The sequence below is a fragment of the Podarcis liolepis genome (genome assembly GCF_965112155.1).
Source record: "Podarcis liolepis genome assembly, chromosome: 8".
Lineage (NCBI taxonomy): Eukaryota > Metazoa > Chordata > Lepidosauria > Squamata > Lacertidae > Podarcis > Podarcis liolepis.
The window spans coordinates 35,729,049-36,005,835 of NC_139560.1; the positions used below are offsets into that span (position 1 = coordinate 35,729,049).

The 276,787-nt window shown below is 41.2% G+C and overlaps 2 long non-coding RNA genes across 3 annotated transcripts; one reads left to right on the top strand and one right to left on the bottom strand.

Annotated features, from left to right (window-relative positions):
• Window positions 1-63,302: 63,302 nt before the first annotated feature.
• LOC310713635 lies at window positions 63,303-186,461 on the top strand. 2 transcript variants are annotated; one of them, XR_014529369.1, is made up of 4 exons: window positions 63,303-63,430; window positions 118,701-118,852; window positions 165,895-165,954; window positions 186,428-186,461. It is a non-coding gene; the product is annotated as an uncharacterized lncRNA (long non-coding RNA). The 2 variants fall into 2 exon arrangements; XR_014529370.1 differs by lacking the exon at window positions 165,895-165,954.
• On the bottom strand, window positions 87,626-92,854 carry LOC310713640. Its single transcript, XR_014529375.1, has 3 exons — window positions 92,053-92,854; window positions 89,879-90,036; window positions 87,626-88,366 (listed from the first exon to the last, which is right to left on the bottom strand). It is a non-coding gene; the product is annotated as an uncharacterized lncRNA (long non-coding RNA).
• Window positions 186,462-276,787: the final 90,326 nt, after the last annotated feature.

Sequence of the window (276,787 nt, forward strand, 5' to 3'; positions counted from 1 at the left end):
TTGTATCCTATGTTTTGTTTGAAGACAGGAGTGCCTGGCGTGCTCTGGTCCATGGGGTCACGAAGAGTCGGACACGACTAAACGACTAAACAACAACATGTTTTGTTTTGTTTAATTTGCATATATTGTTGTTCACCACCTTGATATTTTATATGTGTGGACGGTATGTAACTATTGTTATAATTAAATGATGCACACCTCTATAACGTTGTATTAGATGAGACAGTACTCTCACCTGCAGTTCTTACAATGTTTTAGTTCCTTGTGTCTGGATAAGTGAATTTTCGCTTAGTGAATGTTGGTAAAGCGGGACCTCCCATGTCTTCTTCACTAGCTTATCTCTCTTGTTTGCTCCAATTACATCTCTGCATTCCTTCCTGTTTCCTGATTCCATGGAAACTAAAGAGGAGAGGCTATCAAACTATTTGTAACTGTACCAGAGACAAAGAATATGCAGAACTAATTAAGTGGGCTTGCATCCAAATACAGGGACATAGGCCTGCACCCTTATCTACAGACACTCTGTAGACTGGGTGTACAGTGACTACGTGCAAACAAAATGCTTACCAAAAAGTCTAGGAAATTATATAGATAATGGTGGGGGCCTAGATTCATCAACCCACTTTCTGTCATGTGCCTTGAATGTCTAAATAACTTTGGGTTCACTTAGGAACACCATTATTTAAAACATTGAGAATACTTCCCCCCATTAACCATCCATAGGATACTTCACAGTGTTTTGCTATAAACATTTGTTTAGACCGTTCTGCCAAAATGTACTCAATACTAGTAAGAGATCAGTCTGGTCTGCCCTTCTTAATTACTGATTGACTGCTCTTATATCAGCACAATGGGTTTAAAAATACACTTGGAATAATAAGGTGGTTTTGAGATAAATAAAGGTGTCGCATAGTGATAAGGGAAACGATGGCTTTGCCATTAAATGCCATAATCTTCAAATGAGGCAATCTTGGCTATCTGATCAAGATTAGGAGACTCAAGAGTCCTGAGAAACTTTATTGAATGCTAATTGCTAATGCTGGAGAAAGAAGACGTGTTCTGAAAGGTGGTGGTTTTTTTGGGGGGGGGCAGTAGGAAGTAGCATTGCAGATGCAAAGATGGATCAGCACAACATAGCTGCCAAAAAAAATATATTTGCCAGTAAGTGCCATCATAAAAAGAGCACTGGGTGTGGGAACTGCTGCAGTGTGTGCTTTTTCCAATCTCATGTTCATGTGAGGTGAGCCAGCAATGCGCCTCCTCCCATGCCAACACTTGTCCAGTTTCCAGAGTTGCAATAGGCATAGGAAGAAGCTACATTGATGACTTCACCCATGTGACCTCTGACTGGAGCAGTGTGCAAATGGACTCTCAAAATTCTCCACCCTATTTGCGGACAGAGAAACTGATGCAGGGACCGTGTTACCAAGTTTCTCCAAGGGGGAGGAGTAATTTTCTAACAGTTTGTCTGTGGCAGCAGTAGCAGAGCTTCTTCCTTTTTGTGGCACCCAGTATTTTTCATGCTCCACAATGACATGGACCTAGTCTTTTTCCAGGGCATGGTGTATGGGGAGATGAGTGGTGGTGGTACTAGTATGGTGGCCACCACAAAATGTGTTGGAAGATATCTGAAGAAAACTCTGCAATGTGGTTTTCCTTTTGTGGGGTCATGGAAGGGCTAGAGAAAAAAGGTCTCATTCCCCCCTGTAAGGTGTCTTTTGTGAAATACCATCTTAGCTCTGTTTTGGATTCATTCCATTGTTAGAGCAGCATGGAAAAGATACCCAGTGCAGTGCTTCCAGTGCTGCTGAGGGCAGAACATTAGATAAATGTACTATGGAAAGTATAGTTCCAAGGTTGAGTCTTGGGTAGGAATCAGATACACTGATGGCTTGGGAAGAAAATGTTTTGATTTTTAGATGCTTGTCTCCGATCTCTGCCAATTCTGTGAAGGACTGGAAATTTTAGCTGCTTAAGTCAACTGGGGTTTTTTTTTTCTATCCTAGGGGGAAAGAACCTAGGGGAAGAAATAGACTGGCTGTATTGCCTCCTGGAACTATGCTTGCCTGACAAGAGGATGATGAGATATATTATCAATATATCTTTGTGGATGGTGGTATAGTAACCTCTTACATTTGCATGGATTCAATGTATCCTACTGTACAGAAGTAAGAATCACATCCATTGCTTCACCTTCCTCAGTATGTGGGCCCACAAGGGTTGCCCATGAAGGTAAGCAGTCTTTTGGCTGAAAAAGATTCTCTCCAATTAAAAAATCTGGAGATGCACCATCCCTACCTATGTGATAGCCATCATTGTTTAGCTGCATAAGGGTGTGCCTTCTCCTGACCTACAAAATGGGTGTCATAGATGCATACTTCAAACTTCTTGTATTAATCTGTGAGTGAGGGGAAAGCAGATTATGGTAGGTTTATTTTTTATTTAACATAAGTTATATACTGCTTACTAGTTATATATTGTTACTAGAACAAGAAGATCTCTAAGCATTTTACAAAACAAAAACTAAAATGTTCATTAAAAATAATAAAAACTACATTTTAAAACATAAGTAAAATCAATCCTTTTCTAAAACATTTGCAGCCGTTGGACAAGAGGCATCAATAAGTGCAGATTAAATGCATAAAACAGTGTGACAGAATAACTCGGACCAAGTTACTTTCTGGAATTGGAGCTTATGGCAACCAATCAATTTGCAATAAAGTAGACTTGGAAATGCAGACTTAGATATAAAATTCAAAGTTCAGTTTCTTCCCTGAGATTGTCTCCTGTTGAGATTGTCATTAGCTGGTTTTCCTTCCATTTCCTAACAAGCAATGGCCCTAGGCACACACACCTTGAACTGCATATCACCTAACCGTTAATCATTCTGACTGCAGTGCACTAACTTTACATTATTAGGCGACTTCAGCACTGATTGAGACCCTCTAGTGATCTTGATGGAGTACAATCTATTGTTTGCAGCACTTGTCTTAACCACATAATCACTGTGCATACTTACACCTTAGCATTTGTCATTATAATTAAAGAGATTGAAAGGACCTGGGTGTGGTGGAACAGGATGGGGGATTCAGATACAGAAGGACAGGGTTCTTGCTACTGAACTGCTGCTTATAGGTATGATACAACCATTTTTATTTACATGTTCCCATCTGTCGATAAATGATATGATACCTGCCTGATAGGTTTGTTCTGGATTTTAAAAACTGTTTGCCAAACTCTTTGAATTTACAGACCTAGGCCCACTTACCTGGCCGCAAGACTCATTGAATTTAACAGGACTTACTTCTGAGCAGACATACAGAATTATACTGTTAAGGTTTCCAATGAAATAAAAATTAGTAGCACTGCAAAGATTAACATCTGTTGTGATGCAAGTCCTTTTTATTTCAGGAAAGAGATTATATAAACAATAAGTAAAAACTGTAGCTTAACAATAACTGAAAGTCATTGTATATAAATCTTAATCCACGACTAACCCTAGCATAGAGATTCAATGTAGAAGTAAATCAAAATATTATGGAAAATATAAGTGAACATAAGAACAGCACAATTGATTCATTCTTTTATGTTCTTCAAAAAGGGAGGAATGAAGAGGGGAAATGTTTTTAAAAGAACAAAAATCAAGAGAAAAAAGGTTGTCAGATTCTTAATAAAGCATGCAGCTGAACTTTGTCCTGCATCTTATTATTCCAATAATGAAATAGACTCCATTTCTGTATAAATGTTTTCCCTCTCTTATGATGTTAGTAAGTTTAATCATATTGACTAGATACCAGGTTGTTAGTGTGCTCTGACCCACAGAAAACTTAAGTCACTTTGGCAGATGTGTGTAAGGGCCTAGCATCACAGTAGATGATGAGTATGTGACAAAGTGGGCTCTGGCCTGTGAGACTGCCGCCATAGATTTATTAGTCTTTTAATGTGCAACAAGACACTTTCCTGCTTTTGCCACAATAGTCAACATGGTTGCCCCTCAAGAAGCAGGATAATATTAAACTGCAGTAAATGGGAACAATATTGGTCAGTGGGACTCTAGCAATGGCTTCTGTTTCATTTATCGTAGGGCGGTTCAATGCATGACCCTCAAAGGGTTTTTTGGCACCCTCAGTAACTTTTGATCCTCCCCCTAGCCCTTGCACTGCCTTCCCAAAGCCCAGTGAGTGAGGCACTGGGCTTTGGGAAGGAGACATGAATGCTCTGGCAGGGTCCTTGAGTCCACCCTTCTCCTTCTCAAAGCCTAGTAAGCAGTTTCCCAGCTTTGGGAAGGAGGTGGAAGGGCTTTAGGACCCCGTCAGAGCCCTCATGTCTTCTTCTCAAAGCCCAGTGCCTTGCTAACCCAACTTTGGGAAGGCAGTGTGACGGCTGGGACATGGAATTTTGGCTTAGCTCCCCACCCCTAACAAAGTAGTGTGTAGCCCATAGGTTCTGTGTTGAAGTACTCTTGTGGCTCACTTGGTGTGAAAAGTTGGAATGCCCTGATCTAGAGGGTGATTCAGTTCCATCTTCTCAATATTTTTTTAGCTCTAGATTACCCTAACCCTTGTGGTGAAGAAATATCCTTCCAGTCCACTTAAGACTTCAGTATACAGTTAAGATCCATACCCAGAAAAATTCATGAACATGGTTGTGATTTGTTAAGTGATGGTGTGGCAGAGCTTGGTTCACCAGTGCCTCTGTCCATGGCAGAAGAAAATGAAGTAGGAAAGCAGAAAATGGGGATGAGGAAACTAGAAGGCCCACTTCCACCTCCCCACAGCTGTCATAGAAACAGTCCAGAGGATATTAGAGGGAAGTAGGGTATACGCCTGTTAGCTTGAACAGCTAGAAAGGAACACCAGGGAATCAGCAAACTGTACACATTCTCCAGGCCTTGAGAGGCAACGGGGTTAGAACTCTGTAGGGGGTTCCAATGGGGGAGGTACTCTTAATTTTCCTATCGAATGAGGAGCAGGTCCTATTGTTTGGGAAGCAAGAGCAAAAGGGAATTCCAGTTACTCTGGACTGCACCTCTGATGAGTGAACAAAGAAGTATTTCTGTGGTAATGGTGCTCATCGTAGCCAAATAATCTAAACCTAAAGTCCACTAATCAATCACTCTTTAGGTTGAAGCATAATGTTCCCTTGCCACACAGAGAGATATAGCATCATTCCCTCTATGACATTGTAGGACATGGTGAGTTGGGTGCTATTGTCAAGGACAGCCACTTTTGGTAATTGCTGCCTTCCAGTGTCACAGCAAAAAAATGCTTAATGCCACAGAAATGGATGGAGAAAGTAGGGCATTGGCTGGACAGAGGGCAATACTTAATCACCCTCTGACAGACTGTTTTTACCATTGTGGAGCCATTGCAATTTCTCCTGAAAATTAGGCCGTTAGAATCCTGCAGAGTTAGGTAGTTAGAATTGGTATTGATACTCAGGATATTGTCTTGGTAATTCTAGTGAATGCTACACTGTGTACTGGCACTGCAATACATTCTTTTAAAGATCTGGCTGGTTGCCAAAGTCACACAAGGTTGAAATCCCTAATGGACACCAGGTTTTATTTATTTAGTTAGCAAAGCATTTCAGTGCATGTATACTTTCCCACCTGTCATTGGAGGGCCCACTTAAGAATGGAAGTGGCTGCTGGATTCTAGAGCATTCTTTGTGATCATCCCCATATGAACCAGTTATTCCCTAAAATTACTCATATTCTTTCCCCATTCAAACTCTGTGGTTGAGGTAATGCAACATTTTTTAACACACACACATCATGCCAAATCAGGTCATCTTACGTTGGGAATATAAATACTATTTTATCAATCCATATTAATTTAGTGTATTAGCTCAGCCTTTAAAGATAACATGTTTACCCCCTATCACTGCTCTTCATTTAAAGCAGTATCATATTGCTTTAAACAGTCATGGCTTCCCCAAAAGAATTCTGGGATCTGTGGTTTGTTACGGATGCTGAGAGTGGTTAAGAGACCCCTATTCCCTTCACAAAGTTGCGATTTTCTTTGTGGTTTGACAATCAATCAATCCTTCCTCTCAGGGAACTCTGTGAATTGTAGCTATGTGTGAGGAATCAGTTCTCAGCATCCTTATCAAACTACAAATTCCAGGATTCTTTGGGGAAAGCCAAGACAGATTAAAGTGGTATGATACTGCTTTAAATTTATAGTGTAGATGGGACCTTAGAAAATTACAGCCCTTATGGAATTAGGCCTGCTAGAGAAATATCCCCTTCAAACCAGACCACACCTTTTGCCCTAGATGAGGAAGGATTGGCTGGGTAGGGGACATAGGTGTGCAGGCACATGAAGATACAACATCACTGAGAGGGGAGGAACCATGAAGATATTTAAACCTACATTATTCCTCTTCCAGCCTCTTCAGAATTTTGGGAACCTGCCTACTAATACCACCTGGTGGGGCAGCGTTGAACTACTGCACCTGACTTCTCAGTAATGTGTCACTTACGGTGATTGAGAGGGAGAGTTGAGGCAATGGGGAGCTTGGTGGAGTGCAAACACAGCAGTGTCAGATTGGTAGCTGCACCTGCACCACACTAAGTTCCCCACTGCCCTTCCCTTCCCCCTCTAGGTAACTGGCAGTCAAGTGCAATTTTGGGAAGCCAGGTCACTACTTTCACTTGCATTCTGTGCAGGCCTTTAGATGAATTTTTGGCCTAGTCCTGTGGACAGGTGTTTTTCTTTACTGTAGTTGAGTTAGTGTGTGTGTGTGTGTGTGTGTGTGTGTGTGTGTGTGTGTTTTAACTGGGTTGAATGATCACATATGACAGGGAGGTAGGTAAAGGTACAGGCACCCCTGACCATTAAGTCCAGTCGTGGATGACTCTGGGGTTGTGGCACTCATCTTGCTTTACTGGCAGAGGGAGCTGGTGTTTGTCCACAGACAGCTGTGGTCAGAAAGGTTAATAGGTTGAGAATGAGTTGACATGTGCACCCTTGGTGGGTACCCACAGCAGAATGTTGAGTGCCTCTGAAGCCAGCCCGAATCACCTGATCCTAGTTGTGGGGTCCCAGTAATGGAGGCAGCTCCCTTCTCACTTGAATGGGTGGCTCTTAAGGGGTGAAGCTAATGGCAGCACTTCTCCATAAACAGGGACATGCTTGCTCAATACAGGTGAGTTGGTATAGGCAAGATTAGCTTCCTGCACTGTCACCATCCTCTGCAAAGTACATATATTTGTAAATAAAATGTGGTCCTAGCTCCACCCAGCTACTTCTGCCTTGCCTCTTTATTCCCACCTCTGTCTACAGTCTGCTGTTTTTCGTTTTTGTAAAGCACAGTGGTATGCATTAGGGAGGCATTTAAACACGTGCACCCTTGCATTCTCTATTTATTGCACAGGAATATGGGATAAGAACCATATCTTACTCCACAGAAATAATAATATGGGAAGAAATCTTTATAGACCATTGATGGTTCTCATCAAATCAGACCAACGGGGCTATTCCTCTCCTCTTGGAAGCTATAGAGGGGAAGTAGTTAATGAAGAAGGGACGCGGGTGGAGCTGTGGGTAAAACCTCAGCGCCTAGGACTTGCTGATCATATGATCGGCGGTTCGAATCCCAGCAGTGGGGTGAGCTCCCGTCGTTCGGCCCCAGCTCCTGCCCACCTAGCAGTTCGAAAGCACTCCTAAGTGCAAGTAAATAAATAGGTACCGCTTTATAGCGGGAAGGTAAACGGCGTTTCCGTGTGTTGCGCTGGTGCTGGCTCGCCAGAGCAGCTTCGGCACGGTGGCCACGTGACCCAGAAGTGTCTCCGGACAGCGCTGGCCCCCGGCCTCTTAAGTGAGATGGGTGCACAACCCTAGAGTCGGACACGACTGGCCCGTACGGGCAGGGGCACCTTTACCTTTACCTTAGTTAATGAAGAAATTACCATGGAAATAGAGGAACAGGGGTGCCAACTTGAATAAAATATTGGGGGGGGGGAGCCCTGTCCTGCATAATTGATCACATGACGTACACACACACCATTTGAATGGCAATGCCCATCAACTTGGGGGGGCAATATTTTATTAGGGGGACTGAAGCCCCCTCAGCCCCTAGGAGTTGGCTCCTATGGTGAGGAATTTAAAACAACAACAATAACCCACCAGGTTTTTAAATGAATCCTAAACAAGTGGTCTAGGCAATGAATTCCATTGATTTCAATGGAAGCTACTTCCAAGTAATGTATTCAGGACCAGGGTAGCAGAATATAATGTCTCTCTCTCATGCCATTGACTTTTGATACAGGTGGAGTCCTTTATGTTCTATATCACAGGTCACTTTCATTGTATATTGTCAGCCTGGAGACCTCTCATTTCTAGATTTCATTTGTCATCCCTACAGTTATACACATATTGTTATTTTAATCTTTTCCCATAATTAAATGGGGAGGCAATTTCAGTGTAGCAGTAATAAACACTCATTTGATGAAAAATGGCTCCTCTTAATGTATTGTAAGTAAATGATTAATAGTAAAGCAATTTTCTGTTTCAGCTGAAACTTCAGCCAGCTACTTCCATAGCTTTTTAGAAAGTTATATTGCTTGGTATGGTTGTCTTTTCATTTTTTACAAACATAGTATATCCATGTTCTATACCTGAAAAACAGTTTACAGAGTCTGTACTTTTTTAATATAAAAAAGTAAGAGATGAAAAGGAAAGAAGGCTTGATAGGTCTACATTAGCTCATTAAATACTAAAATACCATTTCTATTTTACATAATTTAACATGGCAAACTATAAAAAGGTGAAAACTGCAATCCCTAGGCATGCGTTTAAAATATCCTCATTTAGATGCTAATTTTGATTCTTGGTGTATGGCATGGTGTTATTTTTTATTTAAAAAAAACCATTAACAAAGGGGCAGATTACTTAAAAGGCATTATTAAGCCAAATATGTATGAGTTTTCTGATACCAAGTGGCCTTTTATGACTGAATACAACTACTAAGTAGAATAACATGAAGAAATGTGTTTCAAAAGTAAAAATACAAGATTTCTTAAAAATAATAGTTAAATAGAACATATATTGTGCAGGTTAAAAAAGAAATAATTTGAACAAGCATGTAATACTTATTTAAAGTGATTACAGACCCTATGATCCGAGGGAAATTTGTGTAATAAGTAAATTATGTGATGCATCCAACCCTGAGGTAACAGTGAAACAAACTTCAAAAAGCTTAATAATTAATAATAATAATAATAATAATAATAATAATAATAATAATAATGACAACAATATGCCTAGTCCTGTGTACTAATAACCCAGCACTGACAGAAGAGTGAAATGAGAGGCAAGGAAAAGAAAAAAAAACAGGCAAGTGCATTGTCTCCTGCTGAGACTGAGCTCATAACCAACAGGAGGGATAATATTAAAATGAAAACTGCTCAGACAGAAAAGACAGAAGAACATGTCAGAAGAACATGAGAACTTCAGATCAGGAACCTCATGGACAGCATAGTGCAGAAAGAGAGGAGTGAGGAAGCAAAGAGGGAGGTAGTTTTTTTAAAAAAAGTATTCCTAACTCCTATACTAGCCTTGCAAATTGGGCTTTAAACTCCAAGGAGTTTAAACACTGCTTTGTGAAGTTCACTGTGGGAAGCTGCTTATAAGGAAAGGGTGAAAATAAATTTGGTACACACTCTGCACTTTGCTCCACACATGCGGATGTCCATTGACACCAGCACTGCTCAACAACCTCTTTCAGATGATGAGACATCTCCCAATTCCGCCTTGCACAGGTCTTTGTAATCTGAAAGATCGTCATAATCCAGATCACAATGCTTGTGGCATGTGCAAATGGGTGTGGTGTGTTTATTCAGAATTTTAAAAGTTTCCTTTTTAAAAAAATCAACCACACCATCCCCATACCCTCTGTAGAAACTGTAGGTTTTGCATAATCTACAGGAAAATGTTTGTTTTTCAATTAGTCGTCACATAATGGTAACAAGGGTAGAAACAGCAAACATCTGGGCTGGTGCCAGCCAGCAATGAAATCAAATTAAATGAGATGAATGAAAATTAAATTTGATCAAAGTCTTGACAACTGTTTTGTGCATAAAATATTGAATAATTCTGTTGCCTTTCACAGTATCATTTTTAGTTCACCTTTTAGGTAAGGGGCAAACCCCAGACAGGAGGTCATTAATTTTCCCCATTCAGCCTCCTCTCCCTCTGAGCCTCTAGAATTAATAGGACTGCATATTAATCAGCGGCTTATAGTTCTCTTTACAGAAGAAGGTGGTGAGAGAGGGACAGCCTCTATTTATGCCATTAGCTTTCATTGACAAATAAAGGCTGTTCTGCCTGCTGGGCTGTCACTTAAGATGCCTGGTTACAGCTGAGCCACAGATACATTTGATATTTTATGCATTTACAAAAGGAGGGAAAGGGTAAGGTGGAATATGCAACACAGACAATGCAGAATTTAGCTGCATGCAGGGAATCCGTTCCTTGCCGGGAACCAATCTTCAGATGTCAGTTATCCATATTGCAGAATAAGCAGCCGTTCCAAGGGACTCTCACACAGCTGTAAGCAGGTTTAAGATTAAAACAGTGGGGTGCAAACCATGTTTTTACAGACTGTCATGCAGTAACATCTTCTATCCCCTTTGATAGCTACCAAAGCGCTCTTTGTAAACCCCTATGATTAATCCCCCCCCCTTTCAAAAATAAGAAGAAAAAGAAAGAGAACATCAATGGGGGTGGATGCGTTAATTATTAAAGATTGCTTATGTCACAAGAAGAGGAACTTTTGCAGCAGATACAGAAATCCTTATCCCATTGTTTTACAAAGTTTATCAAAAAACATTTTAGTACACTGAAGTGATTATAGAAACCTTTGGAGTTTGTTGACCTCCACGGCCACCCATCCTATTTTCACACCTGGATCAATCCCTGTCATTTCCTCACCCCTCATCTTGTCTTGATAAACTCTTTGTATGGGCACCAGTTCTATGTTCCATGTGGTCCCTGGCTCACGCCAGCTCCTAAAAACAAACAAACAAACAAACAAACAAACAAACAAACAAACGGTCATAGTTGCAGCAGCAGTGGTGGTAGTAGCCATAGCAGTAGCCGCAACAGCCACTGTAGCCACTTTGTTTTCTATTTTAAAACATTTATATTCCACTTTGAAATTAATATTAAAGGTTTTGCCACTTTTGGGGGAAGGTTTGCAGGAAGGAGGCTATATGGTTTGCTCTTAGCAAAGAATTCCACAACACTGGACCTGCTTTAAAGGAGATTTATTTAGTCTTCTCATAGGCTGGAATCTGAAGATGGACCACATCAGAAGGTCTTAAGAGCCAATGGGAAAGGCATTATCTGTGCCATAAGAGCAGGAGCTGTGCCCTCCCCAACCCCGCTCCCCCAAAATGAATCTATTTATGGACTAGGTGTCGGTGAAATGTCTGTCAACATATTGGAGCAATGACAAAGACCTGGTTTGAACATCACACTAAGCAAAAACATGGCTTAGGAGGAATGCATCATGTACCTGAAAAGTGGGCTCCTGGGGAGGAGATTGTGATTGCTTTGCTACTCTCCTGTTGTTTTACTGCTGTGCAACCCCACACCACTCCATGGCTTGGCACAGGTTCATGGTTTACTCTCTCCAGACTAACCAGGAGCCATAAGCAGGGTTTGCTCTTTGTTTACTATTTTTGGCTGGAATAGTTAAACCCATGCTCAGCTGACATGCTAACCCCAATCATGGCATTACTCAGCACTGCAGAAAAATGACTAGAGATGTGTAAAGTGGCGTCTCCTCTTTGGCATCTCATGAATTCATGCTAAATTTTCCTTAGCATGATATGCAAACATGTCTGTGGTCTTTAGATTTCTGTAAATTAGATACATATTACAAGAAGTTAGGAAGTGGCTATTTTGAGACACTGATAAAATTCTGCAAAACTGTATCTGAAGCTTGGTTCCAGATACTTGGTGACTCCCTACAGAATTGCCTTTGTAAATGTGTGGGGTTGCCAATGCACATCCTATCTGGAAGGGTACATGTGAAGATACCTGGTGTTTGGACCACAGCACTCTCATATTCAATTCTCGAGGTGGATAAGGAACCTGTGTGTGCTGTTCCTTTCCCTTGATTGTCTTTTGAAGGTAGCTGTCATCATGCCTATTGCTGCCTGGAATAGGATGGTGGGGAACTAGTCCCCAGCACCCGACCATCCAGTCCACCACTGAACTGCTAATTAGTGTGTTCACTGCTTTTAAGGGGGCTTCACAAGCACAGTCCAGCCAGAGAAATGTAATTTAATATGTCTTTGATAAATGTCTTTGATTTTTTTCTTGGTCTTTAATACTCTAAATTTCAATAATATATATTTTCTTTGTGGCCGTTTTTTAAATGAACCAAATCCATTGGGGGCTTTAAACGAAACTCTTCTAGTTTAAGGTTTCAATCACGACTGTACCTCAAAAGTCCAACTTTCAGAGGAGACAATCCAAGGAGTCTTTCTCCTATGCAAGCTCCACTGACTAAATGGAAGTCTCAATGAAGCTGGATTGGGGAGATTACACTTGCAATAAATAACACGTGTGTGGTGTGCTCCAAATTTTCTATATTTTCTGAATCCAAGATTCAGGTTATCAAAGAAATTAACAGAGATAGTAGAATGGAAGGAAAGATGAGGGATAGAATTATAATAAATGATGATGATCGATGATGATGATGAGATATTTCTTGGTTTCTTACAGCCCAATGAATCATCTCAAAACTCATGGCGCAGCAGCCTTACCATTGGCAGTTGCCTCGACTGCAATGTGAAAGTGTTATGCAAGGCCTCCTTTCTTTCCTGCATCCTTTACGGACTTTTGGACCTATTAGGAATGCAAAAACCGGCTTGTTGCTGCACCGGAAGGAGTAAGAGGTAAGACTAAGGATTTAATCAACCAGCCAACAAAGTGAGGAGCTGAGGCTTATGCTAGCATTTGCACTCTACTCTTTGATATAGGGTTAGTCAACATTGTGCACACACCCAAACCCAATGTTTTTGTATTACAACTTCCTTCATCTCTATCCACTATTGGTGCAAGCAGGGCAGATGGGAGTTGTAGTCCAACAACATCTGGGGGTACCACATTACCCCCTCCAGTTCCTATTAGATAACTGTTACCTAGGAGGGCCACATTTGGATGGCCTGATGTTTTTATTTTCACTATAATGCAACTGTAGAGAGGCTCCAAATATAAGTGGCAATCTAACTGGGAATGAAGATATTTGTTTATTTTCCCCTGTTCCTTTTTCACAATCATAAAAGTCCCCTTAAAGCTGCTGTTAGACCTCCAGAAGAAAAACTATAATTTCCTGTTAATCCAGACTTTTGTCAACAATTGAGGCCAGAGAAGTTGCAGCCTCCCCCCCCCCCCCAAACTTCTGGAAGAAATATAAGCACAATTCAGGTATTCAGTATCCATCGGTACTGGCTGTGTACTTTCCACATACATAGAATTTGCAGCACAGGGACAGAAACTTGTCTCGGAAACCATACACATATAGAAGAGGCCAGTATGGGTGAACAAATCCACCAGTTTCTCTTATTTTTTGAACATCAAATTCAATTTGCCACATGCCCGCATTGATTTGGTAATTTATTTATTTTTAAGTCCTCATGAAAATTCATCAACATTTTATTTTTTATGAAACTATTTCCATACAGGTGCTGTATGACATACGAATACGCTAAAACATAAAATACCAGAATATCGATACAGCAAAATCCAGAGGGTACCACATTGGGTACCTATGCTAGTGCACATTTTTCCAAACGTGTGCACATTTTGGTGTGCAATTTTGTCTAATATGTACATTTTTGTAAGCAATTATCCTTTATATAATGCATTTCTCATTGTGTTCTTTTTATTAATATATGATTTTTTTAAAAATGTGCACTTTCCTCTAATATGTACATTTTTGTACACATATTTTGTTGGGAGAAGTGTACTGGAAAACCTGGAGAAGAGTAAATATCAAAATGTTTCACTCTTTGGTTTGGGAAGTACAGATTAGGTATGTTCACATTACCATACAAACTGGATGGAATTTTTCTTCCACCCTAAGTGGTTCATCAGACTAACACCAGTCATGTGTTGGCTGGGGTTATGGCTGCCATGTATACCATTGAGTCTCATGCATTCCTGAAATTCTCTTCATGCCTTCAGAACCAGATGCCTGAATAGGACAAAAGTGAAACAAGAAACATTGAGAGAGCCAATTCTTCTGCACACAGGTTTAAGCAGATGTTCTAAAATGTGGAATTCTACAAGCATTCTAAAGTGCAGACACAGTTTTAGCAGATCTTTGCTAAGGTATTTGGTTTCAGGACCACCAAGATGTGTCATAACCACCATCACCACACAGAATAATATTATATGCCTTCTTCACCTACAGTTTTTGGGAAGCAGTAGGTCTCCAAGAACTTCAGAATGAAACGTAGCCATGGACAGAGATAGATTAGTATAAGGAAAGCATGATTAATGCATCTATATTAAAGGAATCTTTATATGTGCAATTTATCACATGAATATGGTCTCCATGTAGTATAATTTAACACTAATAAATTACGGTGGGAAGGTAGCTATGAAATTGTGTGATGGTGATTGTGGAATTGGTAATAAGGATATATGATGTTATCACTTGAGCTTTGGAATGAAATGAAGGGATGCAGCAAGTCAGCATGCTAGTAAAACTGAACAATAAGGTATTTTGGGCCCATTTCCTTGATGACAATGATTTTGAGAGTGTTTCTTGCACATATTTAGCTTTGGCTTTGAATTTACCAGGCTCAATTTTAGGCTGGTGGTGGGATTGAGGGAAGAAAAATTATTTTCCATTTTTCCTCTCAACCTTTTAAAGGAAATTGGAAAAAATATCTACAGTGTGGGAATCAACCTTTCTTATTCTTGCTTGCATTTTGACCTTGACATCTTTGGCAACAAAGGCACAATCCAAATAATGTCTGCTCAGAAATAAATTCTATTGAATTGGGTTAGGATTGCAATCTTAGTCATGTGTAAAATAGGCCAGTTGAAATCAGGGGGACTTAAGTTTTCAGTAGTTTAGGAGAATATGGTTTTTCAGGTAGGCTGATTCCAGGTCTTTTATAGTACGATGTCTACATTGCATGCAGAAGTTCCAATGTCCAATCCCTGGGCTGGGAGTCCCCACTACTTAAGACCCTGGAGAGTCACAGTCATTGTAGACAATACTGAGCTTCATGGGCCAATGGTCTAACTCAGTATAAGGTAGCTTCTTGGGTTCCTGTATGGTTACCCCACATTGTTTCTATCTGTTCTTTTCAGTCTTTCAACAGAATACATCTGTTTCATTCATGTTATAAATGGTGATGAAGAAGAATGGTTAGTTCAGTTCATAAAGTTAGAAACTAAACAACTTGTCCTTCAGAGTTTAGCCAGTTGATTTTGTGAGCAAGATTTCCCTTTGCCCCGACTATAATTCTTTGTTCTGAAATATAAGATACAATGCTATAAAACATGATAGTTATTTAAAAATGCTTCAGCTATCGTGTTCTTATATCTGTTAGAAGCTGCCTAGAGTGACTGGGGAAACCCAATCAGATGTGAATAATAATAATAATAATAATAATAATAATAAATAATAATAATAATAATAATAATAATAATAATAATAATAATAATAATAATGTTACCTATGATCATTCCAAAAAGTTCCATAAGCAACCCTTTAAAGGAGTATTAATGATTACCTTAATGATTAGGTATATTAAGAACCAAGTCTGCATCAGCTTCTATAATATTTAAAGGTGATGAAGCATAACAATGGACTCATGAGATCAGCATTTCATACTGTGAAAAAATATCCCACTACATTATCAGAACAATACATGGTTCCATATAGACTATTACCTGCAGTGCGGAAAAATATGCTTCTATATGTTTTAGGTAAGCTACACTGCCTCCAAATGTTTGGCTAGCCTTGTTCTGCAGAGCGGATCATGTTTGTGCTTATCCAAAGATTTATATGTAAGTTGACTCTGACAAGAGTGTCAAAATTTATATTAATAGTCTACTGGTTTTGTCAGGATGTAGGTATGCCCTTGAATAAATTTGTTGTCATTGTACCGAAATGTTTCTATTCCACAATAAAGAACATTGTAAGTAAAAATGGTTGCCGGAAATAAGCATCCAGTTATCTCCTCCACAGCTCCCTGCCCAACTCTCTGTCTACTTATTTTGGTCACAGGACAGTCCTATTCCTGAGTCACATAAGCTGAGCTAGGGCTGCACCTAAATTTGCCTATGCCAGCAGAGCCTAGAGTCTCAGGCATTGCTTTTATAAACATGTAGTTTTATTACTTTATTCTTTTCCTATTTTTGTGGGTGGTTATTAGCCACCTTGTGAATTTTACAAATAAGAGCAGCATACAAATTTTGTAAATAAGTAAATGAATGAATGAATAAAGAGTGCCCTCTTCTTACTCTTTGACTCACACCAACTGATCCATACAAAGGCCATTAACAGTGCAGGGGATCAGTAGGAATTGGGAGGGGGTGCCTTTTATGAGCTTTTCCTTTTCTGCAAGGCATTTTGTCACTGAAACCAAGAATTGCAGAAATCTCTTTCAAAGACAAGAAACTTGCAGGAAATTATAACTTTTCACCAACAGAACTTAGTGCGATAAAAGGCTCATTTCCACAATTAATCTCATAGGATGAATATAGCAGCCCCTGTTAGTACCAAAACCATTCCTTGCTGTATATGCAACAGGACCACTCCATACAGTTATTTGTTTTTTTTTAATAAATAGATAACTTGGGTTTTTTGTATCACCTCTCTCTATAGCCCTCTAGGTGATGTCCTATGCTTAAAGCTTAAGCCCAGCTCGGGTGTGCTGCAGGCCCCACAGTGAGTGCCGCCTGCCATTTTGTCACCCCCCCAGTGGTGACACCCAGGGCGGACCACCCCCACCGCCCCCTTCTTCCACCCCTGGCTACTAGCCATAATGGCTTTGCTGTACCTCCACAGCTGGAGGCAGTAACGCATCCCTCATACCTACAGGACCGCCTCTCCTAGTATGTCCCACGGAGGACCTTACGGTCTTCAAATAAAAACATCTTGGAGATCCTGGGCCACAGGGAGGTTAGGCTGGCCTCAACCAGAGCCAGGGGTTTTTCGGCCGTGGCCACGATCTGGTGGAACGCTCTGTCACAAGAGACTAGGGCCCTGCAGGACTTGACATCTTTCCGCAGGGCCTGCAAGATGGAGCTGTTCCACCAGGACTTTGTCCAAGGCACAGTCTGACCCCGTCTCTCCGTCTGTAATCCTCATAGAACTCTAGCCCAATGGTTGCCATTAATTTGATTCTGAATTGATTTTAGAATGTATTTTAATTAATTGACTGTGATTTTATGCACACTGTGCTATTTTCACTTGTTGTTAGCCACCCTGAGCCCAGCTTTGGGTGGGGAGGGCGGGATATGAGTTATTATTATTATCATCTGAATTCTAATTGCTGGAAATCACAGGAGGGGTGAGTGTTCCTGTGCTTTAATTCTGCTTGCTGGTTTCCCACAGATACCTGGCTGACCACTGTGAGACAGGATACTGGACTAGATGAGCCACTCTATCCCTCAGGCTCTGGGGTCTCAGGTTCTAGTCCAGCACTTCTAACCACTAAATCACAAAGGCTTTCTGAAAGTGTGGCCCATCTCTTTATCCAAAGGGTTGGACTCTGTCCCAATCAGCAAGCAAAGCAAATTCAAATGACAAACCACATAAGTCCAAAAGAATTTAATGTGCTATTGAAGATGATTTATGCTGATACATTGCAAGGCAAATTGTTTCTTCCTTAGCAAATGTTGAAATGGTAACTTTTAAAATGTCTGTAGGTAGTATATAAACAATAAGCTAAAGTTTAATACCATGCTTAAAGCAATATCCAGCTGAATCTAATCATTGTAATACATCAACAAATATTTAAAAATGGAACTTGCAAAGTGGACAAGCTACCAGTGACGACCTAATGTTGCAAGATGTTTACGACACTGAGATGCCTCCTTTAAATTAGACAGAATTATACATTTCATCTCTAAAGGCAATTTTGTAGAATACCAAGCCCTAATATTAACCTTGGCATTACACTTTTGGTATGTTTGAAGAAGACAGTACCACTCAGTACACTTGGCATGTATGAAGTCTTACTTTCAAGTGAGAATAGCTGAAATAATCCTGTTACTTCTCTAATGTGTGAAAAATCAGTCTTTTGATGTCATAATGGAGGACATGATATTCAATTCTGGCACTAGAAAGATTCATGTTTTGCAATATGTAATTTGAGTCTTGACATGTATGGAATATGAGTTCCAATGTTCTCCTATAATCAGAGCTTTCTTTTAAAGAGGAACTGTGTAGATGGGTAGTGATAATTTGAATTTTAAAATCTTGTGTTTTAAATTTCCCAGCATATATATATATGTGTGTGTGTGTGTGTGTGTGTGTATATATATATATATGAAATTTCAAATTGTCAGAAGCTAATTGCACAATGACAGCAGTAATTTTAAAAAGTATTTCCAGTTGATCCATAACTATTTTTTGAGGTGATGGTGGGGAGAGGACGATCTCAAAATATGTATTTTATAAGTGCAAGTCGTGTGAATCACATGAAAGTTGTAATGTGTAATGACTGCACATTCATTTTACTGTGTGTATGTGAGATGCTCTCTGGTTTTGGTTGTTTCAAAGGCTTCTTGCCTCTAGTTGTGTTGTCAGAAAGCTCTCATTAATATTCGTTAGTACTCTAACATAGTGGGGGGGACTTCAGACAAAATGCTGCTCCTCATAAGAATGGAATGATTAAGATGACAATTTCAGAGGATTACAGAGTGCTGCAAGGGCATTGGGAATGCTGCTAAATTATACCTTGGAGTTTTTTGCAGATTTTTTTCTTGTTTGTAGCTGTGACCTAGGCAGGGAAGTTGTGCCCTCTTACTTTGAAAATAAGTGACCAATGTTCAGAATACAACAATCCCTATAGCTGAAAGTAGGCTATTTTCTTTTTCTTCATTCAAGTTATTGCTATCTGCCTTTGAAGCGCAAAATGGGCTCCCTGCTATTCTCTTCCACATAGTTTATGATTATGACCCTTACTGGGAATACTATTATGTGAAACAAATTGGCGTTTGTGCAATACACCAAACACTGCTGCACATATCCTCATTCATTTCAGTGATACCTACCCTGTAGCAGTATTTGGTGGCTTTGGATCTTGGCTTCTATTCTTGAATACCAATAGATTATCTGAATAGTTATTCTGTTGTATATTATCCTGGTCTGTAATTATTTATTTGGGATTGGGGAATGAGCATGCTGCTAATCCAATGATATATTCAAAGGGAAGAATGTGGTGCTTGGGGCATAGTATTTGAAACTACAGCCACACACAATCACTGTTTGTACAAAGGTCTATTCAGATAGTGGTTTAAAGGAGAAAGCTAGAATAGTTATGCTGTTTCACAATACTGTTATTTTCCCAAAAGCAGATACTTGATTGTTCCATAGCAAGGAAACAATTATCAAGCAGAATTCGCACAAAATGCACCATTTGCTGTTTTGTGCATTGTTACTTAGATGGGACGTGGGTGGCGCTGTGGTCTAAACCACTGGGCTTCTTGGGCTTGCTGATCGGAAGGTCGGCGGTTCGAATCCCCGCGATGGGATGAGCTCCCGTTGCTCTGTCCCAGCTCCTGCCATCCTAGCATTTTGAAAGCATGCCAGTGCAAGTAGATAAACAGGTACCGCTGCAGCGGGAAGGTAAATGGCGTTTCCTTGTGCTCTGGCACTCATCACAGTCCTCTGTGCACTAGAAGCGGTTTAGTCATGCTGGCCATATGACCCAGAAAACTGTCTGTGGACAAACGCCGGCTCCCTGGGCCTGAAAGTGAGATAAGCACCGCAACCCCATAGTCACCTTTGACTGGACTTAACCCTCCAGGGGTCCTTTACCTTTACCTTTTTACTTAGATGGGTAATTTTGTATAAACTGCTCATATATAGAAAATGGATTGATGTCCAAGTTAAAAAGCAAAAAGGGCACACTGGGAAGAGCTCTGAATCCTTTTGTGGCGTATGTTTTTGCAGCCCATCTCCCCAAGCATTTTTCTCTTAGCCAAGCTGACTTCTGTTATCAGAGTCCTGGCTATGAAAGAAGTGTCTGGGGAGTTAGGCTGTAGGCAGCTTCCCTTGGGGTTGGAGATCCAACTGCACATGCCCTGTCAACTTTTTTAATGGACCTTCCCATCGCTTTCTATGTGATTGTGGCACAGCCAGGTTTAAATGTATTGATCTGCTGCTCTGAGACTGAAAATAGCTGGTTTGGTCACAGGGGTCCATATGCTACAGTGCTTAGAGGTGCACACAAATTTATTTCCGTTGTATAATGCTGTTTCTTTCCATCACTCACTCCACTCATGTTTAGTTAGATAAAATCCCATTTGTTTTCAGCACCCATTTGCCAGCATGGTTTTTGTTTCAGTGCTCATATTGATCCTACGCTTCTTTCTTTTTCTAGCAGCAGCAAAAGAAGCTGACTTCTGGCCAACCCCCCCCCCCCATCTCACTGCCATCAACAGTCAAGGAGCTGTCTTCTGCAGCTGCTCTTGTTGGGCACCATTTTGTTTCCCACATAAAAACTCAGCCATCCTATGTTCTGGGGCATTGTGGGGGGAAATAAAATGGTGGCCACTAGGAGCAGACACAGAAGCAAGCTCCTTCTGCTTTCAGTAGCAAAACATAGAAAGGAAAAGAAAAGTCACTGCCTGACAAGGTTCAATTTCTCCTTTGTCTCAAAGCTAATGCACATGGCCTTATCATTTTTTCTTTTCTACCAGGGTCCAAAAGGAATGGTTAGATGAAAGTTCGGAATTTTCTCCCATCCATGTGTTTCTTCCGAACAAACAGAATTAAAGTGGGGGGGGGGACTTGGGAAAAAGTGACCGGTTAGAAAAGCATGGGTGGGCAAAGTTTTGGCAGCACCCCACCCATGCTATATTTTAAATGGTAGCTGTACCCAGTGCCATTGCCAGGCTTTTTTGTGCCCTAGGCAAGGCTAACTTGTTGCACCTCCCCTTTTAATGCTAACTTAAATTTAAAAAAATGTCTAGTAGAAAGAATGAAAAGCACAGAACTTGAAACTGCTAAATTTATTTTAAATTGCAAGAACAAATAATACAACAATCTTTGATTATCTTTCTCAAATACAAAAGAAAACGTTTTAGCACACAAATCATTTTGAATAATCTTGTGAATTGTGATGTTAAAAACTTAAGTCGCTTACAAGTTTCAATTTCAGGCACATCCAAATCTCACTCTGCATTTCTTTTCCTTTGCAAATTTGGCCACCAATTCCTTCAGATCAAGTGCTGACGCTTGAGCATGTTCAATTGATATAGTTGCCAAGTCAACTACTGTAGTCTCTTTTGCATCATGGTTGAGCATATGTAAGTTTTTATAAGTTTCAGCTTTGATAAAGTGCTTTCAAAATATAAAATAAAAGTAAATTATTCTCAGAAAGTTATCAGATGTAACAAAAACTAATCTGCATCAAACTGTGCTCCCTCAAAGGTCAGTCCTGTAGCCCTCTGAAGTCTGTGCTGTAGGCAGCTGCCTAGTGGGCCTAATGGTACAATCAGCCCTGGCTGTACTCACACATTCTAGAAAATTGGTATGGCTTACATGAACATATAGATCGTGACCCTTCAATATTTTCCTTTCTGCCTTAGGCAAATGGTTCTTAATCTGGATTTAATTTACCAGTCTTTATTTTTCATGTAGAAGAAGGTTAAAAGCAACATTTCAGAAGGTGAAAATTGTACATCCCTATCTTTAAGGCACCTTAAGACTCTTGGTTGATTATCCTAAACATATTTATACAGAAGGAAGTTCTAATTAACTTCCTGGCTTCCTTCCTAGAAAGTATGCATAGTGTTGTAGCTTTATCCTCTGCTGCAACTGAATATATACACTGCTTTGAGAAGCAGGCAGGCCCGTGCAGAGCTTGTCTGAGGCTCAGGGTGGGAGTCTTGTTCGAATAAAGTTATAAACTCAAACAACAAAGGGCCCCCAGCCCAGCTTAGTCCTCCAAGTCCTGGGGCAACTGCATCTGTCTGTGCCCTCCCTCTGCATGGGCCTGGAAGCAGGATCCTGCGCACACAGCTCTTGATGCAAGAGGGGCCTCCACATGTAAATGGATGTTGTTTGCAAGATTTCTACTATGAAGAAAGCCTCAGCCAGAATCCAAGAAGGTGCACATATAGTTCCAGCCAGACAATCAGCAATACCATCTGTTTTCATGGAAGAAGAAGAGAGCTTGCAACTGAAGTCGTCATGACTTGGTGCTGAGGACAGTTGTCTCCATGCCTGTAGTATGCTTATCAGGACCGAGAGAGAGGTCCATCCATGACTTCCATCATCACATTTGCTGATGGTAGCTTGAATTAGATTTCATCTAGCCAAGAGGTCAAAATAGAGATTCATCAAATTGTGTCACCTATGATTTCCTTATTTCTTTTTGGCTAAAATCTATAGATCCAGATTGTTTGCCTCTCGATATATAAAGGTAAAGGGGACCCCTGACCATTAGGTCCAGTCGTGACTGACTCTGGGGTTGCGGCGCTCATCTCGCTTTATTGGCCGAGGGAGCTGGCGTACAGCTTCCAGGTCATGGGGCCAGCACTTCTGGCGAACCAGAGCAGGACACAGAAACACCGTTTACCTTCTCGCTGGAGCGGTACCTATTTATCTACTTGAACTTTGACGTGCTTTCGAACTGCTAGCTTGGCAGGAGCAGGTACCGAGCAACAGGAGCTCACCCCGTTGCGGGGATTCGAACTGCCGACCTTCTGATCGGCAAGTCCTAGGCTCTGTGGTTTAACCCCCAGCATGACCCACATCCCTTCTCGATATATACCGGTACCCTAAATGTAAGATGCTTTAGTTTCCTAGGCTCTCTTCAGTATACATGAAACTCAGACAGCTGAAGTTGCATGTATAAATCAAGAGCTGTAGAGCTCAGGATTTATGCTCAGCCAAATATCTCAGTGGAATTAAACATATGAGAGAGAAGCCAGAGTGAGCCATGTAGATGATTGACTTATTCTTGAGATGAGGTACACAGCTGAAAGCAATGTTAGATCCTAAGGGATTTATTCACCATTCCTTATATATGTAATTCCCCCTCTCATCAAGGGTATTTGTGTGTACTGAAGGAAAAATTGACCCTTGGGTCATTTTGAACCTTTGTTTATTAACAGAAAAAAATGATAGATTAGGGAAAAAAAATCCTATATATGAATGAGTTTCTGACAATGGATGACCATCTGCTAATAATTGAATGTTTAGGGAAAGGGCCATGTGTTTTATTAGTTCTTCATTTTCCAAACACTAAAGTGCAGGAAATATTTTGTATGTGACTTTTTGCAATTTCCCTCCAATTCCTTCTGTAAGTATTGAATTAGTTTTAACCACAATCCTTTTATATATGAATTATTATATCATAGTGGCAACCCTTGAACATCATGATAATAGCAAGTTACCTTTGACTTGGGCTCTGAAATATATATTGACACCATTCTTGCAATGACTATACAAATGAGCTGAGATTTTATTGCTCAACAATGCACAGTTGTTCATTGCTACAAAGGGCCCAGAGTCTTTTCACGCGCTGTAGAAAGTTGAATTTTCCAGCATTCAAGTCACAATATTTTGCTCTTGGGAAAATGAATCCTTCCCTGCCCTCTGTTAGTATGTCTAGTTCAGTTTGGAGTGTCATGTGTACAACAACACTGATAGTTTTAGCAGTCTCTACTATACTATTGTGACAGGAACAGCCATTTAAGTTGCCTTCTGAGTCCGGACTGCCAGTATTTCACAGGAGGGATGCAAGTGCAAACTGACTGTTAGGTTTGAACAATTAAAAGTGGATCAAAGTGCTCTGTTGCCCTACCACAACAAACCCACTTCAAAACAAAACAAAACAAAACAAAACTGTTTGCAGTTTGGAAAGTGATAGGAAACTACACTAGAAAATGTGGGATGCATGAATGACTAATAGGAAGCTAGATTCAGATGTTGGTCTGACGCAGTCAAAATAAATAAAAAAATTGTCCAGTAGCACCTTAGAGACCAACTAAGTTTGTTCTGGGTATAAGAAGTGTGCATGCACACAAAAGCTTATACCCAGAACAAACTTAGTTGGTCTCTAAGGTGCTAATGGGAAGCTGTGTAATCATTACATTAGGAAATCAGGATTAATGCAAGATGAATGCTCGTTTGCATATAAATGATACACAAACAAATCAGTATGAATGCTCAATAAAGATATGCAATAATCTGACCTATCCATAAGCTTTACACTCAATAAATAGGTCATCTGGAGGAGCCTGTAGTCTTAAATTTGGGGAGAACAGGAACTGTGAGCATCAGCAAAGGTTTCCTTTCACTGTAGAAATCCTCTACTATTTTGGTTTCTTTAGCTCTAAGTTCTACATTCTGCCCTCTCCCATTCTAGAGTGCACATCTAATGCTTCCAATTTTAAAAAGCGACCCTACATACACAGAAATCATGCCTTTATTTGCCCACCATGCTTTGAGTCTGAAATGTCAATAGAATCATCTTATTTCTGTATTTTAATACCAGATATTTTATTTATTTTAAAAACATGTTCAATGGTCCTTACAGAAGAGTACTTAGCCCCTTTGCCCCTAGATTTCCAGTGTCATATTAGGGCAACTCAGAAGTAAAGTCTATTAGGTTCAATGAGACTTACTCCCAAGTAAGTGTGCATAAGATTGCAGGCTTATCAGGCATTCTCTTACTTGCTTCTCTTACTTTTGGATTTTAGTAGCACAGTCAAGTAGCACTAAAATCTTGCTGAACAGTGATCTTGAGTACTACTCACTTTTATTTAGAAAGGGTTATCAATACTATGTCTTTGGCTTGTGGCACATGAGTTGTGGCTCATGATGCATTTCAAAATTAATTCTTCATTATTTTTAGATGATATTTCCTAAAGTGGCAGCACTTGAAATTCTCCTTCTTTTTGAAAAATCTTTCTTCTTCGTTTGGTTGAAGGATTATCAGCCAAGTCAAAATGCAAACAAAGCTGAGGAGGAAGGTCTTTGTTATGCATGAGGCCCCACTGACCATTTCAGAGCAGCCCTCAGTGTCAGGAAGCCCAGCTGATGACAGATGGTGAGACTGTCCTTGCAAATTTTTCACCTTAACATGTCAGGCTATATGGAAATGGGCTATAATCATTGGGGACCCTCCAAGCGCCTCTTGATATCTGAGATCGAAGGCTTTTTAAACATTATCCTGAGCTGCTAAAAAAGAGAGTTAAAAACCATTTTTTATGCTTGCAAATTGTTGACTGTATTTCTTAATGTTTTTATGCAAGAAAAATAATGCAGGACCGAATGCAACGTTAGCTCAGGGCTCATAAATGCATTGTTGACACTGAAAGTCATGCAGATGTAATGCAAAGACAAGTAAAAATGAGTCCTAATTTATTTCATCACCTGCATTCTGTTCACAGCATTCACAGCAGGCCAAGAATTTCATTCTGTTAGTACTGGGGAAAAGAAAGCTTTTAAATTTATTTGTTTTCTATAAGAAAACATTCTGTAGGAACTACTCCCTGAATTAAGGCAGCTTTTTTATGGAAACTTCATTTTGTTATCATGATATGCAGATGCATGCTACGGGAGTAACATGTAGCAATGGACTTTGCACATGAGCTTCTCTATGCGGTGGGAAGCTAGAGAGGAATAAAACACCCCGTGCAACATTTTAAACATAATGTTGAGATATATTTGTGGGTACTGAAGACAAGAAATAACCACAGATGTATATATTGGTATGGGACGCGGGTGGCGCTGTGGGTAAAAGCCTCAGCGCCTAGGGCTTGCCGATCGAAAGGTCGGCGGTTCGAATCCCCGCGGCGGGGTGCGCTCCCGTTGCTTGGTCCCAGCGCCTGCCAACCTAGCAGTTCGAAAGCACCACCGGGTGCAAGTAGATAAATAGGGACCGCTTACCAGCGGGAAGGTAAACGGCGTTCCGTGTGCTGCGCTGGCTCGCCAGATGCAGCTTTGTCACGCTGGCCACGTGACCCGGAAGTGTCTCCGGACAGCGCTGGCCCCCAGCCTCTTGAGTGAGATGGGCGCACAACCCTAGAGTCTGTCAAGACCGGCCCGTACGGGCAGGGGTACCTTTACCTTTACCTTTATATATTGGTAGCCCTGCCCTTTTGATGACGCATAATCAGTGTCAGTTTGAAGAGGGGAACTTTTGTGTATATAGGGTTTCCTCCATGTGGATGGGAACCCTGGCCAAAGAAGAAAAGGCCCCTTTCTTCTTGTGCCCTCCATCTTTCCCAACATCAGGGTCTTTTCCAGGGAGTCTTCTCTTCTCATGAGGTGGCCAAAGTATTGGAGCCTCAGCTTTAGGATCTGTCCTTCCAGTGAGCACTCAGGGCTGATTTTCTTAAGAATGGATAGGTTTGATCTTCTTGCAGTCCATGGGACTCTCAAGAGTCTCCTCCAGCACCATAATTCAAAAGCATCAATTCTTTGGCAATCAGCCTTCTTTATGGTCCAGCTCTCACTTCCATACATCACTACTGGGAAAACCATAGCTTTAACTATACGGACCTTTGTCGGCAAGGTCATGTCTCTGCTTTTTAAGATGCTGTCTAGGTTTGTCATTGCTTTTCTCCCAAGAAGCAGGCGTCTTTTAATTTCGTGACTGCTGTCACCATCTGCAGTGATCATGGAGCCCAAGAAAGTAAAATCTCTCACTGCCTCCATTTCTTCCATTGGGTACAGCTAGAAACTACTAATTGTGCATGGTTGGATGGTTGAAATACTAGTAACTTCTGAAAACTGCTATGAGCCTATTGAAAAAGTGCATGGCAATTTATGGCAAGAACTATAGTATGTGATCATTATTGGTGGTAGTGAGATAATCTCAAGGATGTAAACAATGTTGACAACATATTGATTGTGTAATCCTGTAGGTATGCAGCCCTGTTTTCATATTGCAGACGAATACGGTAAGGCTGTTGGAGGCAATAACCAAAGATCATATCATAGGCTGCAATGCTGTGTTCAAAGGCTCACAGCCAAATCAGGTGATCAGGTAGAGGAGTTTTCTTGGCCGCTTCACACACATGCCTAGCATTGTGCAATGTGCTTTCATACAGTGTACTCCCACATTGCAAGGCAGACCTGGTAAGTACCTTGTTGACGTGGATGAGGTCAGTAGCATGAGGCACTTTGACAGGAGGGGTGGTCCCTATTAGGTGGAAAAGATCTAAGTGGCCGGCCTCTTCCATGAGGCCACGTTATTTGTATGTGCTGCCTTGTAGCATGGGATTGCGCAATACGGAAGCATCTACGAGCTTCGTGTGTGAAGGCGGCCTGTAAGTGTAGCTAGAATGAAAATCGTTTGGCATGATAGTGATGCTCATCCAAATATATTCTGCAGGATTGCTATGAATATGCCATAGGGTTACCGTGCGCTGCCCTTAGAAGGAGGACATGACACAAACGTTTTCAATGAAGTAGCGTTTTACCCATACCACAAATAGTTAAAGTTCTGACCTGTTAAAGGTCCCTGTCTTGCTGAAATTAGTCACATTTAAGTACTATTGAGTATTTCACCCACACTCAGATGTACAGGCAGAACATTGTATCAAGGGGAATATTATCAATGGGTGGTGGTTAACTCATTCCACTGATTTCAATGAGATTTAAGCATAACTTTTACTTGGATCAGAGCCTTAAACATCAGAATCATTCGCACACTGGCAACATTTTCTACACATTTTTACACATAGATATAAGGATTAACCCTTTAAAAACAATAGCTCACATTCTGATCTTCTTAGTCAATTATTTCCTATGTACTAGTTTGCTGAAAGGGGAAGAGAAGTCCATGAATTTAGTTTTTACATCCCACCCCCCCGCCCCCAGCATGGATTTTAATGAGAAAAACTTTGCTGTCATTTCTTCACTGTCAGCATCAGGTACTATAATTTGCTCATGTAATACACTGTGGCCTAAAGGTATTTTGCCACCCAGCAGAACAATTTCATAACAAAAGAATCAATAGCTCATTATTTGTGGGCCCAGAATACTTTGCATGTTGCTTTAGAGATTTCATTACATTTAGGAGATTATTTGCAAATTAAAGCAATCTTTGGTGCAATCCATTAAATTGTCAGTTAATCTTCTTAAAATAGACTTTGTTTTAAGCTCCATGTAAAAAGAATATTATTTTTTATAAAGTATGTTGTAGAAGATTGGACTGCTTGAACAAAGAACACAGGTGGTATTGTTATTTTATGAGCAGTTCGTTTTTAATATGTTTTCCTCTGATGTATGTCACTAGTGTGTTACAGTTATAACTGAATAACTATCATGAATAATTTCATTCCATCAACATGCTTTCCATGGACTTCTTAAAATTTAAAATATTATATTTCACCTTTCTGTTTGATAATAGACCTCCAAGACAGTTAACAGTAAGGGAAACTAAAACGTAAGAGAAATTAAAAGATAATAGGATATAATCGCAATAAAAGAGTAAAACCTAAGACAGCCATCCATAATGTATAAAAAAATAGACTAACAATATGAACAAAATATTTTTCCTACAACATTTAAAAAACTAGCAGCAAACAGAAAATAATAATAGACTTTTGTCTTTTCCCCTGAAGGGTTTCTTAAAATGGAAGGTCTTAACTCTTATGGGCGAAGATGAGAGAGTTCCATTTTTCAAGGTGCCACCAAGAAAAAGGTCTTGTCCCTTGTGACCATCAGCCTCATTTCAATGATGTGTTACTCAGAGCAGGGCTTTGATGATCTGATAATTCAGGCAGAATTGTGTGGAGTTACAAGGTCCTTCAGATATCCTGTTTCAACAGGGTTGCTCAGTTCCCATGTTCCAATGGTAATTGTTCAGTGAAGGCCCTCAATAGCAGACATGCATAGGGGGCACTTCAGAAGGTGTGTGTGTGTGTGTGTGTAGTGGAAAGTCACCCTAACCCTAAAATAGCAGCACTTTGAAGTGAGCCAAGAAACCAACTGAGAACTTGTAGGTCTCAAATTAAGCGTAGCCTGATCTTTGCTGGCTTTCAGACACGTAAAGGTTTGCATGTGTGAAAAGCAGGTTATAATTCATTCCTGGTACACATGTTTTAATAGAGAAGCCCTGCCTCCCCCCCCCACTCCTTATCTCAGATATAAAGCTTGTAGAACTATTCAGCAGTGAGTGATGGTACTTTGCATATCCTCAGAGGCACTTTTTAATCTATTATTACTTTACATGTTCTAAGACTATTCCTTGATATGGAAAACAGATTGGAGCTTTAGCTTTGTCCAGATTACTTTTAATTCTCTCTTTCGCTTCTGCTTTTTCATTTCTGTCTTTCAGAGGATTCCTAATATTGTGCTTGGATGAGATATAAAATGCATTTTTCAGAAATACTGAAGATGAGGAAAGCAATAGAGTCCTTGAGTCGAGTCTAGTCCCTTGTAGGAATCAACACTCTACTTGTGGATTCCCAACCGCTCTTTGTGCCTCTCACATTTGCAATATTTGTGGCCCCCCATAATCAGTGCCATTTTTGCTGAGATGAGTGACAAGGCCAGTGGGATCCCATTTCCTCCTGCCACTCCAGATGAATGACTTTTCTGCTAATGTTATCCCTCTCTCTTTCTCATGGGAGCCAGAAGAAAGCAGATCTGCAACCTACAGAGTTCCTTTAACCTTCCGGCATTATTACATTTGGTAGAGGTGATGTACAAAATCCATTTGCAATTGGGGTGGGACAGGTTGTCTCTTGACAATTTGCTAGTATTCTTTAAGAACAGTTCAGGCAGTAATGCTGATAGTATAAAATTTGGCTGCAGTATTAATGTATGCTGCAGTTTTCAACCTTGCCCATTAAAGAGCAATTAAAGGCTGAGGAAGCAGCCTTTCCTCTCTCTGTATTTTTCCCTTTGCTGCATTACTTACTTGTCTGTGCCACTTTTTCCTATCTAATTTTCCCCATGTGTGCGTACACAAAGCCAAATTGGACAGGGAACAAACTGTTTAGGAACAAAAAAGCAGTTCATATTTTAAGTACAGGATGGCAGAAACGTCATGGCCACGATGTAATTGTGTAATATGTTAAGTATGCTATGCACAGCAGTCAAGGTTTTCAAACTTTTTACCTTCAAGGGAACGCTTATCATTTTCAACTTGTCTGCCAAGGAGCCCCTGATGAACCCTGCCAAGAAACTATGCCTAGAAAAATCCCACCGCATTGCAGTAGGACTGAGCCCAATATTCTCCAGAAAAAGGGGGAAACATCCACTGACCCAACATATTTCTCTTTTGTGTACGCCTGCTGGCTAATATTTGCAGTATGCAGCTGCTGTTCTGGTCCTCGTTTTCCTGAAATAAGTTTCTTCTTCCTGGCTATATGATCCGAGCCAATAAAAAATTATGATATTGTGGTGTCAGCACTTAGCCAATCTTACTTGGCTATCTGATTATGACATAGCCAATGCAGAACAAGGGAAAGGAGCCCTACTCTCACTCCAAATGAGCTACATTGAAAACTTGCTTCCAGTCAACCCCAACTGGATGCTTTTTTGGGGGCGGGGAGAGTGTTCACAAAAACACCTCCCTTATTTGATTTGTCCTACACCTAAGTTCTGGTGAGTTTTGGTTGAGAAAAAGCCTGCTTTCAGAGTAGATTGTGGAGGAGGAACAGTATTGGATAGGCCCTTAATCTTGATCCCATGTTCTCTACATATGAAAAAATAAACTGCTTAGTTCATATATGATCAAGGCTCTTTCCTAGGAAAAAAGGTCAAAAATTGTAGCCCAGTTTCCTAATTATAGAGGTCTGATGTGCCTAAAAGCATTACCTGTCAGCACTCAAATGACATCCCCTCTTCAAGTATGAATTTTTTTATACAAAATATTTCAATAAGAAAAAATATATATGCATCTATAAAAATAAAAGGCCAAGTAATTCCAGTGTAAACTTGCCCTTTCTTTGCCCTCTGGATGTTTATGATAAATTGAGTGCATCTTATCTGTGACTTGCTTACATAATGAGGTCAGTCTTTATTATCACATCACTGATTTCTTTCTCTGGAAAGAAAAAAGGGTAAGCTTTGGTGATAGATCTTTTGTAATTACAGGGGAAAAAATATGTGGTTAAGTCGTGTCTTCCTCACAGGAATCTCAAAGCTTTTTCATTTGATCGCTCTCACTAGTACATGAAGGAGATGTTTACGAATCTTTATTTAATTTTTTATTGCCCTGAAGCTTTATTAATGCAGAATGTGAAACTATGTTGCAGATGCTTTTGCAGTCACACTCACCTGTAGTATTGGGGGAATAATTATTCCAAAGGGATGGAAAACAACTCTTCTTGATGTTTCATTCCTTGTACTGCTTAGCAAAAGTTGGAAGACAGGAGACTTTCTTTAGCTAGGCCACATCTGCAGCATAAACATACTGCTTAAACAGTCATGGCTTCCTCTAAACTAAAGAATACTGGGAACTGCAGTTTATCTCTCACAGACCTACAATTCCCAGCACACTTGATAACTACAAGTTCCCAGGAAGACTAGGGAGGAAAGCTGTGTGCTTTAAATGTACAGTGTGGATGTGAATTGAGGTAAGGTCACGAAGCAGTTCCATGCCCCTAAACCATGCAGGAATCTGGTCTGTGTTTTAACCTGGTTTTATTAAGGTTGGTTCCTTGATAGGGAGGTCCTCACACAAGTCTTCAGCACTGTGAATCTGCCCCTGTCTCATTCCAATGGGTGGACTAGTGCAAGAAAGCTCACCAATGGATTTACCCTCAGATAATTGGCACAGGTTTCACAATATGGCTTATAACAAAAGAGGTACATGTTTGCATCTAGGATTCTGAGAGTTTCTTTTTGTAAGATTAGATTTTACCTTAAAAAATCCGTTTGGGAACATTCTCCTACTCTCTGTATGCAAAAGCCAAAACAGATGGACAAAATCTCTCTCTCTCTCTCTCTCTCTCTCTCTCTCTCTCACACACACACACACACACACACACACTTTAATGTCAGTATGACAGCCTACATTACTTTCAGCTAGAATGGTAGAGGCACTTTGGAGGAACATTCTGATTCAGAAATCTTCTATTTCTCAGGCAATTTTGGACAAAAAAAATCTATTGCTTGTGCTCTGGAAAACAATGATGGACTTGAAATAAATAGAATGCAGCTATTATAAAATCTCTGCCTGTGGCTTCTGAAAAGCTAACAGTTACCTAAACTGAACTATCTTATTTTATCCTGTTACTAATGCGAGACTCTATTCCATTGTTGTCCAATGTCAGCCGAGACAATGAAGGATAGAAAAGAATCTGTGCATTAATCCATTAGCTCAATCTTAATCTCCATGTTCTTTATTTTTTTTAATCCAAACTCCTCAGTATTGTGATGCGGTGACCCAGTTTGGAATCAAGAAGTCATTTCCCCCCCTTATCACAAACTATAAGTTATGGTGGCACAGTATTTTTGTTCTTACTGTCTAGATTTTTTAAAAAAGGAAATTACTAACTCAATTCTTGCTTAGTGATGCAGCTAGATGCCTGAGGTCTCACTGGTTTCACTTCATTTAACATGAGGAAGGATAGAATTGACATATAAAAATACCCTGAAGAGATTGCTCATAATTGTTAAAAAAAGAAAACAAAAAAGGGATGGGGGTGCAGGAACCTAAACCCCAAACAACATCAAAAACATGTTTTGACCTACCTTGAACAATTGCTTTATTAAAAATATCACTTCCAATCCAAGGTTTGGATCCAGAATTTTTCATGCTTCAAAGTAGACGTCTTTTAATCAGTGGGACGTGCCCAGGATTTCACTGGGTCTACTCTAAGTATTAGTTAGGATGCAACATCAAGGAGGAAATACCATTCTCTCCCACCTTGTGTAGAGCCCTCCATATAAATTTGGACCCTTAATGTGTAAATGTCCATGCAAGTCAGACATGCTCATGAAATCCATCCACTGGAGGAAAAGGATGGGCAAGAAGCTAGACTATCACCTACATGAATAGGCATTATTTATTTAGTGTATTTATATTCTAAGTTTCCTCCAAATGACTCAGGGTGTTCTGCTTGGTTCTTCCATTCATTACAATTGTGAGGTAGGGTTTATTGAAATGCATAGTACCTGACTTGTACTGGAAGATTTCTGTATGGTGAGAATGAGTAAGAGACTGGCGTGACTTCCTGTCTCCTACCTGCATATGAATTGCATACTTGACCATCAAAATGTGAGCATCAGATTTCACTTGCTTGATTTTTGATGGACCATGTGGTGCTCCTGGAATCCCCTACATGGGCCTGGGCAGTCACTCGTTCAGTCACTTGGTTATTCTGCTGACTCCAGACTTCCCTGAAAATACTTTCTGCCACAAGAGAAAGCAGTAGGACTTTCTCTTTATATTCTTACTCATGTACATCCACACCAGATACATGGGATGAGATATATGAAACACTGAGATGTTTGAGAAGGCTTTATCTTCAAAAGCTGTAACATTAACTATGGAGGGTCCCCCCCCATACTATTGATATATTATTATCTCCCTTAAAACTTGAGAGGAAAGGGTCACTGTGAGATAGACATACCTTAATATGGGTTTTCTCACAACCAGTGCCTTTTTTCTAGAAAAAAAGGTGCCAGTACACACCATGAAGTACCCTTCTCAGACCACTGGCATCTGGCTGTCGCTAAGTGGGCCGTGCTATAGGCTAGACTCAGTGCAAGGCAAGTGCCCGCCAAGTGCCTGAATCTGGGTTTGCCACTGCTGGGAGACATGGCCTTCCACCTTTGTGCCATCCATGAGACCTTTGAGGATCCAGATGACTTTTGGTGTTGCCCGGCCACCACTGCCACTGCTGTCGCTGACCCAGCCCACCTGCTGCCTGCTGAATGCCTTCCACCAGCATTGGAGCTGGCTGAGTAAGAAAGAGGCATTATCATCGTTCAAGGGTGCCTTCCCAGCAAGGCAGAAAATACTTGGGGAGGATGTGAAGCAGAGGGGTATTGTTAGGAGGAGGTGTGGCTTCGAGAGAATCCCAGGCACAAGAGAGAGGTGTGGAGTCCCACATTCAGTATGAGGTTCTCCACCCTGGTTATATAGAATTCTGGAGTTCTAATATCTGTTGTAACAGAACTAGCTTTCCTACTTAACAACCATGCCAACCCTTTTACAATTGCTTTCTCTATCTTTCTCATCTCTCTCCCTCTTGTCTCTGACAGCCACCCTTTCCCACACTTTCTACCAACGTCCTCTACCTTTTAAACTCAACGTTCCATTCTGCTTTCCTGCTGTCAATCATTCTTCCACTCACTCTTCTGTCACATTCCAGTATTGAGTTCCAAGTCTTCTCTAGAGGCCTCCTTCATTGTCTCTAATAAGATTAAAAACATTTTCACTGAGGAACAGTTTTGATGATCCAGCTTTTGCTGAAATGTCCAGAAGCTATTCCCACCTTAAAATCAAAACACAAGGAGGACATACTGTTTACATTTGGATATGCTGTTTGACTTCCAGATTGGTCTGCATACCTACTTCATTTTCTCAAGTGGACACAGGTACAAGGTCTTCAGTATTACAATTTTTGTTCATAGGAGTGACTTGGGAGAGACACTGATGCATTTTTGGTGCTTTCCCCAACCTTTACTAAGAATTTTTGACAAGGAGGAATTTTATTGTGGCTCCTCTTCTTTGGGTTGTTGTACAGCAGCTTCGGTGCCAGTGAGAAGACTTCACTGTTCTTCATTCAGTCATGTGAAACTGCACAACTCCTGTTTGAAATCTTTAATTATGAGGCCTGTAAGCTCCTGCACTTAAAATGTTTAATTTCTTCAAGTATGCTACCATTACAAGAGAAGATGATGTTTCATGCACTTATGATTAGTGTTCATAGATAAAGTATTTGGAGCAATTACAAATACGTATAACAAATGCACTAGTGGTAATGATTTGTGTCAGGCATTAAGGTCCCTATCAATGCCCTGCCAACTGTGTTAGGAACGTCAGACCTGAGTGACAACAATTCCATGAACAAGGAGAAAGATAGCAGAAAGTGTCTGGCAGAGGAAAGTTTATTATATGAGCTAATTAAGGAGACTGTCATGGCTTGGTGGAGATTACACACACACACACACACACACACTCACACTGCTTGTTAAATGCTTAGAGTGCTTCATGGTATTTTTGGGGGGCTGTTTTGATGCATTCATCTTTGCAAAAAGAAGCAGGGCAGTCACATTTTATTTTATTTATTTATTTACATGTTGTATAAGTGGGGACAAACATGGTGTATGTGAAGCTAGAATTCAGTTTAAAGGTAAAGGTACCCCTGCCCGTACGGGCCAGTCTTGACAGACTCTAGGGTCGTGCGCTCATCTCACTCTATAGGCCGGGAGCCAGCGCTGTCCGCAGACACTTCCGGGTCACTTGACCAGCGTGACAAGCTGCATCTGGCGAGCCAGTGCAGCACACGGAACGCCGTTTACCTTCCCGCTGGTAAGCGGTCCCTATTTATCTACTTGCACCCGGGGGTGCTTTCAAACTGCTAGGTGGGCAGGCGCTGGGACCGAACTACAGGAGCGCACCCTGCCGCAGGGATTCGAACCGCCGACCATGCGATCGGCAAGTCCTAGGCGCTGAGGTTTTACCCACAGCGCCACCCGCATCCCTCTGTAGAATTCAGTTTATCTGAGGTTAAATCCATGGTTGCTGAACTGATTCTGCAGTCCTTGCTCTGTCTGTGGTTAGAACTGTACATAACGTTTATACAGATTATGTCCCCCTCCCTCCTATATCTGGAGATGCAGATGTGTCTGCTTTATCATCACAGAATAGTCTAAATATAGCATACCATAATACATCTAATATTCGTGATCAGTCTCAAAGGAAGAGAAGTATTGTTGTTGTTGTTTTGGAATTCATAGCCTGCCTTTTATCACAAGTGATTTGGTGCCCATCATAACAATTTAAAATATAACCACCGTGTAAACTAAGGAATGAAATACAATGAATAAATCACAGTAAAACAAACTCTTTGTCCAAACTACACAAGCACAACATACGTAGTGCAGTGATATGCACAACGCATTCAGAGGGCCTGGTGGAAGAGGAAAGTCTTCAGCTGGCGCTAAAAGGGGAGGGCGTTCTGGAACTGGGGTGTTATTGCTGAAAATGGCCTTTGGTGAGTCATAGATTTCCTGACCTTAGTCAACAATGGCACTGCCAAAAGAACTTCCCCAACTGACCTCAAGATCTTAGCAGGAATGTTTGGTGCTCCTTCAGATAACCAGCTCCTAAGCAGTTCAGGGTTGTATAGCTTTGGATTGGGTTCTGGTGACAAATAGGCAACCAGTGCATGCCTTTGAGCACCAGTGCTAAATGACTCCATGCAGATATGCCTGTTAAAAGTACAGCTGCTTTGTTTTGCACTAGCTGCAGTCTCTGTACTGTCTTCAAGTTGAGTGAGTTGTAGTAATACAATGGGGACATTAGTAGTACGTGAATCATCGTGGCCCTGCCATCTCTCTCCAGGAACATGCATAGCTTGGGATGGGCTATCCTTCCCATTTCAATCCTCCATTCCATCCCTTTGCACACCATTCTTTCTCACTCCATTCCAGCATACGCATTTTGTGCTCGCTTTTTACTTAAAAATGCATCTACCAGTAAAATGCATTTGTGAATGGGCAGTATAAATGTAAACCACCATGCTTCAGTAAAAAAAAATTCTTTTTGATAATTATTTTTATTAGTTTTCAATTACAATCCAAGTAAAAATTGTTTTCTGATATTCCCACATTAGAGATTGGGTTGGTGTTTAGTGGTAACCACCACAAGTCAACACAGGAGATCTGCACAATGAAATAGGGTGGATTAGATTCTGTGGCAGGATTCTACACCCATCAATCTTCTGATAAAGTGACTGCATCTAACCATCATGATCGTATGTGTCAGGAACATGCAAGGGCCCAGCTGTTGTGAACCCACTGTGCATCTGGATTCAATTTACCACATGCAATTTATTTATTTAAAAAAAGCTATTGCCTAAAAGTTCAAGGTGGCTATCAGCCAAATGCAAGTACAATAAAGGAACAGGAATCACAGACATTTAAAACAATAAAGACAGCACCTGGAAGAAAAACAACAACCCAAGCAGTAGATAAAACTAGCAGATTTTTTAAAAAGTCGAGAACAGCAGCTGTTCATAATTTCTTTTCCCTAAAGAAGATTTTTTTTTTTTTTGTGCTGAAAAAGAAGAACATCAGGGAAAGAGTCTCCCTAGGCAGAAATTTCTAGGACCTGAGTACAGCCACTCCAGTGGCTCTGCCTCCTAACAGTGTAGTGTAAAGGGGTAAGGGGAAGGGTATAGGAGGAGAAATAGGGTGGGGGAAGCACAGTAGAGTAACAACAATTGCATCATCTGCCAGAATCACAGAGTAATTGATTGACCTCAATCTGTTTGTGACAGTATAGCACAGACAGATATATTGGAATTTAAAGGAAGACCATTGCTATTTTGAGGAAATTTTTGGTGGGGTACAACAATACTCCTTACATGCCCAGAATCCAGGGCCTGAGCCCTTTAGGGGGCTGATTCCATATATTCCACAAAAAGATATATGTTGAGATGACAAGGTGTGGGAATCTTAATCTCTAGAATAGGCTCCTGCCAATCCCATGCTGGCACCTCAAATAGGGAGTATCAGACAGTCTCAAAAGTTATCTATGTTGGTTGGCTGCCAACTGTGAAGTCATTTAGTTTGGAGGAAATGGATGTACCTCCTCATTCATTCTCCACGTTCCCTTAGTATGCACATGAAAGCTCATACCAATAACAAACTTAGTTGGTCTCTAAGGTGCTACTGGAAGGCATTTTTTAATTTTGTTTCTCCATTCCATTTGCATGTTCATTGTGTTTCAAATCCAAAAAGAACCTCTGCAGGAGAGGAACTCAGAGAATAGCCTATCCACATCAGCACTGCACAACCTGGGTAGAGGTACATCTTACCGTACATGGTAAGATGCAGATGGGAATGTAGATCCCCTTATGGCATCACTACCATGTGCATCACTGGTTCCTTGCTGGATGCATCAATGGCTTGGTTTGGATATAGGTTGTTTGTCTGAGGCAGTGAGTCCACTGATCAGGAAATATTTTATTATTACATCTCAGGATGGAAGAAACATAAAATAAAACTCAGAAATCTCATTACAGTAGCCCTGGATTTTTACTCTGGGCTGCAGATGTACAGAGTTCTTAAGGCTGCGTGAAACTGGTGAGATTATGGGCTATGGATTATGCTGTCCTCTTGTTCCCGTGTTTCTGGACTAATCTATGTAAATCAGAATTTGCTGCATCCAGTAATTCCTGCAGTGAAAGCAAGCCCTTTCAATGGATTTTACTGACCTTTCCAGCAGGCCCCATATGGAGTGGAAAAGTTACTGGGAGGTACAGAATAGCAAACAGCTTGTAAAAATTGTTGAAAAGAAATGAGCATATCATTTACCCGCAGGAACATATATTTTGAATCACAAAAAGCATTCAGTAGCATCAAGATGTAAGATGCCTTAGAATTTTTGGCAAAGTGCATGGTTATCATAGACCAATAATAAGTGTCTCTAGGATATGTTTTCTGAATTAGGTAGCAAATATGAGCTGCAGAGCAACTGAGGTCACACTGGGAAGCACGCACAGTGCTCATGATATGAGAGCAGCTAGATGACTGGGTATGGGGAAATAAACAAAGAAAGTAGATCTATTTGTCTATCTACCTATCTGCGGATACCACATAGTTTACTCTTGGCCAGGGGTAGCCAACGTAGTGCCCTCTAGATGTTGCTGGACTCATCATCCCTAGCCATTGGCCATGTTGACTGGGGTTGATGGAAGTTGGAGTCCAACAACATCTTGAGAGAACCATGCTCCTCTAGGCAATATAGAGATTTCAAGTAGCATCTCACTTGCTGGTGGGATTTACTCCTGGATAAACCTGCTTCAGGGTGGGCTGTAAAAGTGAGTCACAAATTCTTGTAATATTCCAGGAAGTTAGACTTTTGTGTTTACTAAAAAATAAAAATGAAACAGGGTAAACTTTTGCATTCATACTTTGCTTTTCTAGAAGAGGTTATAATAAATGTATCTATGCAGCTGGGCTCCAGGCTATCTTTTTCTCCAAAAGGAAACACAAGAAGGAAACTTTCCCTTTAATTTGGGCACTATTAATCATAATGCAGATAATGTGCTTCCACAGTTCCTTGTGAAGTCATCTTCCATTCTAAGGTCTGTGATTCTTGCTCCCATTGGACAGGATAACTGCACTGCAGGAACAGACAGCAGAACCAAACCAACATTACTTAGCCACTAACTTGCTGTCAGGAAATAGCATTGCTGGATCCCCTCTTCACAGTGGATAGGGAAGGTGGAGAAATTTGGCTCAGTTTGCAATTAATGGAGAACCTGCTAAATTTGCTCTTCCTAAAACAATACACAAACCAAAACACAGCCAACTTTTGAAATTCACCTCTCTCTGAATTTTGTGATGCAGTTCTCCAGACATGTAATGTGTACAGAAATGGCTACACCAGGGTAAAGTGTGCATTAAAAATACATTATATTCATGAAAAAAACATACAAAATGCATTGTATTAGTGAAAAGCACTTGCCAAAAGAGAGAGAGCATATATTAGGAGAAATATGCTAGTGAATTTTCATGGAAGCTTTTGTAAAAAAATAAATAAATTCACAAGCTGATCTGCAAATGTGCAGAACTGAACTTAAAACTGGAAAAATAAAAAACCTAGAAAAACTGAAATGGATAGATTTATCCACCCCCGACAGAGGGCATTTGTATTCTTCAAGACCCTGACAAAAAATATCCTGCTGTCAGCTGCAGGACTTCCTTTCCTTTCAGGGTGCTGTCTCTACTTACACAGCAAAGAGGTAAATTTCCACAAAGTGTAATGACAGGGACAAGAGAGTATGGACTTGTAGGTAGAAATATGTGATCACAAGCTGACAGGCCTGGGAGGTTTGTTTAAATTTTTTTGGAGTATGCAATCACTTTAACAATTGGTCTCTGCTGCTATGAATGGGGTTAAGAAAAGCATTTTTATATTTCTGCGCACTGCCCTGGTGTTTTGTATAGAAATACTTTTATCAGTGACTAAATATTAAAAAGTGTTGTGGTCAGGGAATAAGTTTAAGATATCGGAGCTCCCCATTTTGTGTTGATCTGTGTTGGTCTGCAAGATTATCAGTGGGACACAGCACACTCATGGAGCAGGTTGACATGTTGTGGTGTCCCCCCTCTTCGGTTTTCTTTTCTTTACTAAACTGGTCCTCTCCTCTGCTTATTGTTAATCTATAGCTCCTGGCACTGAGCATTGTCCCTTGGGAGCTGGGCTGTCATTGACTGAGCCCCCTGCTATTGAACAGTGCTCACAGCAGGGAGCACCTAGCAGAAGCTAAAGCTGTTTCAAGCTGTATTAACCGTTGATCAGATTTCTATGTGAAAATCTGCAGGGTCATCTGGGGACAATTATTTGAAGAGCAACTATGCTTTTCTTCCTCCTCACACCAACTCCCAGTACCAAATATGCAATACTGCCTTTGGGACAAAACAAATGCTGGGAAAATTGACTGTTTTCATTTCTATTTTTACACCAGACATGTAACATTGGCTTTTGCGTACTGTAGGGCTGATTATAGTCTAACCTACAAAAATCAGCCAGGATGAGAGGGATGGTAGAGACATGTGTATCTAGAGAGATTAAGGGGGGGAGGGGAAGTGTGTTATAGTAGTTAGAGTGCCGGACTATGACTTGCAAGGGTTCAAATCCCCATATGTGTTCATGAAGCTTGCTGGGTGACCTTGGGCCAGTCAACATCTCTAAGGCTAACCTACCTCATGGGGTATTGCGAGGATAAAATAGGGGTGGGAGGAACCATGTATGCACCTTGAGTTCCTTGGAAGAAAGATGGTTTATTGCATTTATATCCCAAATACAATAAAAGACTTGAAGTGAGGGCAAAACTAACTGTGTTACTTAGTTTATTGTTGTGCAGCTGCTTGTATCATTCCTGCAAAATTCACGGTGCATATGGAACTGTTTGCTTTTCCTGCTCAGTTTCTGTTTGCATGGACTTGGACTCCTATATTTAACATGTCCCCTTAAACATGTCCCTTTAAACATGATGGGACACTCACCCTCCCTTGTGTTCTGAACAGAGGAGAAGTGCAAAGAATAGCTTTTCTCTGTGAGTGAGCGTGGAGGTGGCTGAAGTAGATACCATTTTCCATGACGACAGGGCATTCCTGCATCATTGCGTGGTCCTTTCCCCCTTTCTGCTCTTCTAGATGTGGCAGCCATTTTGTGTCAGTACTTTAGAGGTCCCCACTTCAACATATGCTGACTCATTCAGACCCCACTTCACCTATGACAACCTCAAAACCTCTCCCAGGTACCCTGCCTCAGTCTGGAGTTCATCCAAATCCGGCCCACAGCCCTTATGTGGTAAAAATTTCTCCTTGGACGTGTGGGTGTGCCACCTCTATCCTCCTTTCAAATCCCTCGCCAAACCATCTTTTCTGCAAGACACTTGGCTTCACAGTTTAATCCTCACCCCCAACTGTAAACATGTTCTGTCAGAATGAGTAATTTGTGCTCTGCCAGATGTTGTTGAATGCCAGCTTCCATCTAGCATGGCCAATAGCCAGGCATGATGGGAGTTGTAGTTCAAAGCATGTAGAGGGCCATCGATCCTTCATCCTTGTTCTAAGTACATGCAACACCATTTGTTCACATCCACCCCTTGCTACACTTTTCTCTGCTTTCCAACCCGTCTGTAATTTCTCCTGTTCTTTACTTAAAACTGTAATCTCCTTGGGACCAGGGATCTACAGTGGTGCCTCGCAAGACGAAATTAATTCGTTCTGCGAGTTTTTTCGTCTTGCAAATTTTTTGTCTTGCGAAGCACGGTCAAGTCGCAACTGCACCTCTTCAAGCAGTTTTAAGAAAAAGGAAACAAACTTGCAAGACGTTTTTGTCTTGCGAAGCAGGCCCATAGGGAAATTCGTCTTGCGAAGCAACTCAAAAAACGGAAAACCCTTTTGTCTTGCGAGTTTTTCGTCTTCCGAGGCATTCGTCTTGCGAGGTACCACTGTATTTTTCTTTTACATTGATGTCACTGTCTTCATCAAGTCAGAATGTGAAACAACAAGCAAAAGGAGAACAATTTTATGTCTAACATATTTAATATGTTTACGTGAAGACGGCCCTAGAATTGAGAAAGGATTATTTAATCTGCTTTACAGTATACAGTTAAAGGAAGGTTTTAAGTCAGACCTCAGTGAGCAAGGAGGTGGGAGGGTTTGCAAATTTTACTACCTTGGGGAGGGATGTAAAAAGGCTAGATAAAAATATTTCAGCTGTACATACGGTAAACATCTGTATATATTATAACAATTAAAATATTATAGTCTTGGTTCTTATTGTCAATTATATGTAAAACAAATAGTTGAAAAGGAATGCGTGTTTTATAATATTCAAAGGCAATGCAAAAATTGATAAAATATTAGTTATGTTAATGGAGAATAATGAAACCCTCTCTAACAACCATTCTGCATTTATATTTCCTTATTCCTACATATTAAAAATTGCACTTTTTCTGTTTGCAAATGATAATTGATCACAGGCTAAAGAGTGCATATTAAATTAAAAACACTACTGAGCTTTTGGAATCAATTTGCATAATCCTGACAATAATTGTTAAAGGGCAGCAAGAGTGCCATGGACTTAAATCTAGTGTTGTGAACTGCATAAAGAAGGCTCTAATTCATAATGGATAATAAATTGATGCTCTTTGTCAGTTTTCCAGTGAGTAGAGATCCACACTGGAGCGGGGGAAACACACCAGAATTCTAAACGTAATATGGAGTAGAGTGCCCATTGCTGACATCTCTCTATTAACTCACGTTGGCCAGCTTCTCACTAATCTCAGAGGTCTTTGAGCCAACATGTTAATATATGAAAAATGTTGCTTTGGAAAACAAGGAATAACTAGTCAGTTGGTCCTGAGCAGTTTTTGTTTGTGACCATCTATGGCCAAATAAAGTACATATATTTTGAGCATTTATTTTGTAATTACTGTATTTATTTTTAAGAGAAAGTGCTTAGCTGAATGTTGTGGGTTTTTTAAAAAGAAAATATGGGTTAGATCCAGACTGTTAGTTGAAGTTAGGTCCCATTGAAATCAACAAGACAAATTAGTCATGATTTGAGTTCCATCAACTTCTGTGAAGGCCAAGTTCAGCTAAGTTTGGATGCAACCCTGAATGCTAAACATATTGTGCATGGTGGATGGATGCAAAATTGCGTGCCTTTTTCAGAATGCAAAAAGGAAAAATATACTGGTTATAACCTATAAGCCTCTAAATTACTTATGCCACATCCTGTGCACACTTACCTGAGGGTAAGTCCCATTAAGCTCAGTAAGCTCTTACTTCTGAGTAGGCACACCTAGGATTGCACTTGAACTATATATCATCCATATCACTTCTGTTGGTGGGTCTCATTAGAATCTCAAAGATCTACTTAAGGGTATCCTCTTAATGGTGTCACCTATGTATCAGGTTCAGTCAGCAGGGAACTGTTTCCCAGTTATGAAATGTCATCCCACTGTAGACATAGAAGTCCAGACTTTGCTGCCTGGGCATGACTGTGGGAGACCCATGATCAGATTGCTCAGATTTTTGATGTGTGTTTGTGTTCAGAGATAAAATCACAGTTCCTTCAGTGACACAGCTCTTCCTGATGGTTTTAGGGCCTCTGGTTAAGCTGGGAAATTGGGGATGGGATGTCAATAATGGTGGGGGAATTTCAGTGAGTTTAAGAACATAAGAAGGGCCTGTTTGATCAGGTCCATTTAGTCCAACAAGCAGCAAATTTCATTTCATTTCATTGCTACTTGCCACAAGCTTACAGGATGGGTCATGCTATGAATCTAAAATAATACTTCTTTAAAAAAGGATTTTATTTTAAGAATGCGGTCACAGGATACATGGTCTTAAATTTGTGCTTAGCATTTTCCTTGCAGTAATTGCTAATATTTTGAAGGGAGTGGGAAGCCGGACAAAATGCAACATTAAGGACTGGGAGTGGGAAGGTTAGGGTGGTAACAACAGCCATTGTTGCCATTTACCTTGAGTGGAGAAGGCTTTGTTGGAGTTGCTGGCCTGAAAAAGCTGACAGGGCGCTTAATCTGGCTTTGTAATAATTGGAAATGACATGCCCTATTGGCCTGGGATGAGCATTTGGTTTATATAGGACAGCACCAAACCAGACCTTAGAAAGGGAACTCAAAACGGCTTTTGTACAGCGTAGGATTATGCCTTGATGCTTTGTATCTTTGGAGATTGAATAATTATCAGCCTTCATACTAAAACCTGCTAAATGTGATCGGTGCCATAATATGCTCAGGAGGGATGCCTCAGTTAAAATACACGTGTAAGGAATTCAAAATACTGTAGTGTTGCCACTGACACTAAGTAAAATGTCACCACATAACAGCACATTTGACTGCCAAGGTTTTGTTTCTCTCTTCTGACCGACTGTGCCATCTTTTTTTTGAGAAACCAAGCTCTTAAGTGGAGGGGTGGGCAAGGGATTTGAGGGGAGACATTTCAAATGACTATGGAATGTAGCCTGTTGTCTGATGACTGAATAAAATGTGTTCTGATAGCTAAATGTGATTAGCAAACTCTTTGGAATACACTGTCACATTCATCTTTGGTGCTTATTAATGTTTTCTTTTTTTGAGGGAAATACATGTATGTTGCTGGTAAAATGAGAATGCTTTTATGCACTGGAACTGGCTGACCTAGATTTCAGGCTGAGCATCAGATTTTTCGGAAGCTGAATGTGGCTTACTTACTGCATTGCCACACATTTTCAAGAAAGGTTGGTGTAACTGTGACTCTCAGTATCAGCCATGACATACATCATGAAATGAATCAGCTAGGGAGCTAAACTGATTTGGGTACAAAACTGGGTTTGTTTGCAGATTCAACAGAGATGTTCCAATAATGGTTCAGGTTGTCTTTGACTTTGGGGAAATTATTTAATTATTTATTTTATACATTTATATCCCTCCTTTCTCCAAAGTTGGGATCCAAGGCAGCTTGCAACGTTGAAAAAAAAGATCAATTATAAATACAGGATAATTTAATATTAATATTTAAAATACATCACAACGTTTATAGGCAGCAGTTAAAATATAATTTGCCATGACAGCAGCCCCGTGATCAGCATTGACTGCAGCTTCGTTTTCAAAGTCCTGTTTGAATAGGAAGGTATTAGCCAGTTGGCAGAAGGACACAAAGAGGGAGCCAATCTAACCTCTCTCAGGAGGAAATTCCACAATATGGGAGCAGCGACTGAACTGGCTCTCACATCACTACAAAGCCTCTCCTCCTCCCAGAGGGGAGGAGTTGTGATCGGGAGCCTTTTCCCGCCTTTAGGCTGGCTGCCGTGTCGCACCCCCTGGCAGCTATCCAATCTGGGGGAGGCTTGGGGGCGGGGTTTAGCTGCTCAAAATGCAGCCACAGCAGTGCTTCCTCCTCATTGTGCTGCTGGTTTTCGTCGGATCACCCACCCACCCTCCCTTTAGCTTATCGCTTTTTCTTGACCTTGCTATGCATCTATGGTTGGTCGCCTTGGTTGTCCAAGGGTCCTGGTCGGAATTTTTATCCAACTGGCAAATTGGCACCAGCCACTTGGTTTTTTGCCTACCTTGTAGCAAATCGTCCCAACTTTTAGGTATTGGCGGTTAGGCATTGTGTTTGTGTATTGGGGAGCAGGGTGTGGCCATCGCCTACCCCTCCACTTTATGGGTATTCCGTTAAAGGAATCTGGTGGTCGTGGATCCTGTCCAACGCCCTTGCTGGTGGCTAGGGCCATGGCATGACCCCCGGTGACATCAGGGGGAGCTTACAGTTGTATTTGCATCAACAGGCTCCTCCTATTGGTGGTTAACCCTTGTTAGACTCACCCCTTCCTGAGAGGATGGAGTCACGCTCCATTGTTGTATCCAGTGCCTAAGCCAATACCTCTCACATGCTGTAATCAATAAAGTTGTGGCCTCTTTTTTTAGCCCATTAACCTAATATTCTGTGTCCTTGTGTCCTTTATTATCCTCAAGCAGGTGGTGGGTCCTCGAATCACAAACTGTGTTTCTGTTACAGAACTGAGAGAACGTGCTCACCTGAGGATCTTAGTACCCTGGCAAGTTTGCATTCGGAAACATGATATTTCATGTAACCAGGGCCCAAGTCATCTAGGGCTTTATAGGTCATAACCAGTACTTGGAATTGTACTACCAGTACTACAGAAATGAACCTATGAAGTTTTTTCTTTTTCCTTAACAGGGGAGTAACACACTTCCAGTCATATTCAGCCCTATCTTCATTTCAGGTTTCTTCAACTCTCTGGTGTCAGTTATATAAATATTTATTCCAGTTTGAAGAATTTATAAATCCTTAATAAAAAAAAATATTCCTAATTGGGGTACATAAAAGCAGTATACAACAATTTTCAGTAACAAACAAATAAAATCAGCAAAATTTATGAACAAGGATACATAACTAGGTGATATGGCCCAGTAGGCTTGCTGAAACAGAAATGTTTCAGCAGACATCTGAAAGGGTATAATGAGACTGAATGCCTAGTATTAATTCTGAATCAATGAAGTCCAATATCAGACTTAAATAAGTAAATAGACAAATATTTATTTATTTACCAGGCTTACTAGAACTTTAACAGAGAGCTTTCTAGTGTTCATTTGTTGAGAGAGCACCTGACAGGGTAGAGTGGGCAACCAAGCTTTGAAGGATTTTGTTTCACACTTGCTTTTAAGGAAATACTATATTGAGAAAATGAGAATTCATTAACAGAAAAGTTAGCCATATGTTTCCTCTCACAGTTATTTGAATTTAGAAAGGGCACCTGTAAAAATTGACATTTCCCTCCCTTGTTGTTTGTTTCACATATTGAACTCTTGGTGAATATAACTGAGACCAATGACATTAAGGGCTGAGCAGCGACCAGTTTAAAATTACCCAGTTCACAGGTGGCGCTTTATTGACAAGCAGATCACTTAAAGTCATTTAAAGAGCACAAAACATAGCTGAATTTGGAATGTTTAGAGTGCAGAAAGACTGACTGCAGCCTTTGTATACCCTCCATGGTCTTTTAACAGTCATTGCATCACTCCCAATTTTATTGTCATTGCCAATTTTATGGCTGATTTTGCCTATCCCGCAATTGTTCCCCAAGCCACAGCTTGCCAGTGCTGATTCCAAAACCACATTCCCAGCACGTTTGCACTTCTGTCTCAGTGATGTCTATGCTAGCTTGGTCATGTACATAAGAAATGAAGATGGCAGGATTCCCAATGATGTGCTTTACGGGTAGCTGGCCTCAGGCACCAGGCTTGTTGACACACCAACTCTGCATTATAAAGATGTCTGCAAACGGGACATGAAGGCTGGCAACATTAACTCCATCACGTGGGAATCCCTTGCAGATGACCATCTGCTGGGAGAAAGTCAGGCTGGGTATCCACAGCAATGACCAGAGGAGAAATGACTGCTGGGAATAGCACAAAGAGAAGAAACGCTATGGTGCGTCTACACCAGTGAAACTGGACACCTTCATCTGCCTTAGCTGCAGTAAAGCACACCTCTCTCGTATTGGTCTCTACAGCCATAGCAGGCACTGTAATTCTCCAACAGTTTGTTGGCACACTCTACAACTGATTTTAGCACCAATGGCACACTCCTCCATTGTCTCTCAGGCTTCTTCAACCTTGGCCCTCCAGATGTTTTTTGGCCTACAACTCCCATGATCCCTAGCTAGCAGCACCAGTGGTCAGGGTGGATGGGAATTGTAGTCTCAAAACATCTGGAGGGCCAAGGTTGAGGAAGCCTGCTCCAGACAGACAGAAGCCAATAATATTGTTTCTCCCCCATCACTTCTGCTTTGCCATCTCAATCCTTTTTATTTTGTCCTCTTTACCCACCTTAGAAATGCAGCTTAAATGAAAGTTCAGAGATCACGGAACACAGTGGGATTGGGATTTGATCTCTGGTGCCCTGTAATTGCCACTGATGACCTACTCCACAGAAACATTTGTGCAAAGTTCAGAATTTGTCTCTTTGTGTGTATATTACCTTTATGCAAAAAATGTCACTTGACTTTGCTCAGCTCTTTATTTGATCCCAAAGTATTTTTATTTTATTTTGACATTTACTATCATTTTTTTCCAATTTGCTGTTTAGAAGCAACCTTTAACATATTTCAGATAGAGCTATTTAATATCGTCCATTGTAATTCTCCAGCTTCATCATAATCTATTTTTCTAAGGAGGTCACCTTTAGCACAGGATGAGATTAATGTATTTTATTAACAATCTATCCTTTTTATGAGGTTGTCTAATTCGAAGCCGAGAAAAGACAAATTCAGGTGGCCTTATTTAATCCTTAAGAACCACCTTTTCGCAATCCTCTGTGGCATGAAAAACAAAATTGGTTGGTTTTTTTAATTACAAAATAACATGATCTCCAAAGTGTCTTTTGTTCTGAATATTTTGTCATTTCCATTAGTTATTTTCTGTCAAATACATCTTATCTGCCCTGATATTCTGGTCTGTAGCTGCAGTCAGTGCAATATCTGTTAGTTCATAAAATAACATTTTAAAGAGTTTATGTAAAATTAAAATGTAGTTTATAAGAGCCATTTTAGGAAAAGAGGCAATTCAAGATTCCTTAGCTCAAGCTTTCTGTTAATCTTCTCCCTTTGTTTTGTTTACATATAAAATCCCAATGTGATTATATTTGTTGCTTGAAGTGCTATAAAGTGCTTGGATATGAAGGGAAAGGAGTTGGTTTGCCCTTTTGTACACAAATACACCACAATGTTTATTCAATTTCAGTTTAATCTTTTAGCCAGCAATAAGAATATAAAAGACTGATCCATGGGACTTTTGTTTAGACCAAACCCTAAAGTTGTATATATATTTTAATTTAATCTGGCAGAAGGTTTATTTCTGGTCTGCTCTGACAGTGGGGTGATAGGTTTCTATCGCATTGCCTAATTAATACCTTTAATCTTTTTTAATGGTTAAACTGTCTTCCTTTGGTTGCAAGGCAGACTAGAGATAAAGGCACACAAGACTAGAGGTTAATCCCTGCATTTTACTTCTTAATTTCTGCAATAGGGATTCCCTTCCTTCTTTTGCCTGTTTATTTGAGACTTTCTTCAGACGCTGGCAGAAAAAGACAACAGGAAGTTTCTTTAGCCCTATCATTCAAGATTAGGCAAACATTAAAACTAGGGGAGATAGAATATCAAGTTATTAGGGAGCTGAGTGAATGGGCCACATAATTTCCATATCTGTTTAGGGTGGTTGTTTTTAAGATGCAAATGAAATGTTTATTTTGTGAGCTCTACTTTGTGGCGGGGAGCCTTTTGTGTTCATTCTTACAAGGCAATATAAACTAAAAGTATAATAACTCTGGGGGGGACCCCATATATTTACACCACAACATAGAAAATCCAATAATATGGTACAGGATTAGAAAACAACATTATTTTCAATTGCCTTATTGAGCTCCTAGCAATAGGCCCCAGTGTCTGTGGTGAGAGGAGGGGTGTTGCAGGCCAGGGGAAAATGTTGACCAGCCATCTCCCACACCACATATGAAGGGGATGTGGCCATGGGGGTCAGGAGAACATCCCAGATGCAGCAATCTGCCTGAGATATCTCATGGTGACAGGAGGGCTCCAAGTCAAAGCTGAGAGTAAAAGAAGTCTGAAATCTCATAAGACCCAGGATTTTTTGTTCTTACGAAATTTCTAAACAAGACTTGGGAGAAGTTTATAGAAGTCCTTGCTCAGCCTCATTCACTCAAAGTAATGAGTGAGCACCACTCCTTTTCGAATTGATGCGTCCTGGACTCCAAGACCGTTGTCTGTCTCTTGCCCACCCAAATATAACATGCCTTCTCCTCATCCCTCTAAAGAGAATGCTGGCTTTATTATGAGAGTAATATAAAACCACAGAAAGAGACTAAGTGGCACTTGCTGGTTATGCTTAGAAATAATACCCATGCAGAGGGTGATTTTAACAGAACAACTTTCTTCTCTGAAAGGGGGGTGGGACACACAAAAGAAATTATTTAATCTGTAACAACTCTAAGAAATTTTTCAAGGAGGGATGCAGTACTTTAAAGATACTGAAAATTGCCATTGAAAGAATTTATAGATAAAAAAACACCCCCCTCTTTCTAGATTTTCCCCTTTTAGAACTATCAAACTAAGTGGTAGGCTTGTAAGCTTATGGCAAACAAAGGGAACTAGAAATGTGAGGAAATGATATAAAAATGCAGAACAAAGTTTTAAAGTTGTTTTAAAGTGATTCCTTGGGGGAAATGAAATTGAATATTTGCAGCGTGTACTCTTCTGCTGACACCAAACTTGATGGTGTTTTGGTGGAGAGTTATCCCCTCTCGAAATAATACATAGAATAGGCCTGTCCTGGCATTAGTGTGGAGCTCCAAAAGCAACTCAGAGCCATAGAAACTGGTATGATAAAGTACATATACAAATACTGAATAATACTACCACACTTCACATAATATGTATTTTTAGTAGATAAGCAATATCAGAGGCCAATATAACTATTCTTATTATGTAGAACAGACCCATAGCTAATCAGCATCTATATGAGAAAATCTCCATTTATTAAAGAAAACCCTCTACTTTCTATGAATAAAAATAAGCTTCTTGGCACTTGAATACGTCCTACTTTTGCACCAGTATTTTAAGAAGTGAACAAGTTATTAACATAATTAGTTGAAGGGAGACCTGCACTCTAATCAGTCTACTAAAATATCAACAAAAATTACCACTGGAAAAAACGGCATCCTATGAAATAGTTTTAAGTGTGTTTCATGGTGAAAAACAATTTGACCTACCGTTACTATTACTTCTACTATGCTAAAAAGCAGTGGTGGCAGCAGCTGAGAATGTTATCATGTTATATGTGGGGAACTAAGCAGGAGAAAAGGATTGGCCAAAGCCCACAAAATCACTGTCAACCAGCAGGGGTGATTTCCTCTTCAGGATAAACAGAACGATGCTGGAACAGGCAGTGAGGAATTCCCTTGCCTCCACAATGATTCCCCCTGCCGCAGATTTGGGCAACCCACCCACCCCTACCGCTCCGCACCCCCACTGCTGTGCTCACACTGCTATCAGCCCTGTCACTGCAACTGTACCTCACCTCCAGCTATGCCTGCACTGCCACCACAACATAGCGGGGAGGGGGATGAGGGAAAGAAGGCAGCACAGGAGAAGCCTCAGAGGGGTTGGCAGGAGCACAATGGCATAGACAGGACCAAAGCAGGGTGGGGGTTGGATCTGCTGCCTGAAGCAAATAGCTTTACCTTACCTAATGTATCCCTTCATGGATCACTGCCTTGTCATGGCAAAAGGGCTTGAATTACTTTGAGAAGCTATGAGCTATGCCATGCAGGGCCACCCAAGATGGACAGGTCATAGCCGAGAGTTTAGACTAAATAATAATAATAACAACAACACATTTTTATTTATACCCCGCCCTTCCCGGTTCAGAAAACCGGGCTCAGGGCGGCTAACAACAAATTTAAAACACTTAATTGATGCTAAAAAACAAAAACAAAAAAAGCATAAAATACGGTATAAAATGTGAATAACAATAAATGTGATCCACCTGGAGAAGGAACTGGCAAACCACTCCAGTATGTTGCCAAGAAAACTCCATGGACATAGAAAAGGAGAATCTTTGAGAAGATAGTGAGAGTTTCCAAGAACACGACTAAGACGATTAAACAACAACAAACCTAATGTATGGGCTGCCCCTGACACAACTGAGCAGCTGAACAGCATTGTGTGTGTGTGGGGGGGGTGTCTTCCCCCTGAAATTATTGATTTCTCACATTTATATCCCATCTTTCTTCCCTCGAAACCTTTGGCAATGTACAAGGGGCTTAGCTTTAGCATGCTCCATGTATCACAGACTGTTACACATTCAGTGGTCTATGTTTGCCTGAGCTCTGGTCTAAGGGTTCTGAGCTCCTGTGTTCTCATTTGATTCATGATATCCAGTCACAGAACTTTTCAGGATTTGGGCCCTTAAACTCGGAGTCATGATTCGCAGCTTGGAAGTTTAGACAACCAATCATGTTGGGAGTGGGAGTGGCCAAGGCCTTCAGAAATGTATATAAGCAGTTGCTTTGCCCCTGTGGTCCAGTTCTGTTAGTTCAATAAAGGTTCTTGCTGCTATCACTGTGTCTTGCCCACCTACACTTCATAGACCATAGCCTTTACCTGATTACAACTATACCTGACAGTGCTGATAATCTGTTCTGCAGACAACAGGGGCTGGATCTCTAGGCCCAGAATTGTTTGTGACACTTTCTGCAGCACTCTGATATTTGATCCAGGAGTTCCATGGCGTGTGGGATTCAAACTCCAGCTGCTTTCATCCCAATACAACTTGCTATTCAGTGGTCTATGCTGTCTCAGGGCAAGGACTGGCTTGTGGTTAAGCTGTGTATAACCTATCAGGAATCTTATAAGGTAAAAGTAAAAATAACTTTTGGGTCCTTCAGTAGCCAAAAGGCACTGTCTGTGCACAAGAATGGGATATCAACAGGCTTAAGCCAACCCCAATGCTCATAGAATTCATAGAATTCAGAAAAAGGGGACGATCACTCCTAACATATTGATGCAGACTGAGACTGATGAGAACTGAGCATGCTCAGTGGGCATGCAATACTGACTGACTGTTTGGAATGGGGGTGGGGTGGAAATGGAAAGGGTGAACAGACAATTGTCCAGGAAAAGGTCATAGCATGTCTGCCATCCTGAACAGGAAAACATGACAATATTTTGCTGCTGTTCTCCTTTGTTTTGAATGATTCCCAACTGCATCTGTTTTTGTTACTTGACTATATAAGGAAACATCACTTCTCTGCCCAATGCTGAAGCTATCCTTAGTAGGTTTTTACTTGGAGTTGAGATCTCCATGGTTCTTGTCACCACAAAACTGTGGCATCTGAATATAGACTGCATTTTTAATCAAGGCTTATATTGGCTTATATCTTGATCAGGACTTGTATATTAAAGAGGGCTTAGATTTTCAAAAGTTTCATGCCAGGCAATAGGGCAAGGAGGGCATGCCAGGCAATAGGGCAAGGAGGGCAAGAGGTGAGCTGGTAATTAAGATTCCTTGTTGAGACACATGTAAGATATATTACTACTTATTTGTCATTTATAGATGTAACAATATATAGCTCTTTGTGTTCCATATAAGGACAGGAGGATATGGGTGTATCTTTTAGGATTGGTTATAGCAATCAGCCAATAGGAAATTCAACCAGGCTGATTGGACAGAGGCAGCCAAAGGAGGAGCAAAGGGGGCTGGATTAAGGGAATATAAGTGCTGGCCATAATGGCAGGAGGCCAGGCCAGAGCTTGGTAACCATATACCACTGTGCCTCTCATTTATTTGTCTGACAAATAAATAATTATTTTAATTTCTCTATTGCTGCGTTGAATATTTCATTCCAGCTAAGCGTTAACCACAAGCAGGGTGCTACAAAACCACAATGAGATTTCTTATTACAAATAGTTGTGAGATAAGTGAAGCCCACAAAATTAGCTGAGATGAATCACTCCTCACCCTTTCAGCACGCCATTCATGTACGAGGGACCCTGGGAGAAATTAGTGAATTAAAAACAAACATGTTGATGTGATTAATGAGGCATGAAGAGCAGAGAGGACCACAACTATGAGAAGCAAATTGATTGTATTGATTTGATAGACATAAACAATAAATATCTCAACAAAACAGAAGTTGAGTAGCAAGCAGCCACTTCCATTATCACTATCACCCCATATCTAATTTATACAGATACGTACGTACTGTACATACATACATACATACATATGCAGAAGAAAAACATATTTTTATACAATAGTACTTAAAATATAATTTACTGTTCTGTAAAGAGCCAGTTTGGTGTAACAGTTACAGCAGAGCTTTCCAAACTTTGTGTCATGACATGTTAGTGTGTCAGTTGCAGTGTGTAGGTGTGTTACACAAACGCTCCCTGATTAGTTTAACCTTCATTTTGCTAGTAGAACTGAATTATTGTGACACGAAATGATGCATGTCTAAAAAGTATGTTGCCAACATGAAAACTTTGGAAAGCTCTGAGTTGGAGTGTTGGAGTGGGAGACCAGGCTTCAAATCCCCACTCAGCCAAGAAGCTCACTGGGTGACTTTGGGCCAATCACTGTCTTTTAGCCTAGCCTACCTCACAGGGTTCTTATGAGAATAAAATAATGAAGGGAGAACCATGTACTCCACCTTAAAATCTTTGGAGGAAAAGGTGTTATATAAGTGTAGTAAAGAAAATAAAAAGAATGTGTTTGAATGAAAGAAAGCCACTGTAGCCTTTAAAGACAGAGAAGGTGAAGTGAATTAAGACCACTTTATTTGATGCTTTGTTCTTGTTGTTTTTTAAAAAACTTTGGAAACAAATATGAATGCAGCAAGACTTTCAATATCATTCAACATCATGCAGATATGTGCTTTCACCAGATACTTGTTTTAGAGGCCACTGGTGGGTTGTGGGCTACAAGATGAGGAGCCAGGCTAGGGGACTGGTGGGTATCTATTTGCATCTTTCTGGATGGATACTATTTTGTTCCAGGCTGGGCCCCATAGGTGGTACTGGTGAAGCTCAGCAAGAGTCCACGGTGTTCAGAAGCACCACAAGCTGCTCACTATGGACCTGGGTGCTATCAGGCTGGATACAAGGCACCAAAGAACTAGAATATTGTAACTATGGAATATCTGAAGACAATCTAGGGTTTAAGTAGCCCTGTTGCCAGGTTGGTGTTTCCAGCTCTGTCCTCTCTGAAGAAATTGCTGGTGTTAAAAGAGGGAATGACCCTATTACATAGGCAATGACCGTGGTGGGTATAGGGAATCTCCTGCTGCTCCTGGAGGTGGTGGCACAGAGGTGCCCTGTTTCAGTGCAGTAAGTTCTGAGAAGTCCTCAGATTCAAAGGAGGGAGACAGAGTACAGGCAAGTGACCAGACCATGTAACCAATGACCAGGTATGAGCTGGGCCTCAAGGCAAGGCTGCATGGCAATCAGGCAGACCAGTTCTCAGTAGGGTGTTCATCTTGACCAGTCAGAATTTGCTACTTGGGAAGCAAATCCTAAGCTGGGGCTGAGCACTAGGTCAACAGCTCTGTGCAGGATGGTTTAAACACATCTATCACCACCAGCATTGTCCCAGATCTACACTAATATGCCAGTATTTTATATGTGCTCATTTCATTGTTGTCATATTTGAATTGCTCATCCTTCCCCGCCCCAAATATTCCATATGTGGATATTTGGCATAGTTCTCTGGACTGTAGAAGATAGCAAACATCATCAGGGATAATGACGTCACTGGCAGAGGCAATATGCAAAAAAATAGTATGTGATACTAAGGAATACGAGTGAGCCATCACAATTTATGTAATACTATTTGATCATTTTGTTTGTTTGCTTCCAGAGTTTTTAAACTTGGAGCAGCCCTCTGCAAAATTTTAAGACAATTCTGTGGTTTGCATGAGGCTTGTGCCCTGTGGGTAGGAAAGGTTGCTAAGGAGAAACTTTTTATTTGTATGCAGCTGAGAAGTGGCTGCATGTGCAGTTTTAAGCTAATGAATAACTTGTTAAGCACACCTGTCCAAGTGGACCAGCTCCCACTAGGAAGTCTGCTTCCATTCTATAATTAATCTCCTTATCCAAGGGAAGTTGGAGTAAGACTATCATTCCAGACTCTGAAAACTAACAGCTTGAACTATAATGGACCAGCTAATGGAGCTAAATCAACTATCAAGTACACTCTGCAGTCCAGTCAATACACATTTACTTCTGAGAACCAGTGGCAATAGCAGAGCAGATAATTATCCCAATTATAGTACAAACAGGAAGAAGGGTCCTCTCTCTATCTAAGTTTCATAGATGAGAAATAGTTGCTGTTGTTATAGCATTCAAGTAGCCCAGAAACTTGGTGGTACTTCTGGTGAGATGACTGACGAGGAAAATGCCACGGCCTATAAGAAATTCAAAACAAGACTAGCGCTGCTATTGTTTTTATATTGCCATCACCTTGCTAGCAACGGAGTGAACTTTGGTAAGCCACGTCTTCACCCATCCCTGAGATAAATAGCTATTAAGTGGTTAATACTGCCACACTGAACCTATTTATTAACTATGCACACTTCACCAACAATACTGTTCCCAATAGCACAATCAAGTAATGATGAATTCACATAATTTGTGAGGCAGCCCATGTGGGACTCCATTGCTCTCCCAGCTTACCAACACAGCCAGTTGCTAGTGTTTGTTGAGAGGGAGAGGAGAGAGCTATAGGAAACTTGGCGTAGGGTGTTGTGTGATGGTGGGGGCATGGCATTGGTTCCATACTGCCATGGCCCACACTGAGCCAAGCTCCTCCCAGAGCCATTCTGAGTAGCTCTGTTGCCTCAGTTTTCACAAAAGGTTAAGCACAAGATCCGTTCTCTTTTTCTGAGAAAGATGACTGAGGAAATGCTCGGAGCTCAAGAGGAGAGGGGGTGGGATCTTTTATTTTGATGGACAACTATAGCTTTTAATCGAAGTGAATGCTTTTCCTCATGCGCTTTAATCACAGTGATTTGTGGGAGGAATGCTGAATTAAATAAAAAGAGTTGTTCTTCACAAGGGTTGTCATTCTCCAAGTTTTGGCTGTGAAAGCAGGTCACAAGCAATGGTGTTAGATTATTGGGGTGGTGTGCTTCTTTTCCAGTCGTGCTTTTTTTTTTAACAATTAAGATTTATTATGCTCTCTCCCTTTTCTTCATGGAGTGTACTTCCAAGAAGGGGGAGGCTGGCAAGAAATAATTGCGACTTTCCCAGTTTTTTTTAATAGGGAAAGTAAAATCACCTAGTGCAATAGTCCCTGGAGCTATTTCTCTGAACATTGCAGATTTCTTACTCTGGGGCACCAACAACAGCTTCCCCCCACAACACAAAGAATAGCTTTTTTTAGGGGTGGATTTTTATCAGGGGTAGCAAAGTGTTAATAAACAATAACAACCCTCACATCCATTGCTGTGGTCCTGACCTTTATCCCCCATCTAGTTACTGTTTAAAGTAGTACAATTCAGTATGGGAAGCAAAAGTACTTGTTTAGTGTAACATGTAGTTGGGCCCTATGAGTTAATCATATAAAGATATGCATAGTCTCCAACATTTCTCTGATGAAAATAGGGACATCCCATTCCATAATGATAATTTTATAGCCCACACATCTAATTGGGTTGCCCTAGCACTCTGGGTAGCGTCCAACATATATAAAAACATAATAAAACATTAAGATTAAAAAAAACTTCTCTATAGAGGATTGCCTTCAGACAGCTAAGGGGTTGATAAATTCATACCTTCCAGCATTTCTCTAATGAAAATAGGGACATCCTAAGGAAAAGCAGGACATTCCAGGATCAAATCAGAAACCGAGACAACTTCTCTAAATCAGGGACGTCTCTGGAATATGCAAGAAGCTTGCTCACAGCTTAGAAATGACAGAATGAAGACCTGATACCCAAACTGATTACCACCCATTTCAGTCTGATCAAAGACTGACATGAATCCTGACAATGTCTAGGTAAGAGTTTTATCTGTAAATCAGAGCTGCCTATGTACATTTGCCCTCCAGAAACTTCTATGGGAAAGCCAAACCAGGTGTGCATCTGTTTGCTAAAAACACGCTCGGTGACTTTCATATAATATGGGGTTTAGAGGGGGTCTGCTTTTGAAACTGAATGGAGCGCCCAACAGATAGGAACAAAATATGTAACCCACCTTATCTCCTTCCTCTCTATTTCATTCCTTTTTCCCTTCCCAGCCTGGCTCCAGTACCAGACATGAGCTGGCTGCTGCTGGCTGCTTGTCTTCAAGTGGTAAAGTGCAAGAAGGCAAGGCAGGGATCCCCTGCACACTCCATTACTGAAAAAAGTAGACCCCCACCCACCCACCAACTTTCACTTTATATCCAAACCAGTGAACCTTGAATTAAAATTTATAAATTGATGAAATGGTTGTGGATCTCAGGACCATGGGAGGATGCTAATGGTTGGCTTTGCGTGCTGAATTTGATAAGGCCTTTTATGCTACCATCGGTATTCTTTTTTGTGGAATTTATAGATCGACTGTAGCGATTTTATTAAGGAATGTGTAATTCTTTTCCTTAGTCAACTCAGAAAGGAATTATATTTGCTCTACACCTTGTTCGTTAATTCATTTGAAAAGGTAAGGAACATATTTCTGCTTAAGACTTTAAACTAGTAGGATAGCAGATAATTAAAAACTGTCTCTATAATGACTAATGTTAAATTGGTCTGTTTTATAACTTTCCCTTTCTCACCGATCCTTTTCGCTGCTAATATTGAAGGGATCCCTTCTGGGATAACATCATGGAGCTTGATTTGCCGAAAAGAACAGTCCCACATGTTGTTCTTTATATGGAATATGAGTTAAATTTCACTGTTTTAAAGGGGGAAAAAAACCAAACTAAATACCCTACAGGATTCAGTCCTGTGAAGTTTGGGGAGCTTCACGGCTGAATGGAACCCTGTCTTACACCCACACCCACCCACAAACCCACACCAATATTAGCAGATACCCATGCAAGCAGCATGATGGATATCCCTTGTAATGTCCAAGACTATGGCTTCGTGATGGAGCACACAGCATAGGTCTCCAACATCTTCTAGAAAAGACTCCTGGAGAGCTTCTGCAAGTCAGTGTAGGCAATATTGAGCTCAATGGACCAATGATCTGATTCTATGGGCTATGGATCGTAAGGCAGCAATAGAGGACCTACTTAGCATTCAGATGATTCCAGGTTTAATCACTGGCATCTCCAGAAAATACTTGAAAGCCTCTTAGAGATTGTTGCCAGTCCCTGTAGGCCAGGCATGGCCAAACTTGGCCGTCCAGCTGTTTGGGGACTACAACTCCCATCATCCCTAGCTAACAGGACCAGTGGTCAGGGATTATGGGAACTGTAGTCCCAAAACAGCTGGACGGCCAAGTTTGGCCATGCCTGCTGTAGGCAGTGCTTTTGCCAACTTGAACAAAATATTGGGCGCCCCCTGCCCACACTTCTCCGCTCCCTGCACTTCTGTAGAGCGCACCTTCCTCCACTGGGCACAACTGGGCACAGGACTCCTCTCCTCTAACACCCACTTGCCTCTTGTGCAAGACGTTTTGGCCTGCTTGCCTGCCTCACTCTTCCAACCCCACCTGCTGCCCACTCCCTGCTCCTCCCAGCCTGCCAGCCTGCCTCTCTCCAGCTGCCCTGGCTCAAAATGTTGCCAAAAGTCAGGAGACAAACGAGGAAAAGAGGGTGGCATCTGGGTGGGTGGGACAAGGTGGCTGCCCAAGGGAGAGAGGGAAGGAGAGAGGAAAGGAAGGAGGGAGGTGCCAGCTTGCAGAAGATACAGTATGGGGGCATTCCCACTAAATATTTTATTGGGGAGCCCAAAGGGACCGGGGCCCCATAAAGTTGGCACCTATGGTAGTTAGCTAGATGGACCAATATAAAGCAGCTATCTCTTTGTGGCGTGTGTGCTGGTGCTCTTGGGATGAACCAGTTGGGGAGAATTGGGCTCTGTTGAGCCTAGTGGGACTTGTCCATGTGTGATTGACCAGATCAAGACCTTATATTTAAGAAAGATAGTGATAATTACTCAAGCATAATGATATAACAGCCATCACCACTATACTTTTTTGTTTTTGTTTTAGGCATATGCCTTATCACTGTTAGAAACTGATTATGTTGGCCTTTGTCCGACATAGCAAACAACTTCTTATGTTTGCATCTTACCTGGTTTTGAGCCAGATTGGAAAGGAATAAGAAACAATGATCTGTTGTTTGTGATTACTGTAGTGCTAAAAGCCTGAATGTTAACACTAACTTATTGATTATGTTTTGGATTGGTGTTAAAAATTATCAAACTTTTGAGATCGTTCTTTGCAAAATCCTCAAACCAAAACGGATTTGTTGGATATATGCAGAAGAGTGCACTGTTTTTCTACTGACATTAAAAATTAGTTATTTTAATTCTCTTATTTGGTGATTTGCTGCGCAAATGAACAGCTTTTAAGTTTTTCGTTAAATGATAGATCACTCATCCTTTAGTTTCTGCAAATTACAGTTGGAGTCAAAATATAAATCTGGGAATAAAACCTCTCTTTTCATTTAGGTGTCTCTTTTGCACGTGTGGAACAAATGTGGCAATAACTATATTCTAATTTTAAAGTATATAATAAATGCATGATCTGCTTTACAAGCAGAGCTTAGATTTATTTTCATATTAAAATAAATCAGCAGACAACCAAAAGGGCACAACTTAGAGCATATTCGTTTTAGCTAAAGTGAATTAAGACCTTGTTTTTTAAACATAAAAATGTCCTTTCAGAAGCATTTGTATGTTCTATACTTAAAATATGTGTGGTTAAGATAGAATAGATATCATAGCTTTCTTACTTGAGTTGAAAACAAAAGGCAGTGGGCATACCCCTATACTGGGAAAGTATTGCTTTTTGATACATTTTTGATACGCCTTGCGTTGTAGCTGTACTAGATTCTAGACATTAGAATAAAAGGAAAGTATTCTTCCAGTGGGACAAAAGACCAAAAACAAATCTCTATAGGGTTTGGCCCCATGGTGGACTAGAGAGCAGTTTACTGTGATGGTAAGCTTTTGGAATGTGTACATAGTGAGAACTGAACAGGAACACTCCATACTGTTAGCATTTTGTTGCAAGCTCCATTGTTGTGTTTTTCTCAAATGCACATTTTAACACATTATGTACCCCTCAACTTTCCCACTTTAAGTGGAACACCCTGGAATCACAGAAGCCATCCCAGCTTCTGACTGGATCCCAGAATGTCCTGTTTTTGCTCCTGTAAGAGTACGGGCCCAAAAAGACATGTGTCCCGATTTTTCTCTGCATCATGTTCGAGGGTATGACATTAACATTAATATGCAATAGTTTTGAAAGCCAGTCTTCTACAATTGGTATATTATTTTTCATTTCTTCATTATGTGTGTACAGTTAATAACATATTCCCCACTAATTCTCCTCCTACCTTATACGTAGTCTTTAATCCATTTTAATAATATAATTTGTGACACAATTGCTAGTTTATCCCCCCATTATTTCCTGTGTTGTTCTAATAATACCCAGCCAAATAAACTTACATACCCATCAAATGTACATAAAATTAGTTTTTTGAAATCAAACCTGTATTCCTACCCATATCAAACTGCAGAATGAAATATTTAAAGCTTGGCATATATTATTGCAGAGACATTTTTCTAAACTCAAGTTCCACAGGTCTAAATTAAAATATATCATCCTTTCCAACAAATGTTTTTCAAATCATGAAAAAAAACCCCTCTTTATTTTTTAAAAAAGAACTTTCAATCATTTTTGTGCCATCCCTTTTACTTTTAGTGCATCTCTGTTATAAATTAACACATTATAAAGAGCTGTCATAACAATTTCTCAGCGATTTAACTCAAGTGACCTACTGTAGATCAGATCGTAGGCAAAAAAATAGCTTCATAGACCTCATGCAGTTTCTGTTGATATCCCTTAAAAATAATTCTGTTGATATCTCTTTAAATGCAGCAAATGCACTCTTCCCTCTCTCAGCAAACCTGTTCTGTCTAAGGCATTATTGCCATCCACCCAAGTTCCATTCAGCTTTATGGCAATTCCACCTCCTAGCTCATGGACAAGGAATCTGTGTTGTTAGACTACAGTCACTCCTGGCTGTTGACTATGCTGGCTGGGACTGGCAGGAACTGAAGCTCAGCAACATCTAGAAAACCACCAGATTTCCTCTCCTAGCCTTTCTTGTTTGGTGCAGGCAACATATTAGTGGACAGTTGAGAAACCATGGAGAAGGGATGGGTTATCCTCACAAGTACTGATCTTACATACACCTCCTGTGTGTGTGTGTGTGTGTGTGTGTGTGTGGTTTATACATGACTGGGCTTAGTGCATGAAGTCAGGTATATTTCAGAGACTGGACCAGGGCACATTATGTTACTAATTCACATCACAAGCTCACTCTCCACAGATATGTCACATGCACAGGGTGAATGTTCTTGCCTTTTCTATCCATTTATACTGGCATTGGGCTAGATTGGGCATGATATGATCTGGAGAGCTGTTTTAATTTATACACTTCAGTTTAAAGTCATTGAGAACTGCAAGTTATATGCACGAAATATGGCAAGTGGGAATCAATGGCAGAGCCTTTTTAGGTGTGACACTCAAGCTCAGCAACAAACTCACAAGGGAGCTCTGTGCAGCTGCCCAACGACTTGGTTTTTGATTAGCAGTGAAAATACTTTTATTTCAGTAAGCTTTTGTAGATTATCATCTCTGGGCTGCCTTTTATGCTGCTTCCACTTTTTTTTTTAGGCTTGCTGTGTGGTTTTATTAGTATATTTGTTCTTCATTATGCTTTGCTGCTTTAACATTGAGCATATTTATTTATTTATTTAATTCCCATCCCCTAAAATTATTATACCACTAGACTGTAAAAAAACAAAAACAAAAACAAAAACAAAAAGCACCCACCCTCAAAATGGTTTATGAAAAGCATACACCACCTTGTGCATTTTTTTAGAAAGCTGGGAATAAAAAAAAATGAAATTTCAATAAAATATGTGAGATAAGCGCTGAGAAGGTAAGTCGCAAAATATGGAAAACAAAATGAGTATTGCAGATCTGGAATAGAGTTTAAAATTCCAACATATGGGATTGGAAATTAAACTAGGTTACTTTTTAGGGAGTTGCAAATGACAGCAGGAGGGAAAAGGAGATGGTTGATATTCTTTCCATGAACTTTTAAAAAATCTTAGTATCCAAGGCAATGAATTTTGATTTCTTTTTATAAGGTACACATATCTCCTAGATTTACCTGTTTCTGTTTATCTATTTCTCTACAGATAACAGAATAGGCACAGAACCATTTTGCTGGAAAATCACCAGAATGTGCTGAGCGTTCTCAAGGATATGGTATGTAAACAATGCGTCACTATTTGTTGAATTTAGGATTAGGATGGAAGTTTTTATTTGCAGACTTTTGTTTTCAAATTTTAGGGGACAGGGGGCAAAAAGGGAGAGAAGTTTGGGGGGAGGTGTTAGAAACAAGTTTAGAGAGCTTAAAATTTGGTGCAACAGCCATGATAATTCCTCCACCACCCCCTTACATTATTTTGAAATTATTTAAGATTGGCTCTCTACTGGTGTGGTCACATAGTATCACAGAATTGTAGAGATCTTGCACAATCTGGGTATGGCACCCAGTTTGTTTGCTGACACTCTTATTTTCAACTCACTGTGGGGTGAGCTGAACAAATCTCTTTCTGCATCAGCTGCCTATTTTCTAAAAGGGTAAATCTGTTTGCTGCAGACTAATTTAAAAGTTAGTAGACTGGGCTGTATTTTGTGCTGTTCTTGCAGAGACATGAGGGATGAATTTGTCCTTTTCAAAATGACTGCTGCAGATTCTCCTAGTGTTTTGCAGAGTACAGGCTGCTTCCTCCAAGTTATCTTCCTGGCTTCGTAAAGGAGTGTCCTCTATTAGCTGCATTCATGCACAAGCCCTTTGTCTAGAATTCCAAGCACCAGTCTTTCAGATGTACTTTTTGTCTGTAAAATCGCAATATTTTTAGCCTGTTCTGTCAAAGACAGTGGCCCCACCTAGGGGACAGGATTCTAGCCCAAGTCAGGTGTGTGTGTGTGTACCTGGTAGGCACAGCATCCAGCCACACTTGGCCACATACCACTAATACCAATTCAAAACCCAGGAAGCAAAGGTCAACTCAAGCAAAGGTAAGATTCCAGCCACTCAACCTCAGACAAAGGAAAGTTTAGGTCCAGATAAGTGAGAAAGAGTATATGTGTTTGAGGGATGGAGGGAGAGATAAGTACATAGATATACAGTATTGTTGTACCAGAAGCAAAACATTTTTTAAAAAATGCTGTTAGCAGCTGAAAAATAATTGCTGCTCTTGAATTTGCTTCTGAAGCAAACAGCATCATGCCCCTTCATGCTGGGGATGATCTTGATAATACGATCTCCAATCAATTGATAGGTGATGAAATATTATTATTATTATTATTATTATTATTATTATTATTATTATTAGTTATTTATTAAGTTTCCATATTGCCCTTCATCTGAGGATCATAACTCACTATGGCCCCCACAAACAGCTTATTAAAAAACCCTCCTCCATGTTTCAGATGCAATTTGGAGATTCAGTGGGAGCTCCACTCTTAACAGTCCCTCTTAACAGTTTGGGGTTTTAGTGGGAGTTATTGAACAGGAAATTCACAGAATAACTTTTGATGCACACATATTTCAATAGTACATGTATAAACCTCTGGATCATAGCCAGTGCTAAAGTGCTTGGGAATTTCAAAAGCTAGCCAGCAACAGACTTATCTTCTCCTAGTAAATGCCCATGTTTAACTAAATACTTATCTGCTGTGTTTATTGAATTTGAATATACACATGAAAATATGAAGGGATGCTGAAGAAAAGGGAGATTAAAATGGTTTCAATTTATTAACTTTGAAACGGATAGGCATTTGTGTGGCAAAGGCACTAGCAAAATAAATAAACATCAGTGCCTCAGTCCTTAGATCAGGAAGGAAGGAAGGAAGGAGGGTCTTTGAAGGGAAGAGGAGTTTTGGGAAAGGAATGGCAGGGGCGTAGAAAGGAGGGTGCAGGGGGGTGCAGGCTGCCCCGGGTGTCGTCCCTGAGGGAGTGACAAAATGGCACACCGTGGGGGGCGGCACTTACTGTGGGGCCTGGCCTGCAGCACACCCGAGCCACGCATCTCTCCGGGGAGTGATGTGGTGGCTCGGGGCCCCGCGCTGCCTGAAATGGCAGTGTGGGGCTTGCATCCACCAGGCTGACTCTGTGGGCAGCTCACCGCAGCGCTCCCGTGGGCAGATCACCATGTTGCCTCCCTGGGCGGATTGCTGCGGTGCCTGCATGCGCAGATCGGCCCACCCCCGTGGGCGACTCGCCCTGTCCCCACCACTCCCGGTGCCGGAGCAGCTAGCTACACCCCTGATGTATGGTCTAGCTATCAGGAGTTCAGCCTACACTCGAGTAGGACCCTGGTAGAGACACATGCCCAGCTGGCATGTTCTCTCTGTCCTGGTCGATCATTTGGGAGCTTCATAAGCTTTCTTCAGCCCGAACATCACAGCAACCTATGCCAACCGACACTGGCACACTTAGGGATCTGCAGAGTTTGCACAGTTGCGTAACAGACCTCAGCAACTCAGCATTTTGGCTAATCTACTTTATTTACATATAAACATATACGGAGCACTGCAACATGGCTCCTTCTCTCTCTAGCATCAGACAGCAAAGAGAAAAAGAACAAAGAACAATAGTCCCACTTCACAGAACAGAGTAACACAAACATCCTGTCTTCGTCACTTCCCACTCTGTGGAGTCAAAACACACACCATCATGTGATAGACAAAAATCCCATGACTGCAATCACGGAGCAGAAATTCTAACACTAGCTCCATATAGGGCAGCCTCAAGTGCTCTTAAGAACAGTGGTACCTCGGGTTACATACGCTTCAGGTTACATATGCTTCAGGTTACAGACTCTGCTAACCCAGAAATAGTACCTCGGGTTAAGAACTTTGCTTCAGGATGAGAACAGAAATCGTGCTCCAGCGGCGCAGCAGCAGCAGCAGGGGGCCCCATTAGCTAAAGTGGTGCTTCAGGTTAAGAACAGTTTCAGGTTAAGAACGGACCTCCAGAACGAATTAAGTACTTAACCCGAGTACTTAACCACTGTACAGTAGAGCTTAGTATTCTTTCTTCTCCTTCAAAGACATAGGTATTGTGGGAGTAGAGGGATGCTGTGCTCTCAATCAGTGTTTCAGGGACTATGATATTTTAGCGGGGAGCCTCTTGGAATGCTATTTGCTACATACCCCATGACCCTCCCCTGTACACACTTACCTAAGAAGCCCCATTCAATGTAATGGGACTTACTTCTGTGTAGACTTGCCTAGGACTGTAGCACTAATAGATCCAAGAGTAATTTTTCAACACATTTATGAAGAAAATTATATTGGTTAAAGGCAAATAAGTGGGTTTGATGAATATACTTCTCCCTGGGGCAAGACTTTTTGCAAATATAATTTAATGTGTTTGTTTTCAATCCTGTAATTGGTGCGGTTGGGGAGCCAAATACATCTCACCTATACTATGCATTCTCCAAGAAGTGTTTGTACAAAAATAGTTCTCAGGCACAGAAATGGTGAAAGATTTGCTTTAAATAACATGTTAAATATTGAATACATATATTAACTATTTATCTGTTGGTGGGAACTAGACCATTATAATATACTACCCATGGAATGCAGCCGCTCTGTTTTATCTTGTCCAAGATGTTATTTTGAAAAGACTACACAGCATCTGTAAAGCTTGCAGTCTTGCATCATTTGCACATTAGTATGTTTTGAATCCTCGACCCACCTAAATCATGTAATAGGAAAACTGTCTTTCAAATAGAAATACGCTCAAGAAAAAAGAAAAAAAAATCAGATTTATGTGATGGTTTCCATAAAGCTGTGGATAATTATTTACAAAACACAGGATTAATAAGCATCTATTTTCATGTCATCACTGGGAAGAGATTCAAACTTACTCAGATATCATGCCATTCTGTTTTATGAAACTTTATCTTGGTATATATATATATATAAAAATAGAGCTTGCCATACTTATCTGTAATGTGAAGTGATTTCTGTTCATCTCTATGCACCTCGTGCCTAGCTTTTCCTATCCTGCTTTCCACACTCTGGCAAACACATTAACAATAGAGGCTGGGGTAAGATATGAATATATAGATACCTTGTACATAAAATATATGCTCCATCCGTAGTTATAGGATAAGGCTGTACAAAACTCCCAAACCATTGTGCTTTGTAGATTATTTGGAGTACAAAACTTTCCCCCTTCCAAACACCATCACTCACTCATGTTTTATTGCAATTTTTATTCCCCCCCCCCATTTGGAAACAATACTAACAGATTTAGCCTATCAGCCTTCTAAGATTAACTGTTTCCATAATCATATTGTGCCAATGCTGTCAGGGATGGGTGTCTCCAAAGTTATTCTGAAGTCATTTAGACTATTAAAGGATTAATAATCTGGCCTTGCAAACCCTAAATGATTTGAGAAGTTATTACTTTTATCTGGTGTCCCACAGGCTTCACCTGAAACAATTAGACGAACAGGACTGGTCAGGGCCTGAGCTTCTGTTGTGGAATTTAAATAGAATCTCTTTATCCCATTCGAGGTTGAAACTGATTTAAATCGAAAGCATGTTTCAGTACATTCTTCTTTTTTCACAAGAAGCTAAAATGTGCTTGTCCCAACCATTATGTAAATGGACACAGTTATAGCTGCATCTGTAAAACAAACAGCCTAGCCTTTTCAAATAAGGACCATCATGGGCAACCCTGTTTGTCTGGCTCTTATTGGGAAACAGGATGCCAAAGTCAAGGAGAAAATCCCTTCTTTAAACACAGAATGCGACCATCTTCTGAAAAGAACGCAACTTTTATTTTATTTTTTAATGAGCCGTGCACAATTAGATAAATCTTCCCAAATGTAGATAGTATAACTGGATAAAGATGAAATCTGCTGAAATCATCTTATGTAAACTGCATAATGGCACTTCAAATGGCCCCTTTCTGTCACCCACCATAAGCATCACACACACCCACACACACACCATTCCCGCTGCAGTCAGGTGAACTGTCAAAGAGCTATTATGGTTGGCTGCCTAGAATTCTGTGGAAAGACAAATCTGTACAATTTTCTCCTTGGACAATAAATGGTTCTTTTTGTGCTTTTAGGTTTCCCTAAACAATTTTGCTATATAGATTATGTGGGTCTTCTTTTCTTCTTCTTTTTTGCATGATCATGATAGATAGATAGATGATAGATAGATAGATAGATGATAGATAGATAGATAGATAGATAGATAGATAGATAGATAGATGACAGTGAAGGGATATCGTTTGGGCTGAAACCTGTACCATGAATGGATGGATACATGTTAGCATTACCATATATGGGTAAGCTTTTATTTTGTATTTTTTTCCTGCTGTAGCTCATCACGTATGGTTCAGACACATAAGAGCAGCATGTTGCATTTTGGTATATGTTTAACCGCTACTGATAGAACTAGAAAATGGAGGAACCAAACACACATACAACTGCGAGATCACTCGATTTACAATTCAATGCTGGGACCTGACAAACATTACATACGCTTAGCCTTCCATGCCTGTTTAAAATACTGCATGCTCAGAAACGAACAGATTATTGTAATGTGTAACAGTGCATCTTCTGATAAAGCCTGACCTCATAAATAAAGAGATGAATAAAGGTGGCATTTCTGAAAGTGTTTTCTTTAGAGAAAAGGCTTTTGTACATTCTAGGGGAAAGCTATATGTTAGGGTTTTTTATTTTTATTTATTTAATATACTTAAATAAAGCCTGGACTCAAATAAACTGGACTGTTTATTTTTTAAAAAAACCCAGCAAAACAAAAATAAGCTGAACAAATATTTGTAGAATAGCCTTTCAAAAAATAATTGTTTTTCCTTGTTTTTGTATACTGCTTATTTATTCTAAGAATTTGCTTCAGCTGATAAGCAGCAGAAGTCAGATTTCAGGCGCTCAAATTGTGGCAGTTCAATAATTGCCTACTCTGGTGTAATCCTATTTTTTTCCAGTGGCCTTGACTAGTGTGAATGGTCATGGAATAATTCCCAAAATTTTCTTTCAGATGTCACAAAATTGCATGAGGGTAGACATCAGTTGCCGTTACAAAAGAAGCAGATGCAGCGCAGGCAAATGGCGATTTTAAAATCCTGTACCATCAAAAACCATCTTGTTTACAAAATCATAGATTTGGAAAATCCCATTCTCTCTCTCTCTCTCTCTCTCTCTCTCTCTCTCTCTCTCTCTCTCTCTCTCTTACACACACACACACACACACACACACACACAGAGTTCTTTGCAGCACTTGATGGAACTTTTATGTTTCCCTTTATTTTATTTTTTTTAATTCCTTGGAAGTATTGTAGATTAACAGTTGTATTTTACATTTAAAAAATAATAATTTGTGGGTAAACGTTTTAAATGTGCTATGAATACCATTTTACGTGCTGGTGCACATGTGGGTCCTTTTGTAGATGCACTTAGCATAGTAGTTTGCCTGCATATGTATCTTGTGAAAACCCCACTGCCCCAATCTGGCAGAGGCATTTTGAGAACAGATATGGGATTCTGTACATGGATTGGTCCTCGGGATCAGTTCCATGAGCGTGCGCACAAAAGTACTGTGTAGTAAAAATAAACAAATCCTTGCATTGAGAACTTGGGCGGTGCACAGACAGTGCTCCTACATTGCGAATGCACCACTAAACGTATGTTTAGCATTTCCAGCTTTGAAAGCCTGGATGAAGCACGGGAGAGGGAACCTCAAAAAAGGTTGCCAGGTCTGCCGCAGCTGACAGGGCCAACCGTGCACTTGGCCAGAGGACACCCCCCCCAAAAAAGCTTAACACCTTTTTGTGCCCGGCAACCCTAATATACATCCACTTGCATGACAACAAGCTTGTGCCCTATATGCTCAGCATCAGAGCTTTGAATAACACATTTGAAACCTTGAGCTGCTCCAAATGTTCTCTGGATTGTGGCCAGGGTCTGTGCCCCAAATAATTTACATGTAGGCGGTGCTTTTTTCTGGGGGTGCGCATACCCCTAAACATCTTGTGAATCTAAGTTTGGCCTCATTGAGGGGCAGTATTTCAATATGAGTAGGAAAATGAGAGTACCCCTCAACATTTCTTTTTTTAGAAAAAAAGCACTGCATGTAGGATGGGAAGCTGTCATCAAATGCACCATTATATTCACCAAGAATCAGTGCTAAGCCTGGTACAGATGGTTCTTCCTTCTGTCCCGCAGAGTTAGTTAATATATATTGCTATAGAGTTGTCTTTTGGAATAGGTTCACAGAGCCTTTCTTCCCCCTGTCGAGCCACGTAGCGCCCACAGAGCTGCTTCACGATTCTCAGATAGCATAATTTTGGAAACGTTGTACGTTAGCTTATTTGTTTCTCTGCTGTCTTCATAAGCAGGAGAATCTAATTCCCTCCCCTCTGCATATCGGCTAGACTGGACAAATCAAGGTGACAATCCGTGGTTAGCTCTGTCAGGCCCTTTGTGCTGCTGCTGCTCTGAATTGAAATACAATGGAAGCAAAGTGGTATATATAACAGTCCAGCTGCTTTGCTGTGACAGGAGAGTCCCAGTATTACAGTGTGTCAGATCTTGTTTGTATACCGAGTGTGGGCCATTCCGTACAATGACAATGCAAATTGTGAAAACTCTCCGGCAAGATAGGAAGTCATATCAGGAGATGTATGTCTGGGAAGGTGTGGGGAGGGCTGCTCGCTCAAAATCGCCTTGCAGTAAGGATCCCTTACACATCAAAGCCTATCTTTTTGGCGCAGCTCTTCTATTCCTATGCAGGGCCCATTTCCTAACAGTTACAGGAGACACAACCAGGCACTTGTTCGTAAATCTATCAGAGACTGCCTTTCTCGGGGTTCTGCACTGATGTTACTTTTTAAAGGCAGCTTTATATTTCATTTAAGCATGCAATTAATCATCCTTACAGTGTCGAGATCACTGGCGTCAGCAGTGTGATTTAATTAAATTTGAAATTATTGTACAGTACATATATAGGCATCCAACTAGCCAGCCCAAATTAAATGCTGTGGTCTATTTCTTACCCAGGGTGTTTTCAATTTAAGTATTCATCCAAAAGGTCACCCTTCACAGAAGGAAACCGTTTTTATGTTTGAACTGTTGCAAAACTGAAGTAGCAAAATCAACACGAAACCTGTGCAGTGAATTCTTATTGTTCAGTGCACTTGTATGCATGTATTTTTTTTTTTAAAAAAATTGCCTTTTTGTGTTATGCTGATTTTATGTCCAGTGTTCTTAGAGCGCCATTTTCATGCTTCCAGGTTGCTCTCCTCTGTTGTGTCAGCACTGAGCTGAGTTAGGGTGGAAAAGAGAATCCACCATTTTGTTTCAGTGCTGTATTCAAGTAATTAGTCTACAAAATGGAACTATATATATATATAGAGAGAGAGAGAGAGAGAGAGAGAGATGGTATTTGGGTGGCTTTTACCTGCTTGAGAGCAGCAAGCAAAACCATATACTGTTAAAGCACTTCCTGAAATAATTTCCAAGGGTGATTTAATTATGGTTATTACTAAAGGGGTGGATGTGGGTGGGTGGGTGAGTGAGTGGGTGTGCGAGAGAGAGAGAGCGAGCAAGAAAGCAAGAGAGAGAGAGCCTAGTAAAAGGAGACCTTTGTGGGTCTTTATCTGCTGAATGGTGTACAGTACATAGGATACTTGCAGTCAAATGCAAATTTGTAATTTTTTTTTTGCAACGAATTGATAATCTAGATTAGATTTAAATGTGATTTTTTTAAAAAAGAAAAGAAAATTAATTGTTTTTGCATTACATTCTTGCACATGTAATTCACAATATTTCAGACAAGAAACCAGGCCAGTAACACTCAAAAGACCCTAGCACTGGCATGTGTGTATAGATAGATAGATAGATAGATAGATAGATAGATAGATAGATAGATACAGTGGTGCCTCGCAAGACGAAATTAATCCTTTCCGTGAGTCTCTTCATCTAGCGGTTTTTTCGTCTTGCGAAGCAACCCTATTAGCGGCTTAGCGCTATTAGCGGTTTAGCGGCTATTAAAGGCTTAGCGGCTATTAAAGGCTTAGCGGATTAGCGGCTAAAAGGCTATTAGCGGCTTAGCGGCTTAGAAAAAGGGGGGGGAGCGGAAAAAATCGGAATACTCGCAAGACGTTTTCGTCTTGCGAAGCAAGCCCATAGCGAAAATCGTCTTGCGAAGCAGCTCAAAAACGGAAAACCCTTTCGTCTAGCGGGTTTTCCGTCTTGCGAGGCATTCGTCTTGCGGGGCACCACTGTAGGTAGGTAGATAGATAGATAGATAGATAGATAGATAGATAGATAGATAGATATTAAAGGGCGGGGGTTTTTTTTTGAATTCTGGAAAATGTGTCATCCGTTAAGTGCAGTTCAGGTCTTGTGTGTGAAAAGCACAAACCTCCTCCCCCCCTTTTTTTGATGTGCTGCGGTGTCTGCACTTTTTGAAATTGCATATTTATCAGCCTATGCATTATTTATGAGCTTGGAAAGAAGACGGGGGGGGAGTGGGAGGGATAGAAAGAGTGCAAAAACATATGCTTTGAAAGAGGAGTATTTTATACACACATAGTATGAAGCCTTTCTCAAGGATTACGCTAAGTAATTGATTGCTCCTTCCCTTGTCCTTTTTTCCACTGAGTTGACTGGCCTTGTGATCCTTCCTTTTCCTTCCTTCCTTCATTGGCTGGGAAGGACTTAGATGATGTTTGCCACTGATACGCAATTCTCCTGCAGTGTCCAAAAGAAAAGGGTATTTAATAAATATTAATATTTCAACTGTCAGGTTGCATTCTTGTCAAGAAGGTTCTGACAAACGGAGGATTAACGACATGTTTCATAAATTAGAAATGATCCCCTCTGCAGAATGTCCAAACCGAAGCTCAATAGTAGACCAGCCAGGCTGGTTCCCTGACCCAGTTGAACATCTCATCTGCGTCAGATCTGCAGTCAGTCGTGTGGAGGAAAATAAGGCTCCTCATCATTCATTACCCCTTGCCATCTCGATTGTTTCTTCCTTGGGATGTGTGGGCTACAAATTAGCAAGCTTGCCTCACATGCCACATCATTCGATTAGACAGTCACATCAAACATTTCTTTCCCCCCTTTCATTGCCTTCAGAAAAATTAAGGGAAATGGGAGAAAAAGAATTTCTACGTAAATATTTTCATCACTGGGGTCAGGCAGGAATTGACATAACAGAAGCTGAAATATAATGGAAAATAGGTGAAACAGAACATTTCCTAAATAATGAACTAAAGAAAGTAGGGGTTTGAATAAAACAATAAGTGAATATCCATTGACAGGGCTTTTGTGGTAGGTTAATGCCTAGCCAAACAAAATTAGAATGTTGATGTTGATAGTAATAACTCTTATTATTATTATTAGCCTGAAATATACTTGGTGCGTTACAAAAGGCTGCCTCCTCTCCATAAGCTCCCATACCTTAAGGGCAAGACAAGAGGCTTAAAGTCTGGTTTGTTTTTGAAAAAAAGTATATTAAAATAAAGCCTGTTGTGTTTGTGTGTATTGTGCTCAAATTCATAGGGAAACTAGAATGAATTTGTGCAAAGATCAAAGTTCTTCTTCGGTATGAAAGAGTCAAACAAGTCAACGAAAATCCATTGACCGCTGTCTTTTTCTTCTATCTGTACCCAGATCATGCGCTACACGGAACTGGGCTACAGAGTGTATAAAAATGTTTAGCCTAATCATTCCCTAATGACAGTGACTTATGTCCTTAGTGCAGTTGATTTGTTTCCTGGGTTTTAAAAGTAGATTATTTCCATGGTGCAGGCTTAGTGTAAGCTGCTGAGAAACCACAAGCACTGCACTTCAGCCTGAGTTTGGGACATTCGCCAAGGGTAATCTGATTAAAAGGGCATTTAAACACACATACAGAGAGAGAGAGAGAGAGAGAGAGAGAGAGAGAGAGAGAGAGAGAGAGAGAGAGATTCTGCTGCTTTGAAATGCTGGGCAGTGAGATAGAATGGGGCCAAAAAAAATTGCTTTTTCAAGGCAAACCATTATGCCTGAGCAGAATTAAAAGCGTGATAAGCAGCATCACAGGAATGATTCTTTTTGACAGACTTGCAACTGGATAAACAAAGCATCTGTTACAGACCCACAAGCAAATCTGTGATCTATTTAATGCTGGTTTTGGTTGTTTGTTCTGCCTTTAATCGTGTTTGATTACTGCATAGGTGTGAGGCACCGAGGCCTTGCTTTATCTGTAAGAATTCAAAATGCGTTCCTAAAAAAAAATCCCACAAAATAACAAACAACTTGATGTGTACACACACACACACACACACACACACTAGTGGGTTTTTTTTAAAAAAAAATCTCTTCCGTGGCCTGACATTTACAAATGTTCTAGTATAAATGCAGTTGTTTGTGATGTGCATAGGGTACCATTTACCTGAGAAATTTAGCAGCTGTACATTGTACAAAGGTAATTATCCAATCTCAAATCTTAGGTGACTTATAAAAGGAGAGTGTGATATTAATTAAATATGTCATGTTTGCACACAGCATAATGTGCTGTCATTGGATCATTTTGCCTTATTGAACTACATTTCCGTTCTCCTGAAAAATCTAAACGGCAAAAGAAAATATTTCTGCTTTTCTTCACATTCCTGGAGTTCTGAGCATGGCAGATCACCTTGATCTCCACTAATAGTATGCTGTGTGTTTGTGTGTGTGTGTGTGTGTGTGTGTGTGAGAGAGAGAGAGAGAGAGAGAGAGAGAGAGAGAGAGAGAGAGAGAGAGAGAAGAGGATGTTTACATCAAAATGTCCCTGTAACACATAATCTGCTTCCATGTTCGTTCAGCCTTCAGAGCAGAGCCTCTCGGTAGTGCGAGGCCTGTGTATAGCAAGGAGAAAATGGGTCCCATTTGTTGTCTGCAAAACAGCCATCTTACCTACACCTTCTCCGCCAGTAGTGAATGAAGGGGTTCACTTTATTTGACATGCCATTGCTTCAGAGGACGGCACCATGAATGGAAAATGTGTCACTTGTGTGTGTGTGTGTTTCTTCCTAGTAATAGTAAATAACATAGCAGATTAAGGGAATATGCCAAACTACCAAAATTGTTGCTTTCTCCAAACAAACCTCTGCGTGCAGGATTGCGCGCAGAATTTGGCATTTATATTTTATGCATGGGCATAGGTCACAGTATTCATTGCATTAAGTCCCTTTAGCTCATGTAGATACATGCATCTTTGTGCTTTCCAGGAATACCATGACAACCTTTCTAAAGTGACAGTCCGATGATCAAATCATCTTTGCCTCTTCTTCTCCCCCCTTCTTCTCCCCCCTCCTTTCTGCATCTCTCTCCCTCTCTCTCCATCCCTTTCTCTCTCTCTCTCTCTCTCTCTCTCTCTCTCTCTCTCTCTTTCTCATCTCTAAATTCACTCCAGCATACAGATCGGAAGGTGGATTGATATCTCATATAAACATGTGTTTATTTAGAAATTGGGGAGAAAGCATAATCCTGTATTTGCGGGGAAGTCAGTTGGGGAAATCCACAGGCTGAATAGAATTGGTGGGATTCTGGGAAATGGCTCAGAAATTAAAGGGGAGGGTGAAGCATTAAGAGAACTGAAAGGAGACTTACCTAAAGCACTTGAGGTAGGGCTGGATCAAGGGAATGGGGCAATGCTGGGAAAGCATATTTTTCTGGGAGATGTAGGCTTGATAGAAATGAACTCCGAGACTTACCTGGTCATCTGAAAGACCCCATTTCTATGATTATTTTAAAATATGAACCTACAAATATTAGAAAAATCAGTTCCAAGCTATACATATTCATCAGCCGCATTTACAGAGAAAGGGGTTTAACTGTGTCCTAATCTCATTTAAATTGTTAACTATGAAAAATATATTGCTAGTTGGCTTTCTTGCATTTTTTCTTTTCTTTTCCCTTCAGTGTATGGAATAAAATGTTTGTTTTTGGAATTTGAAGGTCTGCGGACTATTAATAAACTTACACATTATTAAAAGCATGCCTTGGCCACCACATCTCAGTATCATTGCAGTGCTTTCACAAGATGCTTGGGTGTTTTCCTCTTGCGAGGGTTTATCATTCATAATTTCATTTACGTTACATTTGTGACTGCAATCTCTATTCAGAGTTAGCCTCAGTCTGTTCATTTCACTAGGTTTAAATGTACAGTGGTACCTCGGGTTACATACGCTTCAGGTTACATATGCTTCAGGTTACAGACTCCGCTAACCCAGAAATAGTACCTCGGGTTAAGAACTTTGCTTCAGGATGAGAACAGAAATCGTGCTCTGGTGGCGCAGCGGCAGCTGGAGGCCCCATTAGCTAAAGTGGTGCTTCAGGTTAAGAACAGTTTCAGGTTAAGAACAGACCTCCAGAACGAATTAAGTACTTAACCCGAGGTACCACTGTATAGGATTGGGCTTGCATGAGTTTTGCTGTGGTATATAGGGCTCCTCCAGATGACCTACTCAGAAAATAATCCTGATTTTCTTGCAAAAATCTTACACAGAGGTTAGACTATGCATGTTCTTGACTGAGCTTTTCTTCTGATTTGTTTGTGGGGAGGTTATACAACAGTGAACACTCATTCTAATTTGCTTGTAGGGTGTTTATACATCTTTCCATTAATCATTTATCCACCCCACACTTTTCAGTGCATTTCCTTGCCACTTTCCTAAGGATGAAGGTGGAAATTGTTGTGTTAGGGTAGCAGAGCACTTTAATCCACTTTAATTGCACACATATACCTTTCCATTATGCACTTGGATCCATCGTGCAATATACCGACAGTCTGAAGGAGACAAGAGCCTGTCACCTCTGAAAGGCACGAGATTTGTAGAAACAGCTGAAAATTTGTTAAAAATAAAAAATAACCCTGTATAAAAATCCAGTTTCCCTTAATAAGAATCCCCTTATAAGAATCCTGTGCCCTTAATTCTCTGCCTCTTCCTTCTCTCCCAAAGTTGGAAGGGACCATGAGAGTTACCTAGTCCAACTCCCTGCAATGCAGAAACTTTTCACCCAATGTGGTGCTCAAACCCATGACTGAGATTAAGTCTCATGCTCTACCAACTGACACAAAGGGCCAGTCTATCTGAAGGGCTGGTTTAAAGATATGGGAGAGCAGGTGCCTTGAAGCTTCCCATCAACAATAGACTGAGCAGGCCACCTTGCTGCGTGATGGTGAGATACGATGCATTCCTATTTACATCAGAATAATTATTTCTAAATTTGCATCTATACCTATACATTAGCATATGCTAGTTTTATGGAAACCTGTGTCTTCTTCTTTTTGTCCTTTCTGGTGATGCAATTCCTGTTTGGGGCCAATGTATAAATGGCCAAATAGAGAATTGTCAGTGCTTCAAACAGAGGACTAACTAAAGTCAGACACATCACCACCCCATATTAAGTGTTGGTGGGTTTCGGTTAGGAAATGGTGAGTGGAATAAGTTAACCCAGTGGTTCCCATAGTGGATGGTGCAGCCCCCCTGGGGGTGGGAATACCAAGGGCAGGGTGAGGGGACAGCAAGGCCGGGCAGGAGGTATAAATGACTATCAGACATTGAAAAGCTGATTTCAGTGAATCAGGTTCATCAGTTTTGTTGAATTAATTAAACTAAAGAGATTTAATTGGATTTTGAATAAATGTGCAATTAATTGTTACTATTGTGAATTTTATTGTGCTATCATCTTCCTTGGTGAGTTATGCAGACCACTATTCTGAAAAGTGCTTTTTGCAGGATAGGGAGCACTGGGGAGGAGTTTATGGAACCAAAGGGGCAGTGGCCCAAAATGGTTTGAGAACCACTAAATTCGCCCTTATTTCCTTCCCAGGCACTGCAATCCTGATTCAAATCTCCTGCCCTCAGCTGTTCTTTGTTTAGAACAGGCATCCCCAAACTTGGCCCTCCAGCTGTTGTGGGACTACAATTCCCATAGTCCCTGACCACTGGTCCTGTTGGCTAGAGATGATGGGCTTTGTAGTCCCAAAAAAGTTGGAGGGCCAAGTTTGGGGGTGCCTGGTTTAGAAAGATCCTAGCCACATTTTAAAGCAGTTTGCCATGGTGGTTTCCCAATTCCCCTCTACGGTTCATTCTCACCACAGCAAATGAATGAATATGGCGCATGTGGTGTGGTGAAACCACAGAGCCACTCTCCTCACAAATATAAGCTTCTGTTTATCTGGATGCAGTTGGTGCCAGGTGGCAGTGAGGTTGGGATCGTATGGGTGCAATAGTGAGACCAATCCAACACTTTCCGGTACACCCATATTGCCCTGGCTTTGATGCCTTCCAGTCCTAGCACTGGAATCAGCAGCCATGCAGGGGTCAGGGGGGAAGACATGTGGCTCTGCCAGTGCTGTTACTGGAGGAAAGATGGAAAAGCAATTAATCCCCTAACATGCCATTCTAAAGAAAACCTCTAGTGCACCTCTTTTTTAAAAAAAACCACACACAAACAAATCTTGATCCCATAACTGTTTGCAGTTAAAGTGATACATTCCTACCTTTTAGAGCTGTCTTGTATCATGGCACCAGAAAGTGGGCAAGTGCCCATATGTTGTCAAGACAACTCATGATGCTGTCAGTAGAAGAGAGTGAGATTGACCTGTTCCCTAGGCCACAGGTGAGCACAAGGGAGATCAGGATCTACTGGTTGATCTGTAGATGATGTGAAGCACATCAAGAAGGCTTTCTGACTCCCAATTGTTTAGCAGTCGCGAAAACAAAATGCCCTCAAAAACTAAACTGCTGAAATGAAGAAGGATGGGGGTGGAGGAAGGCCAGTTCTTGTACTTGGAATGAATTAAGTTTAGTTCAGTTACTCAAAAGCAAGTTCTGGACTCCGGTTTCTTTAATTCTAAAGGTCTGGTTAGTGGTTCTTAGCATCCTAGAAAAAGGCTTAAAGCCTGAAGTCTGCTCACCCGTATCTTCCAACATTTCTCCAATGAAAATAGGGCTGTCCTAAGGAAAAGTGGGACATTCTGGGATCAATCCGGGACTGTCCCTGGAAAATAGGGACACTTGGAGGGTCTGCTCACCCCTAGCCTAGGCAATAGAGACACAGAAATGTGTTTCCTTCCATGTGTGTGTATAATGGGTAAACTTCACTTAGCTCCATTCTTTCCACCCCAAAGTATCAATGAATCCAAACTGCTGTAGACGCAAGCTGACTTGACTAAAGCCTAAAACTGAAAGCACATGAAAGGAGATGCATCAGCATGTCTGAATATTGCTAATCCTTGTTGCAAAATAATTTGAGAAGGCCCTAGCAGGACAGAAACCAAGTGCATCCTGGGAATGCAGAATGCAGAAACTCCATACCCAACCCTTTTTGATCAAGGGTTCCAATGCTTTTATGGAATTATCTCCATATCTGAATTTCTTCCTGGATTATGAGAGCACATAATTACGATTTGCACAGTTTTCTGTTTTCTGTTTACATCTTTTCCCTTAGTTTTCATGCAGGTTGCCAACCCTCATATAACTTTGATTAAAACACCACATGCATTTTTTAAATCTATGTTCACATGCAGCTGTGCTCATCAGTAAGCTATAAAAGGTTGGGGGAGAGGTGAACAGGAAACTTAAGCAAACTGTATTTCAATTTCTGAAATTAATTTTAGGGTTCCCCACACCTATTTTGGTCAGAACAGAGCCAAAGTACACTTCATTCCATGGAGCAAAAAGTAGTTTGAGTTAATATTATAGTTGGGGCAAAATAACTGAGTTATTCTCACAACTTCCGTTTTCACTGAAAATGTGATAAATAAACATAAAAATCAAAATAAGAAGGAGTTATAACCATTTTTTGTATAAGTCATGGATGTGGAACATTTCCCAGAGATTTCTTTTTGGGCAACCACTTTTCAGAGGACCAAGTTTCTTGCTGCGCATGGTAGGGGGGGCCAGAGGCAAAAGTAAGCAGAGCAACAAATGTAAATTTTACCTTTGTACTGTAGGCTACTTTCTACACACACTCACAGAACCCTCTCTGTCCTCTATCCAGGCAAGCAAGAGGCTTGCCTGGAAGGACACATTCTAACCAGTAAGAAACACTCAAGAAGGGTGTGAAGTAGAGTCTGAGAGATGTGTGGCCTGGAGAGAGGGGTGTAGGCAGCCCAGGGAAAGGGGTGTGGCCTGGGGAGAGTCTCAAGGGCCTTATAGAGAGTTCTGGAGGGGCACATTTAGCCTTGTGCCTGAGGCTCTCCTGTTCTAAGATAATGGAACAAGAGTTTAACTCACAGAAGGACCCCTTCAGACTTCATGGAAGGGCCTCTTCTGTAAGTGCAGGAAAGTAGTGTCCCTCCATTCACTGAGCAAAAACACAAACGCCCCCCCCCCCCCATGTCCCAATTTTCCAGGGAAAGTCTCAGCCTTACAGAAGCCATTCCAATTTCTAGTTTGATCCTGTACAGTCCTACTTTCCCATTCGATGTTCCTCTTTTCATTGGAGAAATGTTGGAGGGGATGGAACAGGGTGTCTCTATTTTTACCTGAGAAATGTTGAAGGAGATGAAAACAGTGAACAACAAGCCAATGTCCCCACAGTGCCCTTTTTGTTGTATATAATAGTTGATCTTCACATGAGGAAAAACAGGATGAATGGCATCTCTATGAAATCTGTTTATCTATATGAACCAGTTGGTTCAACATCATTTTTAAGAGCACTGGAGTTTTCATCCTTAAATTTTAATTTTAACCTGAAAAATGGAATGTGTGGCTTTCCCTCCTTCTCTCTGTACCTTTATATTCTTTAGAAACGTAGTGTTGTATGTCTTAAAAAGAGATGTTCGTGTCAAAAAGATGACCTGCTGTTTGGGGAGGGAGGAGAGAAGAAATCATTAAAAGAGATTTCTCAATAATCAAGGACATCTGTGATCCTGTACTGCTTGCAAAAGCACAAAGGGCCTACTGCTCCCCTGCCAAAGTACAATGTCTGTGATCCCTCACCCCAAAGGGAAAATAAGGAGAGAAGGAGAAAATTATGTGACAGGAGATCAGCTGCTCTCTGCTTCTTTTTTTAAAAGCCCAGGTTGTTGCTATTTAACATATAACCCTCTGACCTTACTGCTGTGGCTGCTTTGAAACACCAAGCTATTTAATTATGCAAATTACAAACAGAGAAAAACATCAGAAGAATCTGCCTAGAAATTACCTCGTTTGACTGGAAATTAGTTGGCTTATTTGAACTTACAGGACGTTGCTTTTCAGTGTTGAATTCTGGCTTGGTACGTTGGTTTATTTGCATTATCTTACATCTCTGTGGGACGCTGAAAAGTGTTAAGAATTAATGGCTGAAGTAATATCTCATCTATTATCCTTATGCCTAATTATTTTTAAAGATGTGTCCTGTAGTGGGCACTAATGAATGGAATTCTCCTCGAATCCTGGTGCACACAGAGCAAACAAACAATGCATATCCATTTCACTTGTCGGTGAAGGCAGCGGTGCTATTAAGCCAATGTAGCTGTCAGCAATCTCAGGAGCTTGCCATTCAGAATTTCTCTCTCCAAATAAGCTAATTCTTTTGAATCTGACCAAAGTGGATCCGAGCTTCTGGAAGCTTTGTGCCACAGTGCATTTGGAAGCCTTTAAATCCTCCCTGTTGCTTTTGCTGGTCCTTTTGGTGGTTGGATGGTGGATCTGATAAGATAATTGTGTGTATCTTTTGGACCCTGATGATGCCCTTCTATATTAAGGTATACAAAGGCATACGCATCCGTACTACTAAAGAGGAAACAATCTCTTTCCTGACTTCATTCTCTAGGAAGGCTAATGCCCACACGGAATCTCTTTTGCTGGATCCGGCCAGTGGCCCATCTAATCCAGGCTTCTGTTCTCATAGTGACCTGCAAGTTAGCCATGAGCGCAACAGCACTCCGACTCCCTGTGATTCCCAGCAACTGCTCTTCAGAGGCATAATGTCTCTGGCCATGGTGGGAGAACATAGCCATTGTGACTAGTAAAGGTAAAGGTAAAGGGACCCCTGACTATTAGGTCCAGTCGTGACCAACTCTGGGGTTGTGGCACTCATCTCGCTTTACTGGCTGAGGGAGCCGGTGTACGACTTCTGGGTCATGTGGCCAGCATGACTAAGCCGCTTCTGGCGAACCAGAGCAGTGCACGGAAATGCTGTTTACCTTCCCGCCAGAGCAGTACCTATTTATCTACTTGCACTTTGACGTGCTTTCAAACTGCTAGGTTGGCAGGAGCAGGGACCGAGCAACGGGAGCTCACCCCGTCGCAGGGATTCGAACCGCCGACCTTCCGATCGGCAAGTCCTAGGCTCTGTGGTTTAACCCACAGCGCCATCCGCATCCCATTGTGACTAGTAGCCATTGTCAAAGTGTCCTCATTGTACAAAGAAAGTTTGAGCTTTGCCTTTCAAGTTTGTATGACCTGATGAAAAATGTATCTTAAATTGCACGGAAAGCCGGTAGTTTGCAAACTTTACTCCCACTCCACATCCTCAGGGACTGTTTGAGCAGGTCTGCAAAAGTGCTCTCTTCTAGAACCATCTTCTAGAACTAGCATGAGGGCTGCAACCAGTATCCATGGTGCCTTCCACTCCCTGTGCCCTGTCCCTGGAAAGAGCCCAGTGGAAGCAATGCTACATGGGGATGAAGAGCCCTGTAGGATCTTCTGTGGGTTTAATAGTTTCAGGGAAGTCAATCTGTGCATTAGATTATGACATTCGCCAAATCTGAAACTGATTTTTATGGTAAAATTATGTTCACTTGCTCTTTGCAAGGTAGAGGATCTGCATTGCTGCACTTAGTAAATAAGATCTCTAACAATAGATCTCAGAGCTAAAAAACAAACAAACCCTGAGATTGGGTGCTCTGCCATGCTCAGCAATGTCTTATGGCATGGAACTGCACAGTTCTCTATATTCCTCACTGTATATGGCAATTTCTTCCAGTGCTCATATAGAGAGGCAATGGGAATCCACTGCTGTCCTTCCATTGTAAGTGCAAGATTAATAAAAATATGTATTTCACTAAAATCAGGTTTACAACAAAACAGCCTCCCTCCCTCCCTCCCTCCCTCTCTCTCTCTCTGTGTGTGTGTGTGTGTGTGTGAGAGAGAGAGAGAGAGAGAGAGAGCGCGCGCGCTCTTGGCATTTTGCTGCAATGTATATAATAAAGACCTCATTGCTCCACCATTACTCAGTTTAAACCTCAATGTACTATGTAGCAAGGTAGATATGTAAAAGTAACTTACAAGTTTCTGTGAATATATGCTAAACTTAGGCACGCTTAGATATCCAGCGTACTAAAATGCAATTAAAGTAGCCTTGGAAATGAACTAAACAATCTAGGGATAGCGTCTGTGCTGTTAAAAAGCTGTAGGCCATATGGCTGGTAAAAAATAATCGGCCATATGGCTCAGGACATACTTTGACTTTTTTGTGTAAAAATACGCTTGAAACTTATTCCGTCTGTTGGTTGTTTTGTTAAGATTTATTCTCTGGCTTTATTAAAGTTCTGATCCTGTAACAAAACCTTGTGGTGCTAGTTCTCTGAATAAAGGATCCTGAATGCTTCTTTGCCATCATTAGTTATTAGTCCTTAGTAAATAGTGGGCAATTCCTGTTAGAGACTTAGAGCAGATCCACACCATACAATTAAAGCACATGTCTTTTCCCCCAAAGAATCCTGGGAATGGTAGTTTGTTAAGGGTGCTGGGAATTATAGTTCTGTGTGGGGAAACTACGGTTCCCTGGATTCTTTGGAGAAAGTCATGTGCTTTGAATATACTTTAATTGTATGGTGTGTTCTGCTTTTAGGTTTTGCTCTTAGCACAACTTAAGGGATGCCATGAAGATTCTCTTCCCTTTCTTCCCACTGAACAATGTGGAATGGTGGTTGAGAGGAGATTACAGCAATTCTTTCCTTCCCAAGAAGCCCCACATACCCCTTACCACTTTGTGTTCACATAGATTCTTTTAGTGCAAATGCATTCTTCTTTTGCGTGGCCTAAATTTCTACTTTATGTCCCACACATCCCTTTCCTCTCCTTGCTTTTAAACTAAGCTCAGGTCAGTGTCGTGCACTTCACACAACACTTCCTGTTTTATTTTTAATCACAGAGAATACCAAGGCTTGGATATTTTTTTTCAAATTCTGTCTTGTACAATCAAGAAGAAAAAATGCACAAAATGAAGAATTGTTAAGTCTTCTTATGCATTTTTCAAATTTTGCATCTTAGCAAATATAAAGACTGAATTCATGCCAGATATGATCAAGACATTGCCAGCAATTTCTGTTTACATGGATTTGCAAAATTTCCATCCAAGAAAGACAGGAAGCAGAGCAATTGACTGTTCTTCAGAATACTGCAGTTGCCTACATGATAAAATAGCACCTAAATGAAGAGGGCCTGTTTTGGTTGCCTCTGCATTAGTGCCCTTTATCACAGCCATAGCAATGCTTTTCCACCATCAGGAAAGTTTCACCCAATGGTATAGCATTATATTGTTCATCAATGTCTACTCAGAGCTAAATTTGTTCAGCAAAGGTAGTTTCTAACGTTAATTGAAAGCTTGCTTTTGGGGGGACTTAGCCTGTCTCTTGCTCTACTGCTCAGTGGGGCTAGGGAATGTGTGATTAATTGCCGTTAATTGCTTCTTACTTAGTAAGCTTTTTATGTAGTAAGTTCCTTGGGTGTGTGGACACTAAAGTAATGGTTTGATTTTATTTAAACTAATTTTGTTTGTCGCAAAAAGAATAATAGAATCATAGAATTGTAGAGATGGAAGAAACCCCAAGGCTCATTTTGTCCAACCATCTGCTATGCAGAAATCTCAACTAGATCATACATGGAAGATGGCCATCCAACCTCTGCTTAAAAATCTCCATGGAAGGAGAGTCCACCACTTCTCATGGGAGTCTCTACCACTGTTGAACAGCTCTTACTGTCATAAAGTTCTTCCTGATGTTTAGTCAGAATCTCTTTTCCTGTAAACTGAAGCCATTGGTTCAGGTCCTAGCTGCTAGAGCAGGAGAAAACAAGCTTGCTCCATTCTCTATGTGACAGACTTCTAGATATTTGAAGATGCTTATCATATCTTCTCTCAGTTTTCTCGTTACTGGCTAAACATACCCAGTTCCCTCAACCTTTCCTCATTAGGATTGGGTTCCAGATCTTTGATAATCTTGGTCATCCTCCTCTGCACACGTTCCAGCTGGTCAATATCCTTCTTAAATTGTGGTGCCCAGAACTGGACACAGTACTCCAGGTGCAATCTGACCAAGACAGAATAAAATAGTGCTATTACTTCCCTTGATTGGGACACTATACTTCTGTTGATGGAGCCTAGAATAGCCTTAGTTTTTGTTGCTGCTGCATCAGACTGTTGACTCATGTTCAGCTTGTGATCTACTAAGACCCCTACATCCTTTCCCCATGTACTACTTGCATGTGAGGTGTCTCCCATATTCTGTTGGTGCAGCTGGTTCTTCCTGCCTAAGTGTAGAACCTTACATTTGTCCCTATTGAATTTTAGTTTGTTGGTTTTGGCCCAGTTCGCTCCAATCTGTTGAAGTCAACTTGAATTCCGATTGGTGTCATCTACAAATCTGATGTCAGGGACTGGCTGGACACTGAAGAACAGTGGCTGAATTCTGATGAGAAGCAGTGTTGGAGACTGGATTGGATGAAGGGATCATTGAACTGTGGGAACCTGTAATAGTCAGGAGACACGAGCAAGAGTCAAAAGAAGCTGCAGGATTGAAGACTGAACAACAAGTGCAGGAGAAGGGAGAGATTGGTGAGGTTGATGTAGAGTCAAGGGCTTCCATGCCGCCGCCGCTGCCTCCTCCTCCTGACCCCACCTCTCCTGCTCCACTGTCTCCCAGGACCAGAAGAGGATTGAACAGGGAGGAGCAGAAGGTTACATGTAGGTGGAGTCTGCATCTGCTTGCACACAGCTCAGGTGGGCAAGATACATAAGCTGAGCTTGGGAGAGGAGCCCCTCTGTTGCAGCAACTGCCTCATCAAGTGCACACATTGGACTAGCTGAGAAATGTAGTACTGATGGACATAGCTTTCCCTAATTTGTAAGTGTATTTTTGACAAGTCAATTTCTCCCTCTGGACATTCCTTGCCTGATAGCGCCTTGATACTTGATGAGCATCCCCTCAATACCTTCATCCAAGTTGTTTATAAAGATGTTGAACAATGACGGGCCCAGGTCAAAACGCTGTAGTACCCCACTCTTCCCTTTTTTCCCAGGATGATAAGGAACTGCTAGTGGGTTCAGTCAGTCAACCAGCTACAAGCCACCTAACAGTTATCTCATCCTGTCCACATTTTACCAGCTTTTCCACAAGAATATCATGGAGAGCATTGTCAAAAGCCTTACTGAAATCAAGGTACACTATGTCCAGGCATTCCCCTGATCCACCAGGCTTTATATATATAAAAAAGAGATTTGTCTGGCATGAAGGAAAGAGAGAGAGGGAGAGAAATAAAATAAAATCACCCCACTGCCCCCTCTTGGCAACAAAAGGAAACTTTCATTTTGAAGGAACAATTACCCCCAAAAGCTTCCATTGCATTTGGCCTATCCACGTTGTTGAGAGTCTAGTATTGCAAATATGTTTTAAGAAAAAAGCTACAGATCAGATCTGAATGTAGATTCCTCATTTAAACAATTAACATATGATGTCAACTCCAGAGGAAAGGGTAGTGTTAGGAGTATGCACAGGCCCCAAGATACGTATTGTATCTGTATCTGTGTGGTTTAAAAAAATTCAATCAGTTTCTGATTCACTCTATGCTGTCACTACAACCGTCTGTACTTTTGGTTCAGAGCCATTCTGTATGAAACAAGGCTGTGCTCAACATTTACTACAATGGGGAGTCTAAAAATGGCTATAATAGTTTTTTGGGCTAAAGTGGATGAAATTTACAGGCACAAGAGCCTCTCTAGAGAGGATTAAGTCTGCCAAATTGCAGACCAATAGGTCCAATGGCTTTTTGTGGGGGGAAATAAAAGTGATTCACTTTCCTCCATAATCCCTTGCAGGAGTTTGTCTCTTGCTCTTGCTCTTAAGAAAGGGGGGCAAGTGGTGTGCATTTTTCCTTGTACTTTTTGCAAAAAAATAAATTGCAGCTTCACACTATAATTTTCTTTCTGGTTCTATTTTTCCTTTATTTCAATAGTTCTAAAGTTCTGAAGAGCTCTTATGAGAGAGAGAGAGAGAGAGAGAGAGCGCAACATAGGATTTAAAACAAATAAAGCCTTTAACTTTTTTAAAAAAATCCTCTGCTGCACTTTAACAAACAACCTAGAACTCTTCAGTGTTCCACAGGCCACAAGTGGTCAGCATAACTTCTTGCAAAGCTGTTAGACCTAGAAAATCATAGACCTCTAAGTTTCAGAAAAGCACAGAAAAAACATTTCGACATGAGGCTTTGTGGTGACCCTGATCTGACTGGGGTGGGGGATATGTATATTAAGCTTGGACTCGTAATTGAGGAAAGACCCCTGAATCACCTTGATTTGCCTCGTGATTCAGCCCGTAAGTTAAGCCGATGCACACTGATGATACATTGCTGAAATGTACAGGTAAATGCCTCAAAAGAAGAAACTCGTTGAAGTCATGAATGGAACACCTGAAGCAATATCATTGTTTTAGCAAACAAGGTGTAGACCTGGCCAGTCTCTGGTTTTGAAGCCATCGGGAGCTTCTGTAAGCTTAGCTACATTGAGCCTAGCAAAGTAAGATCAGGAAAAACTAATTAGTCAACAGTTTGTCAGCATCTCTGTAAGCTGAACAACCTTAAATTGTTGTCCACCTTGTTTTGTGTGTGTTTGTTGTTTGAAATGTATTGCTTAGTGTACATCTCCCAAAAGTTCTTTCTGCTTCTTCTTTCAGCATGTTGTAAATGTCAGTTCACACATCACCTACCTACCGGCTTCCTCACTTCTTTTCCAGCAAGAGGAGAAACTGCTGTAAACATTTCTGTTGTTGTCTTAGTTGCATTTGCTGGGCAAAGGTCATCATGCTCTGATTTAGTGTTTTCAAATAAGTGTGCCCTTTGGTGCCGCATTCTATTGAGAGACAACACAGCCCAGGCAGGAGAGTTCAGCATGGCCACTAATAAAACACAAGTGCCGCTTTGTCAGGCCATGAGCGATTACTTGAACAAGTGCCAACCAAGAAACCAAACATTAGAGCACAGCTCTTCAGACCCTCAAGACAAAGGACCAATTGACTTTCCTCATTAGTCGGTGTGCCAAACATGCAAACACAGTTCCCCCTCTGTCTTTGATGCTCAAACCATGCCAGCTTGTTAACATCTTGGGTGGCACCGTGGTTTACGAGCCTGTAATGATTATTATGTGGGGCAATTATTTGGCCCTAATTGAAATGATAGACCAGTCCTTTAAATGCCTCCACGGAGCATCTTTCAGACAGTTTATAAATTCTGACTTTCCTCTTATAGACTTTGGCTGCATGGCATGCATGAAAACTCCTCCCCTCCCCGCTCTGCTTAACCTTTAAACTCCCAGCTTGTGAATGCAGCCCGGGACGAAGGTTGTGCTAATGTAGGTGGCCGTCGCCAAATGACTTTGGCAATGCAAACATAAATCCTGATGCTTAACAGAAAAGGTCGTTGTTTAAAGTTTCTCCATTTTTTCCAGTTTGGCTTGCCACCCTGTAATTGTGAATCATAACTAAAATACGCACTATAATGATTTCAATATGCAAAATATTTTCAGACAAGTCAAAAGGTATTCTAGCAGATTTCAGTTTCTTTTAGTTTTCTTTTGCACATTTATTTTGTATGAATCTCATTGATGAAGTAAAATCACAATTATACAAATCTACTACTTGCTCCAATGGAGTTGGGCAGGATAATTGACACAAAATTTGTTTTATAGTCTTTCTTCCCCCCTGCAAATCTACATAATTAGAAAATAAGGATTCTTTACCCATTGTTTCCACACCTCTATCATACATCATTATGGATTGAAGCGGTATAATCTCACCCAGCTACACTTTACACTTACAAAACACAAAGTCTACAGACATGTTCCCATTCACTTCAATGGACAAAACACTTCTTTAGGCACATTCCTTTGAATGTGCAGAACTACACCTCCCAATGCCTGTGGAGAAGGTCTTCGGCTTCATGGAAGAATGAATGCCTTGAATATGAAAAATCTGAGGTTGAATCCCTGGCATTTTCATGGCAGAGATCTGATACCCCCGAGAGCTTCTGCCGGTTACTGAGTGAGATGGACTGACTATCTGACTCATTATAAAGCAGCATTCAATGTTTCCTATGTGATGTGAACTTGGGCAAATCACTCTTTCTTAATTCTAAGCTTCCTATCTGTAAAACTGAACTTAAATTACCTTACCTCACAGGGATGCTGTCAAAATAAATTATAGTATTAAAGCCCATAACATAATTGAAAATGCTTTGTAAGTTGTATTAAAAAATCAAGCATAAAATATTTATTTTAGCAATAATTTTATATAGCAGTTTCTGTAAGTCTTTTCAAAGAGAACACAGATTTACATACATTTTCATTAGCTAATGTTAGGTATAGATGCAAATTTAGAAATTATTACTCTAATTTAAATGGAAATACATCTTACCATACGAGGGAAGATGTGACCAGGTGGCTTGTGTTTCTGCTCAGTTTGCTGTCCAGCTGCTAAGTGTTGGTGGTCATCCAAGACTGGATTTGGATCAGACAGAGGACTCCCTCAGACAGAGGACTGACCTCTAACAACTCTTCAAACAGGAGAGATCTCTGTAAAGTAGGATACATGGTCAGCCTAATATTTATTGTAATAAACAAACGACAAAACTGATACCTAACAGCAACAGCACAGCATCACTTCACCTGAAGGAAGTTATTTTATAGATGCATACTATCAAGTCTGTTAGTAAAGCAGCTATACAACCAGCCTTAATCCAGACAAACTGAGCTCTTCCTAATAAGGTTTAGAAATGTGCCAAAATGACACAGCAGCAGTATCAAAAAATGATATAATCAAATTATACATTATCCTCCTTATTCCACTTTCAACACATCACTATGGAAAACAAACTGTAAGTATAAAAATCACCTTTTGCCAGTTTTGGCATTATGGAAGAAAACAACTTTTAAAAAATCCCTTCTCAAATGTAGATGATTATGTCAGCATGCAGGCAAAATGAAGGTTGAAGTTATAATATTTTTGTCACTTGATCTCGCTTGAATTATTCATGAGCTTTTGGCAAATTAGCTACCAATTCAATACAAATCCACTCTCCTAGTCTGATCAAGTTGTACTCTTATTTTCTATTGCCAGGTAGAGCAAATGAGCATTTTGGCTGGGGTTTATTTTGTTGTTATTGTAGCAGAGAAAGCATACTGTGAAGTGTGAGACTTTCTTTTGAGAGATTCCACTTCACAGTCAGCTGAAATTTTCTGCAGCAAAACAGTTGGTGGCAAGTTAAATTTAGAAGCCCTGTTAAAAAGAATAGAGATCTGTCCTTAGACTGTGGGTGAGAAGATACATAATGTTGTTATCACAGGCACAACAGCAGTCCAATGGCCTTGATCAGAGCACACTCTGCTCCCAAAGAGCTACATCAGATCAACGAGAGAGAAATCTCAAGGCTGGTTCTTTCCCCTCAGTAGTCCACCACTTCATTTTATTTACTTATTTTCAAATGAATTTCTGCTTCATCAATGCTGCCTGAAGGTGCTTCTCATTGCCTGTCAGATTTCTTCTTTATAGAGCTAAAATGTATAGGGGCTAGCCAACACATCTATTAGATCAGGGTAGACGATATGGCATCTTCCAGATGATGGACTCCTAGTATCCATGACCATTTGCCATGTCGATTGGGGCAGATGGGAGCTGTATTTCACAACATCTGGAGGCACCACACTGCCTACCCTGGGTTAGATTGTTCCAAATCACCTTTTAAGATGATGATGATGAGGAGGAGGAGTTTGGACTTGATATCCTGCCTTTCACTCCCCTAAGGAGTCTCAAAGCAGCTAACAATCTCCTTTCACTTCCTCCCCAACAACAAACTCTCTGTGAGGTAAGTGAGGCTGAGAGACTTCAGAGAAGTGTGACTAGCCCAAGGTCACCCAGCAGCTGCATGTGGAGGAGCGGGGAAGCAAACCCAGTTCACCAGATTACAAGTCCACCGCTCTTAGCCATTACACCACACTGGCAATCCTATACCCACTCACCTGTTAACCCCATTTGAACTTAGTGGGAAGTAAAGGTAAAGGGACCCCTGACCATTAGGTCCAGTCATGACCGACTCTGGGGTTATGGCGCTCATCTCACTTTACTGGCCGAGGGAGCCGGCGTACAGCTTCTGGGTCATGTAGCCAGCATGACTAAGCCGCTTCTGGAGAACCAGAGCAGCGCATGGAACGTCGTTTACCTTCCTGCTGGAGCGGTACCTATTTATCTACTTGCACTTTGACGTGCTTTCGAACTGCTAGGTTGGCAGGAGCAGGGACCAAGCAACGGGAGCTCACCGCATCGCAGGGATGCGAACTGGCAACCTTCTGATTGGCAAGTCCTAGGCTCTGTGAGTAAAGATGTATAGGATTGCACTATCAGTTTATTTAAAAGGTGTAGCTGGTGTGTGTGCACGCACACACACACACACACACACAGAGAGACCTTATCCCTACTTGCTTCATTCACAGCCCCCCTTTCACAACCCCTCCCCTATCCCTCTGCCTCTGGTCAACCCTCTCCCCCACCCACAAAATACTGAAAGAAAATGAAGTGATTTCTGTTTTACCCACCTCAAAGTTGTAAAATCTGCCCTTGCAGGAGCGGGGTTGCACCTGTTGTTCTGAAAGTTGGCTGACTTCATCCCCTCAGAAGGGGCAACCATGTCTGTGAATTGCATTCCACTGTGGCAGATTTTTATTTTTTTTATGTTAGCAACTTTTTCTTTAAAGAGTCAAACAAAAATATTTCTGAATGAAATTGTGGTTCTACCTACAATTTAGCAGCCTAAATTAAGCTGGGTTATTTTTATTTCCTTTACATCGTGCTCTTTCTCCAATTTCTGTAGGGTGTTTCCCCATTTTATACATATCCAAATTTAAAAATCCCACCTCATGCCCATGGCTGGTAGTAGAGAAGTATAAGATTTTAAACAAACAGATGTCCCTTTGGGAAAACCTTGCCTCTCCCCTTCCATTCCAATGGTTTCATGGGCCCTCTTTTTACCAAGCTTTTCAGACAAAGCATTTTTAATATGTGATCCATCTGTACTTGCCTATATTTCGTAGATTTCCCAGACAGAAAAACAAAAGGCAATACAAGTTGTCCCCCACCCTGCAGTTCATTAAATTAAATGGAAGCTAGTATCAGTGGCCTTGAACCCGAAGATGGTATTTACGGATGATTCCTTCCAGCTTGATGCAATTTATTGTGGGATCTTGCCCACTGAGTTACTGGCCTTTACACTATGGCTCTGGTCCAAAGGAATAGATAAATTAATCTTGTAGCAAGTATACTCATGTACTATTGATTGGAAAGGAAACAGGTGACAGATTCATAGGAAAGCAGTGCTTGCACCAAATGGAAGAGATGGGAAACAAACCCCCCAAAAATAGGTCTTGAAAAGCAACTGTAAATTAAGTGTGAGGATGAAATGGACAAAAGGCCTGCTTGCCTCAACTGCCACCCTAAATTATTGTGACACCCTCAGCATCATAAATTACCACTGGATCTTTATCTGGGCTTATTGAGAGACTTTTATATCAAGTACAGAGAAGCAATAATTTTGTTAGAATGTAGAAATCAGCACTTTCCTGTAATTATTGTTTCGATATATAGTTAATGTGTGTTTAATGTCAACAGGAAATAGTATTTATTTGTCCATCTGCCCCCCCCCACCCCCCACCCCACCCTCGATCCTTAGTATGCCATTTATTTCTGGCCAAAACAAATATGTAGAATTGAGCACAAAACACTTGATATCATTAATATATACTATTGTAGGTTTTCTACAATGTAACAAGATTCTTCATACCAGAAGACTGCCATGAGCAGAGTGAAGGAAGGGTTTAGTGGAAAATGTGTCCAAGACATGGATGATAATGACAGAATTTGCTTCAGGGAATTCTGGAAGCATCCACCGCCCCCTGTGAGAGCAAGATTCGCGGTTTATGTGGACTTTTGTACTGATCCAACGGGACTCTTCTTATTTCCTTCTGTTTATAAAACACTCCTCAGTGGTCAAGTTCACAAAGTGAGCCACAGGTGTCAGTGAAGAAGCAAACCTTCAGCACAATGACTTGGTCAACTTTTGAGGAAATGGCTATATTCCTAGTATTGTTTATTTCTTTCCCTTTATGAATCGCTAGATGATCTGCCAACTCTACAATTCCGTGATTCTGTGATTCACCAATAAAAGCACCAATAACTTAAAAAAACAACAGCATAGAAAACAATTTCATAGATGAAATTTCAAATCTAGTACAGATACAAACTAGAATAAAAATTCTACACTTAAAAGACTTGCTGAAAGAGGGAGGTCTTCCATAGGCACCATAAGCTAATAGAAACGATTCCTGTCTGATATGCTATGGAGGGGCGTTCCAAATGGCAAGTATCACTTAGCTGAAGACCCAATTCCTATATTGTACAAAACAGATACCTTGGTGAGATGGCATTGGTGGAATGCCTTCTACTGAAAAGAGCAGTTATCAGTTGGGTATATAAGGAATGAGATGATCTTTTAGCATTACTACTAGTGCTAGTAGTGTTAGCTTTGCTGCTAATGTTAGTGCTAGCATTACTTGCCATACATATTTATCACCAGCACTGTGCAAGATTGTAGTGTTTAGGAGCTAAGCACAAAGAACATTTCTAGGTGATAGGCACTAAAGGCACTTTTACGACTGATGCTTGTTGTCTGCAACACTTCTAAAAAATCTTGTGAAGATAGTTGATGTGGCGTATAATGTAGGAAACAGCCATTTTAAAAATTCAAATAAGAGTCCCTGGAAATGTGGTTGCTTAATTTAAATGATCTGTTGGAAGCATGTTTTTTCTGTTCCAGTGAACAGACGCAATCTTAGAGGCATGCATTCTCAGTCACTGATCACAATTTTTTTGCTAGGATACATCACTTTGGAGATTTCATCTCCCCCTAACTAGGAAGAATGCTTCCCTTCCTGCACTAGAAAATTATGGTGATAATATTTCTAACAGAAAAAATGCTAATATTTGGATGCACATATGTGTAGCTGTCCAATATCATTGCACAGATGCAGGGCTTAAAAAAAAAGCAGGTGTTTCCTGTGAAAGTTGAGTAGTTCCTTCTTGATCTTAGATGCAGTGATCATTACTCTCTGTGTCCACAGATTGCTATTTTTTTGTTGTTGATTTCAGACGCCATGATCACTGCCCTGTGTTTACAATCCAAGCCAGTTTGCTAATTTATATTGTATTTTTTAATTCAATGACTCAAACTCAAACTTTTGGCACATGCCATTCAGTACTGTGATCCAAACCTAAACACAAAGGGACTTGCAATTGTTTTCGTTAGTGCTGTGCTGAAATCTGCTCTCCAGTTTCTCAACATTACCTCCTGTCCCTGAAATCTCATTCTCGGGGCACTTTTTAAGGGAAGGGCGATGCTCAGGGAATTTCTTTAGAATTTTGGTGTGCATTGAATTTACTTTTTTGCTGCTAAGGGGCCCTGGGTGGTGTGCTTTTCTTCCCTGTGAACATTTCTCTAGCACCCTGCAGCCTCCCTGGCTGCCCAGGCTTCTTCATCTGAAAAAGCCTCATGAGAGGAGTTCTCTTATGGTGTCTTTTCTTGGGCTTTAACTAAAGCACAGCCACTTGGAGAGGCTGCAGAGTGCACACCACTAGTGAGATGAATTGTAGAATGAAAGAAATGACATTCACAAGCAGCCCTCATCCACCTCAAAAGTAAATGTAACAGAAACCCTCTGCTCCACCTATGAGGATTTTACTTAAATTTTCTCTCCCATTTGATCATTTTAAATTTCAGTTTCTTTCATTGTCTGTTTCTTTTTTCATTAATTGCTAGGAAATGCAGGAGAAATGTTTAGCACAGCACTAGTTTGAATCTTTAGGTTGCTGTGCATAGCTGTCAACTTTTCCCTTTTCTTGCGAGGAATCCTATTCGGAATAAGGGAATTTCCCTTATAAGAAGGGAAACGTTGACAGCTATGTTGCTTTGGCGTTGCAAACAATTAAGCTATTTCATTGCTTACCCATGTAAGTTTATCAAAATATGTAATTTCCTCTTGCTCTAGAATCTTTCTTTTTTCATTTAGGAATTCTGAAGACCAGTTTCGAAAGTTAGTCTAGATAGTTATTGCCTTTAGTTAAATACTGTATTCTGATGATCAGAGCATTTGCTTTTATGGAGGGTGAAAACAAGGGTGTAATATTTTGAACTTTTTGAAGCCATATGCAGAATTCCCATTGATCACAGCTGAGCCAATATGCAAATATTGGCTGCATATCAAAAATAAAGAAAGTGTAACCATAAAATTCCATGTGTACTCTTTTAAATATGGTGTTGATAAAAATTTCAAGTGGAATTATGATCAGCTCTGCCTTTTTTAGTGTAGTATGATTTAATTGTGTTGCATATTAATGCATTTGTTGCCTATTAATTTTATCTCTCCATATCTGTTTACATAGGGACTCTCTCATTTTTGCAGTGAAGCTAGGTTTCCTACCTTTAGTCTTCAAAAAAACACACACACAAAATCCTCTAATTTGTATTATATGGGATCATTAATTTCTGCATTTTACACTTGAGCCAACAGCATTCTGATTATCTGCTACAATGAAAAATAAGCAGTACTGCTCTTGTAGACTTAATTACTTACAGCAGGGCCCATCTCTTTCTTGTTATGGCATGCGGTCTGCCAATGGGGTGAAAAGCATTGTTGAAAATAAAATTACTGGATGGGTAAAGAAAATAGGCAGCACTGGTCCAGCAGGCATCACTGCCATTTGAGTGGAGCCATCCTTCACATTGAATCAGATCAGAAAGCTAAGAAAAGCAAGGCACCCCCAACCTGGGGCAGATTTTCAAAAATGGTCTGAGCCATTCTTGGTGTTTCAACTCCTTGCATATATTGATGATACCTTACATGCTCTGCTGTTGGGTAACAGGATACAAAATCAGGATTCACATGAAACTGGTTTGCTCTGATGCATTGCCTTTTCAGTCTTGCATACTCTGCAACAGGGGTTGAGAACCTGTAGCCCTCCAGATGTTGTTTGATTCCAACTTCCATCAGCCCCAGCCAGCATAGCCAGTGGTCAAGGATGATGGGAATTGTAGCCCATCAACATCAGTAAGTGGGCATGACTAACTTACCTGCTTCGTTAATTCCAGTGGGTAATTCCAGTTGGATCTCACCCACTCATACTAGAATTTATATTATAGTGACAAAGTGGCTCTTTGGTAATATCCACTTCAAACATGCCATACAGACACACCTTTAACTGTTATTAAATGTTATCCCCATTTGTTCCATTTCTGCCCTTTTGTTCTCTTTGCTTGATATTATAGGAGTATCACTAGATAATGGAGACTCTGGGACTCAGCTTTTCCTCTTGCTTACTAGACAGTGCTTACTGGATATAACTTTCACCTTTCCCTCAAGCATCACAGCAATCCATTATAGCAAACCTTTTACTATAGCGCTTCCAATTTACTCTAATAACTCCAGATTATCATTGACCAGAAAATTAAGATTCGGCCTGTTCTGGATGGCGTTACAATCTTCCTAAAGAATCACATTTGGAGTTTGTGAGTGTTTTTCAGTTCAGCTTTGTAGATGGATGATCGGGTGTTTGTTCGTTTGTTTCGTTGTTGTTGTTCATCACTTATAGCACATTTAACCAGTGTTGGTTGGTCAGCTGCAACTTTACTTGGAAAAAAACAAGATTTGGCCATATTCATCCGTGTGCTGATAGTGTTCACACTAGCGTGCCACAATGTGCTTTACCTGGTGCTGCTGTTCAGAAATTTCAGTTAGGATCCCGCCACTGCCTATTCATTCATTGGCCTAGGAAAACCTGAGCACCTCAAGGACTTTCTGTTCCCTTGTGAACCTGTCTAACTTTAAGATCTTCACCGGAGTACTCCCAAACTAGAGGCGAGGGTGTCATTCCATCTCTGAAAGCACAAAAGAGCCTCCCTTCTGTGCCTTAAAATCTCTTGTGGCAAAAACTACATTCCATTTCATAAAGTTTCAAATCAGCGTACAGAGATAGATAGTTTTCGCTCATGCAAGCAAACTGTTCCATTTTGCCTGTCTCCCTAATTCCTCCCTGCATAGGAATAAGATGATTCACAGCTTTTCTTTTTCTATTTTTCTCTGCAGTTACCTTAATTAAGTGCCATTTAAAAAAATCCAAACCCATAACTTTCTAGAGAAGTTATACATTTATTGTGTCTAGACCTCCTCTTCTCCCAGCCTCCTCCCCCTCAGCCCAGTCCTTACAAGCCTAGAAAAATTCATCTCACTTCATGTTTTGCTGGCTGCCTGCCAATTCCTGCCTAGGAATTCTTGTTATAGATTCATTCCTTTTGTGCAGATGAAATTAGTTTGACTGTTCACAGTTATTGAACACACTGGCCATGCGCCATAGACATTCTTTCCCTCAAGGTCCTGAGTCTCCTAGGCATGGGAGCCACAGGTCCTGCAAAAGTCTGTTAAGTGCCTCATAGTTTGTTTCTTGACTGACCTAAGTTAAAGTATACCAAGGTGACTAAAGCCAAATTATAGGGAGCAGGACAGGCAGGTCACCCTGCAAATGAATAAGGCTGAAGTCTTAGCAGCGCTTAAGACAATAAAGTCATTCCAACTTGATCTCCGTAGTTTGGCTCAACTGGACTGTGGACCCAGCATCCAACAGTCCCAATCTAAATTACTTTATTTGAAAAGGTTTCTAAATTTATTAATCTGTTTCTTTATTGCCCACCTTTTCCTCCAAGGTTCCCCTTCTACTGGTTTAATCCCCACAACAACCCTGTGGGGTAGCTTAGCCTGAGATACAGTGACTCGCCCAAGGTCAGCTAGCGAGCTTCATGGCTGAGTGAAGCTTTGAACCCTGGTCTCTCCCAAGTCTGGCAATCTACCCACTACATCACACTGCCCCTCAATGCATAGTTGTTCCACTGTTGACCTTGGCTCACCACACTGTATAAGAGTGTGTTTCCTGGGAATGACTGAACAACAAATTTTGGGCTCTTATGGAAGTTCAACAGACTTTCTTGCTCAATATGGAAAAGCACTGGATCATGCATGGAAACTGTGTGTGCCTCACTGCATAGATAGTTCAACTACCGGTACTTGGACCGCATCCTGCACACCCAGGCAGCACTGGGAGCTTTAGCAGAGTCTGCTAACCTCTTGGTGAGAGTTGGCGGTCTTAATCCAGACATCACTTTTTCCCTTAACATATGATGTATGCCAGTGATGGCCAAACTTGGTCCTCCAGCTGTTTTGGGACTACAATACCCATCATCCCTGACCAATGGTTCTGTTAGCTAGGGGTGATGGGAGTTGTAGTCCCAAAACAGCTGGAGGGCCAAGTTTGGCCATCACTGATGTATGCTGTCAAAGCTGATGGCGCCAATCTGTGGTTTGGAGAGAAGTGCACATGGGAACTTGCATGCAGCCTGTTGCTCTTAATGTGGCTCATTGTCATATGGATAGAAAATTTACTCATACTTTATTTGTAGACTATCGCCATAAATTATATAATACAGGTTTAAAGGGGGCTTACTGACACTGTTTCTAAAAGAAGTTATTCCTAAAAGAGGTATTTCAGATTAAAAAGAAAGACAACCCTAGTTGTTTTAATGCAGCATAACATATATATTAATTAAACTGTATTTCTTAAAAGATTGTGGAAGTTGATTAAAATGTATTGTCGAAAACTCTTTGATGGCTAAAGTAATCTTAAGAGTTGCTCTTAAAATATCTTGGTTTTCTTTTCTTTTTTTAAAAAAATCACATTATGTTTGTATGCCTAGTTATATAAAAACTATTTTTTTAAAAATATTGACTTTCAAATTTGTTCTATGATGTTTGAAATACAAATCTTTATACAATTCGTCTGAAATGATAGATATTAAGTGAAACTATATTGAGCATTATAAATGTATATATTGCAGTTCCAATAAGGTTATATGCTTGAGCTTCCTTAAATCAAACTGCTACCAAATCATCTTTTTCTGTTGCCTTTATAAATGCAAAAGCTCATATTATATGTGCCTCCTCTTTAAAACGAACCACTAAATGAAATGTCCATAGACCACTAGAAAGCAAATGGAAGAAACTACTGATAAAGACAAAACCATGCATGTCAACAACAGCGTTAAAAACTAAATGTATTTAATTAAAAGAGTGAAGTCAATTAAAATCAAAATAGTGCAGCCTGTGCAAATGCTGAAGTAATCATTAGGCCTTGCTGAATAATGGAAGAGTATAGAATTTTTTAAAAGAGAAACAGCAGGGGTGATACATTACACAAAGCAACAATCTACACCAATATGACAATTGAATTACTTCAGCCCCATTAGGCAGGTGCAGAAGAATAATTATCATGAATTTCTCCAATGGAAAGAGGAAAAGAACAAACTTTTTGTTTGAGACAAACTGCTGGGTGTCCCCCCTCCTCCTAAATGACGAGGAAATGAAATAGCACAGAGTGAATAACAACACTGTGGTTGATTTTTTTTGGGGGGGGATCTTTTTAAAAGCTTAGTTAATGGTAAGATAAAATATGCTGGCAATGAATTCTGAGACTAGGGTTAGTAAAAATAAGCAATGATAGTGTAAATGTCCGTTTTAATGCATCATGGAAGAGTCTTTGATCAAAACAAAAGGAAAATCAGAAAAGATGTTCTGTAGCTGAATTCAAACATTCTCTCATCCCATGCTTGGACTTTATGCGGTATCTGGTTTCCTAGTTTAGATTCAAAGCAAACTGTGACCTCCAGTTTAGATCCAAGTGAGCAAGCATTCCATGAAATAGTAGAAAGGGTAAAGGAGTATTGATTTGCAAAATGCAAGGAGGTTCAAATGCTGCCACTGATGCCAAATATAGTTTTCGTATTCTAAAGTTCTCCGATTAAGAAGTAATCTCTGTCCCCATAGACTACAAAAGCGGGTTAGAAGAGGAAGTGAAGAAGCTTCAATGAACAGTTGTCCTGGACAGGAGCCAGTTCTGCTACTGCAATCCACCAACAAGTGGGTAGAAAAGCAAGAAGTCATAAAGAATTCAAAAGATTAGATGCTGGGTGCTGGTAGGCAAGGTGTGCTTATACACTTTAAAGCAAGGGTGACTAACCTCAAGACCAAGTCCCCAATAAATTTTTCTTACCCCAAAACTACATCAGGTTTGAAATAAAATTAAAAATAGACGCACCTCACTCATGGGCCTTTCCTCCAGGAAACACAAATTCCAGCTGCTGACACCCATGCCTACATGCCACCCCAATCTCTGAGTTGTGCCAGATTACAGGGCTCCAGAGTTCATGTTTCCTTTGGAAATTAGGCATGGTGTAGACTGTGGTGTCTTTATGATATACAGTTTATTTACACATATATACAACCTGAGACTACAATAGAGGAGTTCAAAGCACTAACACTCCAAAAGGTTCTTGCTTCTCCCATAGCTGTAGCCTTGGATCCAAACAGACCACAGCCATGGCTCTGACTCTCCACAACTTGCTGCATTTAACAGACTGAAACCTCTAGGTCCCTAGGTCATATCACCACCACTATAATCCTAATCTCTACTCTGCTAACTATCTCAGAGCTCATGGTGGGGCCCCACCCATATGCTTTTGGCACAGAGTCCCTGCTTTTTTAATGGCTTATTACCTTACCTTTGTTAAGTTAGCGATTATCAGGCTGGCCTGTCTTTTCCAGCACTTGAATCCCTGCTGGATTTGGGGATTCAGGGCACTTGATTAAATTCTAACCCTTTACTGCTTCTAGGAATTTAAGGGAGGCTGCCCTCCCCACAAACTACAACAGTATCCAAAACACATAACTAAGATTTTTTTACATAAAACCAAATAAGCCTGACTGCTGTCAGACAGTGATAGAAATTCTGTCTTTCAGTCTGCTTGACTGTTCTAAATTTAGTGTGGTTTATACCTCTATGAAATTGTAAGTGTGCAGTTTGCATAGAATGGACACAGCGTGCTGATAAAATCTGACACAGGCAACAATCAACATCATTTTTCAGGAAAGGCAACCTGTTTGAAGGAGAACCTGCCAAAAGAAACATTACAGTAATTAACTCTGATTGACAGAATGCAGTGCACTCTTACATCCTTTAGCAGCTAAAACATCCAGATAAATAAATAAAAGAGAGCTTGATATGCTGCATCGCTTTGGGACCCTGAAGTTGTAGCCAGCATCCACAATCCATAAAGATAATGGGCTGTTCACAACTGAGGTGAAAGGAAGACAACTGGAGCAGAAATTCTTGAGAACATAGCAGGCCAAAAACAGAATTAGCTGCTTTCTTGTAAAGAACAATAATGCATCTTAAAAGAAAGCACAAGGGCCTTCCATGCTGCACTGGAAAACAGGAGCTGATAGGGCTTTAACATAGTCAATCCCTGAACTTTAATACTCAGGTTACATACTTCTGATTTAGCATAGTTACGGCTGGGGCAGGAGAGCAGCACAGTCCGACCAGCTGCATCTGAAGATAAACATGGCTGGGCAGCCAAAGAATGGAGGGGTGGTGGGGTAAAGAGATGGCTGGGTACACCAAGGCTATCATCCTGTGCACACATTTGTGGGAGTAAACACCATTGAACACAGTGGGCCCTACTTACAAATAAATATGCATAGGCTTTTGCTGCAAGAATGCCAGCTATACCTGTGCAGCCTTTATATCATTGTCCTCCTCACTATATTTGCTATACTCTATGCCTCTTAAATGGAGCAGCAAGAAGAGGTAGACCTTGCTTTGCCCAGGTGGTCCATTCCTCCAGTGACTACTTCAGCTGCCTGGCCACAGGTCTCCTTGCCTTGTGGCCTTTCAAAAAGGGAACTTGTGCTGTCCACTTCTCATCAGCAGGGTCAGACAGAGCACGATGCTACAGTGCTGGCATTTAGGCACCTGCTTAAAACTGACCTTGTTCACCCAGGCTTCCCCCCAATGGGGTGATCCAGTTTTGTCAATGTATTAAGCTGATCTACTGATCTATAACACATTTTGAACTTGTTTTATGAATGTAATTTTATTGTTGGTTTTATGCTGTTCATCACCATGTTCCCTGCCCCCTTAACGTTGGTGGTGCAGAAATGTTTGCAAATAAATAATTGAGCTTGATAAACGAATTCAATTTGCCTCTCTTCTTCTCGGCACTGTTCTCTCTTTCCAACTTCTTTGTGCACCTGGATCTTTGGAGCAGTTGCATCTCGCTACTGACCCAGCAACTTCCAGGAACTCCTTATCCATGACTTCTCTTACCTGGTGGCTCTTATGACTGCCTCCCTTTTGGACCCTGACAGCTCACCATTCCCCCACCACAGGGGAGGATGCTCAATCCCATGCATGTGTTATGATAGCCAATGCAATAAATAAATCCAACTGAATGCACACAGAGACAGGTGACCAAAGGATCAATTGAGAAGTGACCTGAGGAAAGCATGGTGCCAGAAGTAATTGACAGAGTCATCAAATCAATATGAGGTAGTTCGGGCAGGCTAGCATTCAATCTCCTTTCCCATGCTACAAAACATTTGGTTTATCCACTTGTCATTTATCTGTATGCCAGGTGTGCATAATTTGCCAATATACGTAAGTAGACCAGTCGAGATCTAAAATGTGTGTGTGTGTGTGTGTGTGTGTGTGTGTGAGAGAGAGAGAGAGAGAGAGAGAGAGAGAGAGAGAGAGATGTTTTTGTTTGCTAGCAGAGCACATATAATTCCAAGTCAGAGCCTTTCATTAATATAAGCTGCTTTTCCTGCCATTGGGTAGGCAGTTTTGGGATATGGCAGATCTGTGCATCGAGTAATTTTCTCCAAGTCTACACAAAATATGAACACAAATCTCTACCTCACAAATGTGCCATCTAGTTTTAACAGGCTTTCTTAGCCATTGCAGCACTGTTGAATTCTTTTCCTGCATTTCATAAAGATGTCTGTGCCTGGAATGGAAACCTTTTTCAACTGGACTGGAATCCATGCATAATTTAAAATAATATTCAAATTGCCATAAATTTAAAAGCAAAATATAAAATGTGCTGCATGCTGATATGGGCACAGAAGAAAGATTGATGAATCTGCATTTTTTGCTTCTTTGGAAGTGACTCAGAGGTAGGCAACTTGGGGCACAATCCTTCACAAACATCTGCTGCGCATCCCCAGTAAAGTGATGGGTATTGCACAAGAAAAGAGTAGGGGGGAAATGTGCCTAGAATGATGAGTGTTTGGTTCTAGAAGTATAAGAAATATATTTTTAATCAATTTCCTATAGGGTTGAGTCGTCAACTGGCTGGAGTCAGGGCTGGGCCATGGGCAGTCAATGGGGAGCCGTTAGCAATTGATGAGCCCCAAGTCAAGACCAAAGAAAGGACCAGGAGACAGGAATGATTAGCAAGCCAGTAGTCAGGGCCAAAGTGGGACGCGGGTGGCGCTGTGGGTAAAACCACAGTGCCTAGGACTTGCCGATCGTATGGTTGGCGGTTCGAATCCCCGCGGCGGGGTGAGCTCCCGTCTTTCGGTCCCAGCTCCTGCCCACCTAGCAGTTCGAAAGCACCCTTAAAGTGCAAGTAGATAAATAGGTACCGCATTATAGCGGGAAGGTAAATGGCGTTCCGTGTGCTGCGCTGGTGCAGGCTCGCCAGAGCAGTGATGTCACACTGGCCACGTGACCTGGAAGTGTCTGCGGACGGCGCCGGCTCCCGGCCTCTAGAGTGAGATGAGCGCACAACCCTAGAGTCTGTCAAGACTGGCCCGTGCGGGCAGGGGTACCTTTACCTTTACCTTTAGTCAGGGCCAAAGGACAGTCAAAGAATATAGGACTGAAACAGAGCTCTGGATTACCTTGCTCAAGGAGGCACTGACTGGAACAGGAAGTTCTCATATACTGTTAAATTTCATGTGCTTTTTTGTGCAAATTTCAATATGTATTTACAATTATAAGTACTTTGATTCATCATTATTATTAAGCCCTAAAATGTTATTTATAATTAAAAGTCACAATATTTCAATCCTTTTGAAAATTCACATAAAATGATGAGTGGAGCCAGGTTTGAAGAAGGGTGTGGGCTTTTTATATTTAAAAGGTTGAGAAATCCTACCTCTTCTAACAGGTCTAAGGATACTGTCCCTAATGGAAAGTGCATTCAGTTCAGGACAAGACTTGAGTCTACAGATGAAGCATTCTTGCTTAGTGTCATGATTGCTAGTTACGTATGCCCAAAAGCAAGGGCAGTGGAAGGTTAAGCTGTTTCCTTTTTTAAAAGACTTGACAATAATTCAGTGCATAAGAGAGAGAAATATTGAAAGCTAAATACAGCACATAGGAATGAAGTAAATTTCTCATGCTGTCTTGGCACTGCTCTGTCATACTAGCCTAAATCATGATGATTAAGCTCAGTACTAGATTAAAGGATGGAGTCCTCTATAGAGCAGACCCTCCAAGAGTCCCAATTTTGTTGTGGCAGTCACTATTTTTGGCCAGTTGCCCCGGGGTTCTGTTTGGATTCGGGGTGCCCTACTTTTGGGCTGCGACAGCAGCATCGGAAGGAGGCATGAGGGCTTCTTCCCAAAACCTCATCAGTGCTCAATAAACTTTGTGACAGAGAAGGTTGGACTCTAGGACCCTGCAGAGACCTCAAGCTTTCTGCCCTAGAGGCTGGGAGGCCTCTCCTCTTCCCTCTCCCAAGGCCACAAATTAATAAGGTTAATTTTCTTTGATGACAAAGCCAACATAGCCACTTCACCTTGAGCCTTATTAGAAATGTGCTAGAATGAACTTTGGGGGGGAAAGTGTGCTTCCTGGATTTTCTCATCCATAGCTTGAGACAGTTGATGGTATTTAATATATTTCCCATGAACCATAGATAAAATGGAAATCTGATCATTTTGTTTTGGATCACCAAAGGAAGCAAGTGCGGGGGGAAATCTGTAGATTGTATGACTCTCTGGTTTAGGATTCTATGGTTGATTATAGGACTCTTTGAAGCCCCATGCATTCCAGGCTGAAGATTGAAACTGGGTGACAGTTAGTGTGGGAGTGAGAGGGCAAGATGGGGGAGGCAGTAACTGCTAGCTGGCTTGTTAAGTGGGAGAGAAAGCAATGTCCCCATGGACAAGAGAAGGCAGTGAGGAGGAGGCACAAGTCAGCTGTCTCATGCTCATCTCGAATTTGCTCAGTCTATCGGTATGATAGAGCACCATACTTACTTTAACCCATATGCCACACTGTTCTCCAGATGTATATAGCCGTGCATAGGAACAACACCCATACCATAATTTTGTTAATTCCAGAGCTCAAGGCCAGCCTATCTTAATTCATTCTTTCATTTTATTATCTAGCTTTGTAGACGGCCCTTCATCACTCATAGTGATCCCAAGGCACTTTCCAAAATATAATAAAATAAACAGTAAAGAAACAATCATTTAAACTTTTTTTTAAAAAAAATGGAAGAGCGTAAAAATGCTGAAAACAGGAATTTGGTACCATGTTGTTGCTCTATAAAATGCTTAGCAGTGCATGGATTCCCCCCCTGTCCCAGTGCAACTTTTGTTTTATCCTCTGCTGATATTAATCGTTCTAGTGGTCATCCCAACAAGGTACATGGACATCGAACTGCATAAATCAAGTATTTTTAGTGTTGCAGGTGTATAAATATTTCAGGATGGATACTTTGTTATCAGGATTACTGAGAGATTTTAGTTTGCCACAGTTGGTACATATATTACAAATTCACACAGGGGAACTGTCCAACAGAAATATTGTCTGTGGTCTTATAGAGGCCTCAATTTGTCCTTATTTTGGCATGTACCAAAATACCTTGCAGATTTGGCACACATTTATATGCTAACATGGGAGCACTGTTGCATATACGTATATTTTCTTACAGATACCAATATTTCTGGATAGTGGTCTTAATCTGTGATGTGCATCCATAAAAAGTGATGGGTTCAATCACCCTGTTGGTTTCATTATTCTGATGTTTAGATGTCAACAAAGTACCTCATCCAACTGATTAAGCTATATAAAATGCCTGTTTTAATATCTTCATAGGGTATCCTCTTTCCTGTAGTGTAGTTGATGGCTACTGGAGCTGTAAAATATGTATTTTAGAATCAGTACATCAATTTGCAAATGAAGGTTCAAATAAAAGCCTACTCATTGAATAGTAGCCAATTCAATTAAATAAGCATTCTTGTGTTTGAAGAAAACCATTCTGAAAACAGAGTATGCTTCAAAACTCCAAGGGAAATTGAATGTGCTTGTTTACAGGGCTTCTACAATAACTTTGTCAATGGCAAGTCTAATGGGTTCAAGCCTGACAACCCCAACTCTAGACTATTAAATAATCTAATAATTAAGCTCCCATTTAAATGTGATCCCAGTCAGGTAAGAACACTAACCTATACAGAGCTGGAAGTGTCCACTTTCAATATAGACTGTCCTGCCCATTTATGAAAGTGGCCCCCAGTGGGTGGGTTAGAGCATCAAGCCTGATTCCACAATCTACAGCTCCTTAAATTTCAATAATACTAGTTCTGTCTATGTTTTCAATATTAGTGTTTCAGTATATTGGCTACACTAAGCCTATTAATACTGGGCAAAAAAAGGGAATGGTTCAGAGTCAGGTACCCTAAAATAAACATATGTAGGATATGAAATTTAAATGCTCACATTTTGCAAGGTCCTTATGTTGAAAATGGGGACCTTGCAAAGTGAGTCCTCTATTGTTAGAGGGTAGCTATCATTGATTTTTGACCTTCCTATGAGAAGTATGCTGCACTTCCTCCATAGTTGCTTAGCTGATCCAATGAGTGAAACTAGGGAAGAGTAAATTTTAAAAGACTTTTAATAAATCATTTAATTAGTTTTCATTTCTCTTACCTGTTCTCTATAAATGAACACATTAAACTGTGAAGGCTTAAGACGCTGAAAAGTCTTTGATGAATATTAGAATAATCTAACAAATTAACCTCAGGATTCACAAGCATGACACAGTTAGAGAAAATGAATCGGTGCTTATGATAAACGGAATTCCAGATCTTCTGGCCCCAAGGTATCAAGTGGTGAGTTGTGTTTCTTTATGCTGCTCTGCAGCGCAATGGACAGCTCCCCTTGATCTGTCTTTTGCTACAATTTATTCTTGGCGAGAGAGCAATTTGGTACACATATTTTTTTAATTAGTTTCCTACAGAATTTCTTTAAAAGGCAAAATTGTGGAAGGACCTTTGGTTTCCTTTCTTGCAATTCGCATAATATATTGTGTCGAGCGTGTGTCTGAAACTCTAACCCTTATGCCTGATTTTTAAAGAGCTTTGTTCAAAGTAGTTATTAAACACACATCACAGTGATGTGGCCACTGGGTCTAATTGTGAGGCCTCTCAAAATGTCCTATATAATGAGAGGAGAAATATCTTGCACTCTGCCAATATTATCTTTATTCTGCTCTAATGCTTTCTCTGACCTGAGCTCCGTGATAGTGTATAGCCCTTGCTTGCCAAAGTACACATATTCCCTATCATTGCCACTTAAAGGCTCTCAGGTATCAAGGCTGGAAAAGTTATCCTGTTGAGACCTGATGGTCAGAACAGACACTTTTAGACTAGAAAGACTAATGGCCTGACTCAGTATACGTATAAAGGCAGCTTTATCTACATTTACACCTATGCCTTTATATATATATATACAAACAGATGCACTTTATTCCACTCAAATATCTAATAATGATACACCAGTCCAAGCTACTCATGTCATTTGACAGAAAAAAGGCATCTGTCTACTTTCTTCCCTCCCATAGGCACGTTTGTTCTTAGTTGCATGTCATGCCAAACTCTATGCATGTCTTGAGTACAATAACAATGTAAATTAATGGAGTGAATGTAAGGATTGTATAACACCATGAATAGTATTGCCATTTGAACTACATGGCTCTTATAGAGACATGACTGTGAAAATTCTGGCCTTTTCCTGAAATCACCCTTGCAAGGATATTCTGCTACTAGACCAAATAAGACTATCTTAAAACTACTTTCCAACCCATTGCTTCTTTCCTGATCTGATCCTGAATTGACCATGGTTGTCTCTTATCTTTCTGGCATCTCTATAATAATTAAATTTTGAAAACTTGACTGTCCTAAATCTTCCTTTAGCATTTCTGCGACAGCAGATTTTCCTGGATCTTTCTACTTCCACTCTGAATTCCATTTCAGTTTATCAACACACTTCATATGAGTGTGATATACAACACTGAACATGGTACTCTCAAGTAAGGTCATGTTAGTAAGTACTACTATTATTTCTTGAAGATTTGATATGATGTTTCCATAAATACAGTTGAATAGGAATATCTGCTAAATCTGCCAGGGCTGCTGCTTTGATAATTGTTTCTCATCCTGTAAGTGGGTTTGTGGGTTTTTTATTAAACAAAAATATTTGTAACACTTCTGTCCTTTTTAAATGTCATTTTTAATCAGCCCATTATTCCAACTTATTAAGGTAAATCTGTCTCTTTATCCTGTCTTCTATTAGCTAACCTTCCCAGTTTTCTCTTATTGTGAGTTTAGTAAGTGTGGTACATTTATCCAAGTTAGTAATGAAAACACTATTCTGGGATGACCTCAGTGGGATCATTTTTAATATCTCCTTACAGGCTGATGTTGAGTCATTCATTATTACACTATTTAAACACACACACACACACACACACACACACACAAACCAATTGTCTATTCACCTTTTGATAGCTAATTCAGAACAGTTTTGTCTCTGGCTTTATCCATAATTGTGTCCACTTCTTGCCCCAGGTTCCCCAGTACTGGTCACTGACCATAGTAAAGAGATTGAATGGTTATACCAGGGAGAATGCAGCTCTTGACAGGGGGGAAAAAGGTTGTCCATCTCTGTTCTATGATTCCCACCCCAACCCCCAACCCCAGGGCCAGAAATCATATCAACTGGTTTGTTGTTTATGGGGCTATTTTTGTTCAATTTTTGATGCTTGACCCTGAAGCAATAATAAAGGACACCCTTTGGTGAAGTTCCTTTGAAACTGAAGTATATGCATTATGGGTCTGTTTGCTCTTCACCATCTTCTGAAGCTATTGTGTTGCACCATGAATCTTTTAAATATAATAGTGTGTATTTCAAAAATTTCTCCAGCTGATTCCTCCAGGTGGAATATAATTAGGCCACAATGACTTGAATTTTCAAGTACTTTTTAATATGCTTCTTTGTTATCTTGATCTTAGTTCTCCTGTCTTTGTTGTTCTGGTAAATTGCTAGCTGTCATCTTAGCTTACCTTGACTGCTTACACACTTTGTATGACAAAAGCAAAATCCCAATGTCAAATAAATATTCCAGATCCACAGATAACAAAACATAATAAAATACAGAGACATTTTTGGCATCTCCCTTGAGCATCTTGCAATGTTTAGCTCTGTCCCTGTAAATGCTACCCAAGTAATTTTCACCAGAGATAACTCCAGCTACAGGATTTCTGCAATTGGACTCCCATGCTTTCCTAAAGCACAGTAGATCTAGGATAGAAATCCAAAGCTGCTGTATACAAGGTCAAATTGCATATCTACAGATATCTTCCCTATTACCTTATACCAGATCATTTCCACTCAGTGGGGTAGCGTGGGTTGTCAGCACCCGGGGCAAGGCAAGTAATTTGCGCCCCCTAACTCGTGGATTTGCGCCCCCTAACCCTAACACCCAGATGTTGCGCCCGGTGCGGCCGGCACCCCCGGCACCCCCCACGCTACGCCACTGTTTCCACTGGAGATGTCAGTGACATCTGCACGATACATTTAGAGCAGTACCATAACACTTTTAACAGCCATGGCTTCCCCCAAAGTATTCTGGGTACTGTAGGTGCATGGAGAGTTGTTAAGAGACCCCTGTTTCTCTCCCTCCTACAATTCCCAGAGTCCCCTTGGAACAGAGATTGCTTGTTAAACCACTCTGAGACTTGTAGCTGTATGAGGGAAATGAAGGGCTCATCACAAAACAACTAGCTAAAGTTCCCTGGATTCTTTGAGGGGGAACCATGACTATTTAAAGTTGTATAATACTGCTTTAATGTATGGTGCAGATGGGGGGTCTAAATCTGGGATCTTCTGCATGCAAAGCATGGGTTGTAACACTGAGTTCTGGTCACTCCTTTTTCAATATTAACCCCCAGCTCAATATTAATATTTAGTTAGTATGCAATTTTTTAATTAAAAAAAATAGTCAGGAAATTCAAGCTGTTTTTCAGTAGACACAGATTAATAACCAGGAACATTTATGTAGGGTTATACTAGAAATATCTGGTGCTGTTTGCACATTATGTGTATATGTGTACAGTTGTTTGTGCAAATGACTACACACTTGTTGAATTTAAATGTCAGCACCAAGAACTGACTCCTCAGAAATATGGGGTACAGCTTATTGTAGATATTAATATTGTACTGGGTGTGTAAAAACTGTCTCCTTTTGGAATGAAGCATTGTCTAGACCCATTAGATAAGGTTCAAAACTTTACTTGCAGAACATTCTTCAAAACAGAACAAAAACATCAAAGATACATTCAAATAATTTCATACAATATTTTGTGCAAGTCCAGCACAGGCTCAGCATCTTAGAAATAAAATAAACTTCGAGCTGACAAACATAGCTCTATCTCTCACAGGCTCTATTGCCTGCATTCCAGCCCCTAAGGCTTTGCAGCTCTTAGAGAAGCCTGAGAACAAAGACTTGAGGCGACTCCCTGTCAAAATACCTTTTTCGCTTGATCTAAAGTTAAACACTCACAGGTTAACTACTAGAGAACAACAACAGTTAATTATCCATCAAGTTGCTCAGAGATCCCTTTTTGCTCTTCTTTAGCTTTCATGGAATCTTCCAGCAATACACAGGCATTCCCATTTCAGTGTCAATTAAACAATTATACTTAACACAACTTGGGTGTACAGCTATACTCATGTTGAATATATTCATGTGTTATTGTGTTCAGTTTTCTTATTTTAAGGACACTTTCTGCATAGGGGGGCATTATCAATGGCCTTCATCAATCTATTTACCCTATTGTTATATGTGATGACATGCCCTGTAATCAATGTGAAGAATGCTCCACCATCCTCTAAATAAAGTTTAATAATTTATTTGCAGCCCACCTAAAGCATCATACCCTTGGTTAATATTTGAAAGGGACCAAACTCTCTAAGGCAAGTGAGAAAGTTGCAAAGAGCTTTTGCTTGCTGTTTTCCACTTTTCATTCCATTGATATTTCATGAGTTTTGGGATGGTATAGTTTCAAAATAAAAATTGAGACATGGCTCGATATTGGAGAGTTTGGGGAAAATGTAATGGCTTGGGTTAGCCCTACAGATCCTCTATAGCAAGAAAGTTGCAAATATTAAGATGTATGTGAAGAAAAGAAAAGAAAATGCTTCCTGCTAGCATCGTAAGGCATTGAGTAAGCAGTCATATGTGTCATCATGTCCCATCAATCAGAGCCTGACACAGAAGAAAGATATTCAGAGGAGGAAACTGATTTACTAGGGATGCTAGTACCTTGCAGTCACTGCTGTAGATGTAGATGCCGGAAGGAATTGACACTACCTGGTAGGTACTCGGCAGCAGGTGGGGGAGTTAGGAAATCAATCAGAAGTTCTCTTACTGTAATATATAGTTTGGCCCTGGTTGTCCAGTCATTTCTTTGAAGCCCCACTTGAAAATGTGACAGTGAGTAGAGCTAAATGTGGCACCGTATCGTTAGTAGAAGAGATAAGGTAGTTCTATACTTCCTTTTTTTCACTCCTTAATTGGATGAAAAGTAGAGAGCTAAAATTCAGTAGGGGATAATGACTTTTTTTAAAGCTCGGGTGATCCTCAGACTTCCAACTAGTGAATGTTTCCTTAATTCTAGTTGTTTCCAATGTAGTGGAACAAAAATGAGCAGCATAAAAAAACACGAATAACCAATTGATTATTCAAAAGTGACATTTCTTTGGCTAAATACTGGTTGGACTCCAACATAGTGCTCAATCTTTCATTCCACCAGCTCAATGATTTCTCCTTGTGGAATGGCACATTCTACCCCTCCCTCATGTGACCCCTAAATCTGCCCCAAACTTCTCCAGCAGATTATGGGGATGGCATGGTGGGGGAGGGCAGTCCCACTGTACAAGCTGAAATCCTTGTGCTGATGGGGCACAGTAGCTGAATACCGCCCACAATTCTCCTCTTTATGAATGTTCTGGGTGTGTAATTCGAACATTCATTCGTTCAGCAATACCTCAGGTTAAGACCTTAATTCATTCCAGAGGTCCATTCTTAACCTGAAACTGTTCTTAACCTGAAGCACCACTTTAGCTAATGGGGCCTCCTGCTGCCACCGCACCACCGCTGCGTGATTTCTGTTCTCATCCTGAAGCAAAGTTCTTAACCCAAGTACTATTTCTGGGTTAGCGGAGTCTGTAACCTGAAGCATTTGTAACCCAAGGTACCACTGTACATTGAAGGCAAAAGGCTTTAAGGGCTTCTGGAGCTAATGGAAAATGTATGAGCAGGATGTCATCTGGAGAATCCCACTAGTGGCAGGAGTGGCCTAGAGGATCTCAGTCTGGAAGGGAAGCCATGATTATGATTCAAGAGCAAAAAAAAAATTAGACTGGTATAGAAGTGAAGTGGAAGAATGGAAGGCAGAACAAGAACTTGGCAGAGAGAGATAAGGAGGAAAGATACAAAGAGGAAAAGGAAAGATGTCTAGAAAATAATAATGAAAAGATGCAAGAAGATCAGCAGTACCAGCCAAAAAGTCTGAGAGGCTGAAAAAAGAGGAGTTGTCTTTGCTGATGTCAGTACCTCCTTGACAGAAAGCTGAATCAGTCACTGTGATGGCCTGGGAATCCGATTCAGAGGCTGAACTGGAGGAATCCTAGCCTGCACAGGAGTCCCCGCCTCCAGGGCCGGCTGAACTGGGGAGGGCCTTGATTCTGAAGCGCCTGCACCTGTGCCGGATCCTCAGGAGCAGGCACCAGGTGAATCCACTCTGGCTCCGAAGGTGGTTGAGGACTCAGTGCCTACAGGTGAGTCTCCCCCTGGGTCCAGTAACCCTTCAGCCTCTCCTGAACTGCAGAGGCTCAGGGCAGAGAGGCGAAGGGAACTGGTTTCCCCCAGGAGGAGTGCTCGCCTTAAGGCCAGGAGGGCCGGGACTGCCCCTGGCCTCAGAGAAGATAAAGGCCAGTCAGCCCGGTCCCAGGTTGTGGGAGCAACGTCGTTGATGAGCTGTTTTGGCCAGCATCCAGTCCTGTTCCCCCAGAGTTCCTGTCCTTGCCCGGCTTCTCACTGTGGACCCTGCTTTGCCCGAGGAGGACTGTCTGGCGACCCTCAACTCAGGTCCTGGACCTCACCCCATGGTAACCTCCCCCCTGGACCAGCACAGTCACTCTCCACCCCTGAGAGTACCCTCAAATGGGAAAGACCCTTTTTTGCTGGGCTGCTGCTAGTCAGAGCATGCTGGGTTAGCCGGGCTAAATAATCCGACAGGGTATAAGCCCTGAGCACAAGCAGCACCTAGTGTTGGTTCAGGTGCTAAACTAGGGAGCTGTTCACCTCACAAGAGTCTAGAAATATCAGAGACTGGCTGGATGAGGAGTAGTGGGAGGCGCTAGCCAGAGAACCCCCTAGGGAAGCCTCAAAAGAGGAAGGATCAGAGCCAGGGAAATGGTGGTGGGACACTGAAGAAGATCAGAGGATGAAGGGGGACAGAATGGTGGGATGCTGAACATGCAACAGGCTTGAGTGAGAGAGAGGAAGAAGAAGAGGCACAGATTGTCAGTTTTGGCAACTTCTTTACCAGGGTCGGTCTTGCCCATAGGTTTCTCTGTTTGTATTCTGTTTTCTTGAATAAAGAATCAGCTTCACTACTCGTCTCTGAGTCTCCATGTCCAGTGCTGACAAGAAGAGACTGAGAGGCTTAAATCCTCATTTGGGGGAGGGCCTGAGCAAATTGATAGAGACCTAGGTTCAGTCCTTGGCATCTCCAAGTAGAAATGGGGAATATTCCTTTCTAAATGCAGAGCCACTGACAGTCAGTTTAGACAATAGACGGCTCAATTGTCTGAATCAGCATATAGCAGCTTCCTGTGCTGACTCTGTCTCCCCCAGGTCCCAAAGTGTTGCTTACATTTGGTTGCTGCAGCTGCCGGAGTGTAGAAAGACCAGGGGGTGTTATTTGTGATCTTGATGTATTATGCTGGCATTTGTATACCGCCTTTCAGAGAAAGCCCATGAACAGCATGTTAAAACCATACAGTTCACCCCAAAGCTACAGTCTATAAATATTGCATCAGCAGCCATTTGAAACAATTCAAAAAAAATCATATATTAAATCAATGTAGCTAAAAATAAGACATCAACATAGAAGCAATTTAAATATACAGAGCATAGACATGTTAGCTGAAAGCTGCTTGAAAGCAGGTTTTCATACCCCATTGACAAACAACAGTTATTTCTATACACACACACCATTAAATTTTATATTGCTTGTGTATTTGATTATATCATTTCATTGTAGTATTGAATTTGACTTGTTGAATTTGTTCTGTTTGAATTAGTTTAAGTTTGTATTAAAAATGTGTTTTTCCCCCTGTATTTTGATATTTGATATCTATTGTCATCCACTTTGGCCACAGTCTACTGTGAAAAGGGGGTGTTTCAATTAAACTAAGCAGTAAAAAGCCCCCACTGTTTCAAAGATATCTTTAATAGTAGTCATCAATAGTGGGTGTAGGCCCACATTAGTCACAATCAGCATTGACCCACAGAAATCAATACATCCATTTCAAAAAGTTTACTTTGAGTATGACTTTGTTGGCTATCATCCATTATTTTTATATATTAAAGTACTATTAGAGCATATAACATCTTTTTTTACAGAGCAAATGCAAAGCTCAGTTGGTTAAAGCATGGTGCTGATAATGGCAAGGTTGCAGGTTTGATCCCCATATGGAAAAGCTGCATATTCCTGCATTGCAGGGGTCTGGATTAGATCAGTGTTTCCCAAACTTGGTTCTCCAGCTGGTTTTGGACTACAACTCCCATCATCCTTGGCTAGCAAGACCAGTGGTCTGGGATTATGGGAACTGTAGTCTGAGACCCAAGTTTGGGAAACACTGGGATCCTCAGGGTTCTTCCAACTCTACAGTTCTATGATTCTTTTCATTTTGCACAGGGGTTTCTGTAAAATGGAGACTGCTACTGAAAAGGCCCTTTGTCCAGTGCCCACTAATCTACCTGGTCTTAAATCTGGGCCAGAGCACAAGGTCTCTAATGCCAATCTCAAAGGACAGGCAAGTTCATACCAATAAACTGGGTCCAAACATTTTAGGGCTTTAAAGGTAAAAAACCAGTACTTTGAACTGGGCCTGGAAATGCATACAACTGTTGCAGCACCAGGGTGTGACAAACTAGTCCCTTGAACACCCTCATGGCCTCTTCGAAGATAGTTCCATGTAGTGTGAATTACAGCAGGCTGCAGCATGCATGACTAAGGCTGGGCCAAGGCATATTGAGCGTTAGTGACATAGCAAGTGCCATTTTCTAAAACACCCAGTGCTGAGATGTCACTACAAATTTCATCTCCCTGGGTTATGCCTCCTTTAAAGTTGTATATCTCCCTTTCAAAGGTTACAGTGACCACACCATGGAATGCCCCAAACACATCTGCTAAGCAGCTGATGAAGAGACCCTAGGTCTGAGCGATTACATTTCCCGATCCAGTTACTGAATAAAAATAGATAAACATTTCAGCACACTGTAAAGAAGTTTTTGGATAAAGATTCAGTCTCTGCGAGAAGAGTTGAAATGTCCTTTTTGCAAGGAGAAGCTGCTTATCTTCAATTCATTTGAGAATTGTCCCCTATGATATTATCTAAAGTGCTACACTTCGCCTACCTTGGGCGGGAGGGGGGGGTGTATTTTCCCTTTAATCAGTAATTTCAAAGGAATGGGAAGATGCCTAAGCAGGGGTGCTGCTGAATACAACCTGGGTTATCTAGATACATATAAATGGATCAACAATTCCCTTTCTTCTAAGCAATTTAGGAGAGGGGAATCAAACAAACCAGAAGCCTTTCTGAATGGGTGCTTTTCTTGAAATTAGAACATTACCAGAGAAAGTCATACCTTTGGGAACTGTATTCCCCCACCCCGTGCACAGGAAAAAAATCTTTCAGACTTCAGTGAGCCAGATTTTTTTAATGATAAAGTCTGAGATTCACCTGTTTTTGATTTGCTTATTTTTTCATAATATATTTTCCAATGATCCCAGGATAGTGTCTGTGGGGAATATCCCATGTTATCTTCACAGTAATCCTGTGAAGTTGATAGGCTAAGTTAAGGATGAAGTTCATTCTCTCATCTTCAAGACAAGGGAGGAGTTTGCACCCAGTTTTTCCTCAATCAGAATCTAGCATTATTTTAACCACTCTCCTGTCAGCTCTCCCACAGCCTTGGTTTATCCCAAAGTGGACTTTACAGTTTATATCAGTTTATATCAATGTATTTAGAGAAACTCAAAGGGCTATTTCTAAAGTCCTCCTAAATTTTCTCACAGACTCACAGTGGTAGTATGGGGAGTGGGGATCACCAGAAGGACAAAGCATTTTTCTGGGGAGATGAGCAAGTTGAGGGGGGTGTCATGGACTGGTTGGATACAAAGGTACGGTGGAAGGAAGTAGCTGAGGAACCACCAAGGGAAGAAGTCTCAGAGCCTGGGGAGTGGTGGTGGAATAATGATAAGTGGTCAGAGGGAGAAGATGGGGAAGAGGAAGTGTGAGAAGCTAAAGACGTAACAGGGCATGGTGAGCTGGCAGAGAGAAGTCATTCAGCCATTCATATACTGTACATTTAAGGCACATGGCTCCACAAAGTATGCTGGGAACTGTGGTTTGCTAAGAACATTGGGAATTATAGCTCTTGTTAGGGTTGAACTATAGTTGCCAGGATATTTTGGAGTGCGGAATGTGCTTTAAGTGTTCTTTCACTGTTTGGTGTATACACAGCCAGAGATTCTGTTATGTGACAAATTATAAGGATTGACAACAACAGTGACAAGGTTTTTGATGTAAGTGGAGAAAGAAAGTGACAAGATGGACAATTAGGAACAACATCTTCATCACAGAGATGCAACCAAAATTTTACCTAAAGCCAGTGTGGAGTAGTGTTCATACTCATGTAAAGCATACAATGAGTTTTAAGTAAAGCTGGAAGCATTTTGACAGAAGCACACAAAATCCCCAGAGTGTTCCATACAGCTCTAATTTGTCAATGGATTCACTAGAAAGCAAAAATGAAAGCAAATCTGGAGCTCACCTCAGCTCCTTAGTGCAATGAACTGGTAGGACAATGGTAGAAGGAAGAGGATCCCAGGGAGGGGTGTGGCTAGGACTGTGACAAGCAGGGGATGGAAAAGTAAGTACTCACAGGGTGACCAAGGATGGTGAGGGGATGGGGGTCAGTGCATAGAAACCAGAGCAGCAGAACCCATCACCAGAGCCAGAAGGGACCCTGACCCCACGAACATAGCAGGCATTGTGGCACAGGGAGAGGCAGGTGGGGCTGAGGCCAGCAAGGGCCCACAGCCCAGCTCACTAGCTCTGGGAGGAGGGGTGTGATGCCTCAGCTGGAATAGGCTTAGAACAGGTGAGGGTCACATGCTTCATCAAGCCCAGATGTTGCAATCCGCAGGCAAAGTACAAAAAAGGAAGCAGAGCTGAGGTGCTGTATCTGTTCAACTGCCCATATTGATGGACCCTGACTTAGATGCTCCTGGACCTCCATGGAACTGTGCTTTGGGTTTGACTCTGGACTGTATTCTGACTGCTAAACTTCAGACTTGGCTACTTGGATTGACCTTGGACTGCATTTCCTTAGGACTATGGATTTTGAACTTTGCTTCTTGCTTCTGTGGTTTGACCCCTGGACTTGGACCTTGGACTTGACATACTGACTTGCTGCCAGGTAGACCAGGGGGTAAGGATACTTAGGAATTTTGGTGAAAGAAATGAAGAGTTTCAAGTGATTTTTCTCACTTATCTATAATTTATTTTGTGATCAGTTTGAGATACTGGTGGGACATCTAGGAGGAAGCACTGGCAATCGATTTGTCTACTTACATACTGTATTTTTTACCTTTCTTTTCAGACAGTTATGATCTCCCACAATGAATCACAATAATAAAGAAAATGAACAACAGACTCAACCATCAGGCTTACAAACTAAAAATACAAGATACACAGGGGAAGGGATGTGGAAGGGAAAGGCAGAAGAGGAAGATCAGTTTTCCAAGGTCGGAAGTAAGTGGTAAACATTTGTATCTAATTCAAGCCAGACTCATCTTGCCTTTCTTGTGCTCTTGCCTGTATAACTGTTGTCGGCTCTTGTTCCTTTGGCCGATGGGTGGGATGAAATGTCCTTTCCCCCACTGCTTTTGCAGTCATTGGCAGTTTGAGAATTGTCTTATCTGACAGGGTTGGTTCCTTGATGGGACCAGGTTGGCCTTTTGCTTGCTATGACTTGGGAAGTGGGCTCTTGTGTCAGGGGAGAGGGTATCCTGCCCTTCAGCTCTGCAGTCCAAGAGCTGCAAGTGCAGAACAAAACAGAAGCTGAATTCTTTGGGATCGATCAGTAGTTTTAGTCCTGAAATGACAACCAAAGTCATGCAGAGAAAAGGGGAAGGCATGGTTCTTCTTTGGCGATCACTCGTAGCCAAGTAAGATTGTCTTCCATAAACATGGTTTTAACAATGAGTTTGTAACTGACTGTGGAGGCCATTTCTGGATCCACACGTCCTTCCACAGTGGGGACATTGGTTTCTGGGCAGGAGTTGATCATGGTGTGGATTTGCCAAGCATGCCTTCATCTTACCACGTTTCTCCCTTGCATCCTGAGTTCGAGTGTCTTCAGAATTCAGTGAAAGAAGGTAAAAGAAGAAAAGGAAAGTGCTGACTGATTCTGTTTGGGAGCAGAAGAGATGAAGAGGAAATCACCCAAGGAAAAGATGGAATACTTTGTTTACTTCTTGCCTTTCAAAGTGAAAACAGTGTCACTGAGACCCAAGCAGAATGGGATTCGAATTGACTGACAAAAAGGTCAAGAGACCTTTAGAGTTGAGGGGAAGGGAACGCTGAAATAATCTTTTCTACTGTGAACTGGGAGAACACCAGGTTAGAGACAGTCAAAAAAGGAGAAAAAATGAGTAAAAAGGCAAGAAATGAGGAAATTCTAGGTCACTCATTCAAGAATCATAGATGTATGAAGAACACTGGACATAGAAAGGCTTAAAAAAAATAAAACTATACTGTATTTCTGACTTTCATGAAGAAAGGTTCCAGGAGAAACTGATAAGGGAAAGTGTTCAGCCATACTTCTGAATAATACTATTACCCTATCAATAATAGTTAAACTATATCTCTATATCTATCTATCTATCTATCTATCTATCTATCTATCTATCATCTATCTATCATCTGTCTATCTATCTATAGACTGAATATGTAATTTGGGATAAAAGCAACTCCTTTTTTAAAAAAACTTCCAAATCTTATATTTGTATTCATTGAACTGCAGGGTTAAATTTCAGGGAACAGCAGGATTCCTGCTTTGATCCATAGATTAGAAAAAGAACTATTCTTTTTTTATCTCTTGGTGCACGCACACAAATATTCTGTACAAACTCATTCACTATATTTCTACGCAAATGTTGTACATCATTTGTAGATGACTGCAGGACGGAGGTAGAAAAATGTCTCTTTGTTTGAAGCACCAGAATTAATTTTATTCCTTGTCTTTTGAAGTCTTTGAAAGGTACCTGATAATCTGTATTATCTGTAGCATAAAAAAGCAAATGGCTCTTAATGGGGGGGGGCGTGAGTATAAACTTACTTTCTCAAAAAAAATTTGAAGTAAAAAACAAACAAACACAGGAAGAAAGTGTTACATGGGGCATATTTATAGTAAATTATGGCCTGGAGTGGGGTTGATGGGAAGGAGCAACCATAAATCTATCCTTTGCACGAGTAGCCTTCCTCTTGTGAAAGTCAAGGGGGTTAACACTAAAGAAGCCTAGTTTCAGTGAATATCAACATATTGCAGAACTTCTCCCTATCTATAGGTAGTCCACAGATATTGTACGTTCTCTTTAGTATAAGAGTATGTGAAATTGGTTTATTCAGAGTTTCAAAGGCAATGGGTGAATAGTTCCATCTGCACAATCCTCATTATTAATTACTTAGGAAGTCACAGGACACCAGGTTTTCTGTCAATAATATGGTAGCTATTTCCATATTACAGTTGGCTGTCAGTAAAGAATGACCACCCAAGGCATCTCACAATATGATAAAATGTAATACATACAATGATGTAAAAAAATTGAAACTTAACACTGGGCAGCAGGGCTACTGCTATAGCTCAAGATCTTGCAGTGCAATCCTAACCATGTAGAATTCAGTTGGATGCACTGCCAAGTAATTGGGGCTAGGATTGCACCCTTCAACTCTAATGAGGCTGTTTCCCCATATGCTGCATTTCTGAATGCATCTTAACATTTATATAATTGTCTCATAAGAGCTGCCATTTACTTTTGTACCAGGCTTTGAAATAAAATTTTATAACTCTGATCTGATGTTTCTAAGATCTCCAACATAATTAAACTCTAGAATTATTTATGAGCCGATTGCTTTTGCACTATATTAAGTGGTCATTAGAGCAGGGGGGAAACATAGCAACACTAAGTGAAGATACTCAACACTGGATCTGGCCCGTCATAGTAACAACATCCGAAATACTATTATATGGCATATAAATATGCAGTGCTTAAGCTAGCCAGCACAGACCTTGCTAATGGACCGTTCTTTCCCAGATGGATCAATATGCTTTTGATACTGAAATGTAATTCCTACTCCTTCCCCCATTTGGTCTCACTCAACAGTAATAGCACTCCATTTCACTCGGAGCTGGTCCAAACATTGCCACCTCCATGTGTGCGCACAACTGAAACTAATTTTCTGCACCACACATACCCTGAAGCCTGTGTGTGCAGATGAGGCAATACTTGAGGTGATGCATGTGGTAAAAAGTTTTTAGAGATTCCTGCTTTCATGTGCTGCACTGCTATGGGAACAACTTTTGGACAATGCTCACACGGGTTAGTGATGTTTGAGCTGGCCCTGGGCCAGCCTAGTGACAGTGCAGCTATGCACTGATTCTACCCACTGCTGTATCTGACTGTCATTTTATCTGAAGGCTGAAGAGGCAGCGAAAGAATGGGAGGCATGAACTTAATCTGGACTGAATCCCTAGTGCTGGGATCCATATGTGGCATTCAGCTATTGCTGGCTTTGCAAGTTAATCCTCTGTAACCTAGACTAGCTTGATTTAGTAGGAGTACTAGTAAAAGGTGCAGGAGGAGACTCTTGAGAATCCCATGGACTGCAAGAAGATCAAACCTCTCCATTCTGAAGGAAATCAGCCCTGAGTACCCACTGGAAGGACAGATCATGAAGCTGAGTCTCCAATACTTTGGCTACCTCATGAGAAGAGAAGACTCCCTGGAAAAGACCCTGATGTTGGGTAAGATGGAGGGCACAAGGAGAAGGGGACAACAGAGGACGAGATGGTTGGACAGTGTTCTCGAAGCTACCAGCATGAGTTTGACCAAACTGCGGGAGGCAGTGGAAGACAGGAGTGCCTGATGTCCATGGGGTCATGAAGAGTGGGACATGACTAAACGACTAAACAAAAAAACTAGTAAAAGGTGTAGTAGTAAAGTAACATTTGCAATTCAGGTAATAGAATATGGCTTTCAACTGAGTTAAAAGCATTTAAACATTTATTGTCTAACCCAGGGAAATTGTGACAAAATGTTGAGGACAAAACAAATACTGCCTATGCTGACAAATGGGAACATTCTTGATTTGCAAAATATGATCATCCTTAAAAGTACCAAGCACCTCACACCTGGAGTCAGAATGCATGTGGCAGGGAAAAAAATGGTTGTTGGGTAATCAGATTTTCAGGTAGATAAGGCAGGGAGTAGCACAGTGTATCCATTTATTGTCTGAGTCCTGAACAAGACAGGGTGTCCTGACCAGGAAGTAGCAGGGTATACAGAAGGAGTTCCAATTCCCCAGGAGTGAGGCACAACTTAAATTCAGTTTTACACAATGGAATCTTGCTATAGTTACTTAGCTACAATTGCATACAGAGAACAAAGTCTTGGTTAGAGTTACATCTTGATCTGATCATTATCATATTGTGCTGATTAGTATAAGAGACTGCGTTATAGGTCATTTGTGAAAGCCTTACATTTCAAAGATATTGGTAGGAAGGTGCCTAATTTGGTATCTCAAGTTGAGTAGGTCTGGATATTTTCTCCTAGGACAGGGTGTGCTTTTTAATAATTTGTGTCAATTGGAAATGATAGGCTACAGCTGTCGTTCTAAGGAGACTGGTGGAAAATGTCCTCCAAGATGAAGACTGGTGTTCAAAATGGAACCTGAGAGACTTGAAACATTGTGCTAGTGAGCCAGTGAGACTACTTACTGGGGTCCAATTATAGGGAATATGTGACTCCATACCGTATCTCAGAACTCTAGCACTGTGCAAATGTGATCCCCTTTTTAAAAAATCTGGACATGTGTAAATAATAATGATGATAAACATGAGCAAAATCAGCTTGAAATGTTGAAATATTTGCTAAAGCAGGTTTTAGAGTCAGGTCTTATTCTTGGTTACACTGTGTAAATTGGAGCATCATTTCCAATGACAGAGCCTATGCAAATTTACATCGTATAGCTGAGCTCTGAATCTAGCCAGTGGAGTTTTATTAAGAAATCAAAAAGCCCTTTCTTGTCTCTAATTCTGTCATTATGAAACTACGACTCTCTAGTAATGCTAGCTGAATTACTTCAAGTTGCCAGCTTAGAGAAAATGCAGCAGGAACATGAAGAGCAGACACTTAGAAGAGTGTTTTTCTTTTCATGTTCCTCCCCCAATTTGTAACACAAGATATGCAGATACAATACGAGATGGGGTTTCTGCACATTTAATAGTCACACAGTAGAGGGAATTTCAGCAATCACGTTCATCAAAGCCAGGTTACAGTAGATAAAGCAAAGGTAATATTTGACAAAGTGAAATCTCAGCCTGGTCCAGTCTTTACTGATAGCAAAGAATCAGGCAACCACTAGGCATAGCTGATCAGGACCTTGGACAGGTAACTGTTGCTTCAGCAAGGTGCATGGCGCTTTGAAGACCTTACAAATAATTGGCTGAAGCTTTCTCAACTGTAGCAAAGGAAGCTGTTGCTTCAGCAGGCTGCAAAGTCACTTGAAGACCTTTAATAAGGTCTTTAATATGTTGGCAAGCCTGGTAGGGCTTTGGGGAAACTATCTAGGATCTTAGGGAAGTGCTGTTGGGAAGCTACCTAAGTTCTTATAGTGTTGCTGCCTTATTCAGCCGTAATTGGCCTTTCCATTGAGTGGGGATGGGAATTGCAGAGTCCTCTTGATCTGATTGTTTTCCTGGTCTCAGTATTTTTTCTGGTCTCAAAGGACCTAAAGGGGGAGGGCATGGAAACTCCTTATCCAGGCTCTCCTCCAAGTCTGGGTAGGGGTGAGATTGAAGGCATCAAATAAAGAGCATGAGAGTGAGCAAAGAGCAGAGAATGCCTTCCAGACTCTGCAACCTTTGTTCTCTTCAAGTTACTTGTTTTAAAAAGCTATCTTCAATACTTTAGAACTATATGGCTGGAAGAGTGGCTTGGCCAACTACTAATTCTCAGGCAGAATAAAGGAAGAAGGCTGGTGCTTTATTCAAGAAGCTACCACATTTTGCCACCATAGACCAGAACCTCATGGAGAAGATTCTTGCTTTACAGCTGTAAGAGTGATGCACACCTGCTTGCTTTAAAAAGTTAGGTAGTTTTCAAGAGCGTAATCATCTTTGCCGTTGTCTCTTCTTATGTGACAGCCAGTTCACCTGCGCTTCAGCTAAACTTAAAATGTTTTTTTGTTTACACATCTGAAAACACTGAAAGATAATAATATTTAGAAATGAAGGAATGTGAAGTCTGTGTTCAGATAAATTATTTATATAATTATCACGTAATTAAAGTAATTACAGATTATGGGGATAAGACTTCTCTTTATTTCTATCTTGAGGGGATGTAACTATGCTCACCACACACACAAAAATGTGTAAAAAAGAAGTTGGAGATGCTGTCATCTGGAAAGAATATAAGTTTTATAGAGAAAACAAACATGAATATTTTAAATTTTCACAGGAAACAAAAAGGCACTGCAAACACAGCTTGTTTGGGCTGCATTAAACTTAACATTAAATTAAGGAAGGTTTCATTTTTTAAAAAATAGTGTCCTTTAAACAAGCTGAAGCACTATTTGGTGGTATAATGTAGGTTTAAATGTATGGCTCCCACTTGCTTGGTAATGCTAGGGCTGCTAAACCTTTTGGATCAGTGGGCACATTTGGAATTCTGAGAAGGTTCCATGGACCCTAGTCAAAAAATGGCTGTTGTGGGGTGTGACATAAGATCAATGGCTACCACATCTATAAAGAGCAGAAAAAGAGACTGGACTGCAAATTAGTGGGTACATACCCACTATCAGACTGCCCCCCATTAATGAAAAAGGCACCAACATCACTTGCTCATCATTGTCCAAGAGTGGTGATCAGCCCTTCAAATCATCCTAAGCTCACCTTTTTTTTCACATCCTGATTGCTGCCAAATCCTGCCACATAGCTGGCTCAATATATTACACAACAAACATGAGTACAAAATTTATTTAGAGTACTTATATGCCACTTTATAACTATAAGAGTCTCTCAAAGCAGTGTACAAAATTTTCTCACACTAAAAATGATATCCCAGTCTGGCATCAGGGACAAACACATCTTTCTGGAGCCAGGAGGCACTTCCTGCCCTCAATCTTGGTGTTTCTTGGAGTTGTCCTTTGAGGGAAGGGAGCTGGATTTCATGCATCCCACGTTGAAGGTAAATCTTCTCTTTCTCGTAATTAGCAATTGTTGGCCACTGTTTCCAGTGAGGTCCTCTTGGTGCAAGTGAGTGGGCCTCGGCAGCTGGAGCTCACTCAGTCCATGATGGAAACAAGTCTTCCTTTGCAGGTGCACCATCCTTTCTCCAAAGATCCCAGGGCGGTTCACAACAGAAGAATGCAAAATGAGAATACAAAATACATAATAAACAAAAACAAAACAATACACACATTCCACAAATGCATTAAAAAGCCATGGAATGTTAATCAGTCAAATTCCTGGTTGAAGAGAAACAATTTTGCCTGTCACCTTAAGATATGAATTGAAGGCACCAGCCAAGCCTTCCTTGGGAGAGCATCCCACAAATGGGGAGCCACTGCAGAAAAGGCCCATTTTAATCTTGTCATGCTCCAGACCTCTCATGGAGGAGGCACACAAAGTAGGGCTTTAGGCTCCAGGTCAGTTCATATGAGGAGCAGCAGTCCTTGAAGCATTGCGGTCCCATTTAAAGCTTTATTGGCTAAAACCAGCCAGTGCAGTTGAGCCAGGATTGGTATAATATGATCAAACTGCCTTGCCCCAGTGAGCAACCTGGGAACCAAATTCCGTACCAGCTGAAGTTTCTGAACCATCTTCAGAAGCAGCCCTACATATAACGTATTGCAGTAATCTAACCTAGAGTTTACCAGAGCATAAATGACAGAAACCATTTCCCCCTCCTTGCTCCAGCAAAGGAAAAATTTGGAGCTCACTTTAACCTTCCAATTGTTCCTTTGAAGTAACCTGATGGCATGCATGACATGAGAATGGGTCTGACTTGCAATTTTATTTTCAACCACTTTCCTAATGTTTCCTTAACTGGAATTTCACATCTGCTGAATATTGAGCCAACATCAAGCTATTTACTACAATTTCACGATCTCACTTTTGGTCAGGTACTGCCTCAGAGTCAACGTCAATGTTCAGTCAGGTTCACATGAGCAACAGCAATTCTTGAGAAACTGTGGGATGGCGACCAACTGCAAGAAAAAAATAAATCTAATGGATTGGTAGGCTTAGGCTACCCATCAGGTGAAGAAAATAGTTTTTTTAATGTATGAACTGACACCAATGAAGGGTTTTATCCTTCCCTACCCCAGCAATTTTGTTTACTTAGTAACAAATGTGAAGGTTTGTAAATAATTTTTGGAGCTATATTTTGAAATGTAAAAATCTGGCTTGCTAAAGCTGCATGTGATGGCAGCAGCTCCCCAGAATGCACAAGATATGCATTTGACAGTGTTTAAAGCTTATAACAGGTCAAAATTCTGACTGTCCTGGGAACTGAGAACACATCTGTCTTCTTTCTGCAGGCTGGGATCCTTAGGCTAGAACTCATTGTTAAACAGAGCACCTCAAATCAGACAGCTGTGTCAGACTGGCAAATTACACCTTTACAAAAGGATTTAGTCCAACTATTTTGTTTTGACACATTGCTTTTGTTTTCCTTCTTCATTCAGATTTATGGAACCATCCTTTTGTTTTAATCATGACAAACTGAGTGAGGTTTAAAGTGCACTCTCTCCACTGGATTATTTTGCTGTTGTCACCTTGAGCATTTTAGAGCAGTGGCTTTTTAGACTGCAGGCGTTCATTTTAAGTGAAGGATAAATTGTCTAAGGATACATTTTTAACAATTTAAGCTGATGAACCCTTTCCCATGTCTCTCAGTGAGAGTCACGTGTGTTTATTTAGTTTTATAACCAGCTTTTCCTGCAAGAGTTCACAGTGGGGAACAATCTGTATAAGACAAGTTTGACTACATAGAAATGTCATTGATATTTTTTTTTTTTGGGGGGGGGGATTTATGCTTCTAAAAAAATTCTTTGCTAAGCCTGAGATGAAAAAGGCTTGCTCAAACAGGAAATTCTTATAATAGCCCTGATAGATGCTCAGGATTGGGCTTTTTTTAGGGTAGTGATAAAGCGGGGTATCAAATCCGAACTCCTCCTCTTCTCTTCTCTTCTTCTTCTTCTTTGGTGAACCTCAAGAGGAAGATGAGCATTTCAGCATTAGGGAGCAAAATGTATCTATCTATCTATCTATCTATCTATCTATCTATCTATCATCTATCTATCAGCTATCTACTTTATATACCGCCCTATACCCGGAGGTCTCAGGGCAGTTTATAGAATAAAATCAAGATATAAATCCACAATTCTTATAGAGTCACAGAACTGTAAAGTTGGAAGGGACCCCATGGGTCATCTAGTCCAGCCCCCTGCAATGCAGGAATCTCAGCACTCAAGTTACTTGTATACCAAATATGTGATGAGAGTAGTGGAATCTCATATGCTAGTCCTGCCTCCTTCATGCCGACACCTGTGCCGAACACCATCCTAGCAACAGTGTGTTCAAAGTTAAGTGTATCACACATAGAGATGTACACATGTAGCGTTCTTTCCATGAAAACATGAATCCTGATTGGCCAGGGTCATTTATGTGGAAGGTGACGTACTTGTCTACATGCATTGGCACAAATGCCCTTCGACCTGACATGTTCCAAGTAGCACAGAGAGCAAGCTTGCACAATCATGCTATATTTGGTATCTATGCATATGGTAGCATGAATAAAGTTAAGTTCAGCTGTTTGATTTCAGCAATCAAATCTGGTGTACAGGAGGCATGCCTCTATATGAGATAGGGCTTATGGAGATGACATATAAGACACAGTTTGATTTGTTTAGTGGCCCTTCCCTCTGTCCCTGCCACCTGCCTTCCCAACATTCCCTGTTTCCTCTACATACTAACACTTTAGGAACACAAGAGCCTAGGCCTAATAACCACGTCCCTCATAAAGGCTTCATTCCTTTTCATGTTTTGCATTCTTGGCTGATCAACACTTAAAGAGGGGGCTGAAAGAGAGATTAGAAAGTCTTTGCAGATACGAAATGCGATGTCAGAAGTGTCAAGTCAACAGAGACATTCCCAACAAGATTGGTCCATTTGCTTTTAGAATTAGTACCTGCCAGTCTGACCCCAACACGTTAGTGCTGGGAAAGTTTCTGTGTATTTGTCCTTAGCCTTTATTTGCCCTCAAAGTGGTAGATGATTTCAAATTCTCATTAAGTAAATGTTCTTTTGACCCCTCTTCCAGTTTTGCCCACTAATGAGGTAGTAGATGTGACATAGGTGCCTATGAATAATAAATCTTTGGATTAACCTGTCCAATGGGTCCAACATTCTGATTAGAATATGAGAATTTGGATGCTTCAAGAGAAGGAAAGTCAACTGGCTCTTTCTTATGACTACAGTGGTACCTTGGGTTAGGTTACCCAGAAATAGTACCTTGGGTTAAGACCTTTGCTTTAGGATGAGAACAGAAATCGTGCAGTGGCAGCATGACAGCAGTGGGAGGCCCCACTAGCTAAAGTGGTACCACAGGTTAAGAACAGTTTCAGGTTAAGAACGGACCTCCAGAACGAATTAAGTTCTTAATCCGAGGTACCACTGTACTTGCTGTTGTGAGTTTGCAGGGAAGGTAGGTTTTATGCCTGAGTCCCTTCAATTTCCTGGATCCAGGAAGGATTCAAATTACTGGAATAGCCAGATAAGTTTCTTGGTAAAGGGCCTCTAGGTATGGGCTGTTAACAAAGGAAGTGGCTCTGTGCCAGATGACAAATAGCTGCCCCTCCCTCCTTCAACTCACTGGTAGTTAGACAAAGGCAGAGTTGGTATGTGAGAGGTAGAAGCTGGCTGCAGGCAGCAGGCTGAAGCCTGTGAGACAAAGCCATGCCTGATTTCTGCTGGAATCCAAAGGTGTGGCTATGCGAGAAGCAAGACCCTCTTTGTGGGTTAATGTTGTGAGCTCCTTCATTGTGGGCTCAGCTTGTATATGTGCGTAGATAAACCACACATCCTAAAGACACAACAGTCTCCACTGCCCCCCATTCCAAGGAAACCAAACCCAGAGTTAGCACATGGAACTCCTGGAATCTCACATCGCTCAGAGGTTGTGGTGGCGTGCAACAATATTACATTCATTCATAAGAGCACTTTTGACAGCAGATCTTATAGTTGTTTATGCACTGTACAGTAGGGCTGCTAGCTCATCAACTAGTTTATTAAGTTTCATGGAATTCAATTTAGAATTCAATTAACACACACACACACACACACACACACACACACACACACTTAAAACTTTTTAGTAACCTCACCTGTACTTGAATCATGGTCAAAATAAAAAAAAATCCTTCCAGTAGCACCTTAAAGACCAACTAAGTTAGTTCTTGGTATGAGCTTTCGTGTGCATGCACACTTCTTCAGATACACACTGTGTCTGTGTATCTGTCTGTGTCTGTGTATCTGAAGAAGTGTGCATGCACACGAAAGCTCATACCAAGAACTAACTTAGTTGGTCTTTAAGGTGCTACTGGAAGGATTTTTTTTATTTTGACTATGGCAGACCAACACGGCTACCTATCTGTAACTTGAATCATGGTATCATGGATGGTATGGAACAAAGCAAAGGGTGCAATGAACAGAGAGGGGAAGGGGCCAGGGTGAACCTGCTACACATACTTAAGCCTGCTCTTAGTAGCTATAATGCCCTACACTCATTACTACCTTTGCTCTGTCTGCTTCAGTTTTAGTTGATGCACAGCATTTCATTCCGCTGCAGTGAATAACAGGTATCCAGGAGCGGAGCAAGCATTTTTTATTATTTGTTTATTTGTTAAAAAGCATTTCTATACTACTTGATATTTTTTCCCAAAAAACCCCCCTCTTATACAAAAAATAGCATGAAACCAGTAAAGGAATTTTATAAAAAAAAGTAAGACAGCAGAATAAATGAAAATAAACATAGGAGCTGGTAAAAACAAGAATTCAGAAACAACAGTAGCATAAGTCTGGACAAGAAAAGATGTGTTCCAAAAACGTCTGCAGCAAGTAATAGGTGATACTTCACACATGGCAGAGGGAAGGGCCATTCCACAGGGCAGGGACAATTGCTCTCATGTCCTGCCTATGGGTTCCTGTAGGCATCATGCCTGCAGGAAGCAGCATGCTGGACCACATGGACTCTTTGGCCTCATCTAGCAGCTAATGTTCTATCAGCTTCCTGTACTGATTTTTTAAAAATAAATGTCTTATTTATATTGCATTTATATTTATATTGCATTGTTGTTGCCAGCTCTATGACCCATCATCACCTTCTGTCAATTTTTCATGTCGCTGTTCTTTAAAAAAAATAAAAAATTCTTATTGAGGTAAGCACTTCATGTATTACATTTTTATTTTTATTTTTTTCAAGCAAGATTCTGGACAGTATTCAACTACCATTTCCCATCAGTGCAAGTATTTCTCCTTGTGTAATGGGAGCTTTCCACCCTTCCTTCCCCGGGTTCTCCCATGTGTGTACCATACCTTCCTTGAATCTGCCCCAGAGGATTGGAGGAATAGATTTAGGGGTTCATGGGTGGGAAGAGTGGAGGAAATATCCCATCGCATAATCCTAGCACCAACAGAGTGTCCACATACTTCTACATTGGATGCAATTATCCAAACTTCCTTAACCATACGTTAGGACATCTGTGAAGGGAATTCCACCAATACTACTGTGCAATTTCACCCTCCTCCCTAAAATACTGCTTGTCTTTTGCTCGTCTTATTTCTGGTAATTCCTACTATATTGTAATTTACCTTTGTGAAACTGAAATCGTTGCCAAGCAATGATGCCAAGATGTGCAACAATATTCACTTCTTCTTCTTCTTTTGAAAACAATATTCACTTCTTGAATTCCTCACCACTGAACAAAATGCCCAAATTTGTTGATGCCCAAATTTGTTGATTGTTTCCTGCCGTGGCCCAGTTAAAGTCTCAAAAGGAAATGAAACCGAAAACTGCTTGGGGTGACTTGCCACCTGTTTTTCTTTACCTTATCACTTCCAGCTCATCTGAAAAAACTGTACAGAACATGAAGCATTTCAGGTTTAAGCCTCCAGCAATTACTTGATTCCCATAAGGAAACTGTTGCATGTGGATCAACAAAACAACTTTTGCCAACAAATAAATGCCTGAATTTCCATACTCCCCATCTTGATCTGAAAAAGGAAGCTCCAATGTCCTTTTATACAAGTAAATAACCTGCTAGGAGGTGGTGATTTACAACCCATCCTATGTTAGTCACAACCACCTCCATTTCTGAAACATACGCTATTTGGCTTGCAAAAAAGAAGATGATAACAAATGCCATTCAAATTCGCTGGTGTGATTTCCTTTCCTGACCTCATGTGAATATGCAAACTGTGGCCATTTCCTTTCCCGTTTCCAACGAATTCTCCAACATTCCTAACTGTGGCCTATTTTAATGGAAATAAATATGCAAATGGAGCACAGGGGGCCACTGCCTTGCACTTGAGGTGTGACCTTAGGTTGGTTATTCTTTATAAATGACTTGGATGAAGGAGTTGAGGGGATGCTCATCAAATTTGCAGATGGCACCAAACTGGGAGATGTAGCTACAATCCAGAGAGCCCCTTAAGTCAATGATTGGACAAATAAGGCTGTCAATAGCCACTGGCCATCACTGTCTAATGCTTCTGAATGCCAGTTGCTGGAAACCATGGGAGGGGAGAGAGCTTTTGCACTCGGGTCCTACTTGAGGATTTCCTATAGGCATCTACTTGGCCATTGTTAGAACAGGATTGGCCTGATCCAGCAGGGTGGTTCTTATGAAGATGGGTTTGTGTAGGCCAACTGGTTCTTTCATCTCCCTGCTCTCCTGCCCCACTTCTGGTGTTGCATTGCAAACTGGCTTTGAAGCCAGCTCCAAGTTTCTAAAACACCAGCTTGTAATGTGGTACAGGTCATGGGGAATGAGGCGATAAAACCCCTGCAGGGTATGCAGAACAAGTTATGTGGCTTTCTCAGTTCTCGCTATAGACTTGTTTTCTACTTCCACAATTCACTTTTCCCATGAGGTTCTGAAGTTACAGCAGTGTCTACCATAGGCTCATTAAGGATGTCACAGTGTTAATAAGTTCTTCACTCCTACGCAACTTGCCTAGATCCAAGCTAGAAGATTAAAGATACTTGAAGCCACTTTGGATAATCTTCCTAAAAGTACCATTCTCAATCTCATGGGAATGCCCTGAAGGAAAAGATAGCTGAACCTATGTTAAACACCAGGCTGCATGGTAAGCCATATCGGAACTTCAAAAGCACTTTGTGATCTTGTGCAAGGTGGCTTCTGCCCCAAGGGGAAATGCTTAGAAGTTCCACTGAGCACATACAAGCCCTCTAGGCTTGACTGGAGTAACTCCCTCGATTGTGATCAAGATTTGAAGGAGTTGTGAACATTTTAAGAAATATATATTAAGAACTTTTTATATAAGCTCCTAAGCTTTGCTCCAAATGCTCCAAACTGAACGTTCTAAAACTTTGTCCAACAATGTTTTTTTTTCCCCCAATCTAAAAAGAAATGGGAGGGGGGAATCCGGCCCAAGGTTAATTAAGTAGTGAAAGGTCCTTCACCATGGGACATTTCACTAGTTTTCTGCATGACACATGCTTCTGTGAGAGCCAGTGTGGTGTAGTGGTTAAGAGTGGTAGTCTCATAATCTGGGGAACCGGGTTCGCGTCTCCGCTCCTCCACATGCAGCTGCTGGGTGACCCTGGGCCAGTCACACTTCTCTGAAGTCTCTCAGCCCTACTCACCTCACAGAGTGTTTGTTGTGGGGGAGGAAGGGAAAGGAGAATGTTAGCCGCTTTGAGACTCCTTAAAAAGGGAGTGAAAGGCGGGATATCAAATCCAAACTCCTCCTCCTCCTCCTCCTCCTCCTCCTCCTCCTCTTCTTCTTCGTCTTCGTCTGTTGTTTTGTTCTTGGCAAAGCATTGGTCAGCTAATAATAACACATAACCTCTGACCTGAAGTGTGGAGCTTCTTTTGCATCCTAATGCAAGTTCTGCTTTTATTTTTGTGCCTTTTTCCCTTTTCTTTTTGGTATAATCTTTATAAACCTGGACTGCTTGAATTGCATCTCCTGAGCATTTCAATTATAGATAGTGAAATGTTTAAGTGAAGATGAAATAGAATAACAACAAGCAAGGCCTCTGCTCTAATTTGACGCAGAGTCCAAGGACCAGCTCACATAGAAACTTTATTTTTAAAAGCTGCTTGCTGGGGGAAGGGTAACTGGTGGTACTGGTCATCCATTGCTACTCCTAAACATCCACTTGATGAGAGTCCAGGTTTTTGAAACAAACTTCAAGCATACAGCCTCAGCTTTGGGACCAGAAATTGCACACACTACACCAGTCTTTGCATGCATTCTCATAGCAAACTATGCCCTGCTTCTGTGCACATATACCTTATAAATGGATAAAGGAAGAGATAGCCAACATGGCTTCTCCAGATGTAGTCTCATCATCCCTGACCACTGGCCATGTGATTGAGGCAGGTGGAAGTTGTAGTACAGCAATAGCTGGAGGGCAACACACTGGCTATATCCCTGGATTAAGGCTAACTTCCCTAAACTGATACCTTCCAGATGCTAATTAAAGGACTAATTAAAGCAAAAAAAAAAGTCATTTTTAAAAAAATGAAAATTTGGGGGAGGATCTGGTGGGGTGCACAAAAAGACCTCTTGGTCCATTATAGAATCATAGAATCACAGAATCATAGAGTTGGAAGAGACCACAAGGGCCATCGAGTCCAACCCCCTGCCAAGCAGGAAACACCATCAGAGCACTCCTGACATATGGTTGTCAAGCCTCTGCTTAAAGACCTCCAAAGAAGGAGACTCCACCACACTCCTTGGCAGCAAATTCCACTGTCAAACAGCTCTTACTGTCAGGAAGTTCTTCCTAATGTTTAGGTGGAATCTTCTTTCTTGTAGTTTAGATCCATTGCTCCGTGTCCGCTTCTCTGGAGCAGCAGAAAACAACCTTTCTCCCTCCTCTATATGACATCCTTTTATATATTTGAACATGGCTATCATATCACCCCTTAACCTCCTCTTCTCCAGGCTCAACATGCCCAGCTCCCTTAGCCGTTCCTCATAAGGCATCGTTTCCAGGCCTTTGACCATTTTGGTTGCCCTCCTCTGGACACATTCCAGTTTGTCAGTGTCCTTCTTGAACTGTGGTGCCCAGGACTGGACACAGTACTCCAGGTGAGGTCTGATCAGAGCAGAATACAGTGGCACTATTACTTCCCTTGATCTAGATGCTATACTCCTATTGATGCAGCCCAGAATTGCATTGGCTTTTTTAGCTGCCGCATCACACTGTTGGCTCATGTCAAGTTTGTGGTCAACCAAGACTCCTAGATCCTTTTCACATGTACTGTTCTCAAGCCAGGTGTCCCCCATCTTGTATTTGTGCCTCTCATTTTTTTTGCCCAAGTGCACTACTTTACATTTCTCCCTGTTAAAATTCATCTTGTTTGTTTTGGCCCAGTTCTCTAATCTGTCAAGGTCGTTTTGAAGTGTGATCCTGTCCTCTGGGGTGTTAGCCACCCCTCCCAGTTTGGTGTCATCTGCAAATTTGATCAGGATGCCCTTGAGTCCATCATCCAAGTCGTTGATAAAGATGTTGAATAAGACCGGGCCTAAGACAGAACCCTGTGGCAGCCCACTAGTCACTCTTCTCCAGGATGAAGAGGAACCATTGATGAGCACCCTTTGGGTTCGGTCAGTCAGCCAGTTACAATCCACTGAGTGGTAGCATAGTCAAGACCGCATTTTACCAGCTTCTTTACAAGAATATCATGGGGCACCTTGTCAAATGCCTTGCTGAAATCAAGGTAGGCTACACCCACTGCGTTCCCTTCATCTACCAGGCTTGTAATTCTGTCAAAAAACGAGATCTGGTTAGTCTGACATGACTTATTTTTCAGAAATTCATGCTGACTATTGGTGATCACAGCATTCCTTTCTAGGTGCTCACAGACTGTTTGCTTAATGATCTGCTCCAGAATCTTCCCTGGTATTGATGTCAGACTGACTGGGCGGTAATTATTTGGGTCCTCTCTTTTCCCCTTTTTGAAAATAGGGACAACATTTGCCCTCCTCCAGTCTGCCGGGACTTCGCCTGTTCTCCAGGAATTCTCAAAGATGACTGCCAGTGGTTCTGAGATCACATCTGCCAGTTCTTTTAATACTCTTGGATGCAGTTCATCTGGCCCTGGAGACTTGAATACATCTAAACTAGCCAAGTATTCTTGTACTACCTCCTTAGTTATTCTAGGCTGTGTTTCCTCTGCTGAATCATTTGCTCCAAATTAGTTACACACCCCAACTGCAGATAAAAGTATTTACTTCTCCATGTATTTCTTTTATTCTTACAAATTGGCTGAAAGCATTTCTACTTCAAGAAATGAAGATCTGAGATGAGCTGGGTGTGTGTGTGTGTTTCCAGCTGTCCCAACTTTTATAGAGGTGGCACTCCTAATCAAATTGTTCTCACACACTGTGAAGTGTTTGGGATTCATAGAGGGCCTGGAGTACTTCCCCAGGGAGTAAGACTGGAGCTGACAGAAGTCCAGAAAAGCAGCCAGATGAAAGGGTCTGATACACAAGTACAAGCTAAATTGGACTAGTTGTACTTGGCCTTGACTGAGGGATGCCAAACGGCCATATTATTAAAAAATAAGCCTTGCATACACACCTAAAACTTGTCAAGTAAAGGTAAAGCAGACTAGTAGGCACATTGCTAAAAAAATTAATTTCCAGCATTAATTTCTTCAAAACTGTGTTATTTCTGGTGCTTTTTGGAGTGTTCCAACCACAGTTCCACAAATCTATATAACTGGTAGGGCATTTTGTTCATCAGTACTGATTTTCCAGTTCAGTATGTGACATGCTAGATCGAAGGGTGGACATCTCAAAGACATCATTATGCTGTACCTAAAACTGCAGAACTTCTAGAGAGTCTTATATAACAAGGGTGTTTTGTGTGTGCTTTTAAAATCCTCATTCTGGGTTCTGCAATATTTTCAAACGTATCCAAGTGCTAATAATGCTTCCAACCGTCACACAATTACCAAGAGTTGCAGGAATTGCTGTGGATATAAATGACTGGCAAGCTTAACATCTCCTGTTTTCAGTTATGGGAAACTGTGAAGGTGAAAAGGTCACTCTCATTAGTGATGGATCTGAGATTGCACCTTGTGACTGACCAACTTTATATCCATTTAACCAGATATTAGCAATTCATCTGGGGGACATATCAAAATAGGTAATAAATATATTTAGGGTAAAAGGCAACTCATTGGGAACTTCTCTACTGAACAGTGAAATGAAATGAAATTCGGTAAACATGTTCAGGACACCGTTCTGTATGTTATATTCAAAAAAGCTTAGCTTTTGCATCTATTTTCAAAAGACTGGAGAAAATGCAACATTGTAATATACGCCCCTTGAAATTTGATATACCAAAATAAAAAGTGAGTTATTTTTCAGATGTTCTAAATTCATGCACATTATTCATGTATGGCACGGTGACATCACAGTGACAAGCTCCACACCCAATGTATGTGTGATGTCTGAGAATTCACTGGGCTTGATCTTAACATTTTCTCTTGCGAAATGCTCAGAAATGGCCATTTAGTCATACTTGGTTTCTAGACACTGAAATTCATTGTTCCATGAATTTTCTAGATTATTATCCCCCCTCTGTGTTAGCTATGGTTAAAACTATGGCCTTGCCCACCTACTGCCACCCAGAATTGAATGGGGAAAGAAAGAAAAACCAATTTAAGCAACGTGCTGTTCATGTTAACTGCTCTGAGCCATGATTCCAAAGTTGTCACTCCATGACCACCACTAATCAACCGGAGACTTCTTTGCAGTCTGTTGGGAGCTGATGGGTCCTGTGTTTCAAGTGCTGCTCCTCACGTCCAGCTGCTAAATCTCATTAAAAACAACTAAAAGATACATTAAATACTCCACTAAGATGACTTTTCCATGAATGCAGTTCTGAGTGTGAATATTATTTCTTCCTCTGAAGCTGTTCTCTTCCAGAAGCTAAATAAATAATAATTAATAACTTATTTATAAAGCCCCACCATCACCAGCAAGGGGCTTACAGCACTGTACAACATCATCAAAACATGATCAAAACCTAATGAACAGAAGTTCACCTTCATTAAAATTCAAGCAACAGTATGATTACAGATGCAATAACATGGTTTTTTTTCCAATTGCTGTGTCTGTTCACACAACTGGGCTTACACACAGCGTTTTCAGGACTGGAGTTGCTTTTCAAGAATGATCAGCTTCAGCCAAAATTTAAGTTATGTATGTGTAAAAGATGTAACAACACTTTCCCTCCTATTTCTCCTCCTGTGTTGAGTTTCATTGAGATTAACTACAGTACTTTGACAGTCTTGGATCCTAAAGCACAGCTCACGCTGAGAAAAATGTTGTGGTGAGCTGCTATCCTCAGAACTGGGCAATGCTGAAAAACATGTATTTGAAATTTGTATTCAGTCCCAATTGCACTGTCACACTAGGATTTTGCTCTAGCTGCAGGGGCATAACTCTCTGCTTGCACTGAGGCAGCTAAAATGGATTCATAAACAGATTATGGGGCCATATCCTAAGATACATGTTGGGGAGAACGAGACACTCCCAAACATCTCAGCTATCACTGTATCTAGAGCTCAGCAGTCCACTCTTTTTATAAGTTTTACCAAGAAGGAGAGGATGCAATCTTGCTTAACTGAGTGCAACAATTTAATGACTAAAGCTATAGAAGATTACTGCTAATGCTGCCATTTAGAACGTGACTAGAGAAGCACACTTTATTTTTTGACAGAGAGTTAGGTTAGGTGCATTGAATTTATTAATTGATTCCCAGGAACAACAAAATGCCCTGAAGTGATTTAAAACAAAACTAAAATATAGCATTAAAAATGCATGGCATATAAAAAGGTCAGACTAAAAACATCCAATAATTGGTACTCCCAAAGGAAAACAGAAACTTCTTTGCCTGTACCAAAATGATAACAGAGTTGGCTCCAGGTGAGTCTCCTTAAGGAGAGCATCCCATAGATGGGAAAGGCCCTTTCTCTCATCACCAGTTAATGGTGAGTTTGAAATTAGAAAATCTGCCTATGTGTCTGCTCTGAAGAAGATCATTAAGCTTAGGGTAGGTACAGGACCGGCTCACCATTGAGGCTATAGGGCAGCAGATCTCAATGTTGATTTTTATCCCCCCTTTGTTCCTGATGTCGGTCTTCACTCTCCTCTTTTTCCCTGGTGGGGAGTGGGGACACCATATTGTCGTTCCTCTCTGGTCCCAAAATATTATTGGGCCAGCTCTGGGTGGGTAGCTATGGGATCAGATGACCTGAAATACCTCCTGCTCCCATAGCTACCCACCCAGAGCTGGCCCAATAATATTTTGGGACCAGAGAGGACCCACAATATGGTGTCCCCACTCCCCAGAACATAGAGAACTGTGACCAAGCTGGAGGTGAACATCCAAATAAATTGGCATAGGATGATTGCAGCCATGGTGCAGTCCTTTTCATGAATACTCAGGAGAAAGTCCCCTTTTGTTGTGTGGGGTTCCCAATTTAGTATTTTTAGTTTAGTGGCCTTAGAAGGTACCCTAATTAAATCCTGTAATATGTGAAGTGTGTGCATTTATTTCATAGTCAATATATCTCACAGGTTATATGCTACATGCTGATATGCATTAAAAATATATGGCTTTAAATACCTATGCCTTTAACAGGGGATAAGGGAATCTTACATTTACTGCATGGTTTTACTGTAATGATGATTGAAATACTAGCTGGTCCAGAGTACTGTAATACATGTATTTATCAACCAAAAGCTACCACTGAAACATAAGCTTTTTAACAGCAGTGTTGGGTGAGCAGAACAAAAGAGAATTGTAAGACCCATCCCTATCCCTCCTCCTCCAAGCAACATCAAAACCTTCACCTCTTACAAATAGGTTAGACAAATGAAAAGAAAAAAGTACAGGGAGGAATAATGGAAATAATATAGCAATGTTAGGTTGCTATTAACAGCCGGTGTTCCTGATAAGATTCAGCTCCTGAACTACTGAAATGTAGGGGGGAGGGGAACCAGATTAAGATGGTTGCTTTGATGCCTTAATACACTATCTGTTTAATTTAAGATTACATAGATCACACAAGACACAAATCCCCAAATATTTCAAAAAAACCCCTTTTTAAACAGACCTTCCAAAACATTGCAGAATAATGTGGAAAGTTTCTTCTCATTGTCTTGGCATTTTAGACAAGCGCAAATACAATAGGCATCAGCATGTATGAGTAAAAACACGGGGTTCTGTATTGGATTTGTTCTTTTAAGGATATTTTATCCAATATTCTCTGACTCTGTCATAAAATCAAATAAGCAAAACCATCACTTAGGGGCACAGATAGCAGATGCTACACATTGTCACAGGAGTTTTATAAACCAGCAAGATAGTTTGCTTCATGGAGACTTTGGTATCTGTGTACAACCAGAGGTTCTGGGTTGAGATTGGGTTCTGTCATGGGCCCATTGTTGTTCAACATCTTTACAAACAACTTGGATGAGGGGATGCTTGTCCGATTTGCAGATGACACCAAACTGGGAGGGTAGCTAATGCAGCAGAAGACATGATCAGGAATCAAGGTAACCGTAACAGATTGGAGAACTGGGCCCAAACTAACAACATGAATTTCAATTGGGACAAATGTAATGTTCTGCACTTAGGCAGGAAGAGGTAGCTGCACAAATATAAAATGGGGTACACCTGTCTTGCCAGTAGTGCATGAGTAGTACAAACTTAACATGAGTCAACAGTGTGATGCAGCAGCAAAAATGCTAATGCTATTTTAGGCTGCATCAACAGAAGTATAGTGTCCAGATCAAGAAAAGTAAAGTACCACACTATTCTCCCTTAGTCAGACCACACCTAGATGAATGTGTCCAATTCTGGCCAACACAATTTAAGAAGGATATTGACAAATTGGAGTGTGTGCAGTGGAGGGAGACCAACATGGTAAAAGGTATGAGGAATGGTTGAGGGACATCCTGTAGGATTTGTTGGGGATTTGTTACATAGCAAAGTGACTCTTTTTGTGAGTGAAAAAATGTAACCCATTGAACTGACCTTCAATGATATGCAATGGAATTCTATACATGCTTCTTCATAAACAGGTTCTATTGTCTTTAGTGGAGCTTACTCCAAATTTGTATAGATTTACAGACTTCGCATATGTGAGTTGCATCCAACTGGTGCTCCTCCCCTGACAGAAGGCTCTCTGAACCAGAGCAATTTCTTTTTCCACCAGCAGAATCGGCAAAAAGTAATGGCTGGCAATTCCTGCTTTCCTCTGCTGACCCGCTGTACCCCACCACCACCACCACCACACAATCTTCTCTGGAAATTTGGGAGGAGCCTTTGGAATAGTGTGGAAAGTGGTGGTGGAGGGCTTCTGTGGCAAAGAAGAATCACCCCCCAAAAAACAAAAATCCTGATACCTGTTGTATTGTTGGACGGTTCTGGGGGAAGAGCTGTACATCCTCTTTACATGTGGAAAGTTCCTTCTCTGGCAGGTAAGACTTCCACCATCAGAACTTCTGGAGATCCACTGCCAGAAGTGTAGGCAATACTGAGGTAAATGGACAAATGGCCTGCTTTGGCATGAGGCACCTTACTATGTTCAGCTAGGTCAAACAGTCTTCTGTTACACAAATAAATACAACGCATTAGTGGCATTGCATCTTTTGTTGGTGCCTGAGATGTGCACACAACAGGTGGGACCAGGAGCTGGGTGCTGAGGTTGAACAAAACCCGCTGTGCCAGCCCAACTCTCACCGCTTCCACTGCCAGGCAAGTATGGGATAAGGAGGTTTCATTGGTCTGTGCTGCGCCCACTGCCCATGCAGGGGGGAGCCCAGCTGGCCCTTGGGGGGCACATGCCCCCAACAATGGTTGGGCAGTCATTCAGCGAGGGGGCCAAGGGTGCAGCAGCAAGGCAAGGACTGGCAGGCAGGGTGAGGATCCCTGTGTGGGGGCACCTAGTTCAAGCCCCCTCAAATTATGCACTTGGATCTACCCCCCCCCATTCTCTCCATGCTACACCCTTGCAACCCATAGTATATTATTCAATGCAGTTTGATCCTATTCATGTTTATTCAGAACTCTACCCCACTTGACTCTCCAGGACTTCCTCCCACAGAAGTGTGCAGAAGACTGCAACCTTTGCAAGTGAAACAGTTCCGTTTGCCAAGTACCCACAAACAAAATGAATGCACAGCTTATCTGCAGGATTTACTGAATACTTTTAGCATGATTTAGATCACTGCATTTATCGGTGCAGCGAAGGTCCTCCTTGGAATAAAGGTGAAATATATTCATAAGTGAGAAAGCTCACAATGCATTAGGAATTTAGAGAAGAGTGTACAGGTTCCAAAGCAATCTGAAGTAAGTGGGGAAATAAGTATATGGTATGTTAAGTATGTGAGGCTTTCCACAATGAGAAAAGAGGCTGTTGCATTGTGTTATGATTTTGTGGGAAGCTGCCAAGGCACATGCAGTAAATTACTATGGTCCAGAATAACTCGAACAAGCATCTGTGAAAGGTGTGTTTGATAGATTGTCACAATAACCAGATGATGGTAATATAACAATCAAACGTGGAGTCAAGCCATAGGAACTATCTGCAGGGCTGGGAACTGTAGATCATGTTGGGTAAATTCTCTCTTGTTTTGTGAAAAGGCCCAAGGCGTTGCTTTTCAGCTGAGATGCACTTTTCCAGATGGCTCAGAGAATACAGAATGTGATCTTGTCTTGCGTTGTCAGTGTGCATTGTTTGTCTAATATTCTGGGAACCCAGCCTTTAATTGAAAGTTTTATGATAAATGTGATTGGAATCAAAAGCAAGTCACTGAATGGTGGAGTCAACTAGTTCAGAAACTAGAAGGAGGGACATGGAATAGAATAGAATGGAACAGAATAGTTGGACGGGACCCTGAGGTTCATTCAGTCCAACCCCCTGCAATGCAGGAACATGCAGCTGTCGCATACAGGGATGGAACCTGCAACCCTGCTGTTATTAGCATCATGCTCTAACCAACTGAGCTATCTAGGACTATCAAACTCTGAAGTGTGATGTGAATCCCATATGTTCCAATTGACTCTGTTTGCCAAAGGTTCACAAGGCTACTTTGGCCTTGCCAAAAGGAGGAACCAGCATCACCAGAAAGAAAGGATGCAGATTTGCACAGATGAAGATGCAAATTTAGCAATCAATGCTAAAATTAAGGTAGACCTAAATTACATCTCACTGTAGTGGGGAAGGTTGTGACCGACAGACCTGTTCCATTTGCTGTCCAAGTGCTACTTGGTGACTGAGGGACAACTTCAAGCCCCCAGATCTCCCTGCTTAGGGGTCTTTTTATCTTTAAACCAAACAGAATTTCAGATACAGGGGCTGTAGCTCAGTGGAAGAGCATCTGCTTTTGCATGAAAATGGTCCCAGGTTCAATTCCCAACATTTCCAGGTATAGCCAGGAGAGAATCCTGCCTGGAACCCTGGTGAGCCACTCCTAGTCAGTACAGACAATACTAAGCAAGATGGGCCAATGTCCTGTTATGAAGCAGCTTCCTACATCCCTAAAGCAGTGTCTTCTGGGAAATAAGGCAACAGGGTCACCCTTCCAAGGACAGTCTCTATTTCTTGTTTCTTATCTCAGACAAAACACTCCCCCTGTTTTGCCTTTTCAGTTAGAAATTGGATAGGCTTTCTTTCAAAAAGTATTGTTTTGGTTGTTGTTTTTTTAATCATTTTTATTTGATTTTACCAATATAAAATTCTAACGATCCAAATACATATCCATATATTGAGATTACTCTGAATCTTGCGACTTCCCCCACCCCACCACCTCTATGGGGTAACATTATCAACATTTACAACTGCGTATTATTCCATACTCTACATTTTTTATCAGTCCATATTATCCATGGTATTTGTTACATTACAAGTGGATTTAAAATCCTGCTAATGTTTCCATCTGCTTACAGTGGTCTCCTAAATAATTTACAATCCCGCCCCGCCCCCCATTCTTTTTAAAAGTTTTTGACCTCTTGGTTCCTGAGTTTTCCAGACAGCTTTGCCATTTCGGCATAATCCATCAGCTTAGCTTGCCATTCCTCTCAGGTAGGGACTGAAAAAATATTGTTAATCTGCACATACATGTTTAGGGTCCAGCCAGTTTTCCAGATCCCTGGAAGTTGCATCTTAGAGAAGGGGCATGTGATATGACACCATATATGCCTCTGTCTGCCACTTCTGTTGTGTGTTATTCACTCTGCTGATTGAGGCGTGCTCAAGCTTCTGAAGGCTTCTGAAGCTGTGTGCCGCTGTTTTGATGCTGTTCCAAGGACCGGAGTTTGCCCAGCTGCAGGCTGGTGGGCTGGAGCCAGCTGGGGGCCTGCGAATTGCCCCCATTTCCTTGGACACATCCCAACATACATCACATCAGTCTGTGATGATGTCACGATGGTGCAGTGCAGCAGGCCCACTGGGTACCCATAGTCTGGGGCCCAAGTTGGCGCCACTGGCATTAGCCTCCATTGACTACCTTTACTGCCTGCCCCCTTTACTTTTCAATGGCTTGAGCTCTTTCCTGTTACACAGACTTTTCTATGATAGTCTCTCTCCAGGACAGGCATTGTTAGGCTGGTTTTTACTTATTTATTTATTTTGCTTCTATACAATCGTGCACCCTCTAATGTAAACCTCGAAGCAGCGTGAATCGTGATTGATGGCATGGAATACCAACAAATAAAAAAAATGAATCATTATTCTGTGCATTGCTCTTGTTAGCAGAGAAGGAAATTATGCTGTGAATTATACTGCAGGCATCTTAGTTTGAGCTCAGGGGAGCTAAATTTCAGCTCAGTAGTCCTTATACTTTTTAATTATTTTTTCCTTTGTACATCAGAATAAGTTTTAAATGGATTCATTGAGCAATATGGGGGCCACAAGGGGATGATTTAAATACCTGCAATTCCCATTGTTATTAATCAAAGGCTTTTTTAAAGGTTTCTAGATAAACATTTCCCCTTATGCTTAGAAGGATTGAAATAAGGATGAGATTTTTAAAAAGAAAACTTTCATTCTTCCAAGAAATATACAGTATAATGCATAGCTTGCCATTTAATATTTGTAAATATTATTGAATTGTATTTTAAATCTAATCGTTTAGTTTTGTGGTTTTAATGTATTATATATTTGGTGTTAGCCGCCCTGACCCCATTCTTGGCCAGGGAGAGCGGGATATTTATTATTATTATTATTATCATCATCATCATCATTATTGCTATCATTATCATCATCATCATTAATAAAATAGGTTTTTTAATAATATGGAATTTTGCAGTAATCATTCTAAACATTTTCTAGGTGTAATTATTATTGTTGTTATTTATTTACATGCCCTTCGCCTTAAGTTCCCAGGGTGGGTTACAACACAATATAAACAGTTTAGATCAATGTACAATTACAAAACTGAGGTGGGTCCTAAAAATATATATATATCAAGAATCAGAGTAAAGTAAAGTAAAAAAAAAATCAGAGTAAAGAGGTGTATCTTCAGCATTTACCATAAGCGGTATAATGAAGGTGCTAAATCATTTCTTTCTACAAATCAAAATAATATATTGGGTCTATTGGCTTGTATCCAGTGTTGCACGAAGCAAATGTCCCATCAGAACAAGGATTTCCACTTTCAGAACAGGACTTCAAAAATGATATTTTTATTTTTTTATTATATTTATTTTTCACTTACTACTAAGATTGCCTCAGAGGAACTTGCACTTTTTTAAAAGCATACAATACCAATATATCCAAATCTGTTCTGGAGAGTTGGGGAAACCCTCAGAGCAGATATAAGGGGTCACATGCGGGGGAAGAGAAAGGAAAAGTTCCATTGCACAAGTTTGAATACTTTCAGTGATGAGATGCTTACATGGCTCCCCATAGGATACAGGTCAAGTTCTTCTCCTCCTACAAAGTAAGGTAGGCAGATATGTGGATGCCTCCAGACTATCACTATTTTGCTGGAGGGATTCATGTGCATACCACAAATTTAGTTTTGTGCAATTAAAGGGAAACAAAGCAATCTGTCGTCTTGGTGCAACAAACCCACCCACCCACCCAAAACTTTTGGTGGTTCAACAATGTCTGGCAGGCCAAAGGTGTCATAAAGGTTTCTGTTTCAGAATGTTCCATGTGTCATTCGATCTGAAAGTGCAGTATAAATATCTTCAATAAGCATCCAATGTAGCTGAAGACTGGGAGATTCGGGACAGATAAAGGAAAGTACTTCTTCACACATAAACTATGGAACTCGCTCTCACAGGAGGTGGCAATGGCCACCAATTTGGATTGCTTAAAAGAGGATTAAACTAATTCATGTAGAACAATGCTATCAATGGCTATGGATTTGCCAAGCGTGCTTTCCTCTTAGCATGTTTCTCCCTTGCATCCTGAGTTTGAGTGTCTTCAAAGCCCATGACACCTTTGGTAAAGGCTGTTCTCCAACTGGAGCGCTTGCAGGCCAGTGTTTCCCAGTTGTCAGTGTTTATACTACATTTTTTTAGATTTGCCTTGAGACAGTCTTTAAACCTCTTTTGTTGACCACCAGCGTTATGCTTTCCATTTTTAAGTTCGGAATAGAGTAGTTGCTTTGGAAGACGATCATCAGGCATCCGCACAACATGACCAGTCCAACAAAGTTGATGTTGAAGAATCATTGCTTCAACACTGGTGATCTTTGCTTGAATGTTCTGCTTCCACAGACCTTATGCCTCTGATTACCAGTTGCTGGTCGAACTCATGTCCAGCTTGCAGTCTTCCCATGGGCATCTGGTCTGCCACAGTGAGAACAGGATATTGGGCCACAGGCTTGATCCAACGGGCTTTTCTTATGTTCTTTTGTACTTATGATTAGATTTCTCCAGGAGTGATCTCTCTTTTCCAACACAACAGATTTTGCCTTTGGGCAAAGTTGTAATGAGTTGTTCATGAGCATTTTGTTATGCTTCCAACCTGTAATTAGCACAGACAATGAAGACAATACAGAACTGAAAATACAAGAAGTCCAATCAACGGAATCTATTTATTGCAACAGTGCAAGGAATTCTTTTTGCTGAGGTCAGATACAATGGACTAACATGGCTATTGGCACTTCAGAAAACAAATGCAGCACTTTTAGACAGTTCAAAAAATGAATGAAATGTTAAGGAAAGCCCAATCAAAATGTCTATTAAATGGACTTGCTTTTGAAGTGCCAAGGGATGATGAAATTACAGCGATAACTTCCATTGGGCGGGGGATGATGCTGGAAAACAAAGCAGTCAACAAAATTCAATTTCCTACAGTAATTACAAAGTTCTGTTGTATAAAAGTTTAACAGCCTTAGCAGAAGTGATTTGGAAAGTTTATTAGATTGTCATATCATAGTTTCTGCAACAGGGCAGCAGAGTTTGCATGCCTCAGCTTCTTGTGTTGTTGTTTAGTCATTTAGTTGTGTCCGACTCTTCATGACCCCATGGACCAGAGCACGCCAGGCACTCCTGTCTTCCACTGCTTCACGCAGTTTGGTCAGACTCATGCTGGTAGCTTGGAGAACACTGTCCAACCATCTCGTCCTCTGTCGTCCCCTTCTCCTTGTGCCCTCAGTCTTTCCCAACATCAGGGTCTTTTCCAGGGAGTCTTCTCTTCTCATGAGGTGGCCAAAGTATTGGAGCCTCAGCTTCACGATCTGTCCTTCCAGTGAGCACTCAGGGCTGATTTCCTTCAGAATGGATAGGTTTGATCTTCTTGCAGTCCATGGGACTCTCAAGAGTCTCCTCCAGCACCATAATTCAAAAGCATCAATTCTTCGGCAATCAGCCTTCTCTCAGCTTCTTAGGTTATGGCAAATACTCATATCACAGCTGACAATTATTTTATTTATTTTGTATTGTGCTTTTCAGATCCAAAAATCCTCCTAGGTGGGTCACAAGGTGTGTGTGTGTGTGAGAGAGAGAGAGAGAGAGAGAGAGAGAGAGAGAGAGAGAGAGAGGGAGGGAGAGAGAGAGAGAGAGAGAGAGAGAGAGAGAGAGAGAGAGAGAGAGATTTAAAGCAGCCATTTATCCTCTCCTGGTGCAACAGGACTTTCTCTTTGGTTTCTCTACTTGGGTCCCCCACATTTGCTCAGGAGGGTTGGGGAAACCCAGGGCAAATTGGAGGTGTGGGAAGGTGTGGAGAGGCATGGAGTGCCTCACTTGGATGCAATCCTAAATTTGAAAATGACTAATGCCAAAAATAAAGCAGAAATTTGCAGTATGAGTAAGCTAGGACTAACAATTGATGGTGTAACTCTGAGTTTAAGACCTCCCTTGATTCTTACAAAAGATTTTAAAATATATGAATAGTGACTGGAGAATTCAGTCCTACTGAATACTGCTTCACCAATGCATTTCATGAGGGGAGCACTCTGGTAGAGCAGATCCATGCAGCCAGCAGGAATTAAAGCGCTGTTTACCAGCTGCTGAGCAGAGGGTCCAATCCTTCTCAGTCTGTCTACATGTACATGTTCCCCTCCTGGAAACACTCACACACAGCCAAAACAGAGTGCAGGTCTGTTTGACAGTCCTCTTGCAAGTAGCCCTACTTTGCTCTTTGCAGAGGCTGCTTGCCTCTCTTCCTTCACTGCCACATTCAATGCCCCACCAGATTTCTCCAGTTGGGCCAATCTGACCAGTGGCAATCCGGGGCTGTCTCAACCAAATTCAGCCAGTGCCCAGTTGGATCTGCTGAAATGCAATGCACAGCCCTACTAATTAAACACCAGGGCTCCCAAATTGGTTTGGGGCCTGGATCTGGGTCAGGTTGTGCCCAAGTTTGGCTGGTCCAAAATCCCAGATTGGATCCTAAATTAGATGTAGTTCCTATGAGATCTCCTATGCCGGAATTGGCCAGACATAGATCTGCTTAGCCGCAGTAAAATAGTAGCCCTACTTACAAGGGGCAGAAAACCTGATGTTGAACTATTGCAGATAATATTATTATGCAGCATGAAACAACTGGATGCAGAAAAACGGGCTCCTTTTGAGATGAAACATTGTCCAGACGACCCATTAGATATGATTCAAAGCTTTACTTGCAGAACTTTATTCAAAACAGAACAAAAAAACAGTAAATGATACATCCAAACAGTTCCATAAGATCATGTGCATGTCCAGCACAAGTTCAACTTCTTTGAAATAGAAGAACTTACCATCAGAGCTGACAACATAGCTCTCTTTCTCACACAGGCTCCATTAGCCTGCATTCCAGTCCCAAGGCTGTTGAGCTCCTGGAGTGAGTCATTTACACATCCTTCCCCCATGGAGCCTGGGAACAAAAGACCCAAGATGGCGATTTGCAATTCAGTAGCCTTCCGTGTGCTAAACACCTCATGACAGACTAGCAGCTACAACAACAGTTAATTATCAGCCCAACTAGGTGCTTAGAGAGATATTCTTGCTCTTCTTTAGCTTCAATGGAATCTTCCAGTTAAATCCTTTCGGCAATACACACAGGCATTCTCCACTGCAGCCTGAATTAAACAAATATACTTAACATGAACTATAACTCCTATGACCCCTGTCTCTGCCTTTTCTGTTCAGCATATTGGCTCAGTGAGTGGCAGTGGTTCTCCATGTTTCAGGCATGACTATTTCTAGCCCTGCTTGGAGATGACATGGATTGAACCTGGGGCCATCATGTGTTCAGAGCAAGAACTCTGTCAAAAAGCTACAGGAAAATTTGTCTCGATCTCTTTCTACAAACTGCAGTAACAGTCACATAAAAAAATCCTGCAATTTCTCTACTTTAAATCACTTTTCTACTTTTAATTTTTTTTATTGGTTCTGTGCCTTATACCTTCACTCCAAGGATTATATTACTCCATAATAAAAGTACATTTAATAAAGTTATAACTAAACTACAGGGATATTGGAGTAAAAGCCATAGAAATGATTCTGTAGTTTATTAAAACTGCAGTAAATTGGTTCTAATAATAGTAAGAGTATAGTAATCGTGTTGAATAATGGCTGGAAGATTTTTTTTTATCTGTATGTTTACTGCCCTACTGCAAGAATTACTCTTCACCTTCTTCTTTTCATAAAATGCCTACATTTGCAATGACAATTTTATCCTAGGGTTCTTTTGCTTTCCTTTAGCATAACAGCAAACTTATGATATGAGCTTTGATTTGTATATTTTAAAATAGTTACCTTTTACCTTTTTTACCTTTATTTTAAAAATACGATTTACCATTAGGCATAATATTAAAAAATAATAATAAATCTAAGGCCATAAAATGAATAAATCTAAGACTGTATTTTTAATTAGAAATGCAGGCTTTTGTTGTGATACACAAGATATTTCACCATATGCCAAAACAAATTAATTGGTGTATGAGAAAGGGCAAAGGCAAGACAATGTTAATATGTTTTTGTGTTTTCAGGCAATACCTAAGCTATTCTGAACATTCTTATGTTATGAATTAATAGTTTGATAGTGTAATTGTTAAAACAATTGCAATGGATTATAGGATATTTATATTGAGATTTTATTGTGATTGTGTAGAATTTGTATTAGTAGCACTGTAAGTGGAGACCCTGTAATAAAATGCTCCTGTTCAAGATATTCCATTCTTTCCTCCTTTTGTCCTGCTTCTCATCTCCCTCAAAAAAATTGTATTTCATTGCCACTCTTCAATGAGCTGTTTTTGAGCTTGCTCCATTTTAGAGGGCCTTCATTATTTAAACCTTGCGATTCCCATAAACTTTCTGATGCCTCCATCTTGTGTCAATGGCACCAGTTTGGCTATGAAAGAATCTACAATGGAGAATTCTAATTTCTGTCATTACATGTAATTATTCTGTATGCCACATTCCATTCCACCACCCTAGTTTCTTTCAGTTGCTCAATAGCTTCTTATACTTTTGAAGACTATAATTTTCTGAGTGTCTTCTTCATTCTAATTTCTAGCACCAACTAAAACTAAGTTGACTGGCAGACTAATTAATATCCCTGTTAATGCGAAACACATTAAAACAAATAGTCCTGTCGGAATCTAAGGAATATCAAAATAGTTCATTTTTTGAGTTGTGCAGTGGGTAGAAATTTCATGTGCTTTATCAACTTTATTATTATAGTTAATTTAATTCTTTTTTAAAAAAAACTTTGCTGTTTCTAGATCCATCATCTCATATACACCTCAGTCTCTGGTGCATATTCTGCAGATCTCTATTACAGCCCCAGCTCAAATGGCCAGAGGTCCTGGATAATTGACATTTTAATGTAATGTAATCTGGAAGGTTACAAGTTTCCTATCCCTACATTGTAGGTTATCCCATGCATAGAGAAATTCTGCCTGCCTGTTTGATAAAAGTACATCTGTCTTAGAAACACCCTGGACATATTGGCACACCTACACAACTGATGATTTACAGTTAGTTTATAGCTGTTTTATGAAATACAGTGAGCCAAATCCACCAGTCTAGTAGTTAGACACATGTATGTGCTGATGTGACCACTTTCTCAATTGAATTTCTTAAGTTAAACCACACAATGAGATATTACTTTCTCTTCTACTGTCACATCCCCAACCACTTGAGTTAGTAATCAACTTAACCAGGTATTAGAGGAATCAAGGAGTAGCTTGTCCAGGTAAATGTGTGCAGAAGCAAGACCAAAGCACATCTCTTAAAACATGGTCCACTTCCAAATAGGATTAGGTTCATGTGTGACCATTTGCCCTGCCCAACCCACACAAAGCAAATAAAAAAGATTGCTGCACTGTGGAGATCTATGGTGATCTGTCCTACAAAAGGTTGATATATATTTCACTATCAATTTCAGAAGAGGATTGCAGGAAGATATTATTCTCAGTGGTCTACATCAGGGAGAGCCAACATGGTATCCTCCAGATGTTGTTAGATTACAACTCCCATCAGCCCCAGCCAACACAGTCAGGAATGGTCAGCAGTGATGGGAGTTTTAGTGCATCAACATATAGGGGGCACCTGTGGAAAGCACTTAGCCATACTGGATAGGTCCTCAATCAGTTGATTTGATTGATTTGGATGACAGAATCAGTGGAGCTCTGCAATCAACATAACTGGTTGCTATAGCACCCAAGTGGAATCTTATCCAGTCATTGTACAAGGGATCAAGAAACAAACACAATTCCTGAGCTCATCTACTCCCTAGAAGGACTTTCTGCATTTCCTTGATGAGAGTAGCTCTGCATGCATATCCGTCTGAATGCGTACAGCTACCATGCACACGTCACAAATATCAGAGTAGCTGAGGATCAGCCTGTAGAACTGCGTGTGGTTTACTTAGTGCTTTTTTCTGGAGGGATGCAGGGGTACGCATACCCCTAAACATTTTGTGAATCTTTGTACTTTTGTCCGCTTACTGTATTTATTTTCCCCGATTTGAACTATAAAATAGTGATTTTCTTGTGTCAAAATAAGAGTACCCCTAAACATTTTAAGAAAAAAAGCACTGGGTTTACTCAAATAGATCCCACTGAAATCAGCACAATAATGTGCATGAATAAAGCCTGAGCTGCTGCTTTTGCCTACTGAGTTTTGAGCATCTGAATATTTTTACCCCAAACTATTCTGCTCAATGTGAAATCTTAACATTATAACAATAAACTGAGATCTAAAGATAGATGCTTGTTTAACACTGCAGATTCTACAGGGCAGAATCATCAAAGGAAAGCAACATCGTGCTAAAGGGCAGGGGGGCTGCCCTCTTTGCCCATCTGTCCCAGACTTGCCTCCTGTGATTGACAGCAGTGATCCAGGGTCTTAGGCAGAGATCTTTCACTTCACCTGCTTCCTGATCCTTTTAACTGGAGATGGAGCTGGCATGCAAAGCAAGCACTCTGCTACTGAGCTACAATCTTCCCTCTCCTGAAATCAAAAGGATATGTTCTGCAACCATATGCTAAGTCACTAGATTGTTAAGTGATGAAAGGAGGAGGGGTGAAATCCTTGACGGAAGAAGATGTCTTCACTGCCTTTAATGCTGAGAAGGGTGTAGTTAAACCAGGAGTAAACATAATTGTTTAGAAAAGGGGAAACAGAACTGTATTCATTCTCCTCACAACCCCAAAGTAAATCTTTTGAATCCCACCAGGTCAGCCGTCACATCCCACATGCAATAATGCGTTGCAGTAAATTTTGATCTGCATCAGAATTAACAGTCACTCAGCCCACTTTTTTGAAATATTGTTGTTAGCACTACCACTAGCAAAACACAGTTTTATTTGCTCTTCCCATCCACACAGCATACCTATTAAAGCAATCTGGGAAATTAGTTTGAGATAAACTGTACTGCAATTTTATTCATAGCCTCCCTGTATCTCACACTGTTAATTTGCATCACCGCTCACTAAATAGTGCCTAATGTTTATTGCATTTAACTGAATGTATACGATTTTGAGGGTACGCCAGGGACCGATTATCATAATTATACATGTTTCTATGGAAACCCACAAGTCTATCAGTTTTGATTCATTATATTGTTATACCTTCTAGCACTTTCTAATTATTAGGTGCCCATTAAAAAAAAAAAGTCTCAGTCTTGTGGTTACTATAGAAATGAGCTATAGACAGGCCTCAAGTTTTAACCCTTAGAGAGTCAGAATACTGTTTTGCTTTTTTCTTCTTACAGTCGAACATATTCAAACATACTCATTTAGCCTGAACTTTTTAGCTGTGTGAAATTATGCTTTCATTGAGCTTATTTAGGTTAAAGTAGCCTGAAGTTTCCATGAACATGCTCATTTAAAATACGTTTTGGCAGAGAGTGAATAAAATAAATGTAGCTATTTGTAAAACTCTTTCCAAATATAGTGGTGTACATCCAGACATGCTCTGTTGTCCGCTCTTTACAACAATGATGGAAGGCCAATAAACAGATGTTAATAAACTTCTGTCGACATCAACCTATTCCAATTTTTTGTATAATCTTTCTTTTGTATTAATATCATAGAATCATAAAATTGTAGGGTTGGAAGGGACCATGAGAGTTATCCAGTCCAACCTCCTGCAATGCAGAAATCTTGTCCAATGTGGGACTCAAACCCATGGCAGTGAGATTAAGAGTTCCATGCTCTAACAACTGAGCTATCTCTGCCTAAATATTCTGTTTACTGAATATTTGAAGTCCTTTGGTTTAAAAAGTGGTATACAAATAAGCCACACCATAACATTTAGTTAAGAACATAAAAACAGCCATCCGGGTCAAGTTAATAGCCCGTCTAGATTAGCATCCTGTTCTCAAAGTGACCAACCAGTTGCATGTAGGAAGATCACAAGCAGGACCAGAGTGCAAAAGCACTCTCCACTTCCACAGCCTCCAGCAACTGATGTTCAGAAGCATTCCTGCCTCTGATAGTGGAGGTAGAATATAGCCCTCATAGTTAGTAACCATTGATAGTCTTATCCTCCATTGAATTTGTGCAATCCTGTTTTAAGCCATCCAAGTTGATAGCCATCGTTGCCTCATGTGGGAGCAGATTCCATAATTTAATTATGCACTGTGTGAAGAAGTACTTTCTTTTGTCTTTCCTGAATCTCTCAACCTTAGGCTTCATTCAAGTTCCCCAAGATCTAGTGTTATGAAAGGGGGAGGCAAACCATTCTCTGTCCACTTTCTCAACATCGAGTTTAATTTCATCCACCTCTGTCATGTCTCCTCTTACTCACCTCTTCTCTAAAGTAAAGGCCATTGAAATGCATTGAAAAGAATCGTGTACAGTGGTACCTCAGGTTAAGTACTCAATTAGTTCCGGAGGTCCGTTCTTAACCTGAAACTGTTCTTAACCTGAAGAACCACTTTAGCTAATGGGGCCTCCCGCCAGCGCTACGCGATTTCTGTTCTCATCCTGAAACAAAGTTCTTAACCCGAGGTACTATTTCTGGGTTAGCGGAGTCTGTAACCTGAAGCGTATGTAACCTGAAGTGTATGTAACCCGAGGTACCACTGTACATTTCAGTGATAGCCCATAGCAAGATGAATGACATAGGTTTTAACGGAAGCTGAACTGTAGCAGAGCAGAAATAGCTCTGCTTGCAACAAACTAGGACAGGTCAAAAATTACTGCCTCCTATATTTAGCTGAGCAACACCACTGGAGACAACCCAAAGTGGTTCGATTTTCTCCGAATCCTGCCACTATTACCATTTTAAGTTAGAGGTGCCTTTTACTTTAGAACACTAAACCTTTCTCGAAGTGACAGCTCATCCTTCACGCCACATGTCTATTTATTTTGGAAGTTAACACACCATTCAGTAGCTTGAGAAGAGGCCTGATTGCTATGCTAATAGTATTCAAAAATATGTTGACACCAATAAAAACTAGTAAACTAGGGCTAATTCATAGAGTGCATAATAAAAGGTAAGGAGGAATCACTTGGGCTCCAGTTTCCACAACTGGAATCTTAGCCTGCAATTTTATTTTTATCCCTGTGATGAATAAATTTTGTTCAATAAGCACGATGAAATTAGGTTAATTATAAGCTCTCTGTGTTGCAAATAATTTTGATTCTATAGAGTTGGGGGGGAAATCAAGGACCCTATATATTATTACAGGAAGGAAGGAAGGAAGGAAGGAAGATCTTTAGTATCAAATTGTCAGACAACAACATAGGTTTTCCAGAATTTTAAAATGTAATAGTGGAATAAACTAGAATTCATGTGGTTTGCAAATTCCCGTGTGTACACCTCTGACAGCCTCTCAAAATCCCTCTGGGCTGCCTCCCACAAAACATTTCAGCTTTATTAGTGTACAAAGAACTACAAAAACCATGAAAACATGTCACAGGTCTATTACAATGTGTGCATTTGCATCAGGTGCACGTAATGGGAGCACCCTGCCAATCATGACTTCCCAAGGCAAGTCCTCCAGAAAGTAAAATACACAAATTGTAGTCTTCGCCTTTAATGCTTGTGCATGGGAGTTGCTACCATGTGCACTCACTGGAGATGTGTTGGGATCTTTAAGCAGGAATCACAATGTACCATGGCAAAAACTAGGTTTTCTAGGAAGGGTTTTTTAGCAACAAGACATTAAGTCACAATTTAGAATAAGTGAGTATGTAGTTTGTTACAAAAATAACCAGAAGAAATTACGGGTCATTAAATCTCCTACCAGTAAGATGTTAAGTGATTTCCCTTTCCAAGTTTGAGAGTGATGGCCAAAGTTTGGGTAGGAGTGAATGTCCCAAGAGTTTTGAAACCATTTTCTTCTTCTATTTTAACTTTCCTAAAAGTAAGTGAGATACCACCTCATCTGAGAAGCTTCTCTCAAATGAGGTGGTACCCAACAAACTTGTTCCATTAGCAGAAGGATTTCTGCTTGCACAGTGCAACTTCCTCTTAGAGAAACTTTTCCCTTTAGGAAATTGAATGAGATGGAGGAAGAGAAGTTCAAAGGCTCTGAGAAGCAACACCTCTCCCCTGAACATCAAATGATGTTTTCTCCTAACCCCATGGGTGCCACGAGAACAATAAAAGAGTAATAAAAATGGAGAACAGGGAATGTGGGAAGGAGAGAGATCTGGGGAGACGTAAGTACCCAAAAAGAGGTCTGCAGGCTCCATTCAGCCCAGCACCCTGTTCTCACAGTGGATAACTAGATGCCCACGAGAAGCTCGCAAACAGAACATGAGCACACAGCAGTCTTCCTGCTCATTATTTCCAACAACTGGTATTCAGGAACAGTCAAAAATAAAAGACTGAATGGATTAGATCCTCAAGTCTAGCTGGGTATTTGTATTATAGGCCCATTCATATGAGGGAGAGATTTCTCCTAAACTGAAGGAGGGCATTAATAGTGCTAGAGGGGTTTTCCATTTTCTGTAGTGGGTAGTCAGCATGTGGCCTGTGCATCCTTTTGACAGAGATCCCTAACCATTGTTCATGCTAATGGGTTCCTCAGTTATTTACACTATTATTTCCCAGTGTTTTCCCTCTCCAGGGCTCTAGAATGCCAATCTGGAATGCCAGTAGGTCATGCGAGAGGGAATTTCATTAGAAATGATGTGGGGAGCAGGGTTTGTGTGCATATTCCAGCGATCCCAGATCTGTTGAAGAGAAAGTTGAAAGACTCCTATGTTAATAGTCAGTGCACACATGTTCCTTTATTGCCTTGTGTGATGAAGTCACCGCTTAGCATATCTGTCCCAGGCAATATGGAGATTTGGAGCCAAAGTGCTTAGAAAAAATACTTAAAATGGGGTGTGTGAGCATACTTTCCTGGTAGCAATATGTTTTGCCTATAGAAAAAAAAGTCATGTGTAAAGTCCTCACTCCAGTTGATTATCTCTGTTACCTGCAAAAAAACAACAAGTGTTATATTTCTGTATATTTATAGATGGTTAATTCCAATACTTATACTCAGTTATTACCATTTAACCATTTTAATATTACTAGAGTGAAGGAGAGGTAATTTAATCAAATAATGCAAAATGTCACTAACGAGCAAATGAATATGCAAGATAAATTATAATGCACATATGTTGATATTAAATAGACACAATTAGATTTTGGTTTTTTGTTTAAGTGTTTAACAGTTCCCCTGGATATTTATTGAAATAATGGTCCTAAACACGTCTTAGTCTATGCTGAACGGCATCCAAGGTTTTTGCTGGCCACTGCCTCTAACAGCTGGGTTGAAACAAGAGTTTGATGCCACCCATAAAATCTCCCCCCCCCCAAAAAAAAAAATATCTGTATTAAAATGCAAGTTATCAGTTTGGAGAGTCAGTGTGGCGTAATGCTAGGAGTGATGAAACAGAAATTCAAATCCTCGCTCAGCCATGACTGGATGACTTTGGGCCAATCAGACTCTTTCCGCCTAGCATACCTCAACAGGTATGGATACAATGAGAAAAGGCTTTTCCCCTCCATTGATTGGGGGGCTTGCCTGAACCACTTTGTGGCCCTGTCTCTTTTTTCTGCTCTTTGAGATCTAGCAGCTATTTTGTGTTATGCAACACATCTATCAGCCAATTTCTGACTGGTACTCAATGAACTTTCTCAAAATTCCAAATGTGCTCAGTGTTCCGAAAAGGTTGCTGACCCCATAACATCTCCTTTCTTTTGATGCAGTTCCCTTTTCCTGAGACAATATTTCATATTGGCAAGGGTGTCAGCTATTTTACTTCTCCAAAACCTACAACATAGTTGTGCCACTTCTCTTTCGGATAATAAGAATTTTTATATCTTTCTCTGTCTCCCTCTCTCTCTTAAACAGATGGTTAATTGGCTCCAGAGTGCGCTCCAGAAAAGTCGTGCTATTATTGATCTTTTGGACTTATGACTTCACTGTAGTGCCAGCATTTTAATTTGTAAGCTGCCTCTGCAATCCGACTTTCCTTTTGGGTGAAGACAGGCAAAGTAGGTGTTGAGCAGTTCTGCCTTCTCTCTATCTCCCAATAGCATTTCTCCCTGTAAGGGGCCTAGTACTTGCTTGCTCTTCCCCTTGCTTCGAACATAACTTAGTAAACCTTTATGATTATTTTTAACCTCTCTTGCAAGCACCAGCTGATTCTGAGCTTTGGCCCACCTGACCTTCTCCCTGCAACTGTTATCTACTCTTTCTTGTCGGAATTGTCTGCCTTTGAGCCTTGAATATTTCATCTTTAAGAAACTCCCATCCATCTTGGACTCCCTTCTCTTTGCGTATTTCTGGCCATGGGACTTCACCCAGTAATTCCTGAAACTTTTTTGAAATCAGCCTTCTTAAAGTCCAGTGTACATGTCTGACTACACACAGCTTCCCCTTGCCTGTGTGTAATGAAACCCAAGAAGACATAATCACTTCCTCCAAGGCTCCCTGTACTTTCACTTCATCAATCAGTTCCTCCCTGTTGGTGAGAACTAGGTCCAAGAGAGATGACTCCCTTGTTGCTTCTTCCACCTTCTGGGAAATGAAGTTGTCAACGAGGCAATTGAGGAATGTGCTGGACCTGACATTCTTGGCAGAGTTTGAGTTCCAACAGATATTGGGGTAGTTGAAGTATCCCATGACTACAAAACTCTCCTTTTTTATTTTTGGAAGTCTGCTCCAGGAAATTGTCCAAGTCTTCAGTTTGGGTTGGAAGTGTATAGCAGACACCCACAATAAGGTCATTGCTGTTTCCCTCTTCCACAAATTTTACTCATATCTTCTCAATCTGCCTTTCATGCTCCAGGTCATGGATCTCTTCACAAGTGTACACATCCTTTATATATATTGCCGCTACTCCTCCCTTTCTGTTTGATCTACTTCTTTTGAGCAGATTGTACACCTCAATTTCTGCATTCCAGTCATGAGTCTCATCCCACCAGGTTTCAGTTGCTTTTCACTTCTGTATTGCAGAAATGATATAAAGCCATATGCCACATCAATAAAATTGATAGTTAGAAATAGATGTGCGAGAGTGAAAAATGACCATTGTGGAATTCTTGAATTCATTAATTGCGTGAACGTAACCACTATATAACATTGTGCTAAACAAGTTTGAAATTATGTACTTCACACAACAGACGATAATGGGCATACTGAAATTCTTGTATATCTACAAAGCAAAATTATTAGCCTGATGTAATACTGCAGCCAAATTCTTGGTGTTTGCATGATGGGAGCAAGCATGAGGCTATGACACAAAGCCTCTTAAAGACTGGCAGGAAGGGGAGAGGGGTATAACAGGATTCAGTCACTGTAGCATAGACTAAAGTGATAAAAAATATTTAATGTGACTTTTGTTTTTAACTGTCACCGCAATCCCATAACCCTTCCAATTTTAGGACTGCTCCATTTCTGTGTGGTCTGGAGTTCAGAGGCGTGCTATGAATGCCACAAACTATGAATCAAAACAAAGCTCTTTTGTCACTGACCATTTTGGACATCAACCAGATGAAGATTGTCCATATTCTTAGTATTTAGGACATTCTCTATAACATGTTTTATATGCATTATTCTGGATGCATTTAGGTCATATACTATTAAAAATGCATCCTGCCATTTCTCTTCCAGTTTCTCAATCTTCATTTACCCATCTCCTGCCACTTACTAATCTCTTCCTCAGTGGTGCCTCATCCTCTCAGCTACAAAAATAGTAAAACTATTAAATATAGCTACACAGGTAGAGATTATGTAATTATGTAAAACTGCAGCACGGTTCAAGGGAATACATTATTTTCATGGAATACTTTACAGAGGAGGTCAGTTCTTCAGAGCATAGCAAATGACCAAGCACTGTACAAACTTTACATCAGATAACACTTTCAGGGGATAGTCCTTTTGTATTTGTCTTCTCCCTGACTCCTTCCAGTTACAGAGCCTGCAACTATAAATAACCAAAGGTAGTATTTGAAATTATAATGACTTGTGCTTTATGGAATGGCATCAGTAGGCACTTTCAAATTATCCACCATCTCTGAGCAGTGTGAGATTCCAGGGCTCCAGGATTTGTGTTTCCTTTAGAAATGAGGCACAGTGGAATCTGTGGTGTCTTTATGGTCTATTTACACATATCTACAACCTGAGCCTGTGATGGAGGGGCTCACAGCATTACACTCCAAGAGGTTCTTGGATGCCAGCAGAAATCAGCTGTAGCCCTCTGTCCCTCTGCCTGTATTTAACAGACTGCCACTTTTCTCTCCATCTCACATCCCAGCAAACTGCAATTCTAAAAACAGCTCCTCTCCTTCCAAGGCCCTTGCCTTTCTAACTAATACTGAGTTGAGGTCGGAGCCTCTCCCATTTGCCCTCTGGCACAAAGCTGTTCCTTTTGCCCCCTAGCAATTCATCTTTAGCAGGCCATTACCAGGATGGTTCCTGGCTTGAATTTTAACATGCTAAATCCACTGTCTGGCACCCAGGAACTGGAAGGGGAGTCCAGGCACCCCACAAACTCATAACTATATTTACTAGTGAGAAAGCCACATTGAAACATAGTGAGATTTTTCTTTTGTGCCAATATGGATAGCATTTACTGTCTTAAGATGCCATTTTGGACCAACAGAAATTGCCCAATGTCCTTTATGAAACAGTTACCATATGATATCTTTTCCTCCTTTCATTCCTGTTCACCCTGTTGCTAATTACTTTTCTTTTAAGAATTGTTTTTGAGAGAAGTCCGTCTCCCACTGCTTCCTTCATTCTGGTGTCTTGCCCATTTGGAAAAGATCACAGTACACACCATGAAGTAATAAAGATTAATAGTTTTCTCAAGGCCACAGGGATCCACCATGGGAATATTAGAATTAAAATGTCTGTATGCATCCAGCAGTTCTTTGGGTCAAGGAAAGAGGAAAACAGAAGTAGAGTCATTAAATGACTTTTTATAATGTCAGGTTATGTAAACAAGAGAGGACTTCCCTTGAGCTCTGTAAGGTAAACGAAACAGGTTGTAACCAAGAATGCTCTAGGGAGGGGGCAAAGCTGCATTGGGAGCATTAAGGACCTGCTTAGCATCTATCACCGAGGTATCCTTGAATGTGTGCCTCCCCCAAAATAGTAAAGACTGCTCTTAATACCTAAAGGAAAAGGTTAAGCACTGTTTGGAGGCAAAATCCATCATTGTCATCATGTTTATTTGTATGCCAGGCCACGTGCCCCACAAAATTGTGTCCAAAGCATCTCAGAGCATATCAAATTAACAATAAGTATAACAATAAAAGAAATAAAGAAATAATCATAATGGATTGTTTCCAAAGTAGTGCTGAGTAATGCATTCCATCAGTGCAAGGATTTCTGCTTTCTCAATGGGACTTCCACCTCCCCTGCACCCCCTAAATCTGTTCTAGGGGGTCTCCCCTGACCCTGTGGAGCAGATTTGGGAAGGACAAGGGGCCCACACAGGGGATGATGGGATGAAAGTTGAAACACTGTGTGGACACTATATGAGCTAACCTAATTTAACAGCTTAATACTAACCCCCAAAATAGAACACTGTAGTAACATGCAAAGCACCACCGTGTTCCAGACAATAGACACTCAATCTTCAAAAATCCAAGGTCTTCACCCCACCTCTCATATGGGGTGGTGCAACAACTCCCACCTTCGTTGTTGCACAGAGGGGCCTTATGCCCACCATTATGTCAAGTTCTCACCAGAAACTGCAACCGATAAGTTTCCTTCCATACCCTCCTGCCAAGCAGCATACACTCCTCCAGGCTGGGGACTACAGACAAATTTTCAGGGGGTAGTGCCTTCACCCTTGTGGTAACGCCCAAAATGGCAACGTTGGGTCAAATGTTGATACTGCATGGATGTCCAACTACCACCATCAGGCACTGGAAGCTTATTCTTGGAAAGGGAAAGGAAATCTGGAATGTCAGACTAGGACTTGCCCTTTGCTACACTAACGACAGCATGCTCAGGAGAGGGCATAATAGAGGTGGGAGGTAGGATTGGGAGAAATCCCACCAAATTAGATGGGATTTTGAAAATAGTTATTTATATTCATCTACAGAATGCTCTGTTGCTTCATTGCGATCTGGTTTTTTGCTCTCTTGTTAATGCAAGATAATTCTATACTTTCTTGACAAGAAATATAAACAGAATGGATATCTAACTCCTATGTATTATGCATCTCAACATTTTATATTCAAATCCAGATACTTGGGTTCTGATTTTCCACTTTCTCTGAATAACTGGGTCATCAGGTTTTTCCATTAATAACGCTTTAACAGAACATTACAAGTTTAACTCTATTAAATTTAGCCAAAGTATGATTAAACCCTTCCAATTTTAGGAACTTGTGCAACAACATTTCTTTCTATAAAAGATGAAATTAAAATCATTAAATATTTAAAAATATTTGAAACATTAAAGCATTCCTTATATAGAAACATTATAATATGATTTAAAGATGAATAAAGCCCTATTTCCACAAGCTAGCCTAGATTCATTCTTTGAGTTTTGAAACAATGGAACATGCCCAAAGTTGTATTTTAGATACCAAAACCAATACCTATGAGACATTTTCAGAGGGACAGGTAAGTTTCAACCCAGCACATGTCATAACAAAGCCCAATACAAAATACAGTTAGTGCCGTAAGTTAGCTGTTCAGGACTAAGTGGCTGAGGAAGTCAACTGAATTAATTAACCGAATTGTACATTTGGATTTAAGCCACATTAAAAGCTTTTTCACAAATGACATTTTACCTACAATAGATGTAGTGATATGGGTCACATACACACTATACATTTAAATAACACTTAAAGTACATGGCTTCTCCAAAAGAATCTTGGGAAAGGTATTTTGTTAAGGAAGCTGGAAAGTTTGTTCCAGCCAAGGCAATGGAGGGGACATCACTGTGTACTTGGCAGGTGCCAAGTGGAATGACTCTGAAAATGTAATAAATGGGACACGTGATTCATAAGCACAAACAAAAGCTTTGCTCCCCAACACAAAGGTGCACTGAGCAGCTAAGTGCAAAATTGCGCACAAGATGAATGATTTGGGGCTAGTGTAAACAAAACAGCTATCGTTTGGAGAGGGGCAAATAACCTGGTGCACCTGACTGGCTTACTACATAGAGACATTCACGAGAAGGAGCAATGTAAAGGAGCCTTGCCAAAGTCCATCTCATGCATAACTACATGATTTGGACCTGAGCAACAAGACATTGGAACAAAACATGTGGCAGAATAATTTGCTTATCTAGGATAGAGCTATCTGGATCCAAAACAGATTGCTTCTAAATGCAACAGATACAAGGTGAATCTTGCAGTTGCTAAAGTACACACACACACACACACACACACAGAGAGAGAGAGAGAGAGAGAGAGAGAGAGAGAGAGAGAGAGAATGAACACATGCACACACACGTAAATAGAAAACGATAACAAAAGTTTATACTTGAATAACTCTAATTGTCTTTGCAATATTCAATGAATGACTATTTAATAAATTAATTCCAGCTAACTTTGAACTTTTTCCCCTTTGCCATTTCTCCTCAGTTCTTATGTAATGAGTTAATTTGGCCAATAATTTGGCCCAATTCCACATGCTGTCTTTACTCTTTTAATCACAGCACGTGTGCATGTGTCTACACACATCCAGTATTATTTATATTTGATTATGGCATGTAAATGTGATATGTTGAACACGGAGCTTTAAATACAGCATTAGATCCAATCATTGTTTTGCCAAAGGCTTTGAAATGCATTGTTCTGTTTTCTTCTTTCCTGTGAGAGGAACATGGGGACCTCACAGCAGGAGTTCTTTTTGACTTCAAGCAAGTGCCTAATTTGTCCATGGGAAGGTGCTGTAAAAGCCGGGCACGGATGCCCCAGGTACACAATTATTTCAGCCTGGAATGCCACAGAATAATGAACTCTCTTTTCTCTCCCCTATGTCAAAGCAGTGCAATGCTAGCTCTGGCCAGGCAAGTGGAACAGTGATGTTGCAAGGCTGCCTTCATCCAAAGTAATCTGAGGGCAGCCTCAACTACGAATATAATGCTTCTTCCAGGAAAGCCAGAGTGCATTTCGTTTTGTTTCATTTTTATATTTTAAAAAAATCATATTTGCAAATATTTCTATGCCACAAAGTTACGTAAGAGGGAATAGCTTGGCATCAGCAAAGAGCAAACACAACTTTATGCTGGATTTCACTCAATGAAAACCATCAGCTGTGCGTCAATGGGGATTGGAGTAGGGCAGGTCAAAGAGAAGATGTGTTTCCTTCTCATGACTTGTTCCCATAAGTCAGCATAAAGACATCGGTTCTCTTGGTGAGAAGGTAAAGACTGACTATGTTTTCATAGCAATAATTGCTTTTCTAATTCATTGCAAAGATTTGAGAGCATCCGTTCTAACACAAATAAATAGGTCAGCCTTCTGCTGAGAGAAGGTTCAACGTAACTACTAACAAAGGCATTGCCTTAAAGTCTGCGTTAAGGTCTCAGAAACCCTGAAAGGGCAGAAAACTGTTTGGAAACAGTTTATGTCCCTCACCCCCCCCCCTGTATTCAATATGCATCTATTGTTTTGCCTTCTGCTCTGTCAAAAACAATATTTAAAACATCGTGCCGGAAACTAAACCATTGTGGGTTGTTTTATCCTTCTTGATGCCATGAATTATTCATATTATTTGATTTAATGTAATCACTTTCTTTCCTGTATTAAGTTTCTGTGAATGGTCTCCTATGCAGCTACAGTTTAAAGGAACTTTATAGACAGTACTAGTGGGGGAAGCAACTGGCATTAACTGACAGTGAATTAGGCTTAGTGTCAGTTTGGGTGGGTGGGGACACAAACTTTGTAATTTAATACTTAATCATATGTATATCCTGATTCCAACGGATGTCTCATGGTGTGTGCATGTCAGGGGCGAGTTGACATTGAAAACAACAGAAGCCATAGGTAAATGAAAGTCAGACACAGTTATGGAACGCACTGAGGATGAGGCAAGCACTCAACTGCAGAACAGTATTTGGTCCTATGATCATTCAGCACCAGGAATTATTTTGAACGTTCGTTAGCCTTTTCTTTCTTTCTTTCTTTCTTTCTTTCTTTCTTTCTTTCTTTCTTTCTTTCTTTGGAAGAATCAAGAAATTAGGAAAGGGGGGAGGACTTGCTAATTGCACCAGTTTTGTGCAAATTCACCCTTTTAGCAGAAACAATAATTTAACCTGCTCTAAGTCGTTCGTGACTGGACTTAATTGTCAGGGGTCACTTTACCTTTACCTTTAATGCTTACTTGTTTCCAGTTTTAAAAGATTTGTACCTGTACTATTTCAGCTAGCAGAACTCACAAGAATAAATGTTTTGGATATGTAGTTATTTATTTGTTATACCCCACCCATCCTCCCAAAGGGAGCCCAGTGTAGCAGGGCCAGCCCAGGACATTTTGTTGCTTGGGGCAAAATTTGCTATCCCTCACTGTTCCTACCCTCCTGCAGATCCAGGCCCACACCCTGTGGTGTGCCTGTGGCAGAGGGAGTACAGTGGCAGCCCAAGAGCAGAGAAAGTCGAGGAGGCTGTGAGCGGTGTGCCCCTCAAGCCCAGATCTGTCCCCTGAGGTGGTGGCCTCAGCTCACCACATAGCTGGGCCAGGCCTGCAGAACAGCTACCAACACAGAAAAATACAGCACAATAAATTGTATCACAAAAAACAATGAAAGCAATGGTCAAGATAGCAAGATTAAAATGACAGGAGTTAATATCTCTACTATTGTTTACCAAGTGCATCAATGAAGGATATTTGTTGTGTTTATATCACACCTTTGTCTCCATGGAGCTAAAGGTGGTATCCATGGTTCTCCCCCTCCTCGTTGATTCCCTACAATAAACCTGAGAGGTAAGTTAGGCTGAGAGGTAGTGACTGGCCCAAAGTCAACCAATGGCCAAGTGGGTATATGAACTCTAGTTTCTCAGGTCCTAGTGTGACATTCAAGGGACGCGGGTGGCGCTGTGGTCTAAACCACTGAGCCTTGGGCTTGCTGATTGGAAGGTCAGTGGTTCGAATCCCTGCGACGGGGTGAGCTCCCGTTGTTCGGTCCCTGCTCCTGCCCACCTAGCAGTTTGAAAGCACCTCAAAGTGCAAGTAGATAAATAGGTACCGCTCCGGCGGGAAGGTAAACGGCGTTTCCATGCACTGCTCTGGTTTCACCAGAAGCAGCTCAGTTATGCTAGCCACATGACCAAGAAAAACTGACTGCGGACAAATGTCAGCTCCCTCAGCCAGTAAAGCGAGAGGAGCGCCACAACCCCAGAGTCGTTCGTGACTGGACTTAATGGTCAGGGGTCCTTTACCTTTTTTTAGTGTGACATTCTAACCACTTCACTGCATTTTAAAAGTCAAAATGTACATCTGAATATGGTTCTATTATGAAACACAAACTTGAATGAAAGGTCATTCAGGTTCCAAAAGTCAAATGCAACCTAGTCCAAAAATATGAGGTTGAAAGCAGCATTGCTCTCAAGGATGTGACCACCATTTGCTGTTTCAGTACTACATTATGCAAATAGTCTTCTCCGTCCCACAGTGTGCTATTTTAGATACACATGGAATACGAAGGTAGACTATCCAGCTTACCTGCTGACCCCGTTTGCAACTGTGCAATAAAATGCCCAAAACAAACATTTCTTTGGGGCTGATCTGCCAAGGATGTATTCTAGCTTCCTTCCCCTTTATCCCAGGTGGCCGTGCTCCTTCTCCATCTCTCCCTCCCACCCCACCCGGCCACGACCCCCGGCCACGACAAACATCCTATGAAAGCACCGGTTTGCCCCCATCACAATAATTATGCATTTTTATTTATTAATCGCATCTGCTATGCATTTGAACTCCCCTCTCTCTCATCAAAATTGTGAACTGGGCCAGAAGATGTGGCAGCCATGTCACTTTGTATCAGCTGCCTCTTATTTATTCCGGGACCACTTTGACCTTCAGCTATAGTGTCATGTGCTTCTCTAATGGCTCTCGCCGCTTTCTTCCTCCAGCAGCCATTGCTCCCTAGAGATTATCTGCATGGGAAGATAACTTTAGGAGCCTCTGGGGATCTGCTTTCTGTTGGCTCCCACACTGCCTTTTTTTTTTTAAAGGAGGAAAAAGCAGTGAGGGGGGGGGATCCATTTGTTCAAATCCAGAACATTTTTGTGCTTTATTTAAGGAAATCCGTGTGTCTATGGGGGGATATGGGGAAGGGGGAGAAAAACCACCCATCTCTGCAAAGCTACCACCTAATTACTGCCTGCTGAGTAGCACGGTTAAACACAGTCAGTCAGAGAGCCTTAAAGATACAATATCCTCTCTCGCGAACTGTCTGCTTGTCAATTCAGAGTCACCCTCCTGCTTTAAATCAACCAACCACAGAGCTGTTATGAACAGCAACTGATTTCCCATGCAGTGCTGCAAAACAAAAAAAAAATCACACCATATCCTGTTTTTAATGGGCGCAGTTTTTCAACTGCGTAACAAGAGGGAGCTGGCACTGCTGAGCCGAGCCATATCAGGAGGAGAAGAATGGGTTCAAGGAGGAATCAGGTGGAGGCCTTGAAGTGTTACGATCGCAGTCCCAATTACACAAGCATTGTGATGCTTGGCCCCAATTACAGACAAATAACAGTGGAGTATGTTCTCTTCATCACTGCTTGTAGACATTGATGGCCCTTATTATTTTTGCATGGCAGAATACAATAAACTAGTTTGAGCTCTAACTAATATTGTTTTGTTAATGCAGTGTATGTTTATACTCTGAAACATTCCTAAAAGGGATCACCAAATAAGAGCTTTCTTCAGCAAGCTCACTTAAGCACATGGATGTGATGAATATGTTGTAGGAGCTTATATTTAGATCTCCTCTTGCAATATTGTCCCGTCAGAAAATATGATATATATGGGGAAGTGGTGGGTGGGAGGGGGAGAGAAAGAGAGAGAGAGAGAGAGATCCTACAATCTTGTGTGGAAGTGGGGGGGGGGGAGAAAGGAGTTATTATTTCAAAATAGAAAATTTAGACTGAAAAAGGTGACCTCTATGAAAGGTTTGATTCAAATGTGGCTACGTAGGGGAAACACTGAATGTGGATAATCAGGAGATTCAAATCACAAAAGGATAAATATAGCAGGCCTACTGCATACATAATATTTTATATCCATTTAAATTAGAGAAGTACTGAAGCATTTTATGCAATGAACTGAAAAGAGGTATTTAGAATAGTGAGGGCTATTTTATTCTGTTTTTAGCTTATTAGCGATTTTAATTTTTTAAATGTTTTAAATAGTTTAAATGGGGTTGTTGTTGTTTTTACCAGTAATTGTTTTATTCTCTTTGTAAACTGCTTGGAGTTTTTTAAAAAAAATAATCAGGTGGGGTATACTTTTTAATTAATTAATTAATTGCAAGATGGTGCTAATTAAAGGACATCTCTTAGTTTAGGTTCCACTAACGTGCCATTGTTCTTCTAGCCTGCCTTTCCTGAATGAAGCAAACAATTATGCCATAGTAGCCAAATGGTGTAGCTAATATGCATCTCATACTGATGTGAAATGCTGCTCCTGGACATTATACCTATTTTAAAGCATTCTCTCTAGCTGCATGATTATACTTGGAACTGTTTCGGCATGTGTTCATAGCAGGAAAGGGAGGAAGCGTCTCTTTGGATCTGCCAGCTTGCACATCAAAAACAAGAGAGTGCTGGAAAAGGTTTGGCACAGTCCTGCCGTTCTTTCTAGCCACTTACATTAATTGTGTTGTATAAAATGGTGTTCATCTACTGACAGAAGGCAGGGAGAGGCAATGAATGAGAATCTCCTTCCTTCCCATTCCACAGACAGAAGTCATCACTGGATCCACTAGTCTCTCGCCAGTCCATGCACAGCCAGCCTCACCTCTCTACCAACCTTTTACGTGTCCTGTTAATCCCCCTTGGGTCCCCTTTCCAAACAAACAATGTGTGACTGCACCAACTTATCAGCAGACCAACATAGGTAATCAGCTGAAAATTCCAGGTAGCCAGGAAACTGAACACTTTCCCCTTCAGCAAGCCAGTGTCATTGCTGGCCAGGTGAACAAATAACAACATGGGCAGCAGCATGCCCTGGTTCATGATCCTGCTACCCAGCCCCTGTACTGTAGCCCACTGTCTCGGGCCCACCTGGCTGCTCAAACACGAATGTGCTTCTCAATGGCTGTAGCTGCAGATGACAATGTGAAAGTGCTCCAGCTGGAGACAGACACCTGATAAGACAAAAATATAGCTGAAAACAAGCCTTCAGCTATCCCCGCCCCCTCTCACTTCCTCTCACGGGAGCCAGCTGACTCGTATGAGAGCTCAGCACGAAAAATGGGACATCCAGTCAGAAGTCAGGGTGGCTACTGTAATTCTGAGATGTCCCAGTCAAATCAGGACTATTGAGGGATATGTTACTACTATTAAGTAATTAACACTTGCACTGTCATAATAATAATAATAATAATAATAATAATAATAATAATAATAATAATAGGTTGAGTACAGTTTATTGCTTCCATCAAGATAAATATACACAACAAAGAATCCAACCTATATTCTAATGTCTCTATCGCTGTCATTATTCCTACTATCCATTTGCAATGTACATGAGATTAGAATCATCAAAAGCATAATAACTGGTAGCTATTTCTGGCTGTTTCTTGGAATTAATGAGTAAATAACATTTTATTTACTTAGATTCACAGTTTAATGAATAGGTCTATAGGTATTTGTTTTATCTAATTATGCGGAATTGGCATTTCATAAATATAAGTTGAACATTCATTCATTGCTTCTAGATGCACAGTTTAACTATGGCAGTAGGTACTTGATCAATTCGGGTATTTCTTGGTTTGGAAACTCAGTTTGATGTTCTTTTATGCAAGTTGTGAGTTTTTACATGGGTGGAAGATAAAATTGTAGAGGTTAACATGAACATGCCATCACCAAAGAGGACCTTAGCTCTCAAGTGTTGGCAGGCATTAGGTGTTTCTCTTTAGGGTTAAGTTAACATAATGGAAATGGAAATTTCAACTCATTTGATTTATTCAATTAGAGGCCTCCATGTAAATGGACATTTGCCCAACTTTTTTTTTTTTTGTAAAACAAGTGTTATATTCTGCAATTTTCTATTGGATAGGAGATGACAGCTTAGCTCATTTTCAAAACTACTGTTGCCAGTTGAACAGGGAGCTTTCCACTTTCCTAACCTTTCCATTTATCATGCAGTCCTCTTAGTTTCACAGGCTATTAGGTGACAGCCCAACACCTCTTTTAAGCAAGTGAAAACTACCATCATTGCATTACTATATGCAACAAAAACAGAGAAACGATGGCTTGCTTGCTGTTAAGTCTGCAAAAGCTATGTGGAGGAAATTGGGCAAAGAATTGCAATTTGATCCATTTATTTATTTTATTATGTACATTTAAATACCACTCCATAACAAGGCACCACAGTGCAAAGGGCATTATCAGTCCTGTGCTCAGCACTTTGGGAAGCCCTGAGCACAGGGACTAGCAAAGTGCTTCTTTCTTCTCTCTCCATCATGTCAAACTGGAGAAAGAAGTTTGCCTTTTGCAAGCTTTGGCCTCAGGCAAGACTTTTCCCATTTGCAGACAATGCTTGCAAATAAATAAATAAAAAGGGTGCTTCCTTTGGTTTTGTGCACCTGTTCCCAGTAAGGAAGAGGCACACACAGCCAAAGTGAGCAGTACTTAACCTCCCACTTGTCAGCTGACAGACAGGTAGGTTAAGTCCTTTTGCTTTGGCTGTGAGTACCTGTTCAAGAACGGACCCTTGTAGCTGAGGCAGAACTGAACCCCACTCTTCCATCCATTGGCTGGTGCCACAAGTGACACAAGCTGATTGAGAGGTTGGTATGGATCGAGGTAAATGGCCTCGTGGTCCAGATTGGACCTCCAAGATTACTCACATGCCACAGATGCCCCATCCATGGTTTACCATAGAATTATAAAAGCAAAATAAAATCCAACACAGATGAGCCAGGATGCCAGGCTAGAGATTTAAAATATGCTCTCATGAATTCCACATTCCCCCACCCTTACAGTCTAAAAACCTGAGGAGACAGTGAAAAATAGTAAAAACGAAATAAAATTAAAAATGCTCACCCAAACTACAAGAATTAAGGCTGCTGTCACTACAATCTTACCAGATGGAGAAGAGGTAGTTGCAGTTGGACATATAAAGGTACAGTGGTACCTCAGGTTACAGACGCTTCGGGTTACAGATACTTCGGGCTACAAACTCTGCTAACCAGGAAGTGGTTGTTCCAGGTTAAGAACTTTGCCCCAGGATAAGAACGAAAATTGGGCGCCAGCAGCGCAGCGGCAGCAGGAGGCCCCATTAGCGAAAGTTTGCCTCAGGTTAAGAACCGTTTCAGGTTAAGAATGGACCTCTGGAACGAACTAAGTTCTTAACCCGAGGTACCACTGTAATAAACAGATTTTAGATCAACCAAGGGATTGTTAGGGGGCAGGAGGGGCTATTTGATGAAAGATTATTCTGGTATGTTTGCATGTTCTTATATTGAAATTCACTAAAATAATTAATCAGAAATAGTATTGCAGTACAAGACATGAGGTAAAGCAAATCAGTAGATATGACACAAAAATGTAAATACAGAAGTGTGGCCCTGGGAAATCTTTGGCACAGGGACATCGTATTTGCAAAATCTAATGGAGAAGGTGAGCTGCTTGCTTCTCTTTTGAAATTTTCTTATTTTGCTGTACAGATCAATCCTATCACTTCATCTCTTTGTGAGCCCTGCTTATTTATCACATTATGAGAAAATCTGACTAATCGCTCTTACCAGCCTGATAGAAGGCAGAAGGAAGAAGACTCTGATATGGAAAAAAGGAAAAGTGAGCATGTAGACATGGAAGTTCTTGATGCAGTTAAAATTGATCCAGAGGAGATTTAGTAAGGTCATTGCTATCTGATGGCTGTTGCGAGTTCTCAGTGAAAATTAATTTAATGGATTTGTTCTGCTTATTAGTGGTCATGTATTTCAAGGCCCAACTTCCCATTACATGAAGCACATGTAACAGAACCCTGAAAACATCTCTTTCTCTTTAACAAAGAAAAGAAAAGGAGAGATGGTAGAAGCAGTCTGATGGTGGCTGGCTGTTCCCGTGCAGCAACACCGTATTGTCCAAGTCCCTCTTCCTTAAGAAACAGACCAGAGAAGATCCAGATCAGGGGTGTCCAATCATGTTTCACCACCTGAGGTAAAATGGGAAGGTGCCTCCCTTGTCTCCCCTATGCCTGCCTATGCTGAAGTCTCGTTTACTGGGGTCACAGGAAGCTGTTGCCGTGCAACCCTGGCAGTGCTGGCAGAGGCGAGTGGGGCACCTATGCCAAAAGTGGCTGCTTCAGTCTGTCTCTGATCCAAATGCATTGGGCAGGCCCTGATCCAAATGCATTGGATAGGAAGGGAAACTAAGGTTCTTATTCTTTGTGGAATAGGGAGAACAGCTGGCTTAATTGAAGAGAAATTGATTTTGAGGATTTGGATAAGTTGAGGAAGACTTCATTTTGGCTAGCATCTTAGCAGGTAATATGACGCACAGTTGCCTTCTCCTCAGTTTAATGGGCATGTTACTACTACTCAGAATTCTAGATGGCTTGTTGTTAAATGGTGTTGTGGGGCAATGACAAACGTGGCATCAAAAGGAATGGCTCTGAAAAGAGAAGTGTGGAATTGCATGGAGGGAACCAAGTTTGTCTTTTCACACTAGAGTGTCCACCATTGCCTGAGGTGGGGACAGCAACCGCCTCAGGAAGCAGGATCCACAGGGACAGCAGATTCCAACATAGATCCCTTGTTCCTGATGTACATCTTCACTCACCCTTTCTTTCCTCATTGGAAGGACATTTTGTGGTTCGACTCAGATACCAAAAAGTCTCAGGCCACCCATCTAAGTAGGGATAATTTCTTGTCCTACTCAAAAGATATTATGAAGTACAGTCCTTATTTACTAAGTAAAACAAGATGATTGTGGGTGGTCATTAGCTTTCAAAGCTGTTCATGATCTCAGATATTGGTGGCAGCAGTCATGAGCTTGTAGGGTGGGAGTTGGGTTAATGACACAGTTTATTATGTGTCCACATCAGTAGTCACCAAATTTGTATGTTCCTCTGAATACTTGACTTTTGCAGTTATATTGCTCGTACTAACATAAATGATTGTTTTTTTTAAAGAAATAAATAGATCATCACTTTCTGCAGAAGGGGTGAGGAACCTGTGGCCTTCCAGATGTTGTTGGGTTCCAACTCCCATCAGCCCTAGCCAGCATGGCCAATGATCAAGGAAAATAGGAGTTGGAGTCCAACAACATCTGGAGGGCCACAGGTTCCTCATGCCTGTGACTTGGATCCATGACCACAAACACAGTTCCACCAGTGCAAGGCACTAATTCTCCTAATTTCCCTGTCCTGTTGCCCTTTAAGATACATCATCATACACCATTCCAGAGGGTTCCTCAATGCTCAGGAGCCAGTTTTGAGAGGTTGCAGGAAGCTAGGGAGCCAGCAAAGCTCATGAGTAGTGTTCTCATCTACCTCTGAGTCCCATTTTGTTTTTCTCAAAAAATATGAGCTTAGTCAAAGTAAAGAAATTTGATGCACTTTCTGTATGTGGTCCAATAAATGCTCCTTCTCAAAAGCTTCTTGGCTTTTCTGTAGGTATGGCATTGAAATTGGCACAATCCACAGGGGACAAAAATCCCTGTGAAAGGACTCACTCATTAATTTCATGGATTGCACCCAGTAGCAGAGCTGGAATCCATAGCTATGTCACATCACAGACACATTATGGGTCTTAGTTGGCACCATTTAGATAACTTGGTTATGTATAACCACTGAATCTGAGATAAAACATTGTTAACATTAAGGATCTGTGGTACGATAGTTCACTTTACATCATCTCAGTGGTTGATTATGGTGATAATTTTCAAATTAAGGCAAAATACTTGTTTAAATTCGGTGAGTTCCAGACAGTATTCAAAGAGTGAATCACGGGGTATTAATAGAAGAATGCCTTGGGAGAAACTAGTCAACCTGTCTAAATCTATTCAATGAGTCATATTTTAGTCTCAAATCCTGACTTCTCACACATATAATCTCAGTAAACCCATTTTTACAAGTAACTTCCAGAACAAACTTTAGAATATTACATACTTCCTTAAATGAGAAACATTATACCTTCAGTGTACTGTTGCCACATAGTAGGTGTGGGGAACTGGATTTGGCCCGGGGGCCAGATCCTTATCTCCACACACCCTTGGGTCATGTTTGGCACATGAGTGGGGCCATTTCTCAGTCCCTTAATCTCACAATGAGGGCTTCACCCTTGCCAGCAATCGGCTGATTGTTGGCACTGGTGAAGCCCTGTATGCAGCGCTACTTGAAAGCCTTGAAAAATCAGTTGATTGTCTTTGCTTGGGAAACCTTGTTCACAAGTGCTGGCAATCAGATGGCAGTTGGCTCTTGGGACATGCCGCACAAGAGACTTTTCAGTACCTCCAATCAACTGAATGAGAAATTGCTTCCAAAACTGCATTCAAAAAATTGTGTATTAAGAAGCTAGTGAATTTTCATGCGGATTTCTCTTTTTTTAGAAAATTGCTGTGGAAATATGGAGAATGGAATTTAAGATATGGAAAAATGAGAAACTGAAAGAAACTAAAACTGACGCTTCAGTCTATTCCTGCAAAAGGCAGGGTGTTTTTGGTAGCGTCACCCTGCTTTTCAAACTCCTTTCCAGGCGGTATTTGATATTTAAACACCAGTTGGAAATGTTTTTGTTTATCGAGGCATTTAATCTGTGGTTAGTTTTACATCAGGAGGGCCTCCCATCTGCTTAGGTATTTATTGTTGCTGCCCTGCTGTATTTTTAGTGTCAGGCCATGATTTTATCATTTTAATGATTTACTACATGAAGCTGCCCTGTGCTGCAGATTGGAAATGACCTAAAGAATAAGTGAATAAATAAATGTGCCACTTATCTGACATATTTCACAAGGGTGATGTGGCCACGAGATCAAATACACCACCCATTCTCATTATCAGCAGATTCCTTCGTCTTTTTTGACCAAGTATTAGAAATTGGTCTACCTGCAAGTGGGGAGCTAGGGAGGGAGGGCAACACTTTCACATGTAGCAGATGGTGCTGCCATTGCTATACACTCTGAGGAAGAGTCTCTCCAAAATCCTGGCTGCCTGCCCATGCTCCACCACATATGTATGTGAAGAGGAACATGTCCTAGTTTCCTTTGCCTTGCTGACTGCAGTTTTCAAATAAGGTGAAGTGGGTGAAGTATAGGGCAGGGAGTGAAAGAGGAGAGTGGGGAAGAGGGAGGTAATGTATAAGAAGAACTCAGAACATATCACTGAGTCAGAGTCAGCATGGCCAATGCTCAGGGATGATGTGAGTTGTAGTCCAAATGATGATGATGACCATACATTGGGCAAGTCAGGGATGGATGGATAGATGATAGATAGATAGATAGATAGATAGATAGATAGATATAGATAGATAAGAGTACATCCCCCAAAATGGTCTCTTGGTGTTTGTTTTTAATTTCTTTTTGCTTTTAACTTGCTTTTAACTTTTTATTATTTTATTATTTAGCTTTATGTTTTCATATTGTTGCATACCGTTGTGATATATGATACAGTAGTATACAAATATTTTTCTCGATCAATGAATAATAGTTTAACAGCACCTGGAAAGCTACAGATTCTCCACCCCTGGCCTATACTAAATAAGAGAAAAACATTAAAAACACTGCATGATTGTGCATGCCTGTATCATATCATTTGCACTATTGTTTTCTGATGGCTTCTAGTTGAGTTGTGGCCATTCAGTCAGCAAGGTGCACAGCTGTCTTCTGCTTCACATTTGCTGAACTTCAACTGTGCCAGAGGTGCTGGGCTTAAACCTGGAACCTCTTACATGCAAAATCTCTACTAGAAAGCTACTAATCTCCCATTTTTGTGAGCATACAAACTTAAAGATAGACACATTTGCACTGAGAACAATGAACGCACATTCAGATCAGCCTCATTGCTCTGAAGTATCTAAGCATATCTTCACCCTTTGGTTTCATCTCAAGGGTACCTTGGAGGAATCAAACAGCACCTGGGGTCTTCACTTGAACAGGAGAAATCTGGCATATCCCATTGCTTTTGAAATCTCTGACTGAAACAAGTAAATGCCTTGCTGTCATTGTTTCCATCTGGGTTAGTAATTTTAGCTTGTATATTTTCTTGCCCCTGGTATTACATCTGAAGACTTCATTTCATTCATTTTTTTCTGAAGTAATGGTTTTAATTGTGATGTTAGCTATTCATCCCTCCAGTACCATCTCATAAGTGGCTTCAAGATTACTGTCTGGATGGAAGGCAAGGCTTCAAGAACAGAAGCAATTAGGAAGGTTAAAAAAAAAACTTGTTAAAAACAACAACCCAGAACCCCAAATAAATTAGCATTGTTCTGGAAAATAAACAGTGGAGAGGGAGAAGCCCAAAAGATTGCTTTACAGCTGGGATCCAAATAATTTAAGGTTCCTTTGTAGGAGGACTTTAAGATTCCCTTCCTTCTGTTCTGGAGCAAGATTTTGCTCCTATCTTTATTCTGGGCCATACCATATTAATAGAATCATAGAAATGTAGAGTTGGAAGGGATCCTGAGAGTCGTTAGTCCAACCCCTGCAATACAAGAATTTAAATGAAACATCCCTGACAGATGACCTTTATAACCTCCAAGGAACGAGGGTCTGCCATCTTCTGAGGGAATCCATTCCATCGCCGAACAGCTCTTACTGTCAGAAAGTTCTTCCTAATGTTTAGTCGGAATTTCCTTTCTTGTAAGTTGTGGCACCCAGAACTGGACACGGTACTCCATGTATGGTCTGACCAAGGCAGAATGGAGTGGTACTATTACTTCCCTTGATTAGGACAAGCCCATGCAAGGATTCCTGATAGCAGAAGAGGAATTTCCCCTCTCTCTTCCCCCTACATACCCTCTCCAAATCTGTTCTGGAGGCTTAGGAGAACCCTAGAGCAGAGGGAAGAACATTTTGTCAGGCAAGCAGAAATGCTTCTGCTGATATTAGTAGTAATGTATTTTATATAATTGACTTTTTATTTCTATTCTTTGTATATCATATTGTTGTTTTATTGCTATGGCCAATGGCTGAAGTAAATAAAGATTACTTACTGCTTCTGCTGATAGAATTATCTCCTTAGCACTACACTGAATCTGTGCTTCTCTTGAATTTTCAGAAAATAAAATTCTTTCCCTTTTTCTTTCCCAAGTCCAGGTTGCTTTCATCTTCTTTCAGATGCAAGCACAGCCTTGCATGTTGTTATTAAAATATACACCTCCTGGACTGCCATCCCAACTCACATCCTCATATCCGCCAGCCCACTCCCCTCTAGTACCTGCTATGGTGTGCACAAAATGTCTCAGTAAATACTGTCTCAAAAATCCACAATGTACCAGAAAGTGCTTGCTCTTCCTGTTTAGATCCTGTTTGCACTGGTTCAGTCTCTCCTACAATGAACAACCTCCCTCAAACATCCTCACATTTCATTGGATGCTAAGATTGGATACCCACCCTCCTATCGGATCTGAACAGAGGAAAGGTGAGGTGTATGTCCTTTTTCATAATGATGGAGGTCGCTTGGATGCAAAGGATCCAATAGCAAGCTATTTTACACTTAAACACACTTGCTTACACTTACACACTTTTACACAGAGAGAGAGAGAGAGAGGGAGGGAGAGACAGAGAGACTCTTTACCAGCATATGATATATTTTAAAATGTAATTGCCAGCTGGCAACAAGCAATATATTTTATATTAATGCAAATGACCACAGCACCATGTTGCATCATGTGAATCCCATTAGCTAAAATTACTTATTATTGTTTCATTATTAAAATAATCTGATACTGAAAGGGAACTCAAAACAGGTAATAAAAACCAAGCATCTAGCAGTCATGAGGCATCACAGCTGCAGCTTCTTCCTTTCCATACAGAACATCTACCACTTGGCATGTGACTAATGCGCGTGAGCTAATTTACACTCAGTTTTTATTACAGAAAGATTACTTTAGGAAGAAATCACTAACTCTTACTTAAAGAGGGAAATGTATTTTGCTATTGCTAGCATTTTCAAAATGGTGGAAGACTTGAAATTAAATTACATCAGATTCCTTTATATTATTCTGCATTAGCTTCTCTTTTATTTACTGTCATCTTGCCAGCGTGATATCATCCTGGCTGAAGAGGAATGGCGATGCTATTTATATTGTGCTGCACTGTCCTTTAATTGACCTTGTTTCTGCAGCGGAATGGCGGCTTTTCCTCAAGCTGCCAGGCTCTTTTTATTGCTGCATTTTGACCATGCACTAGTGGTTCTTTGTGCTGCCGCTAAGTTCAGGAATCAATACTGCATTCCCCGCAGCCAATAAAGGAAAGCTGACAGCATGAATTAACTGAATGTAGCCAGTTGCATGGAGGGCCATTGTCTTTAACGAAAATTGGGACGATTACCAGCTTCCATCACTTAGTGGAGGCTTTAATGCAAAGCGCGAGGTTGCGGTAATTTAATTTTGGCCCGCTGCTCTGACACACTCCCCTTTGCTACCTCTTTGTGGAGGCCAAGCTATTAATGGCTGCAAACCAAAACACGTAGGAGACAAAGGCAGAGAGACACAGGCACACAGAGGCAGCAGCTACTTCTGATTTAACAGAAGTTGTCTGGTAGTGTTTACAGCTATTGGCAGGCACCATTCTTTCCCCAAAGAGTGCTCACCACTGAAGTAATCCACAGGACATGAGCCAAAGCAATCTGGCCTGAACCCCTCCACAGACTGCAGGGGCAGCTATGAAGAGGGAAGGAAGAAAGTTGGGGAGAGGCCATATTGCTGCTTATCTCTTGCACTTCCCAGTTTGGTTGAGATGCTTTGCATCTGGAGATGCGCTGGAAGGATACAGGCCTGGCTAATTAAATGCAAACTTCATAGTTTTTGCTTGCTGCTGTTGCTGGTGGTGATGCTGAGAGGACAAATGAAATGGCACTTCGCAAAAAAGTAATGGGTTTTACTCCAGGTGCAATGAAATTGAAAACTGTAGTTCCATCTGACAGGTAATATTGCTCATTCGAATGGTTTTAAGCTCAGTTATTTAAAGGGGCAGTGTATTAGTCACAAACCATTTAACACAAGCTTTTAACTTGTTTTCACATTTGACAGTGGTAGGGGAGTCTGTCTGAGAAGTAACATTTTGAAAGCAATCGCGCTCTAAAGTTTTTATCTCCTCTTTGTTTGCTGTGAAGTAGTAAGGCAGGTAATGGTTTTGTTGCCTGCTTGCCCCCCTGTATGAGGCAAAACTGGGAAAGGAGGCCTCATTGGTGAGAACTGGAGAGCTGCTCTGTCTGAAGGATGACCAAGGCCAAGCCATGTCGATTGGCACTAGGATACTTCACACATCCATGGGGAATCAAAGGGGAAAGGTTGTGCTGCCTTGCTTCAAACAGAATAATTACTTTAAGGTGTCCCTTATGGTGGTGATAATGAGAAGAGGATGTTTTATTATCAAACCACTTTTATCCACTGATCATGAAGAACACAAACTGATTTGGTCACCACACTCCAAACACAATATAAAGGTTTAACATACCCTCTAACACTTTGAAGCCAAAATCTGGGATGTCATCTTCTCATTTTTAACTAGCGAGCATGAAGGTAATTTGGGTTGCCGTGATCTCACACAATGCCCCCTCCCCGCAATAAAAAATAATTTGGCGGGCACATTGCCTTATAGGCATAGGATTCAATAAACAATGTTTAAAAACCAGGTTTCCATAACTTAACTCAAATATAAGGTAAATGTATCAGCATTCAGAACAATAAGCACCTTCTTCCTTCAGTGGAAATACTGAAGTGTGTGTTTGACAGATGGACTGAGTAGAGATGTTGTAAGGACCCCAGAAAACATATTAAACACCACTTTAGTTTGGTGGTGAGTTTTGATGTTGGAGATCTAGCATTAAATACCTGCTCAGTAAGGAAAGTCGTTGAGTTGTTTTGCGAAAAGCATTTCTCAGCAGCTTGATTCATCACAGAGCTGCTGAAAAGATCAATGAGACAAGAGAATATGAAGGTACTTTTATACACCAAAAAGTGCTATAGAAATTATTACAAATACAGTGTGCAGATGTAGGGCTATTTATGAGTCAATGAGATCTGACCTTATATGCTACTGCTCTGATGGACATCAATAAAAAATTATTAGGGATTTCAGCATGAACAACCCTTATCCCTATGAGACACAAGTTCCACAGTGTCTCTCAGAGTGCCATTTAAGCATCAAGACAAACACATCAAGGGAAATGTTTTACAAATATTCTCAGTACTTACCGGTAACTCAGTGTGGCCCTCATAGAAGATTCCATAACAAGACACAGAATAGGGCTGCAGGGATACAGCTCTGGCCCCTTCCTGAGGTTGTATGATACTGCTGGCCTCATCCTTGATGACCCCATTTTATGCATAGAGAAAGCCTACACATATAGACCTCTATGCACATAGGCTTTCCTCGCATTCTGGACTGTTGCATGATCAAGGTCCCAGAAGATGGAGAAAGCCTGCATGTAGCTACCACATGACCTCACATGTAGGGTCAGAGGTACACCCCCACTGTCCTGTCTGTGCTGCACATGTAAGGGGGCTAAAGTTTTCATTTGAAAGAAGGATCCAGCCTTAGGGCTGCTGAAAATATCAGTCAGGTCACAAAAATGTTATAATTCTAATGCAGTGTGCTATGCCTCCTTAACACATTTTTTTAAAAAAATGAAAATATGTTTCGTACAATGTGTAAACACTGACAGCTAGGGAGTTTGGCAATCTGAAAAATGACTTTTCAGAAAGAAAACAAGGACAATACACATTCAGCTTTGCTTTGAACGTAATGAATTATTTGGATTAAAAAGAGAAAATGATGGGGAAACAAAAATAATACTAATTAACATTTCTTCAGTTCAAAAGGAATGTTGCTTTGATAAGTAGCGTTGTATATTTACAGTACACACAAGTCCTTCTGGGAATGAATGTTTATTAAAATTCAGTTACCAATTTCCATTACACACATTATTTCTCAAGCCCAACTTTCCGTGAGGAAGCTATAATGCTCCATATACTGTCACTTGATAGAGTCACCTTCATTCTGAACACTTAATGTGGAAGATTCATTAATTTCTACAGAACGTTCAAAGGTGCTGTGAAGGCAACGTTTCTGGTCTACACATTTTCATTTTGTGGTGCAATGAAATCTGGAGCAGTGGAGGTGTGATGGATAGATGGCATGGCCATGTACCACTGAGTTAAACTACATGTCATTTTAATCCCTCCCCCCTCTAAGAGCTCATCCACACTTCTGTTTATGATGTGATTTCTAGGTCTGTGACTTGCAGATGCAGATCTGAGAAGATTGTTTTTTCCCTGCCTGCCATATTCCCTGGGAAAACCTGCTCTCTATTGCTGAATTGGAACAAACGTCAATCTGCTGAAAACCCAAATATTTGGGGAAGTGGCAGGATTTTTGTTTTTTGTTTTTTTTTGGGGGGGGTTGTTTGTTTGTTGTTTTTTTAAAAAACCTCTCTGGTCTGTGTCTGGAAATCATGGATCTGTGCCTAGAAATTATGCTACAAACAGAAGTATGAATGAGCCCAAAGTCCATTTAGAGCAGTACCATACTGCTTTACTTCTCAGACTGGCTTTACAATCAACCCCTCTTTCCAGGGAACTCTGGGAATTGTAGTTCTGTGAGGGGGTAGGGGTCTCCTAACAACTCACAGTACCTTCAGCGAACTGTAATTCCTAGGCCTCTTTGGGGGAAGCCATGATTGTTTATAGTGTCATTATGCAGCATTAAATGTGTAATGTAGATGTGGCCTTGGATAAAACACCAAAATATGAAAGCTGCAATCCTTTCTGAAGAGTACATTCTCGTCTTAAATCATTTGGACTTACACTTGCACAACTTCTTCTATTGTATTTAAAACATTTATTGCACTAACACTCTTCACTGTGTTTAGCTTGCATTTAAATACAAACACTCTTGTGTAACTAGAATATCAAAGAAAATCTCTAGAAAATGGCATCTGTTCTGTAATTTTCACCCAAACAACTGCAAACATCCCAAGATGCCTGCAGGAGCAATGATGCTCTGAATGAAATACAGAGACCTTGTCAATACATTCTAACATGTTTAAGCAAGGCTAAAACAGAATCTATTTCTCTTTTTGAAGAGATTTTCTTCAGTAGTACTATTTATACAATTTCTACGGTAGGATATGTATATATACAAAAACTTCAGAAGCATCCATCAGTTACTATGGGTGGAGAAAAGATATCTGTATGCATTGAAGGCTCTGTCTACATGTTTTTCATTGCAACATTTCACAATGACAGTGGCTTCTATGCCAAATTATGATGACCTACATTAGCAACTCAGCTCCCAGAACATATTGAAAGCCAACACACAAGCCAAATTTTACAAGGCAAATGTAAAATATACTACTGGAGAAGCCTGATTATCTCCATTATTTCAATTTTAGTTTTGTATGTTTAGCTATGTTCAATAGTGAAATCAGAAAATGGTCTGATGGAGATTTAAATCGAGGTAAACAGCTGCCTTAGCTAGAGTTGGCAACTTTACCATCTGAAGGTTCAACTCCCAGGTTTTGATTATTTTTTTCATTGATCTATGATTATTTCTGCTTTATTTCTCAACACATTTGTTGCATTATATCTGTTCCATCTGTTTTATTGTGTTTTTAAACATTGAAATGACCTATGGTTTCAAGCAATACGTTTGAACTATTTTTTTGGAAAATCATAGAATTGTGGCATTATAAGTGACACAAAGGACCATCTAGTCCAACTTCCTGCAATGCAGAATCACAGCCATTTTGATGAATATTTTGAGGTTATAGCATAGAGTATTTGGAAACACTTTTACTATAATGATGAAATTTAAGTAGGGTTGCTTGAAAAATTCAATTTTTTGCAAATCCGTATGAACTGACCTGATCTGCACCTTCCATATCACTGAGTAAATAAAAATGCCTTCATTTTGTTGATTTCTCACTTCTCTGAATCTTGTGGTGCCATTCTGGGCTCAAAAGCATAAAAATGCATATACTTTCAATATATCTATTTTATGATAGAATACTTTTAGAAATGCATACTTTGATGGAACATAGTTCAGAAATGTACATTTTGTGAGAAAGTGCATCCATATATAGTTAAACATGACTGTGTGGTGTGTGTTTTTAAAAAAATAACAGTTTAATGTTGAAACAGGACTGCAAATTCCTTGATAAACTCAGCTGCTGCAAATGTCTATAAGCATCTAATGATACATACATTCCTGACAATGCCAAACTGGAAACAACCTCAAAAACTGAGTATATAAAAAGTAATCCTACACTAGAGGAAGTTAATTCATTCATCATTATTATTTTTTAAAAAAGGTTTATTCTGAAACTATTCTACAGAATTTTAATTCGTACAAAATGACCTAATTTATTTCTAATTAAATCTAATGAATAGGTAATGGTCAATGTTGCTGTTTATTTGTGTTGGAATTTAATGAAATGTTGTAGTTTACTTTTCCATCTTGCTCTGCTCCACTGGAATTAGAATCTGAAAAGCTCCATAACTGTGAGCTGTAGCCAAGTTTTATTCTGAAGCCAAGGAGTGCAAAGCAGCTGCAAGCTCTTCTATGAGAGCCCACACATTGAGGTGGCCCACTAAACCATGGTTTGGCTTACCATGCTGGGTGTCAGGAACGTTGGCCCCCCAGGGTGCAGCGGAAGAGTCGGCCTCAAAAATTGAGATAAGCGAGCAAGGGGCTGACTCTGCAGATGAGAGCTGGCTGTCAGAGTCTAGAAAAGGAAGACACTGTTAGCTCCCAAGGAGAGGGAGAGATGGAAGGTGGCCAGAGCATTGCCAGGCAGCCAGCAGATAAGCCAGAGTCTGAGGCTGTGTCTTCTGAGGAGGCAGGCCAGGCATTCAGTCCCTGTACTAGGAGACTGGAGAAGCTCAGAGAACAATGAAAGGGAAGGAGAAGAAAGGTGGGGTTTTGGCATCCTTCCTGTTGAGGGGAGGGACGATGATTCAGACTGATCAACTACTGTTAATGTGAGCAGGTGGAAAGACGTTCTCTGGATGTGTTTTTCTTGTAAATAAACATACATAAAACTGACAGAGAGTCATTGCTGCTTATCAGGCTGCTTGCCTGCCAGAGATCATTAGACTGAGTAAACCAAGTCCTTTCCCTTACCATGCTAAAGTTATTGTGGGGAGGGGTCCCATTTATTTATGATAGTGAATTTGTCAGGAGGTTTAGAGAAGAGCAAAAGAAGAGAATAATCTGAAAAGATTGCCTGCCTGCCCCCAATAACTTTAAGGTTTCTGAGACTTAACATAAATAAGTCAGTTTATTTAAAAAGCAGTATCTACCAGAAAGCAGGACAACTAGAAAATTCAAAATGCCATATCTTTTTAATGCTTCTTAATTTCCCCCTCCCTTTCAACATCAGTGCTATAGAATGAAGCACTAGCAAATCCCATTATGTACTGGGCAAAGCTCACATGCTTGTTCAAAGGTGATAGTGATCTGTGCCTTTATCAATCACACACTTTTCATGCTTAAGCAGCCTTTTCAAAATCCCTCTTTTAGCTACAATGATTGTTAAATATAGCTGGTTGCTGAAAAGAGGTGAGGATAACTTTAAATGATCTTAATTTGTTTACCCTTTCAGTTTTCTTCAACCCACAGAAACCTGTCATACTTAGATTCACTATATCTTGACAAAGATTCTTTTTACCCCTAGATAACTTGAGAGAACTTGAGCACCTCACTTCCACACTAGATTACCGGGGAAGGGGCATAGTCCACATTCCCATCCTAGCATCTGTCTCCTGAGGTGGTCATCTCACTCTGCCTAGTGACAGGGTTGGCTCAGTCAGAAAAAAAGGCAACCGGATTAGACTTGGCCTGGAAGAAATTACTGAATGATGCCACAGTTGTTGGGCATGCTTTGCTTACATAAATAATATTTGTTTTGACTTTAGTTGTGGCTTAAGTGCACGACACAAAGCCACCACAGAAAATTAAAACAGAAGTTATATTTAAACATGAACTGACAAGAAGATACAGCTCTAGCAATCAGTGTCAGAGTTAGAGTTACAGCCAACTCCTGCTGGTCTACCTTTTTGTTTCTTGACTCATGTAAGAAATCTTATAAATAAAATAAAATAAAATGAGTAATCGCATTCTCCAGAAGGGGAGGGAGTATGGAAGGTGATCTACCTACATTCTTGCAAATCATTTTAAATTCCTAAGAGTGGACAAGAAGCTAATGGAAATTCATGAGTGGTGCTTATTAGCATAGTAATTTTTAAACTAAACTTTACAGGAGCAAATGGGATAGAAAAGTCAACTTTGCTTTAACCTTCTAGACTAAATTTCTCTTCCTTGCTGTAAAAATGATACCAGAAGATTTGTCAAAGTTTGTCCGTTGTTCCATGACACCGGATTGAAAGTGCCATTCTGCCATTGCTTGATAGCAGCCAGTGCAAAGTAATCATTAAGCAGACAGTATTATTTTCCTAATTAGTAAAAAAAATATTAAAAAAAATCTTTGGATTTCCTGGGGCTCCTTCCCGCTGAGCAATCATTTGATTTTGTTTATGTTGACAAACATGCAAGTTGCAGACTCTTTCTTTAATCATTTGACAAAGGCAAGTGTTTGCCCGTCTTACGCATGGGTTAAAGAAAACAATGGCACCCCCTTGCTTCTGGGTCTTCCTTTCTTGTGCAATTGTCACAGTGAGAAAACTGTACCAACTGCAATATTCTGCAGCTGTGTTTTACTGTCACAGCTGTAAATATGCATCTTCAGATAGGAATGAGAGAATCCCCTGTCTGAAACCCTGTTGAGCTGCTGGCGACCAGTGTAGACAACACATAGCTAAGGTGTCAGTGGTCTGACACAGTGTGAGGCAGCTTCCTATGATCCTAAGAAAGCTTCAGATTTTCAGACAACAATGAACATTCAGGATCCCATTGTCACATTTTTTCCCTAGATGAAGATTAATATCCACATTCGTTGAGGGGGTGGGGAGGGCAATTTATGAGGTGGCCTTTAACCTCAGAGAAACAGGATGACAATTCCAACATTTCTAATATATGGTTGCTCTTGCTTCTCGCATTCCTAGGGTCACCACTTCTGCACCTCCCAAAAGCAGGAAACAAGAAGACTAAATGTTTGTGAACATATACCACTTTATGAGTCTGCCCTAGTTTTGAGATCTTCAGTGGGGCCTTTCCCTTGTCCCCCCCCCCCCGCACCCACCCTCACAGGCACATTTGGTAAGAAGATGAGAGAGCCTTCTCAGTGGTTGCTCCCAGATTGTCCCTTCTAGGCTGGTCCCCTCTCACCGTCAGCCAAAGATAAACCTTTGACCACTAACTTTCTGTTGCAGCCAGGGTCTTTTATTGTTGCTTGTTTCCTATTTTCTTCTCCTTGTTGTTGTTTTAAATTGGTTTGATTCAAGGCTCTTTTTATTATTGTAACTTATCTGCCTGTGTTTATTTTAATATTTATAACTGATTGGTGTATTTTCTAGCTGCATATACTTATAATTCATGTTGTGAACTGCCTGGGGTCCTGCACTGGGAGAAAGGCAGGATATCAAACAAATAAACAAACAAAAACAAACAAGCAAACAGAAACTTAGAAACAAACCAACCAACAAACAGAAACTTAGAAATGTTTGTTATAATTTAATCAGAAATATATACATCTCACAGTGACCAAATGAGCTGTGTGCCTACTCAGTCTGCTATCTGAGTGCAACTGAAGTGCACTTTCAAGATCTCTTGGTTTCCTGTCTTAGTCTTCTGTGTCTTTAAGCTGGACTGGAACTGGACAGCGCTCCATATATCCCATCAAAAGGTCAGTTTCTGAGGTCCAGCTGTCCTTTACCAAGGACCAAGCCTTTAGGAACATAGATAGCTGCCTTATATACCATGTCAGACCATTGGGACATTTAGCTGATTATTGTCTACGCTGGCTGGTAGGAGCTCTCCAAGGTTTCAGGTGCAGATGTGTCAGAACATTCCCAGCCCTACCTAGAGATGTCAAGGGTTGAACCTGGGACCTTCTGCAGTAAGGTAGATGTTCTACACCCAAGTTCCCCCCTTTAGTAGACCCTGCCCCGTGGAATGGCTTTCCAAGAGAGGTTCAGCATGAGTCATCCCTGCTGCCTTCCAAGTGTCTGTGAAAAACCATATCCTTCAGGCAGGCCTTCCAAATCTGAGATGCTTCACCAGCCAGCTTTTGCCAATGTGTTTGATGCTTCTGCATAGTCTAAACTGTTCTATTGATCAATTAATGATAAAACCAACTCCATGTTGTGTATATTTTCACACAGATGCAACATTCAAAGTTATAGTCAAACATGAGCTGAAGGGAAAAGCTTTTTGAAAATAATTAACATTACCAGTTTTGGCAAGCAATGCAAATCTCCTGTAATTAAGGATTATGTAAAACTGGGATTTTAAGTACACATGGAATATTTTGCTATTATCCGTATTTTTCCTAGGAGATAATAGTGATAGCCTATCATACACAAACACCTTCCACTGCATCTTTTTTTAAATTATGCGTTTAATGTTACAGGTTAATTGGTGGTGTTTGCAAGTATCTTGTTTTCACTGGCGCTTAAAATACACTGCTAGCAAATCGACCCACACCTCTCCTCAGTCAGCATCCGTACCTCCCTTGTAGTCTGCAGTTTAAATATATTACCAATGAGGGCAAATGAAATAAACCCAGGTAGCCTGGATGAGGGAAAAGAGGGAAAGGAAGCCTGCAAAATTTGTATTACTTGTTTCTCATACTTCGAAGTCAGAGAGATGAGGTGGGGAGATAACATTCCCCTTTAATCATTTTGTCAATAGTTCAGGAAGAACGCAAGACACAATTAATATTATTATTATGTTTAAATATATTTTTTATTAAACAATTTTAGCAAAACAAATTATCAATTGAAATAACCAATTACATTTCCCCCTTTTTTTTATTCCACCCCTTCCCTCCCTCTCCCACCCCCTAAGGACTTCCCTCAGCTCCCCTCTCTGATTTGTTTGTACATATCATTCTCTACATGTTAAAAATGGTACATATCATTGCTTTATCTGTCATCTATTCTACTAATAAATTTGTGGATGTTTATTCAAAACCTGGCAAGGAGTCCAAATCATTTTGTTGTTTTTTTAGATAGTTTGTAAAAAGTTCCCATTCTTCCTTAAAGTCACAATTGTCCTTCTCACGTAATTTATGTGTCAACTTTCCCAACTCTGCATAACTCGTCAGTTTTTCTTGCCATTGTTCTTTCGTTGGGATTTCCTCATTCTTCCATCCTTGTGCTAAGAAAACTCTTGCCACTGTTGTTGTGTACATAAATAAGTTCTTTGTTCTTCTAGGCTTGTCTCGTCCTAAAATCCCTAACAAAAATGCTTCTGGCTTCTTTACAAATGTCATTTTAAACATTTTTTTCAATTCATTATATATCATCTCCCAAAAAAATTTAACTTCTTACATTCCCACCACATATGGTACAAAGTACCTTCTTTTTCTTTACATTTCCAACATGTATTTGACCCGGTTTTGTACATTTTTGCCATTTGTACTGGTGTACCATCTATACATCATTTTCATATAATTTTCTTTCAAGAGAGAACAATCTGTAAATTTCAAATCCACCTTCCACAACTTTTCCCAGTCCTCAAATTGTACATTATATCCTATATCTTGTGCCAATTTGATCATAACTGATTTAACCTCCTCATCCTTTGTTTCCCATTCTAGCAGAATACTATATGCTTTCTTCAGCAGCTTCGCTTCTTCATCTATAACCTCCTTCTGAAATCTAGAGATTGTGTAGCTAAACCCTTTTTTATTGTCTTCCTTATACATCTCATATAATTGTCTATAATGCAGCCAGCTCTGAAAATGGTCTTTAATTTCCTCATAGTCTTAACACAAGACACAATTAAAGCATATAAGCTGAAAAATCAGGGGCATTACAGTCCTCCATTGCCCAGCCCTGCTACTCCTTTGCAGGTGGACTAATCCTCAGATGGCTTGAATCTCTCATTTTTTAAACAAAACAAAAAGCCTTTTCTTTTTTAAAGAAGCGTGCTTTTGAATTTGTCTATCAAACTGCTCAGAGAGAGGTAGAAGCTAATCGAGAATTTGCTTTCTTTTATTCTCTCCCCAGCAGCCAGAACTCCCTGAGAGACACCTTTCATTGGCTGTTTCCATCTCCTGTTTGCTGGCATCACAGAATCCTGCCTCCCTGCACCTACATCAACATCACATGTGTGAGGCTGATGGAATAAGTGATCTGAATCAGCCATCAGAACAAGCAGAGGCGTCAGTACATCAAGAGCAGTGAAGAAAAGGGGGTGGCAATTTAAAAAAAAAAAACCTGCCAAGCATCAGCTGAGCCCTCTAAATCTTGATTTTGCACATCTGCAGAAGCATGGAGAGAAATCACTATGCATGAGAAGCACCCTATTTATAACACTCTCGCCCTCTTTCCTATGCAGCGTGAAGCTGTACAGGGATAAGCTTTCTCACCAAAGGATGCTTTTACCGATTCACTGTATCACACTTGCTGAAGGCCAACCTGGAATCCTGATGCAAGCAGAAAATATTTTTGTTTCACAAAAGACCTCCACCTAAAATGGCAATAACAACATTTATATTCCAAAGACATATTTTCCTTGTTAAAAATGTGTTATTGCAGAGGACGTGATCAAGTGATAACACTGAAAATATTACACAAAAATATCTTATATTTCACCCATCCCCTCATTCACTAGCAGCAAGAAAGTAGTGTTATTGAAGTACTTTCAAAAGACAGTTGCTAAATTGAATTTTTATATTACATTGTAAAAGATTTCATCAGTCAGTGCAATATTCCTTTTGCCATATATGCTTAAATGTGTACTCCCGTTTATGTATGCCACTATAGATAGGTGTATCGATCAATAGACACAGATACATATATGACTATATATTAATATAGTTGTTTTGTGAGAACTACAGTAGATTAAATAATTTTGCATGATTGCTTTTTATTCTCCTTCTATACACAAAGAGTCTTGTACTCACAAAAGGAAGCTCTACTAAATTATTCTGATTTATCCATCCCTTAACCTTCAGGAGTGACCTCTGGGGACAGAGAGGGCTATTGTGTAGGCAGGTAGGGAAACCCTATTGCTCAGGCAGAATTCCTCTTGCTCCTTTCCTGATCCAGCCCAATGAATTCAAACTCAAGCTCACATATTACACTGAGTACAAGGTGTTTCCTGTACATACAAAAGCTTGTGTGAATGAGTGTTTGTTTGGGAAACTGTCTAAAGAGACAAATGGCAGAGTGTGCCTTCGGGGGTGAAGTAAGGCCATTGGAGAGTTACAATGTACACTTATTGTATTTGTACATCTCAACCATTTGTGTACACGGGTACAGAGATTGTACCCTCACTGGATATGAGCTTGTCTTTGGGCACACCTCTTACATTCTACCACCCCAATTAAATTTCCATGGATGTGGAAGATGTAAGATCATTCTACTGTGCATTAAGGTATCCAGTAAAATGTTTAAACACACATTTGCTTTACAAAGAACCATCATATATGTTTTAAATACAAATGCTTTACAGTGTAACCCTATAGATGTGTACTCAGAAGTAACCCTTGGTAAGTTCAGTGGGGCTTACTCCCAGGTAAGGAGGTGGCTATAGTCCTCTCTGTGAGCACACTTTCACAGTGACGCCTCTTTTCTCTCTTCATTACCCAAATTCCATAAGGGAAATTCACATAACATCTCCTCCTTATAATGTGTTAAGTCAATTTCTGAGTCCATGCCTCCCAACATCAGCGCACTCAACACAAATGCCCCCAGCAGACACATGTTCAGCATTACTGTGGAAGAGCCCTATTCCCATGCAGCTGCTTGTACATGCAGCTCTTACCTGTGATTGGTAACCCTGGCCAATTCATCTCACTGAAACGATACCATGGTAGAACTGTTCAGACCCCTTCCCTATAGATCTGTTCCTCTGGAGAAGACTAGTTGTTTATGCCCATTTTCAACCACCCCAGAGAATCCATGCATGGAACTAGTGTCACAGGCGAGGAGCCAGATGGCAGCCTAACATGATCCCTGATTGGATTCTGTGGTCACCATCTGCACAAGGGTGAGGTGGGGGAGGATGACTCTGTTGCAGCATCTCGTCCCATTCTACTTATTTTCAATCAGGTAGAAGATGCCTCATATCCCTTCTCTGAATCCTGCCTTGATTACACATGAGTACAGCCCAAGTCTTCCTACTTCTCTGGCTTCCTCCCTTACTCAACTTTCCATTTACAACAACCATTTTTTACTAAAAGATCTCACTTATTCAGTCATTTGTACAATGCCCTTTGGTAGCAGCAACACAATGAGTTGATTCAGATTTATCATGGGGTGCAGGAAACATATTGTAATCCCATTCTCCATAGCCCTTTTTTAGATGCTCCACGAACACAATGGGGATTGTGGACCTAGCCCCAAAATATGCTGTCCAATGTCTCCTTCTGTTTACTTGTTTCTGGGCTTCCCATATCTTTTTAAACTTTTGTCTCCAAAACTGGTGGTGTTTTTTTAATTCATTCTGCTGTTAACTGCGTTAAAATTACCTTTCTCACTTGACAAGTCATTTTCAGATATTTAAGCATGAACACAGAGGGGAGGAACTGGGATTATGCCCGTGGTTCCTGATATGTACACATGAATCACCAAATAAGAAGACATGGGGATGCGGGTGGTGCTGTGGTCTACATCACTGCACCTCTTGGGCTTGCTGATCAGGAGGTCAGCAGTTTGAATCCATGTGATGGGGTGAGCTCCTGTTGCTCTGCCCCAGCTTCTGCCAACCTAGCAGTTCAAAGGCATGTCAGTGGAGGGATGCGGATGGCGCTGTGGGTTAAACCACAGAGCCTAGGACTTGCCGATCAGAAGGTCGGCGGTTCAAATCCCCACAACGGGGTGAGCTCCCGTTGCTCGGTCCCTGCTCCTGCCAACCTAGCAGTTTGAAAGCACGTCAAAGTGCAAGTAGATAAATAGGTACCGATCCGGCGGGAAGGTAAATGGCATTTCTGTGCGCTGCTCTGGTTCACCAGAAGCGGCTTAGTCATGCTGGCCACATGACCCAGAAGCTGTATGCCGGCTCCCTCGGCCAATAAAGCGAGATGAGCGCTGCAACCCCAGAGTCGGTCATGACAGGACCTAATGGTCAGGGGTCCCTTTACCTTTAAAAAAGAAAAAGAAGAAGAAGAAAAAGAAGGGGGGAAAGCATGTCAGTGCTAGTAGATAAATAGCTACCACTGTGGCGGGAATGTAAATAGGATTTCCGTGCACTTTGGGTTTTATCATGGTGTTCCGTTGCACCAGAAGCGGTTTAGTCATGCTGGCCACATGACCCGGAAAGCTGTCTGTGGACAAACACCAGCTCCCTCGGCCTGAAAGCAAGATGAGCGCTGCACCCCATAGTCACCTTTGACTGGACTTAACTGTCCAGGGTTCCTTTACCTTTACCTTTTACATGTATTTCCAAAACAATACATGAACTGAAACACAGCCATCTTTTGAAATTCGCACTTGTCTGAATTTTGAGATGCTGTTCTTCAGCCAAGTAATATGTACGAAAGTGCATATACTAAAGAGTGCATATACTGTAAATGCATATATCAGTAAAACCATATACAAAATGTGTTGTATTTTTTCAAAATTGCTTTGCAAAAATTATTATTATTTATCAAATGTGTATATCGCCCTTCATCCGAAGATCACAGGGCAGTTCACAACACAAAAATACAAAATGAGAACACAAAATACATAATAAAACAAAAAACAAACCAATAACCCCCACACACACACACAAAAATGTGTACATTAGGTAAAGGTGCACATAAGGATGTGTGCATTAGGATAAAGTCACACTAAACTTCTTGTGAATGTCCATGGTGGAGGGGGTGTTGCAAACTGATGTAGAAATGAATTTAAGATAGGAAAAATGACAAATGAGAGAAACCAAAACTGATAGATTTGCCCAAGTCTACCACTAAATTCCAGTTATTCTTTTTTAAAAAAAAAATTCAAAAATAACACGTATTTGTGAAAGCTTTCAACCCCTCCCTCTCTTCAATAATACTGATGATGATACCAGCCTCGCACAGTATAGCCAATGAGTAAAATAAAAAAATCCTGAGCTACTCCACATCACCGATTGTAGCGTCTCTCTGCAGTCCATTAATCTTCTGTGCTACCATTCCTTTCTTTCATTGAAAAGATGCCAGGTCATCAGAAATTCTCTGTACTGACTCAGTGAAAAGTACAGTGCATTGCTTTCTCCGAGGGAATTATTGTTCTCACTCCTGCAGCCTGTCTCCTGGCTGTGAGGAGCTGCATTAGGTTTCCACTTCAGTGCAATACATCTCTTTTCCATTAAAAGTGCAATTTGTACAAACATCCTTTTATTACTTATCAATTGTTTCACCAGCAAAAACAAAAACAGAACACACAAAAACTGCAGAGCTTGGTAGAAAAATCCACTGCAGAAGAAAAATCCCAGCAAGGTTGCAGGGTGGAAGGGATATAATCCAGGGTGGTCCTGAATTTAATGAATGGCAAAATAGGACAATTTTGTTTGGCAACCCATATTAAGGGCTTTATTTCATTGGAAAAGGAATACAGATGTAGACAGGCTAATCAAATCTGTTATGTTGTTTGATCACAGAATTGTTTATTAGTTTCCTGCAGGGCCATATAGCATATTCATTTTTCTTACTTGGGTCCATGTGTTCTAAGGATAAGAACCTCTTTGAGGACAAGATGGCAGGGAAAATTCTTGCCTCGATCTGAGCCATTTCACACAGCTCCAAGCGCATGCAAGTCTGGCACAGGATGCCTATGCAGTAGAGAAGTCTGCACTGCAGCTAGAGATGTGGCACGTGGCTTAGGAGAGGAAATTATCCTTTCCTTTTCTCTGATAATTACTATGCTTCTTGCGGGTGGGGAGAGAAATACTGGGATGTTGGCTATGGGAACCTCTGTCCATTCTCCTTATGCATGATAGTGTGCTTGGGAAAAGTGCAGCTAACAGGCAGAGTGGAAACAATGCAACTGTCGGGTTACAGAACAGTAAATATGTTTTAGAAGCCTTTGTCATGCTTATCGTCGAAGCACATGTTTCATCAATACAGAAGCAAGGTATGCACAGCCCATAACTTGAAATGTCTGGTGCAAATTGTCATGGTTTGTTTTCTTCATGCATTTATATAGACCTTTCAGCATTGCAAATGTGGTTTTGCTGTAATGGTTTGCGTTAGAAAGCTGGGTGCTGGAAATGGGTACAGCTACTCCCTTAAAAGACAATTGGTCATGATCCAGTGAGGAAAATCCAGTAGCAAACTGTGCAGGGCTGGCCTGCCCCTGCCAACACAGCTGGAGAAGCAAGAATTCCATGAGATCTGACCGGAAGCCGCTGCCACCATGTGACCCCAGTAAGTGAGGCTTCATCCGGGTGGGATGGGGGACCTTCCCATTTTGATTCAGGCAGCAAATCAGGATGGGCCCACCCTGGGAATGTGTAATAGAATCACAAGCCACTGTGATAGCCAACACAAGTGGTTTGGTTACTCTTATCTGTTCCCTTCTGCTGTTCTCCTTTCAAACTGAAGTCACTGTGTATCTTTAGAACAGTGGTTCCCAACCTTTTTTTGGCCATGCCCCGCCTAAGCATCTCTAAAATCCTCATGCCCCCGCCCCCATGACATATAATTCTTATTATTCAAAAAGTGATCTCCTATTCACATGGATGAAGCCTAAAAGGCCACTCAGTGTTAATAACTCTTTCTCGAATTGCCCCCCTTAAAAATCAAATTGCCCCCCTATGGCGCATGTGCCCAACATTGGGAACCATGGCTCTAGACCCTCTCTGGTTTGGCCTCCTCTGCAATACACTTTATACATGATTGCAGCATAATTTATACACCCCAGTCCAACACTGACATCTACATGCATGCTATGTTTAATCGTTTTAGCATTCAGTTGTCAGTGGAGGATTATCACATCCTAAATTGCTGCTAGCTTTATATGTTGAGATTTTTAGCTTGATCTTTTTCAAGAAAGTGCAATTGCACAAACATTTACAGCTTCTCCCTATGCATAGCCTCAGCCAAGCGATAGCAGACTAAATGGAAGGAGCATAACTCAATGGCAGAACACATGCCTAGCGTCCAGAAGGTTTGAGGTTCATTCCCTGGCGTCTCCACAGATAACTGGGAAACACAGTTTTCTGAAACCCCGGGAGGGCCACTGCCAGTCAGTGTAGACTAACTGGTGGGGAACCTGTAGCCCTCCAGATGTTGTCAGATTCCAGCTCCCATCAGCTCCAGCCAACATGGCCAGCAGTTAGGGATGATGTTATATTCCAGAAGCTTGTAGAGGACCACAGGTTCCTCATTGTTGGTACAGCCAATACTCAGCTAGATAGTCGAATGGGCTGACTTGGTTTAAGACAACTTTGTATATTCCATACAATTGGCACTTGCCACGTAATTCTCATCAAGATGACAACTTCCCACAGCCTCACATTCTCCAGCAAATTAAGAAATGGTATGCAACTTGATCCATGTTTTGCATCATGGGGCAAACTGCTTCACAAAGCTTTGCTGGACCATCTCATGCTTTCATGGAGAATAGCTTTTACAAGCCACAATAGAACCTCCATGTTCACAGGCTGATGCTAGGAGACAAACAGGTGCAGATGGCCTATTTCTTTCATGCTGTGTTTGTGGACACCTGGCTGAGCTCTTTGTGCTATTTTGGTCAATGGTAAATTGGCCACAGATGTCAGCTAAGTCAAGGTGTTAGCTCTTCCTGATGGGCCTCTCAATGCTATTGCAGTGGATTTTATTTCCATCCCTGTGAAATGTAGCACACACTTCAGGTAAAGGAGATCCCACTGCTCTTTTTCCACAAATAAGGACAGTAAAGAAGTTATACACACCTGCTTAGAAAGTTATCATTTTTCTCCCTTCCTTTCTTATAATTTTAGCCTACTCTTCATCCAAGAAACCCAAAGAGCTCTCTCTCTCTCTCTCTCTTTCTCTCTTTCTCTCTCTCTCTCTCTCTCTCTCTCTCACACACACACACACACACACACACATTTGAAGGGTGATTTGTAGTCTAATGTGCAATATAAGTGCTTTGTAAATATTTGCCCTTGCTTTTTAGGATCCACCTTGTTTCTATTATTGTAAGTTGTTTAAAACTGTTTTTAATATTGCATTGTAATTGTTGTAACTCATTCAGGAACCTTATGATGAAAGACGAATAACAGCAACAACAATAGAAACAAAGCACTGCAAATACTAGGGATGTACATTGGCTTCATGTGTGGTGTGAATAATGAGGTGAATTAAGGGGAGGGTGTATTTCCACATTCCTGAGTAGAAGTGTGCTGTCAACAACTTCCTCTCCAGTCAGACCAGAGCCTCCAAAAAGCCTTGGGTCGCTCTGTTGTTCTGAATAAAAATATATATATACAGAGCTCTTCATGTATATCAGAGGCCTTTAAGACCTATCAGCAAACACAAGCAGAAAGAAAAGGCTGATGTGAAGCTGCAATGGTTTTAAAAAATGAAAAAGCAAGAATAAACACCATTCATCCACTTCCCAATTATTTGTAGCTAAGCAATAGATGGGACAACCCCTCACTCACCCTTCCAATACAGAATTTAGGAGGAAAATGAATCTGTTTTAATCCCCCAAATAAAGCCCTGGATCTATTTGTCTGAAGTTTGGTAGGATTAATTAACTCTGGATGGGTTCTTGTGCCTGTAAATTTTATCCACTTTGGCCAAATAAGAAAAAAGTCATCACTGTGTTTAGATTCCCTATTATAGTAAATGAGGACAGAGTTTCATTTTATACAGAGCAGCTTGGAATCCAAAACACATATTGAAGAGGAGAGAGCACAGAGAGACTTCAAAACAGGTCAGATTTCTATTTGTTATTTTTTTAAAAAGGGCAAGTACAAAGATACAAGGTAAATCTGGGGGCCCATGCACACCTTCAGTATATGCACATCCATCTTTCCTCGACACTGGGTCCCTTGATATAATGCCCACGCCACCTTAGCAAAAACAATTTGAGAGATTTCTACCTCAGAAGGCAAGCGGTGTGACGTCCCCTGCATATGGCCTCCCTTTTATGTTCCCGCTTCACACTCAGACTGACAAGAGGGGCTTGTGAAGCCTTTTCTTCATGGCTCCATCTTGACCTTGACCTCGGAGCTTTAGAGAAGGTGGCTTGCATTCGAAGCAGCCATTCTCCACCGTAACTCCTCTTTTCTTTTGATATTAAGGGGAGTGAAAGGTCATGCAATATGTTCCCCTTCTTAGGTTTAGCATTGGTGGGGGGGGGGGGAGTTCTGCTTATTCCTTTGCAACGTATTTTTGCTTTGAGTTTTTATTTTGCTCAGGTCAGGTACAGGCAGCATCGTTCATTTCTTTCCCTCACATCTTCCTTTTCTTCTTCCCATCCCAAACAGGGAGAGAGAGGGAGAGAGGGAGAAAACCAAATATATATGTGTCAGACATTCAGCGAGGGAAAGACAAAGGCACTGAGTTAATTACCCATCATTTACTGCTGCTGAGAAGAACAGATGGTAGCAAGCGATATGTGAATGGCATGGGGCAGTGAATTATTCGATCTTTTTCAGATTAATCGCCAATGGCAAAGTAGGTGATTACAAGCTGTGACCCTTATATAAATGCATAACATGTATACATGGGCTCTGAGAGGGGAAAGGGTTGTTTAGTTTGTTAAAGGAATTTAAAATCTTTGGAGGATGTCAGACACATGAAAATGGTTGACACAACAGTGAGAAATCATACTGTGTGATTCCCAGCAAATGACATTCCTCTTCAGGTAACTTTAGAAAGCCCCTCTGATTTGGGTCATTTTGCCTGGGCTCATGAATTGGATCACAATTAAACCCCAAAACAGAAACCCATATATTTTGAATGGTTTTCACGAAGGAGAAGGCTGTTCACTTGAAGAGTCACTGGGATGAAGCTGGTGCATGAAACAGTGAGTAGGACCAAACCATTTTTAAAAATTTATTTAAAAAGCTAATAAAAATAAAGGTTGGAAGTAAAAAAACAATGACAAATATGATTATTTCGTTGCAAGGCCCTTCTTGGCTGAAGCAGCAAAGGTAAGAAAGAAACAAGGTATTTACTTGCTTTGATTTTTATCATATATATATAAATTAAAAAACAACAACAACAACATCTTTCAGCACCTTTCAAGGTCAGGATGGTATAATTTCGTCTCCATCTTGCTAAAACACCCAACCTTTCTCCTTCCATATGGAAGAAAAAAAAGAAAGGTCTATTGCATTTTCAGTTGCATTAATAATTAATTGGTACATGAGAAAAACAGATGCTGTCTTTTGCAGATCATAGAAACTGCCCCATCATCAAAATGTCTCCAATCACCTAATTATTAAATCTATACAGTGCTAATATTACGGTGGAATGGGGGGGAAGAAGAAAGGGAGGAGAGGAAGCCAGTGAGCCACAAACACCGTTCCCTGAAAGCCTTCCAATTTACTGCCTTTTCTGACACTTCTTATCTTGTAGGAAAACCATCCCCCTGCAAACATCAGGGAGTGGGTGAGTTTCAGGGGGCTTGCTCCATTCTCCCTCCTTGAATATTCTTCTTAATCAAGCAAATGCAAAGCGCCGCCAATATTACTGCCTGATATCTTGTCCGTGTGTTGTTGACGGAAGATGCAAGGTGGTGGGAGGGGGCTGGAGGAAGCTGGGGGAATCGGGCTGGAATTGTATTAGTCAGCAGCACTGGGTAGTGCATTTAAAACTGCAATCCATTTAGCCTGAATATAGGATTGGGAAGAAAGTGCAGCCTGAGCCAATCTGCCCCGGAGAAAAGAAGAAGCAGAAACCACTGCAGGAGACTAGAATTTCCAGTGTGCGGTTTCATTAAAAGCCAGCTTTATATAACACCATCAGTTTAGCTGGTACCCCCACCCCACCCCACCCAGATCACTTTCTATATACCATTATGTGAAAAGATGCAAATAATGCAACAGCACAACACAAACAATGATATGGCTCATGGACTTATCTTACCTACATTAACATCACATTGACTCTGCAAGGAGAAGGCTTGCATCACTGAGGACGAAAAAAGGTTTGCATACATTTCTCCTTGCTGTGGTTTTCAATTATGAATCTTTCCGGCATCATGGAAGCTGCTTTATATATTTTTTCTTTTCTCCTGACGAAATTAAAAGTAAGGTGGTGTTTAAGTCGCAGTGATAACCTGGTATGGGAAGGGAAGGGATGGCCCTGAGTTAGGGAGCTTGAAACAAAGAAATCATTTCCACTTTGTGAAATTATAGGGAAAGGAAAAATACCTGCCTCCAACATGGATAATTCAAGCAAGATTGGAAGCAAAATATCCAGTTGGGCTTTGATGAGCCTTCTGATCCTACCTAGATGAGATAAGGAGGTTCTACTAAAGGGCGCTGTAATGTTTATTTGAACACAAAGGATGGATAATTTATAGCATAGGGTATAACTGTACCTGTGGGTGCATATTTATAGCATTTCCTGAAATGTCACACAATCCCTGGCACATTCCAAAAAGCAGCAGCTCTGAAAAAATAAAGAACGATGACTGGGGAGCGACTATTGAAATGAATAAGAAATGGTTGGATCAGAACCCAGACAATCTATTTATATATGTTCTTCATGTGGTATGTCAAATTCGGGGGGGGGGTGGAACTCATCTCCATGCATTTTATTTTATTTTATTTTGCAGCTTTTTGCTGCTCCAGAAATATTTATTAAGAAAGCTGCAGGTAGCCATTACTTATAGCCCTGTAGATCCTTTTTCTTGTTGTTCTTTTTGATGAAACAAAGATGAAATTGAAATTGATTTTCGGGGGAGACATTTATATTGAAAGTAGGATCATTTTATATTTTTCCCAAGGTGAAATCCTCATTCATTCCGAAGCATAAAAAGTGCAGAGGGGCTAAAGGATTGTCATACAATGGCCATTTTTATTTCACAGGACGTTTTCCATCGCCAATGGAATTTGATATATTCTTCCCTTATAAGGTGACTGGCGTATGAATGCTTGGGTTTCATAGTTGCACATGTGCAAATATATATGTATTCTGCTTTAAACAAATCTGGCACAAATTATTTTTATATCATTAGGCACATAGTAACTTGTTCCTTGGGATTTCTCTCCTCCCTTGTTACACTGTTTGTCTTCAAAGAATGACACAAAATAAAATGTGTGCTTGTAGGCTGCAATCCTATGCGCACTGAGGCTCTTTTAATCTCAATGAAGTTAATCTGAGTTAAGCAGCCTAACTGCGTACAGGATAGAACCACTGCATGCAATATTTAAGCAAGTGGGTCAGCAAATGATATGGGAAGTGACAGTAAAAGAAAATCTTCTTACGGGTTAGGGCAAGATGGAAAACTTGAATTCTGGACAAATATGTTAGCATGGTTGTTCTTAACAAAAAAAATATATCAGTGATATCAATTGCTAAATTCCAGTATGTCACTAAGCACCTGTGCATCGCAATGCAGTCCACATCTTCTCTCCTCAACCATTTTCATTGGGTTCACTATGCCAGCATGATAGCATTCACCCATTAGATGAAAACTGTAAGAAATTAGCATGCAGAAAAGTGACTCAGAGGTGGTAAAAGAGGCCATATTCAGCTGCGAAGCCAACAACTGAAAGTAGAATATAATTCACTGTTACTGTAATCAGTTTTATAGCACAGCAAATGACATATTTTCTCATCTTCCCTCAATAACAATATTCATCTGCTTTATACTTCTTTTGCATTAATCTGACCATCCTAGCTGGAGGAAGGAAATAGAAACAAACGTTGCATATGCTTAAAAGCGCACACACACACATTTAAGCCTATCTATACATATGTGTGTGCATAATTTGAAATATGTTGTCTAGATCAGAAATCATCCTTCATGTAGCATTTATTCTGATATGTACCTCATGCTGTTCAGGGCCAACTAGACACATAGCTAGGAGATCTGCGATTAGACCTTCCATGGTTGGATGTTGGGTTATACTAATTTTCAGTCCCATGTGGTTGCTTTATTTTTTTATTATTCATACCATATATTTCCTTCCTCTTCACATTATCCTCTCAACAACCCTGTGAAGGTATGTTAGGTTGAGAGAATGTGACTGGCCCAAGGTCACTCAGCAAGCTTCGCGGCTAGGTGGAGCTTCAAATCCTGTCTTCCAGTCCAACACATTAACCACTACACCACACTGGCTTGTATGCTTTGAAAGTCAGGGAAACAGTGCTCTAGAAAAATATGTTTTCTTCTCACCCTCTCCCAGGTCTAACCCTTGCTACCTCCAGCTCCCTGAGAGGAGATAAAAGTGCTCCCAAATAATGCTTAATTTGACCCTTAGTAGACAACACTTCCATTTGGGGAAGAGTCATCACTCGGTGGTGGAAGAGCATCTGCTTTGCCCAGGTCCCAGGTCCAATTCCCAACATCTCCATGTAGGCTGTGAATTTGCCCTTTCTGAAACCCTGGAGAGACTGTTAGTCAATGTAGACAATCGTAAGGTAGAACAAGATGCTCAGTCTTTTCATATCAAGTGGGCCGTAAGAGTACTTTGACATGAAACCCACCACCGACACAGCCTTGTCACATGGGGGGGAGTGAGGCCAAAATTGGACACCCCCCACCCCAGTCAAGCCAGCTAAGCAAGGCACCGGGCTTTGGGAAGGAGGTGGGAGGACTCCTGTCAGAGCCTTCAAGCCTCCTTTGCAAAGCCCAGCACCTCACCTACCCAGCTTTGGGAAGGCAGTGTGAGGGCTTTGTGGGGGGGACATCACATTGGGCCACATTTGGACCACTCTGATCTAGATGGACCAAATGGTCTGATCTAGTGTAAGGAAACTTACTGTGTTCCTATATTTACACAGGGATTCTAGCACCTTCAGTTTCTGAACTCAGGCAAAGGACTGCACAATCATTTCTTCCTGTTCATCTGCCAGATATGGTCAGATAACTAGTTTAGGTGTCAGATCAGTAATGTATTGAGCACAATGCATCACCAATGCATCCACATTTGCATCTGTTGTACCTTGGGCACAGGAAAAGAGATCTGCAGATTTTTCAATACTAATCCATGTAGGGTTTCTGCTGCACAAATACACAGTGGATTGCCCTATGGGTTTTTATCTACAAACAGGAAAGCACTGTGGATCTTCACCAATATCAAGATCTCATAGTGGATTACATAAGCGAGGTAGTTCTTCTACATGTGCAATATTCTTCTGTGCATGGAAGACATGTAGAGCATCCAATGGTAAACATGCAACATCCCTCTTCACACGTTACTTGCATAAAGATTGTGTGGTTGTGGTATTTTAGCCCCATCCTTGAGATCACATGTTTCCCATGGGCACAGCTGCTCCCCTGCACCCCTAAATCAATTAAATAAATAAATAATTCTTAACTAACTGACCAATTCTGTCACAAATAACTCAGTTCTTCCCCCTCCTAAAAAACATAAACCCTGCCCCCCTAAAGGCAATCCTGGCTATGCCCATGATGTTTTCACCCTCCTGGCCCCTCACACATTGGGAGATAGCTTTTGATGTAGAGGACCTTGGTCATATAGAAATAAACCCTCCCTGGGTCAGAAATTATCCCTCACTCAGGAGGGGGAGTCACGTGACCTCAAGGACAGGGCTAAAATGTGTGGCCTTACAACTCCTTTGCTCAGGTATGCTTCCCCTTTGTTGCACACACTGATATTCGTAATAGCTAAAAAGAACCCATCTTTTGAACTGTTTCCCCCAAGCACAAAGCACCCACTGCACTGCTGACTTTTGTTCAAAACCCCATTTAGAAAAGCTATGTACAATATGGTGACTTCATCTTATAATGAACAATTAGGGGAAAGCATTCATTTCCAGGAGTGAACCACCGTTACCATCGACCAGTCAAGGAAGCATCATCCTTATAGTACGGCTTTAAACAGCTCATTCACATCCCACAAAATCCGGGAGAGTCAAATCAGGAGATTTACTTTCACAATTAAACAACTAGTCCAGGACCCCTTTGCTTGCAGCTTAAATCAAAGCACTGGAGCCCTCTTTTGGTCAAATTGGAAATCGACACTGTTGGCTGGGTTGCTACAAGGACATAAAATGTTACTTTCCCCCAAACCTACTCCCATTGAAATCAATCACAATTCATTCTCTTTCTCACTTCAGCAGCAGCTGTAAAAGGCTTTTTATAGTGCCAGCCCTTGTTTCTAAAGGGATTATTTTTCCATTTATAAGACAGATCTCTGCACCACTGGCTTTGAAATTAAGTGTAACCCACCCACCCCTGCTGTTACACACAATAGACTTCTTTCCAGAAACGTCAATTCATGCAATAGTGTTTCTGGAAATGATGCAAAACATTTGCAGAAAATTGTTCAGTGCTTCAGCAGACACCCTAGGAACCAAGGTATCCAGATTTTATGGCTACAACACACACACACGGGGGGGGGAGGTGGGGAGACATGCAACCACACTAGCCTAAACAATTCATTCACATCTTATGCTGCATTCAGGCATTCAGCTTCATCATGGGAGGGCTAAACATGAATGTGTGTGTGCCAGCCCCACCCTCAACATCCTCTGGGCACCAGATCCACTCACTCCCTGTTTGTAACCTTCATGTATTGATTTCAAAGGTTTAAAATGTCTTCTTACCGCGTTCACCTGAAAGTGGGTAGAAGCTGCTTATGAAATGAAGCTTTTAAGCTGAACATGCTCAGAAGCCCCCTTCAGACTTTCAAAAGTTGAGTGAGAGGAGCCCACATGCCCGGGGGCATTGGGAGTGGGGCTTTTGTGCATACCCCTCCTCTATATACACTTATAACCCTCACTTGCTCAGGAAAACACTCGGTTACAGTGAAATTGAAAGGCATCCTTGAAAACCTGGGGCCACTTCATGTGTTACTCCTTTCTGACCTAGAAAGCATTTCAGTGTAGTAAGCACTGTGAAATTCACATAGACATTAGCACCGGGTGTGTGTACAATTAAACAAATGTATTTAATATATGTATGACGGGTGCAGCAGTTGTACATCTCCGGGTATAGAATTCAGACCAAAAGATGCAAAACAATCTAAAGAAATTTGTTCATGTATTTTATTGACTTACATTTGCATTTCAGCTTTCTTCTGAGGTGGTGGGAACTGGTTCTCGTGTTTTGTCCTCACACAACAACCCTGTTAGGTAGGTTAGGTTGAGAGAGAGAGAGTACCTGGCCCAAGGTCAGACTATGAGCTCCATCCGTGACTGAGTGAAGATTTGAACCTGGGTCTCCTTGATCCTAGTCCACTAAACTAGGAGTGCTAAACTACTCTACCTTGCATGAGACCACAAGGAGAACAGAGGAATGGAGTCATGCAATGCTGATCAGCTGCCTGATTCTGTTGCCAACTTACCTGCTGTGATAGCTCAGGCTTTTCCTATATCATCCTGAAGATGATTCAACCTGTTGCCAGCAGCATTCAAGCACCAATAAAACCACTTCTCTGAAAGCATGCCACACAATTGCTCCCCCCCCCCCCGAGCATCAGGCTATAGCCCAGGTAACTTTGACGTGAGCTAATGTGGTTTCTTCATAATGTTGCAGTGACATTTCCAACAATTCTCCTCCAAGTTCCCTCCTGAAATTGGCAATGGTGACAGTGGTTTATAAGCTCTTTCCTTTCAAGGGAAAACTTTCTATGTCATCCTGCTGGCCCATGAAACCCCATGTGATTGCAATGGAAGTGCTGCATGTTGGAGAGTTTGCACATGGTGCTCTCTGTTCAGATGGCACATGTATTGTCAACTAAGAGTGAGACCCCAAACATACCCAGTATTCATAGAATCATAGAACTGCAGAATTAGAAGGGAACTGGAGGTCATCTAGTTCAACCCCTGCTCAATGCAAGATCTCTAATGCAAGATGAAATGACAACATCCCTGGCAGGTGGGTTCCCAGTTTCTGCTTCTCTACAATTTCCATCCATTGGCTCTAGTTTCTTTCCTTTGGAGCAACGGGGAGCATCTCTCTGCCTGAAAACCCTCCAGACATTTGAAGGCAGCTATCATATATTCTCTTCAACTTACATTCTCCAGGGTAAAAGTACCCAGTTCTTTCAACAGTTCTGCATAGGGCTTATTTTCCAAACTGCTCACCATCAGTAGCAGCCAGTGAGGTGGCACAACTGCTCACCTGGCTTCCCCACACCGCACGGTGCTGCTGGTTACCAAGAGGAGAAGCAGCAAAGCAGCCGAGAGCTCAGAGCGGTGCAGGTACAGCAGCAGAGCCAGATAAGCAATGCCACCCTGCCAGTCACTACTGCTCCCAATCCTGGTTGACCACCTCTGGATACAATCCAGTGTGCCAATGTCCTTCTTAAAATGTGGTGCCAAGACCAAAGAGGTTCTCCTGTGGCTGCGTATTGCAGAAGATAATCAGCAACGTGGTCTTTGAGAAAGCATCTCTATAGCCATTCTTCTCTTTGAGAACCCCTGATCAGCTTTCTAAGGGTCCAGATTTCTCCATAAGATAGTTTGAAAAAGTACTTGGGTGGAATTCGACATCACAATATTACAAATGTTCCATCTGCATAAGCATTTCAGCTTGCTGAACAGGAATGATCCCCCTCAATGCAGTCCTGTAATACCAATATTTTGTGGTAACGCCACTGTGGGTTTAGGGTGGGAGGAAGACAGACAAAGCATTGGACCAATGACTGAAGTCTTGTTGTCCAGTGGGAGACCTCTCCACTTCAGGGGCCTACAAATACCCCTATGTGGGAGCATCAGATTAACATACTCTCCTTCCAACATGTTGAGTGTGTGAGCTTGCAGCCCCAAAAGACACGCTTTCTTGGGAGTGAGAGCACAGCTGCACAGAAAGCGCACTTTGGGTTCCGTACTCTCACATGAAAAAACAGGATGTCCCAATTTTATTGGTACAATTGAGGGGTGGGCTAGCATGGTGGAGCAGAGCTGTGATGGCCATGAGCTTGTGATGGGGCCTAGCGATACTGCCATGTCTTTGTGCTGCTTACTTGCTGCCTGGAAATATAGAGGAGGAGGAGGAGGAGGAGGAGGAGGAGGAGGAGGAGGGGGGTTTGGATTTGAATTTGATATCCCGCTTTATCACTATCCGAAGGAGTCTCAAAGCGGCTAACAATCTCCTTTCCCTTCCTCCCCTACAACAAACACTCTGTGAGGTGAGTGGGGCTAAGAGACTTCAGAGAAGTGTGACTGGCCCAAGGTCACCCAGCAGCTGCATGTGGAGGAGTGGAGACGCGAACCTGGTTCACCAGATTACAAGTCTACCGCTCTTAACCACTACACCACACTGCACAAGCACAGGATAGAGGCAGCCTCTGTGGTTGAACTACAAGCTGGTAACTGAAGAAAATAAAGCAGGGTGAGGAACTTCAGGCCCCTCTGCCTGTTTCCTGGAGCTCTCCTCAGGCCACACCCCTCACTGGCCCCACATTGCAGCTTCATTGTTTTTGCCTGGCTGGAATGTATCCTTGAGTTTTAGAAGACATGAGAGTACTGTACAAAAGTAGAATTCACACTTGTTGCTGTACCCACATTTGTCCCTCTCTGCCCACCACAGATATGTGGCCCCAAAAGTTTCCCAAGAGGTTGGGCTGCAAAATTTTCCCCACCTCTGCAGTAAAGTGTCTGACAGCTACTTAGACTTTAAAGCCAAGTTTCATTTAAAGGGCATTTCAGTGTATTTCCCAATCAATGAATATTTTCATTTAACTCAAAGTACAGGTGGAAATAAGTAAGGAGAAGATAAGAGGAGTTTGATTGATGTTCTTCATAGCATTTTCTCCCCACCTTGCTGGGGAAATGGCTCCCTCTCCTTTTTTACATGCTTTCGTTGCTTTTGTGCTCCATATTTATTTGACATATAAAAGTTGGTTTGAAGGGGACTTCTCTTTTTTACGGTCCTGAGCACCTTTAGTCAGAAACCAGTGTGGTGCAGTGGTTAGCATACTGGATGAAAACCTGGGCAGCCGGGATCCAAATGCTCTCTTGGCCATGAAGTTCAGCAGATGACCTTGGGGTCAGTCACTCTTTCTCAGCCTAACCTTCTTCACAAGGTTTATGTGTGTGTGAAATGGGGAGGGGGGCCATCAGAACCATCTTCACCACCTGGAGCTCCTTGGAGGCAAAGTGGGGTATAAATGGGGTAATAAAATGATTGTGCTAAGGTTGCAGCCTTTGCGCCTCAGAGATTGCACTGTTTCATTCCATGAAGAGGTCTCTTCTTAGGAGGATAGGGAATCATGATGTGTTCAACTTTGCAAAGCTGAAACAATACAATCCGATTTAACTTGAGAAAAGTCAGCGTGTTGCAAACAGCTTGTTTTACTCCCTAAAGTGTTTGGTACTATAAATAGATGGATTTGGCAGCTGTCTACAGCACATCCCCTTCAACAGCTCAGAGGCTCTATAATGCATAGCTGTAGCCAGAACTGGATTGCCAGGCTCACCTGGAAAGCCACCTTCGAAGTGTCCTTAAATGTGAGCTCTTGAGAAATGGCTTCCCATTGGCCTGTTGAAAGGAGTTCTTTCTCTTTTTCCCGTTTGTGCAGCATGCTCACAGTCAAAGGTTTGTAAGGGGCACAATGTGAGTGCAATGAGAAATGCAATAAAAACAGTCTTAAAGGGAAATCAGAGAAGGAAATTTACACTCGCCATATTTTGGAGAGAAGAAATAATAAAGATCAAAAATACATTAAGAATGTACATAATAAATATAATTCATTACGCCATTTTTGGAAAAAAAGTGAGCAAACAAAGCCATCTAGACACAAAGCTAGACTGGTGACTGGGAGTGGCCGCTGAGACCACATAACACCAGTCTTGAAAGACCTACACTGGCTCCCAGTACGTTTCCAAGCACAATTCAAAGTGCTGGCGCTGACCTTTAAAGCCCTAAACGGCCTCGGCCCAGTATACCTGAAGGAGTGTCTCCACCCCCACTGTTCTGCCCGGACACTGCAGTCCAGCACCAAGAGCCTTCTGGCAGTTCCCTCACTGAAAAAAGTGAAATTACAGGGAATCAGGCAGAGGGCCTTCTCAGCAGTGGTGCCTGCCCTGTGGAATGCCCTTCCATCAGATGTCAATGAAATAAACAACTATCTGACTTTTAGAAGACATCTGAAGGTAGCCTTGTTTAGGGAAGCTTTTAATATTTGGCGAATTAATGTATTTTAATATTTGGCAAGAAGCCACCCAGAGTGGCTGGGGAAACCCAGCCAGATGAGCAGGGTATAAATATCATCATCATCATCATCTAAAAGCTCAGAGAGTTTGGTTGTGGCACATAAGAACTAGTCCTGTGTAAGCAACCATTTATTTGACCACTAAATGCAGAGTATCTCCTGCAAGTGTCACTTCACATAGTGATAGCATTGGGGTTGATCTCATCGAGCACCTGCCAGGGACTATGCCCAAGGAGGAGAACCCACTGGTAGTCCCTGCTGCTCTTTCTGCCTGCTTGCCTGCTCACCTGCCCTCTCTGAGCAAGCCCACACTGAGAGCACCGATAACCTTGTTTGCTCCCTCCATGAGGAGATGTGGTTGGGCCAAATGGGAGGCAAGCAAATGGGCAGCAGCAATAGTGTCAAGGAGGGAGAGGTGGGGTGCTCAAGAGGGGCTCACTGAGAACTTCTTGCCCAAGCCCATCCCGCAAACCTGGAAGCACCACTGTCCTGACACACTTTTCCTTTGACTGCAACGCTTTCAAAAAATGATGTGCTGGGTCAGACTCAGGGCACCAGCAGTTGGTCAAGTTGAACACTGGCCCAGCACCTAAGAAGAACCCTTCATCAGCACAACCCAACTTGCTGCCCTCCTAACAGGCCCCATAGGTTTCATAGACCCATGGGCCTGGGCACTGTATTTCAGGTAAATTAAAATTGTCAGCAACCACCCCAGATGCAAACTGAGCTTGGTTCCCACTCAAAAGTGTCAAGTATGGGAGTTATAGTCCTTTTATTACAACATTATGCTTCTAGCACAAATAGACAACCCTATGCAAGGATATCAGTTGCCTACTCTGACTCCTCCTGACTTCCACAGCAAGAAGGGTGCCAAAGGAAAGTCCCTCCCCCCCCCACATCTCCTTTGTTCTCCGACACACTCGGACCTCCAAGTATGGGGGGAGGGATACTTCGATTGATGTATTGCTCAGCTGCTCCCTCCCTTCTGGTTGCTTAGGTACTATCTCATAGCTGGGTACCTCCTCGCTAAACTGTGCAGCTTCTGTGTCTGCCTGTCTTTCTGCTTCTGGAAACGCTGGAAGCAGGGGGGGGGGATTCCCCCTCCTCTTCTGTTAGGTCCTGATCTCCCTGTGATTGCATTCCCCCATCTTCCAATCCAGACCACCCCTGGCAACTAGATTGGCAGTCCCAGCAAGTTCCCATGAGGAGGGCAGTAAGTGGTGCTGCTGCCTCTGCCGTGGCTACATAGAAGGAAAAAAATGTGGCAGGATCCACAAGGACACACTCTCTGAGGAGCTGGCTTCAGGCACCAGGCCCTTTGGCAGACCAACTCTGTGTTACAAAGATGTCTGCAAATGTGACATGAAGGCTGCCAACATCAGCCCTGCCCTGTTGGAATGTCTTGCAGATGACCACGGTGCCTGGAGGCAGTCAGGTGATGTATCCATAGCAGTGACCAGAGGAGGAATGACCACTGGAAGGAGCACAGAGAGAGAAGAAACGCCATGGTGCTTCTGCAGCAGCACAACCAGATGCTTTCATCTGCCTGAGCTGCAACAAAACATGTCCCTCCCGTATCCGTCTCTACAACCACAGCAGGCGCTGCAACCTTTCAACAGTTTGATTTCACCCCCAGAAGCACACTTCCCCATTGTATCCCAAGACAGATGGATGACAAGCAACAACTTTGGGCTGTGAATGTGTGTGTTAGGGGGACGGGGGCATGAGTGGCACTATACCAAAAGCCCCCTGATATCTGGCACCAGCCCCACTCTCAATGCCCAGTCCATTAATTCAAAGGTGTGTTCTGAGTTTCTGTGGAATAGAATATACACAACTTCATGAATGCAAATTGTATGTTGGAAAATATGTTCCACAAAACAACATTTTTAAGGCACGTCTATATTTTTTCTGTGTTTGACAAAGAGGAAGAACACTAGCTTTATTCAGTAGATGTTCACTCACATTTCAACTATTGAAACTATATTTGGCAGGAGGAAGAACAAAAAGACAGTGAACTGGGAAGGTCTTCATCCCAAAAGAAATCAAAAGAAAAGGTCTAGCAATGATATTTAGCAATGACAAAGCATCTTGCTTGAAAGGATATAGTTACAATTCAATATGAAGGAAGCAGTGGGTTTCATACTTGGAACTTTGCAGAGTCCCAAAATATTGCCTTCATACTTGGGACTTTGCAAATTTGTAGTGCTTCACTAGGGCAAATGCATTGTGATGACTCAGTATGGTGTCATCCACATTCCATTGACATCAATAGGAAATTTTCTCTTGATTACAGTGGTTACGGACCTAATGAAAGGGTTACCAGCGACCAAAGAGACTGCTGCATCATGCATCTTGCTCTTTAATAAATACTTCAATTTATGTCATGCATTGACACTAGGCTGCAGAAGGGATGTGTTCATTTGGTTATTTTACTACCACATTATGAACTCACCTTCCACTTAATGCAAAGCAAGCAGACTTGTCAAATACCAAGAAAATGTACGTATTCTAAGACCATTAGAACATAAGAAAAATCTGCTGGAACAGGCCAATGGCCCATCTAGTCCAGCCTCCTGTTCTGACAGTGGCCAACCAGAAGCTTGTGGGAAGCCTGCAAGCTGGACAGGAGTGAAACATCACTGCCCACCTGCAATTCCCAGCAACTGGTATTCAGATGCAAACTGTCTCTGTGGATGTAGAACATAGCCATCATGTCGAGTGGCTTTTGTTAACCTTTCCTCCATGAATTTGTCTTTTAAAGCCTCCTGTGAGAGTGAGTTCCATAGCTGACCTATGCGCTGCTGGAAGGATGTGCACTGGACATCAGCTGCGACTCAACCAAATGCCAGCTTCAAGTGCACTGGTTGGATATTGTGGAACAGAGCCAGGAGCATCAGAAATGCTCCAGAATTTGCCTAGATATGGTCCTCTGCCTGTCTAGAGGAATCTGGTTGGTTGGCTTCTGTTGTGAACAAACAGCTGAAATAATTGAATGTTTGGTTGAATTCAACATGGCAGCGGTGTTCTCTGTTACGTCCCCAAGTATTTTTAGGTATAGCCATGTGAACAACGGGACGCGGGTGGCTCTGTGGTTTAACCCAGGACTTGCCGATCGGAAGGTTGGCGGTTCGAATCCCCGTGGCAGGGTGAGCTCCCTTTGCCTGCTCCTGCCAACCTAGCAGTTCAAAAGCATGTCAAATTGCAAGTAGATAAATAGGTACCACTCCGGTGGGAAGGTAAACGGCATTTCCGTGTGCTGCTCTGGTTCGCCAGAAGCGGCTTAGTCATGCTGGCCACATGACCCGGAAGCTGTACACTAGCTCCCTCGGCCAGTAAAGCGAGATGAGTGCCACAACCCCAGAGTCGTCCACGACTGGACCTAATGGTCAGGGGTCCCTTTACCTTCATGTGAACAACACAACAAGCTAATCTGTTAGTGACCCATGTTAGCCTTGTGGCCCAATGTGGTGAATAGTTCACAGTTATGCTGGGCATAAAATACCTATTTGAAGGAGAAGGGAGTCAGAGGCACAGGCCATGCAGCTCCAATGTCCCCAGTCTACATGTGCATTCCTAATCATCCCATGTTGAGTATAAAGGTCTTAAGTGGGCTCAACTGTGTTCAGCTGAATATGGATAGAAGGCTCTGTGAAATTGGGAGCCCTCTGTTACTGAGGTTCCTGATCACATGGAGGTTTCTAAGCATTTTCATCTGAGCATATTTAGAAGTCCTGCTTAGACCTTCCTACTCAATGCAGGAAGATTAGGAATGTGCAAATGGGATAGGTAACACTGGAGTCAAGCTGGCATGCGAACCCCATGCACCATACTCACTGCCCCCCATATGTTGCTTGAATGGCCAAGTCCACAACTAGGGATGGGGGAGAAATTCAATTCAGTTCACATTTAAAGCCAAATTTATCAAATTCATCATTTCTGAAACAATGTGGGAGCAAGAAACATGGCCAGTCTTTGAAATTCTCATTTATCTGAATTTTGCAATGCAGTTTTCCAACCAACCAAGGTTAACAAAAATTGCACATATTAGGTAAAAGTATGCATAGAGATGAAAATATTAGTGGAAATGACATATAAAAATGCATTATATTGAGGAAATAATTTTTGATTGGTCAATAAATAAATTGCTCCCACAGCTTCTATTCATCAGGCAGTTGCTGCTTGCTAAGGTTGGGTATTTTGTCTGCATGTGTTTCCTTCCACAGTTACTAATACCAGATTGGGGGGGGGGCATGATTTGCTCAGAGAATCTCCACAGTGTCAAAAATTTAGCCTCCTCTCCATATCATGGCCCCGATCCAAAATGAGGATTCTGAGGTTGTTTTTTGAAGAAGAAAAAGTTGCAATCACAGAAACCCCAAGTCACATGTAGGTTGGTCCTTAAATGCTGTGGTGCAATAGACTCTCCACTTTGCAATAACGGTGTGGTTACATGCTCTGAATGATCCCAGATAGTGCAGTTCTCAATCCCTTGCCTTCTTGTCTCTGCCAATGTCTCTAGGAGAACAATGGCAGCAAAACACCACTGAATTCCCAAGCCATTTTTATAGTTGCCTGTGGCTGAGATAGTTCTGAAGGAGTGTATATGTTCCTTAAAGGTCGATGCACATTGTATTTTTTTTAAAAAAAAGAAATTCAATGCACATTTGTGCTCAACTGCATGTAATTTTTTTTTTCCAGCCCCCTGCCCAGAAAGTCAGGAAGAGATTCGTTTAGCTTCAGCAAGCTTCTTACAGAAGGCTTGTTTGCACTCTCCTGGGGCTGCCTTTGAAAAGTGTTCAGGAAACTTTGGCCGAAGAACACAGTGACCCAACTCTGGAATAGGGCTGGTTATAGAGATGGTGTTAACCTACCCTTATAAATCCACACTAGTTAACAGCTGCTTTCTAGGCCCAATAATTTCTTGAATTGCAGGAGGGCCAGAAGGAGACTGACCTCCTAACCTTTGTGATGGCCCCTTAGCTATTGTTCTTTGAAGCCTGCAGCTGGGGATATGATTTGGCTTAAATAGGGGAGTATCAGGCGACAGGGCTTGCAGATTTAATTAAGGCCACCCCAGCTTTTCCTTATGAAATAAATTCAGCACTGAGCCCAGTTCAAATGTTCTTTCAGTCACATCCACTGAAAGATGTCATATCCACACAGCTTCCCCCAAAGAATTGTGGGAAGTGCAGTTTATCCGTCACACAGCTAACGTTCACAGACCTGTTAAACCACAATGTGTATACCTAAATGGCTTGGATACAGGTTATTTGAGGGAGAATATCCTCACATTCAGCGCATACATTATGTTCTTCAGTTGGCCTTCAGATCATTCAAGGAGGCCTTGTTTCAAATGCACCCTCGATTTCTGAAGCTCGGTGGGTGTATGCCAAATCGGGGTAATGTCAAGTTGCAGTGAGTATGAGAGATGGGCTGAGTAGATAATTCCATTCCATTTCAGTCTTGCTGGCATTCAATCATAGGTCTGTCCCATCCCATTTATGCAATCTGAATGCATTTTGTGCTTACTTCTTATCCAAATACACTCCTTTTGAATGCCTTCACCAGGAACATACACATTTTGTACGCATCTTGCAATTAAAAAAATGCCTGCTTTGTGCACTGAAAATGCACTGCAAATCTACAAGAGAGCAAAATAATCTAGCTGGAAGCAAGCAAATTTGGGAGTGTTGAACTCTGGGTTGCTCCACTGTGAAAAAAGGGGGCTTCTTAGGTACTAGTCCGATTAAACTCCCTTCTTAGGCAGCACTTTTCCATCACTCAGGAAGCGTCCAAAACAGTTCAATTTGCTGGGCCGGGGGGAAAGTTCTAAATGACTGGCTGGTATTTGTTATTTATTTTACAGTGGTACCTCTGGATGCAAACAGGATCCGTTCCAGAGCCCCGTTCGCATCCTGAGCAGAATGCAACCCGCATCTGCACGTGCGAGGGTTGCAATTCGCCACTTCTGCACATGCGTGTGACATCATTTTGAGCGTCTGTGCATACGCGAGTGGCAAAACCCAGAAGTAACCCATTCCATTGCTTCTGGGTCGCCGCGGAACGCAACCTGAAAATGCTCAACCTGAAACGACTTTAACCCGAGGTATGACTGTATTTAAATTATTTGTACCACTCCTTGCCCCATTTAGTTCAAGGTGGTTTAAAAGAATAGTCAACAACAGAAACATATAAAGGAAACAGTTGTTGTTGTTGTTACTTACTTACTTACTTACTTACTTACTTACTTACTTACTTACTCTATTTACCATCCTTCATCCAAAGATCTCAGGGCATTCACAAGATAAAAATACAGGTTACAATACAGTTGTGAAACAATTTCAAAGTTATTGCCAGAGAGCACGGGGGGGAGGGGGGAGCCAGAGTAAAAATAAATCCGTGTAAAGGCAGAAATGTTACATATCATTATGATAGGCAGAAACGAGACCGTTAACACAGATACACTCGATAGCTTTTGGTCACAGTTTCAAGAACTCTTGGGAAGAGGTGTTAAAGACAAGCTTCAAGGTATCCTGATAGTTAATGATACCACTTTTGTTACTGAAATTCATAATAGTACTCTTAGAACTTTATTTGGTTATTGGGAGGAATTCAGCATCACGCTATGCTGAATGTTCTACCAGAGCCAGCATTTCAGCTTGCTAGACAGAATGATCCTGCTCTCCCATCCCCTGTGCACTTCCCCCCCCCCCCAGCCAATTTCAAGGACATGGAGAGACAAAATGGGGGAAGTCCCATTGCGCAAGTGGAAGATCACGCACAGGGCTTCTGCTGACAGGACTAGTTAGGTGAATTCCACCCATTGTGTACGACATTTTGTTGTCTATTGTATTGTAAAGTAAGGCTTTGACAGAGGGGACTTGTCATGGACTCTTTGGACACAGAGGAGTGGTGGGAAGAACCAGCTGGGATATAATTTTTAAACGAATATAACTTTAAAACACACGTTGACTAGCATTGTGTGTGTGTGTGTGTGTGTGTGTGTGTGTGTGTGTGTTTAAAATAATACATAAAAGAGAGAGAACTGCCATGTGGCCAAAAATATAATTCATTCCACCCCCACCAACCTCCCCAAAAACCACTCTGGCATATGGCAACCTTGCTCTTTTGTTTAGTGAACTTTTGCACTCGCTGCTTTCCCCCAGAGTTTCCCTGCATTTCCAACAGCAAACAAACTGTGAGTTAGCATAAGAAAGCCTACTGGCGCATTCACTTGTTTCTGCTTGACGCCACCTGTGTATGTCTGAAAATGTTGTCTTATGTCCACTTTTCCTGAAGATGGTGAGGTCTTGCTCTTCCTAAAGGGATTATTTACTTCCACTGGAGCAATACCCTTGGAGAGGTCCCCAAACTTGCCTGATTTTTTTACACCCATTCATCCACTTTGTCCCTGCATCTTTAGCATCTTAGTATTTATTAACAGCAGTAGCTGTGACTGAAAGTTACACTGCTGAGTTTCCCTCGTCTTCAAGATAAATGTAATGTGCTAAGTGGGAACACATTTGCAGTGCTTTGGCATCATTTATGCATGAGAGGATGCTTGATTCTAAGGCATTTTTTTAATAAAAAAAATAAAAATAAAACTCATTTTCTTTCCCTCCTTCTATGAAATCACCCCCTTGGTGTCCTGAAGCTGTTTGTCAAATGTGTTATTGAGGGGGGGGGAGGAAGCACAGCACTAGAGAAGAGCTCTGAAGGGATGCAGACTTCTGCTGAGCCAGCCTTTTTGATGACTGCCCTCATTTCCTGACAGCTCCCATTGGAGACCAATAAGAAAACATGATGCCACCATGCGTATTGTTCACCGCAAACTTTCTGAAAATGTTTGGCAAAGGCTCTTCTCTGCTGATAAAAGATTTATGACTAATGTCTCCAAAGGTTGATTCATATGTTGCTCCAGAAAAGAACGAAAATGCCACGCCACCCAACCATAAATGATGGGTTTTAATGCAAGGAAGACTGGTTGAAATTCAATGGCCTATGCAACGATGATCAACCTGAACCATTCTGATGCTCAGTGATTATTTGCACCTGAAATGGTCATGTTGACTGGCAAATGTTTAAGCGTATTCAATCAGTTCACCCAGATATTTCCCTCTAGATTCCCTTCCCCCCCCCCAAAAAAAAAATCTCTCAGAAAAGGCTACAAGAAACATTATTCAATTGTTTTCAATGTACTGGGTGCCTTCTTCTTCTTCTTTGGTGATCAGTCGTAGTCGAATAAGATTGTCTTCCATGAAAACAGTCTTAACAGTGAGTTCATAACACATTGGCAACATGGTTCTTATATCATGAGTAATGATGATGTGGAGAGCTTCAAGATGCAGGAAGAGAAGAAGTTGAGAATGGGAGCATGAAATCTTGGCACACGAAGCTGTTGGTTTGTTGCATTTTTATCTTCCTTTTCAGACAATTATTGTCTCCCAAAGTAGCTTACATCACTAAAGAAAGAGAATTAGAGGGCCTGCCTTTAAGCTTGCAAACTACAGTGATAAGAAATGGGATAGTAGGGGAAAGACAGAAGAGGAAAATCAGTTTTTCAAGACAGAATGAAGTGATGACCTATTAGAGGTCATTTATATCTAGTTCAGGCCTGATGCCTCTTGTTCCTTTGGTCCATTTAGTTGGAGCTAGAATATGCACGAAGGAGAAATTAGATTCAGCTTACTTCTAAAGGCAAATCTACCTAATTTGCACTTTCTCAAACATTGTGTGAACTGAAACACAGCCAGCCTTCAAAATTCACACTTCTCTGAGTTTTGCAGTTCTCTAACCAAGTGACATGTTGAAAAATTGCATGTACTGGGATGCATGAAAATGCACTGATTAGTGAAAATAGCACGCAAAAATGAATTCTATTAGAGGAAATTGTCTTGCAAAAATGTGCATATTAGGTAAAACATGTATATGCTGGGTGAAATTTTCATTAAAAATGTTTGCGAATTTTCACAAGGACTTTTTTTAAAAAGCATGCTGATGTACAAATGTGGGGAAGTGAATTTATGGCTGGAAATATGAGAAACTGAAATTGACAGATTTGCCCCTCTCTAGGCTAGATGTTCCTTCTGGGAAACAGAAGGTGCAGTCTTCCAGAGGCCCTAAGTCTTCTGACCGATGGCAAAAGCCAAAGTGTGCTTCCCTTCTGCTCTCCAGTCCCAAGGCAACTTGAGGGTGTGTGTGTCTTTGTTGTGTTTTTTGTTTTTGATTTTAACATTGTGTGACTTAAGGGAATGGATGTTTCCTGACCTTTCTGAGAATAATTTGGTAGGCTTCTGCTGTATATATTTGTGTGCATACAAATATAGCACACTAACTAGGGACATGGGTGGCGCTGTGGTCTGAGCCACTGAGCCTCTTGGACTTGCTGATCGGAAGGTCAGCAGTTCAGATCTGTGCGACGGGGTGACCTCCCATTGCTCTGTCCTACCTCCTGCCAACCTAGCAGTTCAAAAGCATGCCAGTGCAAGTAGATCAATAGGAACCACTGTGGTAGGAAGGTAAATGGCATTTCTGTGTGCTCTGGAACTCATCACGGTCCTCCATGTGCCAGTAGCAGTTTAGTCATGCTGGCCACATGACCCGGAAAACTGTCTGTGGACAAATGCCCGCTCCCTTGGCCTGAAACCTAGATGAGCGCTGCAACCCCAGAGTCATCTTTGACTGGACTTAACTGTCCAGGGGTCCTTTACAGTGGTGCCTCGCAAGACGAAATTAATTCGTTCCGTGAGTTTTTTCGTCTTGCGATTTTTTCGTCTTGCGAAGCACGGTTTCGGAAAAGTTTTGGAAAAGCTTCCAAAATCACCAAAATCTTCAAAAACCTCAAAAAAGGCTACCACACCGCGTGCTATGAGTTGCTCCTCGAAGTCAAGTCGCAACTGTATTAACGGTTTTAAGAAAAAGGAAACAAACTTGCAAGACGTTTCCGTCTTGCGAAGCAAGCCCATAGGGAAATTCATCTTGCGAAGCAACTCAAAAAGCCAAAAACCCTTTTGTCTTGCGAGTTTTCCGTCTTGCGAGGCATTCGTCTTGTGAGGTACCACTGTATCTTTTACCTATAGCACACTTATATCAGAAAGAAAATACTTCCACTTTTGGCGCACTACCTGCATTTGTCTATTATAGTGGTGGAGGGGGGAAATCGTCTGCTGGAAATTATGATAGGTTTTCATGGTGAAAACTGAATAAGAATGGGTAGGGTTTCTGGTTTTACTCATCATTGGCTCTGGCCACTGCCAGCATGCAGTTCCTAACAGATTACCCTCAAGGGACTGCAGCCACCAATGGAAAAAAGGTTGCCCATCCTGACGTAATGATGCTAGAAATAAGCTGACATAGAATCTTCACAAACACACACACACACACACACAGAGAGAGAGAGAGAGAGAGAGAGTGCATGTTTCTGGACCTCATGAAGACAGGTAGCAAATGTAGGGGCTATGTTTGCTTAACAGAAAACTAATATTGAATCATGGGCAACTTTGACTTCCAGCAATCACAAAAACTACCATGTTTTTGGATACTCATCAGATTTAACCATCCTTATTGCTCCCTCTCCCTCTCCTATTATTATCTTCTTTTAAAGTTCATTAAAACACTCTGAATTCTGCAATAAACAAATACCATAATCCAACATAAGGTTACTAAGCGATGCAAATTAAGCGTATTTGCGCTAATAGGTGGGTAACAATTTCATCTATAAATTGCATTGGATTTGCTTACAGCCAAATCTGTTTTCCTCCTCCTGCTCCCGTCTTATTAAAAACATTAGAAAGGAAAATGAAGCTACGCAAGAATATGTGAAGGTTATGGAATTTCCAGACAGATAGAGAGATGGGTGCCATAAATAACTGAAGGCTACTTTGCCACTTTTCTGTTCCCATCCTAAGCATATGTAAGTGGTCCCATTGATTCTACTTGATATATTTAAGATCACACTAGTAGAAGAAAGACAAGAGGAAAGTCCCTTATATCTTTCTCCTTCTGTTGACCAAAACAGACTAAGAGCTATTTTTTAAAAAAACCTTAATTGTATTGCTGCAGCCAATTAGTATTCCATCCATGAGCTGCACCATCAGAGAAAAATGCTTTCTGTACACACGTGTCCGGGATAGGGCTGGTGGATCTGAGCAGGGCCTCTCCAAATACAGTGACCATCTGCTACCCAAAACATAGGGATCTGACAAGCAGGAACCATTCAGCCCTGTTGTTGGGCCACATTATTACATATTTGACAAGGGTAATGAGAGGCTGTCGTTAACCTTACATGACAGTTGTTACAATGACACATGCAAAAAAAAAGAAGAAGAAGAACAAAGAAAGGAACTTGCTTTAAAAAGAGAGGGAGAGAAAGGAAACAAAATCTAGCCTACTTTTCGCTTTAACCCAGGAATTGTCAGTCATCATTATTGCTAAATAGAAAGCTGGTGGTAATGGGGTTAATTTCCATTTCTATGCTCCCTTCATTCTCTTTTTGAAATGTATCCCTTTATACCATTAAGGAAAGCAGTATTATCGAGGCAGTTGGGAAGACAATGCATTATTTATCATTACACACTGAGATGTAAGAACAGAGAAAGGCTTCCTGGAGGAAGGAACCAAACAAGACATATTTCACGAAACCCTATGATAGTGTGAAATAACATCGCTTAACTCAGGCACTGATATTTAATGTTACCGTTGCATAAGTGTGACATTTGACTCATCCTGCAATGTATTTCCTATCAGACTCCCCAGCCACCTTAAAGCCACATGACAATCCGCTCAGCGTGTGACCTTGCCTCTCGGTATAAGCACAAGAAGCCCAGCCACAGAAGTGAATTGTTCTTCCTAACTTCCTGCTAAATAATAGCTACTGTCTGGTTGAAAGGATATCTCGGTCTCTTTAGAGAGAATACAAGTTCCCTGACCCTAAATCAATATCTCGGGGCAGCCACACATTGCTGTTTTGCTGAGATACAATTGCTTTTGCAGAACAGCTGAGCATAATCAGTGATCTCCTTGCTTCCAGAATCACCTCCCAGCTGTACGGGAAGTTGCAAGGTTGTGCCAGCGAACATGCGACCTCATCACGATGCATCCATTCCTTAGGAAAGCATCAAGGGAAGTGGGAGGGAGAACATTCTGTCTCACTACAGGAAATCTGTAGCCAGTACTGGAGCTAGTTGAGCCCACAAGGTTCAGCAACAGCAAGAGCCAATGAAAAAATAGGACATCAGGTGGTGGCTCACTGTAGTATGAAGATACAAGGAGCCTCTGTGGGAGGGGGAAGGGGGAAGGATCTCTGTAGAGAAGCTGTATATAAATAGAATACAAAAGCAAAACCATGTATTTCTGTACAAAATACAGAGGAGAGAAGGATACTGATGTCCACAATGTTCAGCTTTCTGAACATATTATTATATTTATTTATTTATTTATTTATTTATTTATTTATTTATTTATTATTTCCAAACTAGAGTAGAAATGGCAAAGTACAGAGATAAATGTTTGCTGAACAAACAGAACAATGGTGTCCAATTCTCTCTTTTATTTAGCATATTTACTCAGAGTGGAGTATTTTATCTTCACAACAACCTTGTGAAGTAGGCCAGGTGGAGAGATAGTGAGGAAGTTTTGTGACTGGTTGGGGATTCGAATCCAGCTCTCCCCAATGTAAATCCAGCAGTCTAACAACTATCCCAGACCTGCTTTTCTCTCTTTCTTCCATCACAGAACTCATAATGGCATACTTGGTCTTCTCAGGTAGAGCTATGTCAGGCAGGACCTAGGCATGTTTACCTTCAACAAAGGAACTGCACCATGTGCTCTCAGTCAGACCACGCATAAACTGTGTTTGACAGATATTTATAACAAGAAAGTGTGATCATTCTCCAAAATGACAGAACTATTTATTCACTGCTGAAAAGGAGGCATGCCTTTGACAAACAAAATTCAGCCATTAGAAGATGCTAAACCTACTGGGTATTCCTAATGTTTCTACATGAGTATTTTTGCTCTCCAATTAAAATAGATAGCCTTTCCTGTCTATGCTACTTCCATTCCCACATGCCAAAGTGGAAAATGGCTAAAAAAAACCTTCCTCTTACATGGTAGTCCACACTGTGCTAATAATATTATTATTATTTATTGCCCTTGTCCTGTCTCTGGAATAACTGCATCTCAGCGGATGGGTACATTGTCGAGATCCCCTACCTCTGAATCGATAGACTTGTGAGAGCTGAGCTGTCCCAAAGGAGCTTACATGTGAAAAGTTTCAGGATGTCATTAACTGGAGCATCCTGGTGAATGTGCATGTGTACTCTATTAAGGAAGCTCTGAGGCAATTTGCGCTGCAGCGCTGCCAATAGAGCAGTGTTTACTTTGAAATGGCTGGCTTTTGCACCGAGGACTGTTGACTTCTCATAAAAGGACAGACATCATATGCTTTGTTCCAGCAACTTTTGCCTCTGGGCCCAGCTACCTTTGTCTCTGGCCATGTTCACCGCTCACCTGTGGCTCCCAGAAGGCTGATCACTATGGAATGTAGCCCTTAGGCTGCAAAGGGTTCCCCACCTGTGACTTAGGTATGTGTTTGCAGCCTTACAGTGCCTACTTTGAAACATTCTTATAAAGGCTTCGATTCCTCACTTCAGTGACTCGTGGCCTTGCACTAAGTGGTCCTTGCACTATGTGTTTGGTACAGGAGGTGGCTGAACTAGATGAGTGTGGTGGAGTCTCCTTCTTTGGAGGTCTTTAAGCAGAGGCTTGACAATCATATGTCAGGAGTGCTCTGATGGTGTTTCCTGCTTGGCAGGGGGTTGGATTCGATGGCCCTTGTGGTCTCTTCCTACTCTATGATTCTATGATTCTATGATTCTATAGGAACCATAGATCAGAGGCAGAGCATCCACTCTCAGTTCTGGGAAGCAGAAGCTCCCAATTCTGGGAGAGACCACTGTCTGAAATCCTGGAAAGCCACTGCCAGTCTACATTGACTATTGTCTACAGCAGGGACATCCAACTCCCAAGAGACTATGATCTACTCACAGAATGAAAAACTGGCAGCAACTTCTAACAACCAGGGGTCGACCTGTCGATCGCAGTTGACCTGTTGGACATCCCTGGTCTACAGTATTTAGCTCAACAGAAGACAGTTTCTCCCTATGTTCCTATTTTTTTATGTTTCTTATTTGATTTAATGAAATAAAAAGTTTTTAGTTGCTGACCATACCCACATTTCAGAATTGCATGAATCTTCGCATGTATATTCTGCCTTTTTAAAGGAATGTTATGCTTTATGTTTCAGCATTCTTTCCTTTTGTTTTGAAATATATATGAGTCCTGCTGGTGACAGATAAATTTTAAAACATTTCACTATTAAAATAGAAATGTAGCCATATCTGCTCTCTTAAATTTCAGGTTCATTTCATAGATTTCTAGTGCTTAAAGAAAATCGGAGTAAATGTGGGCTTACTTTCCCCTTTCATTTGAAAATTGGACACTCAGATGTGGCTAAGTAAATATTTTTAAATTGCTTAAGTGTTCGAGTTTTCTGTGCATGTGGTGGAAAGAGTATGGCATAAATCTGCCTTCAAAAAAGGGACTCAAATAGGAAACATTTATCAGTTCAAATAGAAGTGTCATGCTCATGGTGACATGCTGTAAAGGAATAATAATTTTATATAGTTTGATCAAAAGGACTTGGCTCATTTTATGTGCTTAGCATATCTCGGCAAGTTGCAGTAGCAAATGCCCTGCTTCTCATTTGCTTCAAACACTATCACAAGTCAGTTTAAACGATATTTAATAGGATTCCTGTTGAATTATGAATGGACCACCATGATGCAAAGTGGCATTCACATTTCTCTGGAAATATGCAGTGACCTAAAGACAGCTAAAGACACTGGGCATTCAAGGGAGGCCCAAGACATTTTGCTGCCTGAGGCAAAGGACAAGGTGGTACAGAAGCTGAACGGAGTATCAGTTGAATCTTCACATCAGCACTAGTGAAAAGACAGCAACCTCCAGCATACCTGAGTGCAACAGACTAGCTTAGAAGGCACAGGGCAGGTTGTGCAGCATGCAAAGCTCTATCCTGCAACATCTTGCCAGAATGCTACAGCTAGACTGGTGACTGAGAGCAGCCGCTGGGACCATATTACACCGGTCCTGAAAGACCTGCTTTGGCTCCCAGTATGCATCCGAGCACAATTCAAAGTATTGGTGCTGACCTTTAAAGCCCTAAATGGCCTCAGCCCTTTATACCTGAAGGAGCGTCTCCACGCTCATCATTCAGCCTGGACACTGAGATCCAGCACCAAGGGCCTTCTGGCAGTTCCCTCACTGTGAGAAGCAAAGCTACAGGAAGCCAGGCAGAGGGCTTTCTCAGTAGTGGCTCCCACCCCAGGGCTGTTGTGAAGTTCCTTTACTTGCCACTGAGAAACTACACCAGACAAAAGGGTTTCCGAATCAGAGGGTGGTGTTTTTAGTGTGACTGGACTTAACTATCAGGAGTCCTTTACTTTTACCTTTTTTGTGGGAATGTTTAGGGATACAGGAGAGGATATATTGTTTGATTATATCCTTTACAACTTGTGTTAACAAGTTGTACAATTTAGCAGAGCAACATTCCCCTTTTTAAACTTACACAGTGGATGCGTTTGTTCAGGCTCGCTAAAGCCTCAAAAAATATGTTTCTTTGGTAATTTCCCCTTTAGTCCCTCATAAAAATATAGACACGACACAGTCTCCTATAAAAGTATAAAAAGAGTTTACTCACTCACATTCTGTTCACAGATGGATCCCAGAAGGCAGACTTAAGTTACAAAATTAATATACCTGGAATCTATCCCATAAAGAGACAGTCCCTTTGTCCTCGCTTGGCTGAAAGCCAAGAGAACATCTTAGGCTAAGCAAATGTTGCTTCTTTGATGAATGTTGTCAGAGAGAGAGAGAGATGGCTGACGAGTCCTGCTCTTTTGTTACCTGGGCAGATGAGGTCATGCCCACCTCTAGTCACATGCAAAGGAAGTCTGTCCCAGTCTATGAGAAACAGGAAGATCCGACTGGCTGGTCCAGACATCCCCTTTTATGTCCACTCTAGGGATGTTGTACTTGACTGCTCTTGGGTTTCACATCCCACATTTTTAAGGCCTTACATCTAGAGATAAAGTACTGCCATTTTTCAAGCAGAATAAAAAGTTAAAACTATATCTAATCCATTTTGATTTGCCTTGTGAAGGAACTGGAGAGGGGTGTCATATGAGGATAAAGAAGGTTGTATTGGGGTGGGGGAGGTCATATGAGGGAAAGGACACCTCTTTATTAGAGGGTTTTTCAAAAAAAGTTATGAGGGCAAAATATTTGATATAAGCTAACACAAATGAAGCAGTGGATTGTTCCTCGAAGCATTGGTTTCAAATATGTGAGTAATAAATATGTAACAGAAAAGAGACTCTCTCCTAGCTGTCAGGCCTGAGATTTGTGCTGAGATTTGTGCCACAGTCATTCCCCAAAGAAAGCGGTGCACTTGTGTGTTTGTTTATTCCCTGCTGGAGAAGTCGTCCTTCAATGAAGGCAACAGAGCACTCCTGGGAGCCACCCATCTGTTAAGAGAGAACGGGAACTGCCACACATCTGTACAAAACTGCATTTTCTAATCCTGGGCCTTTGCTTTTTAGCGGCTTACCCTTCTGTGGGGACTGACAAATAGGACACAGTTCTACAAAAGTTCTGTTTTGAATGGAAACTGGTATAAATGTGAATGAAGGGGCCCAATTGAGAGCCAGTGTGGTGTAGTGGATAAGAGCGGTAGTCTCATAATCTGGTGAACCGGGTTTGCGTCTCCGCTCCTCCACATGCAGCTGCTGGGTGACCTTGGGCTAGTCACACTTCTCTGAAGTCTCTCAGCCCCACTCACCTCACAGAGTGTTTGTTGTGGGGGAGGAAGGGAAAGGAGAATGTTAGCCGCTTTGAAACTCCTTAAAGGGAGTGAAAGGCGGGATATCAAATCCAAACTCTTCTTCTTCTTCTTCAATTGGATGTAATGTAATATTAAATGCATGTTGCAATCATTGGGATTGCAGCAGGAAGAGGAATTTCTGCCCCTGGTGCATTCCTGAGGAAAACCCTCCTCTGAAGCTCCTCATTGCTTTGGGTAGGTATATTGTTTTATTTATTCAATAATTTATATGCAACCTTTCAAAATATAGTTTTCCCAAGGTGGCTATATCATGAACATATGGGTATGTGTATATATCGTCTCTCTCTATATATATATATAGTCTTGCAACAGCTTATGTTACCTCACTGTTGCGTGATTTAGAGCTACCACCTCACAGGAACTGATGGTGTGTGTCACTGTTTGGTCAGGCCAGCAGTAGGTAACAGAAACTTGAAGAATCTAGTTTAGCAAATACATTCACTGTGGTTCAACTTTTCTGGTTCAAACTTAAATACTCCAACATCATGCAAGGCTGTATATGTCTGATCTTCTGAAGAAATAGAAGGATGTGAGGCAATTGTGTGCCTTTCCTGAGCCATTTATTGTTTATTATATTTTTATTGGAGAGATGTATTCAGACCAGTTCCTAAATCAGCTTACAAAGAATCAAAATGCAATGTCCCAAATCCAAAGTTAGTCAGCCCCTTTGAATTCCCATTGAAATCAATGAGTCAGGTTAGTCATCTCTAAGGTGTCCCGTTGAGTACAGAGGGACTTTTGGCATGACTAACTTTCTCCAGATTGAGGTGAAGGCGGGGGAAGCATACTGATGACATACTAAAAACAACATGACCTAAAAGAGCATTGTGAAAACTATCAGCAAGACAAAGCCCATAAAATTAAACAGTTAATGGTGGCTTTAAAATCACATCAAAGTGGACACTGGATGAGCAACCCTCGCATAAACATTGCATAATCTGAACAATGCCACTGAACAGACCGTTTTGTTGACAGCCAGATATCTGAAGCCCAATTCTCTTATCTTCATTGGCACCTCTGAAAAATACCTTTGCCCCAATTGACTGCTTGGGTTGCTTGTAAGGTCCAGCCCTGCACGATGGCATTCTATAAATGACAAATAATGAATCCACCATTCCCTCCACAGAAAGCTAAGCAGCCAATGCGCAGTGGATTGACCAAACAGTGTTGCATTGTGGTGAGAAGGAGAGGAAGACCAGGTGTAGGATAGAAAGGAGTCTGCTGTGTTTTCATGAGGCTGCATCTCTCGCTTCAGATGTAGATTGAAGAACAATGTGCACATGGTTGGAATCCTGCATAGGAACAATTGTTTATGGAGAGTGGCAGGAGCTAAAAGTTGTTGAGCACAACTGGAAAGCACGTAGAAGGTCCGATAAGGATGTTGTACGTTTATAGGTTTCCTTCTGCCAGTAAAACATGGGAAAGGGACAACGCTTGTAAAGAGTTCATTGGCTAGAACAAGTGAGTTAGCCTGATCAATAGCAACTGTACATAGGCAAAGAGCTCTTAATGGCTCTTAATCTCCATTAGGCTGTGTTGGAAGAAATTAAGGGGGGTGGGAAAAGGGCCTGCACCACACTCCAGCCATTTATAGCAGCATCCTGGTACTTCAGTAGCTTTCACGGAATGCAAGCATTAGTTCGGATGCTGAGGTGCTCTGGGACAAGAGCCATTACTAGGACAGGAAACTATTGCATCATTATGATCCAGGAAATGCTCCTGGGATTCCCCCCGGGGTTTAGCCTCCATGGTTTATACATATTTTAGCAGGATTTTAGCAGGAGGGTCACCCAAAAGAGCTTTGAAGCATAAAGTTTTCCTGACATCTGTTAATTAAATGTGAGCCATTCTGTCCCGCTGTTCAGAGCCTTCTTTTTGCTTTGGAATGGGTCAACCACTAACAGCAAATGCTAATTAATGGACAACCAGGGATGTCACACCCTGTTGTCGGGGTGGGAGTGAAAATGGGACAGACATTAAGCTAACTGGCCTGTAATTTCCAGGTTTCCCTCTAGATCCCTTTTTAGAAATTGGTGTTACATTAACTGCATTACTAATCCTCAGGTATGGAGGCTGATCTGTGGGACAAGTTAAATCTCTTAGTTAAAATATCAATATTTTCACATTTTAGTTCTTGGAGAACTTTCAGGTAGAAGCCATCTGGACTCAGTGATTTGTTTGTTTTTGTTTTGTCAGTTAGGCCAAGAATTTCATTTCTCACCCCCCACTGTCTGGCTAAGTTTTTCAGACTTCCATCTTGCAAAAGTTAACTCATGCACTGGGATCTGCCCTATATTTTCCACTGTAAAGACATGTGCAAATAATTCATTCAGCTTTTCTGCAGTCTTCTTACCATCCATTTGGGGCACCTTTGACTCCCTTGTCATCCCAGAGTCCAAGGACAGATAGATGCCCTATGCAAGCATTCAACCTTTATGTTTAATCAACCCACAAAGAGGAAGATTGAGGCTGCATATGTGAGCTCTAATCTATGAGGTAGAGGTAACTGTCTATGAGGTAAAGAGGTAACTTCTAGACTCTTCCAGAGCCTTTTGTATTCATGTAGACTCTGGAAAAACCCTTTAACTCATGAGTCATCCCTCTAATTAATGGAAGGAGACAAGGATGGAAACAAGGTTCATTCTCATTCTACTCCATCACAAGTTGATTAAATTGGACATTGTTTTTGTTTTGATCTAAAGCCATTTTTTATTTCTTTTTAAAATACTATGTTAAAAATAATAATTGGTATTCCTGGCACATGTTTTCTACCAGCATCTTGAAACTAGAGCATAGCAGTGCTCTGGAAGAAGGCTGGTTTTAAGTATTTTGCAAATCTGCATTTTCAAAATGACATCTGCTTTGTCTGAGGCTCAAAAATATGGAGGGAGATTTGTAAAAGGGAATAAAATTATGTCTCTGGGTTTCTATAAAGGAAGATTTTAAAGGTTGTGAACCCTGAAAATGGGTACAATGCAGAAAAATATTCAACTCAGACTTGTTCTTGACATTTTTTTTTATTTAGCAGCACTACAAGACAGCAACTATTTTGAATATTTGTGTTTGCATCTTTAAAACATTTTAATAAAGTATATTGTTACATGCATGTATTTAACTGAAGACAAATACAATCCCTGCTTGACTTGAAAGGAATTCAGGCTAGCAAAATACACAGCACAGATAAACTGCATTGGCTAACTGGAAGTTATTATACAGCATCATCAGAAGGTTTCATGTTACCTCCCATGTGTTAAACATCAATAAAAACAAATGGAGGAGAAGGAGGAGAAGTTGCAAGGCTGGAGTATATTACCTAAAGACACTCTGCCTTCTGCACTCCATGGTTGGCCCTCAGACTTCCTTAGTGTACCACTCAATCTAGCTCAGCTGAGAACAACCGACTCCTCCCCTTTACATCAGTACCCATCTCAGCTGGCTTCCTCACAGGTAGAAGTGCAACAAAAAGGCTCCCTCCATTGGCCTGGCTCAGGTCAATGACCACTGGACTCCTCCTTGTCTTGAATTGGCATTTTCAATGACCTGGATTTGCTTATTTTTCTCCTCCCTCCCTTTGTCTATTGAAAATTTAACCATCTATTCACATGGATTAAATTGTAAGCCGTTGTTTTAAACTGTGAAGTGCCTTGAGTGAATTGGCAGAAATAGTAAATGAATAATAAATCAATCTGTCTCAAACTGCTTTACCATTAGAGGCTTTATGGGACTTTATGAGCTCCCCCCCCCCCTATATATAATAATGATGTGTAAACATGTAAGTAAAGAATGTTCTTTTTACAACCATGTACCGGTATATCCATGGAGCAAAGATGTGCTCTACTGTAAGGCTCCTGGCACTGAGATAGGAAGCCATCACTGGCTGATATTCCTCACTATATTATTTTGATGCTTTGTGCTGACCATTCTGCTGTTAGAAGCACTTGGTTTCAACAGCATGTCAGCCTGGTTAGTATTAACAATACATGCAGGATAACCCTATTATAACTTTACTTAGAAGTGATTCCCATGGAACTCAATGGGGCTGACTTCTGATTCCCTGACTTCAGTGGGACTTACTCTGAAATAATGGTCCTTACAGATAGGGGCTTAATATTATAAAGGGCCAACCAGATACAGTCAAACCTTGGTTCTTGAACGGCTCCGTTTTCAAACCCAGAAGTAAATGTTCCAGTTTTTGAACGTTTTTCGTAACCCAAACGTCTGGCACAACTTCTACTTGAGTGCAAGAAGCTCTTGCAACAATCGGATGCCGTGCCTCGGTTGTTGAACATTTCGGAAGCTGAACAGGCTTCAGGAATGGATTCCGTTTGAGAACCAAGATTTGACTGTATCACAAAGTTTATTGGCAACAGGTTAAAAAAAAAACAACTTATTGATTTTTTCCCTTGAAAGAAAGATTTGCATTAAATGTTGGATAAAATATGGGCTGGCATTCTGGGGAGGGCGGGAACCCTAATAAAAAAGTATGCATGAAAGTAGATCAGTTGGGTATCAGTCTAGAGTGAATATTCTGAATAATTTCTTTTCTGTAACTTGCAGATGGAAAATCGGAAGTCCTTTTTATTTCTCTTCTCTTTTCTTTTTTGTTTTCCTTTGGTGTTTTCTTTTCTCTTTCTCTTTCTGTTTCTGCTTTTATTTACATCAGTTTCTTTTATCTTATTGCATTATGTAAAAGTTGTAATAAATTCTTATTTTTAAAAAGGCATGCACGAGGAGCATCTATTTAAATAAATGAACACCAGTTTGGAAGCACCCTAAATGTGAATACAATTGTAGCCTTAATATTAAGTATTGATAGAAATGCTTAAAGGAAAAGGAAAAGAAGGCTTTTTTAATAATTGCTTTCAGAAGACAAGCACCAAATGTCACAAAAATGAGGAGATGTGTAATTCTACACACATCCTAAGACCAAATATTTGAGCTGCAGTAGAAAATGGTCAGTGCTGAGTTCAGTTCATTCAAGTTCAGTACTGAAGCTCTCTCAAATTCGAAGGGAAGCAAGAAAGAAAGAATATACAGTAATCAGTTTATCAATATAATCTAGGATTCGAAACATTGTCACTTTTATGACATACTAAAATGCAAAGGGCTTTTAGCACTCTACCAGACAGTTAGCTAGATAATGCAGATTCTTTGCCTAAACAAGCACATACCATTTCAGCAAACAAACATCACTCATACACAAATACTCAAGCATGAGCATAATTCTACTGTCAACTTGATCTTACAGCATTACCATATGAATGGCAAGTCTCAGAAGCATTACCGCAGATAGGCGCAAAGTAAATTAGGTTTATAATATGGAGCACAATGAAATATGAAGGCAGGATTACTATCAGTAATGATAACTACTAGAACAGAGTTTACTCTATCACATATGTACACACACTGCTATCAACAACATACAGGAGATCTCCACAACAGCAGCTTTTTGAGGAGGGGGAAATGCCCCCATATTGCTTTGGGAATTGTTCCAAAAGTTTGCACAGTCTTTTCCCTTGGATTTTAAATTTACCACCACTGACTAACTACTGTCCCTCCCAATCTTAATTAGAAATGACATCATAGCACTACCATTAAACAGATGCTAGCAGGAAGCTATTTTCATCTGAATGTTCAGCTGTAAACATTTTCAGCTTAGCTGGTAAAGTCAAATAGGCCTATACTGGGAAACACTGAGTTGCATCTATATTTGTCGTATTAACATGTTATGTGTGTACCCTTGCAAGTCCTGGTCCATTAGAAGTCATGGAACCTATTGCTACGAATTTCAATAGTATTCTGACACCTAAGATCATGTTTTCTAAGTTTTTATTTCCTTCCCCTGGAGGCTGAGTGACTCTCGGGAAAATCTATTTGTGTCTCAGCTTGTGCTTCTGCAAACCAAGTTGGCACTGCACCTCAAGACTGCCTGCAAACATCACAAGCGCTATACAATAATACATTCTAAGAAGCAACCAGGGTCCAGAAAATGCCCATTGGAAAGATCCAACTGAAACCCTAAAGACATGTAGAAGTCACAATAGGTTTTAACATTTTCTGAAAGTTACATGAACTTTTCATTTGGACTGGCTCTTGGCCCAATTCAAGATGTTGGTGTTTATCTTTTAAGCCCCCAATTTTCTTGGGACATGAATATAGATAGAATTGTCATTTTATCCTTTTGTAAACAGTGTGTGTGTGTGTGTGTGTGTGTGTGTTTAGAATCAAGGAGTGCTTTGTTTCAGGGAGCACTCAAGGCTATGTGGCACCTCTTTTTTGTGATTAAAATTGTGGCACTTACTGCAGCAACTTCATGGTGAGTAACAGCACCTATTTTTCTAGGGGGGGGGGGGAGCACCACAGTCAAGTGGTGTATAAATTTTATGAAACAAACAAAAAACAAATGAATAAGGATTGCAGCTCAAATTGCAAAAAATTAGAAGAGTGCTTTTTTTAAAAGAGTGCTTACTAAATGTTGATGAATCAACTCAATATAAAGCATGACTAGGTATGGACAGGAAGTCATAGTTGTGTGACTCCAAAAAATGAAGAAAGCCATTTTTAGTTCTGTTTTGTTATTTTCTACACATTTCCTCAAATAGCCCCTGTTGGTTATTCTCGTTTAGAACATTTTATTCTCCTTGTTGTCCTGCATCTTCTTCCCTGAAGTTAAGGCTCAGGTGATACCTGTTTCATTAACGTCACTTGCTTTTTCATTAGCCAAGGAAAATGAGCCTCTGCAGCATTCAAGGCAACAGCCCAATAAAGATATATTACTGTCACTTTACTCTACTAGAGCAGATGGGTCATAATAGTATGTCAGATACCAATACATTTGTAGAGTCATTTTTTCTTATCAGCTAGTTAATGAAATGAATTTCTATCACAGCATCTTTAAAATGTAATACACTCACAACTGTCTTCAAAGACCTATTTTGAACTAAATATGTTATCTATCAAAATACTCATTAAAATTAGGTGCAGGCCTACAGGAAGAGATAGATTAAATCATTGAGGCATCTGGGCCTCTTATTCCTCTAATGTGACCTCATTATATCGTAATTCGTTATTGCAGAAATTTAATTTTCGAATGCCACGGCGTTATGGAGTGATTTTCACAGTCCCGGGATTTTCATTCTACTAACCGTAAACTTTTCTATCACTTTGTACAGGAGACCTGATTATTTAGAGACTTTACGTGAACTTTAAATGAGCAACTCTTACAAGCGAAAACTATGCCATGTATTACCAATTACACTGAGATAAATATCTCAGCCTTCATAATATCTAGTACAATTATCAAGACATGGGAGGAAATTGCCTAGCCGCAACAAAGGCAAGATTGATTAAAATACTTGTGTGCCAAAGTGTTGGTCACAAAATGTGTGGAAAGAACAGATTTTTAGCAAGAAGTGATCCATAGATAGTTGCCACCAGTAGCACAAGTTCGCATTGCTTAAACTATAAAGGAAGCTTATGCTGTTACATGATATGGATGCAAACATGCGTACGTTGACAAACCTTCCTCAACCTGGTGCCCTCCATCTGTTTTGGACTATGCTTCCTATGGCTTTTATTTTTTCATCTGGAACTCACCAGAACTCAGTTCCATCACCTTTCAGGTGGGCACCACTTTCATTATAAGAGAATGAGAGAGGTGTTCATGGTGAGTTCTGGCACCTCCTTTTTTAGAAAAATAGCACTGGTGAGTCCCATCAGCTGCAGCCAGCATGGCCACTAGGGCTCATAGGAATTGTAGTCCAGGACCCTTGGGAAAATTTGAGATAAATCTCTGCAGATATATTTATTTTAACTCTGTTCTGACCTTTCAATAAATGAGTGGAAGCAACATGTCTAATTCCACTTTCTCATTGCCTCCTCCATGAACTTCTAAGAAGGCCTTAACTATCTGTCCAGATAATAGGAGTTCAGTAAATGCCACAACAACAGTTGACTCTGTCTTCATTCATACGAGCTCTGTACCAGATATGTGTTTGTTATTGATTATAGTTATTTATATCCGGCCTGTCAGGGTTCAAATTTTTCCAAGATAGTTCACACGTGATACAACATTTGTTAATAAAATCATATTTAGCAGTTTGGCCTGACTCTTTCTCTCCTGTAATCACTTTGCCATACTGAGGAGAATAGGGAAGAAAAGGTGAAATTATATGGTAATAGGACAAAAGCGCATCCTATTATCGCTAAGCAGTCACAGCTATAGGAGTGGAAGTATTAGAAGATGATGATATAAAGCACTTCAAGTTTTCAAGGGTTGCAAGCAAAGTAAGGCACCAGTCCTTAATGATACAAAATCTGTGCAGTCTAAGCAGTAGCATGTTGATCTGGGGTTCGAAACAACTTGGGAGCCACTGTAATTGATACAAAACTGGTGTAATGTTTTCTAGAAAATGTACACAAGAAAGCTGTGGCATTTCGCACCAGCTTCAGTTTTGAAAACTCTTCAAGGGCAGCCTCACAGAGAGCACGTTGCAGTAATCTAGCTGAGTTGTTTACTGAGACTGGCTTCAATCATTAAAAGGATACAAATCTGTGTAGTTCTTGTGAGTGTCCTAAGTGTGTTACGTATGTTCCCCTGATGAGATAAATGAGTTCTAGATCAATATGAGATGAATTCTAGCTCATGCACATTTCTGCTGGGGAGAGCTTGAAATGCACATTGTATACAACGCATAAAGTATAAAAGAGGATGCATGAGTCAGTTGTACGTGCTTTGTTGTCACTTTTTGTTACATTCATAACCTTAGACACTGCAAAATCCAAGGGCTATATTCAACACGGCAGCTCAGCTAGTGCAATGAAGCTTCCTCTTCTCCTCCTGTCACCTCCAACAATCACACCTTCAAAATCAGATCTGGGGGATTCTTCTTTTTAAACCATCTGAGTTTATAGCCATCACTGCCTCTTGTGGGAGCAAATTCCATAATTGTGAAGAAGTACTTTCTTTTATCTGTCCTCAATCCTCTAACGTTCAGCAACATTGGATGTCCACAAGTAGTGGTATTATGAGAGAGGAAGAAAAGCTTTATCCACTTTTGCCATGTCATACACAATGCTCTAACCTTTCAGCATATCGTCCCTTACTTGCTTAAACTACAAAGCCCTACATGCCATAACCTTTCCTCACTGGGGAATTATATCAATTAGCATATATACATTTTATGCCAAATGGTGCACCTTTTCCCTTTCTTTCTTTTTTCTTTTTTTGAAATGTATAAGTGGCCATCCTAGATGACATAGGCACACAGGAAATTTCCAAAGCAATTTAAATATTTCCTTTTGCAAGTGTATTCTTCCAGAAGTGGAAAGAGGAGACATTAAGAATTGGGGGCAGCTTGGTATATACTATTTCAAAGGCAGGGATCTAAGGAGAGACTAATTTTTGACTGGGTTTTTAAATAAAAAATATTCAATTTTTAAAAATCCATTTATGTCCCACATTTATTCCATTATGGTACCCAAGGTAAAATTCCTGCAGTTTCAGGGGATTTCCCATCCAGGCTCTGACCAAACACAGAACCTGCCTAGGTAAAGCAATGTGGTACCATCGCATGCCTTCAGACCATACCCTAAATAAGTAGCAGAAGTACAATAAAGGGACCCCTGACAGTTAGGTCCAGTTGCAAACGACTCTGGGATTGCAGCGCTCATCTCACTTTACTGGCCGAGGGAGCCGGCGTTTGTCCACAGACAGTTTTTCCAGGTCATGTGGCCAGCATGACTAAGCCGCTTCTGGCGAAACCAGAGCAGCGCACGAAATGCCATTTACCTTCCGGCTGGAGCGGTGCCTATTTATCTACTTGCACTAGCGTGCTTTCGAACTGCTAGGTTGGCAATACTAAATGCTAAATCTGAATATTCGCTCCTGCAAATGTATACAGCATGGGTCTCTGCTGATGTAACAAGTGCCAGTTACCCATCCTGTATCAAAAGCTGTTCATCTATCTTGATATTTTCATCACCCTCTTTAAAAAAATATTTTGGTCCAATCCAAGTGAACATTTCCTTTCACATTTCTCATCTCAAAAGGATGAAGTGAAAGTTTGCAACTTACATTGTAGCAGGGCGGTGGTGTGTGCTTAGTCTATCGTACAATAACATCTCCCTTATTCCATTGTTGCAGCTCTTTTCATTTTCTCCCTGGCTATTCTCCGACAGCTGCAAGCCAAGCTGCAATCTGCTGCCAGTGGCTCTCTCTTTTTTTCCTTCTTTTCTCTGCCCCCCCTCCTTTGCCCTTCAGGCTTTCTTCACCATTGTGATGCATTAATGAAGTAGAGCTGCCCTGTCAGACTTCATCAGCAGTCCCGTGAAGGAAGAATGAAATCACTTCTATTGACCCAGTGGCATATTTATAGGCTCCCGCTTTTTGCTGAGCATGGTAGTTATCACCTTGCCATCCTCATGTTGTGTTTATTCAGCAGCAAGCTAAATCACATCTGTGCACAAGTGGGACATTAATCAGGAAACGTAAGCCACTCATAAAGACGGGCGAACCTATCTAATTACCACCAGAGCTTTCACATTCTACCCATCGTCCCATGGATTCTCTTCTCCTTTCCCCAAAACAATTAAGGCAACCCTCTGAGCTCACACTGTTCCCCATTTTCCTGGAACCAATTTCTACCTTTTTTGCCCTTGTTGGGATGGCCAAGTGCATTCTAAGCAGGATCAATAGCATCGCCAAAGATGCTCATCAGGGTGCACAGATAGGAAGAGTTCACTCTTTCCTCCTACAACATGGTGGTGATGAAAATCCCACCCAGGCTGCTTCCAGTGGCACCATTGGGACTTCCTATTTATATAGCCTCTTAGAATAACCAAGACACTTGATGTACATTGGACAGAATCCACCCAACATTAAGTACTTGTGAGATGCATTTATTTCAAGGGGAAAGTATGAAACTGTTTGTTTGTTTTTGTTTGTTTGTTTGTTTAACTAATATACTGCTTCATATTTCAACAGAAATTTCTAGGCTTGCATATCAGAATGCAATGCAATTTCCACATTCAGAAACAAACTATATATTAAATATATATAAAAAAATAATGGGGAAAACCAATACCACTAATACTAACACTAATATATAACATACATAACATAAGGCCTTAAACAGCTCAGGAGCGTGGTGTTGATAACACCAAGGATGCAGGTTCGATCCCTGTGCGGGACAGCTGCATATTCCTGTATTGCAGGGGGTGGGAATCAATGATCCTCAGGATCCCTTCCTACTCTGCAATTCTATGACCAGTCTGCTTGAGAGACTGCTTTATCTGTTCTACACCCCATAGATTGCTGCAGGCTGAGGAACAGATTCCCCTGAAAGTTCAAAAGATCTCAGAAGGCTGCTCTGCAATAACTTGGAGCAGGGCCTTTAGTGTGACTGCAGAAATGCTGTGGCAATATGACAGACCCGACCCCCCACTACCTGCACTTTCATGAAACAACCGGAGACTGTTATTGTATGTTCCAGCAGGCGTTCTCAGATGAATAAGTGGGTCTTTACCAGGAGTGTATATTTTATATGGCTTTCATTTAGTTTTAAATATATTTGCTGCTTTGAACTGTTTTTAATTATCTTTGGTACACATTGCCTTCAGATGGTTGTTTAGAAGGCACTTTAAAAAATCAATAATAATAATAATAATAATAATAACCATAATAATAATTCTACATTTTAAGAAGATAATTAGACAGTAAGTACCTTTAAGCATTGTATGCAAGTAAAACAACTAAAAACCACAAAACCCAGTTGTATACAAATCAAAATATATCAGGAGACAACATTAAGGAGCTTAACAAATGCGACTCAAGTATGTACAATGAATGCATAGAAGAAGGTGCAGTTGGGATCTTGCCCCTTGACCCCTACAGCATTTGATTTTCTGAAGAGTCTACACATCAACAAGCTATAAGTATATGGGTTTGGTTCAGAAGGTCAAATCCATGCATGGAGATGTGGCGTAGGGTTCCAAACTATCCAGTGCCTTATTGGTCCAAAAAGAAACACCAGGACTGATGTCAGAATCAAAGGCCCTCACTAGCATGTCATCAACGCAAGCCTTGCTTGGAAAAGATGTACAGTGGAACCTTGGCTGTCGAACACGATCCATTCCGGAAGACCATTCGACATCCAAAACGTTTGACAACCGAGAAGCAATGGGCGGTCAGCAAATTCCATTGCGAAAATAGAGAAACACACCTCAGAAGCTGTTCTACTTCTGAGGCGCATTCGAAAATGGAAGCATTCATTTCCAGGTTTTCAGCGTTCAAGTTCCGAATCATTCAGCTAAAGAGATGCTCGAAAACCGAGGTTCCACTATATTATTTTGCAGTCTAATTGTAAACTTTTCTCTGCAAGATGTCACCATATATTTCCACATCATACTCTGGGATAATGTCCATTCTCCAGTCTAGGGTATTTATTAATTAGTTAGCAATATTTTAACCATCTCAGAAATGTGTTGAGGCCAAACTTGATTGAAAAGGGAATGTTTTCTTCCATTTCTGAGGCTGCAAAAATATCACTTACTCATTAATAAATATATCAGAGTAGAGAATGGCCAATACTTGGCTAAATCCAACTCCTTGCTCAGTTTGAATGGAGGTTTAGGAATTTCCATATAAAAAGAAGCTAGAAATCTAAGCTTGATGTATGACACCTGACAGCTCTAAATATCTTTTTCATTTAAGTTTATTGTTTTGACCATGTCATGACAAAATCAAGGATACAAAAAATGAATATGTAGGAGAAAAGATAAACAAGACTGCACAAAATGTACAAATCTGTATAAAAATGAATAAAAACAAATAACTGCATAAACAACTTGAATATTCATATGTTGCCTTTATTTCTTTGCTGACAGTGCAAATGAAGCAACTTTCCCCACAACCTGTCTGTCTTTGTCAATAGCAATATTTTTAAAACACGCACACACAAACTGGGTTTACTGATGACTAGCTCAAAATTCAAAGTAAAGTGGGAGTTGAGGGGGGGAATGTATCTGGCCTCTTTATAAAGGAGACAATAAAAGTGATCAAATATAGCCAACACTGTGCCCTTGAGGTCCTGTGGACTACAACTTTCATCAGCAACAGGCAATAGTCAGGGATGATAGTTGTAATCCAAAATGTCTGGAGGGCACTATGTTGTTTACCCCTGAAATAGCTGGATAATGTCCTCCACCACCCCAGCCCCTCAAATGCACTGTTTCATTATAGTACCCTCAAAAATGTGGGAGACCCCCAGCAGCAGATTTCGGGAACTTGTGGGAAGAAGAGAGAGAGGAAGATCCCTTTGTGCAAACAGAACACTACTCATGTTCCATTGGGTACAATGGCATATGATTTGGCTAGTATGGCTATTCAGGTGGTTGTCAGACTGGCTTTAATGACCTTTCTTATGACTGCGAATAATGATATAGAAATTTAGCCTGATGGAATTTTACCAGTAAAGGTGGCACAATTAGAACACCTGGCAATGGTGAGAACTCATCAGTCCAAGTTGGTTTTTCTGTTTTAAGTTCCAATGGAATGGCAACTTTGCTAGGGGCTAGAGTTGGAATATACCAAAACAGTCCTGGCGGTGGAGGCCCTGCTTAACAACTTCTGCCTGTGCAACAGGGCTTTGCCTCTTGCACCTACTCCCCTAACATGCCCGCCACATCCCCCAAATTGGCGGGGGGGGGGTGTCAGGAGAATGGCCAGAATAGCACATGAGGGGAGGAGAGGAATAATTGCTCCGAATGGCAAGCTCAGATGCTTTCACAGATGGAACATTCATCATAGCATGAAGAATTCCACTCTGTGTTTCTACCAAGGAATGAATTAATACTTCCACCTCCTTCGCGTTGTGGAAGCTTCAACTAAGATATAGTTGGCATTCAACTAAGATATACTGAGAGCAGATATTTTGAAATGGTCAAACTTAGTCACGCTTATTGGTTTAAATGGATCTACTCTAAGTATATATAAAAAAGCCCTTTTTGAATACCTCCATTATAATAATAGCGGCACATAGCATAAAGCACTTTTTAATAAAGGGATTTATGCTATTACTTCCCAGAGATTAAAAAATGAGAAATAATTCTGCTACCATGCAGTATATGCGATGTTGGAAATCAAGGGGTTGTTTACAGCTGGAGCAGGAAACCTGGGTCCTTCCAGATCTTGGACAGCCAACATGATGCCCTTCAGATGTTCTAGACAGCACTGCAGCTCCTATTGTTGCTAACCATCAGCCATGCTGATTAGAGCTGAGGGGAGTTGGGAGTCCAACAACACAGGTTCTCCATCCATTGTTTACAGCTTTTTGCTGAGTGAAAATCCCACCATTAATGAAATTTGACCCCGGGCCATTAGCGAAAACTTAGAGATACATGTAAGTTTTCGTTAATAGCACAAACAGCTTAAAGGAGAGGAGTTTTTATCTGGATAAAAGCACAGAGGAAAAGGTTTTTAAAAAGCACCTAGAGGTCCTAGAATTGTTTTCTAAATGTGGTTGTGGGGCGAGGCAAACTGCAGATGTTTTTATGGAGGAAAATGGCAGAATCTCCAGTCATTCCATCTCATATAGCTGAACCTCAAGCACAAGAGTTTTAACCTGCTCTTCTGAAGTGGACACTTCAACATTTCTGTTTCACCCTTGCAGTTTTTCCCCACCACCTCCTCTGCAGTCTGGATCAAAGCCTTCTGCCCCCTTGCAAGTTAAATATTTATAATTTAATGGGTTTAAATAATGAATAGTTTTCAACTTCACATACTACTTACTTACTGCTCTGTTGATAACAAGCTGCAACCTTGAAACTGATGTTAGGGTTAATCGCCACTAACCCAGTTTCTTGCTACAGTGGAAGAAATATGGCAAGGTGAGGGGAGGGATGAGATGCGATGGACAGGAAGTGCTCCCACTGGTTTCCTGTGCCTACACCCTTGCAAGCAGAAATTAGTCAGAGCCATATGGGAAGCATCTTAGGCCGAAGCATGGTAGATGGTAGAAGCATTACATACAAGCCGTACCCTAACATACCTCCTCAGACAACACATCTCTGGTGCATGCAGACTTGGTTGCTGATTTGGGTAGCAGGCATGCGTCTGAAAGTGGGGACAATGCAGAAAGACTGTGTGTCAGTGGTTAATGGGTATTTTATTTGACCTTAGAAGGTTTCTACTGACAGTAAGCATAGAAGAGACAGTGTAGCATAGAAGAGCTTTCTGCAACCTGGTGCTCTACAAATGTTTTGGGCTGCAACTGCCATCAGGCCCAGCCAACCAGTGGCTTAGCATGGGTTGCCAGTTCCCGGGTCACACAGAGGGTGAGGGTAGGTGGGAGGGAAATGGACGGGGTATGCCTGCTCATTCAACTGCCTAATGGCATCCACGTCACCCAGGACATCACAGCCACAGAGGTAAGAAAAGAAGAGTCATCCCATTGTCTGGAAAGGTCACTTCCTGGTTTGCATGGAGAAACAAGGGAACCCAGTGACAGAAGCACACAGCTGTATTGAGGCAGCACCAGCTGCTGAAATTTTGCACCCCCTAACAATTTTGTGCCCAGGACAACCGTCCCTGTGCCCCACCCCCCACGTTACATCACTACAGCCAGCACAGACAAAACATTTTGAAGGCACAAGGTTGGCAAAGGCTGACTAAAGAGTGTCTTCCATTTCACACAGGTAGCCAAGCAAGAGAGAATTCCGCCCCACCCCCCGAAATGGCAGGGAATGATTCTTCAGACGTTAGCATGAAATTTTGGAAACAGCAGCCTACATTTATCAGGTGTAGGCAGTATGTTGCTATGTATCTGAGGGAGTGTTTTTGTTTACCAAAAGCTCATGTTGCTATAATAAGTTTAAAGGTGCTGCCAGGACTCTGTTGCTTTCACTTCAGCAAACTAACTTGGTTACTCTTTTTGGACTGTGCCCTCATGGGAAACACTGGATTGAAACCTATGAAGCGGAAATCGAACAACCTCATGGAGAAACTCACCCAGGAGCAGACAGAGAATGTCTTATTCATCCTATACATAAAAGAAAGAAGTCTCTGGCTCTAGCCAAGGAATTTTATGCCAGAATGAACTGGTCAGTCTTTATAGTCCTGCAGGACTCTTTGCTAACCCTCCCTTCCACACACACTAGCTCCTTTTATTTGATATGGTCTATTCATTCTGGAGAGAGAAACACAGCATATAATACCTCTATATTTATTTTACAATCCTCCTGTGATGCTACCTATTCCTCCTTATGTTCAGCATTAGGAAAAATCCCAGGGTGGAGAACCAAGGTCATTCATGAAAATGCAAAAATGTTGATGGCATTGCCAAGATACTTATTTTAATGGTATGGACAAAATAAATTGGCTGGGCATGTCTGAGCCTCTCATATTGAATGTATTTGACTACTATTATATTTTTCTTACTTTTGGTGGCATAGAACTTTTTTATTTACAAAGAAAACAATGTGTATTATTAACTCATACCTTCCAAGTGCTCTGAAAAAAGGGACATCCCATTTGTTTGCACAAGATCTTGGTGGCCGTTTTGAGTGTCGTGATCTTGCATGCTCTCACACCCCAAGAAAAGTGCTTTTTCAGGGCTGTGATCTTGCATGGCACTCAAAGCCACATGATTTTGGGCGCTGTGCAAGATCACACCCTAACAAAAAGTGCTCTTCAAGGGCAAGGGCGAGGCACAGCTCATGTGACTTGCCTGGGAGAGTGTTCCAGAAGATGTACGTCACAGTTTTGCATTGGAAAAAGTTAGTCAGTATGTTAACTGCATTATATTGTATTAGTATTAGCATTATTCATTAAATTTATATGTGACCCTTCTGCTGAGGATCACAGGGTGATTTACAGTAAAAAAAATACTATTACCGGTATATAGTGCAATTATTGACTAGAATAAATGTCATCACCACCTTCTAAAATCTGGTATCTATTTTAGATTGTAAGCCCCTTCAGCTGTGTCAGGGGCATTGTGGGATATTTAAATGTTGTGACCAAGTGATGATCAGAGTGCTGAGTACTGTTCAGTCCTGGTTAGTCAAGGCCAACCAAGACGTTAGCCAAAGCTTGCCCATATAGATGGGGGCACCCAGACATATGAGAGGGGTGACTGATGTAAGAGATAACCCAGCAAAGGCATGCTAACAGTTCTGTCAAGGCTGGAGCTAGCCCAAATAAAGGGGTGTTTTTTTAAAAAAAAGGAGAGATGGTTTTTAACATATTAACATAAGTGCTTTGTCTTTATCCAGTTCTGTACTAAGTAAATGATCCATTAGCGTGGGTTTTCCTGCTTGCACAACAGGACATTCTTCTCCTCTCCTTCCCGGACGCTGGCCCCAAATCTGTTCTGGGGATTCCCACAACCCTCCAGACCAGATTTGAGGAGGGTATGGGGTTCACATAGAAGGAGGAGAGGGAGAAGATCCACTGTACATGCAGGAATCATTGTGTTGAAGAGACCCTTACTTAGCACGCCATTGGGTTTAAGTGTTTGGATTTGATAGGTTAAAAACAGTATCTACTGACACGAAAGTCGAAGCTTTAACTACATGTCAATTGTGTTTTACAGTTACCTGATGTCGTCAGAATTGTCTAGAATCTGTTTTTGAGGCACAGAGGATTAATGCCCAACAATTTTTTAAGACAAAACAGAACCCAAAAACAAACAGGAGAACAAGACAGACATCAGAAAGCCATGGAAATTTGACAAATGCTTTTTTTCCGGCATTATGTCAAACATGTTTACAGAACTGTGCAATTAATAGAAAAGGCCATGCTGGAGTCCCTAATTACTATTCTACACAGGGTGGAACATTCCTTCATTATCCCTTTTTGAATTGATTGTGTACATCAAACAGTTGAGATATAAGTAAAATATGCCTGCATGCATAATACCCTCACATTAAAGCATGAGGCAATTAACCTATGATTTTTCATTAATTAAATTAAAATAGCCCTCCAAAAATGTCTTAAAACCAAAGCTGATTTCATTTGGGGTACTTTTACCCTCCTGGATAATGAAGACCAGGCATTTTAAAGAAATTTCAGTAGTCCTCTTAAATTGCAGTGTATCTTCTCAGTTTTATCAATAATCAGCAATTTTCTCATGAGGCTCCAGGGCTCCAACTAGCTAAATGCTAAACCCAATTACAATATTGGTTTTCCTTGTCCTTCTTTAAAATCATATTTACAAAGTCTTCCCTGCTCTCCACTTGTGTGTTTAAATTCTCCTTGTCTAATTATATTAGGTGCTTCACAAAATTATTCTAGGGTTAAATCTGTATTAAAATTGGAGGGCACCAGGTTATCCAAGGACAATTTGGGGTATCACATGGCAGGACAGAATTCCAGACAAAGATGTGCTCTTCCAAACCCACATTCCTAGCATGTTCACACTCCTGTCTCAGTGACGTCTATGCTGGCTTAGTCATATCCATAGAACGGAAGATAGCAGAATCTCTAAGGACGTGCTCTGTGGGGAGCTGGCTTCCGGCAGCTGGTCAATTGGCAGAGCATCTCTGCATTACAAAGATGTCTGCATGAAGGCTGGCAACATCAGCCTTGCCATGTGGGAATCCCTTGAAAATTACCTGGCAACAGGCAGTCAAGTCATGTATCCGTAGCACTGGCCAGAGGTGGGATGACTGCTGCGAGGAGTGCAGAGAGAAGAAACGCCATGGTGCATCTGCAGCAGCACAACTGTGTGCCTTCATCTGCCTCAGATGCAACAAAACATGTCTCTCCCACATTGGTCTCTACAGCCACAGCAGGCGCTGCAACCGCCCAACAGCTTGACCTCACCTCCAATGACGCAGTCCTCCATGGCCTCCCAAGACAGATGGATGTCAACTGCCAATCTAAAAGCAGAGTAAAGGGACTGGATGCATCCCCCACTTAGGAGGCCATTCCAATGCATTAGTAATTTGAAATATATTAAACGCTAGCTCTTGACTTGCAAAACATACCAAATGTCTCGTCCATTAGGTATGTGAGAGTCAGTGTGGTGTAATGGTTAGAGTTTCAGACCAAAACCATAGAGACCCCAGGTCCAAATCCTTACTCCACCACAAAGCTTGATCAGGAAATGGGTTATTCATGCAGGGATCTATGTACATTTGAGTGTTTATAGGTAGGTTCTGTACGCATGGGGACCTTTGAACACATGGAGGTTGTAGATGGGGTCAGTGGGTGTGACCCCCTTTTTTATTTGAATGAATGAATGTTTAAGCTGGGGAGGGAAAGAGAATCTTTCCAGTGCTGTTACAGCTCATTGACAATTAATGCTTCACTGAACAACTAGTATAAAATTTCCCATCTAAGAAACTGAATTGGATTTTCTATTATAATACAAATAATGGATCTCTAGCATTTCCTCACCGTGTCTGCTTTGCCATGAGGAAAGACAAAAACATGACAGGTGTGAGAGTTTATTGGTACAAATATCCTGAAATGCACCATCATATTGTCCCTATGTGTCAAGAAAGGAGAAAAGGAGTAAACACTAATTTTGTTTGTTTTCAACTGTCTAAACAAGCAAAGCTAAAGATGATCTCCTACAAAATATGCATTTACAAGGTATGGCAACCAGGTCATTGTAGAAAATCTGACAAATCTGCAAAGTAGGAAGCAATATTTTAAACCATGAGCTTGACTCATTTGATTTGTTGACAACATTCCTTGAACATGTAATATGGTTTGCCTAGGACTGAAACTCAGTCCAAATCAGAGCGCATCAGCAAGATCTGGGACTTATCAGAGGACCTGTATGAGATAACACAAGTCAAAGGGGTGAGTCTTGAAATGCATTGTGGTTCCTCAGTGATTCAGACATCAGTTTGTGTAGGCAAGTGTCGACCAAAAGTAAAACTGTCTCTAAGTTTACTATAGCTGGGGCAACCCAGTCAGCAATCTTTATGAAATCTGGCAGGATTCACACCCTCAGAAGTAGCATTCATGCTTCAAAAATATCCAATTCTGCCCCAAAAAAGCTTGGTTTGAAATTAAAAAATTTCAAGGAAAAGACCTTTAAAAGTGCCCTAGAGAAAATCCATTGACCTGCTTGGCTGTAATTTGCCCAGCATTATTTACTGTGGAGGGGTTGCTGTACCTGCAAGTTTTATCTACTTCTGTTAAAATTAAATGGTTATAGCCGTTAAAAAAAATCCCACAAAATATGAATGGGAGGAAACAAAGCAGACTTGAACAGATCACAATGCACATTGGGCAGCTTAAGAAGCACCTTGGTGTGAGGTGTGTAGTTTTATGAATAAGTGAATTGGAGAACACACCTCAATCTCACTGTCTAAAATGTAGAGAACAATGCTTAAAACCATAGGTTGCAACCAATGAACTCACTGCATGAGTAGAATGACTTCTGTTCTCACAGAATAATTTCCTTTCCCTAGACTCATTCTACACTGAATGACCTTCTCATCTCCCCAAATCTTTTCTGGGGCTTCTTTAGCTCTCTGGACCAGATCTGGGGTTGTTGGGGGGTGAGTTCTGTCACATGAGCATAAGTCATTCCACTCATACAATGACTTCATTGAATTCAACCCTATGACCTTGACACATCAGACTTTGTGGGGGAAAGTGAAGAAGTAGCACAGTGAGGAAATGAGAGAAAGGCTTGTGCAGTCGCTTCTCCAGTTTCATGATCAAGAGAATAAATAGCACGTGTTGAGGCTGCATGTACAGTTGGAATGACACGAAGACTGTAGGAGGCATATGAAGCTGCCATATATCAGATCACGCTGTTGTCCAGCATTGTCTCCTTTTGACTGGTAGCTACTCTGCAAGGGCCCTTCAACTACTACCTGGAGACTGAATCTAGAAAGCACTTCTGTATGCAAATGTTGCACTAGATCAGTGTTTCCCAACCTTTTTTGGGCAAAGGCACACTTGTTTCATGAAAAAAATCTCGAGGCACACCACCATTACAGCCCCGTGACGTCAGCGCGCAGCGTCATGCTGGGAGGGACATGAATTGCTAGCAAATTACATAATCACCTCCTTGAGGGCTGCCTCATCTTCTCCGAAGGCAGAACCCCATTAATTAACAGCACAGACTCACACCATAGCCAAGACGAGGGGGGAAAACCTCAGTCATGCACAGTCATGCACATGTGGGGGCTAAATGAGGACGAAGACCGGGCAGAGAGCAGGGTTCAAATCACCCCACCTGGCCAGGACAATCCCTGGGTGCTCCCTTGGGCCACTCGCCTGACCCACCTCGCAGGGCTGTTGTTGCGAGGATAACACGGGGAGAACCACGCGCGCCCCCGGGAGCTCCTTGGAGGAGAAAGCGGGCGATGAATGCAATGCACGAAATATATGAGAGGCGACCAGGTTTTGCAGGTGAGGGGTCCCCGCCAGCCTCCGCTTCCAACACCCGGCGCAATGACGCCAAAGTTTCCCCCCGGGCTCGGCTCGGGGAGCAGCGCTGCTCCCCCCCCGGCTCCCCTTCGCCCTCCCGGCTCTCTCTGCCGCCCACTGGGGACCCCCCTCACCTGCCAAGTCCGGAGCGCCGGTGGAAGTTGCATGCATGCATGCAGGGCGCCGCGTTGCCATTGCATTGCACTGCACTCCATGCAACGCCTGCATGCATGCATTGCCTTGCACGCCCGCCAAGGGGTCTCCCCGCGGTCCGATGCGTCCCCTCCGGCGCGGATGCAGCATTGCAAAAATAAACACACACCCCGACGCAGCCCTACCTGGGGGGCAGCCTCCGCCGCTCCGCCTCCGCGGGGATCCCCGGGCTCCATCCTGCCGCCCGATCTCCGCGGGGGCGCAGGCAGGCTGCGTGGGGTCTGCGCGGAAGAGCCCCTGCCCGCCCGGCCGCCGCCGCTGCGCTCATTCCATGGCCGGGAGAAGGGCGCTTCAAACAAAACGCCCGGCCCGCCAGGCCACGCTGGGAAACGTAGGTCGCGCACCCCGCGTGGGCGCGGAGCCCAAGGGCGAGGGGACTACGGATCCCGGCAGCCCCTGCGCCGGGGACAGAGGGGGAGAGGCCGGGTGCAGGGATGGAGGGACGGGTGGGCGAGCGAGTGAGTGAGTGGCAGCCGCCAAGCCTTGGCCGAGAGCCAGGAAGGGCCTCCCCGGAGGAGGAGGAGGAGGAGGAGGGAGGCGCAGAGCGGGAGGGAGGGAGGGAGCCCCAGGGGTCATCTAGTGACGGCGCCCCAATCGAAAATTTGACTTTAAAAAAAAAAGATCTTTCGAATTTTTTAATTTTTCCCGCGGCACACCAGGCAACATCTCGCGGCACACTAGTGTGCCACGGAACAGTGGTTGGGAAACACTGCACTAGATACTCCTCCTTCCTTTGAAATGGATGCATTAATCTTGGTGCTTATATGACTGGGGTGTAAGGCTGGAATTCTTATACAAATCAGCTGATGCTCCATGTTTAGGCAGAAAAGCCAGCATGTGCTAAGGAGGAAATGATTGCCTTTATGAGCTATACATTATCTTGAAAATGCTAAGACCATTTTCCTTGACTATGTGCTGAGAAATAAATGGTGTTCTGACCTTTCCTGCTGTACACATGCATTGATTCTTTGCTATAGAAAGATGCTTTTTTAAAAATCCCCATTTGTCTCAAAAGTAAATCTACATGTTCTCCTCCAGAAACGTTGAAAGGAAAAAATGTGTTTCCACACACACACCTTTTCCCTACACATTGAATGTTAAAAGTTATGCAGTTAGCAATTAAGCTAAAAAAGAATGGCAACTTAAACTGATGGAATATGCGTAGCTTGTGGACCTAGCATACAGAATGGTTTAGCTTATATAAAATATGCAATGATTTATGTTATGCAAAATGAACCATGGAAAGAGAAGAAGGGAAATCTTTGATCTTTTAAGGTTGTTTAAATGAATATTCTAAATTCTAAAACAGAAAATTTAATAATAATAATAATAATAATAATAATAATAATAATAATACACCATCTTGCCATTGTTTTGGTGACAGCCTTTGCAGTTGCAACCTCTCAGCTCCACCCCAGATGCAAAATAAATAAATCCCCAAACAAACCCCATAATGGTCAGCCAGGGATGATGAACAGCTGAAGCACATGATAAGATGACCAGGGACTGCAGGAATAAACAATAGTGCCCATTAATCAGATGCTATTCCATTAATCCAGTGAGTAATCTATTTCTGAACTTGGATATTGTTCTTCATGGTGAATGTTAATAGATGTGTGAAATGAAGATTAGTCCCAGAGATGCTCTGTTCATCCTGAAATCTATTGTGCAATCAAAAGACAATGGTCTTGCTCTAATTTTACACACATGCTTGTGGCGCAGGTCAGATTCAAACACAGGTAATATTTTCATTCATCTGCCTAGGGTAGCTGAAGAGATAGAGTTTTCAACTCTTTTCCTTGTTCCAGTATGACTCTGCAAATCTTACGATCAGCTGGATCCTACAAGATCAGACTCAGACCCAGCTACTCTGCTGGGTCAGGAAACACATTTGCAGTTCTTCATCAAGCAGCATAATTTATTACGGCTATTGTATTACAACTGTTCAAATAAAATGAAAATTCAGTCATCAGTTTATACAAGTTTTTATACAAGTTTATGACAGTATCTCCTTTCCAAACATATATGCCAGCAGATTATAGTTCTGGACAGAATCCTTAAACTGCGGCTATGCCAGTATTCAGATCTCTTCAATAAAGAAGGAAGTCAAGGTCATGGAAATGCAAGTAGATATCATTATAAATTACAAGTTTTTTGCTTAACGCATTATCAGAAGGGTTGAGTAAAATACTCTGGGTGGAGAACAATATATCTTAACTGGGATATTGATGAAGTACTCTGCACGGACGTGGTTATAAGAGGGGCTACGCATGACCTGATCAAATGTTTTGTGATGACAGGAATGAGCTGCAATGGATGAAACAAAATAAATATTTATTATTTCAGGAAGTCAGTGGCAAAGAAGGCTGTCAGAGACCATATTTCCAAAACCATAGGCGCACAGTGAAATATCGCACAAAACTTGGATGATTTATTTTATTCAAAGTCTGCAGGACTGCAATGAAGGCCTGCAGAAAAGAAAATTACCACTAAATATTTACCACATATGGGACTGTGTGATATATTTCAATTTGGGAGATGTTATACTGTATCTTTACAGCGTTATTTCAGGTTCCTGTAGCACATAATATCTTGATGGGTTTAGCACACATCCCGCCCCTCTTCATTCCCCTTTTTCTTTCTCCCACCCCAGCAGGCTGGACATAAAATACGAAGGCTTGAATAATATTTCCACAGTATGCATCTTCTTGTGAAGGATACATGTTACCAGAGCTGTAATGTATGACTCTATTGAGTTTTATATAAAGGCATAGACACAGAGGCTTCCAGACAAAATTCCCAAATTGAATGTGTTCTTCAGGCCCCCTCTTGTGTCTGACTCTGGATAATGCAGTTAGATTCCGAGTTTTATACTTGATTGCCTAAGAAATGAATATTCAAATACGGGGTTTTAGTTTCAGCTTTTTCCCATCATGGGGACAGGAGAGTAAATCCTTTTTCATTTTTTTTTTTTGTTTTTCATTTTTAAAAACACCCTGCTTCATAAAATATTTCACTCAGTTCTGGTTTTCTTAAGGAGCTGAAATGTTTATAAATAATAGGCGGGCCAGGTGTTTTAAGATAAAGTGTACATAAAGTACAGGTATCCAAGGACAGCAAAGGTGATCTATATGCCTAAGTGATCTTCCCCCCTTGTGTTTAACTGATGTGGATGTAGGTGCACATCGAGATATGAGCATCCCTATACCCACATCATGAGGGCTCTCCTGAACCCTCTTGAGGTAGCTCCATCCTTTGCAGTAGAAGTCCCTCTCCACCTTGCACCACCAGTTATGTTGTGGGACTAAGATGCCTGTAACTGCAGTCAGAGAAGGATGATTAGAAGACAAGGTGATTCTCTATGTTGTTTTAAATTAACTCTTCTCCCCCTATATACCTGCATATATAACTTTTTCCATTCCTTGACAACGATTGCCCACTGTGAGAATGGGATGCTGGACTAGAAGGGTCTTTGGCTGGTCCAGTAGAGTTCATCTTTTGTTCTTAATACTTCCATAATTCATGATTGCTAAACTCAGAAGCATGCTTCTGAAACAAATCAGGCCCTTTCTCATCACATACTTTTTCATAGCAGTATGAAGAAGTATCAGATTGGATGTGGTATGAAATTGGAATTGACACTGAGGATATCAGAACCATATCCCACATCCCATGTCTTTTAGTCATGCCACTTTTACAATGCTGATTCCCCATCATCTTCCCAATTTTCTAGCCCCAGCCAGCATGGCCATGAGATCTGGAACTGATGGGAATTGTAGTCCAAAACATCTGAAGAGCATCAGGTTGGGAATGGTTGTGCTGTATTAACAAGCTCAAGAACCTATCAGTGCCCTGGAAAACACCATGCAAATGCCATACTTTATGTCATCAAAAAGACAGCAAGCACTCAATAAATTAAGAAGAGCTTCCAAGAGACTAGAAAAAGAGCCACATAAAAAGAATCATGAGTCACTGCCCTTTGCTTTTCTGATCCTTATTTGGGGCTTGGTTTGAACTTGTTCCCCTTTTGAGATTGTGGATCCCAAAGCCTTTAGTGTGTCCTTTCCACAGGAGAGTCCCACATAAAGTATAGCTCCATTTATTTTGGAAAGACTATCTCTTGTATGTTCAGTGTCTAGCACTTCCATTCAAATGGATCTTGGGTAGCAGGACTGGTGGGAAATAAAACCATCCCCTAACAACACCCAAAAGCCATTTTATATAAAGATCCATTGAGCATATTTTTTTAATCTGCAGGGGATATCTTTTGCTAGCCGAAAGTTAACATGTCCACACTAAACTGGCCTTTCGAGTTCTGCTGAACACACCCTTCGCATTCAAAAGATAAGGAAAAGAGCAAAAGTTGGTACCCAAACACCGCTAGCCACAAATCACATTTTTCTAAGGCTTTCACTGTCTGATGTTCCATCTTATACCGCTATCTGAGAACTGGATGAATGAAGCTGGTGCCTCAGACAATGTGGATTGGGTTGTGTGAAGCCTCCACATGGTTTCAGTCAATGTTTGAAGGAAAGGCCAGAATTGAAATTAGAGAATGGCTATTTTGGGTCCACAAATGAGAACATTGGCGGGTTGCCCTTACATTACGTATAAGTCTTCGTGGGATGAGAAGCCCTCAGAATGCTAATGTCCTCCTTGTTCTGACTGCTGGAATGTATTCAACTGACCCAGCTGAATGCTTCACCCACCCTCCCATACAACTTTTCCAATTACTTGTTCAGCACTGAGCTTTGCATTCCAATGGCTTTAATTAAGTCATCTGTTCATATTACTAATTTGTCAACACTAGAAATGCCCGTTTCTGCTGATGTAGATCTTGATATGCTGAGCAGCGTGGTTATTAGTGAATGCTCTTAAGCCAGACTGTAAAAGTGCAATAGGGCTATGGATTTCCAATAATTAATGTTCCATAGTGACCATCAAGTTAGCTGCATTAATGGAAATGCAAGTATAAGGCATTATATGGTGAAGCATTCACAGCATTAGCAGGCATGTTGGGTGATGATTTGTATTCATTTGATGAAGAACTATTAAGAGGCATATTTTTACCCAATAAATTTCTTCAGCTGATACAAGTCAGCCCAAGTCAGCAGAGACATCCTGGAATCACTAGCAGTGTTGAGTCACATCGGCACCATACATTTAAAGCACATGGCTTTCCCCCATGGAATCCTGGGAACTGTAGTTTACCCCCTCCATGAACTCCCTGCACCCTTAGCAAGCTGCAGCTCCTAATTAGTGATCCATATAGTGTTCCCAAAAAACCTTTCCCTTTCCTCTTCACAGTAAGAATTTATTCTGCTAAGGCAAATCATCATGGGGGCAAGGTAGAAGGCAACAACAGTTGACAATGACATCCTTTGGAGTTGGGAGGTGTCACAAGATTGGGGAGCACATGGTTCAGGAGCCTTTTTCAGTCTGATGGCCACGTTTCCTCATGGATAGCCTTCCATGGGCCATATGCCAGTGGCAAGTGAGAGTAGATGCAAAAGTGGGCAGCACAAGGTATGAAGTTTACTTTGAACAGTAGGCCACACAAAGGCCAGAGGTTTCTAAACACACCCTCAAATGGACATCCCCTCTCCATCATGGAAAGCAAGAGGCATTATCACAGTTCAAGGACACATTCCAGCCCAGCACAAACACTCGGGGAGGCTAGTGAAGGGCCTTGGCTGGGAACCCCACAGAGAGGCCTGGAGGGTCAATTTCAGTTCCTAGGCCTGAGGTTCCCTACTCCTTGGAAAGAATAACATCTCCCAAAAGCACTGGGAGATGCTTTATCCTTATGTATTTCTGTTTTTAAAATAAAAGGGCAAGAAGGCAATGAAAGCACCTCAAGCCAAAAGGCAAGAGTAAAAAGGTAAAGGGACCCCTGACCATTAGGTCCAGTCGTGACCGACTCTGGGGTTGCAGTGCTCATCTCGCTTTATTGGCCGAGGGAGCCAGCGTACAGCTTCCAGGTCATGTGGCCAGCATGACTAAGCCGCTTCTGGCGAACCAGAGCAGCGCATGGAAATGCTGTTTACCTTCCCGCCGGAGCGGTACCTATTTATCTACTTGCACTTTGACGTGCTTTCAAACTGCTAGGTTGGCAGGAGCAGGGACCGAGCAACAGGAGCTCACCCTGTCGTGGGGATTCGAACCGCCAACCTTCTGATCGGCAAGCCCTAGGCTCTGTGGTTAAACCCACAGCGCCACCTGCGTCCCAAAGGCAAGAGTAGAATGGGGAAAACGGGAGAGGAAAGAATGCGTAACTGTATCTGATACCTTCTCTCTGAACCTCCTCTTTTTAAATAATGCAAATCCGAATAAAGGCTAGCAGAGGTTGGGTTGATTTCTCAGGGATAACATAAGGGAGTTCCACAGAGAAAACGAAAACAAATTTGGAATTTTCTATTCATCCAGGCACATTCAGCAGTTAAGACTTCTTGTTGCAGAGCATTTACAATATCAAGAGATTTCTAAGCTAAACTGATAAGAATTGTTAAAGCTTCCCATTTAAATTAATCACCTGGTTTTGTAATTAACTTTTATTATTTAAATCTCTAAGCCGTGAATTCTTTCTGATGGAATGGGAAATAGTTCTGTCAAATTGCCCTTTTTCCCCTTCTTTGGCTGCTTGATAAGTGATACCAAATTGGTTGTGGAGGTTGGGGGATCAATCTAACCAAACGCCACACTTTTGGGTTCCTGCCCTAGCAATGATGATATGCTGAAAGCTCTAGAGAGCACGACTTCTCTTTCCCATGGGCACACAAATGATGAAAAGGAGAGTCCATACAGCTCAGATGTGGCAGATTGCATGTGTTGCATGCAAGAAGGTCCAATTTGGAATCTCTGTTGGACTGAAAGAGGCTCTTGCCTGAATCTCAGAAGAGTCATAGTCAACTGAAGTAGACTAGGTTTAGGGAACCTTTTACCCGCCAGATGTTGCTGAACTACAACTGCCATCAGCCCCAGCAAGCATGGCCAATGGCCAAGGATGGTAAGAGTTGCAGTTCATCTGAAGGGCCAAAGGTTATCCACACTTGAAGCAGACAATCCTGCATTTGACTGGCAAGAACTGACCTTGTATAACATTGGAAGCTGCCTTAGACCAATGGTCCATGTAGCTCAGTACTATCTACACCAAAGGCAGGAAACTAAATCTCGCCTATCCCTCATGGGCCAAGTTTGAAAGGTATGGAGCTGTCCACCTGTCAATCACCTGACATCACAATGGCATCAGGTGACCCTTTTCCCTCTTCAGGGGTCTTGCAGAGTGCTTGGCAAAGCACTCTACCAGACAGCACTTTGCATAAAACTCCACAAGACAATGCTTTGACAGGGGTTTCTTATGACTCAAAAATAGCTGATGGCCTGTTGGGCCAAATAGGGAGGCCTGGTGGGCCTAATTAGGTATGTGGGCTGATGGATCCCCACCCCTGGCCTATGCTGACTGGCAGTGAGGGTTTCAGACAGGAGACATTCCCAGTCCTACCGGGAGAGGATAGGGATTGCATGATCTGGGACCCTCTGAATACAAAGCAGATGTTCCACCACTGAATTACAGCCCTTGTTCCAAAGGTAAAAGGTAAAGGTACCCCTGACCATTATCCTATATCCCTAGACAACTGAATGTCCTACACAGGCCTAAAGAGGATCCTGATATTGCACTATAACTCACGTGAGACATCACTGACTTTAGAAGGGGGTGGAGTGGGAGTGTTCAACTTGCCAATATTTTCAGGTCAGGACTGGAGCAAGTTTTTCTGCAGTCCTTCTATCCTGGGAATAGCAAACCGTTTCTTACCTTTGCTGTGTTAAGACATCAACACTGAAATTGTTATCTGTCAAGCCTAGCAGATAATGTGCTTAATTAAAATGACAATTAAAGCTGTATAGCACCTCTGAAAGGGGTTTGGGATATTCTGGATGTGTTTCTCAACAGTTCTGTAAATATTGTCATTGGATAGTGACAATGACACACTTCTAAAGGGAAGTTTAGAAGCAGGGGAGAAAAGTGTTTTCAACAGTTAGATTCTGCCCATCTCCAGCACCACCAGCCCAACTGATGATATAGCCTGAGGCCATGTAACTTCAACCTTGTTAACGGAGCTGCAGACATCTCCCAGGAATGCCTGATATTCACCACAGACTCGCTGGAGTCTTTTTAATGGATTCAGCATTAGGCTTCAAATGAGAAGCCGAACTCACATGGGCCTCTTAAGGGCTCCTAATCAGCCAAGAGCGCCTGTCATCCTTTCTGACCCTCCGTGATAAAGCCCTTTCCATTTTGACACTGGAAGCCTGATTCAGCATACAGCTGCAAAGTGTGTGCAGATATATACAAAATATTACTGTACGTGAGAAAAGAAGTTTGATCTAAACATTGTTCTTCTCTTTACCACAACCAGGCACCCCACAACATAGGCACCATAGCACCCTCAGACACCTGTCAACTGGCAAGGCTTCACAGCCTCTCCCATTTTAAATAAATTAGATGTTTGGCTTGGGGTATTGCTTCTCTTACTTTTTTGTCCATGTTTTGTTTGTTTTCAGGTGCATGCAAGTGTTTTCTGGTTTTGGTTTGTGGGGAGCACCCAATTATTTCCAGGGACATGGATTTTTTTCTTAGATTTCCAAATGTTTCCCCAAGCCCAAGGTTGCTGAATCCTAATATAATCTGATTCAGGAAAGAGAGGCAAGGACTGCTATGGATTCTGCACATCACCTGCCACCATTCTGAGAGATCAGCAAAATAGAAAGCACATAGTACCTAATCCCAATGAGTCTAGTTTCTGTAAGAAGGGCCCTGCTGGATCACACCAAAGGCCCATCTGTTCTCACAACAGCCAGCCAGATGCCCATGGAAATCCTGCAAGCACGTCCTGAGCACACTAGCACTCCCTCCACTTGTAACCTCCAGCAATTGCTATTCAGAAGCATACTGCCTCTAGCAGTGTTGCACCAACCTCCTGCCACCTGCTAAGCAACAGAGACACCCCTGGTAGAAAGCTAGCCTTGCAGCTCCTCACCCCTATTAGCAAAACAGCTTCTGCTACCCTGGGGGGTGGGGGAGAGAGAGAGCTGGCTGGCTGGAACACTGGCACACTGAACCAGAGCACTCCACTGCCTCAGGTCCCAAATCCCAATGTGTGGTCAAGGTTTTGTGTTGGGAAAGCCTGGATTTTCTTCCAGCCATTCTTCTCCACATCTTTTAGTGGCCACACTGTTGGGTGTCCTGCCCTTTGGCCAAACTAGTCCCAAATATTCTCTGCTCCACCCCCCTCCACCTGTCCAGACTTCTATAAAGCCTCAGCTGAGGGTTTTAATGCCAAGGATAGACAGCTCTTCAAATTAAGCAATATAGATGTCAAAAAGTGTTACATCTGTATATAAAGACAGATATGTTATCCATTGGGGAGATCTCAGTTCTATAGCACCAAAGGAACTCAGCACATGAGGCACCTGACTTCTAAAAGTGATTTCTACACACACACACACACACACACACACACACACACACACTTTTTAAGGGTGATGATAGCACAGGCAGCAGAGCTGCATAACGAAGCTGAAAACAGCTTGCTTGTGAGAAGCCACTCCTCTGTGTGGTCGATGCCAGCAGAGATCTGCTACAAAGCAGACGGAGAGCTGCAATGCAGCATTTTCCTCTGAAACTTTGCTCTGCAGCCGCACTCCAGTTTCAGGCTCACTGCAAAGTCTCTGTTTACAGTGTGTCCCAGTTCAACAGCAGCCGTTTAAAGGAGTCTTGCTGGTCCTTCGCTGCCCATTCATCTTCCAGCTAATGCGCTTCCCTAAATGACTCCAAATTGCCTCATGCTTCGCCTGCGCAATTAATATTCCCATATGATTTTAATGGGACTGCCTGCAAGAGGAATTACGAAGCCTGAACGCTTGGCTATTTAGAAATGGTTGGGTAAACAAATTTGTAAGGGGCTCAATTGGAATATTGGAAAATCAGAACCCTTGGGAGAAATTGTGGAGATGTTGCACATATTAAAAGATGAAGCAGAAATGCTCTGTATTCAATCTTCAATATTCCACCATAAGGTACAACCAACTACCAACAACCTACAGTAGATCAGCCTTCCACAGCCTGTGGGTTGAACTACAACTCCAATCAGCCCTAGCCTGAAGACCCCTTCAGAGCAGGATTAATGTGAGATGCAACTCAAAACATCAACCTACACAACCAAGCCCATATTGTGTCTAAAGATGTATAGAAACTATCCAATTAAAAGACCTTGCTTTCCTCAAAGAATCCTGGGAAACACAGTTTACCCCTCACAGTTCCCAGTACCCCTATCGTTCCCAGCACCCTTAACAAACTACAAATCACAGGACTCTTTGGAGAGAGTATTAAATATGTTGTGTGTATGTAGCCGTAGTCAAGAGTACAGATGAACCACCCAAAGGAACCTGTGCAGCAAAACAACTTGACAACTCAATAAAGCACTTGGCCACTCTCAAAGAAGCTGCTGCAGAAAAGCTTATCCTTGAGCATTCATAAACTGATTTATTTGTGTGCAAGAAGACTAGACCGCGTTGGCTATTTATATTTGTTTGTGGGGAGGTTAGATGACATTGCATCACAACAAGTGTTCTTCCACACTTTTTGGTACTTGTCCACCACTTTCCTTATCTCAAGTGCTCTGATCTTTTGGGAAAGTGGGTTTGTTGCACAAGATGTCTCAGCTGGCTACAATTGTGCAACCTGGACTTGCTGGCATGTGATTGAATTCCACCCCAAAACAGTGACAATCTAGAAATGCCCTAAGATCATCTCTGGCAGTTCTACTGACTTCACCAGTTTGGCAGGACTCACATCTGTAATTCCAACGATGCTTGGAAGGGACCTTTAGGTCATCCAAATCAATCCCACTTTTTTTTTTTTAATCATAGTTTAAAATTTCATTGGTACCAGGAAATACTCCTTTCTATCAACTGATAAATGGGATGGTGTTCAAGGAATATTGGGGAGGGGATGTTGCAGGGCTATGGAGGCTCACTTCAACCCCCCACCCACCCCAAACATTGCATCCAATTCCTTTCTACCATCGATGTAGAGCACACGTTCCAAGGCAGGCTGGAACTAGGGAACTACCACCAATATGTGTGCCTAGTGGTGTTTGAAGGAGTAAAACATGAATCTAATATGAATCTAATGCTGTTGCCTAGGTCCAAGCTATCTGAAAGACCATATTATAATGTATAAATCTGCCTGGGTTTTGAAATCTTCAGGGGAGGTCCTTCTCTCAGTTCTGCCACCCTAAATGTGGCACATGTGGTAGGGATGTGGGAGAGGGCCTTCTCAGTGGCTGCTCCCAGACTTTGGAATTCCCTTCCTAAAGGAGTTAGACTGACTCCCTCCTTTTTCTCCTTTTCTCCACCACCAGGCTTTTGGGAACTGACTGCTTTTAGTGGAAGGTCAGGTGCCATGCTGTTTTTATTTTAACTATTTGTATAGTTTTAGCAGCATATATTCTATCAATGTTTAATTGCTTGTTAATGATTCCCCCCCCCCCATGTTTTTAGCAGTTATGTTTTATCCATAGGCTGCCTTGAATCCCTGTCAGGGAAAAGGGCAGGGCATATAACATTCACTTCCACTCTGTTTTGTAAGCCAGATTCCCTGGATAATGAATAAAGGGAAGTGGATCAGGATTGTGCCCATTAGCCCTGCTCCCATCCTCCATATTGATACAGCTTTCTGTACATGCAATGGCTCTGTGTGCAGGATGTGAACCTTGTGTTTTATTTTTTTTTTGCAGAAAACAGATCATGCAGAGGGAGCCCACACCACCAATGATAGTCTATTTGACGCCCTCCATTTGCTGCTAGACTTAGATGCCAAAGACTGGAATTTCAGTCCAACAAAATCTGCCCAGCACTAAATTGGCTACCCCACTTGTATTTCTTGTTCATGCCCTGTGCAAAGGCCAGGGCCTGTGGACATGATCCCAGCTTCCCTCCCATGAACCCACTGTCCACAAAGTTTTGTCAGCTTGTATGCATGCAATTTCACTTTGCCTCACTCTGGCCAACAGTTTGTAGTGAGGAGCCGATGCAGGCTGTTGAGTTTATACAGCAAGGTCTATATTTTCAGCATGAGGATTATCAGGCCCCTTTTTTGTCTGCTTCCTGCACAAAGCAAATACTCTTGGAATTTCTCTGCAGATACGTCCTTAGATGGCACCAGGAAAAGCAAATATGCTAGGCAAGCAATAATTAAATCAAATGTATCACCAAATTAGAACAAAGTAAAATGCACACTAAAATGCAAACATTTTATTACACATTCACATCTTATTCCACATAAACATTTTGATCCATCTTTATTATATCACGTGTGTGTAATAAACCTTAGATTGCTGTTTAAAATCATCTGGCAGGATGGTATTTCATAGAAAACAGACATCCTCAAGCATCCCTGAACACCGCTCTAAAACATGTCAGAATTAATGCAAGAGTATTAAATTACTCTGGAGTGGTAATTACTTCCATCCAAGTCATAAATGACAATAAAAATACACTTTTTTGTCCCTTGTATGGATTGAAATCCCCACTTTTAAGTAATTGCATTGACAATCTGATTTAGATTTTGGCTGGCATTCTGATTGCTCCCGATTAAGCAGCCGAGATGCTCATCAAACATCAAGGGGAAGAGAAAACTGCATGTCCTGACTGACCAAAAATGATGCTGGTTTACAGAGCCCTTTATTTTACTCGCAGAAAAGACTGTCAAGAGATAAACATAAAAGCTAACTTAATCAAGATATCATCTAATATGTAGGAATGAAGTCTAGCTGCATACTTTAAGAAAGTAGTTTCACTTGATAAATTAGTCAACTATCTCAGAACGATTCGCATGGCCACTAAAAAAAGTTGACAGGTTAGAGGAAAGATACTATGTTATATATGTGCACAGCCTATGGGGTGTGCATTGGTCAAACAAAGAACTGGGGTGATTCAGGAATCTTTCCTCCCACTCCCGGGTCAAAATGTGATGTCTCCCTGAGTCAGATCAGGACCCCCAGAAAACCTCATGTTTCTGACCTTCTCAGTACCTTATAGTTCTATGTTTCCCTGTATTTTAATATTTCTCTAGATCCACAGGCTTTGCAAAAAATGAGCCTTCCCAAACTGTCTGTGGAGCACACAACTCACACCAGCACACAGTATCAATCTGGAGTTTGCATCATTTACAGTCACTCTTCCATCACCAAATCCTTTTGACATCTGGGAGCTTGGGAGGTAAGAAATAGACGCATTCACTTGGTTTATGAACAAGTCCAAGCAGGCCCAAATTTAGGTTTGATGAGGCCCTAAGCTACTGAAGGTAATGGGGCCCTTTATATGTCCAGCTATCCTTTGTCAACAAAAAAAGTCTCTGTTTTTCATGTTGAATATATGCTATGTGGTAATTTATGGACAAATAGGTATCAAAAGCCATTTGCACATGTCCATGCAGAATGTAGGCACGCTATATATAGAAATGAGCAAACCAGTGATATTTTAGGGAGCAGGCTAGAAGGCGGGGCCCATTACTTACCTCATAGGAGCCTACACAACACAAAACACTGTTGCTGTATGTAGGTTTTATTTTATTTGTTTTTTATCTTATATTTTGGAAATGTACACCCAGGCTTTTTTCCTATAATTTTTTGGGGGGCCTCCAAGAGAGTGGGGCCCTAAGCTATAGCTTGTTTAGCTTATACGTAAATCTGGCACTGAGCCCAAGAGTTACTTCAAAGCAGTGGCGGGGAACCTCTGAGTTGCAAGCTTAACTAGACCTGCCAGGCCTCCCACTTTGGCCCACAAGGCCATTTCAGCTAAGTCACACCCACCTGCCTCCATGTGCCAAAAGCTTTTGTACACAGTTTGACTTAGCTGTCAGGTGATAGCCAGGTGGATGGCCCTGCCCACCTGTAAAAATTGGCCCATGGAAAGTGAGAATCTAGTTCCCCATCTGTCATAGCCCCGTCTGAGTCCTGTTGCCAAGCAAGCAGGGGCTAGGAGTCTCCAAGGTACAAAGGTATAATGGAATAAGAATAAGAATAAGAATAAGAATAAGAATAAGAATAAGAAATTTATTTATTTATTTATTTATTTATTTATTTATTTATTGCCCATCCTCCCCAGCCAGGACTGGGCTCAGGTGGCTAACACCAAATATATGATACATTAAAAACACAATCAAAAGAAACTACCATATTTTTTTGCTCTATAAGACTCACTTTTTCCCTCCTAAAAAGTAAGGGGAAATGTGTGTGCGTCTTATGGAGCGAATGCAGCTGCGCAGCTATCCCAGAAGCCAGAAAAGCAAGAGGGATTGCTGCTTTCACTGCGCAGCGATCCCTCTTGCTGTTCTGGCTTCTGAGATTCAGAATATTTTTTTTCTTGTTTTCCTCCTCCAGAAACTGGTGGTCTGGTGCATCTTATAAAGCAAAAAAATACGGTATCTGTAAAGTAACAGCTTATAGCATGCCAACCCTAGTAGTTAAAGTAAGACCTCTAAACTCTAATATGCCCAGACTGGTACATCAGCAGACCAGCATGTATCGCTGATGCTAGTATGATGAAGATGAATTTAGAGAGAAGTGTTCTGCCTACTCCTTAGGGGAAAAAACAAGCCTTCAATATTCTAACCCAGTTGTCTGTGTACAAGCATTCAACAGCTTTTGGAAACTGTCAAAAGAACTCATTGAAGTTGCTTGGGTCAAATACAGTTCCCTGATTACTTCTAAGACAAAAGTGTTGACCAAACATGCCCTTTCATCCCATGCCAGCTAGATTCACACTCTTTCATAGAGGAACAGAACTTTGTCCCAAAAGTCAGCCTATGAATATATATGTGTGTGCGTGTATACATTGTAAACAGTTTTATCTTGATTGTCCTTCATTGTGGCAAATAGCTTATGGAGAGCAAAGGGAGACTCCACTCTTCATTTTAAGTGAGTTTAAAGTACATGTTTCCCTTGAAGACTCCTAGTTTGCTAAGGGTGCTAAGAAATATGGTTCAGTTAAGGGTAAACTACATTTCTCAAGATGGGGGAGGGAGAGACATTTACTTTAAATGTGTGTTAAATGTGCTTTAAATGTATAGAGTGTGTGTGACCACACAAAGACAAAGCAATGAGCTGGCATTCAAAGTCCGTGAGCCTGCAAGCACAGCAGATATTTGCATGTATCTTCGGTAAATGGGAGGACCAGGAATTATTAATAGCAGAATCCAGAATTTCAAGTGAGAGACTTAAATTAGATAGGAGTGACATAGGAGTTATACCTACTACATCAGGAATCGACAAATCTCTATTATAGGAAAACAGGAACAAGACCCAGTTAAGAAACCCAAGTGACCTATTTAGAATATAAATTAGATGGATTGGTTGCAGTTTTTAATAGATTTATGACAAAGCCATAGACCCTGATAGTAACTCAATAGGCCATTTGCAACAGCATTTGCTGGACTCAGAAATCTTTAACTCAGCACTGTTGAGGCCAGATGTGGAGCACTTTGAATGGGGACCACAGTTCAAGAAGGATATTGCTAAGTTGGAAAGGATTCAGAGGAGAGATTATAAAAGCTGCCATGTTGGCAGAGTACAAATATCCAGAAATGAGAAATGTCTTACAAGGAAAGGCTGAAAATTACTTATAGTTCACTTAAAAGATGCGAGGAGGGGGAGGGGGAAGCAAGTGAAGAAGAGGAAACCTATCGATGAAACTTATTGATTGGGTTCTACTACTATGGGACACCTCTATAGGAAAGTGGTGCAAGAACTTCGCTCTATCTGCCCTAGGTTTTCCTGTTCCCTTCTCCTTTTCTTAGCATAGGAGTCAGCAAACTTTTTCAGCAGGGGGCCGGTCCACTGTCCCTCAGACCTTGTGGGGGGCCAGACTATATTGGGGGGGGGTGTGAATGAATTCCTATGCCCCACAAATAACCCAGAGATGCATTTTAAATAAAAGGACACATTCTACTCATGTAAAAACACACTGATTCCTGGACCGTCCGCAGGCCGGATTTAGAAGGCAGTTGGGCCGGATCCAGCCCCCAGGCCTTAGTTTGCCTACCCATGTCTTAGCAGAAGGGGAAGAGGTGGCGATAGGATGGTGTATTCTGAGGAAGCAGTAGCTATAGCAGTCACAAACAGAGACCAACTTCTGCTGTTAATTTATTTGTACATATTCCTTCTGCCTGAGAGCCACTGCCTGAGGTCTCCAAGGACAGGGACCCAACATTGCACCCAATGATTAACCTGCCAAATCCTAACGTAAATGGAAGTTGTTAATATGTGAGATGGACTTAATTAATGATAGATATTAAATAAATTTGGGGGCAGGAAAGAATTTAATTCTCAGCAGGATTTTGAATTTGTCTATAGACAACTTTGTAGGTTGTATCCAGTGAAAACATCCTGTTAGTGCAAGGACTTCTGCCTGCACAATGGAACTTACTCTTCCTCTCCTTTCCCAATGCCCCACCCATGCCTCCCCACTCTATTTCAGTTGCTCTGCTGTCTTTGCCATCAGAACAGCTCTGGCAGTAGAGTCTCCCATCAGCATATCAGAAGAGTTCTGCTAATATAACTGTTGTGCCAGCAAAAACAGCTAGCACAGAAGGACTTCGGTTCAATCCCAAAACCCTTTTAGCCAGCCTAACTCTGACAGAAGTTTGAACCCTTATATTATATTTGCAACAACCTACGTATTTACAATGTACACCTAAAGTGGAGTGTATGGGATGTTAGGGGAGGGGGTAGTGACACTCTGGGACACTCTGGGAAACAGCTTTGACTGGCTGGCTAAACCAGGTGAGGGTAGCTGATGGGCTCAAACCCTCAGTGAGTTAGGAACTTCCCCTGCAGGTGAAGATAGGCTCTGGAGGATTGAGCAGACAAGACCAATACTGAGTCCAACAGTCAAGAAGGTGGTTTCTGCACATGCTGTAATGAGGGGCCCATCCACCTGGAAATGATAAGTATATCTCTGATACTAAACCTCCACTGCCTTGTGGGATATTTTCAGTAGAAGAAAAGGCTAAGGAGTAAACCCTACACAAATCCAAAGTGGAGTCCCTAAGATGGTTGGATGGCACCTTGTATGCCTCCTTCTGTCAACTCCTGCAGCCAAGCTGGTACCAAATGTATTGCTCTGCTTTCCTTTAGACCACATCAGCGAGGTTGAGAGAGGGGTCTTGTCATTTGGGCAGCCCAGGACCTCCATACATACTGCCCAGGCCTGTGCCCCAGAGGAGATCACTTTAGTGCTGTTAATGGAGCACTTTGACTTCATCCCCTGAGGCTCACTCATTGTCTCTCGAGACAGATGGATGCCAACAACAGCAGCACCTTAAGCAAGCATGAAGGCAGTCCCAGATTCCCACACCAGAGTAACTGATCAGTTCTCCTGAAATCCAGACCTGCTGGTTTTCTCCTTCTGCTTTCAAGTCCTGTGGTATCCATGAACTTCACCACCTTAGAAAAACCGCAAGTGTCCATCATATCCATCACCCAGCTAGGCTGAAAGGAATTGCCATTAGATATAGAAAAAATGCATAAAACAACAATATGAATAGTGCTTTCAGGATCACCTTGTTTCACCCCCGTAGAGACTGTGCTCCACAAGGCTGTGAGTCCAAGATCATAAACAAGCCTGTACTTCTCTGAACAGTGATATACACACAATTCACAGTGCAATGTAAAATTTATGTAGGAGAACAATTAACTGTGAAAAGAGCTTACACATGCAAACCATATTCTCTGGATTTAGTGAACTTCTCTTTGTGCAAGATTCTTGTGAAAAATAGTAGACAGGTGGGTGGAGTGAAACAGGGTTTCCATGTGTAGATGCAAGATCCATCATGCGGAACAGTTTCTCTGCATTGTATCATTTGTTGTTTACTTCAAAGAAGGAGCTAACCTTTTGCTTCAAGTCTACCCTTCAATTCTTGTCTATTAAAAAATTGAGCTTCTGAACTGCAGAACAAAAGGTACTTCTTTCTAATCTTTTAATAGCCAAAACCCTTAGACTATAAAAATGAGACCTATTAAATACTAATTAACATTAATGAAAATGGCCTGATTCTCACCTAGGTGACTACAAATAATACAGCAATGTCTAGACGGAGAACTGTTTCGTTTCACAAGTGAATTGACTGTCAAAGACAATGGATGGCATCTGCATAAAACAGATGACAAAGGTGGGAGGGGCGGGGAGGGGATCACACCAGCTTCCCAAAAAGCAATATCACTTCTTTTTTTTTTTTGTCAGCCTTGTTGCTTCTCTATGTTTTTTTCCCCTCGACACTGAGAAGGAGATAATTAATCACCTACCAATGGTGGGGTTAAAAGATGCAACAGTATATATGTTTATTAGGAAATATTTGCAGGAATCACATTCATGTTAAACTGCAGAGCTTTGTGTCATTTCTCACAGAACCATAGTCAGGCACCTCAAAGGTCATGCAGTCCAACCCCCTGATAGTGCAGGGAATTAGCTGCTGCAGCATCCCTAAGAGGTAGCCATCCAGCCTCTGCTTAAAGACCTCTGATTAAAAAGAGGCCACCACCTACTGAGGCAAGCCTCTTCCCCTGCCAAGCAGCATGGACCTTCAATAAGTCCTTCATACTCTGCATCACAATCCTCTTCCTTATCATCTGAGCCCATTTTAGTTGCTCCTGTTCTTTCTATGAATTTGATGATATGGCTTTACGCTTTAGGTTGCTACGATGTCACCTGCTCTGGGACCATCAATCAATGTAGGAAAGACTAGAAATTCAACAAGCAAACAAAAGAAAGTAAACCATCAGGGTCTGGGTTGGAAGGAGCTGGAGCACACATGAGAAAGACTTGCCTGGGTCTCAAGAAAGAAAAAGAGAAGATGGGAGCAGGAAAGAACTTGCTGAGGCTTCTAGCTCTTGTCTAGTGTTCATTTCTGGGCATCAGGTTTTGCCAACCTGCTGCCCTCCAGACGTTTTGTGCTAAAAAAAACCCATTGGCTCCAGCCAGCACAGCATCCTAAAACACAGGTGGCATTTATCAATGTACAGTGGTGCCTCGCAAGACGAAATTAATTCGTTCCGCAAGTCTCTTCGTCTTGCGGTTTTTTCGTCTTGCGATGCACGGTTTCCCATAGGAATGCATTGAAAATCAATTAATGCGTTCCTAGGGAAACCGCCTTCAGACCAGGTCCGGGGACAGTCTGTCCCCGGACCTCTTCTGAAGGCTGGGGGGGGGCAAGGGCTTTTCTTCCCACCCCCAGCATTTTAAAAAACCCCGGGACAGCGGAGGACTTCTCCGCTGTCCGGGCGATCTTAAAATGCTGGCGGGCGGCATTTTAAAATCGCCCCGGACAGCGGAGGACTTCTCCGCTGTCCGGGGCGATTTAAAAGCCCCTGGAAAGGCAGGCAGGGGGGACAAAGACTTTTGCCCCCGCCAGCCTTCAGAAGAGGTCCTGGACCTCTTCTGAAGGCGGGCGGGGGGCGAAAGTCTTTGCTCCCCCCCCCCCCCGCCTGCCTTCAAAAGGTGTCCCCGCGGCGGCGGGAGGTGTCCCCTGCCCCCCGCCCGGCTTCGGAGCACCGGGAGAAGCGATCTCCCCGCAGCCCCTTGCTACAAAAGACGTCCGGGGGCAGCGGGGAAGAAGCGCTTCTTCCCTGCTTCCCCTGGACGTCTTTTGCAGCAAGGGGCTGCAGGGAGATCGCTATCTCCCCGCAGCCCCTTGCTTCAAAAGAGAAGACCCGCTGTCCCCGGGGCAAGCTTCGTTTTGCGAAGCAAGCCCATAGGGAAATTCGTCTTGCGAGGCAACTCAAAAATGAAAAAACCTTTCGTTTTGCGAGTTTTTCGTCTCGCGAGGCGTTTGTCTTGCGGGGTACCACTGTATTCTGAAAGCAACACGGAAACAAAGCGGTAAGAAGGAAAGGACTTGCATTTTTCCTTGTTTTGATCCTGAGCATTTTTATTTATTTATTTATTATTCATTTTCATCATTCATGTACCATTAAATGCAGTTGCTATAAAGCAATGCACAATAGGGACGCAGGAGGAATAGAATAGGGGTGAAGCATGAAATCAGTCAAAATTAGCCATAACATCAAAAAAACTTACTTAAAATACTAGTGGACTGACCTAATATATAGAGGAACCTGAAAAAGTAATTCCAGGTTGTGTAAAACCATCTCTCCCCTGATGAGCCCACAAAGATAAAACTGGGAGCATTGTGTGTCAATCACCACATGTGCCAATTGCACCTGCATCAGTTTTGCCTCTTATTCACATGATGGGAAATGGAAAAATCATACGCATAATAGTATAATGACCAATGTACAACTGTTCACATGTGTGAACATTTAAAAAAATTATCAAACCATTTAATGATGCCTATTTTGGATTGTGCACACTAAAGAGCATTACAGTGGTACCTCGGGTTAAGTACTTAATTCATTCCGGAGGTCCATACTTAACCTGAAACTGTTCTTAACCTGAAGCACCACTTTAGCTAATGGGGCCTCCTGCTGCTGCCATGCCACCGGAGCATGATTTCTGTTCTCATCCTGAAGCAAAGTTCTTAACCTGAAGCACTATTTCTTGGTTAGCAGAGTCTGTAACCTGAAGCGTATGTAACCCAAGGTACCCACCCCCATATACAAGTTAAGCAAGATCTTCCTTTCTGTCTCTGTGTATAGGAGTAGACTCACACATGGGCACAGATGATTCTTTGCATTTCGTTAAACGAGCATTCAACTCCTTGATTCATATTGATTTTGTGTTTGAAAAGCAGTTAAAATGAATTAAAAGTCAGACTACATGTGGTGCAGAAATCCCACAAGTAGAACTTCTACAACCTACAGTATTTCAGTTCTAGACTATATTTGCTATTTTCAGGAGGGATGCAATCACCTGTCAACAAATTCTGGTTGTGCAGTTATAGCTGATTGAGTGGTTTTGCCCAACAAACTCACTTCTCCAAAAGATCAGACTTCTTGCAAGAAGGAAAGTGAATGGGAAATGCCCTGAGAAGTGTGGAATAATACTTTTTTTGACTCAATGACATCTAACCTTCCTTGAAAACAAATTAGAATAAATGCTCAGAAAAGAGGTTGTTTGGAAATGTCCCTACAGCCAGGCGTAGGTTGCATCTAAATTTAAACTTGTTTCTGAAGTTCAAGCAGCCCTGGTGTATATGTGTGAGAGAAACATAACTGGCTTCCTGCAGCAACCCTATTGAGCAGGCATAGGCAAACTCCAGCCCTCCAGATGTTTGGGACTACAATTCCCATCATGCCTGACCACTGGTCCTGTTAGCTAGGGATTATGGGAATTGTAGTCCCAAACATCTGGAGGGCCGGAGTTTGCCTATGCCTGCTATTGAGCGTGTGTTTAAACCTTTCCTGGAAAAAAGGCACATTAAAAGGTGATGTTTCTACCCACCAGAGTTAATAGCAATTTTCTGAGGGGATGATTTAAAGTTGGATAATGACAAAGAGGGAAAAGTGTTAACAGTACAGCCTGGCAAATCTGGGACCATTTGCAGCTATTTTAAAAGGGTTAAATTGTGTTAGGAGAGCCAGTTGTGTGTAGTTTGGCACCCAAGATCTTCACCTCACAGAACAGGAGATCACAGTGTGGAATTTGATTGGCCGTAGTACCTCCTGCAAGGACTGCACTCTCTGAAGTGAGGATCTCAGAGCAGAAATTTCCTTCTTCCCAGAAATATGACTGATCCTCTTTTGCCAGCCCTGACCAGTTTTAAGAAACACAGTAATGAAATTTTGGATACACTAACCTACTTTCGATACATGTAATAGGGGGAAATGTGGTTACTCTGTCTTGCAAGTTCGGTTTTTATTACACTGCTAAAAATACACAAACAAAAAGAAGGAAATAGTATCATGAGCCACTAGTATAAATGAAAGAACCAGGAGTAACGCTTAAACAGAGTAGATGAATCTTTTGAAATAAGAGAAAAATAGAGCAGAGATGAAGATTTAAATTCAGTTCAATTTTTCCCCCTATTATACAGGACTTCAGCATCAACAACCAGCAATTGAGAAGAGAGATACACCATTATACTTATTTATAGCATTAACTCTTTTGCATTTATCCACACAAATGAAACTATAAAAGAAACAAAATATAAAAGGAATGTGTGGTTCTTTCATTAGCTTGTCTGTAATGTTGGATTGGTCCCCATAAATTAATGTGTATAAGGGGGGAAAGGAAAGGGGGGTGGGGGGGAGAAGAATTCAAAGCTTTGCCATTGTAATTACAGCTCTTTAAATATCAAAAGACACAAAAGAAGATTCCTTTTGAAAAGGGTGCTGACATTCTTGGCAAGCTACTATTAAATACTTGCATAAATCTGCAGTTTGTATCCCCTTGGCAAGCATAGGTGACATTGCTATAATAGTATAGGTCTTTGTTAAGGCGACTAGGTGTGCTTCCTGGGTTTCTTGTGTCTTCTCTGTGAGAGGGTCCCACTTGTTGTTCCAGTACAATACTTCAAAATGGAGAGCAAAGTAGAGTAGGAGCAGGATGAGTGTCTGAAAAACAATCTGGGCCAAGGCTTTGTCATACAGAGCAGGGATCAGTATATTGGAGTAATTCCTGATCTGATGGTACACTAGTGGACAGAATGATTTCCACCAAGACAGGGATGGGGAACATCAGGTCCAGGGGCCAAATTCAGCTCTCCAGGAAGACTCTCCACCCCACACACCCCCTTGCAGACTGCATGTCTCTCTGGCCCTGTTGCACACACCCCTCAAGTGCTTTTGATGGACTGCATTCTTAGACTATGATGATTCCTTCTGTTTGTTTGTTTTATAAAATGTATTTACTTGATTTTTCAGATTAAAATTTTACAGTCACATATCCGACATACAACATAAAAAATAAGATTCCAAGGAATCTGCTGGACTTCCCTCCTCTCCTTTGTGGGTCCCATTGTTAATCATTTCCTCCTGCATCTTTTATGATAATCCAAATCTTTCACCTCTCCATTGTGTCCAAAATTGTGTCACTACAAGTGATATTCCAATCCTACTAACGATTTTAACTGTTTACAATGGTCTTTAAGATAAATTACTTATTAAAATTTTGGTCTTCCTGCTTTCTAGTTTCTGATTCTTTCAGTCATTTTAGCCATTTTGACATAATTCACCAACTTGATCTCCCATTCTTCTCTGGTAGGGACTTTTATCTTCTTTCCATCTCTGACATGATTGGGGAGCCTGGTATGACTCGTCTTATACTAATATGCCACTGATATATTTTTATGAAGTGGTGGTATACATTCCTTAAATCAATAGTAAAATATGAAACACTTAGGGTCCTTCCATGTGGCAGTTATTGTGGGTTTGGTGTTGCTTCTGCAGGTTTTGCACAGCTTCCACACAACATCCTCTCATCCAAATGCTGTTCTATTTTTCCATTTAATCTGGATTTGTTGTTTCTGGGGCAAATCCAGTAAAACAACACTGACAATAAATGAAGAAAATGTATGCTTGGATTAAATTGAGGGAAGAGGGTATGAAAATATGGGATGGCATGTCGATGAGGATGTTATGTCAAGACTGTGTAAAACTTTAGAAGCAACCTTAACATTTTTGCCACTGGGTAGCCTGATATTAATCTCCTCCAATGACTGAAGCAAAAATAATAATTTTGCTATATGTGTAGCCTGTGCTCATTGTCTTCAAGAACACAGTGGAAAATCGTCCAAAATAACAGACTGCAGAATTCTGTGTAAAAAGGAACATGAGTTGTGGGGGGGTCTTTTCCTTCCTTCGAAATATCACTATTAAAAATAGTGCCTTTATTTAAAAGTAGAAAGCCATTTGGACTCCATGAGCCAGTCACTTTCAGCCTAACCTACCTTGCAAAGTTGTTGTAAGAATAAAGAGGGTGGGGATCAGATGTGCCCCTGTGAACTCCTTGGAAAAAAGGTGGGATATAAATGAAATCAGTACTTTGTTACCTAACAGTGAAATCCTATACGTAAGTCCCATTGAACTGAAGGAGTCATAGGATTCTACTTTGACACAACTTAAGTATGTTGTCTCCTATTGTCATATTAACTCATTGTGGCATATGACAAGAGTCAATAATGCCTTTAAAAATGGGGTGGCTGTCTTTAAAATTTACTGCTTTTCTTCCATTTTCCACAGCTGCTATTATAGCTGAAAAAATGCTTGTGTGTCAAAACACCTTATCTAGACAAACAAAATGTGGCTTGCTCTGAAATAGCTTGAAAATCCTGCTCTACTGCCATCTGCCGGTTAACTAAAGCTTTTTGCAAAGCTATTTTCACCCTTTCAGAACATGAATGCCCTTAATTCCTGTTGGTGTTTGCTTTGTGTAGGAGAAGAACCATTCTGCATTTCCCCTCTTACAATGTTCATTCTTGAAATACTGAAGAATTGTACAATCAATAGAAAAGGGACATACTATCACTCTGAACCATTTTAACTGGCTTGAACTGATTAAGAGTTTGACAGATTGTGGAAGTAACAAAGAACTAGAGATACAACAGATACAACTTCTAAGGCCTTTTGAGTGACTTCCTATGCAGGGCACCCAGAGTGAAATGGTATGGGTCATATGCTCCTTACTTTTATAAATGCAGTTTTTGCCCCAGGATTCACTTAGGTTTGTATGGAAGTCAGATCACAAGGAACAACTTGATGCATCTCACTGGATAAAGATCTGGCCTACTGAGGATCTGTGTTGTCCAAGGATGGGAAACCTCTGGCCCTCCAGTTCTTGCTCAGTTCCATTTCCCATTAGCCCCAAGAGAGCATGGCCAATGATGGGGGATTATGGAAGCTGCAGTCCAGCAACTTAGAGATTGCCACTGGTTCCCCATTCATGGGGCCAGATTTAAAGGGGATTGGGCCAGATCTGGTCTCTGGGCTTTAGTTTGCCTACCCATGAGTTAGACGCTCAATAGAATCTAAATTGGAAGAACACACAACATAGGGCTCTAACAGAATAAAGGAATTCTATTCCACAACTTTGCCCACCAATCTTCTGCCATATCCCTAAGTCTCCCTTCTTGCATACTCTATCCTGGTGTTCAATACCAGCAACACAGCATGGGTACCAGCAATCTACTTTTAGGTTAGCCTGCTGCAGTGATCTGTTGATTATTCATTTGATGTTTTAATACATACTAAGAGAACAAACATATCAGTGTTGATCTAACATCAGTCAGGTATTCAAATATATGCTATGGGACAGACTACTGAAGTGCAACCTTAAACATTCAGAAGTTGTGAGTGACATCCAAGCACTAAGATTTTTTTGGTTTACTTGTGAACAGTCTTTATGCTCACATGAAACTATGTAAGACACCCACTGTCAATTAGATCGGCAAGGATTTGCTGTTCGGGAGATTCAATGTATTGTGGCAGATTTAGAGATATCATTGAGTAAACAATCAGCACAATGCTTGCAACCTTAGGTATCTGTCGCAGACCTGGCTTTCAGTAGCTTGTCCATTGTTACCTGTCTTCCCACAGAGGAATCCCTGATAAGTTCCCATAGAAGAGTTTTAAACCTATGTTAGAACAGCTGTCCTACATAAATTCCATTGGGAGTCCACAAGTGTAATTACTAAATTTGATAGCGCTTACATAGCTTTCACATGTGCTTTGAAACCCACAACATAGTAAGGCTAAAGTGATTAATAATTTCTGTTCTATTCCAGAGAGATGACAAAATGACAAAGTTACTTCTTGCCTTCCTTTTATGCAGTGTCTATCACTGGAACTATATTTACTCCATGAGTAATGTTCCTTAAAATTCTCATGCTTTTAAATTCCATCATGTCCTGAGCTATAAATACTCTATCTGTGTCAACTGGAATTTCCTCTGTATTTATTACGCTCTGGCAAATGCCACTCATTGGAAGAGCAGTCATCCCAACTATTGCAGGGAAATTGTGTGTGTGTGTATTTTCCACACTGGAATAGAAACAAGCTGCATGGTATCAAACCCAAACAACTGTGTCAGAAGAATTCCTTCTTCTTCAGCATTCAGTCGGAGTTGGAGCCTATTAACACTTGATTTAGATTAACATCAGTGCATGGTTTCATTTGGGTAAATAGACTACATGCTCCTCAGATCAGCCAGTTTCTTGTAGCACTAAATCATTATTTTTGAGAATATTTTCTAGTGCACATTATCTAGTGCAGCACATAGTTCCTTCACGCAAAGTAGCTCAAGGTGGAGAAAATAAACATCAATAACTTTATTGCAAGAACAGATAGGTAGCCGTGTTGGTCTGCCATAGTCAAAACAAAAAAATTCCTTCCAGTAGCACCTTAAAGACCAACTAAGTTAGTTCTTGGTATGAGCTTTCGTGTGCAAGCACACTTGCACATGAAAGCTCATACCAAGAACTAACTTAGTTGGTCTTTAAGGTGCTACTGGAAGGAATTTTTTTGTTTTGTTTATTGCAAGAGCTCAGGGATCCTCATATCCACCAGGAGCAGATAATTTTTCCCAGTTTGAGGGCTATGTTTCCTTCTGGACATCATTCCAGGGGCCACATGCCATTGGTCAGATGCAAAAGGGGGCAGAGCAAATGAAATTTTACCTCTGTGGTTTCTTCACTCCTTTGTTCTCCGTTTAGCAAACAAGCAGTATTGAACAGCATTTGAGGAGGATGCAAAGTAAGGTGCAGTTTGGGAGGGTGCAGGGCCTCAGGAAAAGCCCAGATATGAGAGGCCTGGAAGGCTGCATTGCCCCCAGGTCAGAGGTTCCCCATGCTTGATATGCTAACACATAAGGATTTCATTTCAGTTATGTGCTGACTTTTTATTTATGACTGTAGAGGCCTTATAAAATCAGATACTACCACAGAGAGGTCCCAACCTTCATGATTGGTGGTGTATGTGAAAGAACGTGTTGCCCACTGTGTACACACACAAGTCACTTTGTGGTTCTTTGGATGCCAGCTGATAACTCTTCATTGGCTTCATGTTGAAGATAAGACTATTCCTCTTGATGTAATTCTTTCTCTCAACAGTAATTAGGAATCTGATTTTACTCATAGAAGCCACATTCCGAGACTTTGCTGTGAAAAAGCTGAAGATACATTTTTTGAGTGTGAAGACTCATGAGGATTTTAAAAAAAAAATCAAACATATGATGGAAGCTGTTCAAGATTTGTGCATTATTCAGGCCATTAAATAAGACTAGACACTCAAAAACATGTAAAGGGGGAAAGGAAGCCAACTTCAGCAAAGTGTTTTATGCTTGCAACAGGCAGATGATAGAAGTAGCTCCGGGAACATCCCTCTGTATTTATCTCCAAAAACCATTGTAGAATCCAAGATTGCCCTTAATATGTTTTTGCATCTCTTATAGATAAAAAAAAAAATCCAGAAAATTCTAATGTGCCCTTCACAATAATATCTAAAACTCAGCAGTTCTCTTTATTCTCTAAACAACATTGAGAAGTGATGTGTTTCTGGATTGGGCTGGGGGGAAACTCTTGATATGTCTGTCGAGACAGCTGCAGAAATATTGGGCTCTGTTTCAGATGCAGTGTGTATATGCAAAATTGTATGTAGCCACAATACCTGGCTGCTGGCTTGCAAAGGGAAGAGAGAAGCCCCATGTGGAGGCCATATCCTTGTCTTTGCTGCCTCCCCTTTCTTGTCCACAATTGGTGTCCCTCCTGTTTCGTGTGGTGAGGGCAAGGAGAAAAGAGCATGAAAAGGCAACCAGGAATTTTATGTATAATTTGCTACTGCCACAAAATCATGAGGAAACTAAACTCTAAAAAAACATACTAATGTTTAGTCGAGAAAGTAGTATGGCCATTGAGAACATTTGGATGAAACAAGTATTTACATATAGAGGGCGAGTAAAAAAAAGTAATTGTACTTTCTGCAGAATCTCCTGCACCAATTATCTAATTTTAGAAGCCAAGTGCAGTATCTAGACTTTGAAGTAATGGGAGAATATATCATTTTGCTAGAAAGATCTAAAGCACATTTCAGTATAATAAGCACATCAGGAAACAGACATAAGCATCTGATTGTATTAAATTACAATGCCCCTTAAATTGCAAGGCTTTGCAAACATTCACATCACATTAAGTAAGGTAAAAAGGTAAAGGACCCCTGGAAATTAAGTCCAGTCAAAGGTGACTATGGGGTTGAGGCACTCATCTCGCTTTCAGGCCAAAGGAGCCGACGTTTGTCCACAGACAGCTTTCTCTTCCAATTGCCTCAATGATGGAGTAGGAATGTGAACTCTATGGCATGGCTATAGTTACATAGCACAAGGCAAAATGAATTGGGATGGTTTCACTATACATTTGCATCCCAAAGTCCAATGGCAAAATAATTTATTCAGCAATTAAGTCTTAAAAGTTAAATTCAATTTAAAAAGCCAATGTTGTGCTTCAAGTTTACTTAAATGGATGGTACACAATTAAGTTTAACAAATTAAATTAAATTAACAAAGCTACATAACTAGCGTACAACAAAACGAAGCAATTCAACACACAACTAAAAAGTATTGGAACAGAAATTTAAAGCATCCCAAGGTTCACATTCAGGGATAAATCTCACTCTAGGAAATTCCCCAATCACAGAAATTGTCATGTGATGAAATTACACCCACTTCTTTGTGCTTTTGCAAAATTTAAAAAGTGCCAATTTGGTACTGGGTGCAGAATTCAGCATCATGAGAATCTTAATTAAAATATTTCTAATCCTCCAAAACATGGGTTGAAAATATGGGAGCAACTCCAATTAAGTTTCAGAAACCAGAAAAGCAGTTGAAAAGCATTTCAGTGGTCAGTGGCAGAGCTTCCACGAACCAGGCATCCTTTCCCCTTCTAGTGACTAAACAGCAGAATAAAATTATTCAGCAACTAAGAGCATCTGCTTAATTTTCAGGTTTTGGAAATCAGCTTTTCCACTGCAAAAACAGAAGAACATTCATTTTCTCCAAATTAATCACAGAGAAGCAGAAGCATTGAACGCACATCAATGCATTTTATTCATGTTTTATTTTTGAGAAGCCACCACCATGGTCTTGCAAGGCAATTCAAGTGGGATAAACAAATTGCTCTTTGTCTAGAGGATTTACAAACATCAGTTCCACATCATACATGCCAGAAACACAACCCCATCTTCAAATTAAAGTAGTAGATCCTGTGTGCCTCTAACATACATGAATGGGGATCGATGTTCTGCTTCTATGATCAGCTCTATCTTTTCCTTATGAGCTAAACAGAAAGATATACCTTGGATCCCGAACACCCTGGGACTCGGATGTTTTGGCTCCTGAACACCGCAAACACGGAAGTGATTGTTCCAGTTTGTGAACGTTCTTTTGAAACCCGAACGTCCGACGGGACTTCCATGATTTGGTTTTAAAATGTTTTGGAAGTTGAACAGACTTCCGGAACGGATTCTGTTCGACTTCCAAGGTACGACTGTATAG